Raw genomic sequence first — 288358 nt, forward strand, 5'->3', positions numbered from 1 at the left:
ATTCCTGATATTATTAATTTGTGTATTCTTCCTCTTTTTACTTGGTCCTTTTGGATAGAAGTTTTTAAACTTTATTGGTCTTTTCAAAAAATCAGCTTTTGCTTCCACTAATTTTTCTTTTACCTATCTATCTATCTACCTACCTACCTACCTACCTATCTACTTATCCACTTATCCCAGATGTGATTGATTTCTGCTCATTATTATTTCCATTTTTTTCTTGATTTGGATTTTTTAAATGTCTTTTTTTTTTAAAGATTTTATTTATTTGAGAATTAGAGTTACAGACAGTGAGAGGGAGAGATGGAGAGAAAGGTCTTTCGTCCGCTGGTTCACTCCACAATTGGCCGCCGGCTGGAGCTGCGCCGATCCAAAGCCAGGAGCCAGGTGCTTCTTCCCAGTCTCCCACGTGAGTGCAGGGGCCCAAGGACTTGGGCCATCTTCTACTGCTTTCCCAGGCCACAGCAGAGAGCTGGACTGGAAGAGGGGCAGTTGGGACTAGAACCGGCACCCATATGGGATGCCAGCACTGCAGGCAGAGGATTAACCTACTGTGCCATGGAGCTGGCCCCTTGATTTGGATTTAATTTGCTCTTTTACTAGTTTCTCAAGGTAGAGGCTCATATCACTGATTTTTAAAAAATTTATTTGACAGGTAGAGTTACAGACAGTGACAGAGACAGAGAAAGGTCTTCCTTCCGTTGGTTCATTCCCCAAATGGCTGCACCGATCTGAAGCCAGGAGCCAGGTGTTTCTTCCTGGTCTCCCATGTGGGTGCAGGGGCCCAAGCACTTGGGCCATCCTCCACTGCCCTCCCAGGCCACAGCAGAGAGCTGGACTGGAAGAGGAGCAACCGGGACTAGAACTCGGCACCTATATGAGATGCCGGCGCTGCAGGTCGAGGATTAACCAAGTGAGCCATGGCGCCGGCCCCGATATCATTGATTTGAAGTCTCTCTTCATTTCTAATATTAGCACTCAACCATAACTTTCCTTCCCTGTAGGCGTTGCTTTAGCTGCATCCCATACATTTTGATATGTTTCATTTTTATTTTCTTTCAGTTAAGAATATTTTCATGTTTTTGACTTGCTCTTTGATTCATGGCTTATTTAGGAGAATATTGATAATATCAATAGATATAGGTCAGCCATTGTATCTTTTCTGTTTGTCCCTTCTGTATTTTCTTCTTTTGATACCTCTTTGCTGTTTCCTTTTGGATTATTTGAACATATTTAAGTATTCTATTTTAATTTACCTCTTGAGTTCTTTTTGACTATAAACTTTATATTTTGTTTGTTTTGTTTTGGTAGCCTTATGGGTGAATCCTCACTTTTCACAGTCTGGAGTTAATATTTTACTATTTCAATTAAGATGGATAAAGTTAACAACAATAAAGCTCCTTTACCCTTCCTCATTCTTTCAATAAATATGTCATATCTATAAGACTACATACATTAAAAACACCACCAGACAATGGGAGAGAAACAGGAAAATTATATTTGCCTAGATATCTACTATTTCTTTTGTTCTTCCTTTGTTCCTGGAGGTCAAATTATTTTCCTGGTATCATTTGTCTTTGGCCTGAAGACCTTCCTTTAGTATTTTTGTATGGAAGATTTGGTAGCTAAAGAGTCTTTTGGTTTTCATTCATCAGAGAATGTCTTTATTTTGCCTTTATTCCTGAAGGAAATATTTACTGAATATAGAGTTCTGTGGGCAGTTTGGTTTTTTCCCTCCCATAATTTTAAAGATAGTATCCTTAATCACATAGCCACACTTAACTGAAAGAGGACCCAAGAAATGAAGCCTGTAGCTCAGTGGCCATATGTTCAGTGAAATGCTTAGGGGATGCTGTTAGTAAGCACAGGAAAAATGGATCTTGTTGGACAACTGTTAATCTGCTGCATCTTGAAATTTGGGGGGAGGGAGTGACAAACACTTAAAAATGCTAGCTAAAATATTTTGAAAAGCTCATTCAAATGTATGGCTGCAAGAAAAATCTCAAGAAACAGAATCCTGACAGCAAGCACCAGCTAATTACTATGACCTAGGTCTTTTAAAAATTACTGTCAAAGATAAATTTTTATTTTGAAATAATTTTAAATTTACACAGAAGATTCAAGAACAGTAAAAATAACTCTCCTCTCCCTACAACTATATGAAAGCAAGTTGCTGACATATGTCCTATTATTCCTTTTAGTTTATGATATGCTGCCTTATGAATAAGGATATGCTTCCTAAAACACCATCATATAAACATCAAAATCAGCAAATTAACAGATTAATTCAACCATGTAATTCAAAAACTCTATCCAAAATTTTCCAGTTATTCCAGTAATGTCCTTTTTTCCCAGATACCTCACATATTATTACTGAATTAATCCACTAGTCACAGCCCTAATCAAACATGTCCAGTTGTCCAGACGATGGTGGCATCTTCAGCTGGATGTGGTTAAGAAGTGATGCTAATGCAGCATAAATATGTGTGCCTTCCATTCAAGAGCAATTCCTTATAGACCCAGCTTGGTTCTTCTCCAATGTCTCCTCTTGAGTTATACCTGATCTTATCACCAATTTTCATAAGAATCCATTGGGGAATGAGGTGATTTTGGTTTTGCTTGGTTTTGGCCAGGAATCTCTTGATTCTGAAGGTCTTGTGAGAAGACATGGCTAGGAAGAGTCAGGTACGCTCACCACGATGGTGGGAGAAGGGAACCAGTATTGTCCTTTTAAGCAAAGGATCTTGTGTTACCTTTAGTAGTCACATCTCTTTAATCTTCTTCAATCTGGAAAAGTTCCTCAGCCTTCCCTTGACTTTCATGGCTGACACTCTTAAAGATTACAGTACTTAAATTAGATTTATCTGATTTTTTCCCCATGATTAAATTCCAGTAATGTATTTTTGGCAGGAACATCACAAATGTGAGGCTACAGTTAATGCATTCCATTCTATCAGGTGGTACATACTTTAATTTTTCCTATTACTGGTCATCTTTCATTTATCATTTCATTAAGAAGATGCTTGCAAGGTTTCTCCACTATAAAGTTACTGATTTTTCTTTAGTAACCAGGGTTTTTTTTTTTTTTTGACAGGCAGAGTGGACAGTGAGAGAGAGAGAGACAGAGAGAAAGGTCTTCCTTTTGCCGTTGGTTCACCCTCCAATGGCCGCCGCGGCTGGTGCGCTGCGGCCGGCGCACCGCGCTGATCCGATGGCTGGAGCCAGGAGCCAGGTGCTTTTCCTGGTCTCCCATGGGGTGCAGGGCCCAAGCACCTGAGCCATCCTCCACTGCACTCCCTGGCCACAGCAGAGGGCTGGCCTGGAAGAGGGACAACCGGGACAGAATCCGGCGCCCCGACCGGGACTAGAACCCGGTGTGCCGGCGCCACTAGGCGGAGGATTAGCCTAGTGAGCCGCGGCGCCGGCCGTAACCAGGGTTCTTTTTAAGGTAGATACTTTTGAAAGTAAAAAAGAAATGCCATTCCTCAACTATTGCCCACTAGTTTTGGCATCTCTTTTTTTTTTCTAAATTATAATAATGATGATCACTAAATAGAGAGTTATCTAATTCTACCATTCCTGCTAGATTTATTTAGTTAGCATTCTACAATAAGGCAAAGTATTTGCATATCCCTGTTTATATATATCAGTATAGACTCATAGATTTCTGTTTTTTTTCAAAGAATTGTAATTCTTTTCTGTTATTATTTTAATATAGAAATTGTGACCCATGGAAGCCCTTCTAGCTGATTTCTATTTTTTTTTTTGCTTTAAGTGAATAAAAAATTCTAGAATGGGTTTAGATTAATAGAAAAGTAGCAGTGATGTTAGAAATTTCCTCATTCATGCCATACCCGCTTTCCACTATTGTCAAAATCTTATATTACTATATTTGTTACAACTAAGGAATCAACATTTTTATGTTAACAAAACTTCATACTTTTATTAAGACATAATCAATTTTTCTCTAATACCCTTTTTATATTCTAAGATCCCATCCAGGATAGCATATATTTAGTTGTCATGTCTCTTTAGCCTCCCCTGATCTGTGTTCTTTGTCCTTCTGTCATATTCCCATCATTCTTTATTTTAAGATTTATTTTTATTTATTTGAAAGAGTTACAGAGAGAGGTAGAGACAGAGACAGAGAGAGGTCTTCAATCCGCTGGTTCACTCTCCAGATGGCCACAACGGCCGGAGCTGAGCCAATCCGAAGCCAGGACCAGGAGCTTCTTCCAGGTCTCCCACACGGGTGCAGGGGCCCAGGGAGTTGGGCCATCTCCTACTGCTTTCTCAGGCCATAGCAGAGAGCTGGATCAGAAGAGGAGCAGCCGGTCCGTGTGGGATGCTGGCGCTTCAGGCCGGGGCTTTAACCCCCTGTGCCACAGCACCAGCCCCAATTTTTCTATCTTTCTTGAACACTTCCTTACTTTATGTTATAACAAGATATTCGAGACTACTCCTGAATCAGTTGTTTTCCCACAGAGCCTTGTTTTATCATAGAGTAATATTTTAAGACAAACCGTGATGTGGATGCTTGTACCCACTGCCATTGAGAAATCACTGCTTCAGGCCCATTCTGTTCTCTGTAGGTGAAGCTCAGTGATACACACACACACACACACACACACACACACACTTATATAGACATTACCAGTTCTAAACAGTGTTTTGCAAATGATGAATGCACACAGATACCTCTTCCAATAAAAAATCCTAGAATTGAGATTCCATATTTGTAACTCCTAACAGTGAGAAGCCTGATTCCCATTATTCTCCACATATTACTGGAGAAACTACCGTCCCCCTTCAAATCCTCTGCCCTGCCACCATGTTTGTGCCTCTCCACTCTGCTTAAACCCCGACTACACCAGGCTGCTACTGCCACTCCCAACTGTTGCTTGAATGTCTTTCTCACCCCCTCCAATTGATCTCCTGGTGCTGCTACCCCTGTATTCTCACCTCTTACACAGACCACTACATTGCTCAGCCCTATCTAGTGAACTGAATTATGAAAAAAGAAAAGGAAAGAGGAAGAAAGGTGAAGATATAAAGAAGAATCAGGAAGAAAGAGAAAGAAGGGAGAAATAGAATTGTATTGTTGCAGAGGATACATAGGCCAGGAAGCAAAGTCCAAACACTTCAGAAAACTCGACCAGCTATTATAGAACCTGAGGACAAGAAGTAATTTTCTAAGGGCTTAGAGAAAAGAAATGTCAATGTAGAATTGTGTATCCAGCAGAACAAGTAGGAATGAGGGCAAAATAAAGGAATTTTAGAAAATAGTTAATTAAGAACAAACAACAAAAACTCCAAACTGCTTATCAACAATAATGGACATGCATTCAACAATGAGTTAATGTATATTTTCAAGCTATATGAAGCATTTATCAAAGTTGATGTATGCTAGGAGCTAAAACTCCAAAAGATACCTCCAGTTAAAGGAAAATACTTCAGAAAGAAGGATGGGGAGGTAAGAAGGAATAGTGGGCAAAGAAATTGATAACTTGGATGAACTGAAATATTTTTATAAACAATGTCTAATTCATGGTGTTAACAATTAAATGCTTGACAACATTAATTGTTAAAGGAAGCTGAATCTTAAGCTATTTAATCACTAAAAGAATAGCAATGGGATGTATAATAGACTATATGTATTAGGTAGGCTCCAGAGCTAGAATGCAGAATTCAAATCTCAGCCTTGACAATTAGTAGTTGGGTGATTTTGGGCAAATTATTTAATGCTTCTAAGCCTATATTTTTAAAATCAGGACAATGGAAATACTAATATGTAAATCACAGGGCAGTTGTAAAATTTAAGTAAAGCTATTTAAATGTAGAACAGTGCCTCACCTAAAGTAAGTGCTAAAAAAAAAAGGTGTCAGTCACAATTACAACTTCCAAAACAGGAAGGGGAAAACATGAATATATGGGGGGTTGGGAACTTAACTCCAAAAGAAATGTAAAAAGATTCCTAAAGTATGGATATAGGAGTCAAATAGCACAAAATAAGGAAATATGAATCAAATAGCAAAAATAAGGGGCCAAAACATCATGCACGCAGTTTTAAAGTTAAAAGACAAAGGTTGTCAGGAAAAAAAAAAAGCTACTGTGCTGTTTATGAAACATGAAAGAGATGGGTAAAAGTGCAGGGTCAATAGGCTAGTCGGGGTCAATGCTTTGGAATCTTCTAGAACCTTCCTTCCCCTATGCTGGTCTCCGTCTACCCCCATGTTCCCTTCAGCCTCTTGGAGGCTTCCTCCTCCACCATCCCCATCCGCGTACCCCTCCTCAGCCGTCTCTGCTCCTCAGAGGCAGGCGGTGACTGAGGCTCCATGGCCTCTCCCTTTGGCCTTGAGTTCACACCAGCGGCACCCATGGCAACCATCGCCCCGGGGAGGGCCTCACGCCCGCGCTCATTGGCTCTCAGGCGGCCCTGCCGCTGCGGTTGGTGAGGGCGCAGTGCCTACGCCGCGCCGGCTATTAAAGGAGCGCTTGTGACGCAATGGCGCCTTGGCGCGCGTATTGGCTCCCGCCAGGCTGTGCCCGAGCTGCTTGGCCACGGTGGAGCCTCGTGTCTCGCCGCTGCCGCCGCCCTGTGACGGCCACTCCCGCTCCTGGACTTGCCGCTGCCGCCGCGTGTGTCGCCGCCACGGGCCTGGCTGTATGAGTAGGCCACAATCTTTCATGAGTAAACATATTCCTTTCTGTGGGGTTTTTGGTCACGCATTTATGGAGTTTCTGAAGGGCCCTGGAGATTACTGCCAGGCACAGCACGGCCTTTATGAGGACAAGTGAACTTGAGAAAGTCACTCTACTCCAGCAGGACGTCCCCATCAGAGAGAATAACCTGGACACAGACGTGTTGAATTGAAAGCATTGGAACATTTTACAAGAGTTCTGACCCGAATGGGGTAAACCTCTGTGCACTTGCTTTCCACCGACTCGGCATTATTAGTGAGTCGAAGAACAGCTGCTGCTTCTCAGGAAATTCATCTCATTTTCTGTCACCTGCCTATCTGAAGTGCTGAGAATTTCAAGTGGAGTGTATTGAGGTGGACTTCAGTTTCTTGACATCATTTCTGTATTCAAAAGCTTTTAATTTTTTCGTGACCGTATTGAGTGGTTTTAAACGAAATTAACATGGCTCCGATGAACCGCCCGGCTCCTGTGGAAGTCACATACAGGAACATGAGATTCCTTATTACACACAACCCAACCACTGCAACCTTAAACAGGTTTATAGAGGAACTTAAGAAATACGGAGTTACCACAATAGTGAGAGTGTGTGAAGCAACTTACGACACCGCCCTCATGGAGAAAGAAGGTATCCAGGTTCTGGATTGGCCTTTTGATGATGGATCATCTCCTTCCAATCAGATTGTTGATGACTGGTTAAGTCTTGTAAACATTAAATTCCGTGAAGAACCTGGTTGTTGTATTGCTGTCCACTGTGTTGCGGGTCTTGGGAGAACCCCAGTGCTTGTTGCCTTAGCGTTAATTGAAAGTGGAATGAAAAATGAAGATGCAGTGCAGTTTATTAGACAAAAGCGGCGTGGAGCTTTTAACAGCAAACAACTTTTGTATTTGGAGAAATACCGTTCTAAAATGCGGCTGCGCTTCAAAGACTCCAGTGGTCACAGAAACAACTGTTGCATTCAATAAAACTTAGCTGCCTGATGCTATTGCCTTGGAAGTGGAACTTGAGACTGGATCTAATTTTTCAGATCTATTAGCCAACATCTTAGTGAATAAGTCTAATGAAGCTCCCATAGGAATGTTGAAAAGCCACAAGCTTGACAGAATTGCCACTTCTGTTTTGCTTACTATTTATTATCCTATGCCAAAAAACAATATATAAAAAGTATAGTGAGATTAGATGCCAAGATACCCAGTACAATATGTGTTTATTTTTAGTATCATACAGAATTAAAATCCCAGGAACTTTGAACAGTACTCTAGACCTTACATCATTTATTCTTTAAGTCCTTTGAAACATTATAATAGGGCTTGTATGGTTATTTGTCTGTTCCTTTATGTTCACTACCCACAAGTGTACTGGTTTGTGCAACAAGTGATTTTGTTGGATTCTTATCAAGTCTTATGGTGATTATTTAGTCTTTCTATAAGTTCCTGTTAGGAAAAACTTTATTTTGAGAAATTAACCTCTGGTTTAAAGTTCATGCAAAATTCTCGTTGTGCAAGAAACACATGTGTTTAATGTCATCAGACAAAAAAGTCTTACCTTTGGGGTACAACTTAAGAGGGGAGGCAGAATGGGAGGAAGCTATGAAATATTTAGAGTAAAACACCTCTATCTTATATGGGATATAAAATAGGCCCTTTAATTTAGTGAAAATTATCTTGAAAGGTAGAGATCTTCATCTTTTTAGCTAAAACAATTTTTAGACACAAAATTTCTGAAAATCTTGTAATACTTCTTACCTATTGGAAGTTGCATATTTTTATTTGAAATGTGACATTTTTTCCTTTGTCTTCCTAATCAAAAAAGAGTGGGTTTTACCTAATGAAATGATCAGGTACTTGCTATTGTATATGCTTTTTGAAATGCATATCTTAATATTGGGATACCTGATAATTTTACTAGGAAATTGATAAAGTTGATATTTATTAATCTTTTAAAAAAGATTTATTTATTTATTTTGAATGTCAGATTTACAGAGAGAGAGAAGGAGACGCAGAAAGAGAGAGAGAGAGAGGTCTTCCATTCGCTGGTTCACTCCCCAGTTGGCTGCAACGGCCAGAGCAGCGCCGATCCAAAGCCAGGAGCCAGGTGCTTCTTCCTGATCTCCCATGCAGGTGCAGGCGCCCAAGGACTTGGGCCATCTTCCACTTATTGCCAGGCCAGAGCAGAGAGCTGGATCGGAAGTGGAGCAGCCAGGACTTGAACTGGTGCCCATAAGGAATACCAGCACTGCAGGCGGTGGCTCTACCTGCTGTGCCACAGCGCTGGCCCTAGATATGTATTAATCTTAGTACAACTATATAGTCATACTGTCTGGGAATTTAATGTTTAGTTGTACTGTCTGGGAATTTAATGTTGCGGCCATTTAGGGAGTGAATCAGTGGGTGGAAGATCTCTCTCTATGTCTCTCCCTCTCTCTGTTGCTCTGTCAAATGAATAAATAAATCTTTTTAAAAAATTTGAATTCAATAGGAAATTATAACAATTCTAAACTATATATACCCAATAACATTGCTTCAAAATATATAAAGCGAACATGAACAGAACTACAAGGAAAATTGAACATTTTACTATAGCACTTGGAAATTTTACTGTTTATTCAGAAAAAGATAGATAAAAATCAGCAGGAATACCGACTTGAACAAAACAACAAACTTGATCTCATGAACCTAAAAAGGGCATTGCATCCAACAATTGAGAATACATATTCTTTTTAAGAGTACATTAAATGTTTTGTTGAATTCGGCAATGTATTTGGCTTTAAGCAAATTTTAAAATGTTTGGATAACATAACAACTCTTCTGACTAGTTAAGATCCATACATTCTGAATTTTGGGAGTCTGTGTCTAGAGACTTCCATTTCTAGATAGGATGTAATAGTCAAATAAGCCCAAAACACTCATTTCAGCAGAAAGACATGGAAGAAAAACTACAAGTCTTATGTTTAAAGGTAAGTGAGAGCTGTGAAAGCAGTAAGTACCAGATGTATAGGATCCAGAGATGGAGGGATTCTCCTGCAGTGGATGCTTCTTTCTGATGTAATTGACTGATTCTGGACATGGACTAAAAGAAATCAGGCTTGGTCCATGCAAAAGGACTCTCCTGAGGTCAACAGAAAATTATTAAGCCTTTTGGAGGTCATGTAGGGCTGGTGTATTGGATTAGAAAACTGAAAAGCTTGACCAATTTCCTCTACCTGTTGCAAATTGAGTTCCATAGGAAACAGACAATGAATCTGAGATTTGTATTCAGACATTTATTGGAGCAGAGTGTTCTTAGGGAATAACACCTGTTTTAGAGTGAGAGAAGGAGGATGGGCATAAGAAGTCAATTGGTGGTACATACACTTGCAATAATAGTCTCAGCCAATCTGTGGAGTTCTGAAGATAGAATGTCAATTTAGAGATGTCTGCAATTGAGACCAGGGGCTAGACTTTCAGACTCTTGAATCAAGGAGTCATTGGATGCAGGCCTCCCTGGTGACTATGGCATAGCCTTGGGTGAAGCATCTTTCTTCAGTCAGTGGCAATTCCCTGAGTGGGATGCAGCTGGTGAAATGAATTTCAGACCTGAGCAGGGCTGTGCAATCACAGCCACTGTACTTAAATGGCATTTACTTAATTCTTGGGCTATGTATAGGAGGTTAGGAAGTTAGAATGAAGACTTTCAGACTCGCTTAATCTCATAGTGTTTAGGAGACAAAGATCTGCTAGAGAAACAGTTTCCAATTTGTACACATCCCTACCAAAACATAATTTTCAGTAGAGACATCTGGTGACTGTGAAGTGGATTCCCATCATGGTTTTAATTTTCACATGACTAATTATTTAAAGTATCTTTTCATGTGCTTATTAGCCATTCACATATATTTTGCGCATATTAAAACTTTGGCTTTAATTTTATTGAATTGTGTTTTTTATATATTCCAGAACCATTTCCTTTATCAGATATATAATTTGCAAATATTTCCTCATACTCCACTGCTTGTCTGTTCCTCCCTTAATTATATATTTTAAAGCACAAATTTTAAATTTTTATGAAGTGGAATTTATCTTTTTTCTTTTATGAATCATGCTTTTAATACTGCATCTAAGAACTCTCCTCAACCCAAATCACAATTATTCTTGCTGTATTTTCTTCTAGAAATTTTACAGTTTAGCTTTTCTACTTAAGTCTGTGATGCATTTAGAGATCATTTCTGTATACAGTGTAAATTAATCTGTGTTCTTTTTTTAAAATTTATTTATTTATTTGAAGGACAGAATGAGAGAGAGAGAGAGAGACAGAGACAGAGAAAATGAGTGAGAAAGATTTTCCATCCACTTGTTCATTTCCCAAATGGTTGCAATGGCCAGGGTTGGGTCAGGCTGAAACCAGTAGCCTGAAGCTTCTTCTGGGTCTCCCAAGGGGTAGCGGGGGTCCAGGGACTTGGGCCATCTTCTGCTGCTTTCCCAGGCACATAAATAGGAGCTGGAACAGAAGTAGAGCAGCTGTACTCAGACTAGCGCCCATATGGCATACCAGCACTGTAGACAGCTCCACTGCGCCAGCCCCAATCTGTGTTCTTTTTTTTTTTTTTCAAAAAATTTGGATATCCAGTTGTCCCTGCACTATCCTTTCCCTCACTGAATTATCTTGGTTGTTTTGGTAAAAAATAATCACTTTACCATAAATGTAAGAACTGATTTGTGAACTTTCTGTTTCATTTTTCTGTATGACCACAGTCTTGATCATTGTATATCTATTGTAAGGTTTTGAAATTGAGTAGTCCTTTTTTTAAGTTTTAAACATTCTTCTGTTTATTTAAAAACATTTTAATTTTTTTTATTTATTTGAAAATCAGGGTTATAGAGAGAGGAAGAGATAGAGATCTTCCATCTACTGGGTCACTCCTCAGATGGCCTTAATGTCCAGGGCTGGGCCAGGCTGAAGTCAGGAGTCATGAGCTTCATCCAAGTCTCTCACAAAAGTGGTAGGGGCCCAAACACTTGAGCCATCTTCTGCTGCTTTCCCAGGCCATCAGCAGGGAGCTTGATTGGAAGTGGAGCAACCGGGACTTTACTGGCATGCATATGGGATTCTGATATCCTAGGCTATGGCCCAAACACTCTTCATTTTAAAGTTGTTCTTTTTTTTATGTTTGCTACTCTAGGTCCTTTGAATTTCTACATAAATTTTAGGAATAGCTTGTCAATTTCTACCCTCCCCAAAAGTCCTATGGGTATGGCATTGGATGGGGTTGACTTTATAGATCAACTTGAGGGGAATTACATTCTTGAAAATATTGAGTCTTCAAGCCCATGAACATTGAATATTTATTTTGATCTCTTTAATTTTTATCACAATGTTTTGTGGTTTCCATTATACAAGATTTACATTTCTTTATTTCTGTATTTTTTTTCTTGTTGAAACTAGGGTGAATGAAATCATTTATTTTGGGAACTGTTTCCTGCTAGCATGTAGAAATGCAACTGAGTTTTATACATTGACTTTATATCTAGTGATCTTTATATATTCACTTATTAGTTCTAATAGAGACAGAGAAAGGTGGAATGTCTGTGTCTGACGTTTTCTACATGCAGGATTACATTATCTGTGAATAAAAGCATTTTAAAGAATTCCTTTTGAGCCTTGAAGGCTTTAATTTCTTTTTCTTCTTTTATTGCATTGGCTAGACCTCTTCGCTGTCTAGAAGTGTTAAAAACAACATCCTTGCTGGTTCCAGATCTTAGGGAGAAAGTATTCATCCTTTTGCTATTAAGTCTGGTTTGATAATAAAGGCTGTTCTTTATAGATGCCCTTCATCAGGTTACGGCTATTCTTTTCTTACTTTGTTGGTGGTTTGATCATAAATGGGTGATGTTGTCAATTATTTTTCCCACATCTGTTGGCATAAAATGTGTGGTTTTTGTCCTTTCTCCGATTAATATACTGTAATAAATCAAGTGATTATCAAAAAAGATTTACTTGAAAGAGTTACAGAGAGAGGTAGAGATAAGAGAAAGGTCTTCCATCCTCTGGTTCACCCCTGTATGGCTGCAACGGCCAGAGCTGAGCTGATCTGAATCCAGGAGCCAAGAGATTCTTCTGGGTCTCCCATGTGGGTACAGGGGCCCAAGGATTTGGGCCATCCTCCACTGCTTTCCCAGCCAGGACTTGAACCGGCACCCATATGGGATGCTGACTCTAGTCAGGGCTTAAACCTACTGCACCACAGTGCTGGCCCCAAATCAAGTGATTTTTGATTATTAAGACAGCATTGCATTCCTGGGAGTAAATCCAAGGAATTGTGTGTAATTTTTATGTGATGTTGCTACATTCTATATGTTAGTGCATTTTGTTTATGATTTTTGCATCAATGAGGGGGCTTCAAAAACTTCATGGAAAATGCCTATCATGAATTTCAATTTTTTTGCATCCAAAATAAACATCTTCAATTTCTATTTTTTCCACAAACTTTTTGAATTCCCTTAAATACTCATGAAGGACATTCATTGGTCTGCACTTTTCTTGTGGTGTCTTTGTCTGGCTTTGAGATCAGGCTAATACAGTATCATTAAATGTTTTAGGAAGGACATACCACCTCCTTTATTTAAAGTGTGTTTAGGATTGGAGTTATTTTTTCTTTTAATATTTGATCTGTGGGGCTGGCCGTGTGGCACAGTGGATAAAGCCACCACCTGCAGTGCTGGCACGTTAATATAGGCACCATTTTGCATCCTAGTTGCTTTACTTGCAATCCGGCTCTCTGTTAATGTGCCCAAGTGTTTGAGCCCCTGCACCCACAAGGGAGACCTGGTTGAAGTTCTTTTTTCTTTTCTTTTTCTTTTTAATTCGGTCACCATTTATGCAGTGGGGAAACTGGCAGGGATAAGACGGGCAACACCTACAGAAGCCTCGCCCTAGAGTCTTCACGTCAAGCCTTCACCTGTCTGTCCTTGTCCTCGAGAATGAACGTCAGCAGTGTCGCAGGCTCAGCCTTACATTCCTGGCACAGCATAGCAAGGTGTCCAGGAGCCCTCACGCCTGCGGCCCAGGGCCTTGTGCCAAGACCAAACCCGTGCCCGAATCGGTCCTTGACTTGTTTCCGGGGTCCCAAGAGGTCCAAGGGCCCAGTGCCAGCCAGGACCTCCTGAACAGCCTTCAAACTGCCAGAAACGGCCACGAGGACAGAAGCCACGCCCACTGCCTGCGTCATCCGCACGTCCCTTCCGTCAGCGCAAGCCCCGCCCAGCGTCACCTCAGTATTCTCACGCCTCAGGCGGTAGAGGCCACGTGTACCGACCGCTCCTCTTATGCCCCTCGCCCCTGCATTCACCCCGCAGAGGGCATCGGTGGCCTGGAGCCCCTGGAGGCCCATTGCTGGAGACACCAACTCAACGGGGAAGCTGCTGAATGTGAAGACCGCCACAGCAGGGCCCAGGAAAGGGAGGTGGTTTGGCAGGATGGCGCTGAGTAACAGTGTTTCCAGAAAGCAGACCGCTGTCCCAGCCTCAGAACTGACGCTCAATGGGAGGAAGACGTGGGAGCAGTGCGCAGCAGCTTCCTGGGAGGAACGAGGTAAGGAAGGGCGGAGGCCGTGGTGCGAGGGGCTGGAAGGAGTGGCCAAGGCCCCAGCGCATGCGCCCAGGCTGGTCGGGTGCAAGCCCCAGGTAGCACAGCCTTCCAGGCGATGCCCGGGGAAGGCATTGACTTGGGCGGTATCAAATGCTATCTGCCCAGTCTCTTAAAGAAATGAAGCATTTCCTTCTGTGCATGGGCATATGAGAGGCCTTCCACTTTCTAGCTCACGGAGATCTGCCAGGTTTTGATTTCACCTTCTAGGAGCTGGAGACATGCCCCTACGATCCTTGCCCCTAGTGTCTGCAGAGTTGGAGGAGGCACAGGGCCCCCCCAGGGTGCTGCAGCCTGGGGGCAAGCGAAGGTGCTTAGAGGCCCAAGGTCTGTGTCGGCTGGAAATCATTAGTTCCCTCATTTGCTCACTGAAAGTTGGTAGTACAAGGCCCACTAGGGACCCTGGGTTTTGAGTCCTACCAGTCTTTTAAAAATGAGTCTTGGAAAAATGAGTCTGTGGTGCACATTTTCTCGTAACTAGCCTTGTTGCCTCTGCTTAAGATCGCATTTGGAAAAATTCTGCCTGCACTGCTGAGATTCATATTAATGACCTAACTAGAGGGGATTTTCAAAGTGAATCTGCCTTCCTACGAAGGTCAAAACAAACTTTGTGTCTTTCGTGCTTCCTTGTGACTTTTAGCATTGTGTTTCCTAGTTCTTTGACGAATGGTACTGGTATTTTGATGGCGTTTGCCTTGGGTGGTGTTGATATTTTCATCATATTAATTCTTCAGTCGATGAACATAGAAAGTCTGTTTGTGTGTGTGTCCTTTGTGTGTGTGTCTTCCATTTCTTTCATTAGTTTCTTGTAGCTTTCATTGTGAAAGTCTTTCACATCCTTTGTTAAATTTATTACACAGTACTTTTTTGTAGCTTTTGTGATGTAATTGCTTATATACTCTCTTTCTCAACTAATTCAGTGTTGGTGAATAAAAATGCTGTTTTTTGCGTGTTTGTTTTTTGTGATACACCTTCTATTTTTTTTCTGTTATTGATTTATAATTATTAACTCTTCCTAGGTGAGTCAGAAAGACTTCATAGACCCAATTGCACTTGAACTCCAAGGATGAATGATGTCTCCAGACAGAATGCTGTGGTCAATTGAAATTTAATTGGAGCCGGCCGCGGCTCACTAGGTTAATCCTCCGCCTTGTGGTGCCGGCACACCGGGTTCTAGTCCCGGTCGGGGCACCGGATTCTGTCCCGGTTGCCCCTCTTCCAGGCCAGCTGTGGCCAGGGAGTGCAGTGGAGGATGGCCCAAGTGCTTGGGCCCTGCACCCCATGGGAGACCAGGATAAGTACCTGGCTCCTGCCATCGGATCAGCACGGTGTGCCGGCTGCAGCGTGCCGGCCACGGCGTCCATTGGAGGGTGAACCAACGGCAAAAAGGAAGACCTTTCTCTCTGTCTCTCTCTCTCTCACTGTCCACTCTGCCTGTCAAAAAATAAAAATAAAAAAAAAAAAGAAATTTAACTGGAAAGGGTGGGGAATGGGAGGGAAGGCCTTCACAGGTAGAAAGCCTAAGCATGTGTAAGAACACAGGCTTGAATGTGCATATTCTTAGTGCTGGCAAGAAGTATTTGAGTTGTTCTATATTTGTAAATGTACTTTAAAAAAAATGTCTTGGGCAGTATACCTAAAGTTTGTTGATTTAGTTGACCTTTTCAAGGAACTTATTTTTGTTTCATTAATTTTTTCTATTGTTTTTCATTACATTGATTATAAAGGAAGTTGTGTTAGTCTGTTTTCTTCTTTTCTATTTTTTAAAAGATGTATTTATTTACTTGAAAGGCAGAGTTACAGAGAGCAGAGGCAGAGAGAGAGAGAGAGGGAGAGGGAGAGGGAGAGCAAGGTCTTCTATCCTCTGGTTTGCTCTCCAAATGGCTGCAATAGCTAGAGCTGGGCGAATCCAAAGCCAGGAGCCAGGAGCTTCTTCTGGGTCTCCCACACAGGTTCAGGGGCCCAGTGACTTGGGCCATCTTGCACTGCTTTCCCAGGCCAGAGCAAAGAGCTGGATTGGAAGTGGAACAGCCGGGACTCGAACTGGCACCCATATGGGATGCTGGCATTGCAGGTGATGGCTTTACCTTCTATGCCACCGTGCTGGCCCCCGGTCTGTTTTCTTTTGTTGTACAAAATACCCAAAGCTGGATACTTTATAAAGAAGAGAGGTTTATTAAGCTTACAGATTTGGAGGCTGAAAATCCCAGATCAGGTGGTCTCATCTGTTTGGTCTCTGGTGAGAACCCTTCTGGCTATATCACAACATGGCAGATAGTATCATGGTGGAAGCACGTTCTGGAGTAAGGGATCATATCACAACAGAGGAAGCCAGATCCAGTCAAGGGGTCAGATTCTGTCTTTTAACAACCCACTCTCATGGGAATGCAGCAGAGACCCTTGATAACTATATAAATACCTTTCAAGGGTGATGCTTCCTAATGACCTAATTACTACCTGCTAGACCCCACCTCTTAAAGGTTCAACTATGCTATCACTGCCATACCACAATGGGGATCAAGGTTCTAGCATGTGAACTCTTAGGGGACAAATCATGGCAGAAGGGCAGTGGAGGTACAGAGGAAGTTGAAGGACATGACACAAAAAAGATAGCGTAAAACATTCCCTGGTGTTTAAATTGTCACTTCATTCTTCAAATCATCTTAATAATTTCTTGGCTCTGTGAGCCCAAGGATTATAGAGGAGAGATGTTTTCTTGGGATATTCTAGGATGTGCTCGAGCACCAAGGAAGTAGCTGTGATAAGAGCTACTGAGATTGAATTTTCAGCAGAATTATACCCCAGAGATCAGAAGCTACCATCCCAACAGGTCTTAGCAACTCCACAGCGTCTTTGCAGGGGGCTGAAAGCTTTTTCTGCACTCCAATCTTCTATGTTGTGGGATCTGCTGGCATGAGAGAGGGAAGATTTTTGCTGAACTTGATCTACAAAATACCCAGGATGGATCATTATAAAATGGATCTTATAGAATAGATCATGTCTGTAAGAAAGTTTCTCTGCAGGCCGGCGCCGCGGCTCACTAGGCTAATCCTCCGCCTAGTGGCGCCGGCACACCGGGTTCTAGTCCCGGTCAGGGCGCCGGATTCTGTCCCGGTTGCCCCTCTTCCAGGCCAGCCCTCTGCTGTGGCCAGGGAGTGCAGTGGAGGATGGCCCAGGTGCTTGGGCCCTGCACCCCATGGGAGACCAGGAAAAGCACCTGGCTCCTGGCTCCTGCCATCGGATCAGCGCGGTGCGCCGGCCGCAGCACGCCGGCCGCGGCGGCCATTGGAGGGTGAACCAACGGCAAAGGAAGACCTTTCTCTCTGTCTCTCTCTCTCACTGTCCACTCTGCCTGTCAAAAAAAAAAAAAAAAAAAAGAAAAAAAGAAAGTTTCTCTGCATCACTCAAATACTCCAGTGAGTGAGTGAAGGATGAAAGGCAAAGTGTGTTTCAAAGCCAGAGGATGAAATTAAATTTTCCAAAGTGTGTTTCAAAGCCAGAGGATGAAATTAAATTTTCCTAAGAACTCCTTATGGTACTCATCACTTCCTTGCCTGTCCCTTCTCACTCCTTGACATGCTGATCCTCCTTGCCCACATTTCCCTGGTTTCCCATTTAGTAATAACTAAAAAAGAATATCTGATATTCAGTAGCACATGAGGAAGTGACCATTCTTGACTGGAGAGCTGTCTGCTGCCACTCAGCCTTCATACCATGCCAGATATTGAAGGCTATGTGTTCCTCTGACAGGAACTGAATTCTCTGATAGGTGGGCTATATAGGCTTTCTGGCTATAGGCTGTGTTCACAGTTCTGTTCTCCTCACCATTCCCTTCCTCCTTCGCTCTTGGGACTCCTTGCAAACAGTACTCCCTCTGAAGCCTTCTCTATGTCCTCACAGGAACTATACTCTTCCTTCTGGGAGGGCCCTTGACTTTTATCTGCACTTCCTATATGGACTTACCGCTTTCTCCCTTATGGCAAAATGAGTTGTCCAGTGTCCTCTTCCAGACCCTGAGCTCTGTAAAGATAGGATTCTGTATTTCTCAGAAGGCCTGGCCAATACTTTGTAACTAATGGATCAATGTTCAAATTAAAAAAAAAAAAGCACACAACAAAGATGACCATTTTGGAACCAATTTGTATTGTGGGTGTTACTCTGGTCTTCATCAACTCCACAGCATCCCTTGAAACTACATCAGACTGTCTGAACACTCATGGCTTCCTTGGGCCAAGTGTAGCTGTCCAGCGTGAAGGAGTCATAGTCTGGAGTGTAGACCAGGGATCTCACAAAAGCCTCCTTGTCCTTGGGCTCTGGGTAGTAGGAGGCCAGGTTGTGTTTGTACGCATAGTTGAGGACCTAGAGACAAAACATGGTTTCTGAGGAAGTGGTTCTAAGAGGGACCTGCCTAAACATCCCTGCTTGGGATCCTGGAGAAGGCAATACCCTTTCAGGAATCAGATGCCTCTCTTTCATGAGTCATGACCCACAAAGCCACTGGATAAGAAGGATTTTAAGCTTTTTTCCTTTACAGGCAGCACTGTGATATTACAATGTAATATATACTGTGCAGGGTCAAGAGGTTTGAATCTTAAGTTCTCACTGCTTCCAACTACTTGTGGATCCTCTGTGGTGACATTATCCTTGTTTCTTCGTTTGTAAAGCAAGGATAATAAAACCTTTCAATGGAATACTGAAAGGATACAATTGGATGGCAGCTAAAAGGATCTAGTACCTGGTATTTTTTTCACCTCCTGAGTATGAGAAATGAATTGAATGAGCAGGCTCAGGGATATTAGGGGTATTCTCTGGGTATTATACATGGCTTTAGAAAAGAATCAATCTAAATATCCCCAAAAGGAAGGACCTAGACAGGGAAAAACTGAGCTTTGACCTGGACAGTTTATCTTGCAAACTAATTCTCATTCCTGCTCTGAACAACTCATCATGGGAGTGTATTATTACACAATGTATTTTGTGAAATTATTTATAAAAGTTATCATTGAAAATGTAAAACACACACTAAAAGAAATAATGGGCCGGCGCCGCGGCTCACTAGGCTAATCCTCCGCCTTGTGGCGCTGGCACACCGGGTTCTAGTCCCGGTCGGGGCGCCGGATTCTGTCCCGGTTGCCCCTCTTCCAGGCCAGCTCTCTGCTGTGGCCAGGGAGTGCAGTGGAGGATGGCCCAGGTGCTTGGGCCCTGCACCCCATGGGAGACCAGGATAAGTACCTGGCTCCTGCCATCGGATCCGTGCAGTGCGCCGGCCACGGCGGCCATTGGAGGGTGAACCAACGGCAAAAAGGAAGACCTTTCTCTCTGTCTCTCTCTCTCACTGTCCACTCTGCCTGTCAAAAAAAAAAAAAATAATAATGGTATAGTAAACTCTCATGTACTCATTATCCAGCTTCAACAATTATTAGTGTTGGGCTAGTATTTGATTCTTTTAAATCCATAACCTCTGCATAGTCTTATAAGTTGGACTATTCCATGAATCTGATCATCTCATGACTCAGCAATTCTGAGAAAGGGAAGAATGACCATCTATTCTGGCCAGGCTGTCACTGGGTGTACATCTCTCTCACTATTCTCTTTTAATCTCTTCCAGCACTCTGGGAGAGGAGAATTACTGGCCCCTTTAGAAAAGGAGGAAACTGAGGCTTAAAAGGAAATGAAGTGATTGGGCCAAAATTGCCACTGCAGATTGGCAGACCAGGGATTTCAAAACCTGGGCTCTTTCCATGATACTGTGCTAGCTGACTTTTCTAATGAATGGGCACTTATGATTCATGTAAAAAAGTTCTACCTACATTCAAGTCCATAAGACAACAGACTTTGATGGGCTCACGTTGTAGGCAGGAATTTGCCATCCAATCTTTGGGTTGCATGCAGTGTAGCCCAAGGAGCTCAAGATGTCTCCACAGTTGCCAACCCCTTACTCCTCCTAAGGTCACAGGCAGAGAATATGTTGCACCTCACTACCCATATTGCAGTGGTAGGGTGCCCCTTACTTTGATGGCAATTCTCAGAGACACATCTCGGATGGTGCTGAGGGGTGGGTACAATCTCCCCTGGGACAGATGATGCTCAGAGACCTCCTGGGCAATTTGCTGGAGAAAGAAAGAGAAAACCGAAAGGAACAAGTTGCTGCCTTCCCAAAACAAGCCCAACCCATTACCCTGTACCCTCTGCCCCATATGTGTAGTCAAGCCGTATGGTCCCCACTTTGCCATCTCTTATCCCCAGGAGAGTGTAATGCTTGGGCCTAAGCAAGGATACACTTTTTCTGTAATGTGAGACTGGCTGAGGTTTAAAACAACATGAGGCTCTCTGAATTCTAAGGGGGAATCACTACGAGCAAAATGAATAAAACTGTGGCCTGAAAAGCAAAGATCATGGGATCTCTGGGCTGTTGCACTGGGATCCCTTTGCCCCTTCCTGGATTATAGCCTCCTCTGCATGCTTTTAACCATCTTGGAGGCCTGTATAGTTGATGTTTTCTGTGTTCAGGGCTCCTTGAGCTCTGCCTTCCAGGCTTGATTCCAATCCAAGGAATGCCTTTTCACTGCAAGTAGATATATCTGATGACTTATCTAAATAAGTGTGCCAAGAACACCTTCCTGGGAACAGAACCTCCTACAGCTTCTCCCCCAGATTCAGAACCTACCTTTGAGGGTTGAGCCTCATCCTCCAGCCTCAGGTGCTGCTGCTCAGCCAGCCTTGCACATCAGCCTATTTCATGTGGTGGCTCTGAGTCTACTCCCAACCAATCTTCTGGTGTCTACTTTAAGCTTGGAGAAAGCTGGGAACTGTGTGTCCCAGAAGTGACAAGGCTAAGGAGTTGGTCTTGCCTCAGAGTTGGTAGACATTAGATAAGTGGGGGCTGTTCCCCTCTGCCGCCTTCCACGTTCTCATCTCATCTCTCCTTTCCGTTCATTTATTCAAATATCACTGAGCTCTGTGATATGCTGGGCTCTGTGCTAGGTGCTGAAGATCCATAGTGAAGAAGTCATTGACCTTTCCCCCTTGGAGACTGGTGTCAGTGGACAGTTAGCAAGAGAAATTATAACACAGTGGGTGAATGTGGAGAGATGGGGATTTAAAGGCATAGGAGAAGGCAAGGTCTTGTCTACCATGTATAGGAAAGGTTTCCCAGAAGTAGTATCACAGACTGATAGCTGAAGGATAAAATATGAATTACTTGAAAAGGGGAAAGGGAATAGCATACACAAATGTGTGGAAGTGACAGAGCAAGACAGAGCATGGATGCAAGACTGAAAATAGCACATTGGATGGGCTAATAGTATGTAGAGCCTAAAAGTGAGGCTGGAGAGGAAAGGAGAAATGGCGATGCCGTACCATGTATGGGAGCTGTGGTAAAGAGTTTGGACTTTATCCCATAAGGACCAAGGAGCCATACAGAAACCTGAATGAGGAAAGAGACTTGACCTGATCTATATATTGAAGGGTTCTCTTTGTGGAGGTATAGAATATGGATTGATAAGAGAGAAGCAGCATTTCCAGGGCTAGATCTATACCTAGAAAAGTTATTGTATGAACTGGTAGATCACAGTCTGTGTGGCCACTTCTTACATGTTGGACATTGGAAATACTCTGCTGCAGCATAGAATCAAATTGCTGGGATCTTCCAGTCACTGACATTCACAAGCCCAGGGACCTTGGGCAAGTTACTTAGTCTCTGTGCTTTACTTTACTGCCTGTAACACAAGGCTGTGCACAAATAGCTATTTTACAGTGTTGTTCAGGTGAAATGAGATACTGCATGTCAATATCCTAATGCCTAAATTAATTTTCCAAAGGAAATAAAATTCAACTTAAGCTCTCTTAACTAAGAGTACCCTTTTCAGAAATGTAACTTGCCAGGCCTTCAAAGGCCAGTCAGCTCCTAAAGGTAGGGGGCCTTATGCAGCTCACAGAAGGTGCCTGATAAATAGGTTGAGGAGAGTTCCTCTTTAATTTATGGACATTGTGAAATGATGGAGATGAACTCTCTGGGGATGGGCATATGGACATCTCATGGGATTACACAGGCAAGACTCTAGCAACTGTGTTTCTGCACAACAGGAAAATTTGCTTTTGTGCTGATTCCAAGCAGGAAATGGTTCTTCCCATCCAGTGGGTGTTTCAAACAGCTCTGTCCACAGTCAAAGGACAAGGACACTCATTATATCAATGAGAAGAAACAAACACATAATAGGCAACATGCACTGAAGTCATAATTAGTGTGCATTGGAGGCGGCTGAGATGACTTCAGGGCACATTACTTGCATGGCCTTGCAGAAGCAGTGCTCAAAGACTAGGCATAGTAAGATGGGACTTGGAACATGAGGCAGCCCACTGTGGGACTCACAGAAGTGAATCCAGACAGGGAGGCATGGAAGCCAATCCCATGTCTCATTGTTTTCAGGCTCTGCAAGGAGGAAATACAAAAGGATGTTAGAAGTCTCAGGAGAGACTTTGGAACTCATAGGGTATAAAGCTGTTGAACATTTGTGTATAGCTGTGATTAGCTTAACCTCCCAACAGAGACATTTCTATGCCTAGGTTTCCTGAATGAGGATAAATGTCAAGTGTCTGGCACTTAGTAAACACTTGATAAATCATGTCAGCCATAGTAACTGTTATTAATAACCATTATTATGAATGTGGGCTGTCATTCTTTACTTTTTAATAATTTTTTATATTTGAAAGCAGAGAGAGAGAAGAGAAGGAGACCTGTAGACAGAGATCTCCCATTCACTGGTTCATTTCCCCGAATGATCCCAACAGCAATCGTTGGGCCAGGCTAAAGCCAGGAGCCAGGAACTGAATATAGGTCTGCTGAGTACATGGCAGTGACCCACTTACTTGAGCCATCACCTGCTGCTCCCCAGGGTGTGCATATGTAGGACGTTGGAATCACGAGCATAGATGGGACTCAAACACAGACGCACTAAGGGATGTGGGCATCCCAAGCAGTATCTTAACCACTACACCAAACACCTGCTTCATAGACTGTCATTCTTAATGAATTCTTTCAGTACTGGGCCCAGGCTAAAACTCTTATGCGAGATTTTCTAACAAGATTCTTGGAACCGGTACATCCTAACTCCTCCCACATACTGGTGCTCAGGATCACGGTAGGCAAAACCAGGCATACAAACCACCACCCTCCCCACCCCACTCCCTTACAGAAGGCTGTCCTAGTGGTGTTTACTGCAGTCAGTTTCCCTAGTGAGGTGGCTGAGGCCTGTGACTGGAAGACGCTAACACCTGTCATGGTCCATATACCCCATTTTCAGGTGTTTTTATGGCATCTCCTTTGTCTCAGCATCTAGATGGCACTGCTTGGAGGCAGCGGGCAGTATGAGATATGTCCCTAACTGGTGGTACCTCCTTAACTATTCCCCATACTTCTTCAAAAACCTTGTATGTAATTGGAAAGAAGGCCAAGCCTCAAGCTGATTTTGAGAGATACTTGTGGTTCAAGGACTTTGGGAATCCACTGCCAGGCTTAGGGGCAGGTGGGTAGAAGAAGTGAAAGGAGGGGTGCTGGTGTTGACACACAGGCCTTCCTGGGAACATTTGAAGGAGCAAGGATGGTAATACCTCTGCTGTCAGGAGGAAGATCTCGTCTGGAATGTGCCGGATCCCGCCGGCGATGACTCCCAGTGCCACTCCGGGGAACACATAGGCATTGTTTCCCTGCCCGGGAATGAAGGTCTTGCCATCTTCCAGAGTCACACTCTTAAAAGGACTACCACTGGCAAAGATTCCTCGGCCCTGGAGGCAGGAAGAAAACCAGAGATGGAGCTTGGAGACTGCTTTAGCATGCAACAATGGTGGTCCAGCCTTATCTCCCAAATTTTGGGCCCTACTTCATCCTCTCCCAACTGCCAGCACTGAGCTGAGAACATGGCAGGTGCTCAAAGCATACTTGTTTATTTGACCAGAAAGCTAAGCCCCCACCTGAGTTACTGAGAGTTAAGAAAGTGCTGGATGCTGATGGAGTTATGGTAGCTTTTTCACGTCACCTCCTGAGCAGGCCAACCCAGGACATGACAGAAATTAAAATGGCCTGGAGTCTACAAGTGCCTCAGGTCCTGGGTTCTTCCAAAGCTCTTTTCTACTTAGTGGGAATCCTGACAGTATAGCATAACAGTGGGAGCATGGGTTTTTGAATCAGATCTGAGTTTGAGGACCAGTTCCACTTCTTACTAGCTCTGTGACCTTGAAAAAGTTACTTAATCTTTCTGAACATCAATTGGCTCATCAGTGATATGGGAATTTTTTCAGCTTTATAGGGTTATTCATAGTTATTGTTATTGTATCCTTTCAGCCAGGGGAAGGAAGGACTCCCCTCTGACCTCCGTGACCCGGTAGCACTTCTCAGCTGTGCACTCGGCTTTGCTGGTGGGGTTGCTCAGGGCAAAGATGATAGGGCGCTCGTGGAAGGAGGCCATGTCCCTCAGAATCTGCTCCGTGAAGGCTCCTGCGATGGCAGCAACACCTACAGGGAAAAGCGTGGGTAGTGGGGATGCCTGCTCTGTATAAACAACCCATTCCTCTGCAGGTAGGGGGGATCAGGTACACTATGAACAACTCAAGAATCTTGGGGATTGCATCTGCCACAGGGACTGAGGGAGCACAAGGGAAAAGGGTCTTCTTGCTTGAACTGAGACCTCCTGTTCATTCCTAAGGTACCACTGGCCCTCTTCAGTTACCTGTCAGTTTAGATGCATCTGGGAAGGAATCCTACACATTGGCACTGAGAGTGGCCCAATTCCCCAGTTGGGGAGAGACACCAGGGTCTTGCCTTAGGGCAGAAGTACTCATATCAAGTTGGTTAGCCCTGTGTTTTTCAATTGCTTTGTGTAATTCTGCACCACCAAACCCCAACTTTAGTGCCTTAGTTCTATGGTTTTTATAGAGTAGTCATTCATCAAAAGTTTCTGGCATTGAAAAGGACAAGGGATAGGGGACAGAGCTGTGTTTCCATGGGCTGAGCCCCCATCTCTCCATCTGCAAGTCAAGAGGGTTAAGTGGTCGAGGCAGTGGGTTGCCTTCCTGCTCCTACCTATGATGACTGTAGGCTTCACCAGCCTCACCACCTCCTCTAGGGAGTTCACTTCAGGATGGTCTTGGGCAAACATCTCCTTCTCATGGTTGAGGTGGCTCCTTCCCTGTGGGAAAAGAAGGAATACGAAGCAGCTGTAGTGGTAAGGGCCTGTTGGGCAAGGGAATGGATGCATTTGGAAACTCCAAGAATATTCCCTGATGGGCCCACTCTAGTCTTAAGAAATCAGAAGCCTTAGGGCCTGTCCTCTGGGTCAGATTTCCTGGTAAAACCTAAGGTGAAACCAAAGGTGTGTGTGTGTGTGTGTGTGTGTATGTTCACTTAATCCAGACTACATAGGGAGAATTAATAAAGAATTTCTAGCTGGCGCCGTGGCTCACTAGGCTAATCCTCCACCTTGCGGCACCGGCATACCCGGTTCTAGTCCTGGTCGGGGCGCCGGATTCTGTCCCGGTTGCCCCTCTTCCAGGCCAGCTCTCTGCTGTGGCCAGGGAGTGCAGTGGAGGATGGCCCAAGTGCTTGGGCCCTGCACCCCACGGGAGACCAGGATAAGTACCTGGCTCCTGCCATCGGATCAGCGTGGTGCGCCGGCCGCAGCGCGCCAGCCGCGGCGGCCGTTGGAGGGTGAACCAACGGCAAAGGAAGACCTTTCTCTCTGTCTCTCTCTCTCACTGTCCACTCTGCCTGTCAAAAAAATAAAAATAGTAAAAAAAAAAAAAAAGAATTTCTTTGAGCTGTTGGGGATAAGGCCTCCTAGGCCTGGACAGAAATGGTCTCAGGAAATGCCTCATTAAGTCCTTTGGTCCCAAGGCATCCCATACTAGGCTTAGTTGAGAGATGGGGCGTCTGAGCTAATTTGAATGTATTTTACAAAAGTCATTAACCTTCCTGTGAATGATACTAAATTGAGATCCAGGACAGGCTTAGAATGGTCAGCTATGCCCAAACAGCTCCAGCTTTCTTCCATTATTCAAACAGAAGTCAGTGGGTAGCAGGCTGGCATGAGTGCTAGTAACTGGGTACAGGTGTTTCTGATGAATCCTCATCTGACCTCATGAGAACCAGAGTGAAGATTTCAGATTTGGGAGCTCCTTGGGAAGAGATGAGCTCAGCGGGGTGAGAAAAATGAATATGGAAATATGGGTAGAAGGGAATAAATAGTGATGCCTCTGACAGCTTATACTTGTTGGGACTGTGCTCTGGAATGGTCTGGGATAGGAAAAGGAATCTTTAGGCCCAAGATCTTAACAGCAGGAATCTATGTACCTGTGGAGCAAAAGAAAGGCCAGTTTCTGTTGAAGGTCTCTGCTATTCTTGGTCAATGACCCCATGTACTTCCCTGTTTCCATCTCTACCATTGTTCCCCATCTCCCACTAACTTTCTGTGTTAATGGAATTATGAGAATTAAATCATGGCACGCTGAATAAAGTCCCAAGGAAGGGGGTCAGCCAGTTGTGTCCCTCACCACATTCTGTTAAGAAGTTGGACTATTTCACTCTCATCCATTCTTTTACTCATACTTCACACATTGTGTGCTTACCATGTGCTAGGTACTGACACTGAGACTACAGTATGTAGCCTAGTAAGGAAACAGGCAGGTAAAGGGGAAACTGCCCTACAAAGTGGAGAGTGTAACATAAGGAGGGGAGGCCCACGTGAATATAGATGTAGGAAATTAATTGTGACCCAGATATACAGAGAAAGCTTCTCAGAGGAGGTAACATTTGCTTTTAATAAGAATATGAAACAAATAATAAATAGTGGAAGCTGGGTGTGGTTCATTAATTGTGACAAAGATATTAATATGAGATGTTAATAGGAGAAATGGGGTGAGGGATAAATGGGAACTCTTTGTATTCCTACATCATAATTTTTGTCTTGTAAATTTAACACTATTCTGAAATAAGAAAAACGAACCAATGACAAACTTTTAAAAGAAGATAAGGAGAAAACTGGGAAGATATTAAGGGTTTTGAGTGGGCACATGGAAGGAGAAAGATTATTTCAGGTAGAGGAACAAAATGTGCAAAGATATGGGACAGAGAGCATAAGACTTTTGAAGAATTAAGATTCAATATGGAGGTTAGTACAAGGCAGGAAGTGGTGGGAAAAAAGACTGAAAGGAGGCACACACACACATAGATTCAAAACTTCTGTTCAAGAACAATTAAAGCTATTTTGGGATATTTGCTTTGAGACTTAGGCCACTGCCCTCTTTTTTTTTATTCTGAACAGTTTGCCCCTTGGAAACTTCTTCGAGTCCGGTTTGTGGGAGCTGTAGGTGTCAGGAAACCTCCAGGTCTCCTGACTGGCAGTACCTTGACAATCAACCCCTTGGAGTCCACCATCCAGATCTTCCTTGTGGCCTCTGCCTTGGGTACACCTTCTTTCTCTAGGGCCATGACAAGGAGATGTGCAATGCCCATAGCTGCCTGGAAGATATCATAAAGAGAATGTTCATACACAAGGCAAATAGCTGTGCGACATTTATCAGATGCTAAATGAAAGAAGTCATTCTTTTCCCCAACTCCCCGCTCCCAGGAGACTCAGTTGAGTCCTTGCTCTTGAGACATCCAAATTTTGGGGTTCAGGAAGCTGCAGTGATCGCAATGTTTTACTTCTTCTTCACACAATAGCACCTATCCCATGGTTGATACTTCTCTATTTATTTTCCCACTGGTACAACAGTAGGAACCCCATGATGGCACCTACCTCACCAGCACCTTGGAAAACAAATACGTGATTAGAGAGCTTGTTCTTGGTGATTCTCAGAGCAGCTAGGATCCCTGCCACAGCAACAGATGCTGTGCCTGTAACAGAATGGTCTGTGATCAATCTCTGGTCATTTGTACTCAGTATCCAATGGAAGATTCTTGGGAGAGTTACCACACTTAGGACCTATGGGGGAACATGAAATTTTCCTTAGTCATTACAGGAGTCAAGTCTATAGGCATGCAGAATTTGGAGCAAATCCATGCTTTCATTCATAGGTAACTATTCTTCATCTGAGAAACAGCACAGGTTGTTAACTGAGCCTTGGAGAGAGGATTGGATATTCAGGTGCTATTACCACCATCATTCATAAGTGAAATGACAGTGATGAATATAATATAATAGAAGCCAAAAAGAATGTGAGCCTTGGCCAGCGCTGCGGCTCAATAGGCTAATCCTCTGCCTGCAGCGCCGGCACTCCAGGTTCTAGCCCTGGTCGGGGCGCCGGATTCTGTCCCGGTTGCTCCTCTTCCAGTCCAGCTCTCTGCTGTGGCCCAGGAGTGCAGTGCAGGATGGCCCAAGTGCTTGGGCCCTGCACCCGCATGGGAGACCAGGAGAAGCACCAGGCTCCTGGCTTCGGATCAGTGTGGTGCGCAGCGGCTGGCGTGCTGCGGCCATTGTGGGGTGAACCAACGGCAAAGGAAGACCTTTCCCTCTGTCTCTCTCTCTCACTGTCCACTCTGCCTGTCAAATAAATAAATAAATAAATAAATAAAAGAGTGTGAGCCTGCCTCACAGAATGATTTGTTTAGGAGATAAATGGTTTAAAACACATTAAAAATGAGAACACAGGCCAACCATAGACATTAAGTAGCCATGTGATGTGAGCTGCCCACAGAGTCATAAGGATCAGTGTACCTGGAAGCAGGTCATCATCAAGTGGCTTCAGCGTGTCCAAAAGGGGTAGGTAAGCTGCGTGAGCAGGTGGTTTGGACTCACTTGAACCATTGCTGCATGACTTCTTCCTCCATATTTAAGGCCTCACTAGGAATTGCTTAAAACCAGCTGACCCAGGAGAAGAAAAACATGAGGCCTGGATTGCAGATTATTCTCAATTTCACACCAACTAGAAGTGTAAGGTTTCGGCTCCACAATCCCTAAATTGTGAAGGACAATTGACATGACTTCATGTAGTGAATTTGGTTGTGCATTTTGGCCCAAGAGATGGCTAGATCTACACAGATTCATGAGCAGTTGCTAATGATTTAGCTGTGTGGTCAGGGACTTGAAATGAACAAAACAGTAAGGTTGGTGATGAGGAGGTTTGAGAAAGGGATATGTGTATAGACTTCTTGGAATAGGTAAAGGAGATGAAGATATTTTCTCCCTACCAAAGGACATAAAGCTCACCAAAAGACATAATGAGAACAGAATCTTAATAAGGATAACAAAATGGCCACGGCACCAGTTTCTGGAGGGACTGGTCACTGTGTGAATGATTACATTGGACTCTTTCTGTCATAGGCAGGAAAGAGAGATCTTTCCCACTGGAACAGATACATATTCTGGACACGGATTTGTCATCTATAGAGCATCTGTTTGGAATGCCTACTCAACATCCTTATCTATTCCAGACTACATGACTTCTAATCAAACAATTCATTTTAGAGTAAAAGAAGTGGAGCAATGGGCTCATGCTATGGAATTCACTTGTTTTAATGCATATGCCCTATCTAGGGGCAACTGACATAATAAATAAATAGAACAGCCTACTGATCACTTATCTAAGTCTTGAGTTGAGGCAGTATTCTTTGGGGATTATAAGATTCTGCCTTACAAGAGGCAATATCTGATTTGACTTAGTAAACCAAGTTTAGAATACATTGTGTTATTCCCCTAGAGACAGAATATATGATCTGGAAATCCAGAGGTAGAAATGGGATGAGCTCCTCTCACCATTTCAACTAATAAACCACTTGTAGAATTTTTGTTTCCTATCTCTTCAACTTTGTGCTCTAATGGATTAGAGGTTTTAGTCTCCAAAAGGGAAATGTTTCAATTAGCATTTAAAGTGTGGTTCTATTGAATGGGAGACTGCCACTTGGCCATTTGGGGTTCTTCATGCTATGAAGCCAGTGGGCAAAGAAAAGGGTTACTCTTCTGACTGTGGTGATTTGTCTGAATAGCCAAGGGTAAATTGGGAGCACGGGGAACTATATGTGGAGTCCAAGTGATCCTTTGGGTGTGTTTTACTCCTTTCATGCTCAATATTCATGAATATTATTACAGCTAAGGAGAGTCAAGACTACTGAGGATTCAGATCCTTCAGAAATGAAGATTTGGTTCACTCTCCTGGGAAAAGAACATTGTCTAGCTGAATTCCTGTCTGAGGACAAAACAACAACTGTGACACTGAGAAAGATACTGATAAAATCCAACTGTGGGGGCTGGTGCTATGGCGCAGTATGTTAATCCTCTGCCTGCAGTGCCAGCATCCCATATGGGTGCCAGTTTTAATCCCGGCTGCTCCTCTTCTGATCCAGTTCTCTGCTATTGCTTGGGAAAACAATAGAAGATGGCCCAAAGGCTTGGACCCCTGTACCTGTGTGCAAGACCAGGAAGAAGCTCCTGGCTCCTGATCAGCTCAGATCCGGCCACTGTGGCCATTTGAGTGAACCAGCAGATGGAACACCTTTCTCTCTGTACCTCTTACTGTCTGTGATTCTACCTCTCAAATAAATAAATAAAATCTTTAAAAAATATATCAACTGTGTCCTCATGACTGATTGTAGAAATGAAGAATGTAGCAGCATACACCCTTAAATTTTCTTCCTTGCTTATTACTATATATAGTGGGATAGTTTATTTCTTTTCCCTTCTGTTTCTCATTATTTAAGTTTTTTGTTGAAGGTTAATTCTACACTTTGGTCTTACTGCCAAAAGGTGGTGCTAGAGAGAGACTGAAAGACTACACGAAGGACACAGAATACTTTTTTTTTCCAGCATCACCCCAATCTTACAGGATTGCTAGATAAAATGTAGAACACTTTAGAGAAATTTGAATTTTAGATAACAATCTTTCTTAAGTATGTCCCATGCAATTTTAGTATAAATATTCTAAAAGTTATCTATTGTTTATTTAAAATTCAAACTGAATTGGGCACCCTGCATTTTGTTTTTACTAAATTTGGCAGCCTCACAGCCTTGCTTCTTCATCAAGCAGCAGTTTGCTCCTGGAACAATTCTCATTTAGAGAACCAGTCTCATAGCACACACCTCAGAGACATCAATGGTGGCCAGCTGGAGCCTCCTCTTTCCTTTGTTCCCTCAGCCTTGGGGTGCTGGCAGAGCCTTTGTGTTTCTTTTCATCTTTTCAATTCCTTAATACATAATTAAAAATTGTTTATATTGCATTCTCTGTGAAAGCAACTGATATAGGCCTTGACTGATAGAGTTCACAGTAATCACAGTTGGCAAAGTAATGCCTCCAGGAGGGTCAAAGCAAAGGAAATTCAACTGGGACTGTCTGTGGCTTATTGAATTTGTACAAATTAAGGAAAATTGATGTTATCCAGGGCTATTGAGGGAGCAATGGAAAGTAAAAAGTTCTAGTGTATTTTGGATTTTAAAGAGCTATAATTTTTTTGGAAAACTATTTCCCAATATAATCAAAAACACAAAAAAAATTTTTGCCCTCTGACCTCATATTTCTACTTCTAAGAATCTGCATGGAAAAAACCCAAAATATATGCACTAAGATATTTATAATAATGCTATTTATAATAAAGATTGACTGGAAATAACCTTGACACTTAAACGAGTAGCATGATTAATGATAATTAAGTATTAATGCTCATTAAGTATTAATGCTAATTAAGATTCAGTTATTTATTTGAAACTCTGAGTTACACAGAAAGAAGGAAAGCCAGACAGAGAGTAGTATGGACACTGAGTGGAAATTTTACAGCACCTAAGAATGATCATTATGCCGGTGCTGTGGCATAGCGGGTTAAACCGCTGCCTGCAGTGCTGGCATCCCATATGGCTGCCAATTCAAGTCCTGGCTGTTCCACTTCCAATCCAGCTCTCTGCTATGGCTTGGGAAAGCAGTGGAAGATGGCCCAAGTCCTTGGGCCCCTGTACCTGTGTGGGAGACCTGGAAGAAGCTCCTGGCTCCTGGCTTTGGATTGGCGGAGTTCTGGCTGTTGCAGTCAATTGGGGAGTGAACCAGCAGGTGGAAGACCTCTCTGTCTCCCTTTCCTTCTCTCTTTGTGTAACTGACTTTCAAGTAAAATAAATAAATCCTTTAAAAAAAGATCATTATGAAGATTGTGTAGCAATACAGCATATGCTATGAAGTTACTAACATAAACTACCATGCCAAGAGCCTTATATTTCTTAATTTATTTAATCCTCACTATCACCATTCCCATGTTACATATTGGAAAAGTGAGGTACAGAGTAGTTTGCTCAGTTGTTCATATCAGAACCTGGAGAATGAGGTGCTAGGGCATGTGTTCTTAACACTAAAACATTCATCACCAAGTTAGTTGGAAGAGAAACTTAAACAGTATATCTGTCTGTCTATCTAATGATTCTGATTGCAAAGAAACACAGAATTCGGAAGGAACTATCAAATACTAATGGTTCCAAATGAAAGTATGAGTGAATTTTCTATGTTCTCTATTCAAGAAGGTGCTTGTTTTTCACTGGCTCTTGGGTGAGGCCCTCTCCCAAAACGCAGGTTGGATTTATGTCTGCCTAGAGGCTGTGTATTGGGCTGAGGTAGAGGGCATAGCAAACAGTTGGAGCTCAGTAAGTAAACATTCATTATTCAGGGCATCAGAAGGTAGGACTATAAACAGGAACACACTCTCTAGGAGATAAGGGGCTAGTGCTCCCATCTCCACACAGCTGTGGCTGCTGAACTGTCAGTTGGGTCCCAGAGGCGGGACCATGGACTATTGAGAATCCCCAAAGTGCTCAATGTGTGTTTACTGATGGCCTACCAAGTGACAGACAACATGCCAGGCATGGTGAAAGACACAGATGAATCAAACGTGCCATCAGGTAACACCCAATTTATCAAGCTGTGGGCACAAATGATATAAGAAAATCAGTAGTTAAAGGTCATTGGAAATTCCTTCCTTTATTTATTCAGCATCACATATGAACCAGACTCTGGGGTACTGAGGATATCTTTGGTAGCAGAATAGACCAGGTTATCAAATGATTGCAAGTGTGGTGACCATTATGAAGAAGTTGTTTTTAATATCTTTCTTAGTTTTTTAATTTATATGTAGAAAAACTATGAAGGTGTCTCTGAAAAGTTTATGGAGAATGAATATTATGAAAAAACTATGCATAGATTTTCATTTTTCTGCTCCCAAACAACCCTATCTTTTAATTCCACTATTCCACAAGGTTCCAGATATCACCACTATCAACTGAGCTTTGCAGATTCATGCCTCCCTGTGGGGAGCAACTCGGACTAGACTAAGTTACTGGAATTAAGACTTATTCTATGCATCTGCTCTCCCACAATATGGCGCTGAGAAGGGAGTAAACAACTTCTACACAGCTGCCTCTCGCCAACTTGAGTGATGACCTGCAGGATCTGATCCTGCTCCTGACTGGAGGAGAGCAGCGTACTCGGCGTGTGGGCAGCCGAGTTGGGATTGGCGGAAGAGGACTATAAAGGAGGAGAGAGACAACATGCACCAGGAACATCTAAGAGGAACACCTGAGGAACATCTGAGCAGCCCCCGAGAGAGCCGGCCGGCGGTGTGCCGCTCCCCCGTGGAAGTGGGGAAATTGGCAGGGGGAGCCGCCCTTCCACGGAGGTGGAAGGGACGGCAGCCAACCCGGGAAGAACCAGCAGCAAACCTGGGAAGGGCCGAGCAGACAAAAGAACAGCGCAGGGTTTAGTGTCGTTCCTCCACGAAGAGGGGGAGCGACACCTCCCTACACACTCTGTGTACCCATCATGTTATTCATGGTCCCCTAAACACACCATGCACTTTTTTTCTTTATTTATTATTTTTTTTTTGACAGGCAGAGTGGACAGTGAGAGAGAGAGACAGAAAGGTCTTCCTTTGCTGTTGGTTCACCCTCCGATGGCCGCCGCGGCCGGCGTGCTGTGGCCAGTGCACCGCGCTGATCCGATGGCAGGAGCCAGGTACTTATCCTGGTCTCCCATGGGGTGTAGGGCCCAAGTACTTGGGCCATCCTCCACTGCACTCCCTGGCCACAGCAGAGAGCTGGCCTGGAAGAGGGGCAACCGGGACAGAATCCGGCGCCCCGACCGGGACTAGAACCCGGTGTGCCGGCGCCGCAAGGTGGATTAGCCTAGTGAGCTGCAGCGCCGGCCACCATGCACTTTTACACTTATGTGCTTTTGCCCATTGTGTTCCCACTCTGTAGGACCCTGTTGCAGTCCATGATTTATTCCTTAAGACTCAGCCCAACTGATTGCCTCTGTGATTCATTATCTGCTTCTCCCAGGCATCGTTAACCATCCCTTATTTCCCCGTATTTTCTTATTTAACCTGAAGAAAGCTGGGCTATGTCATAGCCAACCTCATCTCCGAATTACTTCAACAGAAACTCCAAACTAACACCCAGGAAATCATCAAAAGCAATCTAAACAATTACTTAAATCTCTTAAAATGGTGCTAGGAGAATTGCACTGTATGACCACCTCCTAAATCCCCAATATCCTTTGTTCATCAGTTTCACCAGTCTATTTTGGTGCCTACTTGCCACTTCTTTGTCTCTCCACAAGGAATTCCAAACCTCTTACTCTACCTCTCAATACTCACTTTCATTTTGTTTCTAATGGGTCAGAATCTGTACTTTAGAAGATCTCCAGATGAATATATGTGCCCGTTCAAGTTTGAGACACACTGAACTAGTGACTTCTCTAGGTGCAGTATTCTTTTCTGCTCATCCAATTGTTTTTCAGGACTGTGAAAAGCATGTGCCACTAGATGGCGGTGAAGGTATTCTACCACAGATGTTCCCAAAGACACCATACTTTTGATGGGCCTTTTCTTTTTTGGGATATCAAATGTCTTCCAGAGTTAGAATCTGAGAGTTGAATCCACTGGGCTCACCTGTAGACACTAAGAACTGGATGTGGATTGGAGATCACGCAGTCCCATAATTGTGCAGATGAGGAAACAGGGCCAGAGAGAGAGGATGGCTTGCCCTAGTCAGTCACCCAGTTGGAAGCAAACGCAGGAAAGCTTGAGGCACAGCTTCCACCCTTCATGGTCTGTGAAGCTCAGACAGCCTGTCCTGACTGGAGCTGAAGGCAGTGGGAGGGACATTGTTGGATTTCACTGTGTTGGAACTGAGCTTGGGCAGTGGATATCACTCAGCTGTGACTCTGGGAGAGGTGGGAAATCTGATAGGAAAGAGTTTCAACTTGTTCTGAAAGGATGTGCAGGCAGCCGCTACTTACTGACCTGTGCTAGGTGCCCACCTGCATTTGTTCATCTAATTCTTTACAACAATTCTATGAAGAAGGTACTAATGTACTCCCACAACTGTGGTCTCTCTCTATTTCTTTCTCTCTTTTTCCCTCTCTCTCTTGAAAAGCGAGGCTCAAAGGAAGGAAGTAGAAACAATCAGGAGAGAACATCTGAATCCTCTCATCATCAAGTCTACCAACCCTTTGCCTCTGTTTGTATACTTTGCCCTTTCTCCGTTGGCATCCATACATTCTCCTTGCTCCTAAAGCCACCTCTGCTTGTGTACTAGATTCCATCATTTTTCCTCTCAAGGAATTTCTTCTGTTATTTTCTCCCATCTCCTGCAGCCTCAATTTCCTCTTCTCTAGTGCATCATTCCCATCACTGCAAATATGTTGTAAAGTTTCCCTGTTTGATAACCTCTCCCTGGAACCCATGTATTAGCACTTTATTCCTTACTCCCCTTTATTGCCAAATTCCTTTAAAGAGCGGAATATACTCCTTCCATTTCTTTCCTTCTCAGTCTGCCGGAAACCCAGCCAAATGACATGACTTGCCTCCACCATGTCAAATCCAGTGGTCACTTCTCATCCTTCCTCTCAGCACCAAGTAACAGTGCTGCTCATTCTCTCCTTTGAGGAACTCTTTCTGCACTTGGCTCCTGGAATGTCACACTCATTGCTTACTTCACCAACTACTTCTTCTTTGTCTCCCTCTGGGATCCTCCTTGGAGGCCATGCTCTGAGATGGCAAGCTATCCTGACTAAGCAAAAAGTAGAATTCAGCAGGAAGAATGGCAGTTCTTGAGTCCTAGTTATAAAGTTTGGCAAATAATGTTGTCATCTCCATCATTAACGTTCATTTTTTGGGTGGAGGGGTGGAGGAGGTAGGCTCTTGGGTTATTACTGGGGATTTAAAAACAGGGAGGAAGGGGGCTGGTGCCATGGCTCACTTGGTTAATCCTTCACCTGCAGTGCCAGCATCCCATATGGGCGCCGATTCTACTCCCAGTTGCTCCTCTTCCAGTCCAGCTCTCTGCTGTGGCCCTAGAGGGCAGTGGAGGATGGCTCAGGTGCTTGGGCCCCTGCACCCACATGGGAGACCAGGAGGAAACACCTGGCTCCTGGCTTCGGATCGGCATAGCCATTTGGGGGGTGAACCAATGGAAGGAAGACCTTTCTCTCTGTCTCTCTCTCTCACTGTCTAACTCTGTCAAAAAAACAAAAACAAAAACAAAAACAAATAAACAACAACAACAAAAAAAAAACAGGGAGGAAGAAAGCTTAGGTCTTGGAGGTAACCATCCTGAGAAGCCCTGGGGATCCAGAGATGCACTGGGATATGTGGCTTGTGTCCCTGAATGCCACAGGCAGCTGAAAGCATGACTGGTTGTTGCCATTCACAATGAAAGGAAAACAAGTGTTCTTTTGCAGAGGGACTTTTCCATAATTATATTTCCTGTAAACTGAGTACTTGAGGCTGTAGGTTTGGGAAAAAGCACAAAAGGACAAACTAAAAATGTAGTCTCTGCTTTTAATGGTCACATTTGACCGTATCAAAGGTGTTTCCATGCTGAACAACAGATTATTAGAGGAAAGGGAAAGAAGTCACCACTTTATCAAGTGATGGCAAAACTGCTGACCCAGACGGAGAGGCAGGCAGGAGAGTTAGGCTTGGAGTGGGTCTGGTCAAGGTGGCTTGGGAGGCCTGGCCCTTGCAGGACTGAACAGCCTCTCCGATAATGTCAGCCCTATTTCCGTGATCCACAAGAGTCACCTGTGCCCAGCAGTCAGCAGCTGTTATCATTTTGTCTTCAGCGTCTTTTGAATGCCTGTTCAGAGCATTCGCTGTAGTAGGATGTGAATGTATCAAGACTTAGTTGTCAGCACAAGTGTTCATAAAATCCAGGCCCTCTCCTCCCCATCATCAAAACCTCTTTGTCTCAATTCTTAACTCTTACTTCCTCCTTCCCATTCTGTGTGTCCATAGCCTACTATGCACCAAAGACATTAACAACAGGAACCATGTAGTGAGCACTACGCATGCCTCTCCTCATACGTGAACAATGTTCTTACGACAACTGAGGGCTACAGGCAGGACACTGCTGGAAAACACTTAACAGAGAACCAGGGGCAGCCTCCAACCACTGAGAGTAGAAGGCCCTATGGAAGCACCCTGTCCATTCTGGTGGTGCAGGCTGGTGATCCGTCTTGGCTGCTAGTACTTTTATATACTTTTCACAGGTAAGGAAAAGAAGGCTCTGGGAATTTAAGCCATGTGGTCACAGAACAAAGAAGGGAAGTAAGCATTCAGACTTGTCTCAATGGGTGACTGTTAAGCACTTTAGCTCACAAATTAACACTTAAATTATAGGGGTGACAATGGCCTGTCCCAGCACACAGGCACCCGACAAGCTTTCTGGCCCTAGGATGTGGCAGGACTGGGGGCAGTGCAGGTTTAGGTGAGGCTGGGGTAGGTGGGTATGTGCAGGATGCTCTGAAGCTGAGGCATCAACTGGACTTTCCTGTCTCCAGGCTCACTGTGTGGTCAGCCTGTAAGCAGAGGTCAGGGGCCTGGGGCCACTAGGCTGGTAACATCCTGGACCTGGCGCCTGCGAGTCTCCTTCCCTAGGATAAACCTGGCCTGGCCTCCAGCATGACCACTCCCATTACCTTTCCCCTTCCAGGTCTTTCTTTCTTCCCCCAAAAGCTCAGATGCATGTCTGGTCCCAGCTGAAATAACAAAGTCACCTGAGCCTCTGCCTTTTCCAGAATTCCTGTGACGAGTCAGTTCATTGGCAGCCAGTGATGAGTCAGTTCATTGGCAGCCAGTGATGAGTCAGTTCATTGGCAGCCCTGTCCTGCATGGACCAGACTGGCCTGGGCAGAGGCTTCTGTAGGTCTGAGGAAATAATCAGAAGCCCTGGGGAACTATTCTCCCTTCAAGTGCTGAGGCTCTGAAGGCTTAGTGATTCTGAGGGCTGGCTGGGAGGCAGTTCAGATAATGTGCCCTGAGCTCCTTCCAGCTCCAGGCAGTTGCCCTGACCTCATGAGCTTGGGCCTCTGAGGATATCAGTTATGTCTTTCCTTGTCACACTGAGGGTATGAGGCTGGGCTAGTGTTCAAAGCTAGCTGCACTGCCCCAATCTCATTTTCAAGGGGCCACTGGGTTGCATCTCTGCAGTTGTGGCTCCCAGGGAGATCCTCAGAATCTATCCCCAGGTCTTACTGGGTGGCCAGGGCCCATCTCAGCTCACATCATTGGTGTAGTTTTGGTTTCTGCATTTCACTGCTAATCCTCTTGGCTAGCATTTCTCTTCTTTTCTCCATCTCTCTCTCTCTCTCTCTCTCTCTCTCTCTCTCTGCTTCATTCACAACCCTCATCCCTTCTGTTGATAGAGAACTCCCCTGCTCTTTTTGAGCCTTGCTACGTGATTTTGTTTCATTTCTCCTCATTTAGGATTTGGAAGTTAGAGAGGACACTTCCAGAATGGATGAGTCTTCTGTGGTCACGGGACTCCTCACCAGTCATCCACTATCCGCAGTGAGCTGGTACTGCCCACTTATCTATGAGAACACACATCCCAGGTCCTGGGCCCATCACTAACCATCCTGTGGCCATGGGTGACCCCTTCCCCTCTCTGGGCCTCACTCTCAGGTCTGAAGACTATGGGAGTTAGAGGAGGGAGTAGCAATGATGGGGAGGAGAGGGGGAGAGCAGCAGAACAGTGGGGAGCAGCAACACCCACCCTCAGGTGGGGTCTGCAGTCTGACTCTTACCATGATGGGAAGACCTGCTCCATCACCTCATACACACGGGTGCAATAGCAGCGCCGTGTCACGGACAGAGTGGAGAATTCAGAGTCAGAAATAAGTGGCTTCCACCTTGGTGCATGTCTGGCCAGGTGACCTTGAGCGAGCCTTCACCCCCTTGGACTTGCGTTTTCTCATCAGTGACACAGGGCAGCCTTGAGTGTCCCCTCAGAGGGGCAGCAGGGCGTTGCAGGAACTGGTGAGATAGTGTGACTGAAAACTGCTCTTCAGGCCTAAGGTCTCCAGTGCATGCAAATGTTCCATCTGGGTCCCCTGGAATGCATAGTCTGCAATCTAACAGAGTGCTCGGGGTGTTTTTAGGAAGTGTGCTTGTGGAAAGAAGGGGAAGGAAGCAGATGGGATGGGGGCAGTTGAACTGAAGTTGAGCTGTGATGGAGACTGCAGAACCTCAGCCAGCTCTCCAGAGACTTCGGTCCTGCATGGAGCCAACAGCAGGCCTTGCGTTCCCTCAGCCCTGGCAGGAGAGGACTGTGGGTGAGGTGGGTCTCTGTAGCAGAGGCTCTGCCGACAATTGGGGCAACAAATCTTTCCTGGAAGGAGCCTCTTGGTCCACCCCTTTATTGTTACTTGTATATCACACCTGGTGTCAGACTGTGCTTTGCAAAGGCTGCAGTGGTATTACAGGGCTCCTGTCATTCTGGAACTGCTTGCCAGTTCTCCTCATGAGTTCTAGAATCATGAATTTAGTTTCTGGGAGAAAAATGGGAAATTTCCCTTTCATTTGCTGTGGGACCCACAAGCCTCTTATATCAGATTTTGCCTGGAGGGTCTATAGGTAGGACATAAAAAATGAAACAAATGAATTGCTTTGCTTTAAAAAGTAGCTCTGTATTTCAAAAGCTGTGCCTATAAATTTATATTTATTAAATATAAGCTTTCCAAAAAAGTAGTTCTGTGTATAAGCATGCAGACATGCACATGTAAATATGCACATATATGAGTGTCCGAGCACAGGTGGGGTTGCAGTTGTATGTGCGTATAAGTATGAGGATCTGAACAAGAGACAGGCCATGGGGGCAGGCGTCCAGTGTAGTCACACCCACATGTGTGGGTGAGTATGCTTATGTGACTGGCAGTTTGTGTAGATGTCATTCATTCACTCTTCAAACATTTATAAAACATTTATAATGTGACCTGGGAGCTGGGGCACAAGCAAAGGTGAGGCTTGATTCCCACTCTGGGAGCTTCTTATCACCTCCTTGGGAGGCAGGCAGCACAATGGAGGTATGTGGGGTACAGTGAGGTAAGAGAAGTGAGAGGGGAGCAGGCGGGTGGGTGCTTCACTCAGATTGGGGAGCACGGGATGGTGTGGGGGCTTTCCTGGGCTAAGAGACCCTCAAGCTGCGTGTTGAAGGGTTAGCAGGACTTAAGCAGACTAAAATGATGGGAAAGTGTGCTGGGCAGAATGTGCACATTCAGAGAGAAGCGACTGGTCACGAGGTCGCAGGGCTAAAAGTGAAGGGAGGCTCAGGGGGCAGAAGAGAGACCCCTGCAGCCTTATGCCTTCAGGGAAGGAGAGTAGACTCTCTCACAAGGAAAGAGTGGCAGAGTCGCTATACTTACATCTTAGAGGCACACTCTGGCAGCAGTGTGGGGGTGGACAGGGTTGCCTGCTGCATGGCCTGATACGTTCTATTGCATGATCTGTGAGGATGTACGCATATGGGGCTGTCTGTGGCTCATACATCTGGAGCCTGTGCGCCAGGTGTGCCGCCCACATGCACTTATTTTCCACTTCCATCCTCTGGCCTTGGCAGCCCAGGGGGTCCTAGGGGGTGGCCATCCTGCTGCTGATTCATGGGTATGTGGTGTGACGGGGGAGCTGGTCAGGGGCTGGCCAGCAGGTGCTTCCTGCAGGACCAGAGGCACACCCCAGCTCACTGGGCTGACGTTGAGGTGATGAGGACAGTGGAAGAATGCTTCCCTCCCCCAGCCAGTCCTCCTGGATCGCACTGCCCAGTCTGCAGAATGTACTTGTTTGGGTAAGCCTTGGCTGGCTGAGGCCCTGTCCCAGGCCCAGGCATCAGGGTGAGGGGAGGTAAATGAAAGGCTAGGAGTTTCCTCTCTCTCTCTGGACACCTACTCTGCAGACACTGGAGTCATGTATTTTGAACTTCATCATCTAACAGTGCTATCCCACCTCTTGAAAATTCAAGACAAATACCAAAACATTATTAATCACATTTCTTGTTCCCTATAATGTGGACCACAAGGAAAGGAAGGGGCACTAGGTTTTGTAATGAGTATAAGACCTGGGTACAGTATGATGAGTGGTAACTAACTTGGGATTTGGAGTCCAAGTGCCTGGGGCTCAAGTCTCAACTGCATACTCAATGGCTATGTAAGTTACTTACTCTCTGTGCCTCAGTTTCTTCATTCATAAGACCGAGGAGCTAATATCTCATAGTGTTAACTATCCTCAGTGCTTGGAACAGTGCCTACCTAATGAATACTCATCTGTAAACCTTAGCTGTATCGTCCAGGTTTGAGTCCTCTGGAATGTGTTCCTAGTTCATTTGATGACAAGTTGGAACTTCTCTGGGGTTGTAGAGGAATATTCTGTGAAATGAGATGTAGTCAATCATTTATTTCCAAGGACAAGAACTGTCTCCCACCTGCTCATTATGTTTATCTTACAGATCTTTACAGATCTTTGATTTTAAAGGATTTTGTTTGCCAAATTTCATTTATTAAACTATAACTTATGCTGCCTCACAAGGTGTCTCTTGAATATCTCAAAATGTTCCATACCGAAAACTCCTGAATCAGGTGAGATAATCCCTGACAGGCCACTTTCCATTCCAGCTCCGATACTGGCACCTCCATGTCAGGAAGCAAGTGCCTTCTGCTGTTTCTGGGCTCTAGGATAGGAGGTGACCAAGTGAAGATGCTTCTTGTGGGATTTTTTTTTTTTTTTTAAGTTTAAGTGGTAAACACGCACACACACACACACACACACACACAGGAAGCTCTCTACTGATTCACTCCCCAAATGCCCGTAGTAGCTGAGCCAGGAGCCAGGAGCCAAGAGCTAATAACTTAATCCAGATCTTTTCACATGGATAGCAGGATCCCAGTTACTTAAGCCATCACTGCTGCTTCCCAGGGTCTGCATTACAGAAAGTTGAAGTCAAGAACTGGAACTAGAACTCAAACCGAGGTACTCCAATACTGGACGTATGTATCATAATTATAGACTTAATTGGTAGGCCCAAGCCCTCCTTCACATTGGCTTTTAAAGTGTTCTACGTTCCTGATGCTAATGTCTTTGAGGGTTATCATTCTCAGCAGTACACATTCCAGCCGTGATCAGGGAAGAAATTGTCCTGATTCCTTGCTAGGGATAAACCTTGTGTTGGGAAAACCCAAGAGTAAGTTATTATGGGCTGTGGAAAGTCATTTTAATGGTGACTGATGTTTTGGTCTGATGAGTCCCATGCACTGGTACTTTCTATATGAGTGTATTTACTCTTTGAATTTTCATAATACTCTTTCAAGGCAGTGATTATTATGTCCGTTGAATAGATGATGATACTGTAGTTAGAGAAGTGGTTTGTCCAAGCTCAATCACCTAGTACAACAGCGCATTGTTTAGAATTTCTTACATACAGTAGTAAATTACAAAATTCTTACCTACCTCTGAAGTAGTAGTGATGTTTTCCGTTTTGTAGATAAGGATCCTGAGGCTTAGCAAAGTTAAGGGACTTGTTCAAAGTTACAGGGCTAAGAGTTAGCCAAGTGGAGGTTGAATCCAAGTTTGATGTTCTTTCTTTAACAGCTGCTGGCAGCCAACCAGCTATGAGGTGGTACCCCTCCCCCACTTTCACATGCAAATGAGTCTTGTGAAAAGGCATTCATCTTCAGGCTTTGTCAGGTGGGGTGGAAACTTACCTTGGATGTCATCATTGAACATGCAGTACTTGTTGCGGTATTTGTTGAGCAGGCGGAAGGCGTTGGCATTGGCGAAGTCTTCAAACTGGATGAGGCAATTTATTCCAAACCTAGTGGGGAGAGTGGGGAGAACCCATGATTGCCTCTCCAAGGCAGATCTCTGGCAGATCTCAGCCTGCCCTGGGAGTGGAGAGGTGTTGGCCAGGGACGAGAGTAGGATGACTTCTTCGTGTGGGCTTTTTGCCACCTAGCTGATTCTGGAACTCCTGTGATTGGAACTCTGCCTGCCCCATCATGGATGAGGACCAGGAAGAGGGAGAGTAGGGGACACTGGATTTGGTGGTCAGCTAGGCCACCATCACTGTATCTAAGTGGTTCATGGCTCCTATGGGCTGCCATGGCAGAGCCAGGAGTGCTGGGAAGGCTGAGATGGGCCTGCCCTCTCTGCAGCCAGTGGCCTTCCAAGAGCAATAGAAGGCTTACTCTAAAACCAAGTGTTTGCAGGCTGGCTGGCTTCCCCTGTGCGGGTAGCTGGGGAGCCTCCACAGTCTCCAGATCTCTCCCTTGCTGGACTGTGAGGCCTGAACTTCCACCATTAGACTGTTCCATGATGGGATACAAGATTGGGCAAGGCCGTGGCATGACGTCACTGCCATGTGCTATCTCGGTGAAGGTGTTTTTCCAAGTGCAGGCTTACAGAAGAAATCAGCCAGTGAGTTTTTTAAAAACGCTGATCACATAGACCCGCTCTCAGTGGAGTGGGGCTTGGGAATCAGTGTTTTTTGTCATGAAACCCAGGGGGTTCTGATTCTGACAGTCTGGAGAACTCTGAGAGACACTGTCTTTCCTAGTATACTACTTGCTATGCCTTAGTTAAAATCAGGCTTAGACAGCTCCAGATTTTACAGTTTTCTTAAAAAATGACGGGCTCATTAGAGTTTTGTAACCAATTTTTCCTTTTGACATTTGCTGTCTGTTAGGCAGCAGAGCATGAAGGCCACTGCTCACTTGTACCAGGCCACCCCAGCCAGGCTTTCCTGCCCACATCTTTCTGGCTGTTTGCTCCTGGTATTTGATTATTTTGTTGCTGTCTCTTATTCTTTCTGGAAGCAAACATGGTAGTAATTACTAAAAAATTAATTAACACATGCACAGAAAAACAGGTTTCATCTTGTGGGCCACTACGTAATTGAGAAACTGCCATCTGGTTTTTTCTTTTTCACATTTTTCCTGCTCACCGAGGGAAAATGTGTCCTGACTGATCCACAAGGGGTGTCAGGGCAGGGGTAGGGAGAAGTGCCTGCCATTTAAACCTGGTATGAACTTCAGGCTTGCTGCCAGCTTGTGACTCGCCGTGGAAAGATTTATTACTTTGCTAGAAGAGGGGAGGGCCACGCACTTGGGGGCTCCTTTCCTCTCTCTTTTTAAAATATTTATTTACTTATTTTTATTTATTCAAAAGGCAGAAACTCAGAGAGAGAGAGAGAGAGAGAGTGAGAGTTTCTTTCTCTGCTGGTTCACTTCCAAATGAGGGCTAGGCTGGGCCCAGCCAAAGCCAGGAGCCCAGAACTCAATCCAAGTCTCCCCCATGAGTGGTGGCAGGGACCCCTTAGCACATGAGCCATTACCTGGAGTCTGCCAGAGAGCACATGATTATGGAGCTGGAGCCAGAAGTGGAGCTGAGATTCAACCGCAGGTACTCTGAGATGGGATGTGTGTGTCCCAGGTTGCATTTTAACCTCTTTGGTAAATGCCCACTCCTGGGCATATCTTTCTGATGTGGCTGGTCCAGGAAACATTTTTGCTAACCTAATAATTTTGTGCATGGCTTACCCTGTGGGCAGAAATGGCACTGGACAAACAACTCTTTGCTCCTGCCTTGGTCCTTCCAGAGCCTTTGTTAGTCAGTGCTGCTTCTGATGAGGGAACATTTCAGGGGCAGAAACAGAGAGGTAGTGACCTGCCACAGCCCAGTGCTAGTAGGGCTGGACTTGGGTCAACATGCTGGTAGGCCTGACCTGGCTCTCCACCTACACCTGAGTGACCTTGCACATGTCTGTTACCACTCTATTCTGTTAATGGGCACAATAATACATGCCGGCCAACTTTTGTGAGAGGTTGAGAGGATTAAAAGCTGAGGGTGGAGGCCAGTGTTGTGGTGTAGCAGGTAAAGCTGCCACCTATGATGCCAGCATCCCATATGGGCAGTGGTTCAAACCCCAACTGCTTCACTTCTGATCCAGCTCCCTGGTAATGGCTTGGGAAGAGCCGTGGAGGATGGCCCAAGTGCTTGGGCTTCTGCACCCACGTAGGAGACCTGGATGAAATTCCCGGCTGCCGCCTTCAGCCTGGCTCAACCATGGCTTTTTCAGCCTCTAGGGAGTGAACCAATCGATGGAAGATCTCTTTCCATCTCTCCCTCTGTCTCTGTAACTCCAACTTCCAAATAAATAAATACGTCTAGTTTTTAAAAAAGCTGAGGGTAATTTTCTCTAGCTTCATTATTATTTTTTTGAAGATTTATTTTATTTATTTGAAAGAGTTACACAGAGAAAGAAAGAGAGCTTCCATCTGCTGGTTTATTCCCAAAATGGCCACAATGGTCAGGGTTGGCCTAGGTCAAAGCCAGGAACCAGGAGCTTCTTCTGGGTCTTCCACGTGGGTGCAGAGGTACAAGGACTTGGGCCATTTTCCACAGCCTTCCCAGGCATATTAGCAGGTAGTTGGATCAGAAGAGGAACAGCCAGGACTTGAACTGGTGCCCGTATTGTATGCTGGCTTTACCTGCTAAGCCACAATGCTGGCCTCTCCAGCTTTACTGAGGTATCATTGACAAAAATTATAGATATTTAAGGTATACAATGTGATGATTTGGTAAAAGGACACATTGTGAAATGGTGACCGCAGTCACACTATTTAACTTATCCATCATCTCTCACTCACATAGTTGTTTACATGTGTGGTATGGGAACCTAAGATTTCTTCTCTTAGCAAATCTCAAGTATATAACACTGTATTATGAACTATACTCTGAGGGTGATTTATAGACTGTAAAGTGCTAAGTACAAGTGTAATTCTGGGGACAATTCATATTCACAATCACAGAGTAAGTGCTGATGAGGGTGGAGGGTAAGGCAGGGGGCTCACTGTGTTTCTTGCCCCACCACCCAGTCCTCTTTTTTATACTAGGAATATAAATGATAGATAAAACCATGCAAAAGTATAACTCCATGCTTGCCAAGCCAACATTTACAGTAAGTGTTTTTCATGGTGTGAATTTCAAGTATTTAAATTGGGAGAGGGGAACAGAATGTCTTTGGATGCTGGTGACATTTTGTTATAAATAATTCCCACAAGACTCCCAGTGCTGTTCTGGAACAGGCCTGGAGCTAAAATGCTGAAAAGGTCAGAAAACAAAACAAGTCATGCATGCTTTTATTCTCTCTGCCTCTGTCTCTGTCTGTGTTTCTTTGACACACACACACACACACACACACACACACACACAAGCTTTAAGCAATACCACCACTCATTTGCAGAGATTAAAATAAAGTTAGAATTATAAACAAATACCTTTGTTCAGTGTATAATTAATGTTTAATATTTAATTCAGTTTTAAATAGGAAATCTCTCTCCCAACCCATGGAGCAATTTGATGCCACATTGAAGAAAACCTCATTAATGCAGATCACTTTAATCTTTACTTGAAACTGCATAAAAGACCTTGTGGACCACCATCCAATCACCTGGATGGAGAGATCCTAGAGCTCCTTGGATTTAAGAACCTCCAGATTCCTGTCCATCTTGGACACCCATGCCCATGGCTGCTCTCTGGATCTTTCATAATCAAGAAGCACTCCTAATCTAGATTTTCACACTGTTCCCTTTCAGTATCTGACCACAGCCTCTCCTTCTACTTTCCCTCACTGCTACTTCACCTACTCTTTTTTTTTTTTAATTTGACAGAGTTAGATAGTGAGAGAGAGACAGAGAGAAAGGTCTTCCTTCCATTGGTTCACCCCCAAATGGCCATTACGGCCGGTGCTGCACTGATCCAAAGCCAGGAGCCAGGTGTTTCCTCCTGGTCTCCCACACAGGTGCAGGCCCCCAAGCACTTGGGCCATCCTCCAGTGCCTTCCTGGGCCACAGCAGAAAGCTGGACTGGAAGAGGAGCAACTGGGACTAGAACCGGCGCCCATATGGGATGCCAGCACTGCAGGCAGAGGATTAACCAAGTGAGCCATGGCGCCGGCCCCTTCACCTACTCTTTGTTGGCATCAATACACTTTGCCTTTTGCCCTGTTATTCCAAGTTCTCAACCTCTCTCTTGTGGCCTTTCATGAAGCTGAGCCACTATCAAGCCTGAATCTAGGGTGGTTACTTCAGTCACTGTCTTAGTACCATCCATCCATTCATTATCCATCCACCTATCTGTTTGTTCATCCTTCATGGATCCATCCATCCATCCATCCATCCATCTTTCCAAGGGTATCTGTTGAGCGCCTATGAGGAGCTGATACTGCAGTTCAGTAATGCTTTAGGAGGGGGTGGATTCATGAAGGAGCTGAGAGGAAACACGGTGTTGTAAGTTGGTCTGACAACTTGCTAAACTAATTAGAGGCCGGCATCTCGGCTCACTAGGCTAATCCTCCGCCTGCGACGCCGGCACACTGGGTTCTAGTCCTGGTCGGGGCGCCAGATTCTGTCCCGGTTGCCCCTCTTCCAGGCCAGCTCTCTGCTGTGGCCAGGGAGTGCAGTGGAGGATGGCCCAAATGCTTGGGCCCTGCAGCCCATGGGAGACCAGGAGAAGCACCTGGCTCCTGCCTTCGGATCAGCGCGGTGCGCCGGCCGCAGCATGCCGGCCGCGGCGGCCATCAGAGGGTGAACCAACGGCAAAGGAAGACCTTTCTCTCTGTCTCTCTCACTGTACTCTGCCTGTCAAAAAAAGAAAAAAGAAAAAAAAGGCCGATTAGAAACAAAAGTGAAAATCTAAATTTCTCTTAGCTGAGAAAAACTTTTCTCAATTTATCCGTGTATATTCAAATCACACACAATGGTTTTTCACAGCAATGCTAATTTATGTCATTTATGAATTTCCTTATACATTCATTAAAACTCTAGTAACAATGGTAATAAAAACAGATAACCTTCGGGCTGATACTATGGCTCAGCTGATTAAGTCGCTGCCTGCAACACTGGCATCCCATATGCGTGCCGGTCCAAGTCCCAGTTACTCTACTTTCTATGCAGCTCCTGGCTAATTTGCCTGAGAAAGCAGCAGAAAAGGCCCAAGTCCTTGGGTCCCTGCACCTACCTGGGAGACGGGGATGGAGTTTCCTTCCAGGCCCCGGAGAGTGAACTAGCAGATGAAGGATCTCTGTGTGTGTGTGTCTCCCTCTCTCTGTAACCCTGCCTTTCAAAGTAAATCTTTAAAAAAATAGCCTCTATTGAGTGTTTATTACCTGGTGCACACCATGCTAAACTCTTTATACACACTCTTTCAATTAATCTTTGTGTGACTTATGAAATGGATGCCATTTCCAGAGAAGGAATCCTGAGTTACAGATGTTATTTGCCCAGGGGGCTATTTACTATATTGCACTTGGTAAGTGGTGGAGATGCAATTTGAATTTGGCTCCATTTGACTCTAAAACCTACCTTAATTTGCTTTTAATAACAACACATAACAACATGGATTTATGAAAGATGAAACTAAATGCTTAATGAAGCTGAATTAGTTTTTCCATTGAGATAGAGAACAATTTTCATGTGGTGAAGAAGACACTGAACACGGAGACAGAAAAATCACGCTCTTTCTCTGTTTTTGACAAACACAACGAGTCTTGGCTGAAGTCCCCTTTCTTACTCTGAGTCTCTATTTCCTTGCCTGAGAACCTTGGGGGTACTTAACGTATATGGGGTTGGTGTTGATACATGGAGAGCATCACTCAAATATTTCTGTAAGTCCAAAGCAGGGACGTGACCATTCTTAGCAAAAACAACCTGGTGTAAGAAAGCCTGAAGAGTTTGTGCTTTGGAGTTCTTCAGGTGCTTACACAAATCAGGCCAGCTGAGGGAACAGGGCTGCAGCAGCTACCTTCCCAGGACACACTGTTGGAGCAGCAGTGGGCCCCTCACAGACCCATACCCAGAGCTGGGATTTTAGCACTGGAAGTGTCTTTCCTGTCCTCTGTCCCACCAGAGGCCATCCCCTACCCAGCAGACTCCTGTTTATTTGTCCCCTTCCGCACTTTTGAACTCTTCACCCTGTAGCCCTGGCAGCGGCAGCAAAACATCTGATGATTCTCCAGTGAAGAATTCCTGCAAAGGAGAAGAGGCAGCTCCCCAAGCCACACATGGAGCTGCCAGGGAAGGCATTCCAAGGCCAGAACTCACTTAAATCACAAGGCTGATGGGTGGATATTTGATTCATTTTTCCTGCAGTGCTCAAGCAAGGGGAAGTCTGCAAATGGGGACCTGTGCCTGGAAACCTGACAGTGACACAAAACCTAGACTATGACCAACAGAACCAGGCACCTGCCACTCGAGATACAGCCTCCCCAGGGGAGGTGACTGTTCTGTCCTCCCCCCGAACAAGCTGACTAGATGCCAAGTAGGGGGTGTTAGACTAGAACATCCCAGGGGCTGTAGACCATTTCTTTGTTCTGGAGGTCAAGACCTGCCATTCTTTCAAACACCTGGGTCTGACCTCTTTCAGGCCTGAACAAACAGGAGAGACCTGAGAGGAGCAGGTGAACTTGCTCAGCCAGTCTCCAAACAGAATGACTCAAGCCACCACACATATTTCCATGGGAATCTTCTCTGTTTCCCCAACAAAACACACACTTCCCACTGTTGAGTGTTCAGTGAGAGTATCAGCTATTACCCAGCAGAAAATTATTTCTTTATTATTATTTTCCTTCCAGGAACTAGAGTTGACAGAGTCATGAAAACTCCAGGCATTTTGCTATTCTATATATTCCACTACACTTGAGTCCTGTGAGGTGCTATCACAAAGAGGTTCAGTGGTTAAATAAGTTTGGAAAACTCCAGGAATTGCATATAGCATATACATTGCATATTAAAGCCTCTGAAAAGTCCTGTATTAAGAAACCTATTTAATCTGACACTTTATATAATTTTATTTGGCCAGAGACCTTACCCTGCTGCCTTGGCAGAGTGTGGTTGGAGAGACATGACTCTGTAGCAAGAACTTGTATAAGATGGGCTGGGTGGATTCAGGGTGAAGCTATCTCTCCCCATAGTTACTGCAATTGCTGCTTGCCATCAGTATCCCGGCTCTCACCTCCCTTTCTCCAAACTATCCTCTGCATCTTTCTAAACACAAATCTGTGCAAATTACTTGTTTCCTGAAAATTCTCAAAAGACTTCCACTGCCTTTGGAGTTATGTTCAAATTCTAGCAGTGTTCATTATCATTGAACATCTACATATCTTTGGATGTTCCTGGTACATTTTACTGCTTTCCAACCACCATGGGCCCTTGTTTAGTCCCATGTTTTTGCCTAGAATGCCCCTTTTTGCTCAGGCTAACTCCTACTCAGACTGTGAGACCCAGCTCAATGTTACTTTTCTTGGGAAGCCTTACTTGACCCATTGTGGGGAGCAACTCGGACTAGACTGTTACTGGAATTAAGACTTATTTTATGCATCTGCTTTCCCACAATATGGCGCTGGGAGAGGAGAAAACAGCTTCTATGCAGCTGCCTCTTGCCAACTTGAGTGATGACCTCCAGGAGCTGATCCTGCTCCTGATTGGAGGAGAGCAGCGTACTCGGCGTGTGGGCAGCCAAGTTGGGATTGGCGGAAGAGGACTATAAAGGAGGAGAGAGACAACATGCACCAGGAACATCTAAGAGGAACACCTGAGGAACATCTGAGCAGCCCCCGAGAGAGCCGGCCGGCGGTGTGCCGCTCCCCCGCGGAAGTGGGGAAAGTGGCTAGGGGGAACCGCCCTTCCACGGAGGTGGAAGGGACGGTAGCCAACCTGGGAAGAACCAGCAGCAAACCGGGGGAGGGCCGAGCAGACAAAAGAACAGCGCAGGGTCCTGTGTTGTTCCTCCACGAAGAGGGGGAGCGACATAATGGTGCCGTGACTCGGATATGAAGCCTAGGCAGGGTTTAGTGTCGTTCCTCCATGAAGAGGGGGAGCGACATAATGGTGCCGTGACTCGGATATGAAGCCTAGGCAGGGTTTAGTGTCGTTCCTCCATGAAGAGGGGGAGCGACAACCCATCACTTTCTCTACCCTTAGGATAATGCTAATTCTTTTCTTCTATAGGTTTCCATGATATTCTGAATATATCTATAATAACATATATCACACTATATATAACAATTATTGAAATATCTATTCTAGTTCAATTAAAGGAATGTATTAGGTAGGGTAGTTCCTCTGTGCCAGGAATTATACTAGGTACAGTATAAAAATTTAATTTAATAAACATATTCACTCTGAATAAGTGGCTGTCCTTGCTAGAAAACAAAGAGAAAACCAAATATGGATGTGGATAAGGAAAGACATGCAAACTTACACTCAGGTATGCGCATGCTGAGTTCGAGGCACTGAAGATATTCAAGTGTACATGTTCATAAAGCAGAGGGCTATGTGTAAGGTTCAGCAAAGAGAAAGGCAGATCAGGGCATTGTGAATGGTTGAGGTCATGGGACTGGATGACAGTCCTCAGGTAGCATATGTGTAGTGAGCAGGGAGCAGGGCCTAGGACAGAAGCCTGGAGCACACTCACATATAAGGAGCAGAGAGAGGCCTGAGAAGAGAGCCCAGCAAAGAAAACTAATTGTTGCAAGACAGAGTGCAGACAATAGGCAGGAGTTCCTATTGGTGTCAGCATGGGGAAGATCATGGGTGACGTTTACAGACTACCTACAGCAGCATGGTGGCAGGGAAGCATATTGCATGGCGTTCAAGAACAAATGGAAGGGAAGCAAATGCTAGGGATTTCAAATTTCAAGGTCAGCCATGAAGTAGAGGAAGGTGACTGCTATTTAAGAGCAGTAGGATGGAAAGATAGATTTGTTTTGCATGTGGGAGGTGTGTATAAGGAATAGAAGAGCCAGTATGGAAGAGAGAGGATGGGGCTGGGAGTGGGGAACCTGAGGAGCTGGGAGGAGGTGGGAGTGAAAGCCCAGCTGGAATGTGAAGCAGACACAGGCAGCTGTTGTAGACAGATGTGAGTTGTCACACCCCAACTCAGCCAACTCAGTGACTCACTCTGCTGGGGGTGAAGAGGGCAGGAGCAGAGCAATTGTTTGGTAGGTGAGGACAACAAATATCAAGGACTGGAGAAAGAGGGGGACATTGAGCCTGGCGAAGAGAAGGGCAAGTGGAGTGATGCCCAGTGCTGTATTTACACATATGAAGGGCTGTTCTGTGGATAAGGAATTCAGTGCTTATTTTGTGTGGCCTTGAGGGAAAGAGCAGACCAATGGAAGGAGGCAGAGGGCCCAGATTTCAGTGTTTTATAAGGCAGAGATGTCAAACACAGAATGGGAAGATGAGGAGATTCTGTGGTCACGGGAGCTCCACTTGGCATAGAAGTTGCAGAAGGAGTTTCAGTCCAGAGGTGAGGGTGGAACTCTGAGGCCCTTCCCTTTCTAGCCCCACACTGGGAGGTTCCCTGGAGTGCTTGGGCCTGCAAGCCAGACTGGCGGGCTCCTGTGACTGGCATTCTTGCCCAAGGTGGAAATCTCCATTGACTAGTTAGACAGTCACAGGAAGCAGCAGTTTCTAAGCAAAAGTCCCATGATAATATGGTCATTCCTCAGTCACTGTTCTGATGGCAAGCCCAGGCCAGACAGAAAATACTTTAGGAACGGTTTCGATTTCCTCCTGAATTTCCGTGTTTATCTGAGTTCTGGGGAAAGCACGCAAATGGCACCAGAAATTCCAAGACTGGGAAAAGAATGGTAGCTGATCTGCTGCCCTCTTGACCCCTCAAAGGTGGGGTCAGTGGTTAGTACTGACTTTTTCCTTTTGGGACAGCAACTCACTCTTCAACATCCTATATAAAGCCCATGTTATTTTCTTAGTCATCAACACATCATCTGGCTGGGGGGACTTCAGCATTGATGTCTGCTCTTTTTTTGCCCACAGATCAAGTGTGTTGAGTTGTCACGAGGCCATGAATGTCCTCCAGGAAGCTTCTCTGATTAGTTTGTCCCATCCCAATCACTCTGTTTAGCTGTATTACTCTAGTGTTTGCACTATGCAGGTTGTCAGGTAATCAGATCTCAAATCTCTTCAGATTATAAACTAACCCTCTCTTAGAGAACTGGCTAAATTCTGCCCTGAATGATGACAGACTCAGGTGGAAGATGGTAGTATTGGAAAACCCAGTTTGTGTTTGTGAATATTAAGGACCTAAATGAACCAGTGTTACAGAGAGGAAGAAAGGAAAGGGGCTGGCATTGTAGCTTAGCTAGGTAAAGCCGCAGCCTGTGATGCCAGCATCCTATATGGGCACCAGTTTGTATCCCAGCTGCTCCACTTCTGATCCAGCTCTCTGCTAGTGGTCTAAGGAAAGAAGTAGAAGATGGCCCAAGTGTCTGGGCCCCTGCCTCCCATGTGTGAGACCTGGAAGAAGCTCCTGGCTCCTGACTTTGGACTGGTCCAGCTCTTGCTGTTGCAGCCATTTGGGGGAGTGAACCACAAGATGGAAGATCTCTTCTCTCTCTTTCTGTCTCTCCTCCTCTCACTGTAAATCTGGCTTCCAAATAAATAAATAAATAATTCTTAAAAAAAGAAAGAAAGAAAGGAAAAAGGCCAGCCAAGATTAGGCAATGGACTGGATCTGATTTCCAGTGTGTGTCGTAACAGCTGAAGAATGAGCTCTAACTACTCCCTTTCCTGCCCACTGCTCTGGACAAGTCAGTTTTTGGTTCACTTTGAATGACTAAAGATGCCACTGTAAACCTGGTGCTCTGTGTTTGCCTAGCTCAGTAAATATTTGTTGAACAAAGTAAAGCATGAATGAAAGAATGCTAGAGAATAGTCTCTCTCACAGGAGTACCCAGTGGTGTGCATCCCGTATGATATCACCAGCACCCTGTGGAGCCACACTTCCCTCTGCTAGAGGCCACAGTGGTAAAGCAACTCATTATCAAAGCATCTGAGACTGCTTCCTTTTTCCCAGGATTCAAGTTAACAAGAATAGGTACCACTACGGGAATGTCTTCCCAGCTAGGCTGGGAAAGTAGCCAAGTGGAGGGTCCATAGTCAAAGAATTCAGGTTTTGGATAAAATCTAGCTGAGTGAGTTTGGGTGAGTTACTTAACCTTTCTGAACTACTGTTTGTTGATGTCTAAAGGGTTGCTGTGATTCTCAAATGGAAAGCAGCCACACAGTGTTGGCACTCTATAAAATCAGGTGCTAGCTCTTTCCTGGAAATCAGGCTCTGAATTTTTAAATCCAATTAAATGTCCCAGGTCCGACCATCTTATGTCCCCTGTTGGCCTTCATCAGCATGGCAAGCAGGGCCATTAGCTAGGTATTTGTTCAATGTAAAGAAACCCAGCAATAATTGTTGAGAATATCCTCCCACTTCCAGCAGATTGTAAGTTCCTTGATAGCAACACTTATTTCTGGATTCTTGTTTAATAAATATCAATGAATGAATGGATAGATTTATATATGAATAAATTAAAAAAAAATCAAATAACTGAACACTGTCTTGAACCATTTTCTTACTATTTTATTTGTCCATATTAAAATCCCAGGGAAAACTGAATTCTTCAGGATAGATCTTTTCTTTATATTGGCCATGATGTAAAGCAATACAGAGAAGGCACATGATAAATACGGGCTGAGTGGAAACTTGGAGAAATTTTCATGAATTTTGTGAGTGAGAGCAAGTAACTGGATAGATTTTCTTTAATTTCCCACTGCTTTTCTCATTCTCTGACCTTGGGGAAATAATTTTCACCCTGGGCCTTGGTTTTCCCATCTATAAAATGAGGGAGCTAAATCCAATAAGGAGATTGTTTTCTGCTTAGGTATTCCAAGGCTGTGAGATTTCAGACCTATAGTGGGAAGGGGTGGGGAAATGGGTTAGAGTAAGATGGAGACTGAACCACCGAAGGCATTCCTGAAATTCCATGTATGTCAAAATCCAGAGCAGGGACTGTCTGTAATGACAGGGACTCAGCATGTGACCACCCCCTTGAGACACTGCAATCAGGGATTACAGCTACCAGTGTGATCTTTTTACAATATTTTAAAATTAAAACAAAATCCTCCAACTTTCTTTGTAGGGTGATGCCAAGAGCCTGGGGATTTTCCTTCATTTATATTGCATTTAAACCAACAGGAGAAGTTTGGAGCCAAAGAGCCTTGGCTTTTCTCCTGGAGGTGGGCTTCCCTGGTAGGAGCTGAGTTCTAATGAGAGGTCTCTAAGGAGTGGGGGTCCAGCTCTGGTAAATGATGATGCAATGGGACAACTGGCTTTTATGCAGCTATGAAGGAAGAAACCAGGAAGGGTCAGCCAACTCACGTGGATGATGGTGAATTAAGAGGATGACTGTTTTGATGCTGTAAGCTAGAGAGCTTTAGATTGGCTGCCGAGAGCTTGTATATCTCAGTCCTTCCTTTTCTTGTGGTGAGGGCAAGTGGGACATTGAACAAGCTGGGAAAAGACATAAGTGAGCTCACTAGACTAGTTTTACAAGACCTTCCTACCATTTGTTATCCTGGTCTACTATATCAAGATGAGCCTAGCATATGTTGGACTATCTTTTCTTCATGTAGGAGAACAGCATAGTGGGTATCCAATTTAGATGGTGAGTTCTAGAGTTAGACCACCTAGGTTCATAGCTTAGCTCCACCATTTATTAAAGGCATAACCTTGGGTAGGTTCTTAACTGTCCTGTGCTTCAGTTTTCTCATCTACAAAATGTGCATTCATTCAATAAACACTTACTGAGAACCCACACTGCATGAAGCATTGTTCTAGAAGCTTGAGAAATAACAGTGAACAGAGGAAATAAAGATCCTTCCCGGAACTTATATTTTAGTGGCAAGGGCAATAACTGTATCCACAGAATAGGATTGTTGTATTAAATGAGTGGATGTTTGATTCGCTGTGTTGTCTATAAAGGAGCCCAATACTGAACTCACAAGAGGGTGAAGGCTGGGGAGCTTGCTTACTTTTTAATTATTTACTTTGTGAATGATATTATTGTTGCTTTGTTTTGTTTTTGCAAACAATTGTCTCTGGGCAAGAATTACTGCTGAACTAATAATTTTTTAAAAATTGATTGGGTTTTCTAGTTACAAAGGAAATGCTTGCATATAAATACACATTATAGAAATGAATGACTTGGAAAGCAAAAAAATAAAAAAACCTTGACAATCTCACCGCTTAATACTTTGGTGTGTATAAATCCAGGCATTTTTCCCTTACATGATTTATCTTGATGGAGTCATTTGTTCTTATGATTTTTCCCACTTATCCAACTGTATTAAAAAGCAATCTGGGAAAGCCTGATAAAATGAACTAAGAGTAAGAAAAGATTGTGCATATGTGTATTAATAAGACATGAGAGAAAGAAAAAGAGAAAATGGGAATAAACACACCATTCCATAGGATTGTTGGGAATTTGCTCCTTTCTGACCAGACTTGGATTTGGGGATTCCAGTCTTATCCATCCTTTCTTTCCCTCCAGAAATGCTCTGTTCTATGGAAGCACCTTAGTAAAATCTTTCCTGATAGAACTTCTTGTTCCTTTCTAGACAATGAGGAGTAGAAAAAGGGTCTCTCTGAAGTGCCTACAGATGGTCATTTGTGGAGATGGGCTCTTCTGTTGATATCTTGCCCTGGAAATAGTGTATTCTTTTGGATTCCCATGACTCTGTTTTTCATTTTCAGAAGTTTTGTTTATTTTTCAAAACTCTCTGCCATTTTTTTTTGCAGTCTTGGTTACTTTCCTTATTACTCCATTCTTTTCTTTCAACCATGTCTTTAATGAATTTAAGTTTAACTTTTTATAGTCTCCAAGAATAGTCCTTTTTCTTGAGGTTCTAATTCTTCTATTGTGTATCTTATTTTCTCACATTGAGGATTTTTTCCATGTGGAATACTATACATAATGAATTCATTTTCACTGGGGGATTGAATCTTACACTGCATGGACTATAGAAATGGCCTTTCAGAGATGTTTTACTTTTCCTTCTGCAGATTTCCCAGCAATATTAATGGCAGGGGACAACCTTGTATCCTCACTTTTTATGGGGATTTTTAAACCATATAACTGTGAACTATAAATCCACATTTGAGTTTCTTCCACATCCTCCCCCCCACCCCCACCCCCCAAGCTCTTTGTCATTTCCTTGGGCTGGTGAACAAGCCTGTAACTTCTTCAAGAAAGGTACAACCTTTGGCTTTCCCCATTTTCAGGACTTTCAATGCCCTGCCTTGTTCAGACCACCACACTTGACCCTGCCTGAGTGTGGACCCAGGCCTGAATGGTGAGAAGGGAACAGCCATGTAAATGGAAGGACATTCAAGGCTGGGGAATTAGCGAGCACAAGGGTTCTGCCGCTGTTAACACAGGTCATCCAATCTGTTTGAGGAGCAGCAAGGAAGAGAAGGGTAGGAAGCGAAGCTCTCAAAAAGATTCCCTTGCAGCTCCACAAGCAAAATACAAGGCTGCTCTATGCATGACCGCTCAATAAATCACTATCAGTGGGTTGATCTTGGGGAAGTTTCTGTTTCTCATTTCTGACAATGTATCTCATAAAAAGAGATGTGGTTGTGCCAGAGGACAATTTGTCTCAGAGCATTGGGTCTCTGTGTCCCAAACAGCACTCAGCTGAAACAACTGCAGACAACAGGAGAAGACTTCACCGCTGTGTACACACAAATACTCACAAGGCTTCTCCAATGCTGGGTTGGTCGCGGGGGAGTGGGATGGGAGGGAGCAAAGTATTTACTAATTATATGCTCCAGGGACTGAAAGTGGAGATAGGTCACACCCAGTGCTGTTTTACCTTTTTCCTTCGTAAGTTCATTGGGGAAAAGAGGGAAAATAATACTGGAATGGAGAGGATGGATGGGAGGGGACTGTGGAAGGCAGTGAGGGATATAAAAATGGATGTGCTAACTCAAGCTTGAATGTGGGCACCATTAATGTACTGCTAAAGGTGACTTTGGGACTTGCCTAAATGAACAATAATATCTAATGGTAGTAAATAATATTTGAGTGTTTATTGTCATTCAGGTAATGTTAAACATTTTACATGGATGGTCTCATCTATCCATATTAAGTGCTCTGTCAGTTAAATCTTAAAAATGAATGTTAGAGATGAGGAAACCAAGGTATAGATGAATTAAGTAGTTAATAAGTGTTAATAAATATTTTTTTAATAAAAGATTCAGGGGTGGGCATTTGGCATAATGGTTAAGCTACCACTTGGGACACTGGCATCTCATATCAGAGTGCCTGAGTTTTAGTTCTGGCTTCACTCACTAATCCAGTTTCCTGCTAATGTATATTCTGGAAGGCAGCAGAGGGTGGCTTAAGTAGATGGGTTCCTGCCACCCATGTGGGAAACCTGGACTGAATTTCCAGGTCTGGGGACTTAGCCTGGCACAGTCCCTGATGTTGCAGGTATTTGCATAGTCAACCAGTGGATGAGAGATCTGTGTTTACCTCCCATTCTGTGTCTCTTAAGTAAAATTAAATAAATAAGTAAATAAATTTTTTAAATTGAGAGGTTCAAACATAGATACTTGAGCTCTAGAATCAGTGCTTTTAACAACCATAGTTAGTATTTGGGAGTCTTAACAGGGTCCCCTTTCTTAGGCAATGTATTCATACTTTATAACCTTCAGTTTCTCATTTATTTTTTTATTTTTTCTATTTATTTATTTATTTATTTTTGACAGGCAGAGTGGATAGTGAGAGGGAGAGACAGAGAGAAAGGTCTTCCTTTTGCTGTTGGTTCACCCTCCAATGGCCACCATGGCTGGCGCGCTGTAGCCGGCGCACCGCGCTGATCCTATGGCAGGAGCCAGGTGCTTCTCCTGGTCTCCCATGGGGTACAGGACCCAAGTACTTGGGCCATCCTCCACTGTACTCCTGGGCCACAGCAGAGAGCTGGCCTGGAAGAGGGGCAACCAGGACAGAATCAGGCGCCCCGAATGGGACTAGAACCCGGTGTGCGGGTGCAGGATTAGCCTAGTGAGCCGTGGCGCCGGCTCCAGTTTCTCATTTCTTAAAATGAAGTTACTAATAGTACCTACTTCACTGGGTTCTTTGGAAAATTACATGAATTAATAGTTACATAAACTTCTTATGCCAGTGTCCATACATAGTAACCAGTTAGGTAAATAAAAATTGTTGTTATTGTCACTATTACTGCATAGAGGAGAATTGGAACCTCCCTGGACACCCTTCTATTCCTTCCTCTCCTCTACCATAATGCGAAAGCTTCAGATCTAGTCATAATTTTGTTCCTATTCTTTATACCTAGCAGTAAAATCAGGCAGCTAAGAAAAAATGAAAAGGAAACAGCCAGCTGATGTCACCAAATCCACCTCCTCAGCCATGAATTTCTTCCAGAACATTTTGGTTTCTTCAGTCCTGAGGCTGGACCCTAACTCATGAACTGCAAGCCCTCTCAATTGTTTGGTCTGTGTGGCCACTTTGATACAGTCTCTCAGGCCTTTCTGTGACCCAAGACAGAGTCCTTGCAGGCCTGGGAGTCTATCGCCATGCAACATCTGGCTCTTATTTGTATGGGAACATGTTGGAGCTGGACTGCCAGCAATTAGCCAAGTCAGGCTGAGTGGAAAATGCCCTGCTGTTTCAGAGGCCAGACAAGCTAAAATGAATGAGTTCCAGAGTTCCTTCCCCTGAGCTTCCTCAAAAGTGGTCCAACTCATAGACTTCAGTCCATTTTAACTGATAGCGGGCCTGGTGAAGGCTTTTCATATACCAACAACCCGCCAATCAACCAGCTGGTCCCAGTCTCACTGGTAACTGTGGGTGCACCATGAGGAAAGCCATGCTCCCTGGAAACTACCAGCCTAGTAGAATCACTACAGTCAGAGACCTTGAAGTAGGAGTGAACTGTAAAACTCATTCTCTTGGGGCAGGAATTTGGCCTAGTCATGAAGATGTTAGTTAAGATGCCTGTAGCCCACATCAGAGTGCCTTGGTTTGCTAGTTGCCTGTGGCTCCTGTTTCCATCTTCTTGCTAATGCAGACCCTGGAAGGTAGTGGTGATGGTTCAAATAATTGGGGTTCTTGTTACTCACCTGAAGACTTGGATTGAGAACTCAATCCAAGTTCTTGGCTTCAGTCTGGCCTTGAATCTTTGCAGGCATTTGGCAGAGTGAACTAGCAGATGGGAACATTATCTGTCTCTCTCTCTCTCAAATTAATTAATTCATTAATTAACACCCACTCAGACCACATCAATATTTGAACCCGTTTATAACAGTCCAGGTAGGTCTTTTTCGAGTCTCTGACTGTGAAAGGTTAAAGACCAACAACAGTTTTAAAGGAAAAGTGCTAAAGGAAAAGGAAAACTGCTATTATAAAATAGATGTCACAATGCAGTGCATGATTAATTGGCAAATCAACTGTATGGTCAATATGTTTACAAACAGGAAAAGGGTTTCCCTATGGAAGGAGGAATTTGAATAGGGCCATTGCTATGGCTTCTGCCTCTAATTTCCTCCCAGATTCTGCCAATTTTAAGCAATATAAGGGTGTTTTTAAAAGTCCACAGAAAATTTGCATTATCTTTTAAAAAATATTTAAAATATAGAATGACAGGGGATGGGGTGGGGAGAGAGAGAGAGAATGAATATGAATATTCCATCTGCTGGTTCATTCCCCAAATGGCTGCAACAGCCAGGGCTGGGCCAGGTTGAAGACAAGAACCAGGAACTCCATCTGCTTCCCACATAGGTGGCAGGAACTCAAGCACTTGGGCCATCACTTGCTGTCTACCAGGGTAACCATCAACAGAAACTTGGATTGGAAGTGAGGAGTAGTTGAGACTTGTACCAGGCATTCCAATATGGGAAGCAGATGTCCCAAATGCTGGCCTAGACCACTATGCCACAGCATCCACCCTCACATTACCTTTTTTAAAAAAAAAAAAAAAAGATTTATTTATTTATTTGAAAAGTAGAATTACACAGACAGGCAGAAGCAGAGAGAGAGAGAGAGAGAGAGAGAGAGAGAGAGTCTTCCATCCACTGCCCAGATGGCTGCAACAGCCAGGAGCCAGGAGCCTCTTCTGGGTCTTCTACATGGTTTTGGGAGCCCAAGGACTTGAGCCATCTTCTACTGCTTTCCCAGGCCATAGCAGAGAGTTGGAATGGAAGTGGAGTAGCTGGGACTTGAACCAGCACCCATATGGGATGCCAGCACTGCAGGTGGCAGCTTTACCCGCTACACCACAGTGCTGGCCCCCACATTACCTTTTAATCTCATATTTTCCACTAAATTTTTGAAGTCCTTTTTTACTTCTGTTGCTCAGGAAAGTACAATGTCTAACTGTTATTCACTTCATGAAGTTTCAAATGAGATATTGGGTGGATGGCTAGGCTTTTTTTTTTTTTTGCAGAAAAATTCTTTAATTAATGAAATCTTGAGAGGAAACATAATACAGAAAGCAATTTAGAATGACAAAGTGTTTAGTAATTTAAATCTTTTATGGTTAGTATAAAATATTTTATTTCTAGAACTCAATGCCCATCTGTAGAACTGTGGGCTTAAGGAGCTTGATTTCAAAACAGGTTAGATGATTGAAATCCTTTTACTTACTTTTTTTTCTTTAAAGACAGAGTTACAGAGAGAGAGAGAGGGGCCTTCCATCCACTGGTTCACTCCCCAGATGGCCGCAATGGCCGGAACTGCGCCGAACTGAAGCCAGGAGCCAGAAGCTTCTTCTGGGTCTCCCATGTGGGTGCAGGGGCTCAAGGACTTGAGCCATCTTCTACTGCTTTCCTAGGCCATAGCAGAGAGCTGGATCAGAAGAGGAGCTGCCAAGACTAGAACTGGTTCTCGTATGGGATGCTGGCATTTCAGGCCAGGGCTTGAACCTGTTGCGCCACAGCGCCAGCCCCCAAATCCTTTTTACTTTCCAGCTCTACTAATTACAACCTTGTGCCTGGGTCTGGAGACCTATTAGAGTGATGGTTAATTTTTGATGTTAACTTGCCTGGGTTAAGGGGTACTTGGGAAGCTGATAAAGCCTAATTTCTGAGTGTGTGTCTGAGAGATTCCCAGTGAGCCAGTGAGGAAGGGAGCTCACCCAAGATGGACGGGTATCCTCCAATCAGTTGAGTGACCAGATAGAACAAGACGGTTGAGGAAAGGTGAAATTGCTCTCTCTTCTGGGTAGAGCTGGGGCACTGATTTTCTCCTGCCCTTGAACATCAGAACTTCAGGTTCTCCTGTCATCTGACTCCAGGACTTGTGCCAGCCCCCTCCCATCTTCTATATGGAATGCCATTCTTTCTGCTATTGCTTTCTCAAATTCAGCCCCTACAATTTTATCTCTTCCCAGTCATCTCTGATTACTCTTCTTGCTGCATTTTCATCGAGTTGAAGGTCAACACCAAAAAGTTAAGTATATAACTTCCCTCTATTTTCTATTCAAAATTTTGTCTTTTTGGGGTAGGTCTGGTGGTGCAGATGGGTTAAACTGCTGCTTGGGGCACCGCCATCACATATCTGAGTGCCTGGTTCAAGTCCTGATCACTCTACTTCCAATCCAGCTTCCTGCCAATATGATTCTGGGAGGCAGCTGGTGATGGCTGAAGTGGTTGAGTCCCTGCCATCCACATGGAAACCTGGATGTAATATTCTCTCTCTCTCTCTCTCTCTCTCTCTCTCTCTCCTCTCTGTTGTTCTGTCTTTTGAGTGAATAAATAAACTTAAAAAAAAAAGTTGTTTCCTTGGAAGGGCTTTAAAGTTCTTTTTTTTAAAAGATTTATTTGAAAGGCAGAGTTCCAGAGTTCCAGAGAGAGAGGTCTTCCATCCACTGGTTCACTCCCCAAATGACCTCAATGGCCGGAGCTGAGCCAATCAGAAGTCAGGATCCAGGAGCTTCTTCTGGGTCTCCCACATAGGTGCAGAGGCACAATCACTTAAGCCATTTTATACTTCTTTCCCAGGCCATAGCAGAGAGCTGGATCTGAAGGGGAGCAGCCGGGACTCGAACTAGTGACCATATGGGATGCCGGCACTGCAGGCCAGGGCTTTAACCCACCGAGTCCCAGCACCAGCCCCTGGCTATAAAGTTCTTGAGGGTGCAGCCCATGTCTTACTTCTTTTGACTCTCACTGCAGTTCCTAGGAGTGTTGGGCATACAGCCATTATTCAAAAGCTCTGGAAATCAGATATATGATTTGCTTATGCTGCTCCTAGCTCGCTCAGTGCTTATGTAATGAGTTTCTCTGTGTCAAGAATGAAAATAAAGCTCAGTTCCCTGAGTTCTGGTTACAGTACCTACTGTTCCCATCTCTTTGCCAGCAAAATGGATCCCCTTGTGGAACAAGTTTACTAGTTCCAGTTTAAAAAGTTAAATTTCAAAAAAAACCAACATATGTTTTTAGAGGATGATATGGTTCTCTATTTTTTCACAGGAAACTTTTTAGAAGAAATTCCCTGAACAAAGCAGTCACCACTGTCTTTACTTAATTAATGTTTTCTACATGTCCCCTTTCCTAGCTCCTTAGTTGTCAGGGAGTCAAAGCTGAGGACAAGGAATCAGGCTTGGGCACAGGTTAGCTTATAGGGAAAGGTAGGATTGACTCCAGCCCATGATCTATCTTTCAAGTTGGGGTGTCCAGATGTGTGGGAATTTCCCCTACTGGTGGAAATGCAATTATGCCAGAAGCAAAAGCAGCCCAAGTTCCTTAGGATAAAGAGGATTTCAATAGAACCAGGGGGCACAAACCCCACTTGGGATGGTTCCAGATAGGAAAGGAAGCTGCTTGTGCAGCCAGTGTATTGTGAAGATGGAGCACCACAGTAGGATGAGCCCAGAGCATGGGCCAAGTCTTCCCTTCTGTAGGTCCCTGTTGGTAAGACCAGTGGATAGTCTTTGTGTGCTGGCTTACATAGAGACCAGGAACATTTACCTATTGGAGTTTAGATAACCAGACCCTCTATGCCTTCTTAGCCTCTCCGACTGCAAAGCTCTTTAAAAGCAGGACTGCTTGTTTCTCTGCAGATGGCTCACTATGCTTGGCTAAGTGTCTGGTTTGCAGCTGGTACTCTGTAAAAATGTCCTTCAATTTTATATGGCATATTTCCTCGCTAACTTGTGTAACTGTTATGCTTTTCTCTTCCCTTCTTGAATTTTCAGGTCACATCCTCCTAGAATGCTGGCTGCTCCATTCTTTGTCCTTCCTATGCTGGATGGGCTGTGGTCATTTGTTATATTGATGGCCTCCTCAATGAGCCAAGCTTCTGGTATTTGTATTCTTGTGCTACCTCTCAGCGGCTTCTCTTCTGATCCAGCTCCCTGATCATGTGCTTGGAAAACAGCAGAAGATGGTTCAAGTATTGGGCTCTTCCACCCATGTGGAAGACTGGATGTAGTTCCAGGCTTCTGGCTTTGTAGTTCCAGGTCTGGCCCCGTCCTGGGGACTTGGGGAGTGAGCTAGTAGCTGGAAGATCTCTCTCTGCCTGTGTCTCTCCCTCTCAAATAAATAAATAAATCTATCTTTATAAAAAAATTTGAGAGGGAGCCAGAGAGAGAGAGAGAAAGGGAGAGAGCATCTTCTATCTGCTAATTCACTCCCCACATGCCCACAACATTTGGGGCTGGGCCAGGTCAAAGCCTGTAGGCAGGAATTCAATCCAGTTCTACCATGTGGATGGCAAAGAGCAGAGATGGGGCAACTAATCTTTGCCATGGAACAGTGCTCTGTGTCTTTGCTTTGAGAACATTCCCAACTATCTATTGCTGCTTTTTGCAGACCTAAATGGAGATTCCTTCTGCCCTAGTGGTTCCTCCTCAGTGGCCAAGCTCCATACTGCGCCATAGAGAGTTTTGTTGAGACCAAAAGATATCAAGAGGACACATCCCAAGTTGTGGGTGGGGCAAGAAGGTGGAGCTTTTTAATCAGCAGGATGTTTGGGCAGAGACAAGGATGTTGAAGGCAGGAGTCAGTGTTTCCAAGATTCTTTCTTAAAATGCATGGTGATTGGTTTTAGAGCTCCTGATCCACCCCTGGGACAAAGCACTCCTTTTTGGGGCTACTAAATTTCCAACAGTGCTTGGGGAGATCAGTTCACTCTGCGCCTACAGTATCCACAGAAACATCTGCTTTTGCTTACTAGAAAGTCAAAACCATAGACGTCACCCATCGCCTTTCCCACTTAAGGACACATTCCTGTTGGCTGAGTCATGCCTCCACCAAGGGTTCACCCTGGACTGCCTGTGTGTGTTTTTGAAACTGTGAACTGACTTTGATGATAATTTGAAGAGCCGTTTACATCCTAGTTTATTTAACCTTCTCACATGAATAGCAAGACTTCTCTTTGGGGAATCATGGGATGACTACTGCTTCATTAGATAAGCAGTGAACCCTGGAAACAGGAAGCTAAAAATGGACTCTCAAGGCCAATTTCAACCCCTTCTCTTCTCATCTACAGGTAACTTGGCATTGCAGAAAGCAATCTGGATTTGGAGTTAGCAGACCAGGGTTCAACTCACAGTCTTGCCAGGTACTGTGTGACTGTGTGTTAGTTTTCCATAAAATTGGAATAATGATTCCTATCCTGCCCATGACACAGGTTCTTAAGTCAGAATAGAATAATGAAGGGGGTGGGTGGGAAAGGCATGTTATAGACCATCCGATGTCTGAATTCACTCTTACACCACACCACACAACCTACTCTTGAATTCTTTCTGTGACAGGGAACTCATTCCCACAGAGAGTGCAGAACATTGCAGGGCGGGGGTGGGGGATGCTGGCTGTGACTGATTTTGTTTCAAATGGCATTCCATCAACTGGTTCTTCCAAACGTAGATCTACAGAAACAAGTCTAATCCTTTTCTGCAAGAACAGCTTTCAGATGTCTGGAAGTAGTGCCACATTCCTGATACAGACCGACCAGTCTCTGAGTTTTTCTCCACCAAGTTAAGCCTTTGATTTTGATCACTTCCATGGTTATTGTTGCCCAAAGGTGCTTTAGGTAATTTATAGTATCTAGTCTAGAACTGAATGTGGTATTTAGGATGGCCTGAAAGGGAGGCAATGAAGTGGGACATTCACCTCCCTTGTTCTCAATGCTATACTTCTAGTAATGCAGTGGACTCTTGAATGGACTCCTTTGGTGGTCACATCTCAATAGCAGTACTTCCTCCATAATCTCAGCAGTGAATATGCAGCTTGCTGATCATCTCCTTTCTTCCTAGCTCATTCCATCAAGAACCCAACTCAATCAATTTCAGACCTCATCAGAACTTACTATGCATGAATCCTACCACCTTTCCACTATCCCTTAACCCTCTTCTCCATCGTATCTTCATGTACCTCCTTACCCAGCCTAGACCTCATGACACAGCATTATAACCATTCTCTCAAATATTCAACTCCTTTCCTACTCTCTCTTGCTTGGCAAAATCCTAACTCTGGTTACACTCTACTTTCTACCTTTTCCTGACCTGCCCCTGGATAATTCAACCTGGCAAGAGACAAGAGGTTCATTGACTTTAGTTAAATTCATGACCACTAACATCAGGGGGGGACCCAGAGCTGCTCAGTGATCATTCCCTAGTTCCTTAGCCTGGGATTCTATCACTCATCTAGATAACTAAGTCACACACACACACACACACACACACACACACACCCCGCCGCCATCGTCAGTCTTACCTGATGACCTTGTCTTCATCTAGGACTCCCACATGTTCCCACCACCATATCTACCTGCCTGCCCCATCTGCGCCTGGAGCTCTGGCTCCACTGCCTGATCTACAGCCCTGCCTATGATTTTCTGTGTGCTTTTTTTTTTTTTTTTTTTGGACAGGCAGAGTGGACAGTGAGAGAGAGAGAGACAGAAAGGTCTTCCTTTTTCCGTTGGTTCACCCTCTAATGGCCGCTGCAGCCAGTGCACTGCACTGATCTGAAGGCAGGAGCCAGGTGCTTCTCCTGGTCTCCCCTGCAGGTGCAGGGCCCAAGGACTTGGGCCATCCTCCACTGCCCTCCCGGGCCACAGCAGAGAGCTGGCCTGGAAGAGGGGCAACCGGGACAGAATCCAGCGCCCCAACCAGGACTAGAATCCGGGGTGCCGGTGCCACAGGTGGAAGATTAGCCTAGTGAGCCATGGCACCGGCCCTTTCTGTGCTCTTAAGACTAAGCTCTCCAGGTATGCACTAGATGCTTTCTCCTCTCACTTACTCAAGAACTCTGCCCCTCATTCTGTACTCCATCATTAATGTCCTCTTTTCTTCAGGATCATTCCCATACTGTATGGCCACATTATTTTTTCCTCTCATCTTAAAAAACAAAAATAAATACAATAAGAAGAAAAATACTCATTTTTTTAAAAACCCAGATAAAGGGCTTGGAAAGGTATGGTAAGCTGCCCAAAGTCACATACATGTAAACTTTGGAAAGGTCAAGGGTCAAATACATTTTGCCCACCCCCCCCAAAGACCACTCAAATGAGGCTTAATAGGCTGTAGAGGCTAGAGCAGCTCTTTCTCCAGCCCACTGTTTGGTCCAAGTGGCTATGGCTGAGCTTGGGTAAGGGAGTACTTTGCCGAGGACAGGAGGGCAGCTCTGCCATTACCTGGGCATAATGGGACAGCAGGAAAGGCTGGAGATTTTCAAGTAAGAATGGGACCTGCATTGTCCTCAGAGGCCTGAGGAGCTGCTGAATCTCTAGTTTGGTCAGTTTGCATTTCAGATGAAACATGGGTGGTTGAGGGCTGTTGCATGCCAGCCATAGCAGAGTGATCAGGTGGCTGGGGTGGTGGACAGGAATGGATGCTGCAATATCATGCGCCTCAGTGAAAGCTAACACCTCATAAATCTTGCAGGCCTAGTGCCCGTGTAGTCCACTTCAGGGGCTCATTAACACTGTCTCGTCCTCACAAGAGTTGGGAAATGATGAAAAATATGACAAACTGCCTGCCAAAGCCATTTCATCAGAAGGGCACACATGTTTCCACCTCTTCTTGAGACAACCCTGTTCATGCAGAGAACCCTGAAACAGCTCAAGCCAAGGGGCGAGGGGTTCCTCTTGGGAAAACAGATATTTCCCTACCTCTGGGACACAGAGCCAGCAGCCATCAACCTTCTTTTCTCTCCTCTTCCCTCAGCTCCCAAAGACTCTCCCAGAGAATGAGCTCATCTAGTTCCTAATCTTCCAACCAAGTACTCTGATTCCCCTTGGAATTTTCAGACTACCTGGAAAAGCACACAACTGCCTCTTATTTGTGTATCTGCCAAAACCAGTGTTGACTTCAGTCCAGGTATCTCTTAAGAGTCCTCTCTCAAGCCAAGACACTCTGGCAAAAAAAAAAAAAAAAAAAAAAAAAAAAAAAAAAAAACACCTAAATGAAAGATCTCTGTGAGTGAGATCCCAATGGAAAGAACAGGTCTTCAAAGAAGGAGGTACCTTTCTCTGAAGGGAGGAGAGAACCTCCACTTTGACTATGACCTTGTCTAAACAAGATAAGAGTCGGAGAACTCAAAAGGCTTCCATAGCCTTGGAAACTCATGACTGGAGCATAGGGAGATTACTGATGCCATAAACAGGAGTGTCAATTTGTAAAGTCAACAACAGGAGTCACTGTGCACTTACTCCTCATGTAGGATCTCTGTCCTTAATGTGCTGTACATTAAGATTTAATGCTATAACGAGTACTCAAACAGTATATTTCACTTTGTGTTTCTATGTGGGTGCAAACTGTTGAAATCTTTACTTAATGTACACTAAACTGATCTTCTGTAAAAAAAAAAAAAAAAAAAGAAATTATCAATTCCCAACTTGACTCTCACTGGGATTAAACATGACAATAGGTCTGATCTGATCTCAGCATCATTTAAAAAATCATCTATTATTTTTCACTTTATGTTTCTGTGTGGGAGCAAACTGTTGAAATGTTTACTTTCTGTAAACTAAACTGATCTTCTGTATATTAAGAGAATCGAAAATGAATCTTGATGTGAATGGAAGGGGAGAGGGAGTGGGAGAGGGGAGGGTTGCGGGTGGGAGGGACGGTATGGGGGGGAAGCCATTGTAATCCATAAGCCGTACTTTGGAAATTTATATTCATTAAATAAAAGTTAAAAAAAAATAGTTTTTGAGTAATGCCTAAAAAAAAAAAAAAAAAAGAATCCTCTCTCAAAAGGTCTGGCCCACTTACTTGTCTGTCACGGCCTGCATGAACTCATCCAGCAAGTCGTCGTACTCCTTCCCGCGCACGCGCCGGTGCTTCAGGCCGATGTATAGAGGGTCTCGGAGCAGCTCCTGGAACAGACAGCACCTGTTTACTAAAGCTGCTCCCAGTGCTTCTGTTTCACTTTTTTCGACAATTCTGCCTGTTTAGCGAGACGAACTGGGGGTGAGGCTATGGGAGGAGAGGAGGGAATAGGAAGCCAGCTGGACCTCCCACCTTCACACCTTTGCCCAGGAGGTGGTATCTCTCTAGCAGTCTGCATTTGAAGAGAAGTTTCCAGCAGGCAGTTTGGCCTGATAAAATACAGGGTACTCTATTTAAATGGGAATCTCAGGTAATAATTTTGTTATTTTTGAAAGAATTTATTGGGGCTGGCGCTGTGGCATAGCCAGTAAAGTCGCTGCCTGTAGTGCCGGCATCCCATAAGGGCAGTTTTAAGTCCAGGCTGCTCCACTTTCAATCTGGCTCTCTGCTATGGCCTGGGAAGGCAGTGGAAGATGGCCCAAGTCTTTGGGCCCCTGCACCTGCATGGGAGACCTGGAAGAAGATTTTGGCTCCTGGCTTTGGGTCGGTGCAGCTCTGGTTGTTGCAGCCAATTGGGGAGTGAACCAGAGGATGGAAGACTTCTCTCTTTCTGCCTTTCCTTCTCTCTGTGTAATTCTGACTTTCAAATAAATTCTTTTTTAAAGATTTATTTATTTGAAAGGAAGAGTGACAGAGATAGGGAGACAAAGAAAGAAATCTTCCATTTGCTGGTTCACTCCTCCAAATGGCTATAGTGGTCAGGGCTGGACCATGCTGAGGCTAGGAGCCTGGAATTCCACCCAGGTTTACCACATCGATGGCAGAGGGCCAAGTACTTTATCTGCTACTCTCCCAGCATATTAACAGGGAGCTAGATCAGAAGCAGAGCAGCCAGGACTCAAATGGCACTCCAACATGGGATGCTGATGTTGCAAGTGGTGGCTTACCCCCTGTGCGACAATGCTGTTCCCTGTTATTATTATTACTACTGTTATTATTTTTAGTGCAAGTTCATCCCAAGCGTTACATGGGGCATAATTATGCTGAAAAACCAAGTAATTGCTTATCTGAACATTTTTTTTTAGATTTTATTTATTTATTTATTTATCTGAGAGGTAGAGTTACAGACAGTGAGAGGGAGAGACAGAGAGAAAGGTCTTCTGTCCGCTGGTTCACTCCCCAAATGGCCGCAATGGCTGGAGCTCCGCTGATCTGAAGCCAGGAGCCAGGAGCTTCTTCCAGGTCTCCCACGTGGGTGCAGAGGCCCATGGACCTGGACTGTCTTCTTACTGCTTTCCTAGGCTATAGTAGAGAGCTGGATTGGAAGAGGAGCAGCCAGGGCTAGAACCAGCGTCCATATGGGATGCCGGCACCGCAGGTGGAGGATTAACCTACTTTGCCACAGTGCAGGCCCTGTTTATCTGAAATTTGAATCTGACTGGCCTGCTGTACTTTTATCTGCTAAATGTGATAATCCTGATAACCCTATCAACAGAAGGAACGTAAAGCCAGGAAGCAGTGTACAGTCAAGAAAGGGGCACTGTGGTCCAGATGCTGTCCTCTGAGCATCATTGGTGTGTTCCAGAAGGGACTCAGGCTTTGGAAGTAGGTGGACCTGGGTTTTAATTCAGATGCTGTCACTTAACTACTTCTGTCACTTTGAGCAAGGCATTTCACGTATCTCGGCATCATTTTTTTCTCTGTTAAGCAGGGATGATAATTAGCTCTATCATATAAGGCAAGATCTTTGAGGAAAGGATCTACCGCTTGTTCATTGGCATTTCCCCAGAGATTTGCATTTTCTGATGGTAAGCCTAACTAAAGCATTTGTGGTTATGAGTTGCAAGAGTCCCAGGATTGGGCTAAGGAAATGTTGAATTAAGAACAAAGAGGTCTTTGGAAATCAGTTGGTCAGCTTCCTCCTTTGAGACTTGGAAGGGTTAAATGAGTTGCCTAAGGTCACAAAATACACTAGTGGAAGCAACAGGGCAGAACACATGGTTTCTAAAACAGGAATTCTTCCCAGGGTGGCAACCTGACTTCAATACTTCCTATCTCTGGTCTCCAGCTGGGTGCCTAGCACATAAATATTAATAGAGGGACTAAATCTTTCATTCTTGTTATTACAAACCCCCCTGAAACTAAGTAAGTTAGTGACTATAATTTTCAGTGAAAGCATTTATCCAAAGCAGGTGAACCAGAACTTTCTCCTCTGCCATGGGAGTTAGAAGGCTGACTACTCCCTGTGTGGCTGGATGCCCAGTTCTGTCTTCCTAAGGTTTTTCTTGGAGATAAAATGTCATAGAAGACAGATGAGGAAATTATCCTCCTCTTCACCAGGCATATCAGTGAGCATTGGATGTACGCTGGAAAATAAATAAAGCTTCTGCTTGAAAAATATTTATCTTGCATAGCAACAGGCATCCTAAGATGTTATTCAGGGTACCTGTGGATCTGCAAGGCCATGGGTTTGGGGTCACACTGTGGACACAGCGTCCTCCCCTCAGAGTGGCAGTTGTGCCTCCCACTCCTCTTTCTGGAAGATCAGTTAAGCTCAGTGGTAGGCTACAAAGAAATCAAAAAGGGCATCCTCATGAATCACACATGTGCAAAGAGTAAGTCCTCTGATGGCACTACAGGGTGAGTGCTGAGTAGTTACTAGTCACAGGCATGATAATCTGGCATGGTAAGGAGAAACTTGTAACACCCAGCTTAGATACCAGCCCCATGCTCATTCAGCAGTCCACCTCCTCCCCTGAGGCAATGTGACCAGGCTGCGCCCCTGGGTTTGCCTCTCTGAGCACATGCTTCCTGCTCCTCTCCAATTAGTTAGTTCCAAGGCATCACAGAGAATCTCTTTTGCAAAAGGAATCATAGAGGCTCAAGGCTCTGCCCGGAGAAGGCCATCAAGACACAAGAAGGGCCATTTGAAAGCCATGGCCTGTGGGGTGCCCTTCAGAATCTCAGCATAGTATGGAATGAGCATGGGCCATGGGGTCAGTCCTTAGGAGAGTCATTTCTGCTCTGGGCCTCTGTACCCATGTAAAATAAGGTTGTTGAATGAGAATATTTCAGTCAAACTTTCAACTTAAGTGTGAGTGTCTGGGAGCTCGTGGACAAAACAAAATGCAGAAACCAAACCGTATGTATCCATAGCTGGGAGGAGTCTCCTACGCCATCCCTTTCAGAACTTAACCATGGGTTGTTACTTCTTTACAGGAACTGCGTATTTAATTTTCCAAACCTCCTTGGTGTTGGCAGGTAGAAGTGACTCAGAGTTTCAGGGCTGTAGACAGGTATTTTCCTTCAACAGGAAACCTGGAGGGTGTTTCCTTCGACTCTGATGAAAGCTTCTGTTGGCTTCGGAGATTTTATAGGGATGTACACACAGATGGCCCAGCTATTCTGGTATTAGAAGCCCCCACAACAGCATCCTTCCCTGCACCGACGTGAGAGACAAAAGTTTCGAGGTGGAACCTCTGTCTCCTGCAGTTCTGGCTTTGCTCTGAGCAAAAGATGCGCTCCAAGACTTCTGGAGGGAAATTCTAGCAAACAGACTCATTTTCTGAAAAAAAACTATAGTGCAGGGGATTACATAGTAAATCTACTTATAAAGAGATAAATCACTGTCTTCCACGTGTTGGTCATTTTGTAACTCTGGATTTGTGTGCAGATGGAACACATGACCATTAAAATGATCAAGTAGGTGGCATTGCTGAAACGCTGACAGCTAGGATATTCCACCCAGGCCTGGCTCTCATTTATCTCCCTCGTGCCTGGAGAGTGCCTGACACCTACTAAACACTCAATAAACTTCTATGAAATAAGCGAAGAGAAAGTGTTCACAAAATAATCTTAATTGGAAAAATTAGAACAGAATATGGGCACATTATGATTACAACTAGGTAATAATTCCATCTATGTGTAGGCAGAGATAAATATTAAAACACACATATAGCATTGTGGGAGAAATGCCATTTCCTTTTGCCTTTAAACTTTTGGATAATATTTTAATGTTACTTTTAGTCATAAAAATTTTAAAGTCAAGAAGTGATCTTTACTGAGAAAACAACAGAAACTCAGGTAAGTGAGTGATGTGGGAAGATGAGCACAGGCTCAGATTAGGTTCTGCCACCTGCAGCACATCTTTTTGGTGATTTAAACTCTTTGGACCTCAGTTTCCACAAATGTAAGAAGAGAATAATGATAGATGTGCCACTCATAGGGTTATTAAAAGGCTTTCACCAGATGGTCTGGGAAAGGGGGCTTGCCCATTATTACCACTGTTCCCAGCCATCTTTTCTTGTGGAATTGTTACAAGTTGGGGTCTGCCCTAAACATCAGCTCATCCTTGCTGGGTATGGGACCTTCAGTGACAAAGTATATAATGCACCTGCTAGAGGCCACCAGCATCTTTCTAGGGGATGAAGTGTTCTCAGAATCAAACTCAAGATGTTCCAGTTCTTGCATAGGGTCAGATTTTAGCATGGAGAGTGAATATCTCAATTAAATGCAGTTGGAACACAACTACACTCATCAGTGCATACAAACTCTTTGAGGTGAAGGGTAATTTTTACAAAATATTTATTTATTTATTTGAAAGGCAGCATTACAGAGAGAGGGAGGAAGAAGCAGAGAGAGATCATCCATCTGCTGGTTCACTTCCCAAATGGCCACGATGGCTGGAGCTGGGCTGATCCAAAACTAGGACCTAGGAATGTCTTCCAGGTCTCCCACGTGAGTGCAGGGATCCAAGAACTTGGGCCATCTTCTGCGGCTTTCCCAGGCACATTAGCAGGGAGCTAGATTGGAAGTGGAGCATCCAGGACTGGAACCAATGCCCATATGGGATGCTGGCATTGCAGGCATAGGCTTTATCTGCTATGCCACAGCACTGGCCTTGAAGGGAAATTTTAATAATGCCTGGTGTAAACCCAGACATCTGGTTGGGGGAAGGGAATGTGTGCAGAGTAAAATCTGAGCATTGGTGTTGATGAGTAGCTTTAATACTGATGTGGAACATGGGGAGAGGAAGAGGTGGAAGGACATTCCAAATTGTGCCTTCTCTTTGTACCACAATGGGATCAAGTTCAAAGAGGTACAATAACTCATCTGACTCATCAGTGGTTCTGTGACCTCAGGCCCTTGCTTATCACTTTAGTGCTGTTCTTCCTCCTCTTTCTTTCCCTCTTCTTAACTACCCCCATAATTTCCCAGCCCTTAATCAAGATCCTCCCACTGTTCCCCCATTTGATGGGATCTAGGGATGAAGCCTGAATAAGAATCCTTCCTCGTTAGGAGCTACAGTGCCCATTCTTATTTAGAAATGGAACATATGGTGTCTAGAGAAGAGGAAGGCCATGCAAAGAGCCTTGGCAAATTTGCCTCAGAAGATCAATGCAGAATCCAAACAGCTATTAATTTTTTGACAATGCAAATCAAGAATCTAAAAAATGACTTTTTCTGCCTTCGTATTTCAATATTAAAGAATTTATCCTAAGGAAATAATCAGAGATGGTAACTAAGAATCATCTGCAAAAATGGATATTAGAGTATGATTTAGAAATAATCTAAGTGTACAATTCTGGAGGATTTCTTGTGTAAATTATGATATACCAAGCGTTTATTTTAATGGCATTGTGAAGGAATGACCAATGACCATGGAGAAAATTCATGCAGATAATAAGTTTTAAAGAATAGTGTTGAAAGCTGTATATGCAATGTGAACCCATTTTGGCTTTATAAGTGCTTTGGGCAGAAAATATTGGAAGGTAACATATCAAAATGTAAACAATGATTAGCACTGATTTCACAATGATTCCTTGGATTTTCTCAGCTTTTAAATGATGATCATGCACTGGTCTCAAACTCAAAGATAAATGTCACTAGTAAGGAATATCTGGATTTTTTTTCATGTGTTCTTACACAGAGACACAGAGCTGAAAATTGCAGAAATGCACAAATACTGCGGTGCCTGCCCAGGAAAGACAAACTCTTGGCTGAGTTGTGAGCTTCCCGACTCACAAAGCCCCTGGAAATCTGCAGTTGCATCTCACCTACAGCTTAGCTCAGTTTCTCTCACTGAGTTTGCAAGGCGCTCATCTGTCTGATTCAGAAATTTTAGCCCCTGGCCTGGTGCTTTGAGTTTTAATCCTTCCATGGGGGCAGCTTGCCCTGATCTTGCTTAAAAATGCAGCCCAGTAGTCACTCCCACTCCACCTGCCCTTTCTACAGATGGCTCAGAGTGGCCTTGATGGGAAAGGAAGCTGTGTGGGGTCATGGATACAGGGAAGAACATACTCAATGGGGCTCATCATTTACACCTCATGGAGGTAGAGGAGCAAGGGGTCCCAAAAGAGGGAATGACAAGAGAATGAGGTTAAGGTACCAGAGAGGGTTGCCAGGCAGGCAGAATCTCCTCTGTGTCACAAGTGCATAGGGGTGTGCTCTTGTCAAGGGGACATCAGGAAATAAATGGTCCATTGCTGTATAGGTATAACCCTCCCCCCTCCTCCACACACACACAAAGGTATTTCCTCCACCCTCCACTCTCTGGCCCCTTCTGTACCTAAAGCTTCTGGCAGGGGCAGGATGTTACCTCGTTGTTGGTGCCGACATCCAGCAGGACAGGGAGGCACTGCTGTGGGTTCACCCCTCCGCATGCTGTGTACAGGGCCAGCTTGCCCACAGGAATGCCCATGCCATAGCAGCCCAGGTCTCCCAAGCCCAGGATGCGTTCCCCATCAGTCACCACCACAGCCTGAAAAACACAGCAGGGTGTCGTCAATCAAGGTCTGCACCTCCTGTGACAAAGGGCTCCTTTTAAAAGCCCTAGCTGTAGCAGGGGCTAACACCTGCAGTGCTGGCATCCCATATGGGCACCAGTTCGAGTCCTGGCTGCTCCACTACCGATACCTCTCTGTGCTATGACCTGGGAAAGCAATAGAAGATGGCCCAAGTCCTTGGATCCCTGCAACTGCATGGGAGATCTGGATGATGATCCAGGCTCGTAGTTTTGGATATGCCCAGCTCCAGCCATTGCAACCATTTGGAGAGTGAATCAGTGGATGGAAGACTCCCTCCCTCCCTCCCTTCCTCCCTCCTTCTCTCTCTCTCTCTCTCTCTATCCCTCCCTCCCTCCCTCCCTCCCTCTGTAACTCTGACTTTTAAATAAATAAATAAATCTTTAAAAAAAGCATAGCAATACAACCCAATGCCTACTGATTTTCCTGGGGCTGGCACAGCTTATTTAGGATAAAGCCAAAGGATTTATTCAACAGCAGGTGACCAGTCCTTTCTGGCAGGTGGGAAGAAACTCCACTGAGGTGAGATGACAGCAGACACCTGCCCTGCATACTGAGATTCAGGGTCAGGGGAAATCAGAGAAACAGAAGAGTTGGTAGATAACTGCTACTATTCACTCACCCTCAGAGAACCTCAGATAGGGTCAGCCTGAGACTTGGGTGCAGGGAAGGCAGGAAGGGAGGAACATCATGAAAGGAACAAATGAAAAACAGTGTTTGTGTTCCTGCTGCAGCTCCAAGGTTTAGAAACCAAACCAAGTGCTCCTCAGCCTGCTCCAGTCCAATGTGCAAAGGCTGTAGCTTCTGTGACATCTTCTAGGATCAGTTTTATGGGAAATCAGGAAAAGCCTCATACTGAGCTGGGAATACCTTTTGCATTTGGCAAAAAATAACAGAGGGCCAACCATGTATGATATATAGTTCACAGCCTACCTGAATTAACAGCTGTTGATGAAACTGAAGGAAAGGGCAGCATTTATCACATGATTATGATGGATTCATGTATTCATTCACTTAGGACATATGAAGGCACAGGAAAGAAGGCACATGAGGAGGCACAGGAAAGAAGACTCTTTCACAGGACTTTTCATGTAGGAAAAAAATCGGAAGTTGTGCAGGAGTCAGACTGTGAATGGCCTTAAATGTCAGACCAAGGACATTCTGTCAAGAGGGGCAGTGAAATTGTTTGTACTCATCCCAACCTGCTTGCCATCAGGGGTTCCCTCCATCTCTCACCCATCCATCCACTGGAACTTGGCTTTGGGTCAGGATTAGAACCAGGTTGGAGCAATGGATGACGTGGTTGGCTCCAAGCATGGTGCCCAAGGATTTCATCCATTCCATTAAAGGATGATGTTGGGAACTGGAGATAAAGAGATGAAGACCCATTCTGGCTCTAGAAGAGTATATGACTAAGTACTCAAAGGGTCCATGGATGGTATCTTCCCACTTCTCTGTCTCTCTGGGATGACAGCACACATGGGCTGGTGCTGCCTTTTTACATAAATAGGTACAGAGATCTTAAGAACACTTCTCCACTTGCAGAAAGGGCGATCTGGAGAGTGCAAGAAATTGTTAAATTCATGCTATTCACTCCCAGATTGGAACACTGCCTCAGTGGAGAGACTGCTCACAGATGTCTCTCAGCTGATCTTTCCCAGGAAGGGAGGTAGGTCTGAGACTGTTGTCCCTGTCTCACAGGTGAGCAAACTGAAACTTGAAGTGTACATGTTCTGCACATATTTAAGTATCAGCCTCATGCCAGGCACTGAGCTGGATGTTTGCACACCAGTTATCACAGAAAGATTAGATGACTTAACATGGTCACCTTGCTTGTGTATGCAGTAGGCTAATATTCCAGCAAGGCTTTGGGTTCCTGGTTCAGGGCTGCTCTGCCACCCCATTGGGCTGGACTAAAGCACCTGTGCTCCTGGCACAGTCTTGCTCTGCCTGGGCATCACCCTTCCTTAACCTGCCTCTGGCCTCCTTTGGGCAGCTCTCCCTGTTGGAGCCAGTATTACTCTCTCCTTGCCTCTGAAGACCTCTGGGATGAGGGGCCCAAACTTGGCACTTTCCTGCTATCCCACCTATTCAAAGCTTCCTTAGTGTGGCTCCCATTATTTCTGCTGATGGTGGAGTGAATGATATGAAGTGAAAACAGGAAACCAGCTATTCCCCTGATACCCCAAGATGGGGACAGGGCTCTGCAATGCTGCCTCCCAGCCTGGAAATGTACTGGAGCATTCGACTGTGCACCTGTCTCCTCTGAGGGAATGCCTCATCTCCACATCTTGTCCCTCCTAGATCCTAGCCTATTTGTTCTTGCAACAGTTTCACAATCAGACCCTTTACCTAGCTTCTTTCTTTCTTGCAATGCCCCCTGCTAACCAACATCAGATTCATTGAATCAAAAGGCCATTTGATTTAAAGACTTACAAAGACTTCTGTTTGTAGAACAGAGCCCAAAATGCTTAACTCTAGAATGACCTGGGCCCAATGTACCCCTGAAGCTCACCTTCTACTACAGGACTCCACACAATTGCCCCTTTCTGGCAAACTGGCTTCCTCACACCTCCAAGATACACTCCGCATCCTCCCACAATCTCTCCCTCTCAGCTTCTGTTTTCCTCTCTTCCAAGGGACTTTATCCCCATTCTCCAGCAGTGCCAACCTTACCCATCACAAAGCAATGTGATTTCTTCTTCCCCTGAACTGCTAGTACTTGTTATATGTACTACATACTTCCTGTTGCCTGCCTGCTTCCACAAACATTTACTGGGTACCTACTACATGCCAAGACCCATCAAAGATACTACTTAAAATTTGATGGTGATAGCATATGTATTCTTATTTAACATTTTTTGAAGGCACATTTCATCTCACCCAACAGTCAAAGATTAATGACGAGGGCTTTGGAGTCTGCTACTGGTACTTGAATCTAGGGTCCTTGATGAAATACCACATGAAGTCTTGGGCAAGTCTAAGCTTCCATTTTCCATGAAATGAATGTAATAATAATAATAATAATACTGGTATGCAACTCATCAGGTTGTTTAAAGATAAAATAAAATATATTTCATTTTACCCTGGTTTCTTACACAACGTAGGGTGACAGTGAATGGTTGCTGGTATAATAGTGATGTTTATTATTTAGGAGTAGTTATGATCATGGGCTGCCCACAGCACTGTCTATATAACCCTCTCCTCTTCTGTTTCATCATCCCCTCTCATCTTCCCTTTTATCCTCCTCCTCTGCTTCTCTCCCCACACCATAAATAATGCATACTCCTTAGTTTCAAATCTTGGTTCCACTCCTCACTTGCAAAGAACTCAGCCTTTTAGCTTCCTTGTCTATCAAATCCCTACCTCTTACAGAGCTGTCAGGAGAATCCAATGAGTTAATCTACATAAAGCACTTGGCACACTACCACATGAAGTGGATATGGTGATGTGTGGCCCATATTCCACTTCAAGAATGAAGGACTTATTTACTCAGCTATATCCTCAGCTATCAGCCCACTTGGGAATCTCCTTGACTGAAGACAGCTGCCTTGCCCAAAGTCACAGTTTCTTCCAGGAGTGTCCTGCAAATCATGACTGAGAAATTCAGGGATGCAAAGCTCTGCTTTCTTGCCCCACCTCCTCAGACCTGGAAAACCAGCTCCAGAGCCTCATGGGGTCTGCCAAGTCTTTTTGGAGACCTCAAGCAGCCTGCTCTCTCCTTTGGCTGTCTTTCTCTCTTCCCTTCCACAGATGTTGACCTAAGAAAATGCCTTACATGTGAATTTCTATATCAGAATATCTGAGGGAATCCAGCCTCTGACATGGAGCATGGTGTGAAGTTAGTGCAAAGGGGACTTGTGCCTCATAGGCAGGCAGTAAACACTGGCAGTCTGGTCCAAGTTTAGGCACCTAAGTGGCTGGTGCCCAGTGGCAGAAGATGCTCCCTTGACCCTACCCCCAGCTATCTCTCAGAACCTCTCTTCCCAGAGCATTTGGCCTGAGTGTTGGAGAGATTTAGGAGCTTGGGAAAATGGTTGGGGAGGGAGAAGTTCTCAAATAAGCCTTCTTCTGGCTCTGGGCAATGGCTGCTGTGGGAGAGATTCGGAAAAGCAGTTCTCACTCCTCTTTGTGATTTATGCTGGACAGCTCAGGGTGGCCTGGCCCAGCCTGGCCTGCCTCCTCCTCTCAGAACAAGAGGGGCCCACAAAAGCTCATGGTCTCCCCAGCCCCCTTTTCCTCCCTCCTATTTCTCTTATCTCTCAGTCTGCATCTTTGCTTTCCAGCTGGGAAATCACAGAAAGTCTTTTTTTTTTTAAAAAACTTCCATGTTGATTCTTAAGCTCTTCTGCATTCCCTCTTCTCACCAGCTGGACAGCTAGCATTTTCAGGGCCTGAACCTACCTGCACCTTGAAAAGCTCTATCTTAGGCCAGTGCTGCAGCTCACTAGGCTAATCCTCTGCCTGAGGCACCAGCACCCCGGGTTCTAGTCCCAGTTGGGGCTCCGGATTCTGTCCCGACTGCTCCTCTTCCAGGCCAGCTCTCTGCTGTGGCCCGGGAGTGCAGTGGAGGATGGCCCAAGTGCTTGGGTACTGCACCCGCATGGGAGACCAGGAGGAAGCACCTGGCTCCGGGCTTCAGATTGGCACAGTGCGCCGGCTGTAGCAGCCATTTGGGGAGTGAACCAACGGAAGGAAGACCTTTCTCTCTGTCTCTCTCACTGTCTAACTCTGACTGTCAAAAAAACAAACAAACAAACAAACAAAAAAACAAAAAAAAAAAACACTCTATCCTCACCCTCATCAGCTGGGGACTGGTGGCTCAGCAGCAAGGCTCTGGCTTGGCACCAGCCCTTCATGTGGGTGGCGCCAGCAAGTCACTTAGCTTGGATTGCTTACCTGAGAAAAGATACACTCCTACCCAGCTTCAAGACCTGTCTCAGGGGTTCCCAAAGCAATCCTTATTCCACTCTGATTAAGGGACTGCATGCATTAAATCCAATAGTGAAGGCATCCCTCATCAGTTCTGAAGGAACTGAGAGGGACAATGAGCAGAGACTATCCAGTAGGGGGACCTTCCTCTTCACTTTTCAAGGCAACTGGAGAGAGCACATCAGGACACAGGGAAGACTGGGGCTTGGGCATGGAACACTCTGAACCTTTGAAAGATACCCTGGGGTGTGGGTGGTGGGTGTGGTGGGGAACCTCCAGAAAAGGCAGATGAGTGGAGCAGGGGCTAGTCAGGGCTGTCCAGTCCACTCCAGTGCTCTTGTCCCCATGGCAAACATTAGGCTCAATATTTAGAGCTTCTGGTTTTTGCACAGAACCTGAAGATCCAAGTGTTTTGATATTTATTTATTAAACAAAGTCTCTTGTTTAAAAATGTTGCCCATTAATTCAGAAGTTTTAAAACCACTGAGGGCCAAATCAAATATAGTTAAGGGTACAAATCATCTGACTGCTGATTTGGGAAGCATGATCCCCAGGTCAGGGGATCCACAGCTGCACTTAAGACATGCCACGGTGTGTGTGCCACATCCATCTCTGCCACCTTCAGTCATGACCGTGTCCCTTCAAGTGCCCTTCAATGTGTATAGGCTACATCATGGTTAATCCTTACAACAGGAAAACAAAGCTCAGAGAGGTTATTTGCACACACAGCAAATGAGTGGAAGAATGAAGACCAGAACCCAGATCTGTCTCACTGCAAAGCCAAGGCTGGTTCCTCTACCTAATCACTGGGACCAACCCCGTGTTTCTCCAAAGTGAGATAGGAATAAAGGGTGGCAGTGACCCCAGGCATTCACCTGCTCATGCCAGGGTACTGCAATGTGGCTGGCAGCCAGTTTCCTGTCTGTTCCTTATCCTCTGGGCTTCTTTCTTTGGCAGCACCAACACTGTGCTGTCACTGTTTCCAGCTCAGTCTCTTTAACGAGATTGCAAGCTCCCTGAGTTTGGGCCTATGTGCCTTCTTTATCCAACCCCCAGGGAACTTTAACAGAATAGATGTTTAGTAAATGATGGTTGCATGTAATTACATTGGATGCCACCAACTCAGATCTGCTTGGGTAACTTAGGTTAATCTTAGAGGCTTTGTAAGTCTGTCTCTATTATATGGGGACCTGCTTGGGTCCCATTTACTGCTGGATAACCTCAGAGCCCCTGTTTCTCCTCCTCTAAAATCTCAGTGGTTGCCGTGTCCTTCTCTCTGACAATTAGCCCTCTGGTATTTCGAGAGTTCTCAAGACATGTTTATTACATTCAGTTAAGGAATATTTAGTTCCTAAGGTCCTATTTGGAATGCATATCATGGTTTCCCAGGTACAATATGAAGTAACTTGGAAGCAGGGTCCACGTTTTTTGAATTTTTTACCCCTTGCAACAGGGCCCTGGGTACAGTTGTGTTAAGCTGCGCCCTGATGAGAGGAGCAACTGAAACCTGAAATCCAGCCTATGAGCTTCTCACCAAGGTCCTGTGCCAGCTTGGAGGAAGGGGTAACTTCTCCTTTACTCTGTCTCTAACTTCTGATCTTTTGCATGCTTGTGGAGACTCAGTTTCTTTGTTCTTGGTACAGTTTCCCGCACATGGAAGATGCTCAACACATCTGTATACTGAGTTTGTTGCACTCAGCAAGGATCTGCTGAGTGCCTACTATGCGTACCTGTGATTGACCTGTCCACAAATATAGGAAAGACTTGTTTTCAGGACCTCAGCAGCATGTCCACTCAGGTTAGCCTGGAGTTAACTCTTCATCGAGTGAGCTGGCTTTCCTAAATATTGTTGAGATTTTATTATAGTTTCATCCTAGACACACCCTGGAAACTTGCTTCTCTGGGACGGGAACTAATCCTGCAGGGCCAAGGCCTGCACATAATTGGAGTCTGAGCAGATAAGCAGGAAGGAGAAGCAGAGAGCAAATCACACTCAGGCAGAGATGTACAAAATGATGGCCAGGACTGAAGTCCATTGCCTTGGCTGTGGCTCAGGCCTGAAGCCTGAAAGTCAAGGTTTCTGTCCCCTGCTCTGTTTCTCAGTGTTCATACTCCTGCAGAGAGCCAGAACTCAGTGGAACAAAAAAGAGCTATGTAGGAAAAAACTGTATTTGGTGTCCAGCAAGATGAGTGGGGAGGCTCAAGGAACTGGCGGGGAAGGAGGGAGAAGGCTCAGGAGGGAGAACAATGGTGAAGTGCGTCAGCCTCCCAGGCAAGGCGGGGTGGTGTGCGTGCTGGACCTGAGAGTTACTTATATACTGTAGCTGGTCAGCTCCAACTCCTCTCCAGGACATGTGCTCCAAATGCCCCAGCAGCCAGCAGGTATTTCACATTTTTGCATCACTCGTTTTTGTTTCCAGAAATGACAAGAATCTTAGATGCCAGATACCCTTAAACTCTTCCATAGAAATTCTGATAGTAGGGAAATATCTGAGGAGTTAGTCATAAGCTGATAAATTTCTACAAAGCCACATATTTTATATTTAAAAAAATACAACTTCTATATTCCATGACATATCTTGTTTGTTATATACAAATGTTTTCTCCATAAGATTTTTTTAGTAAAATCAATTCTCCAATAAAGGGTGTTGGGTTTGTTATTCTGTATATATACTGCCCCCACCCTCACTGTTTAGATCTGGGGTGAACATACCCAAGTGTGAAGATACTGTGTATCATCAGCTTTTCCTCATGGTGCAGGATGTCTTCACTTGTAGTCTAGTCTCTCCTATGCCTGACTATCCAAACTCTGTACCTTAACTTAAGGTCTAGTCCAATGTCACTTCCTACATGAAGTCTTCCCATATTCCCTTCAAGTCATCTTTGCCTCTTGGAACATTTTAAACTCTTTTTACATATCTCATCCATCTCTGATAAAGTTCCACCCTATCAGTCATTAGTGTCTCTGTCTTATTTTCCTCACAACATGTCAGCTTTTTGAGAAGAGGATCTACATCTGATTGCTCCCTCTATCTACCATGAAAACTGGCACTGTATATTTAGTAGATGCTCAATACATGATGGACAAGTCTTTATAATAATAAGAATAAGAATAAAGAATAAGCCAATTTCTCAAGAGGGCTTGGCTAATGCAAAAACTACACTGTGGTATGTTTTTGCTTGGCTGTAGAAAGTCCATGATCTGGGCTTAGGATAATGGCTCATTTTATGGCTGGAAATTACTGTGGTGCAAGTTGAAAGGATCCTCTCAACAATAGAGCCACAGCAATGAAAACAGAATCATCTCCCCCCCCCCTTTTTTTTAGAATCATACCTTAATATTATCTTCTGGCCAAGAGTTCAGCATTGTTGCAAGGTGACCCTTGTCATGGATAGTGATAAACAGCCCACTAAGAGAAAAAAAAAAAAAACACATACAGAGTAATCAGGCAGTTAGATCAGGAATAGAGCCAAGATCATGGGTACTGTATCACCCTATCATTTAATTTTACCCATAGACCTAGAGGGGGAGAGATCCCTGCCTGTTATAATTTGAACATTATTTGTTACCTGAACTCATGCAGGACTTTAAATACCAAAGCCATAAGTCAATGGTACAAGAGGGTGGAAACAAACCAATTCTGGTGTTGGCAGAAGGTTTTTAGGTCACTGGGGGAGGAGGTGACATCAGAAGGAATTTCTTGTAAGTGGATTTTCATAAAAGCTTGAATTTGGGCTCAAGCTACTTCCTTTGTTTCCTGGCTTGCCATGTGACCCTTCCTCCACATGTACTCCACCACTGCCATCTGCAGCCTCACAGAGGCCCAGTCATTGGGGTTACTTGATCTTGGTCTTGAACTTTCAGAACTGTAAGCCTAAATTAACCTCTTTTCTTTATAAAGTAGTTGCCTCAGTTGTTTCGTTATAGTAATGAAAACCTGATTATCACATTACTCAAAGCCCCTGAGCTTTGATGGCCCTGATCTGGAACTTCCTCCAATTGCTCCTCTCCACAGGTCAAGAGTCCCTGGGATCAAGAGGTGTGCCCACACAGAGGCTGTGTACACCAGAGTTGTTGTCCTCTTCCCTCCCTCTAGATCAGGTAGTAGGGCCCCACAATCTCCTTACCAAATGGCCCCATGATTGCTTCCTGGAACCATGGGAACCTCTCCTCCAGTTCCTCCTCCTGAGTACAGACTATATTGCATTTGCTAGACCTTCAGATCTAGGGCTGAGACTGTAACACATGGATTGTGATGTCTAGACATGTGCATGAGGTCCCTGCAGTGGGGGATGGAGTTGGCAAGGGAAGAGAGGTAGGGTGCCAGTCATGAGCTAGTTTTCTCTGCACCCCTGGAGTCTGCAAATTTCAAATTCAAAAGTGACCTTCCAGGCATCCTGAGGGTATATTTGCAAAGAAGGTTGGTGCAACATATTTTATTTGAGTTTATTAGATTGATTTAGCACTTTTAATATTTAGATCTAATTATGTGAACCCGAGTCTTAAGGGGTAAGAGAATATGTGTATGTACCTGTCAGAGGAGGGATAGTGATACTAAGGCAGCAAGTCATTTGTTCCACTTCCTTCTTTCCCTTTTTGTTCAAATTTTTTTGTCCAGTCCATCAAAGACACAGGCTTCTTTTGCTCATGAAATGTCCACAGTTAAATCGATTTGTCTGTGTTAGGTATAGAGTTATGTGGGAGAAGTTTCTTCCTCATTTAGGTGCTTATCTAAATCAGAGAGGGCTTCCAAAGACTGCTTTTCATGGCTTCACAAAGTATTCAGATTTCGTGAGTTACTATCCCAACAATGCCCTAGTGAATACTGACACATCGCTTGGTCAAACTCTTTGTTCTCATCAGTCTCCCCGAGCCCAATCCTGGAAAAATGCCTTTTCTGTTCCCCAAGAGCCTGCACCTGAGTACGCAAAGTTAACTGAGAAAGAACTCAGTTAAAACTCACAGGGCAAACTGATTGATACCACCACAAATTCATCAAGGCAAACCTGGTAGACTCCCAATACTGGTCAGTCTTTGTTCTTAGTTTCTCTGGTCAATTCACTGTTTTCTATTCTGCAAAACTTCTCTGTGCTCCTCAAACCTACAACTGCCTCACCTTCTTTCTCACTCCATTAGGTGAATTCTCTGTCATCTCCCACCAACAAACCTACAGACCCTGCAACTTCAGCTGTCCCCATCGTTTCTTTTGTTCCAGGAAAATTGCAGGCTTTACATGGTTGATTATCCCTTCTACCCCACTGTACCTTCCCTGCCTTCATTTTTCCTAAAACATACCTAAGTCTTTGTCATCCTAAAAGTAAAACCAGACTTCTGGTAGCAACAGAATAACTTGAACAGAATATCCTTCCTGCTGATCACATAATAAGATTATTTATTTTGGCTGGCACCATGGCTCACTAGGCTAATCCTCCGCTTGTGGCACCGGCACCCCAGGTTCTAGTCTTGGTTGGGGTGCCGGATTCTGTCCCGGTTGCCCCTCTTCCAGGCCAGCTCTCTGCTGTGGCCCTAGAGGGCAGTGGAGGATGGCCCAGATCCTTGGGCCCTGCACCCACATGGGAGACCAGGAGGAAGCACCTGCCTGCTGGCTTAGGATCAGTGCAGTGCGCTGGCCTTAAGGCGCCTCTGTAGCAGCCATTTGGGGGGTGAACCAACGGAAAAAGGAAGACCTTTCTTTTTTTTTTTATTTTTTGACAGGCAGAGTGGACAGTGAGAGAGAGGGACAGAGAGAAAGGTCTTCCTTTGCCGTTGGTTCACCCTCCAATGGCCGCCGCGGCCGGCGCGCTGCGGCCGGCGCACCGCGCTGATCCGATGGCAGGAGCCAGGAGCCAGGTGCTTTTCCTGGTCTCCCATGGGGTGCAGGGCCCAAGCACCTGGGCCATCCTCCACTGCACTCCCTGGCCACAGCAGAGAGCTGGCCTGGAAGAGGGGCAACCGGGACAGAATCCGGCGCCCCGACCGGGACTAGAACCCGGTGTGCCGGCGCCGCTAGGTGGAAAATTAGCCTAGTGAGCCGCGGCGCCGGCCTAGGAAGACCTTTCTCTCTGTCTCTCCCTCTCACTGTCTAACTCTGCCTGTCCAAAAAAAAAAAAAAAAAAAAAAAAAAAAAAAAGAATCTAGCATTCTATCTTTAAAAAATTATTTATTTTAAAATAATTTATTATTATATTATAAAATGTGGATATAGGTGAGTCTATCTGCCTACCTATCACATACACACACACACACACACACACACAGGAGCATCAAAATGTTCATAGAAAAATGGAATTAAAATAATGTGAATTTTCTTGAATTTGTTGAATCTTCTTTGTACATAGATATAAAATATGTATTATATACCAGGGCACTTCAGAAAGCCCATGAAATAGACCACAAAGATAAAATTATTGTGGTGCAAAACGTTTTTAAATTCATGCATATAAGGGGGTTTCAAAAAGCTTTTGAAAAACATAATATCATGAAAAAAATCCATGAATTTAAAAATATTTTTGCACCAAAATAAACTTTTTTTTTAATTCCACCTTTCACTGACTTTTTAAAGTTCCCTTGAATATATAGTCAAGACAATGGAGGTTGGCCAAAAGCAGGCAGCGGCTGAAGAGGGATCTACCTTCGAAAGCAGGAATTATATCATAAGATTTGATAGTTTGCAGCTTTTGGCCTGAGGGCAGCCCGATCTGCAAGCAACTCATGGCAGCAGAAAGTCAAAGTTTTACTAGCTTGAGGTAACAGAGAACAGAGTTGGAACCAGAAGAGCAGCCAGGAAGTTTCATGAAAGGAAGGAAATTCTGGAATCAATAGAGATGCAGAGGAGATGAAGTCCCAAATCAGTGCAGAAAACCTGCCCAAATCATTGACTGACCATTCAACTATGCACACACAGAGGAGCAGGGGGGAAAAAAGCTGCAGCTGGAAGCTGAAAGAATACAGCCGAGATTAGAAGAGACAGAGCTGGAATCTGAGTCCAGCCAAATTAACTCCCTTCTGGAACAAAAATTAGTTTTTTTGAGAAACAAAACAGAATCCAGAGTCCATTGAATCCCAAGTGCATAGAGGTCCGTTATGATAGTTTACTTTATATATCTTTGAAATTTTCCATAACAAGAAAATGAAAACAAAATAAAACATCAACAAAAATACCACTGGACCTCAATCTACTCTCTTGACCTCTACATTCCTTGCTGAGACTGTTCTTTTTCTCTCCTCCCTCCCATTATCAAACTTCTTGCAAACTTTGTCTACACTAGCAGTCTCCATTTTTTTTCATCTCCCACTCATTCTTTGATCCACTGCCATTTGTCTTTTCTCAGCAACCTGCTACTAAAACTGCTCTTGCTAATCTAACAGTGATCTTCATGTCCCTAAATGTTGGGGTCTCTTCATTCTCCATCTCCTTTTGCTTCTCAGTTAGAACTTGACACTTTCAATCACTCCCTCGCCCAAACTTTGGCTTCTGAGACTCCAGTTCTTTGAGTTTTCCAGTCCCTTATGCTGGCATATCCAGCCATTACATGTTAAAATTCCTCGAAAGTTTGTATTATTTCATTTTCCTTCTTACTCTCACTGTTTCTCTATGTGATGTCATCAATGCCTAAGGCATTTGGTCAATGACTCAGATATCTGTAGACCAAAGTTTCTCACCTTTGACACTGTGGACATTTTGAGTTGAGTAATTCTTTGCCGTTGAGGGGTAAGATTGTCTTGTGCACTGGTAGGATGTCTGGCAGCATCTCTGGCTTCTACCCACTAGATGCCAGTAGCACCCTATTGTGATAAACAAAAATGCTTCTAGACACTGGAAAACACCCCTTGAGGGGACAGAATCAACCTTGGTTTTAGAGCCATTGCTCTAAACCTTTATGTTTAACTGCCTAACTGACATGATCCTTTGAATGTGTCAGACTTAACATCTGCCCTTCAAACTTGAACATTCCTAAGATCAAATTTATGACCTAATCTTCTAGCACTTTGACTCAAAGACAAGACAAAACAAAGATCCATTCCTCTCATTCCCTGGTTGTCAGCCACGCTGGCCTTTTATTCCTTTACCAGTTCATAGACTGTTCTCTCTGCCTGATATAACCTGACTTTATTTAGTGAATTTCTACTCATTCTTTTGATTATTTATTTCTAAGCCAAAGTAGGGACTCTCTGTTATATATGCTCAATATACCTGATTCCTACACAAACAAACTTATAATTATTCATGTGGCTATTCGCTATTCAGTTAATATCTTCTTAAAAAAGATTTATTTATTTGAAAGACAGAGTTACAGAGAGACAGAGGCAGAGAGAAAGAGAGGTCATCCATCTGCTGGTTCACTCCCCAGATGGCCACAATGGCTGGAGCTGTGTTGATCCAAAGCCAGAAGCTAGTAGCTTCCTCTGGATCTCCCACGCAGGTTCAGGGGCCCAAGCACTTGGGCCATCTTCTACTGCTTTCCCAGGCCATAGCAGAGAGCTGGATTGGAAGCAGAGCAGCCACGACTTGAGCCGGCACTCATATGGGACACTGGCATCGCAGGTAACAGCTTTATCTGCTATGCCACAGCACTGGCCCCATAGTTAATATCTTTCCACCTCATTAGACTGTAAGCCTTTTGAAGGCAAGGTCTGTTATATGTTTTTTTTGATAATATTCACCATGATATTCCCAGGCTTAATCCATAAAATATGCTCAAGACATCATTTTTTTAATAAATGAATAAATGAATGATGATGATAATGCTTGAGGGATAAGAATGAAAAGTGTTGAATAAGTTGGATGAGAGTTGAAATAAAGGCAGTGTGTGCGTTATGTTGTATCCTGCTCAAGGCATGCTTCCGGCTGTGTGGGGTATGCTGGACTCTGTTGAGTCCTGTGGCTTGGAGTGGAGAAATGAGCACTTGGCATGTGGTGGATGGGCAGAGTAAGTATTTGAAATAACTCACTCATAAAATTGAAAGCAAGTTTGTCACCTCCAATAAGTCTCTTTAGCTTAGGTATTATTTTAAACTTAAGGCCATTGAGAATGGCAGGCACAGGAAAAATTCTAAGACCAGGGGCACAAATTTTCCTTCTGTGGGAGTGATTTATATTTATCAAAAACATTTTCCATTTGTAGGAGATCTCCCCCTTCCCCCCCTACCCCCCCAGGAAGAAGAGGACTCATCATTGGAGAAGGCATTACCTTAAATCTGCATTTAAGTCAGACCAGGAAACCGTGTTTACTATACTTCTCATGATCGCTTTCTTAAGATTTTCTCTCCCCTCACTCCCCAAAGCCCCAAACTCCATTCCTTTATTTTAGCTTAAAAAATTTCTTTTAGCCCAAGTTCTAACCATCCCTTTGGGTTACCCTTTGCTGGGTGCTCCTGTGTGGACACGCATGCTGCACATGTTCAATGTCTTGCTTTTCTCTTAATATCCTTAGCTGGTCTAATTTATTCCCTCTCTGTATCATGACAAAATGGGTGGCTCTAAATCATTAGAAATTCTTACCAATAGAGAAGGCACCAAGTTAAATCTATATACTGTTTTTTCCCTGGCTGTTTCACCAGGACTGTGTGCTCCTCAACATCCTTCTTTCTTTGTTTCAGCTGAAGATGGTTTCAAAGCCTGACCTCAAAGCCAAGACTGCATGAATTACTTACTCCCTGAGCATCTCATGCATACATGGGTATACACATTCTTCAGATTTCTGTTTGTTTCTCACTTTTCAGTCTGTCTTTTGTTATAATAGTCCATCCCCAAGAACTAGAACTTGAACTAAGAACTAGGAGGGGTCGAGAGAGAATTTTTTTTCCTCCCACACACGAGGAAGGAGGCAGATTCTTTTAATCAATTCTTTTAATCTAGAAGAATTGGGCCCCAGGCTCAAACTCACTGATGACTCACTGAGTGACTTTGGGGAAGTCACCGAACTGACACTAACTAATCCCTTTGACACCTCCCTGGCCTCTTAATGCTCTTAGCTTGGTCCTGTTTTGGAAATGTCTCATCCAAACTGCTCTGGTTCTTATCATCCCCCAGACGCAGCCTCTGTAAGATACATAAAAACAGCCTCACATATTTAGGGGTTATATCAATTTTCTATTGTAGACTTTAGCAAAGCTCTGGTGTGGTTAATTCTAAAAACAGGAAAAAATGTGGTTACTGAGATTGTCTGGTACAATAAGATGAGAAAAAGGAAAGATACTTAAAAGGAACATTTTTACATTCAAATTTAAGCTACTAAAATTTCAAAAGACCAGGGGCCAGCGCTGTGGCTCAGCAGGTTAAGGTCCTGGCCTGAAGTGCTGGCATTGTTAGGAAAATGGCTCAGTCTTATCTATGGCGTGATCTACACCCTGGCACCATCCTAGGCTCTAGCCCCCTCTGCCATTGCTGGAAGCCTGGTGGCCACATGGCCCAACCACCAGTGTCAAGCTCCACCCCCATCCTAATGGGATTTGCTGTCCCTACTTCCCTGCCCACCCTCTGGCAAAGTTTTAAAAGAATCTGTTCCTGAACACGTGGCTCTCTCCGGCTCGCTTGCTCTCTCTTGCTCCTCTCTCTCATCTCTCTCTCTCTCTCTCTCTCTCTCGCTCCCCTCTCCTCTCCCTCTTCTCTCTCCTCTCTTGTCTCTGCTCCTCTTTCCTCTCTTTGCTTGCTCTCTCACTCTCTGCGCTCTCTAGCCTCCTCTTCTGTCTCTCTCGGCTCCTCTCTCGCTCTCTCTCCTCTCCATCTCCTGATCTCTCTCTTGATCTCTCTTAGACTCTCCTTCTCCCTTTTTCTCCTTCCTTGCCCCTTCCCTCCAGTCTGCTGGGTTTTCTACAATACACTCTTTTCCTTACTCCGGTGCTTAGTGTGTTTTGTGGCGACCTTACATTGGTGCCAAAACCCGGGACCTTACAGGCATCCCAATATGGGCGCCGGTTCTAGTCCTGGCTGCTCCTCTTCTGATCCAGCTCTCTGCTATGGCCTGGTAAAGCAGAAGATGGCCCAAGTCCTTGGGCCCCTACACCCAAGTGGGAGACCCGGAAGAAGCTCCTGGCTCCTGGCTTCGGATCGGTGCAGTTTCGGCCATTGCAGCCATCTGGGGAGTGAACCAGCAGATGGAAGACCTCTCTCTCTCTCTTTCTCTTTCTCTCTCTTTCTCTCTGCCTCTCCTTTCTCTGTGTAACTCTAACTTTCAAATAAATAAATAAATCTTTAAAAAAAATTCAAAAGACCAGTCCTCATTTTTTTGCTTGTATTATTTCATGTTTTGCAGTGGTCACACTGCAAAAACACCTTCTGAAATGTACTAAGAGCTTTTAACCACTTCTCAAAGTGCTTTTCTCCAAATGAACCTAAAATTCACTTACAAATGGCTCCAAAAGTGTTGTGGTGGATGGGGATTTTGAAATGTCCAAAGAACTCATTTTATAAAAATGAAAGGTGAGGTCCAGAAAGGCTAGGTGACTTGTCCCGGGTCACATGTCCCACAAGCAGCAGCACCTGACTGGACCAGGGTCCTGAGTTTACTTCTCCTCCCACTGCCCCAGACCGCCTGTTCTGACAAACAGCTGAAAGCACAGAATGAAGTGCCTAGCAGAAATGCATATTGGGAGCATTGATGAAATATTTTCTTTGGTGTATGTTGGTGAGGAAGCAAAATGTGCAGGGCCAGGGATTCTGCTGATGAATGGATCACAGGCCCTAGCAGGACTGTAGAGAGAGCTGTCTAGTGCATCCACCCATCCCTTGGCAGAACCACATCTAGATAACTCAGAAAGAGGATACTCCCAGGGAAGAAAACCTCTTTTTCCATGCCCTCTGCAACCTAGTCTCGGGTTTAGCAACCACTCACTTGGGGATACAATTCTCTCCACTGGTAACTGATAACTGGTGATGGGATTGGTTCTTATCTGTTTGCACAAGGTTGTAATCAAGTGAGGAATGCAGACACTCATTCCTCTGCATTCCTTAGTGGCTTCAGAGAGATATGAGGGGGTCTTCAAAAAGAAATGTGTATTATGTGTATAGAAAATGTGTATTATGAAGAATCTGCATGCATTTCAGAAAATATTTTGTACTAAAGTTAACTTTTTTTTTAAATTCCATTTTCCATGAACTTTTTGAGGGTCTCTTCTCTCCAGAGATCCCAGGAGTGCTCCTCCTAGGCCTGCTGAGTCCTACCCTGAGACCTCAGACTCACATGCTTCCCTGAGAGTAGAACGGAGATTTTCAAGTTATTTCCAGGAAGAGAAAGCTCTGACCAGGGATAAGGCTGACAAGGTTGCAACAGACTCAAGTGAAGTTTCAGAGGAACTTCCAAGGGAAGATAGCATAGACCAGGTATTAAATGTACACTGCAAACACAGCACCTGGCCTCAGATCCTGGCTCTGCCACTCACTGGCTATGTGGCTATGGGCAAGTTACTTCCCTTGTTCATGTTCCTCGTGTGGAAAATGGAAGAAGGGAAAACACCTGCTTCATGCCTTTATTGCAATGATTAAAGAAGGCAGAGCACAAGTGCAGAAGAACACTGCAGTGTCTGCTGGCATATAGCAAACACTCAGCAAATGGTAGTTTTTAATATTGTTGATTTAGTTTGTGTTTAAGAATGCAGCTTGGGGGTCAGATGCCTGGATTCAAATGCTGACAAAATGTCTAGCAAGGTACCTGGCTCATAGTTAGAGCTTGATAAAGTAACTCATTGTGCATCAGTTTTTTTGTTTCCACGCACCAAAATCTGACACAGACAATGGACAGGCATCCTGTGCTCATAGATTGGAAGAATTAATATTGTTATTGTGATCTCCAGATTCAATGCAATACTTATCAAAATCCCAATAGCATTCTTTACAGAAATAGAATAATAACCCTAAAGTTATATAAAATCACAAAAGAGTGTATCAATTTTTTAAAACTAGAATTATACCTCACCAGTGTATGTGATTGTCAGGAGCCATGACTTAGAGTGACATGTTCCTTCTCCTGGTGGAATGGGAAGATGGTTGTAAATAAAATCGGGCAGGTAGAACATCTCCCATTATGTGGTTCAGATAAGGGGCACAAAATGAAAGGGTCTTTGGTGATGCACAACTGGGGTGAAAATCTTCCACGTTCCCTGCAAGAGCTAGCAGTATCCAAGGAGGCCGAAAGGCAACAAGTCGTAGAGGGAAACATTCATTCATTCATTCTTCACTCAGCGAGTAAGGCCTTCTGGGGCCCTGCCCTCTATGTGCATTACGGTAATGCGCAGGCAACACTTGTGGGCGGGCATCATCACAGTGTTACAGCTAAATCGGGAGGTAGTCTGTGAGGGTGGAGACTTCTTGGATTCAGATACAGGTCTCTCGGGCCTCGGAAACATGCCCCTTTAGACGTGTGATGTGAGTGAGTCACTTCACCTCTCTGTACCTTAGTTTTTTCATCAGCAAAATGGGGAGCATGGCTTCTCCATTAGAGTGACTGTAAGGCTCAACAGAGGCAAGTTCGCGGGATCCTTGCATGCTGTACAGCCCTGCTGACACACCAAGCTTAGTGTTTCTCTGACCTTGCACAGTATGGTAAGTCTGAGAGGGGGTGGTAAAGTGAGGCTCTTGGATTGCAGCCAGCTCTGGTTTCCTGGCAGCTCTGTACGGGCAACTAGGGTGGTAGTTCAGGTGCCAAGGCGTGCTCTGTGTTCCACAGCTGGGTCTATTCCAGTCATCTCTCCTTGAGCAGGAGCCAGTTTCTGCCCCTGGAATGAATGATGTCCTGCAAGCTTTTCCTCTGACAGCTGGTGTGACGTGTTCAAAGGCCAATGTTATCATCTCTCTCTGAGGCACAAAGGGAGGCAGGAAGGTGGGAAGCCTCAGGAAGCCTGGGCCTGGCTCTGAGGCACAGAGACACTTCCAGCTTTTGAGCCAATTGCAGGCTGCTGGAGATCCCCAGGTGCTGAATATCCTGCTGTGAGCTGATGCAACCTAGCACTCATCCCGGCTGAGGGGCCTCTGGATAATTAATGAGAACAGTAAGATGGGCATCTGGGACAGAAGCAGTCATGGGATTCTGGCTGCTAACAGCTACTGATTGGAACAGGATGAAAACAAAACCAATTTTAGCTACTGATGACTTCTCTCAAGTTTTTTTCCTGTTAACTTCCCAGGAAGTAATTTTGGAACTTGAGAGGGAAGAAAAGATGTATTTATTGACTATGGCAAGCTGCCTACTTATGGAATCCAGGGTTTAAATGAACAGATGCCTTGCTCTACATAAAATTCAGTATGTTCCTGAGAAGTTTTGAGTAAATAAAATATTTACACCCAAAATGGCATTTTTGGCACAACATGGTATTACATATGTGCTTGGGAGAATGCTGTTTAAAAGAAGCTTGAAGGGCATTGCAAGGGGACACACATCGCTGGCCCTGCTTTGTGGCTTTCAGAAGTTTGGGCTTTCCTACTGCAGCTAATAGAAACAAAACACAACAAAGGCACTCTCTTAGCTTGGGCCACTGACCAAGGCTAAGGGGTAGTGGCGGGAGATGCGTGCGATGTGGCTCCTCCTGCCTGGGAGCTTTGAGGCAAATACACATGGAGGGAAAGGAATGGATTTGTGTTTAACAAAAATCGCATTGGGCACCTAATGATTCTTTCCCATACTTAGTTAATAGGCAGATTTGGCGTGGACTGTTAATCCTGACACATGATTCAAAGTGTTCTTCCTATCCACGCGTGGAAGCGATGTGTCCTATTTCCCATCTAGGTTCTGTTCCCTCTTCCAGGCATTGGTAGGCTGGCCTTCCATGATTTTCTGAAATGAAGCTGAGCCTGAGGACCTGCTCTGGCCAATGCGTCTCATGAGGAAGCAAGATGGCCCTTGTGGGTAGAAGTGCTGAAGGACCAGTGTGTGATTTACCGATTTCTTCTTTTTCCCTTTTGCCTACTTCGATAGCCTGTGTCCTGGAGTGAGGGTGATAGAGGTGGGGGCAGGAGCACATGATGCAGAATCACAGGATGAACCTTGTTCTAATCATTCAGGTTGTGAGGTCGTTTGTTCTTCAGCATAACCTAGCTAGGGGTACACTTTGTTCAGCAAAATGTTTCAGATGCCCAATATGTGAAACACAATATTGGCACCCTGGTTAGAGCAGAGGTGAGGACTGCCCTTTGCCTTTGAGTCCACTGCTCACTGCTTTTCATCTCCGCAGCCAGTGTTAACCAGAACAGAATTCTGGCAATGACAACAAAGGAGAATGTTCCTTATTGGAAATGGTGTTGGCATTGGGAGGTAGTCATTGATGTTTAGGTTATTTATTATGTCCCCGAAGCACGTCTCCTCCTACTAGACTGCATGTTGCATGAGGGCAGGACAGCATCTGTTATACCCACTGCTGTAACCCAGGGCTCAGAATGGCACCAGGCACACAGCTGCCACTCCACAGGCAATAGATATGTTAGGTTTGGTAATTGTTCAGAGCATGAGTGCTGAAATTGAGCAGCTCTGGAACTTTATGTTTGCGGTTATAAAACTGTGCGTATAATGATACTTCAAGGTTTCTGTGAGGATTAAATGAAATCAATCTAATCAGGTTCATGGCACAGTGCATGGCATGTATAAATGCGTCATAAGTGATCGTTATTTACACTAGAGACGATGATGTATTTAAATATTTCTGGGTTATAGAAAATCCCAAGCCATTTGAATTGTGTTCTGCTAAAAAAAAAAATGTTGAAATGCTAACCCTAGGTACCCATGACCTTATTTGGAAATAAGTCTTTGCAGATGTAATCAAGTTTCCGTGACATTATTAGGGTGTACCCTAATCCAACAGGACTTCTTAGATGTCCTCCTAAGAAGAGAAAACAGAGATACACAGAGAAGAGGGCCACGTGATGCTGCAGGTAGCGATTGGAGGTATTCACCAATACCCAAGGATTCTTGGAAACACCAGAAGCTGGCAGAGGCAGGGAAGGATTCTGCCCTACAGGTTTCAGAGGGAGGATGATCCTGCTGACACCTTAATTTCAGACTTGCAGCCTCTAGAACTGTGAGGCAATACATTTCTGTTGCTTTCAACCCCTCAGTTTGTAGTATTTTGTTAAAGCATCCCCGAGAAGCCAGTACACCGGCTATGCATTTTTTGGTGTAGTAGCCATGGTAGTGGTGATCACAATTCCTTCCCTGTACATTTCTTAAAACTCAGAGGCTGTTGGAATTTCACAAGGGCAAGTGCAGGTGAGGTTTCCTCCCCCCAACAAAGGCCTGTAAATTACATCACTATCTCCAGTTTCCATCAGGAGCCAGAAAAATTCTCTTGAATTTTAGAATTCAGTTACATGAGAAAGAAAAACAAAGATAATGTTCACCTAGAAGAATGTTATTTCTTGAGAAAAAGACTCTTAACCCTTATCTGTGCTTGCAGAGGAGCAACCTTTAGAAATTTCCTAAAATAGAACTGGAAACAAAGCAAAACAAAAAACCCCACTGAAACTGAAACGTTCATTTAAGCTTCTTGGCACCCAGTCCAACACAAAAAGAGGGCTTAATTAAAGCAGGTCAGTGACATTAGGCAAACTACTGTGGCCCTGCTCAGGAGGAGGGACACGCACTTTCAGCTCAGTAACAAAGGCTCACTGTTGCCCACGAAGCCAGCATTCTACACATTTTTGGCAGGACGGGAACCTGTCCTATGAAAACGTGCAAAAGGCTATTTTTAAAGCTTGGCAGCAATCTCCTGGAATCAACAGTACCCCAGGAGAAAGAAGGGCTAAGCAGCTCAGGAAGTAGACCTAAGAAATTTCCTAGGGCTCAGCAGGCCAAGGAGCTGGAAATGGAGAGCCCAGAGGGCCCTTAGAGACCAGGAGAGGTGATTGCCTGGGCCTTGGAGGGGCTTAAGAACCACATCCTACACTGCCTTTTGTGAAACATCCTCAGGGCAATGTGACTGAGTTGGGGATGGGTGTCCATAGATAACTCAGTGTGTCAGTGCTCACAATCCTCACTTTCGATCCTGGGAACATCTTGACTATTTAAATGCAGGGAACAACCACAGCTAATTTCCTGTACCTTGGACAGCCCATCCTGTTTCCATTTTGTTTCCCTCTGAATGTGCCCCCTCCCTGCTCAGTGGAGGCCCCCCTTCCTTTTGACCTTCTCAGATAACAAGTGGATGTGGAGTGTGCCTGTCTTTGTAATGAAGTTGAAAGTGTGGACAGTGGTGTCTGTCTGTGTGACTGCATTAGTGGGACCTCAGAGTGGGGAGGGCTTCCTGAATTTCACACGCTTGAGGTTAACAATCGCCTTGACTCTGCATGGGCTTCCTGCATTCTGCTTGGTTCCAGGCGTTGTACTACACATACGGGAAACAAGGATGACTACAACTTTTTCTCTGATCTGGAAGGGCTTTCTGACTTAGGCAGACCAAAAAGCAACACAGTACAACAAGCTAACAGAAACATTATTGGAGGCCCGAGGAGAACCACAGACTAAGGAGGTCCAGAACGGCTGAATCACAGAGAAGAAAGAGGCAGAGCTGGGTCTAAAGGATTCTGCCTCCCCCCTTACTACTATGGGATGATTTTCCCGAATTATACTTCAAGCATTGGAAGGACAGAAAGCACATCCTCCACTCAGAGAGGTTAATGAGTTCCCCAATATAGCTCTGTTCAACGATTTCTGAATAGATGATCAATTCCTTCTTTCATTTCCTGAATGTGAGAATGGAACAGTTAGCATAAGGGCAGTAGAAATATTCTCACTACCATATCTAGCTGTGTGATTTTGAGGTTACTATATCTTTCTGAGCCTGTTTTCTTACCTAGAAAACAAAGGAAGTTAATCAGATAACCTCTAAAATCCTATAATTCTATTATTTTAATCTAGCAAGACTCACAAATATTTGTAGAACAATTATAAGAACATAGATTTAGAGCTAGACAGAGCTGGGCTCAAATCCCATATCCAACCCTTACTTACTATGCAGTCTTGACAGATTACTTAGTTTCTCATTACTAAAATGGATTTGTTATAATGAAACCAAATTGGTATTAGTCTTAAGTAAAATAAACCATGTGCAATGTCCCTTATAAAGTAGCCTCTTGATAAATTTTAAGTTGGAAATATAAGAGTGGGAATAAGAGAGGGAATAAGAGATGTACAATTTGGGACATGCTCAAGCTGACTTGCCCCAAACGGTAGAGTTAGAAACATACCAGGGGATTCCAATTCAATCCCAATCAAGGTGGCATGTACCAATGCCATCTCACTAGTCCAAGTGATCAATTTCTGCCCACAATTGATCATAATGATAGCACTAAGAGTCAAAGGGATCACATAAACAAGACTAGTGTCTGCAAATACTAACTGACAGAATCAAAAAGGGAGAGAACGATCCAACATGGGAAGTGAGATACACAGCAGACTCATAGAATGGCAGATGTCCTAAACAGCACTCTGGCCTCAGAATCAGCCCTTAAGGCATGTGGATCCGGCTGAAAAGCCCATGAGAGTATTTTAGGCATGGAAAGCCAAGACACCCTGGAAAAAAAAAATGACCTAAATGAAAGATCTCCACGAGATCCCAGTAGAAAGAACAGGTCATCAAAGAAGGAGGTACCTTTCTCTGAAGGGAGGAGAGAACTTCCACTTTGACTATGACCTTGTCTAAATATGATCAGAGTCAGTGAACTCAAAAGGCTTCCATAGCCTTGGCAACTCATGACAAGAGCCTAGGGTGATTACTGATGCCATAAACAAGAGTGTCAACTTGTTAAGTCAACAACAGGAGTCATTGTGCACTTACTCCTCCTGTAGGATCTCTGTCCTTAATGTGCTGTACATTGTGATTTAATGCTATAACTAGTACTCTCAAACAGTATTTTTCACTTTGTGTGTCTGTGTGGGTGCAAACTGTTGAAATCTTTACTTAATATATGCTAAACTGATCTTCTGTATATAAAGAGAATTGAAAATGATTCTTTTTTTTTTTTTTTTTTTTTGGACAGGCAGAGTGGACAGTGAGAGAGAGAGACAGAGAGAAAGGTCTTCCTTTGCCGTTGGTTCACCCTGTGAATGGAAGGGGAGAGGGGAGGGTTGCAGGTGGGAGGGAAGTTATGGGGGGGGGCATTGTAATCCATAAGCTGTACTTCGGAAATTTATATTCATTAAATAAAAGTTAAAAAAAAAAGAAAAGTTTGCCAAAGGAATGAATGTCAATTCCCTCTCCTTAACACTGAATTTTGTTCCACATTCACATCCTCTGGCTTCCCTGTGTCTCACACAATTATTTTCCTTTTTCACTCTCCAGAACTCACTGATCTGCATGCTTAGTCTATTAAATTCAATACTATGGGCATTTATGGATACCCACCATGGAAACTCAAGCTCATTTCTTTGGTGGCATTGTTTTGAATTTTTCCCATATAATCATTGGTTAAAATTTTAATAACAATACGAAGCATCTGCAGAGTGGCTTCTTTCACCTAGTCTTTTGCACTCCATGAGTTTTTGGTACAGGCCACAATGCACTGTTTGCCACACTCTAGAGAGATCATTTTGAACACAGAGGATGGGGCCTCAAAGGTGTTAGAATAGTAATCCTCAGGCCTGGACTTGACTCCTGGAAGCCCTGATCTTTGGCTTCAGGTAGATCATGTCATTATTAACTTAGCTGCCAAATGCAAAATGTAGGAAAGAAAGAAAGAAATAAAGCCAACATTTATTTGGTTCCAATTGGGAACATTTTACACATGTTACTTCATTTATTCACTGCCTAAGTCAGGAAGTCAAATACTGTTTCTTTCTTTCTTTCTTTTTTCTTTTTTCTTTTTTTTTTTTTTTGACAGGCAGAGTGGACAGTGAGAGAGAGAGACGGAGAGAAAGGTCTTCCTTTTTTTGCCGTTGGTTCACCCTCCAATGGCCGCCGCCGCCAGCGCACTGTGGCCGGCGCATCACGCTGATCCGATGGCAGGAGCCAGGTACTTCTCCTGGTCTCCCATGGGGTGCAGGGCCCAAGGACTTGGGCCATCCTCCACTGCCTTCCCTGGCCACAGCAGAGAGCTGGCCTGGAAGAGGGGCAACCGGGACAGAATCTGGTGCCCCTACCGGGACTAGAACCCAGTGTGCCAGCGCCGCAAGGCGGAGGATTAGCCCAGTGAGCCGCGGCGCCAGCCCAAATACTGTTTCCATTTACACTTAAGAAGAGTGAGGCTCAATGAGATGAAATATTATCACTTGAGATAAGAAGCAGCCAAAGTGCGGGAATGCAGCTTAGATGCCATTATGCCTTCCTGTCTCTCTTAAGTTTTGGGAAACATCTGTAGAACACTGAGGCTTTAGAAAGACAGGCTTGTAGTAACATAGAGAAAAAGCAAAAAACGTGTCTAATTATTTTTACTCCTTTTTCTCCTTCTGTAATGTGCAAATATTATATCCTGCTCCAGTTGATTTGTCTATTATGAGATCCTTTTGGCAAGAGAGACTTGCTGGAGTCGAATTCCAGGGTTGGGGGAATTTCTCCATCTGTTCTCTTTTAATATGAAGAATCCTGATAAGGTATGCAAATAGTTGAAGAGGTAAGTACAGCTTTCATGAAAAGCATGAGTGTATGGAAAGGCTGATGAAGAGTGCCCTGTATCTTCATCACGTCAGTGGTAGATTGAGCATGTTCTAATCCGGACGGCAAAGACAGATCCCATCGATGGAAATTTCAGCTGACATGGACACCTGTATCCAAATAGGAAATCACTTTGGAATTTGAAAGTTCAAATTCCTGCAACTCACAGAAGCTTCCAATTAGGACAAAGAAGGTTCAAACAGTCTCAGCTATTAGTTGAAACACTAACATGTGCCAAGAAACTCAGACAGAGTTGGTACAAAGGAGTTTCTTTTCTACTGAAACATTTACTCCTCCAGAAATAATAATCCGAGAGGCTTCGGGTTCCCCTTTTCCCTAAGAAGTCACACTTAACACTCTTCACCTTCGTTTATGGCTGGGAACATGGCACAGACTCACACATGCCTCCACTTTGTAAAACAAACACCCTCCTGCCATCCAGTTGGCCTCTATTTAATCTGGGTCCCTGGGCAGTAAGTTCTTTGGAAGATACCTCTCTTTTAACACAAACTTCTAATACCCAAGGCAAATCATCGTCAAACCCGAAATTCTGAAATTGCTGTCCCCCTGACTCAGCAGCACTGCCGGTGAGTCACTTGTTTATACATATGGGAAAGACAGGAACAGAAAAACATCCTATCTGCTTGTTTTTCCACAGCAGCTTTGATTAGGCAAACATATTTTTTCCTATTAAGTCATAAATCTCTGCAGCCTCAGTTTGAGAAATAGGCTAGGAGCTCAGGACCCTATAGAGACACACGGAAACAATAGGCTTCTAATTCAAGGCCGAGCTGAAATTGGAAAAGCTCAAATTCATTTTGTGCTAGCATTTATGAGGCAATTCTATGGGCAAGCATCTGAGTCCTATCTTGAAGCAATTTGTAAACGGAAGACCCTGCCCACTTTAATTTATCACATAAACATTTCTGGAGCTATCATCGCATGTTAGTCATGAAAACTGGAATTTAATAAGAGAGAACAGAATGCAGTTTTCAAAGAGGACAAAAGTTCACTTGGAAAGCATATGTTTAAACCTCAAGGATACTGATCACAGGGAGCAAATGTAAGAGACAGTGACGTGCTCCAAACCAAAGGTCTGAAAAAGCCACTCATCAGATGCAATGAAGCAGGGGGAAGCAGAGGACACATTTGACCTAATTTATTGTTTTGACTAAGTTTAATCTCAAAACTATCAATAGCTTTAAAGGAAGGAATTTCAAAACACTCAAGATCAGGAACATTCAAGGCCAAGAGGGTATTTGTATTGGAATGCTTATGTGTACATTTCTGCTTGGGAATAAGTCTCAACTGGACCCACTCCACTTTGCAAAAATTGGTGTTATTGCAGAGGCTCAGATAGACTTAGATCTAAATTCCAGGTCTTCTGGTAGTAGAAGAATGACCTTGGCAAATGACCAAATTTGAGCCTCAATGTCCTCATCTGTAAAATAGGGATAATGAAACACTTCTAATAAATGTGTATGTGGTAATGAATAGATGAAATATGAAAAGTAGTGATCTCGGTGCATTTGGATTGAAAGAATCTAATTTGAAATAAAGATTCAAGTATGCCACTATAGAAAACCACAAAAACACAAAGAAAAACAGAATACAGGAGGAAGAGACCCACAAAATAGCCAGAAAACTATGTACAAAATGACAACATATTCAAACAAATAAAATCAGAAATTCATGTGGAGACACTACAGCTGACACTAGAGAAATAAAAAAATATCATATGAGAAAACTATGAAGAATTACATGCTAACAAATTGGATGACCTAGAAAAAATGGATAAATGCCTAGAAACATATAACCTGATAAGACTGGATCACAAATAAATTGAAAATCTAATGAGTAAGAACAGCAAATCAGTAGTAAGTATCCCATCAAAGAAAAAATCAAGACCAGTGGTTTCACTGCTGATTTCTACCAAATATTTAAAGAAGAATTAATGTCAATTTCTTTCAAATCTTCATAAAATTAAAGAGGAGAGAATACTTCCAAACATGCATTTTAATAGGTCAGCATTACCCTGATACTAAAGCTAGACAAAGTCTGCAGGAAAAGCAAATTACAGGCCAATATCCCTGATGAACATACATGTTAAAACTCTCAACAAAACACTGGCATCCAAATTCAATAGCACATTTAAAGAATTATTCAGGATGGTTCAACACATGAAAATCAATAAACAAGATTCATCACACTAAAAGAATTGACAAAAATCAAGAAGATTATCTCAACAGATGTAGTAAAAACATTTGAGAAAATTCAATAAATTTTCATGATTACCTCCTTCCCCCAAATTATGTATGGAAGTACTATTTCTCAACACAATAAAGGCCTATTGACAAGGCTATAACTAAAACATTTCAATGGAGAAATCTGAAAATTCTCCTTCTGAGATAAGGAACAATACAAGGATGCCCACTGTCAACACTTACATTCAACATAGTCCTGGAATTCCTAGCCAGAACAATTAGGAGGAAAAAGAAATAAAATAGGGGTTGGCATGTGGCACACTGAATTTAGCTGATGCTTGCACCACTGGGATCCCATATAGGAGTGTTGGTTTGAGTCCTGGCTACTCAGCTTTCAATCCAGCTTCCTGCTAATGTGCGCAGGAAAGTAGCAGATGATGGCCCAAGTGGGAGACTCAAATCGAGTTCCTGGCTCCTGGCTTTAGCCTTGGCTTGGTTATTGCTGCCATTTGGGAAGAAAACCAGTAGATGGAAGATCTCTCACTGTCTCTCTCATAAATAAATAAATCATTAAAAGATAAAAATAAGGGGGCTGGCACCATGGCTCACTTGGTTAATCCTCCACCTGCGCCGCTGGCATCCCATATGGGCGCCAGGTTCTAGTCCCAGTTGCTCCTCTTCCAGTCCAGCTCTCTGCTGTGGACCAGGAGGGCAGTGGAGGATGGCCCAGTTACTTGGGCCCTGCACCCACATGGGAGACCAGGAAGAAGCACCTGGCTCCTGGCTTCAGATCGGCGCAGCACCAGCTGTAGCAGCCATTTGGGGAGTGAACCAACAGAAGGATGACCTTTCTCTCTGTCTCTCTTTCTCTCTGTCTATAACTCTGTCAAATAAAAAAAAGATAAAAGTAAATAAAATGCACCCAAATAAGAAAGAAAGAAGTAAAATTACCTCTCCTTGCTTATGCCTTGATCCTATATGTAGAAAATTCTAAAGATTCAACCAAAAAACTTACAAATAGTAAACAATTCAATGAAGTTGAAGGATATTAGAAACATACAAAATCAGTAGCATTTCTATGCACTGGTAACGAACTGTTTAAAAAGAAACCAAGGAAATGGTCCCATGTATAGTAGCATGAAGCAAATATTTAGGAATAAATTCTACCAAGGGGCTGGCGTCGCGGCTCACTAGGCTAATCCTCCACCTTGCGGCACCGGCACACTGGGTTCTAGTCCCGGTCGGGGTGCCGGATTCTGTCCCAGTTGCCCCTCTTCCAGGCCAGCTCTCTGCTGTGGCCAGGGAGTGCAGTGGAGGATGGCCCAAGTCCTTGGGCCCTGCACCCCATGGGAGACCAGGGTAAGTACCTGGCTCCTGCCATCGGATCAGTGCGGTGCACCGGCTGCAGTGCGCCGGCCGCAGCGGCCATTGGAGGGTGAACCAATGGCAAAGGAAGACCTTTCTCTCTGTCTCTCTCTCTCACTGTCCACTCTGCCTGTCAAAAAAAAAAAAAAAAAAAATTCTACCAAGGAAGTAAAAGATCTGTACACTGAAGAAAACTGATGAAAAAAACCGAAGATGACACAAATAAATGGAGTGCCTGACACGTGTATTAAGTTCTTAACTAATGAGACATTTTTATTGTTGTTATTCCAAGTTAGCTGTCCTATAGATTGTTTTACATCCCAGGCTAACATATAGAAGAATATAATGAGTACAGTTAGGGAAACAGTTGACTTGATCTACACTGTGTATGTGTAAGCTGCATGCTTGCAATATTATTGCTTTTTCTCGATTAGAATACTTTAGGTCTATACAGCTAGATTCCAAAATATTCAGTGACAGAAAACAAATGGGGATCTCAACCTTAATCTGCTCATAAGACTGAGACAATATTGGTGCTACTATGAAAAATTTATACTACTACGCTGGGAAACATAAACCTATTCTTTCATTTTCATTGGCTGGTGTAAGTTAAAGCACTCATTTATTAATTATTTCAATTAATTATATATTAGATCACTCTATGTGGTGGTACTGTTCTAAGCACTTGGCATATTTAATTCAGGAAAAAAAACCAGAAAAGTCTGCTCTTATGGAATTTGTGCTCACTCCTTTCATTTGTTTACTCATTCATTCATTTTACCATATGGCAAATGCCATAATAGTAATTAAAGAAAGGGGAAAAAAACAAAGATTCAGCAGTGAATATCTGTGAGCTCCTTGACAGAACAGAGCGATAAAGAAGATCTGTAAATAGCTCTTTTTTTTTTTTTTTTTTTTTTTTGACAGGCAGAGTGGACAGTGAGAGAGAGAGACAGAGAGAAAGGTCTTCCTTTTTCCTTTGGTTCACCCTCCAATGGCCGCTGCGGCCGGCGCACTGCAGCCGGCGCACCGCACTGATCCGATGGCAAGAGCCAGGTACTTATCCTGGTCTCCCATGGGGTGCAGGGCCCAAGGACTTGGGCCATCCTCCACTGCACTCCTGGGCCACAGCAGAGAGCTGGCCTGGAAGAGGGGCAACTGGGACAGAATCCGGCACCCCGACCGGGACTAGAACCCAGTGTGCCGGTGCTGCAAGGCAGAGGATTAGCTTGGTGAGCCGCGGTGCCGGCCTGTAAATAGCTCTTGCACATACTATAAGGCAATTAATTCTATAATACAGTATTAGGAGAGGTCATTGTAGACTGACATCGAGAGGGAACAAAGTATTCTGCAAGTGAGGGCAGGAGGACAGAGACCAGGGAGGTGCTGACAGATGAAGGCATTCTAGGTGGATTTAAAGAGTGAGCAGGGTTTGTCTTTGGATAAGATGGAAGGCTGGCATCGTGGCTCACTTGGCTAATCCTCCGCCTGTGGCACCGGCACCCCGGGTTCTAGTCCTGGTTGGGGAACCAGATTCTGTCCCAGTTGCTCCTCTTCCAGTCCAGCTCTCTGCTGTGGCCCGGGAAGGTAGTGGAGGATGTCCCAAGTGCTTGGGCCCTGCACCCACATGGGAGACCAGGAGAAGCACCTGGCTCCTGGCTTTGGATTGGCGCAGCGCCGGCTGTGGCGGCCATTTGGGGAGTGAACCAAAGGAAAAAGGAAGACCTTTCTCTCTGTCTCTCTCTCTCTGTCTAACTCTGCCTGTCCAAAAAAAAAAAAAAAAAAAAAAAAAGATGGACGATGAGAATCAGGCAAAGAAAACAACTACTGATTTCTGTTAATTGATGAAGTATATGGTAGACTAAGATGAAAAGAAAGTGCAAAGTATAAACTAAAGTGGCGTATTTGGTAAACAACTGTTATTAATAACTGATTAATTAAACTTTGTTTTTGCTTTGTTTTTAAGCTATGCTTAAATAGATAGCAGGCTTTGTTCTCCCTAAGCTTTTCCATGAAGTACGAAGAGTGGAGTGGACTCCAACTTGGGGTTTTCTCTGATGCTTTATGTTTACCCAGGGTAATGTTCATAAAAATATAGTCCATCTGCTACCTGTGTGGTCCAGAAGCTTCCTGCAGGAGAATAAATTATGGGTAGCATTTAAACGAAGAATTTTGCACCCCACTCCAGACACAAGGAATTGGAATCTGGGGAAAGGGAATATGAGTCTGTAATTTGTTATAAGTAGACTCTTAGAAAATTACTACCACTAGCCTATGTAGATGTTTACTCTCAAACACTGTCCTCTTGATTTGATCATTAGGATCATTTTAATTATTTTTTATTTTAATTATTATAACCAGCACCTTACTTGCATTTGTTCTGCTATTATTTGAATTCAAAATTTCTGAACCTTTTTTGTCTAGAATGAATTTCCTCTGCTTCTCACTACTGGCTTCTTCCACTCCCACCCCCATACAATCCAAAGACTTACTCTAGCTTCATCTATTCTTCCAATCAATAAAAAGTTACCATGACAACTTAACATCTATGTCTCTTCACTAGTCTACACATCAGAGGCATTGACTGGCTCATCCAGGGTTCACCCTGCACCGGCAGGCAAGGGCAATCTATTGAACCTCATCTGTGATGAAGAATGGACGTTGATTCAAATTATCCAGATCCAAGGATTCTGGAAGTGCATATTTTGATCTCATTTCACTCTTGCCATTGATTTTTTTCTCAATAGTTTCTAGATTTGCAGATAAACCCATATCATAAATAATGGACAAGGCCTATTCTTTAATTATTTTAGTAGCATAGAAACTCTTTGCAGTTACTTTTAACTACCAATCCTAGCATTAAATTCAATTATATTTCAGAAACCTTTGTTGAGTGTCTACTATGCCTTGTGAAAGTCTAATTGCTTAAGATTCTTAAAGGAATCAAATTCCTTTTTACATTAATTTAAAAAAAATTTAAGATACTGTAGAAGTTATAGAGTTATAGCTCTTTGTGTTAGATAAGGAGGCATTGATAACAGAAGCTCACTCCTCTGGGACTCTATTTGAAATCATCAGGAGAAGGTTCCACACTTCTGTCTCCACTGATCATTCCTTCTAGTCTCCCTTCCATCTAACAAGGACCATTTGGCCAGCCCTGTTCTGAGGGCTAAGTATACAATGGAAAGAAAACTAACATGGCTCCTGTCCAGTAATAGAAAAAGTCCTGGACAGCAAGTGAAAAACTTCAGGTCTTAGGTTCAGTTCTATCTCTTACTATTTGTACAGTATTGAGGAGGAGTCACTTAACACTTTGAATTACTGTTTTCTTGTGTGAAAGAAGTTTATATTGTTGGTTTTCACAGGTAACTGGCAGGTATTTGAACACACCTTAAATATCTGAAGTATTATATAAATCTAAATGATAATCATGAGTTAAGTTTGATTCAAACAGTGGAGGAAATATCTGTCTCTGTGCAAGTGGAAGGGTGCAAAGAGTTCAAAAATAGGAAGCCAGAGACCTGAGTTCTAGTCCTCCCATTTCCACTGACTTGTGTCTCTGGTGGGCAGGGTGTAACTTCCCCTCTTGGCTTTGGTTTGAGCTGGTTGATTTACAGCTCCATGATCCTGTCACCATATGCTGCAGAGGGAGGTAAACCTGCAGAAATGCAGAGCTCATGGGTCTCTTAAAAGCTAATAAATTCCATCTGTTCACAGACAGAGGCCCATATAATGCTTCCTGAAGATATTTGACTTTGTTTTCAAGCACTTTTTAGGAGGCAAATGCCTCAGTCTATCTTGGCACCCAGTGCAAGTGCTGTCTGGAAGTGTTTTGGAGTGGGCTGCAGGGGGCACATAGGTAATATCTGCATTGGCTAGAGTGAGCCACAAGTCATGCAGAGGGTTTTCTATATGTAGAGGCCATTAAGTAGTCCAAAACCGACTCAAAGGAGGTTCATGGGGGCAGAACTCTTGTAAGGTGCTTGGTGTCATGATTATGCACCTCAAAGGCCCTTTCTGTGCAGGTGTGAAGCACCTGTCCAAGGTGCAAGCCCTGGCTTTCTCCTTGAGGTTCTTTAATAGAACCTTGGCTCTGCAATTCATACCCCTAGCTCCCTGACTGTAGCCTTGAGACTGAAGCTTGATTTCTTTCAGTGTAGGAATGTGTTTGCTTAGTTGTTGAGAATGGAAATATCTCTGAGAATGCACATGATTCAGAAATAATGATTGTTAACAATGTCTTAGAACTAGAGGAAGTTCCAATAGGGAATGAGGCAGGAGCCTTGGAATTGAATCCTGCCACTTTTTAAACTTACAGCCTGTGGCAAGGCTTCTGCAACTTCTGAACTTCTCATCTGGGGACAGCAATACATTCTGACTTTGAAGGGCTGTTATGGGATTCAGAGATAACAGAGGCCACTTGCCTACCACAGCACTTAATAAAAGGGAGTGGAAGTCGTGGTTGTGGTTATAATCCAGTCCAGTGTTCCATTTCTGGAGCCCAAGTTAAACTTTCTACAACTGCCAGGGCATCACAACACTGTTCACAATCTGACTAATCTTTCGTGTACTTCTACTTTCACATCAAAGTAGTCTCCATTTACTGAAGATTCTTCCTTCTTGGTGAGTTGGGCTTCACTCTTTTCCACATCAGAACCCGACCAGGCTCTTCTTTCCTTGTGCTTCAGTAAATGTAATAGTTCCCCCATGGACTTGCCTCTTCAGTCGTCTGAGAATTATTCTCCTTAGGAAATGCTTTCATTACAGGCCTCCCTGCTGAATATCATGATTCCTGACTAACACAACCCAAACTTGTTAAACAAGGAAATTATTAAATGAGGGATATGACAGGGAGAGGATAAAGGTGTGTGATTCTAGACCTGGGTGTGAATAATGTTTTAGATGTATGAGCTTTTCCAGGTTATTTTAGCTCTTTGTGCCTCAGTTTCCTCTTCATGAAAGCAGGACTCAATGCATTACATACCACAAGAAATGTTATAGGGTCCGAATGAGTTAAGCACATAGAAGAGTGCCTAGTGCATTGGAAGCTCTGGATAAAGATATGTGAGCTACTGATTTATTAGAGAGACAATTCAAGTATCCCATCAAGAAGGGGAAATCCTTTCAGCACAGGTAACAGAAATCTCTGACTTTACAGGCTGAAAAAAAAAAGAGAGAAATTTATTTCATGCAACAAGAAGTACAGAGATAGGTGGCCCAAGGATTATTTTATTTAGCGACTCAACAATGTCACCAAAGATCCAGGCTCTCCATGGTTCTACGTCATCATTCTTGACCTTATAAGCTTGATACTTGGGCTCAAGGTCCTCAGGGTCCCTGAACAATTATTGCAGTTGCAGGCATCCCAAGCAGAAGCAGAAATGTTTAGGGAAGAAGAGAGGCTCTATTCTGATAAGCACAATCTTTCCCTGAAGTCCTTTGGCAGGTCACCTTCAGCTTTTTTGGCCAGAATCCGGCCATATATATACACTTAAATTAATCACCAGCAAAGGAATCAGACCATTATGATTGGCTGAGATTAATTATGAACCATTTCTTGGCTATGAGAAGTTTCAAGACTCCTTCAAAGCACTATTTAGAGGAAGGAGGCTAACTGATTAAAAAATTGAATTATTAAGAAATAGGAAGGGCAAATCAGCAGTGTCTTCCACATTCCCAATTCTCAGAGTCTGCGATACTTTGTTTATTCTAGCCACATGTCTTGTTTATATAGTTCTTCTGCTTGGAACCCATCCAATACATCTTCATATGCCAGGCACTGTGCTGGGTTATCTTTCCAATGCAAATCAAAGTCTCCTCAAGACTTAGATCAAGAATCAGCAATTTAGTGGAAAGATTTCTTACTATAAGAAATTGCCTGAATATTTACAAAGTTTGTCAGACAATCTATACCACACTTCACTGATTGGCATAGAATTGTTCTTCTCAGGTGAGCCATGAATTCCTCAAGGACAGGAACTATGAATAAACTTTATGACTCCATTTAGATCTTTCATGTACTTATGGTGGCCAACCAGAAAAATGGTGCTAAGCAAATGCATGTTGAACCTAATCAGAATGCAAACTTTTAAGTGCTATCTCTGGTAGGGACTTGGAAACACAATGCTCTGGAAAGACAAGACTCTGTGGAAAACAAACAAACAAAAATCCTACACACGGAGGATCTCTGTGAGACCTCTGAGGAAAGGAAAGGTCATCAAAGAAGGAGACACTCTTTTCTGAAGGGAGAGGAGAACATCCTCTTTGCTTATGGCTGTGTCCAAATACCGACAGAGTCTATGGTCACAAAAGGCCTCCATAGTCCTGGCAGCCCATGACAAGAGCCTCGGATGATCACTGACGTCATAAAAAAGAGTGTTAATTGTTAAAGGAACAGTAGTCACTGTGCACCTGCTCCCCAGGTAGGACCTCTGTCTCTATTGAATTGCAATAAGAGAATTGACTGAAAATTCTCTCCCCAAACTGTACTCTATATGTCGTGGGTGCACATGGGGGCAAATTATTAAAATCTATGATTAGGATAGAGTTGGTCTTCTGTATATAAAGTCATACTAAAAATGACCCATAATGAAGAAGGAGATGAGAAAGGGAATGGGAAGTGGGATGAGAACTGGGTGGGGAGCATGGGGGAAAGAGCCACTGTATTCCTAACATTGTATCTATGTAAAAATGCATTCATTAAATAAAAAATTTTAAAAATTAAAAATTTTTTTAAAAAAGAAACACAATGCTCAATATCGTAGGAAGTGCAACACACAGTCCCTTCCTCCTAAAACTTGTGATCCAGAAGAAGAGATTGTGTCAACTGTGTGAAGCTGGGTAAGTCCATTTTCTACCACCCGTATTATTTTTTGTCCTTTCTGTCTGTGCAATTGCTCTCCTAAATTGATTTTTGGTGCACTGCTAATGACACTTCATTAGGGTAACCTTGTGAAACTTACTTCCCTTTAGAGCACCCCAGATAGGACCTTCACGACCTGCTTTTTCCCATGCCTCTCCCTTTGAATGAAAATCTATCCTTCATAAATCCCAATCCCTGTGGTCATGAAAACAGTGGCTTATGGGTCTCTGAGACTATTTATGAACTGATGCAATTTTCAGTGTTACTCATCCAGAGTACATGAGAAGTTTGAAGGGGTTTCTGTAGATGCAATGGACTAACACCAGGGGACTTTAGGGGTTGCGGCAAATGGTGGTAGGATTCTTCCCTGACAAGGCAGCTTTCATTTTCCTCAAGAGAATCTATGCCAATGCTCCTTTATTCTGCCTCGAGCCCCAAACCTTCCAAAATATTTGCCCTGCTTGCAGCTTCTCCACTTGGTTTGGACTACACTTAGTGTGAGTAAACACAACTTGGGGTTCATTTTGTAGGTTAATGGGAGGTCAATGTTATCTGGGGAAAGGTCTACTCAACTCTGGCTTGTATGTACATATTTCCTTCTTAGGATAAGGAAGTTCTCCCCACACCTAATCTTTTGATCATCATGGCTGGGACTGCCAGCAACAAAGGAGGAAAAGGATAGAGCCAGATAAAAAAGAAACAAAAATCAGTTTGTTTAAATTGTGGGGAAAGCTGCCTTTGGCTAAAGGAAGTCAAACCCAGAACATCCTGTTCTAGTTAGTAAAGTTCATCTGTCTTCAGCTTGAGTAAGGAAAATATACACAATCTTTGCATTTCTGTGAGGCTGTCCAGCCATTGCCAACTGCCCCCAACCTCTTAGACCCAAACTGTGAATGCCTGCGAAATGTCCTCTTTCCCTGCAGGGCAAGTGGCTCATTCTGGATGCTAAAGTCCTAGGCAGGTCATATGCAATTTGGTACAAATTTGTATGTAAACCGCAAAATTCTCTCTGATAATAATAATCCAATTCTCTCAGTGATGAAATCCATGTAATTTGACACAATAAGTGTTCCTTCTCTCAAAATGTTTCAGCAGTGTGGTTCCAGCTACAACTTAACTTAATCCATGTGACATTCATGCCAAAAAAATAACTGAACCACCTCATGCTTTGGAAAGATCCTTATGCCAGCTTCGTTAGGCCTATTCCTGCACCAATTTCCAAGCCAGTGTTCCAAACTATCTATGGCAGACCTGGACTGCCCAGCTGGTCTGTCTGGGAACGTGTCCATTTGTGAATCAGAGCTCTCAGCGAAACAATGATACTTCTGCAGATAAGCCTGCAAGCTTTCTATTGACAGAAAATGAAAGGCATCTGTTTTATCCTACATTTGCCTTTTTCTCTCTTACGTGCCATAAACGCGAGGCAAATTTATAGCCACGGTGCTCTAATATACTCCAAAAAATAGAGGTTATGAGGATTGGGAGGAGTCCCTAAGTTCACCGAGTAAAATTCGCCTGTTTTATGGATGAGAAAACTTAAGCCCAGGAAGAGGGAGAGGTTTACAGAAGGTCACAGGGCTAATTGTGATGAGAATAGGGACCAGAACACATATCCCAGGGTTCCAGGTCTTTCTGCTTATGCCCAGCAGGATCTGGAAATATCTATTCCTGCTTCCTTCACATGGTTTCTCCTCATTTTGCAGTGAGCTGCCTTCCACCATCTTTTAACCCAGCAGTTTGCTAAGTGTGGTCCCTACACTGCAGCATCAGCATCACCTGGACCTTGTTAGATGTGTAAATTCTCTGGCCCTGTCCCAGACTTGCTTAATTTATGTTTAAAAAGCACTGCAAGTGATGTTAATGCATGCTAACAACTGAAATAAGGAACTTTAATCTGTTAGCCCCATCTAGTCTATTAACAAGGGGATTGGACACTAGTTAGATCCAGGTCCATCTGATTTCAGAGCTTTTATCTTTTTCTTTCCCCTTTTTAAAAAAAATGTTGTAGTTACCTAAGGCAGGGGTTCACTTACATTAGTTGCCCAAGGCAGGGGTTCACTTACATTACCTCTGGGTAAAGAGGGCTTGTTGTGAATGTGTGAACAGGAATAGGAGTGGAAAGCTGTCATGAACTCAGGCAGCTCCAGGGACCACTCTCTCTGCCCCTGTTCCCTACTCCCCCACTGTTCTCCCACGTTCCCTTTTCTCCTCTCTCTGTAGACTCTCTCTGCTCCTTATTGCTCTCTTTTCCTCTGTTGCTTCATAGCTGGTAGTTGCTATTGGTGCGCCATGATCTGACTCTAAAGTCTATCCTCTACCATCCTTTCTGCCATACTTTCTTTCTACGTAACTTTTTTTGTGTTTCAGTTCAAATTCCTGAAAGGGATTTAACTGTCCTGGTTCATCTTTTGTGGCAGGCCACACAGATCACATGGTCACCCAAATGATTCGTCATCCTTGAGTATGATGTATGCTCTTATCTAATCAAGTGCTAGAAAATTATTCCCCCTACCAGGTGAGTAATTCCAGGGCGAGTCAAGCACACGAGAGTGCAGTCTGGAAGAGGGCTGACTTCGGAGTCAGGAGGACAGGAGGTGGAGTCTCTCCCTGCCTCACCCACCCAGTGAATGAGACGTGAGGGAACTTAGCAGTGGGGCTCAATGAGTTCCCTTGTTGAGAGCTGAGTTGAAAAGGAAGACTTTGGTATGTTACCATGATCCCAGTCTTCAAGTATACGTCTAGGCTGAGGTGGCTTGAAAGCTATGGGATGCAGGTTTATCAACTCTGTAACATCACAGAAGATCCAAGCTGGGAGAGACTTCAGAGATCCCCCAGCTCAGTGGGTCTCAGCCTTGCCTGCCCATTAGAATCTGCTGAGGAGCTTTTAAAATGTTATTTATTTATTTGAGAGACAGAGTTACAGAGAGAGAAGGAGGGACAGACAGAAAGGTCCTCTGTTTGCCATCTCACTCCCCAAACAGCCGCAATGGCCAGAGCTGGGCTGATCCGAAGCCAGAAGCCAGGAGCTTCTTTCAGGTCTCCCATGTGGCTGCAGGGGCCCAAGCATTTAGGCCATCTCCTGCTGCTTTCTCAGGCCGTGAGCAGAGAGCTGGATCAGAAGAGGATCAGCAGAGCCACTAACTGGCACCCATGGGGGATGCCCGCGCTGCAGGTGGAGGCTTAGCCTACTGCACCACAGCGCCTGGCCCTGCTGTTGAGCTTTATGAAAACTAAAGATGCCTGGGCCCCATCTCAGGGGTTCTGATCTAAAGCTCCCCAGGTATTTGTAATGTATCTTAGTTTTACAGGTGGGCAAACTTAGGCTTGGTCACTCAGTATGACTGTGGCTCACTTAAAGATCTCATTTCTTACTTGGTTATAGACTCTGGATTGTTATATCCTAAACTGTTAGAGCTGGAAGAGGTCACAGAAACCGTGCAGCCCAACCTCACCCTTTTTACTTGAGACTAATTTGCAAAGTACTATACAAGTTAACTTAGTCTTCATCTCAGTAAAATAACAAGCACCTTGCATGGATGCTGTAGGGCTTATACATGATGTCCATGAATGACCCAGCCTAGGGCCTGCTATGAGCATTGCAAGCATTTAATGGATGGTAACTGTTAATTTCCTGTATACATGTTGCTAGCCTATGTGCAGGAACTCATCTGCTTGCAGATAAGACAGCAGCTTGGTTCAGGGCCAAGGGCTTTGTCCAGATCCAAATATATTCTCAGGTATCTTCCACTGAGCCCCTGACTATGCAAAACGAAGTCCCACTTCCTGGCTTGATCTTTGTAATACATCACCGTCTGCTCTGTTACACCTTGTGGATACTTGCTAATGGATTTGTTAGTTAAATGCAAGGATAGATACCTTAAGTTCTGATCAGACAACAGAGTGTGGTGGTACTTCAGAGGATTGAGATGCTCTCAGTAGAAAGAAGAACTGAATCAGGTGACAGATCATGGAGGTGATGCATCAGGCTCCTCACAGCTTCTGAGCAACTACTAAGTCCAGGCCCTTTACAATCTCACTGCATCCTCATGTGCAGAGACATCATTCCTATTTTACACATGAGAGGTCTGAGGGGAACCAAAGTAATTGCCAAAAGTCATCAGGAGAGGCTGGCGTTGTGGTGTAGCAGGTAAAGCTGCAGCCTGTGATGCCAGCGTCCCATATGGGCACGGGTTCAAGTTTCTGCTGCTGCACATCAGATCTAGCTCCCTACCAATGGCCTGGGAAAAGCTGCAGAAGATAGCCCAAGTACTTGGAAGCCTGCCACCCACAAGGGAGACCCAGATGAAGCTCCTGGATCCTGGCTTCTGCCTGGCCCAGCATTAGCCATTGCCACCATCTAGGGAGTGAATCAGTGGATGTAAGATCTCTCTCTGTGTGTCTCCCTCTCTCTGTAACTCTTTAAAATAAATAAGTAATCTTTTTTTAAAAAGTCATCAGGAGCTGAGATTCAAGCCCAATATTACCTGACCTTAAAGTCTGTTCTTTCAGGAGCCAGCACTGTGGCACAGTGGGTTAAAGCCCTGGCCTGAAGTGCCGGCATCTCATATGGGCACCGGTTGTAGTCCCAGCTGCTCCTCTTCCGATCCAGCTTTCTGCTATGGCCTGGGAAAGCAGTAGAAGATGGCCCAAGTCCTTGGGCCCCTGCACCCATGTGGGAGGCCTGGAAGAAGCTCCAGTCTCCTGGCTTCGGATAAGCTCAGCTCTGTCTGTTGCGGCCATCTGGGGAGTGAACCAATGGATGGAAGACCTCTCTCTGTCTCTACCTCTCTCTGTAGCTCTGTCTTTCAAATAAATAAAATAATTCTTAAAAAAAGTCTGTTCTTTTACTACTTGTGCCTTATCCTCTGACAAAAACTCCTGTTTGACCTAAACTTTGGTCAGGTCCTTGAGTCCTTTCCAACAAGGCCAGACCTTGGAGTTCCCTTTTTGTCCCTGAGGAGTCAGGGTTGAGGAAGAATCCTGCAAAGTCAGCTTAGTGAAAATCCCCAGCTTTGGGGCTGACCACCCTGGATATCTTGATACGGTGGCTTGCCTTTAGCAATCATCCTGTCAAGTCAGCTTAGCCAGAAACCCCTTATTCTTGGGGCTTATTCTCTTTTTCATTTTCCATTCACTGACCCTCACCCTACTCCTTGGTTATAAATCCCCACCTATCCTTGTTGGAGTCAGTCTGTCTCCCCTATTGTAAGGCCCTGTTGCAGTGGTCTCTATACCTATTGCCACAACCCCTTGAATGAAGGTTGCGTCACCATCTTTAACAAGTGTCATGAGAAATTTTTCTTTAATTCCTCCATCAGCCATACAGGTTGGACCTCACACGAAAATTGGGAAATATTATGTATACAGGTGCATATATCATGTATGCAGGAGCTCAGAGCCTAAGAAGATGAAGAAGGTAAAGTGAGGAGGTGACTGGGGAGGAAGAGTAGACACCACATTGGATTCCTCCTCACACTCCAGCTCTTGGCTGAGACCCATCCTGGCCTCCACATACCTCACCCCTGGCTTTTATCTTTCAAGTCACCCACAAATGAACATCAGGAGACGTTCCTTCATGTAAGATCTATGGAGGCACAGGCAGCAGATGTGCCAGGAAAGAGGTAGGAAAGAGGCAAGAAGGGACAGGGGAGGCTTTAACAGAGCATTACCTCTGCTATATCTACCTGCCCAGGGACAGTCAGGTGCCCCCACGATACTCTGGCATCCAGGTACACTGAAGCCTCAATTTTAGCACCAGCTGGACCTAATTAGCTTTGGTGGAGGGGCCAGGCCCTTTTACAGAGGACTCTATTGTTCTCAGTAACCTGGCAGGAATGTTTATCATTTCAGAAACTGAGAAGGTGCTGGCTCTCTTCCTCTTGGCCTTGGGGCTGCCCTCCCTTCAGATGCTAATCCATAAAGCCATTTGGAGTCAGACCTCAGGGGGGCTCAGGACTGTGGTAGGCCCAGACTCTCATTTCCCTCAGGAGTGAGGCAGGTGTGGAATCAACACCTGGAAGGCAGCCAAATGGAAAACTAGAGCAACAACGCAGAATGTCATATGTCAGATAACTTAACTGGGTAGTCATCTGAAGATGGGTTCATGCAAAACAATTAAGGGATGTCTGCATCAAGAGTGTGAGGGACTAATCCAAGAAGATGGCTCAGTCTGCCTGAGCCTGCCTCAGCTCACCCAGTGGCAGGCCCCAGGAGCTAAGGGGATCAATTCCTTCCAGAAGAGGCTCTGAGAATGGCATCTAATTATCCTCACCCTAGACCACCTGGGAAGTCAGGCATTCCTGTAGCTGCAATGGTTGCCTACTTGAATGCCCACCAAAATGTGCACAGACTGAACTATAAGAGGTAGTGGTGTAGTGGTTATTTATCCACACTCTTGAGTCGATCTGTATGTGTTAAGTCTTGGCTTTGGTGGCTATCAAGATGTGACTCTGGGTAAGTTATTTCACCCGTGCTTCAGTTTCCTCATTTGCAAATGGAATAATAGTTCTTAGGTCCTAGGAGGGTTAGGATAATAAGATGAATCAAGATAAGTAAGGATTCTTAAGACAGTACCTGGCCTTTGGTGAGCAGTTGTCATGCTTTCCTCCTACTTTAGTTCGTCTGTGGAGTCCTTGCTAGAGCTATCATGTGCCTGTTTTCCATGCTGTATGCCCAGCTTCTCCAGCACCCTCTCAACCCCACCCAGGGCTGATCCGATTCTTTGGGTGCAGATGGTTGGTAGGGCCCTTCTTCCACCCATGTGGAACCCCGCTGTGCTGCCATATCCCTGTCTACTGCTGACTCCTTCAGAACCACAAGTAGAACTGGGACCTGAGTCTAAAGCAGCTCCCCCATTAATTAAGCATCCCTGGGTGATGTGAAAGAGACCAGTGACTTCCTCTCTTGGGCAGAACCACTGGTCAGTTCTCTCACCCAGCCTCTCCACTCCCCTTGTTTCACCCACCATGAAATCCCAAGGCCATAATTCTAGCCAGGGAGACGTAGGTATGCTTGTATTTCTGTAGACAAATGCTTTTTTTATCTCAATTATTCCCCTTTGTTTATGGTCCAGCTCAAACATCTCTTTGGTGCAGCTTTCTCAGATTCCCACAGTCAGAATTCTGACAAGACCAATTGCTTCATGTATGATCTCAGACAAATTCCTTTCCTCGGACAGCCTCAGTTTCCCCATCTATAAAATGGAAGTATTATAACCGAACTAAACTTGCAGGACATCAGAGGGTTAGGGTTAGGTAAGCCATTGGATGTAAGGCTTAGCTCTCTTCCCTCCTGCTTCCCTTGCTTCGCATAAGATGTGGAGATATTCAAGTGATCTGGCTACCTAGGGTCTACAGGGCCATTCCATGGAAGGTCAACCTTAGAGGACCAGCTTAAATGTCACCTCTTCTATGAAGCATCCCTCCTGCCTCCAGGGAAAAGAGATTTTCCTTTCCCTTGCACTCCTGTAGTCCTTTGTGCCTACTAGATTTTTATTTCCTTTTAACTTCTATTATATTTAACATCATTACCGCCTCCATTCTCTCTCTGTGGTGGTTAATTACTTGAGGTCAAAACTGTATTTTATTCTGTGGGGTGATCTTACAGTGTCTTACATGACACCCAGCACCTTAGAGTTGTCAACTCAGTTTCAATCCTGGTGGGTTCCCTGGGTTTCAGTCACAAACTTTAGAGACAAAGTCTACCTTTATATGTCTGTTGCATATGCAGGGCTCTGATTCTGATACTTGTTTATCTGGAACCAACAGCTGAGTCCCAATCTAGCCAAGACATCCTGTGGAGTGAACGCTTCCACACACCCTGGCAGTAGTGGGTGGCTGCATTTCTATAAAATCATAGGTACAAACCAGTGGAGGTCCAGAGCCACACCACTGAGGGTTAAAGGACCACTTGAGGAAATGGTGGGCTTGGGAAAAGCAAAATAGTGTAACACTGGGTATGGGTTACCTCTGGTAGGAAATGCAAGGCCAATGTTTGCCTAATAAAATGGTGTTTTAAGTGGAATCTAAGGCCCCAAGGAAGGTGTATATATTGGTTCTTTGAGTCAACAAAAGAATTCTGTCTTTGGTATCCAATATTTCATTTATCCCATGGCCTAAAGTGGCAGGAGAGCTGTGGGCACTTTGGAGATGACTAGAAAAGGAGCCAGGGTGGTGGGGAAGGTGCAGGTAGATAATGAGAGAGAAACAACCTGCACTCTGGCAGGCCAACTCTGAGCAACATGATGGGTGTTTATTATCTGGAGGAGGAGAAGACCTGTTTTCCCCTTGCCAGCTACCTTCTCAGCTCATTTCTCTATGTAGGGGGTCATTTCCCTAAGCAAGCACTTTAGACAAACACTAATAGAGTTGACTTGCAGGATCCCAAGAAGCATAGGTGTGGAAAAATAAGTATTCCCATCTATGAGATGCCAACTCCCTGAGTCCTGCCCCACACGTGGCTCACCGAGGCCTGCGGAAGGTCAGGCCGTAGTGCTGACAGGCCAGGCCTACGGTGGGCGTGTACACGATGGGCATGAACTTCTCCACGTCTGACGTCAGTACTCGGTAGAAGAGCTTCTCGTTCCGGTCTTGGAGTGTCATGAGAATGATGTACCTTGGAAAGGGAGAGAAGCAAGGTAATTACAGAGCACCACAGGCCTTTAAAGGTGGGCACATGCAGTGTGGTGCAAAGACCAAGGCTTCCTCTAGTTCATCTGCAAGGAACCATTCATGGCTCTTTGCCCATGTACCCTAAGCATGGACTTCAATATTTATGAAATCTCGAGAATATGACCTTTCTCACTATGCTAATTATTAAACATGCTGTAGGTCCTGTTCTAAATAGTTCCCATGAATTCGTTTAAAACCTCCAATGACCTGTGAGGTAGGTGCTATGATTTTTTGCTGTTTTAAAGACAAGAAGACTAACAGCAGAAAATAACTCAAGTTCATGGCAGCGTAGGGATTTGAAGCTAAGCAGTCTAACTCCAGAATCTGTGCACTCAAAACTGAGAGAGATGCTATGATAGGAAGAGAACTCTACTGAGATGGAACAATCTCTGGGTAGAGTGTCAGGGTCCCAAGCTCTAGTCCCAAAAGCTTTGGAGAAGTCTTAGGACTTCTTGGGGCCTCAATCTCTTTTATTCCACCAAAGGCATTGTCCAGAACTAAAAAAAAACACATCTGGGGGCTGGTGTTGTGATGCAGTGGTTAAGCCGTCACTTGTAACGCCAACATCCTGTTATCAGAGTGCCAATTTGAGTCCCTGCTGTTCTGCTTTTGATCCAACTTCCTGCTTGTGCACCTGGTAAAGCAATTAAAGATGGCCCAAGTACTTGGGCCCCTGCCATCTATATGGGAGACCAGGATGTAGTTCTTGGCTTCTATCTTCAGCCTAACCCTGCCCCAGTTATTGCAGCCATTTTGGAAGTATAAACCAGCAGATGGAGGATCTCTCTATATCTCCCCTTTGGTCAGTCTGCCTTTCAAATGAATAAATGAATCTTTTAAAAAGTAAAAGTACAAGAGTGTGTTTTGGAAGGTGTTTTTGTGGAGGGAGGATTTACACTCAGGCATGGCCAGCAATCTCAGCTTATTGCTAGTGTAAGGATTCCCTTATTTGGGAACCACGGTGTGCATCTCCTCCCAATTCTACATTCAGTTAGGTTAAATTGGTAACCTGAAATTGGTCATGGTGGGAGTATTTACATGGCAGCAATTGGCAATTTCCTGTCCCCTTATCCCACAGAGGACTCATTGCATATTTACTTACACACCACTGCCCTCACCCAAAAGAAGCTGGGAGCCTTCCTAGCAATCTCCTGAGCTCTTGTTGAAATGAGGGACTCCTGGGGATGAGTGGATCAAAGTAGTGCGCACAGCATCAGGAGCAAGTTTCTAGGGCTCCCAAGAATGGGCACCCACTTCTGTCCCTGAGCCTGGAATGTCTTCTCTGTCTTCCCGGGTATAGTAGTAGTTCCATCTAGCTGGAGAGAACTAGCAAGGAAGGATTTGGGATGTTAACTTTGAAAGTTCAATGTGTTTAGGAATGAGAAGTTCACTTTGGACTACAATTCTTCATTATAAATTTAACAAAAGAAAGTTCATATTGTTCAAAGTTATGGCATGTCTCATGTCTTATGTTGTTAGTTGAAGCCATTGTGTAATTTCTGTGATATATCTAGACCCAATTTAGTGGGATAAATAAGGAGAGAATATTTGTCATGAGTTTTAGTATCATTGTGGAGTTGCTGTAAATAACACCCCTGGAGTGTAGGGTTTCAAGAGCAGTGAGTCGGGTGCAGGCTGAAGCTTACTTGTTCACTTCCACTCCGAAGCTGTGTACAATACAAGGGAAGCAAAGGGAGAAGGGTGTGGGTTGACCCTGGCATGCTGCTGAGCTCTGCCCCTAGGCAGACAGCCACATCCTGATGGGCCCATAGTCTTGGCCACTTAGCTCTAAGGATATTTAAAGGGAACCTTCTTCCTACATTTCTGCTAGAGTCTATAGCAAGATTATACATTTATTTAACAAATGTTTACACAGGACCTCCAGTGTGTAAGGCAGTATGCTAAGCACATGAAAAATCTGATGTATTTAATGCTCGTAATGACTCTCTGAGTTAAGTACCCTTGACACATTCATTGTACACCTGGGGAATGACCTAGGGAGGCTGAGTGGCTTTTGTGAATTTGAACTCAGTCCAATACTTGAGTCTAGTCTTGTAGCATTAGCCTATGGTGCTTCTTAACTTAATAGCAGAGAAGTTAATAACATAGACTTTGGAGCCAGTCATCTTGCTGTTCAAATCCTGGATGGGCTAAATCATAGTCATGTTCCTGGGAGGTGACTGCCTTCGTAGCAAAGCTGAGAAAGCTGCCATTCTCAGTTGGGCTTTTGTTGTCTATATTTTCACTGTGGAGAACTCAGAGAGAAGGCAGGATTATTATCACTCAGTATGTGACATCTGGGTCCATCCTGGGTGTCCCCTGTCTATTTTCCCCTCCCCCACCACATACCCCATATTCCAGGAACTCAGGTCATGTACTACATCCATCACACCCCATCTCCACATCCTTGCTCCACCTCTTCCCTCTCATTGAAATGCCCTCCGTGAGCCCCAGTGTTGTCTGCTGTAGCACTGTCACCGCTTCCTGGGTTGACTCAGTTCCTATACTTCCCAAGGGCTCTCCCAGATTCCCTGGTCGGAATTATGTTTCCCTGTTGACTATGCCTCAGCTGAAACCAGGGAAACGATCAATCATTCAGAAGCCATGGCTGGGCCTGGCATCTCTTGGGGCTGGAGAGTATCCGGAAAACCCTCTGTGGACCTCGGCAAACAGCCAGCTCAGCACGAGGATCAGGTGGAGTGGACAGATGTCAGGCACTGACTTGTCCAGGTCACTCTGCTGCCGCTCGTAGTATCTCATGATCCGGAGGAGCTGGACATCCTGGCTCAGGAAGCAAGGGGGGATCAGGCCGTGGATTCCAAGCTGCAGCCTTTCTTCAAGCGTGAAGGCCATCCCCTGGGAAGAACGAGAGGGAAGCACATACATAAGTGCACATACCGGAAACCGAAGTGTGGAAAGAATCCCATCCACAGACAGGCAGACTCAGTGTGACTCTGTAGATAGGGCCCTGGACCCAAATTCCACCTCTGCTGTTTAAGTAGGGGCCAATCTTACGCTACTTTCTCTGACACTTCCGAGTTTCAGTTTCTGTTTTGGAAAAAATGGGGAAAATATCCATATCATCGGGGATTTTTTGGAAAAAATAAGCTTTTTAAACAAGTTTTAGATTTACAAAGAAACTGAGATCATACAAAGTTGTCATATATCCTTTCACCCAGTTTTCTGAATATTAACATCGTACATTAGTATGGTACATTATAAGAATTAATCAACTAATAGTGACTTGGCATTTTTAAAAATATTTTCTATTTATTTGAAAAGCAGAGTTATATATATAGAGAAGGAGACACCCAGAGAGAGGTCTTCCATCTGGTAGTTCACTCCCCAAATGGCTGCAATGGTCAGGGCTGTGCCGTGCCGAAGCCAGGAGCCAAGAGCTCTTCCCATATGACTGCAGGGGACGAAGCACTTGGGGCATCCTCCTCTGCTTTCCCGGGCACATTAGCAGGGAGTTGATTTGGAAGAGGAGCAGCTGGGACTGGAACTGTCACCCCTATGGGACACTGGCATTGCCTTACCCGCTATGCCACAACGCTGGCCTGTGACTTAGTATTATTAACTAAAGCCAATGTTTTACTCAGCATGCCTTAGTTTTGACTTAATTTTTAAAAATTGCTCCAGCATCCCACACTACATTCAGTCATCATGTTCTTAGATTCCTCTTGGCTCTGACAGTTTCTCAAACTTCCCTTGTTGTTAATGAGCTTGACAGTTTGAAGGAACACTGCTCAGGCATTCTGTACAATTTTCCTCTACTGGAATTTGTCCAGTGTTTTTCTAATGACTGGACTGGGGCTATGGGTTTTTCACCCAGAGGTGGACTGCCATGTGCCTCATATCAGCTCAATGGTATATGAGATCAGCATGACTCTTCGTGTGGATCTGGAACTTGATCACCAGCCTTGGTAATGCATGTCAGATTTCTTCTCTGCAAAATTACTCTTTCAAAATTCTTTTCTGCCAGAGAAATTTGTCTCTTTGCTATCTGTTGTTTATTCAATCACATGTTTATGTTATAATAGACTCATGAATATTTATTTCATAATTTAAGTTATAATCCAGTATTGCTTTGTTTATTTTCTTGCTCACATTTCTCCACCTTTGGCCACTGGGAGCTGTTTCAGTTGCTTGTGCCACTTTGACATACCCCTGTGATGTAGTCCTCTGTATTGTCTTGCTGAGCAATCTTTTACTTTTTGGCACTACAAGATGCTCCAGGTTCATCCTGCATATTGCCTGTCTTGGTCCTAGAATGAGCCATTTCTTCAAGGTGATTCCTTTTTCGGAGCAAGATATTAGGAAGCAAGATCTGAGCACTACTGTTTGTGCTCCTTGCTTCTGGGTTTAATTGTGTCTTGTCCATCTCAGCTGACAGAGCAAGGAAATATATATGTGCATTCTAAAACCTGTGTATAAACACATACCTATAAACGCTTCTATATTTAGCTATCAAACCTGTATTAAGGCAAACAAGAATCTATCCTAATGTTTCCAATTCTAATCCATTGCCACACTGATCTCTGACACCACCACCTTAATGATCCGTAAATTTCCACTCCAATGGTAAGAAACATGACTCTTACTATCTGCCACCTGTTTACTTAATTGCTTAACCCCATTGTAAACACAGCATAATATCAAAATTATTAACCTATATCACCATGGAAAACAACTTTGTAAACAAGAGTACAGTGTTTATATGCAGTTCTTTTTAAAGGACTTACACATTATTTTTGTCTCACAAATTGGTCCATTTTCAAAGTTGCAGAAGTCAGAGTACCTTTTCTCTCCATCCTCTTCACTGAGATTTCTATATACATATGTAATGTACTTAGATTTTGTTTGTCATCACAGTCTGCCTTTCTTCCTGAGATTCCCCCATTCTATTAAATGATATTTAAAAAATATGGATGCATTAAGTTTCACCCTTTGTGCTGTAAAGTTCTATAGGTTTTTGACAAGTGCATAATGTCATGCATTCAGCACTGCAGTAGCATAGAAAACAGTTTCACTGCACAAAAAATTCTATGTGCTTTACCTATTCATCCTTCCTTCTTTCCCCAAACTTCTGGAAACCACTTTTGTTTCTACTCTCTGTACAGTTTTGTCTTTTCTGGAATGTCACACCAGTGGAATCAAATAGTATGTAGCTTTTTCGGCCTGGCTCTTTCACTTAAAGATAAGGGTTTCTGGTTCATCTATGTATTTTCATGGCTTCATAATTCATTTTTTTTCTTTTTTTAAAAAATATTTGCTTATTTATTTGAAAGGCAAAGTTATAGAGAAGGAGAGGCAGAAGAAGAGAGAAAGAGAGAGAGAGACACACACAGAGAGAGAGAGAGAGAGAGAGAGAGAGAGATCTTCCGTCATCTGGTCAATTCTCCAGATGGCTGCAATGGCCAGAGCTGGGCCAGAATGAAGCCAGGAGCCAGGAACTTCATTGGGGTCTTCCACGTGGATACAAGGGCCCAAATAGTTGGGCCATCTTCTGCTGCCATTCCTAGGCCATCAGCAGGGAGCTGGATCAGAAGTGGAGCAGCCAGGACATGAACCTGTGCCCATATGAGATACCAGCATTGAGGCAGTGGCTCTTCCTACTACACCACAATGCCAGCCCCTCCTGATACACAGGTGCTTGCACTCCTGCACCCACCTGGGAGACCCAGGTGAAGCTCTTGGCTCCTGGCTTCAACCTAGCTGTTGCGGTCATTTGGGGAGTGAACCAGCAGATGAAGGATTTCTCTCTCTCTGCCTCTGCCTCTCCCTCTCTGTGGCTTTGACTTTCAAATAAATAAATAAATCTTTAAAAATAAACAAGAAGATATACAAATGGCTGATAGTGCATACAAAGATGCTCAACATCACTAGTCAGTGGGAAATGCAAATCAAACACAATGAGATAAAACTTTACACCCACAGGAATGGCTGTAATTAAATACACACACACACACACACACACACACACCAAAAAGTATTGCTGAGGATATAGAGAAATTGGAATCCCTTGTGTACTGCTGATTAAAATGTAAAACTTTGCAGCCTGTATGGAAAATAGCTTAGTGTTTCCTCAGAAAGTTAAACATAGAATTATAAGATGGCCCAGACATTCTATTCTTAGGTCTACATCCTAAGGATTTGAAAGCAGGGATGTGAACAGACACTTACTTGCCAAAGTTCATTGCTACATTATTAGCAATAGCCAACAGGTACAAATATCCCAGGTGTCCATTATAATGAATGGATAAACAAAATGCATATGCATACAATGAAGATTTATCTGGCCATAAAAAAGAATGAATTTCTTATATGTCCTACTCATGGATCAAGCTTAAAAATATTCTGCTACTTGAAATAAGCTAGATACAAAATGACATATATGGTCCCATTTATATTAAATATCTACAATAGGCAAATTTATAGAGGCAGAAAGTAAATCTGAGATTACCAGGGACTTACAGGAGAGGCAGTGATGAGTTACTGCTTTGATGGTTATAGAATTTCTAGTTTGGGGTGAGAAAACATTTTGGGAGTGGTTAGTGGTGATGGTTACAAAAAATTGTGAATATACTTAATGCCTCTTAATTATACACTTAAAAATAACTAAAATGGCAAATGTTATATTTTATGTATATTTGATCACAACTTTTAGTAGTTATTTGTATATTCCAAACTATTGAATTATATGACCATAAGTAGCTGAATTATATGGTACATAAATTATATCTCAATAAAACCATCATTTAAAAAAAGGTTCTTTGCATGTTCTGGATATGCACCATTAATTGGATATGTGTTTTGCAGATATTTCTTCTGATCTTTTCACCTCTCTTAGCAGAACACCACCTTCGAGCATGTGCACTGGCAGAGAGGGAGACGGGCAGTACATAGGTTGTCATGGAATCCACCCTCCGGATTCATTTTTAAGCCCTAGAGAGACAGTGTTAGAAGGCAGAAGTTACAAGACTGGTCTCATGAGGAACACCTTGAGACATGCGGACACAAGCTGTCCTATCTTTAGCTCAATATCATAAAGCACAACACATGGTGAAAGCAGAGACCCTCTCTGTATAGAACTCAGGGTGGCTCTGCTGAAGTGAGGGCTTCCCTGGCGCTGCTTAGCAGCTCCAGGAGATACCTGCTCAGCTGTCTCACAGGGAAGGCCCTGGCAACAGCAACAGTAGGAAGCCCTTGAGAAGCTTATGGTGGCGAACATCAACAATGAAGGGACTAGAATATCCATGGAGGGATTATGCAGAGGTTAAGAAATTTTTTTAAGGTTTTTAAAAATTATTTTTTAACCAATAAAATTTCATAAGTACAACTTTAGGAATATAGTTATTCTTCCCACCATACCTGCCCTCCCACCATATTCCCACTCCTCCTCCTCTTCCCTCTCCCCTTCCCAGTCCCATTCTCCATTAAGATTTATCTTCAATTAACTTTGTACACAGAAGACCAACTCCATACTAAGTAAAGATTTCAACAATTTGCACAAACTATTTGAGAACTAGTTTTACAGTTAATTGTCATGATACAACTCATTGAGGACAGAGGTCCTACATGGGAGTTAGTGCACAGTGACTCCTGTTGTTAATTTAACAATTAATACTCTTATGTATGATGTCAGTGATCACCCAAGGCTGTTGACATGAGCTTCCTAGGCTATGGTAGCCTTTTGAGTTCATAAACTCCGTCAGTATTTGGACTTTAAGCAAAGTGGAAGTTGTCTTCTCCCTTTAGATAAAAGTACATCCTTCTTTGATGGCCACTTCTTTCTGCTGGGGTCTCACTCACAGAGATCCTTCATGTAGAACATTTTTGGCCACAGTGTTGTTTTAACTAGTTAGTTAATTCTGTTACTATAACCCCTGTTGTATTAAAGGTACTTCTGGGACAACTCTGGCTGAGTTTCTACTTGTAATTAGTCCTAAATAATGCAACCTTCTTCCTAAAGGTGAAGAAGGCTGTGTAAGTGATAAATGAGACCTCAATTATGCTGGCAGCTTCTTGCTTTACCCAGATTCCCTTGAGGAAGGGGGGCTTGCAAATGCATGAAACATTAGAGCTCCCCTCTTTACTCTACCAGCCCAGACTTTTCTCAACTCCAACTACTACAGGTTCTGTCCCAGGGAGTTAATAAACCACAGGGAAAGTCAAACCCATGTATTGATCATCCACACCTTAGAGCCATCATCAGCTCTGACAAAGAGGTTCTAATGAATATCTGATGTCACTCGATACTTTCCATACTACCACATTGTGAGGGAAGTGTGACAGCCTGCTTTACAGATGAGAGCTAAGCAAAAGAGATTGCCTAATACTCTTGAAGTTGCATGGCTATTACTTTACAGTGCATTACTTCTTAAGCCAGTATGCATCTTTTAATCTGTAATTACATTTTGTGTGATAATTATTTTATGATTTTTCTCAACTAGAGGTATTTGACAGAACCAAGATTTGATCATGGGTTGCATTGCTGCCACAAGAATATCCAGCCTCCTAGGACTTTGGTAAGGTGGACCTCAGGAAATGTGAAGGTGGTGATGGCAAGGAAGAAGTAGAACAAAGGGAGAAACAGAGAAAAGTGAATGAAAGCCAGAGATGGGCTACTCCCAATGTTCTCTTTTTCTTTTTCTTTTTTGTAACTTGTGGATTTCTAATATGGGCTCCTCTTGAGTTTTTATCACATGGCATTTTAAAAAAATTTTAACTGATACATAATATTTGTGTAAGTTTATGGGATTCAGTATGACAGTTCAATACATGCATACAATGTATAATTATCAAAATAGGGTAATATTTCCAACTCCTCAAACATTTCTTATTTTCTGTGTTGGAAACCTTAAGGTTTTTTGAGTTGTTTTGAAATACATGAAAAGTAGCCGGCACTGCGGCTCACTAGCCTAATCCTCCACCTTGCAGTGCCGGCACCCCGGGTTCTAGTCCCGGTCGGGGCACCGGATTCTGTCCCAGTTGCCCCTCTTCCAGGCCAGCTCTCTGCTATGGCCCGGGAGTGCAGTGGAGGATGGCCCAAGTGCTTGGGCCCTGCACCCCATGGGAGACCAGGAGAAGTACCTGGCTCCTGCCATTGGATCAGCGCGGTGCGCTGGCTGCAGTGCACCGGCCGCGGCGGCCATTGGAGGGTGAACCAACGGCAAAGGAAGACCTTTCTCTCTGTCTCTCTCTCTCTCTCACTGTCCACTCCGCCTGTCAAAAAAAAAAAAAAAAAAAAAAAAAAAAAAAAGAAAGAAAGAAATGAAAAGTTATAGACTACAGTTACTTTACTGTACTATAGAACACTAGACCCTGTTCCTCTCATTTAACCCTGTTTGCTGTCCTTTATCCAACCTCTCTCTCCTCCCATTTACCCACCCCCACTTCCTAGCTTCTGATTCTACTCTCTACTTCTATGAGGTCAACTTTTTAGTTCCCAGAAATGAGTGAGAACATGAGATATTTGTATTTCTGTGTCTGGATTATTTCACTTAACATGATGTCCTCTACTAACGACATCTCAACCTATGAAAATCCTGAAGAATTGTTCCTGCTCCCAGGAGAAGCTGCAGGAACGTAGGAGAGATCCATCTCAAGAGAGACTCTACTCTGAAAGCATGACTCACAGAGACTTCTCAAAGCACTGCACACATAAAGTTCCAAACTTTTTCTTCTTCAAAGTCCAAGGTTACCAGTTCATAAATCCTCGTTGTTGGCCACCAGCTTTGCAAGCAGGCAACAACATTGAGGCCCCAGATCCTTTTGCAGGAAACCACCTCACCCTGGGGACTGGGCACTTTCACCAAACACCATTAGGTAGGTGACTATTCACTGCCTTGGTAAAGACTGTGATTGCTTCTCCTTGGCCTTGAGGACCCCAGGGAGGCCCAGGCATTTAATTATGACATCATCTTTGTTAATGACCACTGCAGCTTTTAATAACAGTCAGCTTCTCTCTACAGGTCTAAGTGTTTCTCTTGGCTGACTGCCACAAGTTCTTTTGTATTTGAGGAAAAAGTATGGCTGTTTAGCAACTGGTAATTTCAGGGATTTAAAGAAACTACTTCTAGAAGCTTCTTTTCATCCTGAAGTAAACGTTAAAGCAACCTCAAATTTACAAGTTTGCAAAACATAAGTGCAGGTAGTTAGGCTACAGCATGGCCTCCCAAATAGGATAGGCACATGCCTATTCACTAGGGAAGAGGGGGAGGAGAAAGTATTAGAATTTATATTTATCTGCAAGAGAATTAAATTTTGTTAATCAGTACTCTGAATCTTTGCATGTATGTTAAAAAGTCACAATTTCCATGAGGCATACCGAGAATCTTAAGGTAAGAATGCAGATTGTACAACATGGAGGAGTTGGCAGTAGGACCCTTATTTATTCTTACCACATTGAGAAGGTATGCCTAGAAAATAGTTATAGATTATATTATCTAGTTTTTAACAAAACCCATAAAATAAGATGATGCTTTTGAAAAATGGGTAACTCTCATGATTGTATTTCTTTTTTAAAATTTTATTTAAGGTAAACAAATTTCATTTATACAGATTTAGGAGCATAATGATACTTCCCATCCTACCCTCTCTCCTGCCCACACTCCCACCCTTCCTCCTCCTCCCTCTCTTATTTCTTCTCTTAATTTTTACAAGGATCTACTTTCAGTTTACTTTATACTCATAAGATTAACCTTACACTAAGTAAAGCGTTCAACAAATAATAAGGATAAAAAAACACTGTTCTTGAACAGTTGAGACAAGGGCTGTAACAATCATCAAATCTCAAAATGTCAATTTCACTCCTATACATTTCATTTTTGGTACTCTATTAGTTATCACAGATCAGGGAAAACATGGTATTTGTCTTTTTGGGACTGGCTTATTTCACTAAGTGTAATGGTTTTCAGTTGCATCCATTTTGTTGCAAAAAACAGGATTTCATTCTTTTTTGTGGCTAAGTAGTATTCCATACTATATCTATATATCTGTATATAGATATATATAATATGCCATGATTTTATATATATAATGCCATAATTACCTTATCTAGTCATCAGTTGACAGACATATGGGTTGATTCCATATCTTAGCTATTGTGAATTGAGCTGCAATAAATATGGGGGTACAGATAACTTTTTCATATGCAGATTTAATTTCTTTTAGGTAAATTTTAGGAGTGGGATTACTGGGTCATAAGGTATTTTTACCTTTCTGAGGAATCTTCATACTGTCTTCCACAATGGCTGTACTAGTTTACATTCCCACCACGAGTGGATTAGGATATCTTTTCCCGCACATCTTCACCAGCACTTACTGTTTGTTGATTTCTGTATGAGAGCCATTCTAACTGGACTTAGGTGAAATCTCATTGTGGTTTTGAGTTGCATTTCCCTGATGGCTAATGATTCTAAGCATTTTTTTTTTCATGTGTCTATTGGCCATTTGAAATTCCTCTTTTGAGGCTGGCGCCGTGGCTCACTAGGCTAGTCCTCCACCTTACGGCGCCGGCACACCGGGTTCTAGTCCCGGTCGGGGTGCCGGATTCTGTCCCGGTTGGCCCTCTTCCAGGCTGGCTCTCTGCTGTGGCCAGGGAGTGCAGTGGAGGATGGCCCAGGTGCTTGGGCCCTGCAGCCCATGGGAGACCAGGAGAAGCACCTGCCTCCTGCCTTTGGATCAGCGCGGTGCACTGGCCGTGGCGGCCATTGGAGGGTGAACCAGCGGTGGGGGAGGGCCTTTCTCTCTGTCTCTCTCTCACTGTCCACTCTGCCTGTCAAAAAAAAAAAAAAAAAAAAAAAAAGAAATTCCTCTTTTGAAAAATTCGGGTTCAAGTCCCTTGCTCATTTCTTAACTGGATTGTTTGTTTTGTTGTTGTTGGGTTTTTTGAGCCCTATATAGATTTTGGATACTAATCTTTTAAAATTTTTTTTTTATTTTTGTTTTTTGGACAGGCAGAGTGGACAGTGAGAGAGAGACAGAGAGAAAGGTCTTCCTTTTCCGTTGGTTCACCCCTCAATGGCCGCCGCAGCCGGTGCACTGCGGCCTGCGCACCGCGCCGATCTGAAGCCAGGAGCCAGGTGCTTCTTCTGGTCTCCCATGCAGGTGCAGGGCCTAAGCACTTGGGCCATCCACCACTGCCCTCCCAGGCCACAGCAGAGAGCTGGACAGGAAGAGGAGCGACCAGGACAGAATCCGGCGCCCCGACCGGGACTAGAACCCGGTGTGCTGGCGCCGCAGGTGGAGAATTAGCCTAGTGAGCCGCGGCGCTGGCCTGGATACTAATTTTGTATCAGTTTCATGGTTTGAAAATAATTTCTCCCATTCTGTTGGTTGCCCCTTCACTTTGCTTTACAGTGCAGAAGCTTCTCAGCTTGTTATAATCCCATTTGTCTATTTTGGCTTTGATTGCCTGTGCTTCTGGGGTCTTTTCCAAGAAGTCTTTGCCTATGCCAATGGCTTGCAGAGTTTCCCCAAAGTTCTTCTCTAACAATTTGATGGTATCAGGTCATATATTTAGATTCTTTTTTTTTATTATTATTATTTGACAGGTAGTTAGACAGTGAGAGAGAGGGACAGAGAGAAAGGTCTTCCTTCTGTTGGTTCACCCCCCAAATGGCCGCTATGGCCAGCACTGTGCCGAACCAAAGCCAGGAGCCAGGTACTTCCTCCTGGTCTCCCATGTGGGTGCAGGGGCCCAAGCACTCGGGCCATCCTCCACTGCCTTCCCGGGCCACAGCAGAGAGCTGGACTGGAAGAGGAGCAACTGGGACTAGAACCTGGCGCCTATATGGGATGCCAGCACCGCAGGCGGAGGATTAACCAAGTGAGCCACGGCACTGGCCTTGATTTCTTGAAACAATAAACTTGAGGTGATGAGGAAGCAGATAGGTTGAAGAAGGTCATACAGGGCTATAGCACAACAATATTATCAGTATTTATAAGAACAGCAGTGATGACTTTTATTGAGCACCCTCAGGTTGCACAGGCCTGAGACACAGACACTTGTATTCTTGTCAGTTCATCTAATCTTCACAGTGACCCTGGCAGGAAGATATTAGGAATATTATCCCCATTTTGTGTATTAGGAGGCTGAAAGAGGTAGCATGATGGGTAGCTAACCCAAGGTCACCCAGCAAGTCAGTAGAAAAGCCAGGAGTAGAACCCAGGCCCATATGTTTCCCAAGTTCATACTCTTTTCTCTGAACTAATCAACAGCTTCCCCGGACAAAGTGAACAATCTGTTGACTGAGTTGGCTTTTTTGGATTAGAGATGGTAATCCTTGTTCTACCTATCAAGCCAGCTGTCTGAATGTTTTCAGTTACTGCTTTTTTCACCTAAGTTTGGCCAGCCCATCTACAAATAGGTGTGCCTGTATCTCTGAGGTTACACAATTGGCCTAAGGCATATATGTAGCCATATTTCCTCTTAGCAGAATCATTACTGGAAGGAGGGATTAGTAGCCACATGCAGTACAGTAAAAGTTTCAGTTCCACACATCATGACGTCATGCTCTCTGCTGACTGCTTATGCAATAAGCGGTTTCCTCCATCAGTCTGTAGTAATAGCAGAGAGAGTAGCCATAGCAGGGATGGAGCTGTGGCAGTCAACTCTAAGGCTGCACAATGGGAGCTGATTAGCTGTTAAGGGACCAGAAGGCATTTCCTCTACCTTTTACACATTACTTGTTGACTCTATTTGCTTGGGAATTTTATGAGTTGGAGACAGGAAGTGGGATTACTGATACTGCTATTCTCTCACTGAACCCCAGATTTATGAGGGCTCCTGAGCACACTCCTGGGATGGATATATGAGGGTCTCAGAAACACAAGCCTTGGGAACTCTCTGAAGACACAGAACTGAGAATGGCCTTCCTCCCAGACAGATTTCTGTGATCAGGTACCAAATTACAATGCAGAAACGCATATAAATTCCAGAGAAGGGAGTAGAAGATACATGACTCATTACTGCCCAGAGCCAACCCTATACAAGCCTTGGTTTCAAAGACTGGACTCTGGTGCCATGGACTGCACACATGTGGAGGCTGCTTGTTCATGTTCTAGGTGGGAGACAAAGTCCATTTTACTTCCATGGGATTATAACCAGGACATAAGGGTGCTGCACTCACACAGGCAGTATGAGGGAGTGGGAATGGAGCTGGATGACAAAAATTCTCTTCTCAGTTACTCAACTGTCTGTTTGATCCTAGAGAAGTTACTTTATGTCTCTGGAGTCTGATGCCTTCACTGGCAACATGGATGCTGAAATCTTTTTATTAAGTCAAAGGTACGATAAGAGAATGTTTTACAAAGCAGTGATAGCTGCAATTTCAAATCTCTATAGGTAAACAACCATAAGCAATTTAGCAGCTGCACTCCTGCTGTTCCTTTCTTTCATTGTCTCTTTTCCTCAAGTGCAAGGATCCTGTCTAAGTGGTCATTTTGACTAGCACAGTAACTGACACAGAGGAAGCTTTCAATAAATACATAGATAGATGGATAGACTCATTCAACAAAAGACTATTGTTCTATTACGTGCAAGGTACTATGAGAATACTTCAAAAAGTTTGTGGAAAATGGAATTAAAAGATAAATTTATTTTGTACACAAATTTTTGAAATCGATGCATGACTTTTTTTTTTTTTTTTTTTTTTTTTTTTTTTTTTTTTAAAGAATCATTTATTAGCCGGTGCCGCGACTCACTAGACTAATCCTCCGCCTTGCAGCGCCAGCACACCGGGTTCTAGTCCCGGTCGGGGCAACGGATTCTGTCCCGGTTGCCCCTCTTCCAGGCCAGCTCTCTGCTGTGGCCAGGGAGTGCAGTGGAGGATGGCCCAGGTGCTTGGGCCCTGCACCCCATGGGAGACCAGGATAAGTACCTGGCTCCTGCCTTCGGATCAGCGCGGTGCGCTGGCTGCAGCGCGCTGGCCACGGCGGCCATTGGAGGGTGAACCAACGGCAAAGGAAGACCTTTCTCTCTGTCTCTCTCTCTCTCTCACTGTCCACTCTGCCTGTCAAAAAAAAAAAAAAAAGAATCATTTATTTTATTTGAAAGAGTTACATAGAGAGGAGAGGCAGAGAGAGAGAGAGAGAGAGAGAGAGAGAGAGAGAGAAAGTCTTCCATCTGCTGGCTCACTCCCCAATTGGCCGCAACGGTTGGAACTGTGCCGATCTGAAGCCAGGAACCAAGAGCTTCTTCCAGGTCTCCCACCTGGGTGCAGGGGCCCAAGGACTTGGGCCATCCTCTACTGCTATCCTAGGCCATAGCAGAGAGCTGGATGGGAAGTTGAGCAGCTGGGACATGAATTGGTGCCATAAGGGATGCCTGCGCTTCAGGCCAGGGCGTTAACCCGCTGAGCCACAGCGCCGGCCCCAGGCTTTTATTTTTATAAAAGAATTTTTATAAAGCAATTATAAAAGATAGAGAGAGAGAGAGAGAGAGAGAGAGAGAGAGAAATGTCCATTCACTGGTTCACTCCCTAAACGCTTGCTACAGCCATTTGCTGGGCTAGGCTGAATTTAGGAGCCAAGAACTCCACCAGGTTCTTCCACATAGGTAGCAAGAAACCATGTACTTGGCAGGTGATGATCTGCCTTCCCCCCCTTGTATTCTATCAGGAAGTGGGAAGAAGACTCAATTCCAGGCACTCTTACATAGGATGAAGGTGTCCCAAGGGCCAGTTTAACCTGCCTATTCCACAACACCCATCCCCCTGGATGCCCATTAAAGAAGATTTTTAGAGGAAATCAAGTGGTCCATGGCCTCCTGTACTCCTCCTCAGGTTGAGTGTGGTCCTCAAAGAACCCTATGCACACTTCTATCAGGCTTCAATACATTGCCTTGCAACTATCAATTTATAAGTGTGTCCCCCTGAACGCAGAGACTTGATGTTCTTTTTGCACCCCAACACAATGCTCACACCAAAGTGTTTGATAACATGCTAAATGAATGAATAGATGAATAAAGTATAAGATTCCCCTTTACCAAGGAAGCTGCAGTAGAAGCACCACTTAAATACAGTGGTTTGTTAAGTGACGCATAATCTAGTGATGTAGGGGCTGAAAGGTGTGATAACTTTCCTCATCTATCATAAGGATCATGGCTGACACTCCTATAACAACAGACAGGTTAACAAGAGAAAAGCACAGCAAATTCTTCTGAAATGAAGACCCAAATACCCAGTGAAAAATGTCTGTTTATATGCCTAGGTTTGATGAAGAAGGAGTAGCTGTGTAGAACTATGACTGGACAGGAGGGCATGACCTAATGGTAACAGACAACGGGCAGGCGGAGGACCCAGGAAGGCCTGCCTGCTCAGACTGTTGGCCCCTATGGATAGTATCCTTCTTCTCAGGTATTGGAAAGGACCCCTCTGGAACAAGGCACTTCAAGGGAGAAGGGGGAAGGGAGGAAATGACCTCTGTAGGTTTTATGGTTGGCTTTGCAGGAGAAGCGTTCTAGTTTCTTTGACCCGCCTCGAGGAAGAGGACTTCTAGTTTCTATGATTCTCTGGGTGGAAATGAGAGAGAAAGAGGGAGGGAGAGAAGAGATAACTTTGTTTCTGAGACTTTCCAATCTCTTCAGTTCAAAGTACTCAGAGGGCCAAAGAGCCAAATGTTGGGGCTTTATTTTCTGATCTCCAAAGGTGATTAAGAACTGGGCTTTGGAACCAGGCACTTCTGTATCTGCAAAGCTATAACTTTATAGCTTGTGGCACTGGGCACACTAATGAGCTCTTCAAACTCCAGTAGGCTTCTGGACACAACTGGAATAATAATAACACCCCCGAAGCTGGTTGTGAGGATGACGTCATACAGGAAGCTTCTAATGTCCAGGAAAACCAAGTGATAGTCATTTTTATTCATTCCTTTAAAATAAAGGATGTGATATGATTGGTTCTGTGAGAAGCTTAGAGGGGTTGGCTGGGGGAGGCACAGGACCTCTGACCTAAATTCCAGCAGATGACCAGCGGGGAAGAGGCCTGAGAACCTTCACCACACAAATCTTAATGCTAGCACCTGGCATCATAGCCAGCCTTCCCTCTCAGTGCGTTTTTGGGGTAAGAGGAAGCCAAGGTGGAGATGAGTGCACCCGCCCTTGGAGCACGCAACCTCTCCTGCCTGCTTTGCTTCCACTTTCCCTTTTCTTCTTCCAGCCGTCAGCAACTGAAGTCTCCGAGGCAGGCTCCCTAACAGAGCCTCCCTTGCGGTGCGACTGCCTGAGCGACTCATCAGAGCAGCTCCTGGGTCTGCAGCCCTTCTTTGTGTGATTTCCCCGCCTTCCTTAACTGCACTTCTCTCCTGTCCAGCTGCTGTACCGCTGTCAAGCCATCAACAGGCCCAGCCTGACGTCCCCTATGGCCTCCCTTCTTGCTGTGCCCTCTCAATTCAGGCCCCATCAACCTCACCTTTGTGTCCATGCGGCAGACAAGCCATAAGAAGCACCTGAAAGCATCCCCAAAGGATGCGAATCCACCTGCGCTGCCCATGAACCTGTATATTTTTAAACTCAGGCAATTCTGGTGCTACTCAGATTTTGGAACTACTGGGCTAGGTCTTTTTCTTTACCTGAATTTTAAATTCATTACGCCCAGATTCCAATTCTGCCATTTTTTTTCACTTCCAACTAGCAGTCAAGTGTTTTGGATTCCTGTTGAGTTAGAGCCCACGATGGAAAACACCATCTAGTACTCTTCAGTCAGGACTGCCCCTCCTCTGCTCCTGTTTTGTAGCCCATGTTAACCTTCAACAAACATAAGCAAAAGACTCAAAAAACTCAGCTCCAGGTCCATTTTAATCTAGGTCACTGCCAAAGAGATTGTATAGTAGGCAGATCAGAAAAGCAATGCTGGGGGCTTCCCAGGTCCCGTGCATACAACTGCTTGAGTCCTCACAGCACTCTGTGGCTCAGGTTGCTATCCTAACAATGATTCCTCCCCTGGAAGACAGGACATCTGAAGCCCATTTATTTGTTCACTTGTTCATTCAACAAATGTTGAATGCTTCTTCTGGGCTGGGTATTTTGCAGGATGCTAAGGTTGCTGCCACTGCCTTCCTAAGATAGCTTCGAAAACTCCAGTCAGCCCAGTACTGATGTTAACAAACTTGTGCTTCACGTAGCATATTAACCAAAATGAATTCTCATTGCTGGGGAAGTGAAAAGTATCTTAATTTTAAAAAAATGAACAAATATTTATATTCTACATTATTTCCCAAATGTTTTGTTAAAAAAAATTTCACTGGAGCTGGCATTGTGGTACAGAGGGTTAAGCTACTGCCTGTGACTCTGGCACCCCATACGGGTGCTGGTTCAAGTCCTAGCTGCTCTGTTTCTGATCCAGCTCCCTGCTAGAGAACCTGGGATACCAGTGGCAGATGACCCAGGTTCCTGAGCCCCTGCCAACCATGTGGGAGACCCAGGTGGAGTTCCTGTTTCCTGGCTTCAGCCTGGCCCAGTCCCAACCATTGCCGTCATCTGGGGAGTGAACCAGCGGATGCAAGATGCCTCTCTCTGTCCCCCAACCTCCTGCCTTGTGTGTTTGTTTGTTTGTCTCCCTCTATCTCTGTGCCTTTGCTTTTCAAATATTTTAAAAATTCATTACACAAGAAACTACATGTCTTGCCAAATATGTCCATCTATTCCAATGATAAAAAGACCTTGCATATTTTTACTGAGTTATTGTTTTCAAAATGCTCTCAAAAGCTTATGTCATTTGATACTAGACAGGGCAGTTGTTATTATCCTCTTTTATAGAAGAGGAAATTGAGGCTCAAATGGGTCAATGACAGGCCAAGGGCGTATGGCTAATAAATGCCATTCAAAAGCATGTAAGAATAATGGCTATTTCAATTGTTTTGCCATTGAAAGAGTAGCTTATGTGAAGTTGTTGGATAAGGACCAGCATAGAAGAGAAATGGAAGAATCTGTTCTTGAAATACTTGGCAACTGCAGGATTTTGTCCTTACTGAACAAGGGTACAGAGGTGGATGGTTGGAAAGACTATGAATCACTCTCTTGGAAAAGTTCCCTGTGGCAGTCTGACTGCTTCATGACCCTCTATTCCCAAGAGATTATTATTATTTAAAATTTACATAATATTGTTCTTGGCACTCTGATGGCCCTCTAGGTCAGATGAACTTCAACAAGATAATGGCAGAGGAAGGTTATGGGCAGGGGACCAGCTGAGAACAAGGGAGGCAGCTTCCTCCTTCCTCCATCAACAAAACTGCACTTTGATAGACCCAACCTGGGAGGATTGAGCTAAAAGGTGAACTGTGACCAGAAAGAATTAAGACAAACTCTCTGAACAGGCACTAGACACACATGCTTCATGTGTTTCACATGTGCCAATGGGTAGGCTGATGTGAGCAGACCAAGGACAAATTTATCCAACAGAGCAATTTTTCAGCAGATGATTTTTTAAAGATTTATTCACTTATTTGAAAGTCAGAGTTACACAGATAGAGAAGGAGAGGCAGAGAGAGAGAGGTCTTCCATCTGCTGGTTCATTCCCTAAATGTCTCCAATGGCAGAGCTGGGTCAATCTGAAGCCAGGAGCCAGGAGCTTCTCCTGGGTCTCCCAAATGGGTGCAGGGTCTCAAGCACTTGGGACGTCTTCCACTGCTTTCCCAGTCAATTAGGAGGGAGCTAGATTGGAAGTGGAGCTAGCACTAGGGTGCATATGGGATGATGCCGGCACTGCAGGTAGAGGCTTAATTTATTACACCATAGCGCTCCCTAAATAACCTACTAATAGTCTAAATTAATACTGATTGACTAAATAACTCACTGAGTGATTAATTGTCCCATTATTTAGTAGTCTGGAATTTTAAAGTTGCTTTTGCAGATGGAAACTCGGTTTGGGATTACTTCATATTTTTTTTTTTTTTTTTTTTTTTTTTTTTTTTGACAGGCAGAGTGGACAGTGAGAGAGAGAGACAGAGAGAAAGGTCTTCCTTTGCCGTTGGTTCACCCTCCAATGGCCGCCGCTGCAGCCGGCGCACCGCGCTGACCCTGGCAGGAGCCAGGAGCCAGGAGCCAGGTGCTTTTCCTGGTCTCCCATGGGGTGCAGGGCCCAAGCACCTGGGCCATCCTCCACTGCACTCCCTGGCCACAGCAGAGAGCTGGCCTGGAAGAGGGGCAACCGGGACAGAATCCGGCGCCTCAACCGGGACTAGAACCCGGTGTGCCGGCGCCGCAAGGTGGAGGATTAGCCTATTGAGCCACGGCGCCGGCTAGATTACTTCATATTTTATAACAAAAATTAGTAAAGGTCAATGCTACTTTTTTTTAGTGTTACTATGAGACAGAATTGTGGCATGTATTGAATGAAGCAATGTAGTACTTCCATTTTTTCCTTCCACAACATCCTTATGAAGAAGAAAAATCTACCCAAGATTACATAGTTTTAGAGATGGAATGTGAACTCAGTTCTGTGTGCTGCTAAAATCCATGCTTGTAATCACTATGTTGCATAGACTTTATAGCATTAGACTCTGTGCTATGATTTTGAACATTTTATAATAACTTACCAGTCACCTTAGAGACTGATCAGTCTACCAAAGTGATTCCTGGCCAGCCTTCTCCCACAATAAGCCAGATCTTTATCTATGATAATTTTGCCTAGAGGAAAAGGGACAAGCATGCTGTGATAGTGCTGTCTCCCCAAACATGGGGGAATGACAAAGCCTGAGGATAGACATAGAATATTCTCTCCAGGAGAATAAACTATAACAGTGCTTGTCAAACTCAATCAACCTCCATCTGAGAAAGAGTAGGGAACAACCCAACATTTAAAAGAATTACATGCACTGAAGTAGAAAAGATAAGACTGTATCACATTTAGTAAGGATAACTACTATTTTGCTAAATGTTTGCTTAATTATGTGTATATGACTTTTGCTTAATGCATGTGTGTGTATGATATTTAGCTATGTGTACTGGCTTGTGATGTAAAGTGTAATTTTATCTATGTGTACTTTCTTGTGATGTAAAGTGTAATTTTAATTTTAGGTTGTGGTTTAAACATTTTGAGAAATACTGTAGCATAAGATAATGATTATGAGTGATGCAGTCAAACTGCTCAAGTTTGAATTTCATCTTGGACTCTTACCAGATACATTACTGAGCTTTGCAAGCTTCATTTTCTTTCTGTAGAAAACAAGAATGGGGGCTGGCGTTGTGGTGTAGTGGGTAAAGATCTGATGCCAGCATCCCGTATGGGTGCTGGTTTGAGTCCTGGCTGCTCCATTTCTGATCCAGTTCCTTGACAGTACTCCTAGGAAAACAGCAGAAGATGGCCCAAATGTTTGGGCCTCTACCACCGATGTGGAAGACCTGGATGAAGCTCCTGGAATCGTAGCTTCAGCCTGGCCCAGCCCTGGATGTTGCAACCATCTGAGGAGTCCACCACTGGATGGATGATGGATGATTCTCTCTCTCTCTCTCTGTCTTTCTTTCTCTAAATCTTTCAGATAAATATTTAAAAGAAAGGGAGAGAGAGATGAAATTCGAAAGGTGCGAAAACAATCTAAATATCCCTTGCTATGTTTTAGATATGGTTTGCTTGTGTCTCACAAGTTGGTGCTCAGTGTGACAATGTTGGAAGGTGGTGGAACCTTTAAGAGGTGGGGGCTAGTGAGGGTTGGCTAGATCACTGGAGCACCACCTCTGAATGGGATTAATGTGGTTCTTGTGGGGCCACACTTATCCTGTGACAGTGGGTGTCCTTCCCCGACTCGCGGAGGAATGACACCGGACCCTGCGCTGTTCTCTTTCTCCGGTCCTTCCCGGGTCTGCTGCCGCTCCCCCGCCTCCACGGAAGAGCGGCACCCCCGCCGCTCCCCCCACTCCGCGGAGGAGCTACACCCCCGCCGCCGCTCCCCCCGCTTTCGCTTTCGTGGAGGAGCGGCACTGGCGAGCTCTCCGACCGACTCTCTCAGGGGGGCGCGGCCACGCATGTTGTCTCTCTCCCCCTTTTAAGGGGTTGGGTCAGGAATCAGCTAATTAACGAAACAGCTGTGCAAGATTTGTTTACTCTCTCTCAGCGCCATATGATGGGAGATCAGATGCATAGAGTTAGTCTTAATAGCCTCAGTGGTCAGGAAGGCGCCGTGGCTCAACAGGCTAATCCTCCGCCTAGCGGCACTGGCATACTGGGTTCTAGTCCCAGACGGGGTGCTGGATTCTGTCCCGGTTGCCCCTCTTCCAGGCCAGCTCTCTGCTGTGGCCAGGGAGTGCAGTGGAGGACGGCCCAAGTCCTTGGGCTCTGCACCCCATGGGAGACCAGGATAAGCACCTGGCTCCTGCCATCGGATCAGCGCGGTGTGCCAGCCACAGCATGCCAGCATGCCACCCTTAAAAGAGGGTGAACCAACGGCAAAGGAAGACCTTTCTCTCTGTTTCTCTCTCTCACTGTCCCCTCTGCCTGTCAAAAAAAAAAAAAATAGTTTTAGTGGTCTAGTCTAGTCTCAGTACTTATTTTGCCATGTTGCGGGAGACAGGCCTGCACCCCACAGATCCCCCTTCTTTCTATTCTTTGTGGCGTTGATACATGCTTGTCTTCCATGCCCCGCAGCACATACTCTGCTCTGCTAGAGTTGCTCGCAGGTGCTTATCGCCCTAGGCAGTCCAAATCCGAGTCCTCTCATTGCCATGTTGTGGGGAGGCTTTCTTATTTCTGTCTCTGTCTCTCTCTCCCCCACGGCTTTTCCGAATCATGGCCTAGCTTTGGTTTCCCCTACAGCCTAGCTTTCGTCTCCGCTACGGCCTAGCTTCCCTGCGGCTTTTCTGAATCACGGCCTAGCTTTCATCTCTGCTACAGCCTAACTTCCCTGTGGCTTTTCTTTTTTTCTCTTCTCCTTCCTGGCCTTCTCCCAGCAGTCCGTATCCGAGTCACAGAACCACTTGTCGCTCCCCCACTCGCGGAGGAACGACATCGGAGAAAGAGAACAGCGCAGGGTCCGGTGTCGTTCCTCTGGGAGTGGGGAAGCGACAAGTGGGTTGCTATAAAAGAATAAGACTGACCCCTGCTTGGTCCCTAGCATCTGTCTTGCCATGTGATTCCTCTGGAACATGCACCCACCATAATTTCCTCTGTCATGAAGCCCTCATCAGGAGTTGAACACATGAGGTCATGCATTCTTAGACTTACAGCCTCTGAAACTGTGAGCCAAAGAATATCCTCTTCTTTGTAAGTTACCCAGCTTCAAGTATTTTGTTACAGAGATGGAAAACTGACTAACATCTCTCCACAGATGAATGAATTTTTACAAATGTGATATATACATACAATGGAATATTATTCAGCCTTTAAAGAGAAGAAAATCCTGCAACACAGGTAAAACCTTGAGAACATTTTGCAAAGCGAAATAAACCAGTCACAGAAGGACAGTGATTCCATGTATATGAGGTATATAAAATAGTCAAACTCAAAGAAACAAAGAATAAGATGATGGTTGCTAGGGCCTGGGAAGGGGGAAATGAAAAGGTTCCAGACACTCGCTGCACAACACTGTGCCTATAGATAAACTATATTATGTGCTTAGATCACTTAGCTCTAGTAAGAATGCTTGCAAGGAACTAAAAACATTCTGAGTTCCCTGAGATAGCCTAGGTAGGAAATGATAGCAGCTTGTACTGAGATGGTGGAGTGCAGATGGAGAGAAGTAGAAAGATACAGGATGCATGGAAGAAATAAAGTGCACAGTAGCCAATGATAGAAGAGATATGGGTACTGAGTCAGAGAGAGGTCACAGATCACTGCCATCAGAACTGGATGTGTGGTGGTGGCACTGAGACTGGACACTGATTAAGGGACCAGGAATATTTTGGGGAAGGAGTGGAGGGAGAGGATCTCATCTCAAATTTTACTTTACACACATTGAGTTTGCCTTTGAGACATCCATTGGGAGATGTCATGTAGCCAGTGGAGTATTTTTAAGTCTAGATCTTAGAGAGAGGGCTGAAAATGTGAAAATTGGGGCTGGCATTGTGGCATAGCAGGTAAAGCCACTGCCTGCAACACCGCATTCCATATGGTGCCAGTTTGAATCTCAGCTGCTCCACTTCTGATCCAGCTCCCTGCTAATGTGTCTGGGAAAGCAGCAGAGGATGGACCAAGTCTTTGCGGCCCTGCACCCATGTGTGAGACCCAGAAGCTTCTGACTCCTGGCTTCGGCCTGGCCCAGCCTTGGCCATTGCAGGCTTTTGGGGAATGAACCCACAGATGGAAGACCTCTCTCTGTCTCTCCCTCTGTCTTTCTGTGACTCTGCCTCTCAAGTAAATAACCGAATCTTTTTTTAAAAAAGAACCTCATGGGTTAGGGTTCCTGAAGACTTTGCTCGGGAGCAAGGCAGAATCCCTGGCTGCTGCTATTCCATATGGGTATAACTCTTCTCTCTCCTCAGTAGCCCTGCCATGCTTTGGCTCATACCGTCCCTGGTGTCCAACCACCCAGGTAAATCCTTCTCATCCTCAGTTACACCCCTGGAATAAAGCCCTTTGTCACTATCCCAGTTCACATCTTCCTCTGTTCCCCCAAATAGTTTTATTATTACAGCCAGAATCATACCACAAAAGAAAGCCGGTGGAAAGTACCACCATTCTCAGTTTGTGTTAGCAAGTACCCTCCTCACCCAGGTAGAAAGAGATCTGTTATGGCATCAAGTTAGGATTATGGGGAGATAGCTTGTCTGGTACTTGGAAAGGGGGATAGAACATAAACTGCATTGTTCCTAGGGCACTGGAAACAGAGATTTCCTTCTCTTTGCTGCTTTATTATGAGAAATGAGTGGCTTCAAACTGAAGCATAAATAAGGGTTCTCTTTGAAAGTCCTGGGTTAATGCCATGTCTGTCAATGATTGGCTCTGTGGCCTTAAGCAAATTAATTTGAAACTCAATTTTTACACTTTTAAAATGAGCTAAAAGCACTAATTCCACCAAGTCATGAGAAAATCATGTAAAATCTCCCCTCATGTGTTCATTTTTTTTTTTTTTTTGACAGGCAGAGTGGACAGTGAGAGAGAGAGACAGAGAGAAAGGTCTTCCTTTGCCGTTGGTTCACCCTCCAATGGCCGCCGCTGCCAGCGCGCTGCGGCCGGCACACCGCACTGATCCGATGGCAGGAGCCAGGTACTTATCCTGGTCTCCCATGGGGTGCAGGGCCCAAGGACTTGGGCCATCCTCCACTGCACTCCCTGGCCACAGCAGAGAGCTGGCCTGGAAGAGGAGCAACCGGGACAGAATCTGGCGCCCCGACCGGGACTAGAACCCGGTGTGCCGGCGCCGCTAGGCGGAGGATTAGCCTAGTGAGCCTCGGCGCCAGCCCCTCATGTGTTCATTTAACATACTTCTTGTGTATCTCCTATGTGCCAGGCAGTGTGCTAGGCAGTGGGCTATAGAAATGCAAAAGACAGGCACAGTCCTGCCCCCATTGAGCTCCAGACCAAAGGGACAGAGATACAAATAACATCACAATTAACTGTGAGAACATAATATGGGAAGCAGGCATCAAGTGCAATGCTTGCCTCAGTTTTCACCCTTGAAACCCACTAGTTTCCTTCGTTTCTTAGATTCTCTCAAAATAATAAAGCAAATTTGTTTGCTAACATGTAGTAATTACTTATTTCAGAAATTTTCCAGCTCTCACCATAAGTAAAGACTAACTCTGGCCCCCACAAAAATGGGTGAGGAATCCATAGCGAGATGACTGGATTCATGTCCTACAAGGGCTCCTGAGTCAAAGGAGGCTCTGTCGAAAATGACAGCATCAAATCACATATTTCAGTCCCCAAACAGAAAGTGCAAACACATCAAGCTACAGGCTGAGCCATTGTCCCAAGACTTGTGTGCAAGCAAAAATGGCAGCCTCAAGTAGGGTCTTGGAATGTGGCTACAGAGTGCAGAGGCCTGACCCTCTGCACAGCCCTTCCATCCACTAACGTATGGAGGGTGGGGGAAGGACCTTTCTTCTATTAATGGCCTCAATTCATTTCTACTGAAAGAAAGCCTGGGCTTTCCTAAGGTTTCCTCTTGAGTGACAACATTATTTAAAGACCTCTGGGGACAATACTTCTTCTAACTCCCTAGTGGATGGGCACAAAAGAATTGGACAGCCCCTGGCCCTGTGCATTGTGAGGTGGCAGCTGTGTGTCCAGAGTGCTGGAGAGAGATTTCCTCCCCCAGCCTCCCTTGCTCCCAGAGCCTCCTCTGTGCACTCAGCACCTCTGGGAATAATGGCTGAGCTGGCAGGTGGTGGGGCACAGGAGGTGCAGAGGTCCTTAAAAGAAAAGCTTACTCTTTAGTTTTATTCTTGTAGCAGCGGCAGGGTGAGGAATTAAGTTCGCTGGCATTGGGAGATCGGCTAATCTTGTTTCAGGTACTGACTGGAGAATTAATTGCCCTCTCCTTTTTTGGTAACTTTGCTATAAGAGGTAACTGCACAATAATCTAAAAACATTTTTCAGATTAACTGCAAGTGTTTGCTTACAAATCCGTCTTCCCATTTAGACTCGTGAGTTTCCACTGGCGGGCACTGTGTCATACACATATTTATTTTTACCTTAGAGCCTGGCATGTAGTAGGCATGGAATAAATGGGGAAAAAGAGAAGGGAGAGAGAATATGATTGAATGAATGCGTGAATGAGTGAGTGAGTGAGTGAGTTTCCAAGGTTGGGCAAATTATTTGGAGATGCCAATCTCGAGTCTGGTCCTCAGGGGGTCTTCAGAGGCTCCACAGAAGTGTCACGTGGGGGTAGGAGAGAATGTCATGGCAACAGCCTGGCTCCCTTCCCATGGTGCTCTCATGCAGCTCTCAGCACGCTCATCGTGTTATATGTCGGATTTCCTTATTTGAGATTTTGTTTGAATCAAAGTTTCTGGGTCTAAGAGAACTGTTTGAAAGAAACATTGGGCCACTGGGCCAGGTATTTCTTTCCCCTTAGAGCATGTCCAGTTTAGATAGGCTCATGAAGGGGAAGCACTGCTTCTGCTTTTGACTGCCACATTTTTCTGGATCTCTTTCCTGGAAGGCTGCATAAGAAATGACACAAATAAGGGACCCCACTTGTCAAGTTCCGCAGTGTGTTCTATGGTACCAGAACTCTGACAGCTAGGCTACTAGGCGTCCACACATCCCCAAGTCTACCTCCTTCTCCAGCTCTGTGAACTCACACCTAAGTTTAACGTAGCTGACACTGCACTTTATAGCACTTCTGCTGACTGCCCCAAACCAGGTGGTGACTCGGCCCCTGGGGGACTGAGGTCCTACTACAGATGGGTCAGTCTTGAACAGTATTGAAAGGGAGTTTTTAAATTCATCTTTAAAAAGATTATCATCAGAAAACCCAACAACCTCACAGCCTGGACCATTATCAGGGGCAGAGACACTCCCACAGTGCCACCCACCTACCTATTCAGCAGTTGTCTACTGAGCACTCACTTTGTCCAGGGCTATGCAGGGCACCAGCAATATGAAGATGGGGGAGGAGGTCGCATCACAGGGAGGGACACAAAGTTGAGAAAATTCAAGGTGGGCCAGCGCCGCGGCTCACTAGGCTAATCCTCTGCCTTGTGGCGCTGGCACACTGGGTTCTAGTCCCGGTCAGGCGCCGGATTCTGTCCCGGTTGCCCCTCTTCCAGGCCAGCTCTCTGCTGTGGCCAGGGAAGGGAGTGGAGGATGGCCCAAGTGCTTGGGCCCTGCACCCCATGGGAGACCAGGATAAGTACCTGGCTCCTGCCATCGGATCAGCGTGGTGCGCCGGCCATTGGAGGGTGAACCAACGGCAAAGGAAGACCTCTCTCTCTGTCTCTCTCTCTCACTGTCCACTCTGCCTGTCAAAAAAAAAAAAAAAAAGAAGAAAAAGAAAATTCAAGGTGATATGTAGTATGCGCTAGGTGCACTGGGTTACAGAGCAGGAAAAGAAAAATTTTTGTGGGCTGGAAGGAGCAGCAGGGAAGGATTTGCAGAGAAGTGATATTTGAGTCGGGCCTCCCTTTGGATCGTTCATAAAGCCTGGAGCCAGTAGAAGGAAAGAAGTCCAAGAATGGGGGTACCTGCCACAGAGCACCTCCAGAAAGTGGAGATTTGGGGTGCTGGGCCATCTGGTAGATATGACTGGTAGGGCAGGAGCCCCGCAAGCCCTGCTAACTGTATTACTCTGGAGGCAGTGGGCAGCCACGGACAGTTCTAAAGCACAGCTTCACCTGCTGGCCTAAGGAACAACTGCTGATCCTGAAGGCGAGAGGAAGGCAACCTAGCAGGGAGAGACTGTTCCAAGTTTCTCTTTACCAAGCCCTCTGCTAGCTGAGTGGAAGACTGGGGAGCTGAGAGATCCCAAGTAGAGACCCCAAGCAGCATCTCTGTGTTTGCCTAGTTAAGGCCACAGGCTCACACTTCCCAAGATCCTAAGCTGAGGCTAGAGGCCAGGTGGCAGTGATGAGGCTGTCGCCATGGTGGGTGTAAAGGAAGACGATGCAGCACAGGGCTGAGCAGATGTGGTGGAGGAAAAAGGATAGATGGCTCCTTCCTTGTGCACTCAGCAGTGGGGGAAAGTAGGAGACATGCAGGCCTTCTACGTTTCGAGGCTGGGAGACTGGAGCTGGTTCCCATTTCTGTTCCTCAGCTTTGCTTTGGCATCTGCGCTAGGGTCCTAAGGGTCTCTAAGATGCTTTCCCTTCCCTTAGGAGTCATACTAGTGCCATCGCCTGGGAGGGGTTGCTAACATCAGTCCTCAGAGTTTGCTCTGTGGCAACACTGTCGATTCTGATTCTCCCCAGGTCTCTATTATGGTATGAACCGCAACACTCCTTCAAAAAAAGTTATATACTGAAATACTCAACCCTAGTACCTTCAACGTGATTGTGTTTGGAGGTAGTTCCTTTAAAGAGCTAATTAATTTACAATCAGGTTGCTGGGGTGGGCTCTAATCCACACTACTGGTGTCCTTACAGAAAGAGGACATCAGGACATAGACGACACAGACTGAGGGACAACCATGTGAGGACACCACAAGAAGGCAGCCCTCTGCCAGCCAAGGCAAATGACCTCAGAGGAAACCAGGTCTGTTGGCGCCTCAGTCTTGGAATTCTGGCCTCCCCGATTGTGAGAAAATGGACCTCTGTGGCGTAAGTCACCCAGCCTGTGGTGTTTTGTTAGGACAGTCCACGAAAATGAATATACTGTCTGCAAATAGAATCTCACCCGAGTCCGAGCCTGCCTGGCACAAAGGACAGGAGGAACCACCTGCAACTGGAACCACATTCCCCGCTCTTATTTTCCCCCAGGTCTATTCCATTATCACGGTCCTGGGCACCATGACAAAGAGGGGACGTGAGTCAGGGAGAGTCAGTCATTGAACCAGAATGCCCCTGGGTTATTACATCCAGGCTGCTGCTTATTTCCAAAGAGCTGGTGAATTGGCTCACAAAGCTCACAGTAACTCATCTCGCAGCACGAGTTCAAAACCAGTTCCCTGGGTCTTGGGGAGGATGAATATCCCTTTTAAACTTGAACTACGTTGACAAAATATCATTTGGAGGAATAATATGAAGGGAATCCATCTTCAAGGAGGCAAAGGCCATCCGAGGGGCCAAGGAGCACTGCACAGAATCCGCTCCCCTTTGGCTGTGGCGACTCCATTCCCACAGGCTGGGAGAGGGAAGTGTGAGCCTGTGGCCTTAACTAGGCAAACACAGAGATGTTGCTTGGGATTTCACAGCTGTCACTTTGCTACAACAGTGGCAGGATGACAGCTGTCATTTCCCACTTTGGTTTTGTGCTTAGTGTTTTGCAAAACTGCAGGCTCTCACATGTGTCCTGTGAACCACCCAATGCGCCAGGTGCACTGGAACCTCAACATCCAATCAGCATACAGGAGAACTGGACCACAAGCCTGGTCTCCCTCTTCCTAAGTTCAAAGGGGATTTTCTAACATATTTCCCAGTTCCAAAGTAACATATGCACGGGGCTGGTGCTGTGTCAGCAGGTGAAGCTACCACCTGCAGTGCCGGCATCCTAAATGGGAGCCGGTTCAAGACGCGGCTGCTCTACTTCCAATCCAGCTCTCTACTGTGGCCTGGGAAAGCAGAAGATGGTTCAAGTCCTTGGGCCCCTGCATCCACGTGGGAGACCTGAGGGAGCTCCTGGCTCAGATCAGCACAGCTGCAGCCATTGCAGCCAGTTGGGGAATGAAACAGTGGATGGAAGATCTCTCTCTCTCTCTCTTTCTCTCTCTCTCTCTTCTCTCTCTGTGTAACTCTGACTTTCAAATAAATAAAAAATCTTTAAAAAGGCAATATTTTTTAAAAAGTAACATGCTTATGACAGAAAAATTGAAAAAATTGCGTCTAAATATCAGTACTGAGAGATAACCGCTGTATCATTTTGGTTTGTTTTTTTTTTTTTTTTCCATTCTTTTTTTGATGCTTAAAACAATTTGTTTAAACAAATTTGAGATCATAGTAGATGTAAAATTTTATACTCTTCTTTTTTCTATTTTAAATGAAAAGTCTATGATCAGCATTTTCTCCATACTAAAAATTCAGCCAAAGACATCATTAAAAAACTGAAAAACACTCCAAACAATTATCTCATAATTCCCGTTTTATATAATTGTTTCCAAACTTTCACTATTGTAAATTATACTGTGATAAACACACATACAACTTTGAATTTCTTTGTATTTGTATTTTTGTATATTTAGATTGAACTATTATAAGTGTACTTAAATGACTGAGAAGTCTTGTATTCATTCATCCCACAAGTATTTAATAACTAGGTACTAGGTGTGAACATCATTCTAACCTGGGGAAGAAGTTAAAAAAACTGACAATATCCCTGCTTTTGTGAAATTTCCCTTCTGGAGAACTATGAACGATTTTAAATCTCTTTAGACATGCATTGCCAAATCACTTTTAGGGAGGCTGGAATAATTTACAGCCCCACTATCACTGCTTAAGTAGCGGTCTCACTGCATTTTCACCGGCACTCAGTACTGTGATTTACATTTTTTGTGTGACTTTCATAACACTTAATGGCAATGTCGAATTCCTAAAGGGCGTTTCCCCTTTCCGCATGTATTCACCCACTCAAAAACACAAGTAAATTGAAGACATACTTAAGTTCTCATCCAAAGTTTGCTCTCTAAATGGCAAGTTTCAAAGTCCCACCCACTCGTTCCAGTGGGGGAACAATCCCAGGTCCAGAGTGAGGATGGCAGCAGTGACATCACCTCCCGTGCTGTGTAAGGCAGCCCGTGAAGGTGGTAGGAAATGCTGAAGACAAATCTGAGCTCTGTTAGAGCCTGGCAAGTCTGGGAGCCAAGTCAGCAGTGCCTCCAGCCAAGCACCAGGACTCCTTGGAAGATATACCAGAACAACCCAGATGGGGTCTTCATGGTGTGGGATGGCATGGTGGAGGTGGTTTGAGGTCAGGATCAAATGAAGCTATTTGCAAAAGTCCAGTAAGCTGTAAAGCACTGAAGAGTAGAAGGGAATATTGCTCTTTTTCTTGGAAGAAAGACGTTAATAGCAATTTATAACGAAGGAGAAAGAATAAATATATGTAGGAGCAGGCATTTAGCCTAATGGTGACGACGCAGGGAGGACACCTGCCTCTCCTTTACCCGCCATGCCACAGTGCCAGCGCCACATCTCATATCTGGATTCCATGCATATGCCCAGCTTCTGACACCAGCTTCCTGCTAACACAGATCCTGGGAGGCAACAGTGATTGCTCAAGAAATGGTCTCCCTGCCACTCATGTGGGAGACCTGGACTGAGTTTCCATCTCTGGGCTTCAGCCTAGTCCAGTCCTGGCCATAGCAGGCATTTAAGGAGTGAACCAGTGAATGGGAGCTCATTGTCTCTCTGATCCTCAAATTTAAAAATATAACAAATTTAAATAAGTAAATAAAATATTAACAAATAAATAAAATAAAACTAAGTAGAAATATTGTTTATAATATTTTGGAGAGTTTATCACATCTTAGACGTTTTCAGGATTTTCTGAAATTCTCTATTTTTCTTTATTTTCAATATATACATATATAAAAATGTGTTTGTACACATATGGTGCTTATTATGTAGTACCAGGTACTGTTTTATGCATTTTTTACTTACGTAATTATAAATCATAATAAGGATATGAAGGTAACACTATCATTTTCTCCATTTGACAGATTAAGAAACTGAAGCACAGAAAGTTAGGCATGTGTAAATTCAGGGTCTGAGTCCCAGTTACTCCGCCTTTAGAATCTATACTCTTGAACACAACCCTATCAGAAGGAAACTGGGGGCTGGCATAGGGGGTTAAGCCACTGCCTGCAGTGCTGGCATCCCATATAGGCTATGGTTGGAGTCCTGGCTGCTACACTTCCAAACCAGCTCCCTGCTAATGTTCCCAGAAAAGCAACAGAGGATGACCCACGTGGGAGACCTAGAACAAGCTCCTGGCTCTTGGCTTTGGCCTGGCCCAGCTCCTGCCATTGCAGCCATTTGGGGGAGTGAACCAATGGATAGACAATCTCTCTCTCTCTCTCTCTCTCTCTCTCTCTCTCTCTCTCACTCTGCCTTCAAATAAATAAAATAAATACTTTTTTTTTTAAAAAAAGAAGGAAACTGAGATCAGATCCAATAAGCAATTGTCCCAGTTCAATAGGTCAAGAGGAACTATTGAGTGTCTTCTATGGGACAGGTATTACCCTTTTAGAATCAAAGCTCATGCGTGGGAGGACTGGGAACTTGGATCTGGCTCAAGATCTCTGAATCCAGGCCCTCACTCTTTCTACTACAGCCTGCTTGGGGGAAAATATTTTCTCACTGGGCTTATGTGTGAAAGACAGACTAGCACAGGGCAAAGCACTCTTGCAGCACAATGCCACGGCTTGAGAACAGGAGCTCTCAGGTGTGCTGTGCTTTGGGAGGGTGGTTGTGTTAAACGCACTTCTGGGCAGGCTGCTTGCCATACCTAAGGCCCAGACACCCTAATATGGTCCAGATGGTTCACAATTTACCTCTTAGATTCAGATGCCTCTGTGTAAAGAGTCAGAATCCTTAGGAATTCCATGAGGTGTTCTTACAGTCCTAGGCTTTGGTCTTAGAGTCTGTTGAACCTCCAGTTATTGAAAATTCTTTAACACTTTTCCCTTGATAACTCATACTGCACTTCAGATTTCTTTGATAGCTCCCTTAGCGGTTGCTTTCATATTTCAGAGCCAATGAAATTACATATTTGAAGGGATTATTCATTTTTTTTTCCAATGGAAAGCACGCATACCCCACAAGGCTTTAATAATGATAACCAGATGCATTGGGAGGATTTGGACAAGGGGTTTCTTCAGCTAATTTGAGAACATACTGAATTTTAGTCTCTTTCGTGCAAAACTGGACAGAATGTAAAGTGCACTATAAATTTCCCACTTGTGCAATTTTCATATTTTCATCATGGTCAGATAAAATATATTTAAAGCCAACTTTACTCTTCCTCCATTTTGAAAGTATAGGTTCCAAGTTTTAATCAACAAAGTGCAGAATAATGTTTAATCAAAAGGACTAGGTATTCCTAAGCAGTTCCCACCCAAAATTCCTTCAAAACACTTCCCAGTCAGTGCTTGTACCCTGGCTGTCTTCTCTCTAACTCTCTAAAGAGCCTAAGAGACTTTGAAAAGATTTCTCACCTACATGTAGAATCCTAAGTTGCCAGGGCTGTATGGGACATTAATGATCACCTTATCTACTTCTTTCATGCTATAGAAGAAACTGAAATCTCAGAAAGATTCAGTGACTTGGTCAAAGTAAGGAGGGTTAGGCCTGAGCCTCATTATCTGTGTACTGTTCACTCATTACAGCACTTTGCACCTCTTCTGCTTCCCTTTTCTGTCCCTCCTTGTTCTTAACTCTTTTCATTTCCCTGCCAGAACCAGGTTTTGGATGGTGATGGAATGAGACAAATCAGAGTGTCCCAGATTGTTTCTCAACAAAACAAGCAATTATCACATGCAGAGAGCTCTGGTTTTATGGAGGAAATGCCTCTGTTCTTTCTAATTTTAGGAGATAGCCCCTATGTGACAAGATATACTTTCTTATTTCTTATTTCCCATGTAGCTTTCAAGTTCTCAGGTTAAAAAGCCATGCCGTGGCCAGCGCCGCGGCTCACTAGGCTAATCCTCCGCCTTGCGGCGCCGGCACACCGGGTTCTAGTCCCGGTTGGGGCGCCGGATTCTGTCCCGGTTGCCCCTCTTCCAGGCCAGCTCTCTGCTATGGCAGTGGAGGAGGGCCCAAGTGCTTGGGCCATGCACTCCATGGGAGACCAGGAGAAGCACCTGGCTCCTGGCTTCAGATCAGTGCGGTGCGCCGGCTGCAGCGCGCTGGCCACAGCGGCCATTGGAGGGTGAACCAATGGCAAAGGAAGACCTTTCTCTCTGTCTCTTTCTCTCTCTCTCACTGTCCACTCTGTCAAAAAAAAAAAAAAAACAAAAAAACAAAAAACAAAACAAAACAAAACAAAAAAACAACCATGCCGTGTCTAAGGCTGCATATGTTCCAGAGTATACATTGCAGAGTTGGGGTAGGGTGAACAAGGAGCTGACAATAGGTTTGTTCTCTGCTTTTAAATATTTTATTTATTTATTTATTTGAGAGATAGAGTGCGAGGGAGATACAGAGAGAAAGGTCTTCCATCTGCTGGTTCACTCCCCAAATGGCCGCAACGGCCCGAGCTGTTCCAATCCGAAGCCAGGAGCCAGGAGCTTCTTCCAGGTCTCCCAAGTGGGTTCAGAGGCCCAAGGACTTGGGTCATCCTCTACTGTTTTCCCAGGTTATAGCAGAGAGCTGGATTGGAAGTGTAGCAGCCAAGACTCGAACCTGTGCCCTTATGGGATGCTGGCACCGCAGGCAGAGGATTAACCCACTGTGCCATGGCGCCGGCCCTGGTTTGTTCTCAAAGACTGCTGGTGTCCCCTTCCCAACAGGATGTGTCACTGCCATAGTCTCTACTTCTATTCACAGTCCTTTGACTGGAAATAAATCACATGGTCCTAATCCAGCTACCAAGAAGGCTAAGATATGGACATATGTGGACTACTTGATGAGCTACAAACTGTCACTACCCTAACTCTTCTGGGAGAATTTAAGGAATTCTAGGCCAGAAGTTCACTTTTGTTGAGAAACAATGAAAAACATGTAAAAGTATTAAATTTATAAGATATATGCATATATTAGGCATTAAGTATCATGTGATATATTATATATTGCTTATTAGACCCTATATATAAATTCATATATAGACATATATAAAAATATGATGTAAATGTAAACAGATTTACATGGATGTAAATTTGAATGAACAGATTTATATGGATTTAGATATATTTACATCTGTAATTCATTTAATCTCAACAAATGAGTGAAATGGATAATATTATTATTCTCATTTTACAGATCAGGAAACTGAGATACATACAGGAAGTGAGAGTAATTGAGAGACAGCTGACAAAAGTAGTTTGAGTACATAAACATCTGGGTAAGCAGATATCTAAGAAAAATATTATTGAAAATTTATATAGCAGCTACTGTAATTTAAGTTGAATCAATCAATTGTGTCTTATCTAACTAGCCATTTTAAACTACACAATTTTGTAACATTCAGTGCATCCACCTTGTTGTACAAGCACCTCCTTATCTAGTTCCAAAACGTTTCATCACACAAAAAATAAACTCCCCATTCTTTTAGCTACTACCCATTTTTCCTGTTCCCTAAGGCCTGAGCAACTCCCAGCCCTAAGCAATCACTAATGTACTTCTTGTATCCATAGATTTCTCTATTCTGGGTATTTCACATAAATGGAAGCCTACCAAAAAAAAAAAAAACCCTATTTCTCCCCTGTACCCCTTTTCTAGAAGCTGACTTGTTTCCCTCCCAGTGAAGGATCTGAAAGTTTACTTCATGCTTCAGAGAAAGCCTCACCTTTCTACCCTCCCCCAGTGCTGTCTGAGTTCATCTGACAATCCCAGTAACAATATCTTGTGATCCTTACCTAGCAATGATCAATGTATCACTACCCCGCATTATCGCATGGGGCGCTGACAGCAATCCCATACATTAGGCGAGGACTAATCCCATAGATGAGTAGCCTGAGGCTCAGAGAAGTCATTCACCCATGATTACATACCTGGCTTTGAATCACCATTTCCCTTCTGGACCTTGGACCTGCTGTACTGAATGGAATCTGGCTAAAAATCTCAAGGTCATGTCTAAGGTTCTCAGCAATGAGCGGGGATGTCTCTAGCTATGTATAACTACACACAAAAGTGCCGCTCGGAGCACTGGCCTGACCTTACACAGTTGATCAGTGGCTGCCTCTAAAGAAACTATTTTCAGGGCCCTGTAAGTGCTCTCACATTCCACTACATAGGCACCCCGCTCTGTCCTATAACCTTGACAGTCCCCCAAAATATCCCTGACAAGCCCAGTGACTGATGTTCACCAACAGTACTTAGGCCTCCTGTTCTCACATGTTGTAATGGAAAATCCTCCATCACACGCTGAATGATGATGGTCCTCAGTGCTAATGACTCTCCCTGTATAGAGAAGTGGAAGAATCTGCCATGGTGTGACTTGGTGCCTTGGGTTGGCTGACAGGTGTTCATTTGGAGATCATTTGTCTGGAAAATCTGGCTTTGGATTAACTGATGCTTACCCTTGCCGTCTTAATCACCCCCCTTTTCTTTTCCTAATCCATGTGTTACTGGAAGAAAGAAATGTAAACATGAGAGGTGGTTGTTTTCAGCAAATTCACTCAGCAGTCAATGCGAGACCAGGCTTTGCCTTAAAACCAGTCTGGCACCACCAGCAGCAGCAGGAGATAGGGTTACATTACTTGTAAATGAACAGCCTGGTTTTCATTCTGGCACATCATGGGTCTTGTTGTTATTGTTATTGCCCTGGACTGAGGAATGGGCTTATTTTCATAGCTGGGCTTATGATTAAATATAGCACTGCTTCTTGAAACAACTTGCTGAATAAATTTTATTCACAGCCATTAAGGAATAGAGCAATATATCCTCCCCTCAGCATGATCTTTCTGAATTGCAAATATGATTGTGTTACTCCATATTTGAGATCTGCTGGTCATGAATTACTTTTCAGACTTACAGGCACGGCTGATATTTACCTGGAATTCCATCAGCACTCTGCATTGGCTGGCCTCCATCTTGGTTGGTTAAGATCTATGCCACACTGGTCATTAGGTAGCTCAAATATCATCCCTACTTATTAACCTCTGCTTCTCCTCTTACCTTTATGGCACCAGGTCAAGACACTCCAGAAAATAAACACATCCTGAGTGGAATGAACAAAGCTTCTTTATCTTTCCATGCCCTTGCTTTGAGAATCCTCAACTTTCTCTAACTCCTTTCATCCTTCAATGCTCCCAGGTCTGTGAAACCTCTAACCCCATGCTCTCACCCTTTTCCCACGCGTGCATTGTTAGTCATTCTGCCCTTTCATTCTAAAGTATCACCCACATTCCCACGAATTAAAGGGCACAGATTTTTCACTGCAGGAGGAAAGTATCAAAAAGAGCCAAGTTAATATCACTGCAAAAAAGGCAAAGTAAGGAAGTAACTCTTTCCCATACTAAATTTAAAGAATCTTAGAGTCAGAGGGATTTATTAGGGTACTTCCTACTCTCTTCAGCAGTATTCCTGATAGATGCTTTTTCAGCTTCCAACTGAGCATGAAAAATACAGGGAAGTTAATGCTTTGTTTTGTCTTTAATAAAGACTTAAAAATGAACAAAAATTGATCTCACAGTAAACTTTTCTTATATGTCCTTGGTCTGCTGTCGAGCTTTACAGAGTAATTTCACTCCCCGTTCTACTCGAAGCCCTTCAGATATCTGGGGGCTCCTGTTTGCCTTCTGTCCTCCAGAAAGAGAATGGGGCCCTGGAATCACTCTTTGTGACACACTAGGAGGTCATGCCATGACTCTCTCCCTAAGTCAACTGTACCTACTGGAAACTCTCCAAGTATGTGGCCTCAGGCTGTTGTTTGAGAAGAGAGTAACTACTGGAAAGTCGAATTAAAAGATAAGTTTATTTTGATACAGAAACCTTGAAATCCATGCACAGCTTTTTCAGAATATGAATTTCCACAACGTTTTTGAAGACCTTCTTGATACTTAAATATCAGGTTACAATGCAAAAACAAAAGCAAAAATCAGACACCTCCCCCAAAGACCCAGAACATATAAGTATTTCTTAGAAAAATAGGGAGTGAAGGTTCCAAACATTCTGGATCCAGCAGATTCAAGTTCAGCTGAAGCTCATTATTTGTGAAATGTCATTTCTGTTCGTTGCAGAGGGACAAAGAGGCAGCCAAAAGATAAGTATGTATCTCTTGGAGTCCACACTTCCTTGCTTAATTTAGGAAAAATTCCTAGGAGGGGCCACTGCGGGGAGCTGGAGACTCAGCAATGAAACCCAATTCTAGGAAAACTAAGTAAGCAGGAGATGGACGCCATGTAGGCAGTACCTAAATGCATTCTGGGAAATGATCCTGGACTTTTTCACCGAGGATCCACTCAACAATCGTGATGCTTTCAAGTAGGATTTAAAGGCAATTTTGCTAAGAGTCAGAGCAATGGACTCAAATGCCCTCAAAGCTCCCCCTAGAAGTATGCAGCTGCCAGTAGAACTCCTGGACTTGGAAACCTGCTGGTGTACAGCAAGGATTCAGGATGAACACAGGGACTTGATGGCAAAGTCTGTTTGTTGAAAAAATTAAGATGTTTGCAGAGTATAAAGGGCCCTGGGAGACAGCCCATGTCATTTAATCTTCTCATCTTGTTACCTGACCTGTAAGTGGTCTATACAAGGTGCTCACTGAATATTTGCTAAGTGAATAATTTAATTACATAAGTCTCTTCAAGGAACTTACAAACTACTAAGAATGATCAGATTTGTGCACAAAAATGCTCCTCACCCCCATATGACATGAGTTAAAATATACTGAAGCATATCCAAGAGGTCTTCAAAAAGTTCTTGGGAAATAAATATTATGAAGAAAATATGCATAGATTTCAACAATTTTTGGACCAAAATAAATTTGTATTAACTTGTTATAACATGACTGGACAAGATCTAGGTTTGAGGCATTAAGACAGATAAGATATTCATTTGAAAAGACTGCTTATCAGAGCAATCTGAATTCTGCTAAAATTGAAGAAACAGCAAAGATAAAATTTATGGTGATGCTTGGGTGGAGGAATGATGAAATCATTGGGGCTTTATGAAATGCTTATAGGGCAATCCTTGCCATAAATCAGCAATTTACAAATGGGTAACTTATTTTAAGAAAGGATAAGACAATGTTAAAGATGAAGCCCACAGCAGCAGACCATCCACATTGATTTGCAATGAAAAAATTCATCTTGTTCATGCCTAGATTGAAGAGGACTATCAATTAATAGCAGAAACAGTTGGCAACATCATTGACATTGGTTCAGCCTCACAATTCTGACCAAAAAATAAAGAAAGAAAGATCAGCCTTTCTGCTCAACAAGTGTCAAAATTGTTGCACCCAGATCAGATGCAGAAAAAGCTGAGCTGTCAATGGAAATTTTAAACAAATGGGATCGAGATCCTGAAGCATTTCTTCAAAGAATTGTAACAAGAGATGAAACATGGAGAGGAGGAGATTAAACATTTACAGACGTGATCCTAAGGGGAAAGCACCATCAACGTTACGGCTATCCAAGGGTAGAAGTGGTCCAGTCAAAGCAAAAGAAGATCAGTCATGGCAATATTCTTTGGGTGTCTAAGGTATTTTGTTTACTTTCTGGGGGTCAAAGAACATAATAATAGTATCTGCTTATTATGAAGTATCTGCTCATTAAGAAGTTTTGAGGGGGGCCAGTGCTGTGGTATAGTGAGTAAAACCATCACCTGCAGTCCTGGCATCCCATATGAGCACCAGTTCTAGTCCTAGCTGCTCCACTTCTGATTCAGCTTTCTGCTATGGCCTGGGAACACAGTAGAAGATGGCCCAAGCATTTGGGCCCCTGTACCTACCTGCATGGGAGACCCAGAAGAAGCTCCTGGATCCTGGCTTCAGATTGGCCCAGCTCTGGCCATTGCCCCATTTGGAGAGTGAACCAGCAGATGGAAGACCTCTCTTTCTCTCTCTCTCTGCCTCTTCCTCTCTGTAATTCTGCCTTTCAAATAAATAAATAAATCTTAAAAAAAGAATATGTTTTGAGGGGTCAGTATTGTGGCGTAGCCCCTAAAGCCACCACTTGAGACACCAGCATCCTATATGGACACAGGTTTGAGTCCTGGTTGCCTCACTTCAGATCCAACTCCTTGCTAGTCCTGGAAAAAACAGTAGACTATGGCTCAAGTAGTTGGGCCCATGCCACCCACATGGAAGACCCAGAAGCAGCCCCTGGCTCCTGGCTTTGCCTGGGCTCAGCCCTGGCTAACGCAGCTACCTGGAGAGTGAACCAGCATATGGAAGATCTCTCTGTCTCTCTCTTTTTAACTCTGACTTTCAAATAAATAAATAAATAAATAAATCTTTTTCTTTAAATTTTTCTAACTATTTCACTTTGAGAATCCAGTTGGGAAATAAAAAGTAACAGCTCTTGCCCAAAGCCCCTGGTGAAGTGACCCAGGCTCTGAGTTATACCATTCCAAATTTTCCAGTCAAGCCAGAACAGTTCAGCAATGTGATCAGACATGGTGAGCACCCATTGAGGCCATTTGGGGATGTGTTGTTAGATTTGATTAGCCAATATTTTGTTGCTGGATGAGTGGTGACAAATTCTTTCAATTTCTGTTTGTTATGGAAAATCTTTATTTCACCTTCATTCATAAATGAGAGCTTTGCAGGGTACAGGATTCTGGGTTGACAATTTTTTTTTTTCTCTTAAGACTTGGACTGTGTCTTTCCAATCTCTCCTGGCCTGAAGAGTTTTTGATGAGAAGTCAGCTGTGATTCTAATTAGAGATCATCTGAAAGTAACCTGGCATTTTGCTTGTGCACATTTTAGAATCTTTTCATTATGTTTTACTGTGGAATGTTCGATTACAATGTGTCATGGTAAAGATCTTTTCTGGTCATGTCTGTTAGGAGTTCTAAGTGCTTCCTGTACTTGGATGTCCTTTTCTTTCTCCAAATTAGCAAAGTTTTCTGTTATTATTTAACCAAGAAAGGCCTTCCAATCCTTTCTCTCTTTTCATGCCTTCAGGAACTCCTAGAACTCATATGTTGGATGGTTTGATAGTATTCTTTAGATTACCAACAGTGTCTTTTAGTCTTCTAATTTCTTCTTTTTGTATTTGGTCTGACTGTATAATTTCCTGTGCTTGTCTTCTAAGATATTCTTTCTTCTGTTTCACTGATTCTGTTGTCAAGGCTTTCCACTGCGTTTTTTATTTATTCTATTGAATTCTTCATTTCATTTTGATTTCTCTTTAAGATCTCAATTTCATAGGAGAAACTTTCTTTCATGTCATGTATGAATTTTAATAGTTCAATCCTACAATCTATTTTTGAATTCTGTTTCTGGCATTCAATCTCTTCACCTTCACAATCTAGTATTGAAGTGTTGTTGTGTTCTTTTTGGGAGCATCATGTTGTCTTCATTATTCTTGTTTCTTGAAGTGCTGTATTTATTATTAAGTATTTGTGGAGATACTTATTGGTTCTTTGTTTTCACTGTGATGGCTTTTATCTTTGGACTATTCCTATGTGGCTTAGTGGAATGTCCACTCTTTGAGTGAATACCCAGAGTTGTGTGCTGGTGTGATCAGTGCTCCAGGGTGAGGGGAGTGTCCAAGGTGCCACCCAAGTTGGGCATGGTAAACTCTCTTTTTAATCAGATGGGAGGTTTGTTCAGCTCTGTTGGAGTAGTCTCATGATCACTTCCTCTCCTCCAGGGAGATCAATGCAAAGACACTAGCTCCAGTGGGTACAATATTCATCTGTGCCACTACAAGAACCACACAAAGGATCCATGCAGTCCTCAGTGTGAGCACAGCTCCTGCAACAATGACCCTCACCAGGGAATCAGGGAGCCCGGAGCATGTGGATCCATCCACAGTGACTGCCCAAAGACCCAGCCACACCCCATGTCCCCCTCACAGCCACAGTGGTTTCACAGTGCCAGCACACAAGGCTCCCACAGTCACAAGCACTCAGCCCCCTGCCAATTCTCCCAGCCAGACTCAGGTGCTGAGTGTGCGGACATGAGCTGGCATAGCTGTTACATATGTCCAAGATGGTGCCTGCCCTCTCTCAGCTAGTTACAGTACACCAGTGATGGGTGGTCGAGGAGAGAGAAATGTGCCCACTTGGTTTCCTCTAGGATGGCAGGTACACTGTCCCACACAAGGCTCCAAGTCAGACTCACACCAGGCTCTTCCCGAAACTTTATTGCTGGTGGTGTGGGCTGCTTGCAGTCTGGTCTCACCTCTCTCTCCAAAGCTGGTGCTGAGGCTCTCGGCTGCTGGGATCCTGAGTTGTGCACATCCACACCCTCCACATAGGTCTACAGTGTCCCTCTACTTTGTGTGGAGTTTCCTCTGCTATGTGCTCCCTAACTCTTCCCTGAAATGCACCTTCTCCACTTTTTTTTTTTTTTTTAACTATCTTCCCCTACACTAGACCAGTAAGCTCTTTCCCTATTCTGCCATCTTGGAAACCCTCCATAGCATTTCATAATTAAACACACATCAACTCACATTGTACACCTTAAATGAAATTTCTATTTGTCAATCATACGCTAATAAAGCTAGAGAAAGGAAAAGAAAAGAAATGAATATCTGGTTAGCACTTTATTCAAAGGAAGTCTGTGTTTAGTCATGGAATGGGAGGACCTAGAAATTCAGTGTGACACAGGACTTTGATTGTGACTCTTCCTTTGGTTCTACATCTGTGATCTTGGATAACTCACTTGGTCTCCATCAACCTCAGATTATCCATCTGTACAATGGAGGCAACAAAATGGATGCAAATGGGAATCATTATACTTAGTGAAGTAAGCCTGTCCCAAAAACAAATATCATGTTTTCCCTGATCTGTGGTAACTAATATAGTATCTAAAGTGTAATGTATTTGAGTGAAATTGACATTTGAGATTCGATGACTGTTTACTCTCTCTACTGTTGAGGACCAGTGTTTTATTCTTCATACTATTTGTTGAACCCCTTACTCAGTGTAGGGTCAACCTTATGAGTATAAAGTAAACTGAAAATAGATCTTTGTAAAAATTAAGAATGGGAATAGGAGAGCGAGGAGGTAGAAGTGTGGCAGCATGGGTGGGAGGGAGGGTAGAGTGGGAAGTATCACTAGGTTCACAAATCTGTTTATATGAAATACATGAAATTTGTATATCTTAAAAAAGATTTTAGGCCGGCGCCGCAGCTCACTAGGCTAATCCTCCACCTTGCGGCGCCAGCACACCGGGTTCTAGTCCCGGTCGGGACTCCGGATTCTGTCCCGGTTGCCCCTCTTCCAGGCCAGCTCTCTGCTGTGGCCCGGGAGTGCAGTGGAGGATGGCCCAAGTGCTTGGGCCCTGCACCCCATGGGAGACCAGGATAAGTACCTGGCTCCTGCCATCGGATCAGTGCGGTGCGCTGGCCGCGGCGGCCATTGGAGGGTGAACCAACTGCAAAGGAAGACCTTTCTCTCTGTCTCTCTCTCACTGTCCACTCTGTCTGTCAAAAAAAAAAAAAAAAAAAAGATTTTAAAAAGAATAAGGTCCATTTTCAGCAACAGGCATTGTGGTGTAGCAGGTAAATCCACCACCTACGATCCTAGCATCCCTTACAGGTGCCAGTTCCAGACCCAGCTGCTTCACTTCTGATCCAGCTCCCCTGTTAACGTACTTGGAAAAGCAGAGGAACTGGCCCTAATGATTGGGCCCCTGGACCTAGCTGGGGAATCCAGAAGAAGCTCCTGACTCCTGGCTTCGGTCTGGTATAGCCACGGCTGTTGCATCCATTTGAGGAGTGAACCAGTGAATGGAAAAATCTCTCTCTCTCTCTCTCTCTCTCTCTCTCTCTCTGTGTGTGTGTGTGTTTCTTCCTCTCTCTGTATGACTCTGATTTTCAAATAAATACATAGATATTTTTTAAAAAAATGAAAGTAAAAATGGAAGCCACCTTAGAGGGTTGCTGTGAGAAAATGGGACAATATATCAACATCTACCATTTATTAGTTGTTCACTCTGTGCCCAGTTCTATGTCCAACACTTTGAAATAGAATCTCACATAATCTTCCAACCACTCACAAGAAGGATCTGGGGAAGAGAAGGTTTAAGGATTTGCCCATCATACAGCTAATAAATTGTGGAGCTGGAATTTAAACCTAGGTATGCTTGGCTATAAGATTACTATAGCACTGAAGGCTGCACAGTGCTTTAATATGTTACTTTCAGTACTCATGTAGAAACTACAATCTTGCCTCAACTAGCTGAAACATTCTTTCTTGAATGGCCTGATTTGGAATTAACTTAAACTCAAAATACAAGGGCTGAATTATGCCTGTCCTGTGAGTCCACTATGTCCCTTTTGTCCATATGGGCAGACTAGTCCTTTCTGTCTGGGACATTAAGGGCTCTCTGAAGCAAGGGCAACCTTTTTTGGGGAAACCAGTTCTCCTGATTACCAGGGTGGTGTTCTAACCTTGGATCTCAGTTCCTTATCTTCTCGACTTGGCAAAGACCACCCACCAGGTGCTTATGATTTTTTTTTTTTTGTGATCTCCCAAAGCTAAGTCCTCAAACCCCAAATATTCACCTCATCTGCCAAACACTAGGTTATAAATGGGTGAAGTTATTTCTCTGATACTGGTATTATTAATATAGTATTAAATATTAATATAGTATTTAATATTAAGCATTTGCATTCTAATTCCATACCACTTACTGATTCAAATAAATTAATGAGCTGCTTATTTATAAAATGTTTAAAATGTTAACTCATGTCATACGTGGCCACAAGAGGAATTTCAAGGTTTCTGGCTATAAGAAAACACCCAATCTGACAGAAACAAATACTTTTATTTTTTCTTAATTGTCCAGCACAAAAAACCCAGAGCTATGCTCTTCAGCCGGAGGTCCTTTTGGGACACTCCTTTCTGGCTTTCAGAAATCAAAGCACTTATTTATGAATGATTCTTCCACATGAATATGTGTTAGTTTCTGGCCACATTTGGACCCCACAAATATTTTTCAGGGTCACGGTTTGAGCAGCTATAGTCCCTGCATAATTGGAATTATGCCATTTTAGTGTTGGAAGTTGCCTGAGAAATCAGAAATCATTTAGTACAGGATTCTCAGACTCCTGGTCAATAGGAATTGACTATTCAGTCATAAACCACAATATTATATACCATTCATTGACAATCTACTTCATGCCAGGAACTGTTCTAAGCAGTTTATATATACTTAAATATACTCCAAATATCATAAGGCACACACTCTTGCTATTTTCATTTTATAGATGAAGAAATGGGGGCACAGAGGATTAAGTGACATGACCAAGTTTCAAATCCAGGTGGTGGCACTCTTTATACTGCCACTTACTTGAGATAGAAATAGAGGCTTTGAGGTGCAATGAGTCATTCAAGATCACGAAGCTAAGTGCAGTCTACCTCTGTTTGAGTATACACCTTGCCTTTTGAGGGCTGTTGCGGTGTGGGAGGATGCATATGTGGGAGTTGGAAGAAGGTGAGTAGTCGTAGAGCACCTCCTTCCTCTTTTCAACTCCCCATCATCACAGAATGTTAGCATCATGATCTTGAGGAGGCAGAATGAGGCCCAATTCGTGAGTCTTGCTCTCAAGAATTCTTTTGTATAACCACTGCTTGAAGTCACAAAATATTCTTGCAGTGGCTTAAGAGCATAGTCCTTTGAAAAGACTTAAAAACAACACAAGAAAACAAAAATTATTATAATCGAATGGAATGTATGGAAAAGTAGAAAGAAGAAAAGCTTAAATCTCACCACCCAAGTGGTGTTGACATTTTCTTTTGGTTACCTTTAGACAATTCATATACTGTTAGCTGCAAATCTAAAAAAAAATCACAGTGTTATATCCTGCTTATTTCAATTAAATACTGACTATATTATGACTTACTTTTGCAGACACTTTTTACTTATTTTCCTGTAGATTTATTTATTAATTGAAAGGCAGAGTTGAGAGAGAGAGAGAGAGAGAGAGAGAGAGAGTCTTCCATTTACTAGTTCAATCCCCAAATGGCCCCAACAGCCATGGCTGGGCCAGGCCAAAGCCAGGAGCCTGGTACTCCAACTGGGTCTCCCACATGGTTGTCAGGGCCCAAGTACTTGGGCCATCTTTCCCTGCTTTCACAGACACATTAGCTGGGGAAAGGATTGGAAGTGGAGCTACTGGGACTTGAACCAACACCCAAATGGGATAGAATGAGTTTCAGGTAGCAGCTTAATCTGCTGCACCACAACGCCAGCCCCAAATATCTTTTTAAGGGCTGTAAAATATAACATTAAATTCATATACCATAATTTATTAGTCATTCTTCTGTTGTTAAGTTTTTATGCTATTTTAAATGCTTCATTATTATAAATTACAGTAAAGAGGGTTTTTTCAAGTATAAAATTCCTTTTGTGATATTTAGGCTTACTTTTCTTGGAAACATTTTTAACATTGAAACTACTAGAACTTTTCATCTGACACATCACTTCATTAGAAACCTCTCAGTGCTGACATTAATTCTCAACTGTCAATATGGAAATAAGTAAGTCACCATGAGATCTTTTTTTTTTTTTTTTTTTTTTTTTTTTTGACAGGCAGAGTGGACAGTGAGAGAGAGAGACAGAGAGAAAGGTCTTCCTTTGCCGTTGGTTCACCCTCCAATGGCCACCACGGCCGGCGCACTGCGGCCGGCGCACCCCACTGATCCGATGGCAGGAGCCAGGAGCCAGGTGCTTTTCCTGGTCTCCCATGGGGTGCAGGGCCCAAGCACCTGGGCCATCCTCCACTGCACTCCCTGGCCACAGCAGAGAGCTGGCCTGGAAGAGGGGCAACCGGGACAGAATCCGGCACCCCAACCGGGACTAGAACCCGGTGTGCCGGCGCCGCTAGGCGGAGGATTAGCCTAGTGAGCCGCGGCGCCGGCCACCATGAGATCTTAAATTATCTTATCTTCTTAAATTAACTACAATTTCCTAAATTATACAAGAACTATAGTTTGTCTTTTGGAGGAATGGCAACTAGAATGGAAAATACAAACATCCTGCCCATTTGCAATTTAGGCATGTCTGAAAGTGGCACAGCAACCGTAAGTGGTTAACAGCAGGGTTCTGCTTCTGCAACCTATCTTCAAAAAACTCACAGTCCCAGGCCTAGTCCAGAGAGACACCAGAGAAATCCAGTTGGTCTGAGGGAAGGGACATTTTATAGAATGCCTGGCCAGTACTCCTCAAAGAGTGTCAAGGTCATGAAAAATAAGGAGATACTGAGACAGTGTCATAGACCAAAGGAAGCAGACAGACATGACAATTACACGCAATGTGGTAGCCTCAATAAGATCCTAAAACAGAATAGAGAAAAATGGCATTGGGGGGCGGGGGAACTGGTGAAACGCTAATTAATTCTGGAACTTTTTTTATAAGAATGTATTACGATAGTTTCCTAGTTTTGACAAGTGTGCCATGGAAATGTCAACAAGTAGGGAAACAGGGTAAAGCATATACATCAACCCTCCGCACTACCTATGCAACTTTTTTTCTATAAATCTAAGTGCTCCAAAGTAAGTTTACTTAAAAAAAAAAAAAAAATGAAAGTCAAGGGTTCTGGAGCAAGTCTGATCTGTTTTTGATTCCTGGATCTGGCATATATTACAATGGAGTAACCTATTATATATGAATAAAATTACCTACTACACAGTGTTTTAGGTTCTTAACTATAATGATGCAGATAAAGCACTTGGCATTATTTCTGGCACAAGGTGAATGCTCAACAAATAGAAACCATATGCTTTTCTAATTTAGTTTGAGGAATCTTTCAGATTCATAGTTTTCTCTAAAGTAATTAAGAATTTTATAAAACAGAAGTCTACAGCTATGTATAAAAGTAAAAATTAAATAGGCTCATTGAAGTTTTAAACTCAACCAAAAGGAGACAAAGCTGGAAATAGAAACTGATACGAGCTTTTGGGTCATTGCTATTTTTTTCCAGTGGTTTTGGGGTCATTTCTTAAGAGTAGGTATAGTGAGAAGATGCAAGATTTTGTAGAGACTCTACATTCTAACATTTTTTGGCCAAAGTAACCAAATTACCAATGCCCATTGCAGGGAATGGGAATCCTTTCATGTGAGCTGCTTAGAAAAACAATCTCATAGAGAATTGAAAATGGACTGTGCTTGGACTCTACCAAAAGACAAATTATTTGCGTATGAAAGTCTAAGGAAAATAATTTAGACACAAGCTACGTGGATAGGAAAGGAAAAATAACCAAAGGATAGAGAAAAATACACTCCAGCTCTTTCATATATAAAATTTCCTTTTTGGGTGTTAAACACCAGCACAGATATGCAACATGATCTACAAGTTAGGGTCTAAATGACAAAGGGAAAATAAATAATCCAAATCTAAAAATATTCTGCAGTGATATTAAACTGCAGTCAAAGACTGTGAATTGGCATGGCTCAAACCCATTTTTCAATACCACTAGACTTTAAGTTATCTGGGACCTGAGTTCAAATCCACTTACTAGATGTAGGGTCATAAGTTATCTAACGTAAGTCATGTTACCTAGGTTCGGTTTCCCCCCCTCCAAAAATTGTGGAAATATCTACATCACTAGATTGTTGTAGTGCTAATACAAGGATTAAATGAGGTATATATGAAAAACAGCTTGCAGAGGGCTCACAAAAAGCAGGCAATGAAGAAATATTATCTGAATTTAAGTCTAACCATGCATAGCACTTAGCTGGCCACAAAATAGGACTTTTTAGTTGGTGAAAGAAGAGTCACATGAAAATTGTAGAACGATACTGGAACAGCACAATAAAGTGTTAAGCTGAGGATTAAAAATATGGTGCTAACTTCCATTTCCTGTTGGCTGCCAAATTCAACCTTACATGTCAACATAATACTCTTTGGAAATGAAGAGAAAGGAGGGTTTGGATTAAATAGCATACATTAATTAGGGCATCAAATTTATCCCCTGAGTGTGAGCCTGGTTAGCTGGTTAAGTTCTTCCAACTATGGAATTCACAATAACTCAAAACACCAAAACTAATCCAGGGAATGAGCTCTTTTATATAAGCAAATGTTGTATGTAAATAATCTTACCCTCTTACATGCTAAAATTCCAATATTTTTGAACAAAAATGAAAAACTGAATTGTTTCCATTGTGGGTTTCACATTCCAGACTACAAACCCTTGTCTTAACTTTTCTTTAATTGCTAAGTGTTAGCACAGGTCCCGGCACCTACTCAATGCTCACTATATGTTTCATTAAACTGAAGTGTCTGACGCATATTCCTACTTCTTACAAATAGAGTTGATGAATGTGATTCAATCTTACCTTAATGCCTAGTCACTATTCCCAATACAGTAACTGCATGTCATTTCACGTGAGTGAAGTCCTCTGATGCGCTCTACTTTAATAAAATGACCTCAAACACCTGATCTTTGACCAGCTCATTTTAAAAGTTTTTACCTAGACTCTTATTGAAAAAGCATCAGCCTTCACTGCTAACTGTTGCCATATTTCCTCCTTTTAGGGCCAACTCATTTCTAATATATTGTGTCCTAGAAAATCAAAGTCAATTCATTAGGATGGTATAAAAAAATAAGAGTAAATAGGCTTTATACAAGGGATTTCATAGTTGTGTCGGAACAGATCCTTGCATTGCAAATATACTCCTTTCCTACCACTTCATGCAGCTGTAGAGAGAATGCCACCACATGTAAGAGAACAGTCATCCAAGGGTGGTTCTCACAGGATGCATTTGCCCATTCATTCTGTTGCTTACAAAGGAGTTACTTTAATTCCTTCCAGAAGCTACAGATCCCTCTCCTAGGTAACCTACTTTAAGGCGTTAGTTTCAACTATTTGTATACCTTTACACAATACATATTTTTCTTCTTTTTAAAAGATTTTATTTATTTGAAAGTCAGAGTTACAAAGATAGAAAGAGGAAGAGACAGAGAGAAAGGTCTTTCATCTGTTGGTTCTCTCCTCAAGTGGTTCCAACAGCCAGGGCCAAGCCAAGCCAAGGCCAGGAGCCAAAAGGCAGGAGCCAGAAACCAGGAGCTTCATCTGGGTCTCCCACATCAGTGGCAGGGGCCCAAGCACTTGGGCCATCTTCTACTGCTTTCCCATGCCATAGCAGGGAGCTGCATGGGAAATGGGGGTGGGGGTGGGGGGCGGGACAAGAACCAGGGTCCATACGGGATGCTGCATTGGAGGCGGTGGCTTTAGCTATTACACCACAAAGCTGGTCCCATTATATCTTTTTCCTTTCCAATATCTTAAAATTCAGACATTTTGCTAAATCAGCCAATCTCTCTGCCTTCCAGGGCCTTAGTCCAATGTCCTGAGGTTTTACAAAATGGGCTCCATCTGACCTATGTCCACTTCTCTTGGTGCATTTTCCCGTCAGAGTTTAAGGTTTCTTGTGGCTGTGATTGGTTAAATAATAAACATGGTCTAAGCTCCTGACCCAGCCTCCACCGAAGTAAAGTCTGGGTTTGGATCCAGAGGACAATTGATGTTGAGGGAGCTCTTCCAGGCCTCACAGGGAAGTGTCCAGACCAAAATATTTCTGTTTTGAGTCCGGATCAGAAATCAAAACCCACCTATTCATGCCATCTCCAAACTTCTCCGAGAAAATTGTTTGCGTACTTGAAATACTCATTCCCCATCCTGACACAATGTTCTTTGAGGTTAATAAGAGAGAAAACCACCATTTTCAGCAATTTCAACCCAAGTCTAAGGCCAATGAAAAGAAAGCATTGTTTTTATTGGCAAAGAATTCATGGAGTTTAAGAATAATAGTGGTCAAATGCACCATATTTTTTGAACTTTTTCCTGACTTATTTTGACTAATTTGTGAGCATGATTCCAAGATTCTAAAAGAAAAGAAAAATGTAAAACTTTGAATTATTTACAATTGGCCTGAGAATTTCTCTTGAGTAATAAAAGGGCAGGACCAGTTTCATCACTTCAGAAAGTTTTAATTTATGTTTTATTTTTTTCTGAAGTATTTTTAAATTCAGAAAGTACTTTAAACTTCTTTATTTTTCTTTCTTTAAATTTCTTTCCTTCTTTCTTCCTTCCTTCCCCTCCTGCTTTCATTCTTAGAAAATTCTCAAACTTGAAATTTGTTTCTGTAAATAGGGCTATTTTCATATTCAAGCTAATCTTATAATTTAAGGTAACATTAGTCCAACTTCTTAGCATAACAGTGAGAGAGAGAGAGACAGAGAGAAAGGTCTTCCTTTGCCGTTGGTTCACCCTCCAATGGCCGCTGTGGCCGGCGCGCTGCAGCCGGTGCACCGTGCTGATCCGATGGCAGGAGCCAGGTACTTATCCTGGTCTCCCATGGGGTGCAGGGCCCAAGTTCTTGGGCCATCCTCCACTGCACTCCCTGGCCACAGCAGAGAACTGGCCTGGAAGAGGGGCAACTGGGACACAATCCAGCACCCCGACTAGGGCTAGAACCCGGTGTGCTGGCGCCGCAAGGTGGAGGATTAGCCTAGTGAGCCGCAGCACCGGCCTTTCTTAGCATAATTTAATAATGAAGATTTAGAGGCTTTTGAGGACAAGCAACACTCAAATCATAATTAAAATGTAGATTGCAATAATAGAGATGGGGAATGTTTGCATGATACTCAAAATAAATCAGAACATACAAATAGTTGTTGAATAAATTTGAGTGATATACGTGAAAATGAAAACTGAAGCAAAAAACAAAATTACTGTTTTCCTTTAAGAGAGCCACATGTTTTTAGATATCACATGAGCCTTATGGGATCCCAAGAAAATTTCAACTGGCAGCCAACTTCGCACAATTGTTAGGGGGTGCCTGGGATGCTATGGTAAATGTTGTATTGGGAAGCTACATCAAAGCTCAGCAGAGAGTATCATGACTGATTAGCAACGTCTGCCACGTCAGGCCATGATGGGAGCAGCTGCAGGACTTGTGCAAGGACATGAACAGAAGCACATGTCCCAGATACCTGTCACTGGTCCAGTCCGAACTACAACCTCGACGGAGGGGAAATCTTAGACCGTGAAGAATTTAAGTATCTGCCAATGCTCACAAAGTTTGTGACTGAGCTAAAATTAAAACTCAGAAGTTTGGGTTCTTGTTTGAGATCTTCCTATCAATGAAATCACTAAGAAACACATTATACACTTCTCTATGATGGATGGATTAAAGGAACACACGCCATACCCAGTGAGGATCAAGGGACTAAGGGAGTATATTATTTAAAGGCTGTTTGCTGCTCACTCAGTCCTCTCTTGGGATGAGAATGCCTAATAGCATTTGTTAAAACATGTGACCCTCTGCAGATGTGAGACAGCTCTGATTCAGTCCAGGGTGGGGACTCAAAGACTGTATTTCTCCCAAGAGTTCAGAAGGTCTATGGGCCAGTGTTTGAAAAACCATGGAGATGGTGTCCCTTTTCTTCTGGGTATTCTATAGTTTTCCCATTTCACAATGTCCTTCCCATCACCTGGTCTCTCTCCCAGTCTCTTTCTTCTTTTGTGCATAGTTGTAGGTGTTTCCTTGTCTTTCCTCTCACCTCTTAGTGCAGCTTCTATTTTGCCTGGCTCGGGCTTCCATCATCAGGCAATGAACGAAAGTCTTATTCATTTGGTGAATGGATAAACCTAGAGCATGTTTGCCGTTCGGTCTTTGGAGTCCTTCAGTTATTTCCAACCACTCCCGCTAGAAGCTTGTTTTATGTACTGTTAAGAGTAGGTACCCTGGGACTGGCATTGTGGCATAGCAGGCAAAGCTGTCACCTGTGACATCGGCATCCCATAAGGGCACCTGTTCATGTCCCGGCTGCTCCATTTATGATCCATCTCCCTGCTAAAGGCCTGGTAAAGCAGTGGAAGATGGCCCAAGTATCTAGGCCACTGCCACCCCTGTGGGAGACCCAGTTGAAGCTCCTGGTTTCTGGCTTTGGTTTGGCCCAGTCCCAGCTGTTGGGGCCATCTGGAGTGTGAACCAGCAGATGGACATAATTTTCTGTCTCTTCCTCTCTCTCTGTAACTCTGACTTTCAAAATAAATAAATTAAATCTTTTATTTTAAAAAGTAGGTACCCTAAAAGTAGACAGCTTGAGTTAAAATTCTGCCTCTACCTCTTATTGACAATGACAAGGTAACCTTGAATAAATGACTTCACGTCTGTGTGTCAGTTACCACATCTGTAAAATGGAAATAATGATGGTAATTTTGATGTATCAACTTGATCTTATCAGCTAGCAAGTAAAACATTCCTGGGTGTGTCTCTGATGGCGTGTCTGGAAGAGATTAACATTTATATCAGTAAACTGAGTTAGGAAGGTCTGCTTTCAACAATGTGGGCAGGCAACATCCAGTCCAATGAGGAGTCACCCACATAGCAGAAAAAGGGAGAGGAAAAGCAAGTTGTCTCTTTTCTCAAGCTGGGACATCCATCTTCTATCCTCTGATATTGAAGCTTCAGGTACGTGGGCCCTCAAACTCCTGGACTTCAAACTCCATTGGTTCCCTTGGTGTGCATTTGGGCTAAATTACACCACTGCTTTCTTGGGGCTGCAGCCTGCAGCCTTTGTGCCCTCTACAGTCACATGAGCCAATTCCCCTAACAAATCTCACCTGATATATCTATGTATGTCCTATTGGTTCTGTATCTCTGGATAGTCCTAATATGCTACCTTATGGCTCTATGGTGAGGATTTACTTAAGTGAATAAAAAAATTAATTAGAACTGAGTCTAGTGTAATAAGGTGTTATGTAAGCATTTGCCATTTTGTTTGTTTGTTTATTTGTTTTTTAGTTTCATACTGTTTGAGGCTACCAGACAGTCAAGGGTGAAATAACCAAGGCATAGGGGCCGGCGCTGTGGTTCATTTGGTTAATCCTCTGCCTGCGGCGCTGGCAACCCATATGGGCGCCAAGTTCTAGTCCTGGTTGCTCCTCTTCCAGTCCAGCTCTCTGCTGTGGCCCAGAGGGCAATGGAGGGTGGCCCAAGTGCTTGGGCCCCTGCACCCGCACGGGAGACCAGGAAGAGGCACCTGGCTCTTGGCTTCGGATTGGCGCAGCGCCCACTGTAAAGGCCATTTGGGGAGTGAACCAACAGAAGGAAGACCTTTCTCTCTGTCTCTCTCTCACTGTCTAAAACTCTACCTGTCAAATAAATAATAAAAAAGAAGAAATAACCAAGGCATTGTTATAGGAATAGCATCATAATAGATATAACAGCTTAATTAATGGCCCAGACAATCACTCATTTCACAGCCCCTTCTAATTCAGCAGCAAGCAGTTATCATGCATATTGTGTATGCCCAGATGTGTTAGGGAATACACATTTCCATCTGAGGGTTACAAATGCCTTTCCTTATACTGTGCACATCTTTGGGATGTCTTCCCAGCTCAAACTCACCACCACCACCCTCACCCATACACGGCTACCCTCCAGCAGCAATGATGATGCATACTGTGATTCCTTCACCCCAGCCACTGATTGGGCTGGAAGTGCTAGCTGAAGCTCATCCAAACCATTCTTTCTCTCATAATTTAATGCGGGGACCAACAGACAGTGGAACTGGAATGTCTTTGAAGCTGGAAGCTCAACCCAAACTGTGGAGCTGTGGGGGCAGTCACGTCCCCCTCAATGAGAAATTGAGAAACACAAGTTGGCTTATTGGCAATGAGAGAAAAGCTAAAGGATTTTGAGGGCTGGTTAGCCCCGGGTTCCAGCATTTCTCTGGCCTGCCTGGATTCCACTCTCTGGGTTTGTCAGACAAACCCACAACCTTCCATTCCCAGTGTTTCTTAATCTACAACTTGTTTCTCTTCTAACCAGGAGAGATTTAATGATTACAATATCTGTGCATTTCTGTTTAATTACTCCAAGTCAACAAACAGAATCAAGTAAGTCAATATGCTTGGCATACAAATAGGAGTATAGTTCAAGACCACTCCTCATCCTCCTCCCTGATGTCCCATCTAACTACATGATTGCTGTAGGACACCCCCAACATGGAATTTCTACAGCTGCTATTTTTCATAGGGACATCTGAGATAAGTAGTCACAGGAAACTGCCCAAGATTGATTTTTATTGATTGTGAAGCAGCCCATGCTGAAAACTTATCTGTAAACAATGAAGGGATTAGAGTTGATCAGTTGGGTAGAAGGTAAACTGAGAGAACAATTGTTGGTGAAACCCACCACCCTTCTGCCTTTCTCTGCCGTTTTCCTCTAATTCCTCAGAACTTCCACTCTGGCATCAGCAGTGGGACAGAAAGGGCAAATGAACTCCTTGATGGCCTCCAATGGACTCGTACTGTTGTTGGAATTCTGGCTTCACTCTGATGGCAAGAACATTGCAAAAGGCACAGAGAAAAAATTAAGCACAGCCTGTGGAGCCCTGCACGTATATGATGTGGTAGAGACAGGAGAACACCAGGGAGGGAGGGAGGAGTCAGAAGAGGACATGTTAAACTGAGCATATTGCCCTGAAGTGATCGACTGCCATTTAATGTTGTTCAAATCTGCTAGGAAAAAAAACACTTATCTTGCAGCAGTTTAAATAGAACACCATTTTTAGTATGCTCCTTGTAAGACATTAAAATACTTGAACAGTATTTATGGAATAATTGTACAATCCTTCCCACCCCCATTGCCAAACTCCTCGCCAGACATTTACGGTAGTTAACACAGGGGGTCTCAGAAAGCTTCGCTGGAAGATCCAATTCCTTGGAGTTGGGGCCCATATGGACAGCATGCAGTGATTTTGTTTCATGCTGAATGATCAGGAAATGGAGAAGTATAGCTGATCACACATTCTGAGTAACTTGAAGACCATACTCATTTGTTCAAAATATAGACAACAGTGAAGAATTGACAGTGCCTCCTCAAGGAAATTATCAGGTCTCTCGAGTATCACTAGATGGCAAATCCCTAACCTACCAGCTCATGTCTGGGAAAAATGTGGGCTCTGGAGTCCAACAGATGTGGGTTTGAATTTCAGCTGGGACAGGTACAGTGGCCTAACCATTTGTGACTCAGATTCCTTCTCCACTTATTCAACCATTAAACAAATATATGTATATTTGTTTAATATGTATATATTTGTTGAATGATTGAATACATGAATAATATATAATGTAACATATATGTCAAGAGCGTTCCGTATGCCAGAACTTATGGCAGGAACAGCAGATTCAATGGTCAGTAGAAAGAGACCCAGGCCCTACAGTCATGAAGTCAGCCCAATGAGAGATGCAGACACTGAGTCAGGATTCAAAACTCAATACTAGAGGCAATATGGTTAGTGTTAAGAACACAGACCCTGGAACACATCGGTGTGAGTGTAAGGTCTGGTTCTTATACTTTCTAGGTGAGTGTAACCTTAAATAACTTATTTTGTTTGTCAGTGTCATCTTCATCACTCATCCAATGAGGATAACATGAGGATTTATCACCACAGGGTCTTGGTGAGCATTAAATGTTGAAAAGTGCTTAGAATCTTTCGGTGCACAATGCTTGTTATTATTTTCATCCGTTGTGTTAAGTGATGTGGAGAAAGATACACAGACGAGTAAAGATACGATGGGAGCATTGGCCATATCAGGAAATTCGGGAAGGGCTCCCTGTGCCAGTTGCTGCATTATTTTCTCTCTGCTCCAAAGCTACCCCCTAAGTAAAATGTGTACTGATGCTAGGGCCAGGACACCGCTCACCACGTTTTTGCTTTGCAACTAGTCTTAATGTTTAGCTCTGCCAAGAGGACACACCAAAAGGGAGTTGAAAGCTTGGGGAGAGTGAAAGAATGTATTCCTTTCCATCTAGTCCCTGAGTGATTTCCATGGTTGCTGGTACATGGAGTGGCACCAGGGCAGCACTTCTTCTCCTGGGCAGCAGCAGTGGTTCAGAAGAGTGTGCAGCTTTTCCACTGTTTGGAAAACCAGCTTCATCAGACCCTATTCACTAGAGCCCCTTCCTCAGAGCTCTGGTCTCAGGCACCTGGACTCCTTCTCTAAGTTTCTACATTTGGAGGATTCTAACTTTTATTTCTACAGACCTAGAGGTAACAGCCACTTCCTATAGTTGCTACCCCTGTTATAAATTAGAGCTGAAGTCAGTAGACTTTTTCTGTAAAGAGTCAGATGTGAGATATTTAAAACTTTTTGGGTCATGTGTGATAATTGTTTCATTTTTTTTCTGACATCTATACAAGTGCAAAAACCATCCTCAGTTCACTGGTTATACAAAACAGTCCATGAGCAGAATTTGGTCCATAGGCTGTAGCTTGACAACCCCAGCTTAGAGTTTTCTTTCCTGTGTCTGTTACATCTTGCACTTGTACTCAGTGTCTGTGTGGGATTGGTTCTAGGAGCCTCTGCAGATACCAAAATTCTACAGATGTTCAAATCCCCTCTATAAAATTGCACAGTATTTGCCTATAACCTATATGATCTTCCTGTACACTTTAGATCATCTCTAGATAAGTTATAATATCTAACAAAATGTAAATGTTATGTAAGTGGTTGTTTGTTGTTTAGGGAATCATGGCAAGAAAAAACAAGTTTGCACATGTTTAATACTGAGGCGATTTTTTTGCTTTTCCAAAAACTTTTGATCCAGGGATATAGAACCCAGAGATATAGAGGGCTAACTTACTTGATGATTCATTGAATATGTCTCCTATGTTCAAATAGCTTGCCTAGACCCTAACTGACACACTTTCCTTAGGATCTGAAGAAAGAGTTGAGACTAAGTAGGTTAAGGGTGACCAGGGACTTTAGGGTAAGATCCGACAATAGGGGGCTCTCGAAGAGGGAAGCAGGCAAATAAACACCTGGCAGTGGGAGGAAGGGAGGAAGCAAGGCTCAGACAAGAATCGCTGTTGTCAGGGCAGACAGAACCATGGTGGCTTGGGGCCAGCCTCTGCAAGACCTTGAGAACCATATTAAGGATTTGATTTTCTATCTAAAAGCTCTGGAAAGCCACCAAAAGGCTGTAAGCATATGAGTTACAGACTCATCTATGTATTTTGAAAATATCTTCCTGAGTAAAATAGAGTGTGGGAAAGATGAAACAATCTAACACTTACAAAACAACTTGCAAAAATCTAGTAGATGCTTAACAAATCTCTGTCTCCCACTCCTATCCCCTCTCTGGTACCAAGGCTATAAGGACTAATGCTGGATTTTTTGACAATACTGTGACCACATTTGCTTACCATTTGTGGTTTTAAACTTTGGAAGAATGACTTTTCCAACAGTGACAGCCTCCATGCCCATATGCACACAAATATTAAGTGTGTTATTTCTTTATTGTTGCCTTGCCCAAGACCACAATATAATTTTTCAATCAGACCTACAGTGAAATTACCAAAGTTCTGAGAATCTTGTACACAGCAATTTGGCAAGCACATTCTTGGCAACTTTTCTGCTGACTTGTGAAGTCTGCCTCCCTCTTCTCACTTCGAAGGATTTAGTGTCAGCCTCAAAACCATAGCCCTCAAGACCCAGTGAATATTCTCATGGCTCCTCTGCCAAGGCCATTCCTACTAGAAACTTTATTGTGTAACAGAAGTCTGTGCACCTGGATCAAGGAAAGAGCAGAGGAGGCTGAACGTGTGGCAGGAGTCCTAAACACTCACACAGAGAGGGTGGCTTTGGTTACTCCATGCATAAACACATTCCCAATTTCAGATGCAAATGAGAATGGCTTCTGGAATCAATTAACATGAAAATGTCACCCTTTCCAGGGATTTCTATGCCTCAGGCTAACATTGCTTACCACCTCTCCTTGTGCAGTGGCCAGGTGCCAGGCTCTGTGCTGTGCAGCCTGGGAGACTGTGAAGAATAACTGTAGCTCCTGTCCTCCAGGGCATGCAGGTTAATGGGGGAAGATGATAGACTTCTTTTGGGGACTGACATTTCAAACTCTGAGGGAGCTTATAATTGATTTGGAGAGTAAAGATTTAAGTACACAAATTAATTATAAGGCAATATACAAAAGAGAGTTAACCTGGGGTGGGTGTTTGGCCTACTAGTTAAGACACTGCACCACCTACCAGACTGGCTGGTTTCAATACCCAGCTCCACCCTGATGCCAGCTTCCCCTGATGCAGGCTCTGTGAGAGTGATAGCTCCAGTGGTTGCATCCCTGCCAACATGTGGGAAACCAGGGTTGAGTTTCCAGCTCCAAGCTCTGAACTTGGCCCAGATCTGCCATTCAGGAGGGCATTTGGGGAAGTGAACCAGCAGATGGGATCTCTTTCTCTCTGTATCTCTCTCTCTCCCCATTCCTCGTTCTCTCCATCCCTCCCTCTGTACTACATAAAATGAAATAAAAAGCCCATCCTTTGTCTCTTATAGTGGATACCATGGTCAGTCAATGAGTCTGGTTTTGGTCTTGGTTAACCTCTGTTGCTTGCCTCCATCTCCAGCCTCCTCTGAACTCTGCAAGGACCACATGAGGCTGCAGATATTTATTGTCTTCAGTGAGCAGTGGGTCTCAATTTTGGCTGAATATTTGGAGAGCTTTAAAAAACTCTAGTGTCCATGCCATAACTCAGACCATTTTGATTAGAATCCCCAAAGGTGGGGCCCAAGCTTAATATTTTTTTAATTCCTCAAATGATTATAAAGTGCCATCAGAGTTGAAAATCAGGGTCCTACAGTGGTTCTGTCTTTGACTTTGTAGATTATTTGACAGTAAGGCCTACTGGATCCAGTCATCAGTCTTACCTGGAAGCTTTTAATAACATTTCTATTCTGGTCACTTGTCTAGGAACCCAGTTCCTTTTTTATGTAATGGGTCAGGGAACCAAGTCAGGAAATGGAGATACAAACTTTGGATTTATGCAGTCCCGTGTTCCAACCCTTCCACTGTGTGGAGCCTCTGAGACTCAGCTTCTCAGTCCCTCTTACATAAAATACTATAAAGATAAAGGAGAAACTACACAGGAAGAACACTTCCAGATCTAGCATTTTCCATTAGTCTATAAGGAATGGAAAAGCAGACCATAAAAGGGGTGACTGTGGTCATCATATGATTTTTTCCAAGCATGGGGTTCATCTGTTCTTCTTCGTGCTGTCTTGCATTCAGATTCTCTCATCAGATTCTACAAAGAGCAGACTGGAAGCCACATGCATGGCACTTGTTGCTGCAAAGGCTAGCTGGTAATACAGAGAATTCAACTAGACTGACTGATGATTTGTCTTGTGAGAAAAGAAAACCCAGGCCTGGAAACTGGAGCCCCACTATCTTTCTCACTGGGGTCATGAGAATGTCTAGCATCTCAAGTTCATGTCCCTGGACTTGTGTTCCTTTGTCATAACATTTGGAGCAGCTGGACTATTCCCAGAGGCATGGCTTTGTCTGTGGGGCTTCAAAACACATTTTGAGAGAAAGGCGCAGAGTTTGTACTCCTTTGTTTGTTTTCTTAAAAAATCCTTAACTTAAAATTTTTTTAAAAAAAACAGAGAAACAATCTACTCAGCTGAAGAAAGAAGGCTGACTAAATACCAAGCTCTGGACAAGACCCTCCCCCTACCTACTCCAGGGACAGAAGATGCTGCCCTTCCTCTTCCCAGGACTAGTGTACTCACAGTGCTCGCAACCTCCTTCATCACTTGGAGATTTGGGCACTGGATGAAGAAAAACAACCACAGAAAGTCTTCCTTTATGATAGGAAAATAGCAGCCGGACTGCACTGTCTTCCAATAGGAAAGTCAACTCTCACTTTCTTCAATGTCTCCTGAGCCTTGGTGTTGCAATGTTTGTTTCCAGAGATAAAGAGTGGTCCTCCATACAGGGGCCGGGATGTTGAGGTCCTGAGCAAAGCACTCCTTCTCACCTAATGAGGCAGCGCACGGCACTTACCAGGCTGGCCAGGATTACCAGCCACCTGCTGCTGTTAGGTGGCCCCCTAGCCAGCATTGATGGGTAAGAAATTGTGATTGAAGTTGAATGTGATTAACAGTCTAAATTTGAACCGTGGAGGCTTAATTCTGCTAAGTCTGCACCATGACGATGAGACAGTCTGAAGCACACAGCAGAGCAAACGAGCCTGAATAAAGCCTAATGAGCACTGGTTCCTGAACTCCAGACCCAGAGGGACTTCAGAGGGCCTGAAAATAATGACTTCCTCGCCACAAACAATAAGAACCTAAATCTCCCTATGAACTTTTCATTGCCTTGATCTGTTTCATGTATAGGTTTCTCAAAAGAGATCTTTTGAAGAAGAGAGTTCATGGCCATGCTAATGGCATATGAACGAAGGGCTTAAGTTCCTCTGTTATCAATAAAGGAAAAAAGAGAAAACAGCAAGTATGGATTTCGATCAGAAGGCCCTGATGGACAACATTCGATGGAGGCATTCTGCAAAGGTACCCAGACCTTGCAGGTGCAGTCTTTCACTCCAGTGAAAGCGGTCCGCGGCAGACACCTGAGTGGGTCTTGTCCCCCATGACTCTCCTGTGTCCCTCACAATGTCAAGTGTTTGCTGTCTCTTGAGTTTCCACCAAACTGGTCACTGGAATGTGTTCCTGGCTTTTTCTTTGCTCTGGAGACAGTTAAACAGCAACTCAGTGCTTTACACACCAGTTTCCAAGCCCCAAAGCAACACTGTAATTTTAGGTAAAACCTTACCTCCTGTAGAGCTTGCCTCGAACAAGTCCAAACGCCAAGAGAAATCAACAGGATGAGGCAGATTTGATCCAATCAGGCCCAGGACCTGGAGAAAACCCAGTCCTGGGCATCTTCTCGGAAAACCCACCCCAGTATTTTCCTCGGACACTGCTGCTGCTTCTTGAATAACTGTGATAATGAGTGTGAGTAATGTGAGCTTGCAAGAGATCTGTTTGGATTTGAGAAGGCAGAGCTTAGAGAGTGTGCAGTGCTGCATGGAGTTTGTAGGACACAGGGAGACAGTGTGGCTTGGAGAGAGGGCTGGAAAGGGTTAATCAGGAGCCCTTGGGGGAGACTGATCTGGTCTCCCAGAAAGGAGCAGGGACAGAGACAGCAAGCAGATAGGAAGTGCTCCTGGTAGTCTCATTTCCAACACCACAAAACAAGGATGATGGGAAGGGCATGAGTGGGGGAGATACTGGGTGGAAGGACTGAGTCACAGATGAGACCAGGTCTGGGGCCTGAGGCCCTGGGAAACGGGAGGCTAGAGGAGGGGCAGGATGCTGTGTACTGAATTGCAGGCATTGTGTAATGCAAAATACACTTAATAGGCAGTTAGAAAATGGGGATCCTAGAGTGTGGCTTGGGGAGATTAAGCAATTTGCTGAAGGTCACATAGCCAGTAAACAACAGAGCTTGGATTTGCGATTCTGAAATACGGACTTCTCAATTCCTGTGCTCTCCTGCCTCCCTCTTGTCTGCACGTTGGTGTCCTGGGGGAATGTAGCTCATTAAGAGGGCTAGATAGATTAGAGACCTGAGTCACGGTTTTCCAAAGCTAAGGTCAAGCCCACCTACAAAACTGCCTTGAACTTGAAGGCAATTAAAACTAAAGAACTAGGGCCACACTCATGATACGGTTACTGTGGGCAATGAGGGGGTTTAATGGTTTCTGAATGCAGGCGCATATTAGGACCTCCTTGGGGAACTAAAATATCCCCTAGCTCTTTCCCAGAATTCCAATCAGACTGAATTGTTTACCACCACGCATTTCAGGTAAACCTGATGCATCTGGAACCACTGGCATAATAGAGACATTCTGGGGGGAGCCTTAAAAATAATAGGCAATAATAATAATAACAGAGACTGCACTGCCTATTTTGTGCCAGACACTGTTCTGGGGTGGGGGTGGGAGTTGGTGGCTGTAAGTCTTTTCATTTAATCTTGATTGCTAAAGATTATGGACTAAGGAACTGGATTCAAAGAATCTGAGTCCATTCCCCGTGGTCTGCAGTCCCAGCTCAGGCTGGGCTCACTTCAAGGTCTTTGCGGCAAGGGCTAGATACCCCAACAAGTGATGTGTTAGATAGATGGTGGGAGCAAGAGTGCCCAGGCTGAGCCGAGGACCTCTCCAGGTACAGCGGGATCACCCAGCCTTGCTGCGGAAGTAGAAGGGATGCAGGCTGACCAGGGAGAGCAAAGGGAGTGAGGAAGTGGAACTAGTGGAGCTGGGCAGAGCAGGCTCTGCTAAGCTGTGTACCTGGGACTTCCTTTCCTGTGCCTATCTCTACCTATTACTCAGTCCGTAGCCAAGTATATTCTCTCTCATTATACCGGGGTTTCCTGCAAAGAACACAGACTGGAGACCAGTCTTGAGGGTTCCAGCCCTGGCTCTACTGCTAACTACCCTGCTTCTCTTTGCACAGCCTCCGCATATCTGCACAGTGAAGAGTGCTCTGTACCCCAAGGTGCCTCCCAGCACCACAGGTATCAATTCTCTGACTGTGTGCTGAAGAGCTGGCCAGATCTGTGATGACCTGCTCACCTGCTGTGAAGGAGAACATCACAGAGGCAGAGCTACCCTCCTGAAGCCTTGGGTGGATGCAAGTGAAGCAGGCTGTTTCCTGCAGGTTAACCAGGGGTGCTGTGCAGTTGCATGAACCCCTCTGGGATGGTGCTCCTGCAGCAGAGCTATGTTGACAAGAAACCCACAGGGAGGAAGGGCTTTCAGAGTCTATGTGCCCCCACCCTCTCTTCCTGAGTCAGGCACCACAGCTTAGTCACACTGCCCCAGTGAGCACCACACGAGGAGCCCCCATGCCCTGAGTGCAGAGTCGGGACATGAAGGAGTCCCACAGACCAATGCTGTGGGTTTCCGATACACACAGCACTTCATGACCACTGAGTCACCATCAAGCATGGTGTGGCCTGGCTCAGGGTCTGCTTCTCAACCGCTGGCCACAGAGACTCCTCTCTGCCAAGTATGGGGCGACTCTGCTGTCTGAAGGCAGCTTAGACCAAGGGCAGAGCAAAGTGACAGGTGGACAGTTAGTCACTGACCCTGTGCCATGCAGGCACTGTTCTGAGCACTGGGAGTCTATTAACTCATGAAAATCCTCCTAATATGAGGGTACTAGTGCTAATCCTATGTTACAGGTGAGGGAGTACTGTGCAATATGCTTACATAACTTGCCCACAGTCCCGTGGCTGGGGAGGCAAAACCCATAATTTGAACACAAGTCTTGCTGGGTAGAGCCCCTGCTGGTAAATGCCATGCTGTTCTGTCTACATTAAAATAACTACAGAGGTCAGCACTATGGCATAGCAGGTAAAGCCGCAGCCTGTGATGCCAGCATCCCATATGGGGGCCAGTTCAAGTCCCAGCTGTACCACTTCCGATCCAGCTCCCTGCTAATGTGGTTGGGAAAGCACAAGACTATAGCCCAAGTGTTTAGGGCTCTACACCCATGTGCAAGACCTGAATGATGCTCCTGGCTTCTGGCTTCAGCCTGGTCAAGCCTCAGACGCTGTGGTCATTTGGGGAATGTACCAGCAGATGGAAGATCTCTCTTTCTCTTCTGTATCTCCCCTCACCCAACCTTGTAACTCTGCCTTTTGAATAAATAAATAAATTTTAACAAAAAAAAAAAGAAAAAGAAAAAAATAGCTAGAAAGAAAATAAGAGAAAGAAAAAGAGGCCAGGAAAGACACTGAAGGATGCTGAGACTTGATTGCTACGGGAGGAGTAGTGCAGAGAGGAACATACTTGCACAGGTAACTTGTGGCAAATCTAGGTTGATCTAAAGCCCCAGTGCATGCTCTCCCCCAGGCCAGAGGGCGGCAGAAGCCAGCACCAGAGGAGGAAGCGATCATGAGGGTTTCATGGGGCAGAAGCACCTGCCAAAGGCTGCAAGATTTTCTAGGCACAGATGAAGATGGAGGTGGCCTGGAGGTGCAGGAGGGGCTTGGGAGGCTTGAAAAAAGGCGAAGAGGCAGAAGGTCAAGAGTGAGGAGTGGTGCTTTCCTGGGTTCCAGAGAGTTTGAAGAGGAGTAGGGGTTGGGGATGGAGTAGGGGTTGGGGATGGAGTGGGGGTTGTGTGGAGCCAGGCTTGAGAGGTCAGATCACAGGAGACCTAAAGCCCATGGTAAGGAGGCTGGATTTTATTGATTAGGCAAAGGGTAGCTGAGAATCTTTCCCAACAGGTGGAGCTTGACAGAGCAAAGCCTTCAGGAACTGTCTTGTGGCAGGGTGTGTGACCACTGAAACAGGAGCAGAGCAGTAAACCAGGAGATGGATCAGGAGGGTACTGGACTGACAGTGGGCACGCAATGACACTGGACATGACAGTGGCACCTGGACCTCAAAAATGAGAGGAACACTGGGAAGGAAGAATGGACAGGACTGTGGGCCAGAGGACACATGGGTAGAGGGCACAGAAGGAATCAATAGCTCAGAGCTGTTCCCTGGCCGTCTAAGTGAGTAGGTAGGAAGAAGGTTCATTTCATTTGGGATATTCAGAATCTTGGGCAAGGAGCAGATCCCACTGATGCAGCAAGCAGAGTGGGTGTGTGGAGCCTGGGGGGCTCCCAGGAGAGAGAACTGGGGCCATCAAAAAAAAAAAAAAAAAAAAAAAGGAAGCCGAGGTACAGTGAGGACACTACCAGGACCCATCATCTTTCTCCTTGTGCGGCTGTGAACAGTGTTTGTAGGAGAGTATTTAAGAGCACAGACTCCTGCTAGAGTGGGCTCATTCTTTTAATCCCAGCTCCACTTAAGCAAGTTACTTAACCCTCTATGCTTCAGTTGAGATTTACTGTAAAGCGAGTGTAACTCTATCTACCTCCAAAAGGTATTTTTTAGATACAATGCTAAGAATGGGACTTGACACATGGAAAGTGCTACATGTGTCTTCCTTGGTTATAGTTAATATCATAGTGAACAATAATGATATGTTTTTCGAGACATATTCACCTCTGTCTTTTGATTGGGTCATCACGGCCATGCTGTGAGGTTATGTGGCCATACCTAAGCCAGGAACCTGGGCTCCAAGCAGCTAAATGACTGGACCACCATCAATGGCAGAGCTGAGATGACAGCAGAGCCATCAGCTCACAGCACCAGGTGGATTCTCTCACCTCGCTGCCTTTTCAGTCCAGGAGGAAGGAAGGAAAAGAAACCAGAGTTTCTTTTGTGCATTTACTCTCCCATGAGGTCCCAGCCTGCATCCTGACATCCTGACAGTGAGGACCCTGCCAGCTCATGGGCAGCATGCCCCTTGGGGCAGCCTCTTAACTCTAGACGTCCCCGTCTTCTTAGCTCACGATCAGATCACAAGATTTTCTGTCTCACTTGCTGCTCAGCCTGCCTGTCTTAGCAAAGCTGTGGACTTTGGTTTGAGATAAATGATTATGCTTCCAAAAGAAAACCATCCCAAACAACAAAGACTGACTGGTAGCATTTTAGTCCTGTGCCTAAGGCATTATCTACTGTGCACGAAGGCTCAAGTGAGACAGAGGATCACGTTCACATGCTGTAAAATGGTCCTGGTTTTTTGCTAGGTTTTTTTGTTTGGTTATTTATTCTGAAAAATAAAAGAGGGCATAGACAGAGCTAGTCTGTCCATTGTCTTCTCTCTGGGAAATCTTTTGGCAGGTTCCTTTGAACACTATCCTTGGCTTGCTCTCTTAGGACAAACTGAAACTGTGATTGGTGATAAGGAGCAATAAAAGTTAATTTATACAGCATTCTCTATCTTTATTGATTTGTTATCATAGACTAAAAAACAATAAAACTCCCAAAACCCCCTGCAAGTGGCAATTTTGGGTATCACCAGACACTGTTAGAAAATTAGGAACTGCCCAAAGATCTGATGCAGGAGAGCTTTGCAAGTGAGTTCATTATGTCTCCAAAACAGGGGAGTCTTGGTGACAGAACCTACACTCCCCTCTGATTTCAGTCTTCCATCTCTCTCCCCTCCTTGTTTGCATCATAAGGATAGATATCGCCAGGCTGACAGCTATTATAAACTGACTGTTTCCATCCCCAAATTCATATGTTGGAGTCCTAACCCCCAGTGTGATGGTGTTTGGATGGTGTGAGGTCTTGGCAGGTAATTAGGTTAAGATGAGATCACGAAGGGAAGATCCTCATCATGGGCTTAGTGCTCTTATAAGAAGAGGACAACACACTGGAGCTATCGTCTGCTTTCCCACACACCAAGGAAAGGCCATGTGAGGACACAGAGGGATGCTTCCTGCAAAGTCGGAAGACGGCTCTAACCCAACCATGCTGGCGCCCTGAGCTCAGCCTTCTAGCCGTCACGGTGGTGAGAATCAGAATCTGAAATTCAGGGTACAGAGTCTATGGTATTTTGTTGCGGAAGCCTGAGCTGGCCTGGATGAGGGCTTTAGAGATTACAGTGAACCTGCTGTGTCCCAGAGGAACTGAGAGATGTTGTTTCATCCATCTTGCAGATGAGGAGATGGATTTACAGAGGTTGGAGGCAAGCGCAGTTCAGTTAAATGGCAGCCCTAGGACTGCAAAGTGGTTGGTCTCTGGTTCTTTGTGGGCTGCTTTGTTTAACTGAGACTCCTGTGTCCTGTGAAAGCTCGAGAAGAGATTTCAGGGGCTACCTACCAGCCTGTAAGGGGTGGAGAAAAGACACCTGAGCCCTTGCAGAGCCCTGAGGCTTCTGAGGAGTTGAAGGGACAGGAGGTAGATCAATGAAGTGGGTAAGACCGCAGGGGTGAGTGAGGGATGTCTGGCCTGAGACTCCCCAGGTTAAGACCCCTGCAAGTCCTCAGGGATGCCTATTCCATTCTCTGCCTTGGGAGGAGGGTGGTTACCTGTAAATTGGGACTGGTTATGGTATTTGCCCGTTAGGGTTTTTATAAAGCATGAAACAAGGTAACATCTGTGAATTGTGGTTAAGGCATGGCTTGGCATGTAGTAAACATTCACAAGGAGAGGGAGCAAGGTCATGGTCTGGCCGGGAGAGCAGCAGCTGAGCCCTACTGGGCCACTGCAGCCAGCACCGGCTCAGGAGGAGCAAGTCCAGACTGACAACAGTCCCTACACCCAGGGACATGCGACAACCTGCACACCACCAGCGCAGCCTCCTTTCCTTCCTTCCTGTCCCTGCACTCCTGGGATGATTCAAATGGAGGTTGAAATTCAGAAAGGCAAAGCAGTCAAGCAGAGAACAGGTTCAAGTTTGGAGATCAGGGCTGCCTTTATGCTCCGGCTTTTCAGTTTGCTGTGTGTGGACTCTCAGGCAAGTGACTTAATTCTCAGATCCTCAGTTTCTCCCTCCTAAAAGAAAATAATTGATAAATGACTTCCCCAAAGGGCGTTATTAGCATAAATTAAGAAGTTGTGTGAAGGTGTCTCTCAAAATGTCTGTTTCTGGTTTTATTATTTATTTTTTTCAACCCTGCAGCTGGTGAACAGCAGAGTGGGTCCGAGATCTAGGATTTTGGAGGCTGTAGGGCCACAGGAATGGAGAACGTGAGAAGCTAATGATCTGGGTAAGGGTGGCTCAAGGATTTACTGTTCACCTACCTTCATTCTTGGATCTGTGCAAGGAATGAAAGTATAAAGTAGAGTAAAAACTGAGCAAACTAGTCGTGGTGCCTGAATCCAGAACCACCAGTGTGTTTCAAGAGTAGCCGTGGTTGGGTCTTACACTGGTATGTATACATGGACAGTTGGTGAGGTTCCATTAACTCCTTCAAAGAACAAATATTACTAAGCATCTGCTATGTGTGTGTGAGGCCCCATGCGAGGCTCTTGGGGTTACAGAAAATGACAGCAGGCACTGTTCTTGAGGATCATATGACAGTACATAGGTTTAAAAGCAGCAGGAGGAGTGTGATAAGGGCATGGCAGTGGAACGCACATAGAGACACGGTGGAAAATGCCCTTATGTATTTGGTTTGGAGCTACCAGGGAAGATTTCCAGGAGGAGTGACACTGGAGCTGGCAGAGCTAAGAGAAGCAAGGGATCAGTAGGGACAAAGATATGAGATGAGAAAGCACGCAGAGAACACTTGAGAACTACGTGTTTGGCGCAGTCGGGCACAGCACAAATACTCGTGAATGGAGGTGATGGGCCTGGGTTGAGACGCCCCCTGAGGAGGGCCTTGTGCATTGTGCTGGGGAGGCTGCACTTTGTGCTGCAGGTGCATGGAAGCCATATACAGCTTTTTATGGAGAGTTCAAGTTCTAAATTTTTCATCTGGTAGAGATTGAAGCAGAAATTGGACTGGGGTAAGGAAAAACTGGAGATGAGGAAATCAACAGAGGCGCAATGGAAATGTCCAGCTGGGAAAAGAGGGAGTCTTGAACTACACAATCACAGCGATATAGTCCCTAATGATGACAGGGACTCAAAATACAGAAAATACATTTATGGGTTTGTGTGTGAATACCTGAACATGTGTGTGTGCATACTACACACATACACACAGCCGCCCACACACATAGTACTGGCTGATTCTATCTTGACTATGACACGTTGGCATGAATCCCACCTTTCTCCCAGCCCCCCCAGTGGAACCCCTGCTCTCGGCCTAGCTCTGGCTCTCCCCTTCCATGGTTGCCTTAGATATGTCATATTCTCTTACTTTTCTGCTGTGGTAAACCCAAATGGCTTTTCACTTCCACACTAACCTCAAACCCAGAGTTTGAGGTGATTAAATACTGCCTGTGAGGTTGTGGTGCTGGAAACTTCTTCCCCAACAATGTAAGAGCAAGGAGCGCAGTGTGCCTGGACACACACACAGCGTACCCAGGGCTGTGTGGCTGAAGAGCAGCTGCAATCAGACCTTTAAGTAACATGCAATTACAGCTACCAAGGGAAGGGGAAATTAGCATTTACTGTGGACTTTTATAAACAAATGCAAAAAAGAAGAGAAAAAGGTACACACTGAAAAAAAGTACTTAATGTGCCTTTGTTAAAACAAAAACTCTTACTCAAGAAAACAGAGAAATTCTTGTGAAGTGTAGGGTGAATTTGGATGACACATCTTTCAAGTTTCTGAAACTCTTACTAATAGGATGTCAACATCTGTAAAGGGGTGAGGCAGTTAACTAGCATTTACTGGTTACCTACTTTGTGTCAGATAAGGTGGGTAGAAAGCACTTAAAGTAGATATATTATCTCTTTTAATCCTCAAAATAACCTTCGGAGGTTGGAACTGTTATCTACTTTCCATATATAGGAAACTTTAGAAAAGCGAGATCACATAGCCTTCCCAAGATCAACAGCTGGTAAGTGGCAAGGTCAAGATGCAAGGCAGTGTCCCTGGACTTCCAAAGCCTCAGCCTCTTCCATTGCACTGCCTTGTTTATCTCCTTATCAAAATGTGAAAGACCGCATTTCCAGATCTGAAAGGAAAGCCCTCCGGAAGTCACTGTCAGAGCCTGGTCCATGTCTCTAGATAATGTTAGATTGGAAGGGCCTGTGGAGTGATCAACACCAATGCCTTACAAACAGAAGACAAGTTCCCAGGTCACAGGGCTAAGAAGTAAGGCCACCCACTCTACCATTAATGTCTTTTTCTGTCCCTGGGTAACGTTCTTTCTTTTACACCAGGCTAAGGGTATCCTGTCTCAGGAGGTTTCCCACAAAAGTTTGCTGTTATTTTATGGAATCATGATATTTCTATCCTTGCCTGTCTAAAAAAGAAGCTGGAGAAGTGATACTGCCTCCTTTTGCAGATTTATTCCATGGAAATGCATGAGCTGAGACTCCCTAATGCACACAATCTACTTCCACAAGATCCTACCAGAGGATGCATAAGAAGTGATTAAATCACAGCAAAGTGGCTTTATTTACAATTAGTGCTCAATGTCTTGAAACACAAACCTCCCACCCAAATATTTAAATCAAGAATAAACATCTCCCCCACACGTTGCCATAAGCAGTTCCTGCTGGTGTAAAAGCATACATCGAAGCATCTGTGTCCAGGATACAAACAAGGACTCCCCACAAGAAGGGCTCAGAAGACATCTCGGTGTGGTAGTGTCTGTCCAAGATCCTGGACCTGAGCTTTATTCTGAGTTTGAATTCAAAGCCAATTTTCTCTTGAAGGAAAAAATAATCATAAATTCAGGTATGTGGATCTCAATGATGTCTTGAACAGAAACCTCTTCTAGTTTTTTTCCACATTAAAGCAGATCACTTCAAGGTATAAAACACTGAATATCCTTCCAAATTAAGGTACAGAGATATTTCTGCTCTAAGGGTTATGTGAGTCAAAGTCTCCAAGATGGGGAGACAATTTGGAATATAATTCTCCAATATTTTTGTTATTAGTGAGTGACTAGGGGCAGAGTGTGGTTGAGTGAAGGTGGGAGAGAAGTGAGTGAGCAGAGCTGGTGGAAACCAGATTCCACCTCTGAGTGTGTGGACTCAGCATCTGTTGTGGGGCAGAAAGAGTGGCTGTGAGGCCAGAGTTGCTCTTGGCAACTCACCACCCTCAGGTTTCTGACTCCAATTCCACCATTCCCTCACTAGTAAGAAAGGTATACAATTAAATGATAATTGGGTGAGAGCAAACTTTGATATAGGAAGAAAAGAAAAGAAAACAAAAACACGCTGTATGGCACTCTTTTGGTGTTTAGGATGAATTCCTGCAAGAACATCTGGTGCACAGGATCCTGTTATAGGAGAGCTCAAGTCTGGTGGAGAGCCACAGAGCATGTTAGCACAGGAAGCCTCCACAGTATCGACAGAAGGAGAGTGGGGGTTTTCTAAAGCTAAGAGGACTCAGGGTCTGATTTCCTTGAAGTTTAGTGGCCCTGAAGTCCCTTAAGGTGCAGCTATAATGGGTTGTGGCTGTGGTCTGTGGAGGTGAGTGGCTGTGACACCAGTGTTTGAGCGACAGCTCTAGCACATGACTAACACTTGCTCAAAACATTACCTGGTACCACAGGTTCTCTCACTAACTTGGCAGGCCATGGTCATTCAGCCGGGTCTTTTATTTTTTTTAAGGAGCTCTTAAGATATAACCAAACCATAACGGCCATTATGTACTCAGCAGCCATTCATCTGATCCTTAGGTACTCAGCAGTCACTCATCTGATCCTGATCTACTACACCTTGCCCACTGCAAACCTCCATCCTCACTCCTCTCTCACCTTTACCTCTCATTCTATCTGCCATGTTATTTCTTGATGTTCTCCAACATGATACACACTCCAATTCTTCTTGACCTTACCACTAGCCAACCTCTCTGTACAGGTTCCTTTCTCCTTTGTTTGGTGTAGCCACCATTGATACCCCAGGGTACATCTCTCCTCTCAGCCCCCAGGATCTCATCTACAGGATTTTGCCCTTTCTCCATTTTCTCAGAGGGAATGATAAGGAGCATTGTGTTTTCAGCTCCCTAGGGCCAACTTGTCTCTATTTCATTGAGATCAATAGAAAACACACATGAGGGCCGGCACTGGGGCTCAATAGGCTAATCCTCCGCCTTGCGGCACTGGCACACCAGGTTCTAGTCCTGGTTGGGGCGCCAGATCCTATCCTGGTTGCCCCTCTTCCAGGCCAGCTCTCTGCTGTGGCCAGGGAAGGCAGTGGAGGATGGCCCAAGTGCTTAGGCCCTGCACCCCATGGGAGACCAGGAGAAGCACCTGGCTCCTGCCTTCAGATCAGTGCGCTGCGCCGGCCACAGTGCGCCGGCCGTGGCAGCCATTGGAGAGTGAACCAATGGCAGAAGGAAGACCTTTCTCTCTGTCTCTCTCTCTCACTGTCCACTCTGCCTGTAAAAAAAAAAAAAAACAAAAAAAAAACAAAAAAAAAACCACACACACACACACGAGTAGATGAGTAGATCTCAAAACAATGTGTATACAATATATATTTAAATCAAGTATAAATTTTAGTAACTCTTACATAATTCTCTAGGCTCAGTACCATGTCCTGATAGTAAATAGAAAAGAAGAAAGTGAGAGGAAAGTCTTCTTCTAACTTATTTGGTAAATATATTAAGAAAGCAACAGCAAAATTAACAACATAAGTTAAGACAGAAATGGAATTATAACACAAAAACCAAAGAGAAGTGCCACAGAAAAGATTAACTGACCAAAAATGCTAGCAGAGCACTTCCTCCCTGAATGGGTTGGTGGGAACTTGTACTTCAGAGACAAACCAATGAAATAAATGCTTCCCCCTGGAAAGTAGAGACCCACGAGTCCCTCAGATCTATAAACCATCGTTAAATGGATGCAAATGTGTTTACAGCCTTCCTTCTTTGAAGCTACAATATCATGAAATGTTTACAGTGTTAGATTTTATTATAAAATTTGCTCTTTTGAAGAGGAAGTGAATTAAAGGAAATCACTACAGTTATACTACACAGAGTAAGTTATACATGATCAAAGACTCAGGAAATCTATAGTATACAACCAAGGATCTTTTATAATTGTGCAAAAACTGTAAGTCAACTATCTCCCAATAATTTATCATTCTGGATAACTTTTCATCATTGGATTTTCCATGATGACTGGTATCATGCTTGGAGTCATACCATGTGACAGACAACCTCACCCAGGTGGTACCAAACAAAGAATGAAAAACAAGAGTAGGCTTACAATGGTATTCTTGTTGCTGATTCTATAAAATTTCACCTCTTTTTAAAAATCTAAAGAGTTTTTTGCTTGGACATGTGGCTGACACTGGGTTGAACTAGCCAAGAAAATCATTCCTGCAAGGTTCTGATTTTTCTATTTTTGTTCTTCAGAAATCACAGTTCATAAAGACAAACTAGGACTTGGCGAAGAGAAAGGCAAGCTAAATTTCAATCCAATGGAGAAAGTGACAGCACTTTGCCCATGGAGGGCCAAATCTGTAAAAGCTTCATATTGCATGAATTCCAAATCCATATTTTTAGTCTACCCAAGTTTTCTTTTAAAAAATAAGAGAAGGAAAGGAAAAATATCATAGGAAGGAAATTCTCATCTAGCAAATATACTTTCCAATGTATGAGCATTCTTTTTTTATTTTCAGTGTAAGTGATTATTCTTTCTCCAAGGGTTTGGGGGAAACCACAAAAAAAAAAAAAAAAAAAAAAAAAAAAAAAAAAAAAAAAAAAAAAAAAAGAAAAGAAAAGAAAAGAAAAAGGAGGAAGTCCCTTGAGTTCCTATAGGTGTTAAAATAGTCTAATTTGTGGTACAGTGGGTTAAGCCACCACATACAATGCCAGCATTCCGTATGGGCACCAGTTCAAGTTACGGCTGCTCCACTTTCAATCCAGCTCCCTGCTAATGCACCTGGGAGGGCAACGGAAGATGGCCCAAGTGCTTGGGCTCCTGCCACCCACCTAGAAGATCAGGATGAAATTCCTGGCTCCTGGCTCCTAGCTCCTGGTTTCGGTCCAGCCCAACCAAGGCTGTTGTGGCTATTTGGGGAGTGAACCAGTGGATGGAAGATCTCTTTCTCTGTCTTTCAAATAAAAAAATAAATATAAAAAAATAGAATTTCACTCATGACTTTTGTATTCAGAGCAGTGATACTTGTTATTGCTTAGGAAGTCGGGCACTGTTCCATAATGTCAAAAACACCAGCTAACACAATCATGTACTCAGCAAGTCTGAGCCTTGTCTCCACTTTGGGAGATAAAATTATAACCAGACCATTGCTTTGAGAGAACAGAACCAGAATGTAAATGGTTAGTTAATAAATGTCTAGTTAATAAAGATCACTGACACCAATATTTATATTAAAATATAAAAGTTCCCATGAGAGCATTTCAGGCATGGAAAGCCAAGACACTGTGGCAAAACAAAACAAAACAAAAAAGAGGCCTACATGAAGAATCTCTGTGAATGAGACCCCAGAGGAAAGAAGGGGGCCATCAAAGAGGGATGTACTTTTCTCTGAAGGGAGGAGAGAACCTACACTTTGCCTATGGCTTTGCCTAAATACTGACAGATACTGTGGACTCAAAAGGCTTCCATAGCTTGGGCAACTCATGACAAAGAGCCTTGGGTGATCACTGACATCATACATAAGAATGTTAATTGTTAAATTAACAGCAGGAGTCACTGTACATGCACTCCCCATGCAGGACCTCTGTACTAAATGAATTGCACTATGAGATTTAACTGTAAAATTTGTTCTCAGTTTTTTATATTTTGTGTGTGTGTGTGCATGTGCAAATAGTTGAAATCTTTACTTAGCATAGAGTTGGTTTTCTGTGTATAAAGTTAATTGAAAATGAATCTTAAAGGAGAATAGGACTGGGAATGGGAGAGGAAGGAGGAGGTAGAAAGGGAATGGGGGAGGGAGGGTGGGTATGGTGGGGAGAATCATTGTATTCCTAAAGATGTATTCATGAAATTTATACTCATTAAATAAAAGTTTTTTTTTTTTTAAAAAGGAAAACAATAGAAGGGCCCAAGTCCAAAATCCCTCACATTTTCACAAGTTCCAAAGTATCCCTTAAGGAATTTCATGTTTTGAAAAAAGTATGCATTCAATCATGTATTTATTTTCCAATTTTTAAAACACAGAAGTGCCAAGAACTTTTGATACTGGCATGAGATAACCAGTATTAATAGTTTTATTTTGCTTAATTCTGGGCAAAGACAAAAGAATGTGTTAAGCTGTGTAAATTTATGATGAATAAATATAAGGTTTCCATTAGGTGTTTTGGAATATTGACAATAGCTCTTGGATTCCTATTCTTGCTATTATGAAACTCAAGGAATTCTGGAAAGAACTCAGCCTCCTTCCCTAGCCGTCCCATATCCATGTCCCCCTCACTGTCAGTGCTATTAGGTCCTTCTTCCTCATCTCCCTCCTGGGAACTGAATAAATGTCTTACTAGTTTCCCTGACTCTGTTCTTGTCTCCTACCTGTCTAAAGCTCATAGCCCATAGGGTCACTTTCCAGTGTTTCCTTCAACCTTCAGCACTAAAGTCAAACTCTATGTTCAGGCAGAGAGCATTCTCAACACTCACATCCCATGGCTTACATCCCAGACCCATCACTCCACACCCTCTACCCTCCCTCCAGGGTCACTCTCACTCTCCCACACCAGACACTCTGGACATCATGGTACTTCAGTATCCTTGGGGATTGGTTCCAGAATTCAGCCTCCCCAACCACACACACACCAGATACTAAAACCTGAGGATGCTCAAGTCCCTTTGATGAAATATCATTGTATTTATATAAAACCTATGTACACCCTCCCATAAACTTTAAGTTACCTCTAGATTATTTATAATACATAAAACAGTATAAATGCTAATTAGTTGTTTCATTGTATGTCTAGGTAATTATGACAAGAACCAAAGTGTATATATATATATATATATATGTTCAGTACAGAAACAACTTTTTTTTCTCAAATATTTTCAAGCTGCCACTGGCTAGATGTAGAACATACAGCTGGCAAGGGCTGACTGCATTTGCTAAGAACATCTTTCCCCTACCTTGTCTGCCAAGAGATTTCTGCTATATGTATCTTTTTGGTCTTAGCACTAGCAAGCCACAAAAAAGAAGTCACCCTAGGAAAGAAATTAGAGTTATTTTGTGCAACACATTACTTACATAATTTAACATAGGAATTTAGTCACTCACTTTAAGAACTTTCCTACCTTTCTCTTCTCCCCTCCAGGGTAAAAATTACTTGGACACATTAGGAATCACTTGCCATACACACTAATATTCTGCTTTGCGTGCATGAGTCTGTCCCTTCTCTGGACTTAAACTTCCTTGAGGACATGGATCATGAAACTGGCATGGTGTCTAGACACAGTAGATGCTTAGCTAGTGCTTGTTGAATAAATCAATGATCTCATGGAATCTGGGATTAAGTCTTGCTGCTGCCCCTCACTATCTGGGAGATCATGGGCAACTCAATTCTGAGGGCCCCTCTAGAACCCCTATAAAACAAAGGTAATAATACCTGACTCACAACATTTGTGTTTGGATCAGATGAGATAGCCAATCAGGAAGTACTTAATAAAATCTAATGATAAAATGCAAGTATTTTATCTCCTTATTATCATGAAGTATGCTAATGACATGATCACAATAACCATAATTGGTCATGATTAGATTTCATTTGAGACTTATTTTATATTTTTTATATATTTATATTTTATTATTTTGATTTTATATTTTTTATTTTATGTATTTTATATTTATCAAGTGCTTTTTGTGGGAGGTTTTATAGTGGTGGTAATTTTATGAGGAATAGAGAACATGGGGCGGAAAAATAAAGATCAAGCCCTGGTAAATCTGGGGGATTTCTATCCTCTCCCTGACACCCACCACCTCCCAGCCCCCATCTTCTCTTGCTCCTATGACTTCACTGGCTTCAAACGGGTCTTTCTGCTTCCACTTTTGCCCCCGGCCCCAAACCTGCTCTCCACAACAGCTAATAGAAATATCTATTATTAGTGTAGATGAGGTCAAACTACTTCTTGCTTAGAACCATTTAATAGTATCCAGTTTTACAGAGGATGAAACCCATTGCAAATCTCACAAACTCACAGGCTGTGTGTTCAACTCACCCCTGAACTCCCTGGGCTTTTTGCAATTCACTCCCTTAATCATTACACTCTTGCTGGACTCTCTATTGTTAGTGCCTAGAACCTGCTGTGTTAAGTTATGTGTTGCCTTCAGACTCTACGTGAACTATTTCTGTGCCCAAACACTTGTCCCAGTTTCTCCTCATATTGGATTCTCTTTCTTAGATATATTCTTAAAAAAACAAAAAAACAAAAAAACAAAAAAACCCACCTCTGATAGAGGTCTTCCCTTACCATATGAAATAGATCCAATGTTATTCTGTCACACTCTACCCTATTTATTCCTTCCCCACCACCAATAACCATGTTGATAATTTTGGTTTTTTATTTATTTGCTATCTTTCTCACCAAATTATATATTCAAAAAAGAGAAAGTACATAACTGTCAGGTTTACAATGTTATTTCGAATACCTAACAGTGCCTGGTATATGACAGGTGATCAATAAATACTGGATGGCTGGATGGCTGGATGGTTGGATCAATGGAGAGACAGGGAAGGAAGTAAAGAGATGAGATCTAGGACAGGAATCAGGACAACATAAATGAACAAGTCTTCTTAGGTTGGCAGCCCTGAGCAACTTAAGGGTACTATGAAGACCCTTAGGATAGTAATGTGTTAGGAAGAATAGGCCATGGAAACAGGAGGTGAAAGAGCTATAGACAAAGCTTACTTTCTTCACAACACTTCCTCTCCTTGAAAATAATATATGTAACACAACAATAAGAGTACCTGGTAGGTTTGTGTTAGCCTGGCGTTTAAAATGCCAGCTTGTATACAGGCATCCCATGTTGGGGTGTCTGGGTTTGAGTCCAAATTGCATTCCCAATTATAGATTCCTACTAACATGCACCCTGGGAGGACGCAGGTGATGGCTCAAGTAGTTGGTTCACTGCATCCATGCTAGAGACTTGGATTGAGTTCTTGGCTCCTAGTTTTGGCCTGAGACGCCCATGCTGTTGTGGACATTTAAGGAGTGAGCCAGTGAGAACAAATGCTTCTCTCTCTCTCTCCCCCAACTCCCTCCTTTCTTCCTTCTTAAACACATATTTTTTGAAAGAGTATCTGATATGGCTAGCATTATGTAAGTGTTTGCTATTGTTATTTATTTTTTCTTTCCTTTCCTTTTTTTTGGACAGGCAGAGTTAGAGAGAAACAGAGAGAAAGGTCTTCCTTTTCCATTGGTTCACCCCCCCAAATGGCCACCACAGCCGGTGCGCTGCAGCCGGTGTGCTGAGCCGATCCGAAGCCAGGAGCCAGGTGCTTCCTCCTGGTCTCCCATGCGGGTGCAGGGCCCAAGCACTTGGACCATCCTCCACTGCCTTCCTGGGCCACAGCAAAGAGCTGGACTGGAAGAGGAGCAACCGGGACAGAATCTGGTGCCCCAACCGGGACTAGAACCCAGGGTGCCGGCAACACAGGCAGAGGATTAGCCAAGTGAGCCGCGGCGTGAGCATGCTATTATTATTTCTAATGCTATTGTCCTAGGGATTTCAAGTCCCAGACATAGCACTGGCCTTGTCCAATTAACTGATAGAAAATCATAGAACACTGAACAGTTCAGTCCACAAGACAACAGCTAAGGCTGCACAGGACCCTGCAGTGCTGCAGCTGAGGTCGGTTACTGAAGGAGATCGGTTATTGGAGATAACTGGAGGTTCCAGGAGGATCGTCCCTGTGCTGGGCGGGTCCTCTCTCTTGGTGCTACCTATCTGGCTGCCCCCCCCAGGATCTACACCACCATCCCTCCGAAAAGGTTAGGCAGCTTCTGTGGCTCCTTGTATACAGGACAACTGCCAGCAGGCTCTTGGAGTATGAGAATAGAGAAAACGTTTCAGCTTTGACAGGTGGAATTCAAAGCATGTTTCTAAAATTGGATTTCTAAAGTGGATTTTTTTTCCTCCACACCAGTCATCTCTACTCCTGTTTCGCCAAGCAATGACTGCATTACTATTCACTGTCCTTGGGGCCTCAAGTGATTTTCCCAGTCAAAACAAAACTGGACTAGAAGAGACCAAAAATAACATAAGGGAGGTAAGAAAGAAGAGGATGACGTGAGGGTGAGCTTACCACGCCTCACTAGCTGCACTGCAGCAACCTTTTAACTTTTGTGCTAAACTAGTGTGGCAGACCGTGTCTTATCTTGCCATCTTGCTAGATCATCTCATGGGACTTGACAGTGATAGGATGGTGATCAACAGAAAGACAGACTCAGCTAAATTTTTTTTTTTTTTCAGAGTTAGTTTTGAAAACCTTTGTTAGAATGTGCCAAAACTTTGGGACAAATTCTGAGATTCTTGATGATGGCCCATCTTCAACACCAGGCTCAACTTCCAGAAGTACCAGCTTTTAAAAGAACACTTGAATTTCTCTTGCTAGAGATATTTTTACTTAAGGTTTTTCAAATTCAGGCTCAAGCTCCATCAAACACAGAACTTATCACTGAGGTCTCCACTTAACCTGCTGCTCTCCTGACACACTCCTCTTCTTCACAAATCAGATACAGTCCATGCCCACGGAGAATGAGCTCTGATCCTTCAGTCTTCACCTCTTTCTTTGAAATGGAACTCTACAGGGCCAGCACTGTGGTGCAGCGGCCTAGGCCTCTGCTTGTGGTGCCAGCATCCCATGTGGGCAGTGGTTTGAGTCCTGGCTGCTCCAATTCCAGTCCAGCTTTCTGCTATGGTCTAGAAAGGCAGTGGAGGATGGCCCTGGTGCTTGGGCCCCTGTAACTGCGTGGGGGGCCTGCAGGAAGCTCTTGGATCCTGGCTTCAGATGGGCTCAGCTGTTGAGGCCATTTGGAGAGTGGACCAGTGCATGGAAGACCTCTCCTCTCTCTCTGTCTCCCGTCTCTCTGTAGCTCTGCCTCTCAAATCAATGAGTGAATCTTGGAAGGAAGGAAGGAAGGAAGGAAGGAGGGAAGGAAGGAAAGGAGGGAAGGAAGGAAAGGAGGGAAGGAGGGAGGGAGGGGACTCTAAGAGGGCGTGGAACCTATTCAATGCTGCTGTGTCTGTGGCTTCTGCAGGCCATACAAGGCTTCACACTGTGTTAGGAGGGAGCAGGAGCTTTAGAGATGTGGACTACATGAGAATTGATCGGACACTCCCAATGTTCTTTACATACATTTTCACCTCATTATTATAGCAATCTGTCAAGTAGGTTCATTTTATTATCCCCACTCACATATGAGGAAACTGAGGCTCAGAGAAACAAAGTGCCCTTCCCAAGATGCCACAGCGAGGGAATCGAAGGGCTGGGATTGGAATCTTAGGCTTTTTTTTTTTTTTTTTTTTTTGACAGGCAGAGTGGACAGTGAGAGAGAGAGACAGAGAGAAAGGTCTTCCTTTGCCTTTGGTTCACCCTCCAATGGCCGCCCCGGCCGGCGCGCTGCAGCCGGCGCACCGCGCTGATCCAAAGGCAGGAGCCAGGTGCTTCCTCCTGGTCTCCCATGGGGTGCAGGGCCCAAGCACTTGGGCCATCCTCCACTGCCTTCCCGGACCACAGCAGAGAGCTGGTATGGAAAAGGGGCAACCGGGACAAAATCCGGTGCCCCAATCGGGACTAGAACCCGGTGTGCCGGCGCCGCTAGGCGGAGGATTAGCCTATTGAGCCATGGCGCCGGCCCTTAGGCTTTTCTGATTCCAAATACCTAAATTTTAAGCAGTGTGCTCGGGCTCCAAATACCTGGTCTTAGGCTACGCTCACTGGCGGTCATGCACGAATGATTCCAGCTGACTACTTTCCTTTTACTACCACCTCCATCTCAAAATCCTTAAGCTATTGCTAGCTAGAACAGGTGTAAATCTGATGTCTTTGCAGGAGCCCAAGGATGAAAATGTATGATGTCATCATGAAGGCACTGTTCTTCAGACTCTCATAAGGAAATGTATTTCCAAAATCCATATTGGTATGATGAATGAATGCCCTTGGATTTCAAATTTCTCCAAGTCCTAAGGACAGTTCTAAGCATATTTTACATGACCACATAGAATCTTCCACCATCTTTTCATAATAGATGGCAGGTGGGGTTGGTGTATTATCAGTCCGGTTTCTGGTCTGCTGAGGAGGGGGCAATGAGGAAGGAATTCACGTATCTAAGTTTTGCTGAGGGAACTGTGAGGACGTTATTGTGCTGGCTACAGTCTCCTGGACCCAAAGGAGGAATAAGCGATGGAGACAGACCCACACACTAATAAATGTGCTGTGAGGACGCATGTGGGAGAGAGCCAAGACTCCCTGCATGTGCTGAATGCCAATGCAATCCAGAGGAAGAACAAGCTGCATCCATGGGCATTACTGAGGAAGGCAGCATGGCAGAGGCGACCCTGGAGAGCCTGAAGTGTGCAACAAACTAGCAAGGAAAAGTATCAGATCACAGATGTTAAGGTTCCAATACTCTGCAGAACTGGGAATTTTAAAATACTATTTGCTTCCCTGTAAATGAGGTCCCTTATAGCTATATTATTACTTAATTTCTCTGCATTCAACCACAAAAGTAATGGATGGCTATTCTGAGACAGAATGCCATTTTCTCTCTTAGTCTGGCCTAAACAGCTTCTCCGCCTCCACTTCTAGCACTGCTGTTGGAAGCATTTCTGCTTCTGTCGTCCACAGCACTTACATGAGTATCCTTCTCATTATAGCTACCCACTAAATTGAAACTGTCCTCTTACTAACTGATCCTCGCCTTTATCCTTGATACTCCATAAGTTCTACAAAGGCAGAAGAAGGAATATTGTATTCACCATGGTGTCTCCACTGCCTAAAACAGAATAGGAACTCAGCCAATAACCACTGAATAAATTTAATATATAAACAATGTGTCTTGGGATAATTACATGTATTTAGAGCAGGGGTGGGGAAACTTTTTCCTGCCAAGGACCATTTGGATATTTATAACATCATTCACAGACCATACAAAATTACCAATTTAAAAATTATTCTACTATAGATTTTTGAATTTCTAATCCTGCCACAGTTGCCTTGGCAGGGCCAGACCAAATTATTTCATGGGCCTTATATGGCCCATGGGCCATTCCCTTTCCCTGATTTATAGGGTGAGGATGAGGCACCCAGTGATCTTTAAAATTCCTCTAACTCCAAGGTTCTATTAATCTAATAGAACCACAGCAGGGAGCAAGGAATGGCTTAGCTACTACCTAAGGTCACAGCACATCCAGCATCAGGCACTCATATCAAGTAAGAGGGAAGAACTTGCACATTCAGAAAAGGACTTGCACACTGGAAGTGGCAATACAGCACAGAGAATGAGGGTGCAGTATTAATACCAGATGGCCTAGATTCAAGACTTGGTTCTGCCAAGTATGCACTGCATGACTTTGGGCAAGTTAGTTAGTATTCTCCTGTCTCTGTTTTTTTTATTTATACCATCAGAATAATAACAGTGTCTCCCTCAAAAGTTGTGCTAGTGTATTAAATGGGTTAATGTACATAAACTACTTAGAACAATTCCTACCACATCACATGTCTTAAAAACTGTTAGTTGCGGGGCGGCACCGTGGTTCATTTGGTTAATCCTCCGCCTGCGGTGCTGGCATCCCATACAGGTGCTGTGTTCTAGTCTTGGTTGCTCCTCTTCCAGTCCAGCTCTTTGCTGTGGCCCGGGAAGGCAGTGGAGGATGGCCCAAGTGCTTGGGCCCCTGTACCTGCATGGGAGACCAGGAGGAAGCACCTGGCTCCTGGCTTTGGATTGGCACAGTGCACCAGCTGTAGCAGCCATTGCAGGGTGAACCAACAGAAGGAAGACCTTTCTCTCTGTCTCTCTCTCTCTCATTGTCTAACTCTGCCTGTCAAATAAAAAAAAATAAAAAAAATAAACCTGTTAGTTGCTATAATTAGTATTTGAGCTCCCGCAATAGTGCTATCAAAAGAAATTCAGTCTAATGGGGAACTGGGTTGGAATTCTCAACAGTTTTCCAAAGCCAGAGCGAGAGAAGGAATAGAGACTGTGTACTGACTGGAGACTAGTCCCATTACATACTTGATGGCCCCTCTCCTGTGTGGAAGTCGCAGGATAGCCCCTTAACCTAAAGGAGATGTTAACTGATGGAGGTGTTTACTTCCTCCTTCTGTTTTCTGAAACAGTGAAGCAAAAGAAAACAAAACAAAGCAGTCAGCACAGACCACTTCTCCAGGATTCCATCTTATAGGACCAATGTATGTATGGTTCATAGCCAGTAAGACAGAACAAGACAAAATGCTTTCTAGAAAGTAATATTCTCAGGTTGCCAATCATTCAACTGTATCCTATCTAGTTCTCAATAGTTACTCTGAAGAAAAATGCAGCTTCCATTTTCTCTTTTTCAAGTTCCTCAAAAGATGATCTTTCCATCAAAAATCCTTCTCAAATGACTGGGTATAGTTTACTCTTTTACTGTGTCCTTTTGGTAGAAAATGTGTTCTAACCAGGCTGCCCAGCAACGCTTGGGTACAAAATGAATGCATGCTTTTAACCACTGACCTCGGCACCCCCAATTGTAGGGTATCAGTCAGATTTTCTTCACACAATCATAGAGCATTTTTTGTGCTCTGAAGCAAAAAGGCCGTTGGATACCACCCCAAAGGACTTCCCAGTGCACTTTCTACACATCAAAGTGAAGACTTTTGAAGCTGACTGTAACCCATGTTTTTTGCAGAAAAAAGAAGTACTGCACATTAGCGATCCATTCGCAATAATTATAAAGTCAAAGGACTTTTCCACCTCTCACAGAATACAGATTTTGAAAGAAAAAAGGCAGACTATAAAAGAAACCTCTGGTAGAAATGACAAAAATATAAACTAAAAGAAAGTCATAAACCTCACAGCTTACAAGGGCCAAGGACACCAAGACAAGATAAACTATAAACAGGGAAAAAAAGTGAGCCTAAAAAGTGTCCAAAGAAAGTCTATATATAGAGTCCAGACTTATTAGATTGATTTAAGATGCCAGTTGGCCCAGGTCTGAGCCAATACCACATATTTCTGTATGAGATATGCCCTCCAGTGCTGCTGCTAACATGATCTAGATTTAGCTGTTTACAACTGCTTTTAGAACTGGCAGCAAGCAGATTCTTGTGTTAACATTTTGTTATTACATGAAGCTAAATGTATCGCCTCTAGAAGACAACTAATTGCAAAGCTTGAAATAAGACTACTCTAGAGGGATGTCCATCTATGCATTACATATAGGTCAACTTCTCAAAGTCGGTCTGAATGTTATTTACTTGAGTCTAAAAATTTATTTCCTCACAGAAGCTGTAACCTAAAATTTAAAAGACAATGGGGGCCAGTGCTTTGACATAGTGCGTAGGGCCCTACTTTTAATCCAGCTGTCTGCTGTGGCCTGGGAAAGCAGTAGAAGATGCCCCAAGTCCTTGGGCCCCTGCACCCGCATTTGAGACTGGGAGGAGGCCCTGGCTCCTGGCTTCGGATCAGCACAGCTCAGGCCATTGCAACCAATTGGGGAGTGAGCCAGCAGATGGAAGATTCTCTCCCCCCCCCACCCCGCCTCTCCTCTTTGTGTAACTCTGACTTTCAAATAAATAAATAAATCTTAAAAAAAAGACAATGGAGTATTAAAGAAACTTACATAATGGGAAAGTAAACTCCGCATAACCCCATTTTCACATGTTTACTTCCTAGGCTTTTGACAGGGTTACATATTGTTGCAGCAAATTTATGTAATAGATTTCATTTAGTATTTTTCATTTTGAATTTAGCTTTCATTGACATGAACCAACAGTTCCGAAGTCTTCGTAACAACCACCACACAAATGCTTTTTTAATACTCAATGTTATTTTTTTGCAGAACAATTCAGCTATGTATAACAATATGTTTGTGAGAAATACTTTTTGAGCATCAACTCAAGGTTCAAAAACTAGCAAATCTCTCCCTTTCAACTCCTGTAACCCCAGCCCCAGTCTCCTCGGCTTTCAGAAGCCTAGGAGAGGAAGTGTCCCTGATGGGCTTCCCTTGTCTTCCACAGTGGTGTTGCATCACAGGAGCACATAAAGGGCTCAGAACTGGGATGAAGGCACCAAGGGCTCAACACGGAGGGTGAGAGTTATGGGAAGCTGGCGATGGTGATGGGAGCTGGGGTCTCTTTCATCTGGCCCACGTTCTAGATATCTTCCCTTTGGTTTTTGCCTTGTTTCTTCCTGTGGAACCTCTGGTTCCAAGGCACCACCTGGGTTTTCTACCTAGGACCTCCTCCTTCTTCCCTGGGCTCTGTTTAATGCTGGGAAAGCAGGAAACAAACAGAGTAAACTTCTCTGTGCTGCACTTCTCCAGCACGTCACTCTGTGGTGGGCCCCTGGGCACCCACAAGGCTAATGTGAGATGTAGCCACACCCCAGGAGGACATATCAACATCACAAATGTGAGAGGGCAGGCACCAGGCTGAAAGGAGGGGGCTTTAGTGAAAGGAGAGGTGAAGGAAAGGGATGAGAGAAAGAGCCACAGCAGACAAATCTCAGAACTACTTACTCGTTTAATGAATATCATCAGTTAAATATCTGGAATATAGTAATGAGCGAATAGACAGAAATCCCCATCTAAATGGAGCTTAAATTACAGTGAAGGCATGTAAACAATAAACCAGAGATACAGTAAATTAAATCATGTGTTAGAAAGTGCCACATCAGAGAAGGTAAAATATGTTAAAGAGGATCAAACATGTTGACTGGACTGCTTATGACTTCAAATGGGGTGCCCACAGTAGGTCTCATTGAGAAATGAGAAGCCCTAAAGCAGGGAGAGAGTTAACCATGTGACTTTTTAGGAGATATAGGCTCTAGGAAGAAGGATCAGCCAGCACAAAGACTCTGGGTAGGAGCAGCCTAGAGTGTTTGAGGAAAAGCAGGGAGGCCAATGTGCTTGGGGCAGTAAGGAAGATGGGTAGCAAAAGATGAGTTCAGAGAGAACCAATCATGCATTCACATGAAACATAAGCCAGTGTTTCTGAAGTCTTCATAATGATCACACAAATGCCTATGCAACACACAATATAAAAGCATGACTGTGCCATTGTGTTGAGAATAAGCAAGAGGAGCTAAATTGGTAGGAAAAAGGCTAGTGGGGAGGTTTCTGTTACCCAGCAAAGACATGTTGGGGGCTCAAATCAGGATGGGGCTGTGGTGAGCAGGGGTTGGATTCCAGGTTTAGTCTGAAGGTAGAGCAACAAAGTTTTCTGGTGGGTTGGAAATGGCATTTGAAAGAAAGAGAAGGACCAATGATGTGTCCAAGGTCTTAGTATTCAAAGGGTGCATAATAGACACAGTGGCAATGGTTGAAAAAAGCTGGAAATTGGGAAACCAGTTAGGAAGCTCCTCCATAATCTAGATAGCAGGAGAACACAGCTGGTGGTAGTGGGGATGCAGAGAAACACATGGATTTTAAAGCCTGGGTAAAACTGACAGAGCAAAAGAATGAAAGTTTTAGATCACCATTTTGTGTCAGTATCCTCAATATCCACCCATCTTCCTTTAATGGCATAAAATTTTTAGTTGAATACATAAGCATCCAGCAGAAGATTCTGTTTCCCAGGTTGTCTTACAGGTAGGAGCAGCATGTGATGAACTTCTGGCTACTTGGATACAAGTAAAAGTGATGCTTACGACTTCCAACTTGTACCCTTAGGAGGCATTTCCCTTTTCCTTTGGTTGCTGTGTGGAACTGACAGGGCAAGTAAGAGTAACCATCTTGCACCATAAAATGTAAAATATGCACTGAAGTGGCAAACAAAATCAAGCTACATCCAAAGCCCCAGGTGTCGGCTAAGAGTTGCTCATAAGAGAGAAATACACTTTTCTCCAGTTTAAGCTTCTGTGTTCAGGGTTTGCTTCATTACAATTGTCCATACTTTAGTTTAATACAGGTTCTTCAAGCTATTACCAACACAAAGCCCCAATGCCACATGTTTACCAATCCCACAAAGCTAGAATAATATTCAACAGGGAAGGATTTGATGCCAACCTGCCTCTGCTTGCTTGTTCCTAAAATATCTGAACAGTATGTAGGCTTCAATGTCCTAAGTCATTGCACAAGAGGCCAGGGCTGTAGAACATTGCTGCTTCTGGACCTATTATTTACTTGATAATCCATTGATTCTCTTTTGGTCAGGAGGCCTGATTCTACATCAAATCTGAAGCAGAGGTCTTGGGAGCTATATCATGTTATCTGCCTTCAGGACAGAAAACAGCATCACCAGCACATTTCTAATGCTCCACGCAACCTAAACATCCTCTCCTGGTCAAGCTTTGAGCCAAAGCTGCGTGACACACTCCCCCTTACCAACAGGAGGCAAGATCACGTTCTACAGTGACACCAAACAAAAGCATAGAAACCTTATTTGAAGGGAAATTGTAGCTGGGGGTGGGGGCTTTCTAATTAATCACAGAAGGGCTTCAGCTGAAACCTGCATGGTTTCAGATGTGCAGCCAATACTGCAGCAGTGGCCATCCAGCCTTCACAGGGTCACTGACCTCAGTCTGTGTGGAGGAACCTCACCTGTGCTGCCCTGCAGTGTCTGAGGGCCCACTACATGAAATGTTCTGGCCCACAGTCACAGAGATTTGCCCAAAAATTCTCTTCATTAATTATTTCCCTGAATACCAAGTTCAAGAGATAAAAGAAAATTACAGAGAAGCAGGTAAGGGATTAGTGGAATTTTATGGCAAAACTCACCCTTGGCACATGGGCTGAAGGGGTAGAATTATGCAGTATTGGAAATAACACACCCCTTCAGTGAACAGCCTAATGATTTGGGCCAAGTAGCTGTATTTCCTCCAAAATGGGTCAACCGTAGGCATTTGTCTAGGAAATGAGAGCACTGGCCTGAAGTCATGACATTAGATTAATACAGTTGAGAGGCAAGGGGCTATAAAATGATTGGGATCTTTTAAAGAGTGATTGCTTATTTGCTCAGGTCAGACAAACAATATCATGTGCAAGACAGAGCATCTGTGTTCACCATGTTCGGGGTCCTGTGTGGAAGACAAACCAAGCAGCCCTTATTGCTCAGTGCCTGAAGAAGACAGACCCCTTAAGCTAATCACATCTCACAATTTGCAGCTCTCAATCTGAGTAACTCCGCACTAGATCCTCTGTAAGGGTGCTTTCTACCCCAATTCTGGAAGTCGTCCACGTGATCACCTAATATTTAGCCTATTTGAAAAGTGAGTTCACGGGGACTATCTCATATGATCCTCACAGAGAAGGGGTGACATGGGTAGAGGAGCTTCTGAGATTCATCACGGATCACACAGCCAGCACATAATGGAGCTAGGACCAGGACCCAGTGACTGCACATCAACAATGCTTGCCTTGTTCCGTAGCTCTTCTTCTCTCAGAGAATTCTGCCTCCTGACCTCCCTCTGACCTCAAACTTCACTTAAATGCCTCTCCTGATCTGTCAAAAGTGGGTGGCATATCTACTGACCCCATTCCAAGAATGTAATGCCGGTTGCTAGATCTTTCAGGAACTGCCCATCACAGATGGAGGGCAATCACAGTGCATGAAGCCCAGTCCCTGACCCCAAAGAGCTCACATTCTAGCACAAAACAGTCCATGCACTGACCTGCCCACTAACTGCTACCCTGAAGACCCTACAAAGCTGCCCTTCTCTTTTCTTTCCTCATTGTATTGCTTAACTGCTGCAGAATCCTTGCATCTGGATGATGGAAAGCACCAAGTCTTGGGCCTTCTCTGGAGAGTCCCTGAGCACAGGAAGTCAGCAGGACAGTCCAAGACGGGCAGTCCAGTGGGAGAAAAGGCGGCATGCACAGCTGCTCCCTGGCAGGGCTGCTCCTTCCATGGCTTCCTTCTTTCCTCAGTGGTCAGAGAATGGGAGACAAGGTCACCCTAGATGCCCTCATCAACCCACACTGGCATCCACTGACTTCGGGGATGTATAAACGATGCATAACTTCAGAAAAACATGGGGTCCCACATATTTATGGATAGATTCCCATTTATGTTACTTGGGAGTCAAAGATTTACATTATGGATCAGAGTAGGGGTGGGTATGCTTCCAGAGGTCCAAAATCTAGAGTTTAAAACTGGCATTTGAGCTCTGCCTTTATTTTCTTAACTATTCACAAAGAAATAAGTGCTGTTTGGTTAATATGCTGGCACGTCTAAGGGAGTTATTGTCAAAATGCTTAGAGCCTGTCGTGGGAATTTACTGTTTTGCTCTCCAGCATCCATCCGTCCTACCCTGCTAACAATACCCAGATTTACGGTGGGGAAGCCACATCCCCTTTATTTTAATCTAGTTAGTGTAGGCAGCCCTACCTTAATCTCTATCTTTAACTCCATGGGTAGGATACAACAGCGTTAAGTTAACCATAATTAGTTTAGGAATGGGAAGAGAATGCATTCAGAGTCAATAAGAAAATTCACTTCCTTTCTCTTCTACAGGAGCTACCAGAAAAGATGAGTCCCTCTATTCCCGGAAAGTGTGGTGCAAGGACAGGAGATGGGTGGTTGTGGCAATGTTGGGATGAAAGGCTCCACTGGCTGGACCCCAAGGATAAAGCTGACATAGCAAAGGCAGAGCAGAGCAGGGTGCCAGAGAGAACCCACATCTTTATGAATGCCATCTGGACTTCTGGGTCAAGCCTTGCCTGCAAGCCTTCCTCTAAATTTCTAGTTAAAGGAGGCTTTTGTTTACTTAATCCAGTCTGCATTTTCTATCACTTACTGCAAAGTAATTCAAAGTGATGTAAACACCTGGAATACTTTGGAGAGTAGTAGTGTATGAGAAATTAAAGTCTTTGGGGTACAAAAAGAAGGAAGTCGATGTGATAGGTAGAAGCTGAAAGAAAGACTTATTTCCTTAGCTTAATAACATTTTTATTTGGCAGTAATTGCTTATTTATCCAGTACTTTATATAGTTGAAAGCCAAGTTTCAAATTCGATGATTCCTTTGATTGTCACAATAATCAAGTGAAGTAGGAATGGTGAGTCTACCAGAGCATCCATGTTAGGCTGAAGGAAGTGGAGTCTCAAGGAGATGAAATGAGATGCTCATATAAATTTGCGGAGGAAAGGAGGAGGTGAGCCTCAAATCCAGTTCGGTTGCTTCTGTCTCTCTCTGCCCAATCCCCTAATTCAAAGACACTAACTCTATCCCCAGAAACAGACATGTGTGCTCTTAGTTAACACTCATAGGTTAACAGCGGATTGAACTTGAACAGAGCATTGGAGATCTGGACCCAGAGACAGGATCTGCACTATCTAGCTGGTGACCTTGGGCAAGTCCCCACTTGTCTTGTTTTCTGCAAAAGGGGATGTTTGAACTAGAATTTCTAATGCCCCTTCACACTCTAAAATCTCTGCCATTCTAGATCTTGCTGTGCTCACTCTGGAATTAATCTTTTCCCCAAAATAATAATCAAAGCTTTATCTGACATTTATTTTCTCAGAGGTGGCCAGGTACTGTGCTAAGAATCCCACCTCCATATCTCTGCAAATCTCACAACATTTCTAAAACACCTGCATCTCTTTAACAGATACAAAAACTTAGACCCATAAGGGCGATCCGGGTAAAATGAACTGTCCAAGACCAAAAGAACTAATAAGCATCAAGGGGAGATCAGACTGACCATGGTGATCTTACCCTGGTCTATATCGTTATTCCTGAAGCAATTAGGCTCCCTGCATTACTGGTCACCACTCTTCATGAGAAAGAGGAGAGGGGAAAGAGAAAATCAAACCAAATCACACCAAGCCCCTGCAAGGCCAAGCGGAAAACCGCTGGACGGGCGCCCGGGATGAGCCTTCCCAGGCCAGGGGGCGGGGCGCCCTTCCCCACCAGCCACAGGATCGCCGCGGGGAGCCTATCTCTCGGGCCCCTTACCTTGTTGAGATGCGGGTTTCTGGTGACATCGTATCCTCTCTTCTTCAGAGGCACAGGGCGCGCCGGGCTGGACTTGGAGTGGCAGGCTCGCGTGGGTGCACAGGGTGCCCTTCGCGCGAGGGTGCCGCAGGCCTGGCCCGACCGAAGAGCCAGCCGCGCGTTAGTGCCCAGCGCCGCACCCATGGTCCTTGCGCAGACCTGGCACCGGGGAGAGACCAAGGTCAGGGGCGCCTTCTAGCCAGCCAGGACCGACGCAAGCAGCAGGGCACTGGGCCTGAGCCCAGAACGTGTCCTCCGGGAGAGAGCAAGGGCGCGCCAAGGGTTAAAGGCTCCAGCCCCCGCCGCCTGTCACCACCCCGCCTCCGCTCAAGGCCACCTGCTCAGCTCTCTCTGCTGCGGGGTGTCAGGCCTCAGCAAGTGCCAGGCAAAGAGAAAGCAAGCCCGAAAAAGCAGATCCGTGCGGGTGATAGCCCGCGCCACCCCCGCACTCAACCCGGAGAAGAAGCGGCTGCGCAGCGCGCGGGGGTGCGGGGGTCCCTGCACTCCCAATCCTGCCCGGGAATTTGCCTCGGTGGCTCTTGTCCTGGCTCACCTGCGCTGGTCCCGGAGCTGATGTCTAGGCGGATCCGCTGCGGGGCAGGCGGGGCGAGACGCTGCGGTTCGTTGTTCCTCTCCTGCCAATGGCTGGAGCGCTCCAGCGGCCTCCTGCTTGCGGGGCTGGTGCGTCCTCAATCCTTTCTTCGCAGTGCAGTGCAGTGCGGGCTGCCTTTGAGGACGCGGCAAGTTGCCTCACAGCTGCGCTTGCACCTGCCTCCTCAGTGACAAGATGAAGCTCAGAATGGCCCCCTGGGGCTCTGCACCTTGACAAGAGTGAAGGCACCTGGGGAGGCCGGCCTTCAGGGACCTCATGCTGCCTCGTGCTGTCCAACACAGCAGCTGAGCTGCATGCTATTGTGTGCCCTTAAGTAAATTGATTAACTTGGAAGAACATTTTAAAATGCAGTTCCCAGGTCACACTAGCCGCGTTTCTCGTGTTGCAGAGCCACCTGTACCCAGACACAGAGCACTTCCATGTTCACAGTTACTAAGAGTGGTCCTGGGGACTCATTGAGTCTGCCGTGGATTATTGGGGCCACGCTGGGATCTCAGGGCCCCTGTCACCCTCAGCTTCATTTTACGCTTTGTCCACAAAGTAATCAGGAGATAACTTTTAGTAAACATTTCATTCTTTGGAGGGCCTTCTGACTCCTGCTGACTGCTTCAAGTTCATCACACTCTGCTCTCTACCTTCTTCTGGGTTCTAGCCTCACTCGCTCCTCCCTGCTTCCCTACCCCACCCAGGAGCCTGCCACCCCAGGGTCCTTGTGCTTACCATTGCCTCTGTTGGAACACTTACACTCTGACCTTCCAAACGACTGCCTCATTTCCATCTCCACGGATTCCTCAGCTCTAAGACCTTTCCTCTGTTCCATCCAAGGTTGGCCTCCACTAGGGAATATATAGGGAAGGGGGTTTCCTTCATAGAACTTAACACAGGTGGTAATTAGCTTGTTTCTCTGGTTGGTTATTGTCTGATCCCCACCCACCTCCCCAAAAACAGACTTCGTGACCAGAGGCTCCACGTGTAACTCCTCATTGCCTTGCCTGCTGCCTGGCACACAGTTGCACAAGAAATAGTTGTCCGTTGAATGAAGGGAAGTGACAGCCTCCCTCAGGGATTGTGAGCCATCGGACTGAGTGCCAGACAGGTGCCATGGCCTTCTGCTGACTGCTCTTCAAAAGTCACCTGCCAAGGTGTTAGTTCTGCTCTCTGTCCAAAGTGGGGTTCGGTAACCAGCTCAGGGCTGCTCCTGCCTGAGTTCAGGAGTCCTGCATCTCAGCCACGGCTTTCTCCTCACTCAGTCTCTCCCCTCTCTGGTCTCTACTCCTACTTGTAGTGTGAATGATTTGTGTAGAGCAGGGCTTTCTAAAACAGAATCAGAATTACCTGGTGGGGGGGGGCAAAAATATCCCATCTATGGGTGTACTCTTGGACTGTCCATTTATTTCACAAAAGCCTGTAAACAATCTTTTCATTTCCCTTAAGCCAGTTTGAGCTAGATTTTTGATCATCTGCAACAAAAAATGTTAACTAATTCCTTCCAACACTTTTTATATTTGCATATCTTCCACAACTCTACAAGCAACTTGAAAGCAAAGATTGTATTGTGTGTGTTTGTGTGCGTGTATGTGCGCACGCATGCATATGCTTTTATCTTGGAACCTGGCACATAGCAAATCATCCAAAATGGTTTGTTGATCAAATCTGCCTGCTCTTGCTCAGTACAATGACCTTTCCTTCACCTCAGTCATTTGAAACTCAGCTAGAAACCAGGATGTAAATAGAGTTCTCCAAACAAGCATATATAATTTTTTATAACATCAATTTACTAAAGCTTGTGCAGTTTACATATGAGTCTCTTTCATGTCCTCACCTGCAGCCCATATTCCCTTAATCCAGACATAAATATAGCAGTGTTGTTTTTTTTTTCTTTTGTGTGTGTTTGCTCTTCGGCCACAATAAAGGAAAAGTGGGGAAGGCAGGTGCACCAGGTGCAGCATCAGAAGGAGGAGGGGCTTCTTGGTTCTAGAGTTGCGCAGGGACCCAGGTTCCCCCTGTCTTGCTGCTCTCTCCTTCTCCAGACACTGTTGTCTTCCATAGAGAAGCACTAGCACTACATTGGCATCCTAGCCTGCAGGAAAGGAGGGCAAGTGACTCCTTTTAACAAAGTGATGTAGAAGTTGTACACATTACTCCACCTATGGTGTTTAGATAAAAACCGTCACATCGTCACATCAAGGGATAAGGAAGGCTGGGAAGCAATGTTGCCAATGGGATGGACATGTACTTGCTCTGCTAAAGCTCAGTAGGGGAGTCCATTACTAAAGGGCTGAAGGAGAAAATGGTTGCCAGGAACCAGTAACTAGAAGCCTAGATTATAATACTTCGCTTTACCCTAAAGTGCTGTGCATGCAGTGGGTGCTCAGAAACTGTTAGCTAATATTAGTATTGACATCTGTGGTTTCCATCTCCGGTTTCAAGGCAATTTCCTTATTTTTAGAGCTGAACATAGGATTTCAAAGATCAGATTCAGAATGATGGAAATATTGCAGAATTGCTTCTTTTTTTTTTTCTTTTTTTATATACCCTTGTGTCGAGGGCTGACTTTCAATAGCAGAGTTTCTTCCAACTGCATACTAGCACTAGGTAAATGAATGAGTCTCTGTAATTTGTCTTGGCCCCTCTCCCTTCACATCCCATTTACTGAATTTTGCCATCATTGTAATGTTCCCTGGGGTGACAGGGAAGGAATTCCATTCCATGCTCTCTTGGACAGAGGCTCCATATTCCAAAGTGCCCTTAGTACCTTTGCATTTTTGCTGTGATTATGGAGATTTTCATCTCTACCTGTTGCCCTACTGGGTTGTGAGTTCCTTAAGGACTGGAACCACCACTGACAGTAATTTGCAACTCCTGTATCTGGGACAGTGCTTAGCACTACAATGCATTCACTTTATGGAATTAAATGAAATTCATGATTCAAATTTGTGCATAATTTCCCAAAGAGTGGACTTAATTAAACTCAATTTCATACATTGTTAAAAAGATATCAAAAGAGCTACAAGTTAGAGGTTTAATTCAGTCTGCTAGCTTGAAAGAAGATCGTTTGCCTTCTGAATTCAGATTTTATGACCCTACACATAGATTTTTTTAAAAAAATTATTTTATTTATTTGAAAGAGTTACAGAGAGAGGTAGAGAAAGAGAGAGATCTTCCATCCACTGGTTCACTCCCCAGATGGCTGCAATGGCTGGAGCTGCACTGATCTGAAGCCAGGAGTCAGGAGCTTCTTCTAGGTCTCCCACATGGGTGCAGGGGCCCAAAGACTTGGGCCATCTTCTACTGCTTTCCCAGGCCACAGCAGAGAGCTGGACTAGAAGAGGAGCAGCTGGGACTAGAGCTGGTGCCCATATGGGATGCTGGCGTTTTAGGCCAGGGTGTTAACCCACTGCACCACAGTACCAGCCCCCATACACATAGATTTTTAGAAGGTCAGCTAAAAATTCACTATTGTTTAGCTAATTTCATTGCTTCACACATTTATTCATAATATTCAAGATGGCCTCCAAGATAATTCATTAATTCATATTGCTGCTATCATTTTTGTAAATGCTTCAACATAAACACTTGCTGTATCTTCCAGTGAAGTCTTGTTTTTCCTTCACAACTCCCCTCAAATAAGAACTCCTGCCCCATCTTCCTAGCTTCCCCGCCTGCAGCTCACCCTTCCTTCCTGATGCTCCCCAAACTCTGTTGTTTCTCCTATTGTGGTTTTGTAATCTGTCTCTCTGTGAAGTGATTTATTAATGTATCTGTCTTCTCTGCTTCTTACAGGGGATCGTGGAGGTAGAACAACAGCTTTGAGTTCAGACAGTCCAGACTCTCCCAGCGACTAGCTTGTGTGATGTTGAGTATTGTGTGTGGCCCTTTTAAGTCTCACCATCCTCGTGACAAAAACCCAGATCTGAGGGAGAGAGGCAAGATGGCGGAATAGGAAGGGAGCACACTGATAGTCCAGGGAGAGATAGTTTAATAAAAGTGGAGATACTGCAGGTTCAAGGAAGAGTAGGGGAGGAAACAGCAGAAGAAACTCTTCCAGAACGCGTGATTCACAGCGGACCTGTGTGGAGAGCGTGGGAGCCCACAGTTCGGGACACCAGCGGCAGACTCAACACACCAGCGCTGGAACGCAAGGTGAGCCGAACCTCAATAGCCCGAGACACCGGCAGGCAAGCAGAGAGAGGAGACTAGAGGGAACGACCCCCGGGGGGGAAAAGTTCACCAGGCTAACTGGAAGAGAGAGAGAGAGAGAAAAAAAAAAAAAGGTGACTGGTACGGACACGGGTTTCTCTCTCTCTGCTCACCTCTCAAGGGCGAGCAAGACAAAGAGCAGGCGCCATCTTGGACATACGTCATAAGCAGAGCGACCTCAGGTCTGCACCGGCCCTGAGCCTAGCAGAAAACCCTGACTCTGGGCGGGGCGAATTAACAGGAGATTAGGACCTAGTAAATTTGTGGTGCTACTGAACTGAGACTGTGAAAAAAGAGACGGTGGGGGAGAGAACTCACGGAATTCACCTGAGTACTCTCCAGAGACACTACAATTCCGTAACTTTGGCAACCCAGTGGGAGACTGAAGGAGAATTTGAACCCACTCTGAGGGCCAAACAGATTCCCTGTGTGGTCCTTGGGAAAGAGCTTCCGATCTCTGGCTCCTGTGGGTATATCATTTGCCTGCTAACTACCTCCAACTTCGTTCAGCTGTGTGGAATTACTTCCCTCTTGAATCAAAAAAAGAAAGAGAGAGAAAGAGAGATTTACCACTCCTAACCTGGGAGTGTCACCTTTGGGACACCAAACAGAGCTCTCAGGCCACACCCATCTCAAGCCCTAAGGCTCCATCAAAAACAGATAGTCCACTTAATCTAGAGTCATAGTATAACAAGAAAAAGCACCACAGTGAAGAAACCAAATATCTCCAATATGCCAAATAACAAATGCAAAAACCGAGGTAATAAAAACAAGGAAGTCACCATGACACCCTCAAATGAAAAAGACACCCCAATTCAAGATTATGAAGATGATGACATAGAAGAAATGCAAGAAGCAGATCTCAAAAAATTGATAAGAGCATTAAGAAGTTCTCAAAAACAAATTCTTGAACTACATAAAGCCTTAATGGACAAGATAGAAAATCTCTCTCGTGAAAATGAAATATTAAGGAGGAATCAAAATGAAACGAAACAATTAGTACAACAGGAAACTGTGATAGTGACTGAAGTGAAGAATTCAATAGATCAAATGAAAAACACAATAGAGAGCCTTACAAACAGAATGGGTGAAGCAGAAGAGAGAATATCAGACTTAGAAGACAGAGAACAGGAAAGGATACAGTCAGATCAAAGAAAAGAAGAGGAAATTAGAAATCTAAAACATATTGTCAGGAATCTTCAGGATACTATTAAAAAAACCAACATTCGGGTTCTAGGAGTTCCTGAAGGCATGGAGAGGGAGAAAGGATTAGAAGGCCTTTTTAGTGAGATATTAGCAGAAAATTTCCCAGGTTTGGAGAAGGACAGAGAAATCCTAGTACAGGAAGCCCACAGAACCCCTAATAAACACGACCAAAAGAGATCCTCACCACGACACGTTGTAATTAAACTCTCCACAGTGAAACATAAAGAAAAGATCCTAAAATGTGCAAGAGAGAAACGTCAGATTACTTTCAGAGGATCGCCAATCAGACTCACTGCTGACTTCTCATCAGAAACTCTACAAGCTAGAAGGGAATGGCGAGATATAGCCCAGGTACTAAGAGAGAAAAACTGCCAGCCCAGAATATTATATCCTGCAAAGCTATCATTTGTGAATGAAGGTGAAATAAAGACGTTTCATAACAAACAGAAATTGAAAGAATTTGTCGCCACTCGTCCAGCCCTGCAACAGATGCTTAAAGATGTGTTACACACAGAAACAAAGAAACACGGTCATCAGTATGAAAGAAGATAAAGGAAGGAAACCTCACAGCAAAAGATCACAGGGAATTCAAAGCATATATTAGAACTTATCTTTGGCAAATGGCAGGGCAAAGTTACCACTTTTCATTAGTCACATTGAACGTTAATGGCCTGAACTGTCCAGTTAAAAGACACCGATTGGGATTTGCTTTTTAACCTGATGCAATTTTAAATGATGCTTTATTTTGTTTTTAAATTTCAAATCCTAGCTCTTACCCATACATGGAACAACAATTAAATTGTACATGTAATTCGCCACTTTGCTACACTAACATTGTTCCAGGGGTACTTATGATGTACTTTTGAATTTTCTATACATGCAATAATGACATTTGCTGGCAGTTTTATGTCTTCCTTCCCAATATGTATGCATTTTGTATCCTTTCTTTGTGTTACTGCACTGTCTAGTAATTCCACCATAATATTGAAAAGTAGTGGTGAGAAAAAGACACTTCCGCCTTTCCCCAACTTAAGGGAAAACTGTCCAATTTCACTATTAAAGTTGGTTTTGGTAGATATTCTTTATCTAGATGAGGAATTTCTCTTCTGTTTCTTGTTTGCTCAGTTTTTTTATGCCAAATATCTTTTACAAAAGTTGATGTAACCATTTAACATTTTTGCAGTTTGTGTAGTATGTCCAATTTATTGATTTTTTAAAATGCTGACAGCCTTGCTTATGTGGGATAAATACCACTTGCTTGTACTACATAAAATTGTTGGATTTTACCTATTATTTAAAAAAAAGAGAGATTTCTAAAGGCAACCCAGAGGAATCCTTAATCCAGTTCTTCATTAGAAGAGATGTGCAATTCGGGACATGCTCAAGCTGACTTACCTCAAACGGTAGAGTTAGAAACATACCAGGGGATTCCAATTCAATCCCATCAAGGTGGCATGTACCAATGCCATCTCACTAGTCCCAGTGATCAATTTCTGTGCACAATTGATCATAATGATAGGACTAAGAACCAAAGGGATCACATAAACAAGAATAGTGTCTGCAAATACTAGCTGATAGAATCAAAAAGGGAGAGAATGATCCAACATGGGAAGTGAGATACACAGCAGACCCATAGAATGGCAGATGTCCTAAACAGCACTCTGGCCTCAGAATCAGCCCTTAAGGCATGCGGATCCAGCTGAAAAGCCCATGAGAGTATTTCAGGCATGGAAAGCCAAGACACTCTGGGGAAAAAAAAATGAAAGATCTCCACAAGTGAGATCCCAGTGGAAAGAACGGGTCATCAAAGAAGGAGGTACCTTTCTCTGAAGGGAGGAGAGAACTTCCACTTTGACCATGGCCTTGTCTAAATATTATCAGAGTCAGTGAATTCAGGGGGCTTCCATAGCCTTGGAAACTCATGACAAGAGCCTAGGGTGATTACTGATGCCATAAACAAGAGTGTCAATTTGTTAAGTCAACAACAGGAGTCACTGTGTACTTACTCCTCATGTAGGATCTTTGTCCTTAGTGGGCTGTACATTGAGATTTAATGCTATAACTAGCACTCAGATAGTATTTTTCACTTTATGTTTCTGTGTGGGAGCAAACTGTTGAAATCTTTACTTAATGTATGCTAAACTGATCTTCTGTATATAAAGAGAATCGAAAATGAATCTTGATGTGAATGGAAGGGGAAAGGGAGTGGGAAAGGGGAGGGTTGCGGGTGGGAGGGACGTTATGGGGGGGAAGCCATTGTAATCCATAAGCTGTACTTTGGAAATTTATATTCATTAAATAAAAGTTTAAAAAAAAAAAAAAAAAAACCCAGATCTAATATGATTTTTCATATTGATTTTTGGTAGATTTATTTATTTAATTAAAATATACTTTATTATTTTTCAAATTTGCTTGCTAAGCAGAGACAGAGAGCTGCCATATGCTGTTTCATTCCCCAATTGCCCAGGACTGGGCTGAGACTAAGCCAGAAGTAGCTAGGAGATGGAAACTTAATTCAGGTATCCCATACATGGGTGACAAAGTTCCTTGAGCCATCACTGCTGCCCACCAAGGTCTACACCAGCAGAAAATGGGGCCATGTTGCAGTTGATTTCTCAACAATGTTGCAGTGGATTCATTTCTGAGAGGAGGAGCGTGGTGGGGGCAAGAGGCGCGAATCACCACACAGACCCCGGGAGTCAGGTGAAAGCAGGCTTTAGGCAAGCAGCTCGCAGACTCGTTTATTTGAGTTAGTACAACAGCTTATATAGCCAAGACCAGCCAATCTGGTCAAGGGGCGGTCTATGCCCCAACTAATCACAGCCTGTTGCCAGGCAGTTTCCAAAGCTATCCAATCACAGCCTGTTGCCAGGCAGGCTCCATTGCCAGGTGGGATTCAAAGCCATTCCTGAGTAACTGACGCTCGCTTGCCTGTGGCCACCTTGGCATGGCCTTCTCATTCCACCACAGGGCCAGGAGCCAGAGTTAGGCATTGAACCCAGGCACTTCGTTGTGGGATGCAAGTAACTTAATTGCTAGGATAAATGTCTGTTTCCTAGAGGGACATTTTAAGTGCTTCTTCCTTGCCAGACACTGGTCTAAGCACTTTATAAATACTAACACAACTTCATAATTTTTATAAAATACTGAGTGGTTAGTTTTTCCAATTCCAAATCTATATTTCTATATTTTGGTTTATGGCTTGAGTTTGAATCCTTCAAACTCTTTGGCAATAGGTTGCCTGCTAACTTCTGCCAGTAGGGGGCCATAGAGGGAGGTTCAAGACTGGAGAAGGGAGATTTCCTGCTCTTGGTTCCTTTCAGGAAACCCCAATAGCTGCCCTTCAATCAGCATCAGTTGTTGGTCCCAGAGTCCTTCCACACCGTGGATCCATGCTCACCAGAACTCCTCCCCACCCCCAGACTGCGCAGTGGGTCTCTTGCTGCACGCATCCTGCTTCTGAGGTCCCAGGATTTCTCTTTGCTCCTTCAGCCTCAGAGATGGGAGCCCCTCCTTTGGTTGCCACCTGTGGCTGCCTCAACATTCCCTTCCTTCTCATCCCACCTTCTAGTGCCAGTGAAACCAGTCCTTTATATTAAATTCCCTTTCTGAGATATATCTTGTATGGTTCTGTTGTTTCTGCTGGCCTTGGTCTAACAAAGGTTGACACAATTATCCCTACTTTATAAATGAGCAAACAAAGCCCAGAGAAGATAAAAGACTTGCCTGAAATGGACTGGGATTGAAAGCCAGGCTTCAGGTGCCATGGTGGTCCCAGGACAGGAAGGGGCCAATTTGTGAAGTGGTCAGCCAGCCTGGTATGTACCGAGCCCTGCAGGGACAGTGGCCCTCTGACCTTCACTCATCATCCATGGTCCTTCCTCATCTCTCTTCAGCCTTGCATCTTACTGGACACCTAGCTTGGGGTTGTGTGAAATCAATGACTGTTGGATTGAGTTGGACTGCACTGACTGGGAAGGACAAAGTAGCTTACAAAGGACTTGAGTGAGGAAAGGACATGGGGAGATGGTGGGGACATGAAGTCACTCTATCCTACCCCTTTGATCTTCTGCCCTCTGGAGCTATTTCCTTTCTCTTTGGAGCATTCTCCTTCTCTCTTTCTTCCCCATTTTTCAAAATTTTGTTTTATTTTTAATTGGCATATAGTAATTACACAAACTAATGTGGTACAAGATGATGTTTCCATGCATGAATACATTCTGTAATGGTCAAATCAGGATAATTGGCATATCTGTCTACCTCTCTTATCCCTCTCCCCTCCTTCCTACCATTTTCCCCCTGTCCTGTTATACCTTGCATTCTTGATTGCAGCTTTCTATTTGTTAAGCAAGAATAAACAGTTTCCTGATGTTATAAAAATACCACAAAGAGAAATGAAAGAACAATTTTCTTGGATAGCAGAAGAAGACTTATTTTTTTTCTGTAGCATTGAATTCTGCTCTCTGTTCTGTTGCACTGTGGTAATTTTGCTTATTTACTTATTTACTTGACGGAGAGACAGTACACACTCTTGTCTCCTGGTTCGATCCCTTAATTCTCTCAAAAGCTGAGGCTGGGCCAGGCCAAAGCTGGGAGCCAGGAACTTGATCCACCCAACTACTTGAGCCATCACTGCCACCTCCCAGGGTCTGCTTTAGCAGAAAGTTGGAGTTAGAAGCTGGGGATGAAAATCAAACCTAGACACTCCAATGTGGGATGACAGGATCATAATTAGCAGCTTACCAGCTACATCACCGTGTGCCAGCTCCATTGTTGTGATGTTTAATACCTAATTTTAACAAGAAAAAATATGTTTGTTTGTTTTTTTTTTTTTTACAGGCAGAGTGGACAGTGAGAGAGACAGAGAGAAAGGTTTTCCTTTTGCCGTTGGTTCACCCTCCAATGGCCGCCACTGCCGGCACGCTGCGGCCGGCGCACTGTGCTGATCCGATGGTACTTATCCTGGTCTCCCATGGGGTGCAGGGCCCAAGCACTTGGGCCATCCTCCACTGCACTCCATGGACACAGCAGAGAGCTGGCCTGGAAGAGGGGCAACCGGGACAGAATCCGGCGCCCCAACCGGGACTAGAACCCGGTGTGCCGGCACCACAAGGCGGAGGATTAACCTAGTGAGCCGCGGCGCCGGCCAGAAAAAATATGTTTTGCATTACTACATTTCGAATCAAGTGGCCCACTAGACTCAGTTATTCCTATATGCCGACACTGCAAAAACACGTTGAAATTTTAGTTTATAAATTCGTTTGGCCATCTACTCAAGTGTTAGATACATAGATACAAAACTGCTTCCAGACAGAAGGGTGCAACATCCTCCTTTTGTGTTTCTTACCAGCCTCCCTGCCTGTTAGTCCTGCAGCCAGGTCTCAACAGGCCTGCTTCCATCCCTAGCCTGGCCTACAGAACCACTTTTTATTTTCCTGGCTGGTCTGGGCACACGTTTCCATCCATTTCATGCATACGCCCACTTCCACCCTGCAGTAGGACCTCCAAGAACAAAGTCACGTCCTTGACAGCAATGGCAAGGAGAGAACTAATAAGCAATACTTTTGTGTTCTTTCTAGGTCTCCAATTTCCTGGAGGTTGTTTCAAAAATCTATTTTCCGCCCTCCTGAAACACTCTATTCAGACTCTCCGTCCTCGGACAACCGCTGCACCGTTTCTCCATTATGCTCTGGGCCCCTCCGCCTTCTCCTTCCTTACACAAAAGTTAGACAAAAAGGCAACTGTTGGAAAAAGGAAAGACACGGAAGCAGGAACCCATGGCAGCAGCTGCTGAGCCAAGCAGCTGATAAGGGGGAACAAATTTGTGCCCTGAGCTCTTATTTGGAGGTCAGGGCGGAGCCCAGCGGGATGAGGCCGCGGTGTATTGTCCGCGGTGGGATTTGCCCATCTGGGCCGTTCAGCATCCCCTGGACCAGCTGACCCCTGCCGCCGTCTGCTTCACGGGCTCCTCCCAGGGCTCCGGGCTTGTTAAACTGTAATGAGCATATCCTCCAGTTTCCTAATTGACTTTGGAACAGTCTCGACACACTTCCATAAGGGTAAAATCGTTCTTCCTGCTGATGGTCCCAGGTCTTGTTTCACAGTAGGACAAAAATCATTGACCATCTGGAAGAGTCCTGTCTGACGCTCTCACTTTAAGTGTTTTTTAAAGCGTGCCTTTTTTATGTGTATAACTGACAAGAAAAGGGCAGGCTATGCCTAGTGAACCTGTGTTCTCTTCAGTTTTTTATCACTTCAGTGGTTTTTTGTTTTCCCTTCTCACAAGGTTTAGCCACTCAACCCCTCCTCTCAGCTCCTATTCAGCCTCAAATCCCTTTGCCTGATTCAGAGATCTTTCCCGCAAAGAGAAGTAATTTGTTTCCTTTGTGGATTCACAGGCTCAGAGCCTGCTTGTGTGGTTTATTATTGTAATGGATGTTATCTGTGTCATCAGGCAACCCACAGAGCAGGCATTCACTGGGCTGTGAATCTGAATGTGGAGTCACACCAAAAAGCCAATATTTCTCCCTCCAATTGTTCACCAAAGGCACTTCAGTATCAGGAATTATTCATGCATCTAAGAGCAGGTGGGTTTGCTTTTCCTTAGCTTCTACTTTGGGCTTGGCTTCCAATCTTAAAACCTGGCTCAGCACAGGTGAAAGGGGAGACAGATCAAGCCGCAGTCTATGATAGGAGCCGCATCATAATTTCAAGCATCATAATTAACCACACACCTTACTGCCCAGCTTTTCTTTTTCTTTTTCTTTTTTTTTTTTTTTTTAAGGTTTGAGGCTGTTGTTTCAAAGCAGGTTTTGAGAGGAGCTCCATCAGCATGCTCTTTAACACTTTAATTTGCACAATAACATAAAGGATATGAGCCAAGGTTGCCTTTCAGGCTGTCATCTCTGAGCTTTGCCAACATAAATTCCAAGTTCTTTGTATAGTGGTTAGCAGTTTTCTCTTTGAAGTCAGACTATCTGAGTTTACATCCCATCTCTGCCACTCACTAGCAGAGTGATCCTGGGGGATTTACTTGATTTTTCTGAAGCTCAGCTGTATCTATAAAATGAGAATGAGAATAACAACATTTAGCTAATAGGGGGATTGTGAGGATTAAATACCTGGAACACAATAAATCTTCCATAAGTATTCAGTATTACGATTTCAATACTATCTCTGTATTCCCTCAAGGCAATTCTGCACACGTTGTAATTACTGAAAAAAAATTAAATTTCATCTAACCGAATTTTCAAACACACAGCTTTGAAAGGCTCAGTGTGAGACATCAGTATATCCCCAAAGTAAGAAATGGCCAGAGGTAGAGGCTCAGTGTTGAGTCTGAGTTTGGTTGTATTTAAATTATCATAGAACACACATATAAATGCCATGTTAGATATTCTATTAGGTTCTATTAAAATGGCAGTCATGTGACGGTCCCTCACCTATCTCCCATTGCAGGTAAGTTTACTTGCACTACTAGCTTCTAGTTTGCTAGCCCTACCCTCCCACACACATCTATCAAATATCAGGACCTCAGCTCACCCCAGTTTTGTGCCTACCTAGGAGTACACTAAGCAGAGAGGTATTTTATATAACCTGAGTAACAGCTCTGGCTCCTTCGTTCCACTTCTGCTATTGGACCTGTGGCCACATGTTCCAGTCCCCAGCACTGTCAAAATCCTGCTCAGATATCTCTCCACTTATATCATTGGCCACTGTAACTGCTGAAGCCCCCTGGGTGGCTGCTATCTTAGGCCATGCTGTTGGAAACCCGTGCTGTTTTCTTCCTGTCTCTGCATTTCCAAGACTCCCCTATTTTTTTTTTCTCCTGCTATGGCAGGAATCTAGAGGTGAAGGTCCTCTCAACATGGCTCTTCCTGACCTTCTACCTTCTTGGAAGAGGGCAGATCCACAACAGAAGGCACGGGACTCCATGGATTCAATTATATCTTTCCTTTTCCCAGAGATCACAAATGGTCCTGAGATGGAACCAGGCCAAAGCAAGTCCCAGGACAACCTCAAACCATGCTCTGAATGTCTGCTTCCTTCTGCTCCAGTCCCTGGCTCTGCTGCCAGCCTATACTGATAATACTTTTGTTATTCTGGGGGGAGGCATTTCTCTGTATTTGAGTTGCAATAGGCTAACCATGTTTAATAGACACAAATATGTAGGAATATGTCAGCCATTTGGAACTAGGCTCAAGTTTCTCTTCATGAGGTTCCAAGGCCCCAAGTAAATCAGCGATGTGCCCAGACAGCTATGTAAACATCCCAGAGCACTCTGTCACATGAAAGACATTTGTCTGCCGATTATATACAGGGGCCTCCGGAGGAAGCTGTGTAATTCTGCAGGCCCAGCTGAGATGCCCTGTCACATAGTTTCCAAAACATTTGCTGGAACAAGATGTGTGTGACAGAGATGTAGGGAAGATTGAATTTTTTTTTTTTTATAAATCAGAAGTATTGAAGTTGAGTTGGAAGCTTTCTAAAACTCCTGGTAATTACAGAGTGCATAAGATTACATAATTCTAAAGTTGGAAGAGACCTGAGACCTCATCTAGGTTGTATAATAAATCAGAGGTGCTGCCAGAATAGAAACTTTCCTCCCTGAGAAGAGTTTGCTGGATGCAAGAAGAGACTCAGCAGCCCTGTCGTGGTAGGAGACCTAATGAGACGAACACCTTCTCTTGAGGGCGAATTCTTCCTTACATTTAAATCAGGAGGGTCACATTGAGTAACCTGGCTTTTCTCCTCTTATTTTTCTGCTTTTATGAAACTTCACATGACAGATAGGCATTTTCTCCTTTTTAGAGGAAAGTGAGAGGCTGGATTGATAAGTAATCCAGACACTGAGCTCTGGCGCTAACATAGAAAGTTTCAGGCAATTAACGTACTCTAAGTTTGGAATTTTTAAAGTAATCATGAATCTTGATAAGCTGCTACCAAGCCAAGAAGATGAAAATCCTGGATGGAATAAAAATCATGGATAATAGATGAGAGTTAGGATAAAAACTACCAAATTGGAACAGTATGTTTGCATTTTTAAAGTCTTACTTGCTGTTCTATATAGTGCATGACAGGATATTGAGTGGGATTTTTCTTATTAACTCAGGATTTTAGTGAAATCCCCAAGCTAAGGTCAATAGGTAGTACTCCCACACTTTATAAAGAAACTGAGGAGCCACCAGCCATGTCCTCTAGTGCTCTAAAGGAGTGGCCTTCACATTTTTAACTCCCTTTCCAATACCCTGTTAGCTAAAGACTAGAGTCTACAGCTGGGTGGTGTTGATAGACAAAGAAGTCTCCTGGGCAGCCATGCATGGAGATGAGAACTGCAGTAAGAGGGCCACCTGGTGTCCCAGTCTCTGGATAGATGCTTAGCACTCTGCTCAACTCGGTGGGACTGCCAGAGTGGACTTGCCATGTGGACCACCATAAGGCAGCTTATGAGAGAGCCTGAACAGGTGCCCTGGGAAGTGGAAACTTCTGAAGACAGAGGCTGACTGGAGTATTCAATGGAAGAGATCAGTTGCAGGTGTGATGACATAATGGCCTGGATGAGTGGAGATTCTTGAAGGCCAAGGTTTATCACAGAAAGTGGCTGACCTGAGTCATTTGGAGGTCTGCACTGGGTGAGCTCTTTGAGAGGAGAAAGAACCATACCAGCAAGAGGCTATGGAGTTCATCTCCCCACCTGGGAACTGAGCTGGTCATGAAAGTTCAACCAGGGAGCTCCTCACCTAAGTAGGTCACCTGTAAAGGTTTCCAGGAAAGCCTGTTCTCACATAGGATGACACAGCCAGATTGACCTGGGAAACCATGAAAGAATCACAAAGAGAATAATATGAATAAAAAGGCTTTTTGTGCCTTCCCTCCTTGGACTAATTTCCTGGGGCTTCCATAACAAATTACCATAAATTTGGTATCTTAAAATATCAGAAATTTATTTTCTCACAATTCTGGAGTTCAGAAATCCAACACCAAGGTGTCATCAGAGCTTCTCTCCCTGGTAAGGCCCTAGGGGACCTTCTATCCTTGTCTCTTCCCACTTCTAACAACTCCAGGTGATCCTTGGCTTCTGGTTGCTCCATTCCAGTTGGTTCCCATGGTGCCATTGCCTCTTCTCTCTCTGTTTCTTTTTTGTTTTTCTTATAATGTTAGGCAGGATATTTAACTTGATTATATATACAAAGGTCCTTTTTCCCAGATAAATTCACAATCATAGGTTCTGGGGATTAGGATATAGACAAATACTTTTGGGGATTACAATTCAACTTGCTACATTTCTTGTTTTCCTTTCCTCTGGTTAGGTAGGGACCAGAACTAACAGTGAGGTTACATCACATCAGAGTAACTCTGAAGTTTTGAGATTTGCTTGAGATTTTCTCAAGGGTTGTGAAGAGGCGGTCTGGACAGACATAACTGAAGGCAATGGTAGAAGGGATAAGAGGGTGTTTCCTGTTGTATTCCTTCAGTTTCAACATACTTGATATAACGAGTTACACTACTATTAGTAGTTATACACTTCTAACATGAGAGCTCTGGTTTGTTTTTAAAATAACAATTTAAAAATGAAACAAATAAGCCAATCCCAAAGGGACAAATACTACTTGTTCTCCCTGATAGGTGACAACTAACTGAGCACCAAAAAGGAAACATGTTAAAGTGAAATGAACACTATGAGAAACGGTGACTTGATCAGCCCTCACCCTGTTGATGAACAACTTAATATGTTATCCCTCTTAGTATTTTTTTTGTTTGTTCTACTTAATACTTTTGGTTGAATACTGTAATCAATGCACAATTATTCTTAAGTGCTGAAACTTAACTGAAAAGTGATTGCTGTTAAATGTAAGAGTGGGAATAAGAGAGGGAAGAGATGTGCAATTTGGGACATGCTCAAGCTGACTTACCTCAAACGGTAGAGTTAGAAACATACCAGGGGATTCCAATTCAATCCCATCAAGGTGGCATGTACCAATGCCATCTCACTAGTCCCAGTGATCAATTTCTGTTCACAATTGATTATAATGATAGGACTAAGAGCCAAAGGGATCACATAAACAAAAATAGTGTCTGCAAATACTAGCTGATAGAATAAAAAAGGGAGAGAACGATCCAACATGGGAAGTGAGATACACAGCAGACCCATAGAATGGCAGATGTCCTAAATAGCACTCTGGTCTCAGAATCGGCTCTTAAGGCATGCGGATCCAGCTGAAAAGCCCATGAGAGTATTCAGGCATGGAAAGCCAAGACATTCTGGGAAAAAAAAAACTAAATGAAAGATCTCCGCGAGTGAGATCCCAGTGGAAAGAACGGGTCATCAAAGAAGGAGGTACCTTTCTCTGAAGGGAGGAGAGAACTTCCACTTTGACCATGGCCTTGTCTAAAAATGATCAGAGTCAGTGAACTCAGGGGGCTTCCATAGCCTTGGCAGCTCATGACAAGAGACTAGGGTGATTACTGATGCCATAAACAAGAGAGTCCATTTGTTAAGTCAACAACAGGAGTCACTTGCACTTACTCCTCATGTAGGATCTTTGTCCTTAGTGTGCTGTACATTGAGATTTAATGCTATAACTAGTACTCAAACAGTATTTTTCATTTTATGTTTCTGTGTGGGAGCAAACTGTTGAAATCTTTACTTAATGTATGCTAAACTGATCTTCTGTATATAAAGAGAATCGAAAATGAATCTTGATGTGAATGGAAGGGGAGAGAGAGTGGGAAAGGGGAGGGTTGCGGGTTGGAGGGACGTTATGGGAGGAAGCCATTGTAATCCATAAGCTGTACTTTGGAAATTTATATTCATTAAATAAAAGTTTAAAAAATTAAAAAAAAAAAACTAAATGAAAGATCTCCACGAGTGAGATCCCAGTGGAAAGAACGGGTCATCAAAGAAAGAGGTACCTTTCTCTGAAGGGAGGAGAGAACTTCCACTTTGACCATGGCCTTGTCTAAATATGATCAGAGTCGGTGAACTCAGGGGGCTTCCATAGCCTTGGCAACTCATGACAAGAGACTAGGGTGATTACTGATGCCATAAACAAGAGTGTCCATTTGTTAAGTCAACAACAGGAGTCACTGTGCACTTACTCCTCATGTAGGATCTTTGTCCTTAGTGTGCTGTACATTGAGATTTAATGCTATAACTAGTACTCAAACAGTATTTTTCATTTTATGTTTCTGTGTGGGAGCAAACTGTTGAAGTCTTTACTTAATGTATGCTAAACTGATCTTCTGTATATAAAGAGAATCGAAAAAAAATGAAACATGTTGATATATGTTCTCTATGAACACCATATTCAGAAGGGGCTACCTATTTGGGATAAATACCCATAGAAATCCAGATTTCAAAAAATGTCAATCACTGAAGCAAGAAGACTGAGAGAACAAGCAGTTCTATTAACAGCAGGTGTTCTTGTCCACTTGCTTAACCACCAACTCCAGATATGAGTGATTAGGAAAATACAGAAGGATTATTACCTTCAAAATTCTAGGAATCCAGCCTTGTACCACTTCAGAGTTATAAGTGTTCTGTCACACTACTGGCCACATTGAATTGTTATTAATGGAAACTCAAAGATCAAATGAACTGCTAAAGAGACAGTTATCTTCTTAAAAAGTTGATTTTTTTGAGATTACAGTATATTTCAAACTTAAATACCTTTATGTTCTTCCATGCCTTTTAACTGTAATTGTTCATTTCAGCTAATGTTTTCATTTTGTTGCAATCTTTGTTGTGTTGATTCAGCTCTCATTCATAGTTTTGCATCATGAATACATTTAGTAAACTGGCCTTCTGGGACTGCATGAATGGGAACTTTGGGGACAGGACAGATTCAGAGACAGAACCCTGTAATGAGCCAGTGGAAACAACTGATCTAATATTCAGTCAGCTGAAATATCAACACTTAGAAGCTCTTATTAAGTATTTTTAGAGCATTGAAATACTAACAAAGTAAGCTAAAATCAAAGTCATTAAGAAAAGCTTACATGGTAAGGCAGGGCTCAACTACATTCTGCCCAATCCCCTTTCCCTTCTATTCCTATAGTTGCAGGCCTGCAAAGTGAAGATTCACTTTCATTTTAACGACTTTCAATAGTTGTAAGTCAAAAATAAAAGAATAGAGTAATGTATTTTCAAAAGGATATAAAATCCCCAGAAGACCAATTAACTCTAAGCTAACTGGAAAAATCATTGGCCTTCTTTTCTTTGTCCCCAATGATGGTTGAGGGTATTGTGGAAAGGGGACCAGAGAGCAATGAGAATTTAGTAAGAAGGAGAATTGACAAAAGAAGTAGATAATACACGAAGCTTCGAAATGAAGCAACTCTGGAGCACCTGAAGGTAGCTTATTGGCCACACAACATCCATAAATGAGGACCTCATCAAAACAAAGAATGCCATCCATTTAGATGCCACTGAACTGGAATGCCAAGGTTCTGTAACTACCTGTCAGATTTCCTACTGTGTAGAAGTGTCACTCCAGCAAGCCTGGATCAATTGATTAGTCATTACGAAGAAAGTGAATGCTGTTGCCTAATTTCGAAGTGGTACCATTTAATTCCATTAATGCTATATCATGATACCAGGGTATAAAGAAGGATAACAAGATGGGAAACATAGATTTGATTGTTTTCTGTGCATATTTTTCATGCTTATATCACACTTAGTTATCCACGCCAGGAGTGGATGCTCTTGACTCACCATTGTTGTTGGTAAATCATTGCACAGACACATGAAAATATGTGGATGCCTCTGCCCTGGGTATCCTGACAGTGCCTGCGATCCTGGACCATATAGCATTTTCCAGGCAGTCATGGCTCCTTGGGAATTTGATCAGAATCCTGCCTGACTCACAAAGCCAAAACTTAGTGTGTCCCACATGCAGAATCACCCAAATGCTAAAATTGGAAAGCAATAAAGATGGGTATATAATGCCCCTAAACTAAAGCTTTGGTTGTCACAATGGAAGGCAATACAGGTTTTCTATGCTGAAAAGTCATAGACAACAGTGAACAGTTGATCTCTGGTTTTCAAGCACTATAAAGCATAAACCAAACTTTGACACTGGATATATTTAACCCAAGTTTATCTCTCACAATGGGATTACAACTTGGTTATTTCCTGAAGCAAATATAAACAACAGAACTTTGGAGAACAGATGTCTAAAAGCTAATGAATATGTGTGTGTGTGTGTGTGTGTGTGTGTGTGCAAAATAGGTATATAAATAGATGATATGTAAACAAGTTGGTGTTTTATTCCTTTTATTGGTCTGTCTGTAGATATAGCTTTATTTGTTGGCAGCCACATTAGTAGATACCTTACAAACAGGCAGAATATACTTATTTCCTTATTGTGTTATTAACAATTTTATAATTATCTTTCAAGATGTCTACAGTTTGGGTTCATTAAGAAGGGATGTGTCAAAAAACGAATGCCATGGAGCTTCTTCTCTGAGGCAGGAACATGGGACTCATAGCTCCTGGCTTCTCCCACTTTGGGGACCTGAGGATTGCTACTCAGATTTCCCCAGCAGGGCTCTCAACTCTCCCTTCCCTGCTGTTGCGCAAGCATTTACCTCCTCCTGGGCACCCTTTCCTCACTGTTGTCTAAATCATAGACATTGTGCATGTCCGGTTTAAATATGCCACTGTACCCTCTAAGCTTTGCTTGAGATGCCTTTCCTCTCGGAACCCCCCCTACCACTCATCATCTTGGTCTTTCTTCAAGTGAATGAGTTTCCAAATCTTGACTCCCATTCCCCAAAGGTCCCTTCTCCCTTCTACAAATTCCATGTTTTGAAAATGTGCCACCCATGGAAGGGGAGAGGGAGTGGGAAAGGGGAGGGTTGAGGGTGGGAGGGACGTTATGGGGGGGAAGCCATTGTAATCCATAAGCCGTACTTTGGAAATTTATATTCATTAAATAAAAGTTAAAAAAAAAAGAAAGAAAGAAAATGTGCCACCCAAATAAATAAATTTATTTTTAAAAATTTATCTATTCGATAAATGATTTTTGTTTAGGCAGTTATTGTATAATTATCAATAACGTTATTTGGGGAGGTGATGTGATGTTTGGCACAGCACTTAAAGCATTGCTGGGTCAATATCCCTTATCAGAGCACCTGGTTCAAACACTGGCTCTGCTTCCAACTCCAACTTCCTGCTAATGGGTACCCTGGCAAGCAGCAGATGATGACTCAAGCAGTTGGATCCCTGCCTCCCATGCGGGAGATCAAATTGAGTACCCAGCTCCTGGTTTCAGTCTGGCATAGCCCTGGCTGTTGGGGGTACTTGGGTAGTGAATCAGCAGATGAGAAAGATACCTCTCTCTCTCCCCTTCTCTCTTTCTCTGTCTTTCTCTCCCCTTTCTTTCTCAATTCTCTTTCAAGTAAGTAAAAATATAATAAATAAAATATTCAATTATGTCTTTTTAGTTTATAATTATGAATTTCATAATCACATGAGTCATTTTCTTCTTTGTGGCACTAATTACAATAACAAGGGAAACAAAGAATCACCAGTTACTGTTCTAACTCCAGCTGTTTGCTATACTTGTATCCAAGGTTGGGCCTGTTCTGGACATGTTCCCTTGGAGTACTAAAACCACCAAATGTGTGTCAGTAAAACCATGGCACTCCACCCATCGTAGCCTAGAAATTCCAACTATGTCATCAGCAAGTAATCAAAGCTGCAGATGAGCATAAACCAAGCAGTGTTAACACGGAGCCAATAGTATTTCAGCTTAAAGAAGTCTGACCTTTTATTTCAGCAAGTGTGACACACTTTCAGTTTCTGCAAAGTTGAAATTACTTTCAACCTAAACCTTTGCTTTCTAAAATGAGTTCCTGGATCCTGGCTTCAGCCTGCACTAGCCCGGCCATGGCAGTCATTTGGGGAGTTAACCAGGAAATGGAAGATTCTCTCTCTCTCTTCCCTTCCCTTCCCTCCTCCTCCCTCCCTCCCTCCCTCCCTCCCTTCCTTCCTTCTTCCCTTCCTCCCTTCCCTTCCCTTCCCCTCCCCTCCCCTCCCCTCTCCACTCCTCTCTCCTCTCCTCTTCCTTTCCTTTACTTCACTTCCCTTCTCTCTCCTTCTCTCTGCCTTTCAATTAAGATAAATGTTGAAAAAGTGAAGTAATCAATAAGTTTTGTCATCTTTTTTTAAAATAAATTTTTATTTATACAAGATGAACAAGTGTCATGTATTTCATATATACAGATTTAGGAGCACAGTGACTCTTCTCTCCCACTCACACTCCATTTCCCCCAACAAGACATACCAGGATTTTGTTATTGGCATACAGAATCTTATTTAAATATCAACCCTTCAATGAATGTATAATGAGATATTCATTTCTATGATGAATTTTAATATCAGTATCCTATCAGCTTAACATCTGATTCACACAACTGATTTGTCACAGTAGGTGATGAGTGTCTAGAGAGATGAGAAGAGGAATCACTAACTGAAGAGCTTATAGATTGCTCAATAAACTTACATGTTTCAGAACTCAATGATTCTGAAAGTAATGATGACCATGCAGGGGACATAACCTTTGGTGGTGACTGACAGCACTCCAGCTCATGAAACAAATTCATTAGATGAGATAGGGAGACACTTTCGGACCCAGGACAGGCAGGGCCTGCACCCCTGATAAGCAGGAGGTGCCTATAGAAGATATGATGAATCCATGCCATTCATCATTGCTTTAAGATTAAGGGTCTGGAATCTCTGAGGAGGGAGTGATATGGGCAGGAAGATAAGATTAAATTAATTAGATGCATGAGCTGGAAGACCATACTCCTCTTGCCCCAGCATGATCTCACACCTCTACCTGGTCCCACATGTATATGTCCACCTGTTCATCAGACTACGTAACCACTCCCCTTTTGGGAGTGAATAAAAAGCATGGAATGCGCTGGGCCCTCCTTGGCTCTCCCACGCCTCCAGGTGTATAGCCTTTTGGCCACCCCTCACCTGTTTCGCCCATGTGCCACAAAGTTTTGTGGTCATTCTTGACTGTGTGGTTTCTCCTCTCCGCGTGGCTCTGGCCTATGAATGCCTGCACATGGATCTTTGTCTGCTCTCTGCCTAGTATGGAACTCTTCTCTCTCTTAAATAAAGCCTTCATGTTTTGGTGTATTTCTCCCATTTCCCCAAATAAATTCTAAACTTTGAAAAAAAAAAAAGAGCTCATAGGAAGCATTGTGAAGAGGTCAAAGTTTGAGTCAAGATGGATAGACCTCAATAAACAGTGAAGTAGGTGGGAGATTCCAGTAGGAAAGTTAAGTATAAGCAGAACAATCAAGTCCAAACATTGAAGAGTGTTTATAAAATGGAAGAAAGGCTGCTAGAGTAGAATGAAGAATCATGAGAAATAACATTGGAGAATACCCAGAAGACTGCAAAGATCTAGAAATGCTCAACTGAGAAATTTACAGTTTGTTCTTTCTGCACAGGCAAGCCTGGGAAAGTGGCAATGGAGTGGAAAGACAACAACATACTGGAGCCATTTCTCTGATGCAAGAGAAATACAATGAGGCTGGGGCATGACAGTGGCAATGGGATTGAGGATGTGTAGACCCTGGCAAAGGAAATTCAGACATAGAAAGTTGATAACCAATTGAAGGTGAAGGATAAGAAAGAGTGGAAAGTTGAAAATAGCTTTTAAGTTTGATCCTGGATTAAAATTCAAAGAATGTGGCCGGTGCCTTGGCTCAATAGGCTAATCCTCCACCTGTGGCGCTGGCACACGGGGTTCTAGTCCCGGTCAGAGCGCCAGATCTGTCCCGGTTGCTCCTCTTCCAGTCCAGCTCTCTGCTGTGGCCCAGGAGTGCAGTGGAGGATGGCCCAAGTCCTTGGGCCCTGCACCTGCATGGGAGACCAGGAGAAGCACCTGGCTCCTGCCTTCAGATCAGCGCGGTGTACCAGCCACTGCGCTCTGCCCGCAGCGGCCATTGGGGGGTGAACCAACGGAAAAAGGAAGACCTTTTTCTCTGTCTCTACCTCTCTCACTGTCCACTCTGCCTGTCAAAAAAAAAAAAAAATCAAAGAATGTTGGTCCATGGTTTTACATGTGGCTACAGGCTAAATTTTGTGTTTTCAAGAACAGTCAGTATGAGCTGCCATTGTGTTGCAGCAGGTGATGCTGCCACCTGTGACTCCAGCATCCCATATGAGCACCAGTTCAAGTCCTGGCTGTTCCAGCTCCAATCCAGCTCCTTGCTAATGCATCTGGGAAAGCACCAGAAGGTAGTCCACATACTTGGGCCCCTACCACCCACATAGGAGACCAGAATGAAGCTCCTGGCTTCATCCTGGGCCAGCCCTGGCCATTGCAGCATGAGCCAGCAGATGGAAGGTTTTCTCTCTCTCTCTCTTCTCTTCCTTTCTTTCTCTCTCTCTCTCCCTCCCCCACCCTCCCTCCAGAGGCAGAGGTTAATTCCATGTAAATTACTCTGATCTTCCATTCGAGCAAAACAGAGGTAGAACTTCTGAATTTTGCAACTATTCCAATAGTATATTCTTTTTCCTGTTTCAGGATTTCATCCAGAGAACCACATTGCATTTACTCAACGTGTCTCTTTAATCTCCTTTTGAAAAGTGTCAATGTCATCAGAAACAGTTTTTGAGTTTTTCTTTATGTTTAATGACATTGGCAGTTTTCAGGCAGGAGTACTTGTTAGGGAGTGGCATTGTGGCATAGCAAGTAAAGCCATTGCCTGCAATGCTGGCATCCCATATGGGTACCTGTTCCTGTTCCTGCTGCTCCACTTACTATTCAGCTCCCTGCTAATGGGCTGGGAAAAGCAACAGAACATGGCCCAAGTGTTTAGGTCCCACCACCCTGTGGGAGACCCGGATGAAGCTCTTGGTTCCTGGCTGTGGCTTGGCCCAGAGCTGGCTGTTGCAACCACCGGGGGAGTGAACCAGCAGATGGAAGGTTCTCTCTCTCTCACTCTCTTGCTCCCCTCATTCTCTCACTGAAACTCTGAGTTTCAAAATAAAGAAGTAAATTCTTCTTTAAAAAATAGAAGAATACTTAACAGGTATTTTGTAGAAAGTCTGTCACTCTATTTGGGCATTTCTAATGTCTTCCTCATGTTCAGACTATTGGTAACCTAAACCATAGGTTTTTGGAGACAAAAATGACAATGAGGAGATGCCCTTCTCATCCCATCCTTTCAGGAGTACTTTAGATCCTCGAAGTACAGAATCATATCGTCTGCAAAGAGGGATAGTTTGACTTCTTCCTTCTTGATTTGTATTCCTTTGATTTCTTTTTCTTGTCTGATGGCTCTGGCTAAAACTTCCAGAACTATGTTAAATAGCAGTGGTGAGAGTGGGCATCCCTGCCTGGTGCCAGATTTCAGTGGAAATGCTTCCAACTTTTCCCCATTCAATAGGATGCTGGCTGTGGGTTTTTTATAAATTGCTTGGATTATATTGAGGAATGTTCCTTCTATACCCAATTTGCTTAGAGTTTTCATCATGAAAGGGTGTTGAATTTTATCAAATGCTTTCTCTGCATCAATTGAGATAACCATATGGTTTTTCTTCTGCAGTCTGTTAATGTGGTGAATCACATTGATTGATTTGCGAATGTTGAACCATCCCTGCATACCAGGGATGAATCCCACTTGGTCTGGGTGGATGATTTTCCTGATGTGTTGTTGTATTCTATTGGCCAGAATTTTATTGAGGATTTTTGCATCTATGTTCATCAGGGATATTGGTCTGTAATTTTCTTTCAGTGCTGCATCTTTCTCTGGCTTAGGGATTAAGGTGATGCTGGCTTCATAGAAAGAATTTGGGAGGATTCCCTCTTTTTTGATTGTTCTGAATAGTTTGAGAAGAAATGGGATTAGTTCTTCTTTAAATGTCTGGTAGAATTCAGCAGTGAATCCATCTGGTCCTGGGCTTTTCTTTGTTGGGAGGGCCTTTATTACTGTTTCAATTTCTGTTTCAGTTATGGGTCTATTTAGGTTTTCGATGTCTTCACGGAGAACTCAAGGGGCTTCCATAGCCTTGGAAACTCATGACTGGTGCATAGGGAGATTACTGATGCCATAAACAGGAGTGTCAATTTGTAAAGTCAACAACAGGAGTCACTGTGCACTTACTCCTCATGTAGGATCTCTGTCCTTAATGAGCTGTACACTGAGGCTTAATGCTATAACGAGTACTCAAACAGTATATTTCACTTTGTGTTTCTATGGGGGTGCAAACGATTGAAATCTTTACTTAATGTACACTAAACTGATCTTCTGTAAAAAAAAAAAAAAAGAAATTATCAATTCCCAACTTGACTCTCACTGGGATTAAACATGACAATAGGTCTGATCTGATTTCATCATCATTTAAAAAAAATCATCTATTATTTTTCACTTTATGTTTCTGTGTGGGAGCAAACTGTTGAAATCCTTACTTAAGGTATACTAAGCTGATCTTCTGTATATTAAGATAATCAAAAATGAATCTTGATGTGAATGGAAGGGGAGAGGGAGTGGGAAAGGGGAGGGTTGTGGGTGGGAGGGACGGTATGGGGGGGGGAAGCCATTGTAACCCATGAGTCGTACTTTGGAAATTTATATTCATTAAATAAAAGATAAAAAAAAAAAAAAAACGTGAATCATCTTGGTGGTGTTAACCTTGATCACTTATTTATGGTGTGTCCTCCAGGTTTCTCTGCTGTGAAATTACTCCTTTTCCTATTCCATAATCTATTCTTTGGAAGCGAGTCACCAAGTGTGCCCATACTCACAAGGAGATTAATCTCCACGTCCTTGAGGGTGTAATATTTACATATGTTATTTGCAATTCTGTAATCTACTTTTCCCCCATTTGTATATTTATCTCACATAGTGACAGTTGGACCTTCTGTGGGGCAGGTGGGTCGCAAGTGGGTAGAATAAGTGAGAACAACAGTCCAGTTCCTATGGGAGTGGCACAGCAATGAAGGTATTAGCTTGACTGCCACATCCCTGTTAAGCTTTGGAAAGTAAACTCTAGAGGTGTCCTTCTCATGGAAGAGTGGCATGAGCATGTTTCCTAGGAGGAAGATGTTTTCCACACTGGTACTCCATGATGAACATGGAAATACTGCAGATAACTCTGAAATGTCTGTGAACAATGTTTTGATACCTTTGAAGCATCCTGGCTTCGGTTTTCTGTAGGAGACTTTCAGGTTGCAGAAGGTGGTACTGAGGGAAACCTAGGCTGTCTACAATGTTAGCCAAGAGGGGTTCAGCTTAGGGTTTGGTGAAGTTCTACCTCTGACTCTGTTTTGCTTAGAAGATCAGAGTAATAAACATGGACTTAACCTCTGCCTCTGGGCAGGAACTTCCATTTCAGTGGCAGACTAGAAGCGTGGGAATGAGCTGTTTTTATAAAACCTTCCTCTGCTTGACCCAATGTACATTAAATCATGTGTGTTAGCAACAATGGTTTCCTGTCATGTAATTGGTGTATTGGTACTTCCATAACTTCTTGTTTGAAGCTCAAATGTGGTATTTGGCAAGGCTAAAAATCTACATTAGGCTCAAAAACTCTAATATTTTTCATCATCTATACAGAACAATCTCAGGTTTTCAGATTTGCAACACAAAAAATAGAATTATGTAAAGTTGAAACCCAGTAACATTCATATTGGAACTTCTACATACTTTTCATTTTCTTATTTATATAAAGTGAATAAGTTTCATGTATTTCATATATACAGATTTAGGAACATAGTGATACTTTCCACCCTACTTCACCTCTTGAGTCTACAGTCTCTGGTAGATGGAGTGATGGGTTTTAGGTTTATATACACCTATTTACTAATTATTTATTGACTATCTTTTTGTGCCAGGTTATTATATCTTTATAATAAATTCCCCCTTTATATACATCATCTCATTTAATCCTCATAACTCTATTTTACAGATGAGAAAGCTGAGCTCAGGGAAGCAAGACACTGTTAGCAGAGTGCTTTCTCTCTCTCTCTCTCTCTCTCTCTCTCTCTGGAATTGAGGCCCCATATATAGGAGCTGGTCTATGGAAGCTACTTTTAGACATAGCCTTGCCTCCCTGGTCATTATTGAATGGGGCCAGTAATGATCATATCATCCAAACTGAGATAAGCATGTTCTTTATCTTAGAAATTAGAAATTTGAATCCAGAGACTGTAAGTCTCTGCTTGTGGCTCAAAAACATACAGTAGACAGGCTTGGGGAGGCTGATGCCAATAATGTGGTTGGAGAAGCGTAGGAGGCAGAGAAAGTAACAATGAAGCTGCTGCAAAGAGAGACAGAGCAATGCAGAACAGTCATGACAGCCACCCAACTCCTAGTTTCCATTCCTTGTCATGCTCAGGCTCAAGGAATTTCCAAGTCTGAATTCCACAAATTATTCCTATATCCTTATAATAAATTCCTCTTTTGGCATAAAGTAGATCAAGTTTGCCTTTATTATTTGCACTAAATAAATCCAGCTATTCTAGGACAGAATTTGGACCCAGTTATCATTCCAAGCTATGTTTGTAGTCACAGGACTATATTGCCTCTCTTGGCAAAGACTTGATTAACTCATGGACAGTGTGCTAATTCTGGGTGAGAATATGAGAATAATGCTAGTGACCACTGGTCATCCACTTATTTCAATGGTAAAGGAAGGTTTTCACCAATTTCTAAAGCCACTCAAAAAGAGGCATGATTACTAAAGAAATTTTGGTGGTGAGTTCACTGGCTTGCCAGGAGCAGTTTACTCCATCACTAATCCTAATCCTACTCTCACTATCATTAGTCACACATTCAGCAAGCTAGGCCATATGTGGTAATATACCCTAGAAGACCTCCAAATGGTTCACATGGCATCTGTTATCTTAGACCTTTGCTGTGCAGTGACTTCAGGCATTATGACAGATGCTATAGAGCACTCACCAAACTTGCTCTTCATCATGGGCACAACGCTTTATCATATTTTCCAGACACTCTTGAAATTAGTGTTTGATGAGCCCAGGTTTTACAACGGAATATGATCAGACTTACTTGTAGATCTGGCCCATAAAAACACCCAGTTGCTACCCTCTATGCTCTTTTTCCCTAGATCAACAATCCCGGGATCCATTTGTTGTAAACAAAGGAGCTCCAAGATGGAGGGAGCCTGGACTTTAAAGTTACACCTTAGAACAGGAACAATCACTAAGAAGGAACACCCACTTAAGTGAGTACAAACCACATTTCAATTTGTTTACGCTGTTAATATCCTGGAGTTTATGTGTTGCAGCAGTTAGCATTACCTTTACAGGTTTTATCTCTTCAGTTTATGCCTGGTTAGCACATATCCCAAGACAGGAGGGCCTCTTCAATAGATAAATGTTATAAAGAGACAGTTCTTCCCTGCTTGCAGGTTATGTTTAGAATTTCTCCTTTTAAGTCCTGAGTATGTGCCAGGTCTGCCACAGAAATAGAATGACTCTGGATGATTGACATCCTGAACATTTGGAGTTAGGGAAGAGGGCTGTTTCCTGCCTGTAAATTGATGAATCACATCTTCAGATATTAGCATAGCAAGAAAAACTTGTTCTTCAGTTTCCAGAAGACATTGTCACCACAAGAAGAGAAACTTTCTCATTCCAGCACCCTATTCATTGTTTTTACAAAGATGAGATTGCTTTCAGACTTGATTCAGAGGTCAGGCCATAACTGATTAAGCAGAGAAAACCAAATATGACCAGTGCCAATGAAATACACAGATATGTAGCTGTAGGCCAATACTTCAGGTAATTTAGTCCACATAACAGATTATTGTTATTGATTTATATTTTATACATTGAGGACAGAAGAGCTCAAATAGAATAGGTTATCAACCTAGTAAGAAACACCTCTTATTCTCTCTGTCTACTGTCTCCTTACTTCAAAGTCAGAATGTATGTGACTGGTTGGCTGTGCAGTGGTGAAAGGGTATAATTTTCCTCGCTCATCATAAAGGTCCTGACTGACACCCCTATAACAAAAGACCAATTAACAAGAGACAAGCATAACAGATTTAATCAAAGTTTTATGTGACACAGGAGCCTTTAGAAATGAAGACCCAAAAACAGTTTAGGGAGGACTGTCCATTTTTATGATTAGATTCAGTGAAGATTCCTGTAGAAGGGTGTTTGGACTAAAGGGGTCTGATCTAATAGTAATAGGCTGATAAGGGAAACTCAGCTAGACCTATTTGTCCTGTTTCTTCCTGTTCCTTCTGTGGTAATTTTTTCCTCCTTGGGCAGGAGCCCCTCCAGAATGAGGGTCTTATGGTCTACAATCAGACAAAGTAGGTCAAAGGATTTCTTTATGGCCAGCTTCTAGACATAACTGTAGTGAAAAGTTAGAGTCATATTTCTACATTGTATCATTGGCTTTGGGAGATGTAGTTCTGGATTCCATGACTGGCCTTTGGGAAGAATTCTGGTTTGTATGGCCTGCCTTGGAGAAAGGGCAGGAGAAGGCAGATAGACAATTTCCTTTTGAGGCCCTTCTAGTGTCCTTCGGCTCACAGGACTCAGTGTGCCAAGTGCCATATTTTGCAGTCTTATTTTCTGAACCTGAACAACTGCAGAGCACCAGCTGGCTGGAGAAAGCACAACTCTCTGCTTTGCTCCTAACATCCTTGCTCTGAGAAGGAAACTAAGCAAAAATGGGGAGAAACAGTGGGCCTCAAACATTGAAAAACAGTATGTTGGGTGGCATTGAATGGTCAAGACCGAAGTAGAAGTAGGACTAGACTAAGAGTTGAGGTGACCTGCAGTGGGACGGAGCAGATGACTGGGGTGAAAACCATTGTTCAAATGCCTCTTGTTAGATCTCTAAGCTGAGGTTAAAGAATAAAATTCCATGATATACGCAAGTAGACTTTAAGGATGTAACAACTCAGCCACAGGGAGTGTGTATGCAGGGAAGTGGACAGCCTCTTCAGCTTCCCCAGTACCCTGTGCACACCCTGTGCATAGCCCTGTCCTAACTTTTCTCTTCAGGTGCTTTAATTGTGTTTTTCCTGTGGTGATTGTGAGCTATGAGGGTATCAATCACAACTTTCATGAAAGCCAATTTTAAAATATGTCAGTTGATGGGACAGACATTTAACCGAGTTCAGGTTCTGACACCTGCATCCCATAAAAGACAACCTGGTTTCACTTTCCAGCTCCACTTCTAATTCCAACTCTCTGCTAATGTGCACCCCAGGATGTAACAGGTGATAACCCAAGTAGCTGGGTCCCTGCCACCCACATGGAAGACCCCAGTTGAATTCTTGGCTCTGTGATTTGGTTTGTCCCAGCCCTGGCTGTTGGGGACATTTGGGATGTAAGCAAGCACATGAGAGTGCGCTCTCTCTCTCTCTCTCTCTCTCTCTTTTGCTGTCTCTGAATTTCACTCTTACTCTTGTGCTTGGGCATGCTCTCTCTCTGTGCCTCTCAAATATATAAAAAAAATTTTTAAATGTAAAGTGTTTTTAAATAAAAAGTAAGGTATATCAATTGCTGATACAAAACAGCTCAATATCTTCCCAACTAATGGTGCTATAACAATTGGAAAAAACGTACTCAACCTAAATCTCATATCAAATATAAAAATTAAGTAAAAAATGGAAAGTGGAATCGACTGTAAAATAAAACTATAAAATTTGAGGAAAAAATAGGAGAGCATCTTCAAGATTTGGGACTAGGTAAAGTGTTACTAGCCATTATACCAAAAGTACAATCCTAAAAGCAAAACAGATAAATTTACTTTCATGAACATTGAAAACCTCATTCTGCAAAAGAACCTCTTAAGAGAAGATGAGAAGACAGGTTAGTGAGTGGAAGGAAACATTTGAAAATCACCTGACAAAGACTTTCTATCTCAATATATTAACAAAGAAGCCCGTAAAACTCAACATTTAAAATAAAATAAAACAAAAACAATTAGGAAATGGAAAAAGGGAAATATGAATGGCAAAAATAGGACATGTGTTCCATTAGGGAAATTAAACTTGACGTATGAGACATCACCAAAAAACCTACAAGAATGGCTATAATAAAATATAGTAATGATACCCTAAGCTGGGTCATACATCGATGGCGAGAGTGCAAAATGGTACATGCACTCTGGAAAATATTTTGGCATTTCCCTACTAAACTAAACATGCTCTTGCTGTAAAACCTAGCAATCACACACTTGGCATTGATCCCAGAGAAATGTAAATTTTTAATCATACTGAAAATTATACACAAATATTCATAGCAGCTTTGTTCATAATAGAGAAAATGAAAAAAAAATAGTCATTCAATGAATGAATGGTTGAACAAACCCTGGTACATCTGTACAATGTAACACTACTCAGCAATAATGAGAAGAATGAACTATTGATACATGAGCAATATTTTTTAAAGATGAGAGCTCTTTTTTTAAAAAAGAAATTTATTCATTTATTTGAAAGGCAGAGTTACAGAGAGGAGAGGCAGACAGAGAGAGAGAGAGAGAGAGAGAGAGAGAGGTCTTTCATCTGCTTGTTCAGTCCCCAAATGACCACAATGGCAGGATTTGTGCCAATCCAAAGCCAGGAGCCAGGAGCTTCTTCTAGTATCTCACACAGGTGCAGGGGCTCAAAATTAAAAAAATTAAGTGCTCCTCTTTCTCTGCTTTCCCAGGCCATAGCAGAGAGCTAGATCAGAAGTGGAGCAGCCAGGACTCGAACCGGCACCCATATGGGAGGCCTGCACTGCAGGTGATGGCTTTATGCCACAGCGCCAGCCCTGAACAATTTTTACAGACTTCAAGAGAAATACAGAAAGCTAAGGGACTTTACACTGAAAGATCATGCAATTTGACCTCCTTGAGAAAGTGATGTTTAAATTAAGTTTTACTTTCCTTACCCCTAACAAAGTGTCTCACTTTTTTGTTGAAGGAATGAATGAAATATAAGGAGACTGAGGTGACTTCAAGTTAAACAGCATGAGTGACAACTTGCTGAGATAGGGAACCATCGCCATGGGCTTTTCACATTACTCTAAATCAGGGAACTAATTGAAGTGGTTGGGGCTACAAGCACATGAATGCCACTGGATTCACTTGGAAAAGTTGGAGAAGACTGAGTCCATGGTAGAGCTGGAAGCCAGGCAAAGAATGCAGGATTATCGTTTGTCACACTACTTTTTGTTACACACTAGCACTTTTTTACACAAGGGATCTTCAGAAATTTCACAGAAAATGCATATTATGAAAAGTCTGGGTGTGGGTTTCAAATTTTTTTGAGGTGCCTTAGTGGCTCAGTCAGTTAGCATGCAATTTAGTTCATGATAACCTATTGCCTATTTTATGAGCGAATCGATGAGAGTTGCTCAGAGGCTCCGAAGATGAAGTAATAACAAGGAGAGGATAATGTTATGTACCCTGATTTGGTAGTACAGCTGTATATACTTGTCGAAGTGGCACAGTGTACCCATAAATATCTACAATTATAAGCATTAGTCAAAAATAATTTTAATGTTTGAGATGGAAATACTAATCTGATTCAATCTTCACACACTGACTACATGTATTGAATTGTCACTCTGTACCCCACAAATATGTGCAATTAAAATAATAGAAGATTAAATTTGTAAAAATCTTTACACCAGAGTAAATGTACTTTTTAATTCCATTTTTCTCAGCCTTTTTGAAGTGGATTTTCAAACTTTTATTACTTCTATCAACCTGTTTCAAATAATCACTTATCAAATTGACACATATGAGATTGTCAGATTCTTGTTCACAAATTATTTGATATTGTCGGCGCCATGGCTCACTAGGCTAATCCTCCGCCTAGCGGCGCCGGCACCCTGGGTTCTAGTCCAGGTTGGGGCACCAGATTCTGTCCAGGTTGCTCCTCTTCCAGTCCAGCTCTCTGCTGTGGCCCGGGAAGGCAGTGAAGGATGGCCCAAGTGCTTGGGCCCTGCACCCACATGGGAGACCAGGAAGAAGCACCTAGCTCCTAGCTTCGGATCAGCACAGCTGTGGCGGCCACTTGGGGGGTGAACCAACGGGAAAGGAAGACCTTTCTCTCTGTCTCTCTCACTGTCTAACTCTGCCTGTCAAAAAATAAATAAATTAATTAATTTTTAAAAACCCAAATTATTTGATACTGTGTGTGTATGTGTGTGTGTACATCTTTTTCTCACTAGCTAAACTGGAACTCTCTTTGGGGCAGAAGTTTATTGTTTTTGTTCTTATAATTTTTTTATCCACAACTTCTAGCATGGTGCTCGCTTTCTTTCCTTTTTTTTTTTTTTTTAAGATTTATTTTATTTATTTGAAAGTCAGAGTTACAGAGAGAGGCAGAGACAGAGAGAGAGGTCTTCCATCTGCTGGTTAACTCCCCAGAATCTGCAACAGCTGGAGCTGCGCTGATCTGAAGCCAGGAGCCAGGAGCCTCTTCCAGGTCTCCCACATGGGTGCAGGGGCCCAAGGACTTGTGCCATCTTCTACTGCTTTCCCAGGCCATAGCAGAGAGCTGGATTGGAAGAGGAACAGCCAAGACTAGAAATGGTGCCCATATGGGATGCTGGCCAGGCCAGGACTTTAACCCGCTGCGCCACAGCGCCGGCACCAGTGCTCGCTTTCTTAAAATGGGCATACATAGGAATCTGGACTCAACCTTAGGACACAATTTTAATTCTCTCTGTTCCCATTCATTTTACAAATGATAAAACCAAGACCCAGAGCCAGGAAATATCTTTATTAGTCTCTCTGTTTTGTAAACTGTTCTTTTTTGAAGATGCTGATCATGGATTTTGAAGGTGTTCCTATCAGAGAATATTAGACCTGGAAGGAGTCTTCAAGGCCAAGGTCGCATAAATAAATGATGAAAGAATCATGGAAAGAACTGCCTCCCAACTCCCAGTCTGGTTTCTGTGACCTCAGACTCTGTGGTTTGCTTCATAGTCACTATTGATTGATTGCTGATTGGTTTGCAATGGGTGACAGTTGTTCCTGGCAAGACAAAATTCCTGCTCCAAATGGGGAAGCCAAATGCTATCCCCCCAAGGCCACTTGTTGACTTACCATTTTCAAGATATTATTCCTACTGATGGGAACTTTAAAATGGATGTTTAGAGGTTTGACAGGCCTGGGCTGTTCTCCTTGCTACACAATGGAGAAGTATTCAGCCATGAGAAAGAATGTAATTCTGACATTGCAGTTAAATGGACAGAACTAGGAATCATTATGTGAAGTAAAATAACCTAGACCTAGAAAGAAAAATACCATTATGTCCTCTTCCATATATAGAAGTTCTATTTTAAAAAAGGTAGTCAATCTGAACTTAGAACAGTGATTATTTGAGGTTGGGGAGGATGGGAGAAGGAGGCTAGAGGGAGGTTGGATAACGGGCACTGAAATACAGTTAGAAGTAACAAGTTCTGGAGAGCCACAGCACAGTGGGGACGACCATACACACTAATGTATTAGACACTGCATGAAGAACTGGAAGAGGAGCTGATAGGCTCCAACCACAAAGCAAAGATAAGGAAACAAATGGCTAGTTGCCACACTTGAACTGCTAATGTTGTGTATAATGCATTGAAATATTGCACTGTACTCCATAAAATGTACATGTATTACATATTAATAAAAATAAGACAATAATTTATTAAAACCCAGGCAAGTTTCAGCAGCAATCATTTCTGGGATTACTGGCTGCCGGAACTCTGGCCTGGCATGTTGTGAAAGCCATGTGTACACATGTCCGCAGCTGCGTGGCGGGTGGCATATGGGACTCCCTTCCAGTGGAATAAAAAGAAATTCATTAGTTTTGCATTTACCAATGTGCCTGACTACAGGCCCCATCATGACATTTCCCCTAGAGGTTTGTTTTCCAGGTTTTACTGGTGAGAGAGAGGAGAGGCTAAGTACTCACAGGATTTAGAATGTGCCAGACTTTCACTGGTGCCGAGATGCTTTTGTGCAATTCTGTTTTCCATTTGCCTAGGGCTTAAAGCTCTTCCTTCCTGGAACAAGCTCTTGCCAAAGGCACTCAGATTGAAAGATCAGTTTAATTAAAATGAAAAAAAAAAAAACCTAAACATTAAAGGGTCTTATGTGTGTGTGTGTGTGTGTTACATACAGTTGGTCAATTTGCTAAGGGTAGTCAAAAGCAACTTTGTATTGGCTAAGATGTGTAAACAGTTAATTCTAGCAAATTAATCAAATTGAACAGTTTAATTGGACAGATAAATCAAATCAGCTAAAATCTCAAATTTACGTTATGTTTAGCTCACACCAGTGTCAGACCAAAGAAATGAGTTGCAAATAAAAACCTTCTCAACCCACCCCATTTCACCCAAAGTGGGGAGGGGGAAAGGGTAAGCGGAGGGGGAATGACAGAACAGGAAGAAGGACTCAACCAGAGAGATTAAATTGATTCATATAGCATAAGAGTCAGATACAGAAAGTAGAGGAGATACGAGAGCGTGAATGACTGAATTGGGGGAGATTTTAGAGAGCGTGGAATGGGGGAAAGGAGAAACTCTGTGGAGCAAGTTACCATGCACAAGATGGCAAAAGTGCATGAAATGGGAAAAGATATGTCAAATAATTTGTAGTTTTCAGTACTTCCCATTTAGTGCTTTCTGATAGACTTCAAATAAAATTTTAATTTCTCTTGGATTATTTTGGATACAGGACTAAATTGCTTCCAGTGTCAAACTGTACAAAGATGCAGTCAATAGGTAGTTGAGACTTGAATGTTTTACATATTGAATAATAAATTTCAGACTTTTTTTTACAATAACTATCAGGTACACATCCATAGGCTTTCATGTACACACACATTGTTTAGCCTGACCAGTTACCTAATTTCTGATATTCCAGGGTAACTGATAAATGAGAGTGATTGTGTTGGAGCAAGTCCATTCTCTCTACTAGAAGAAAAAATTCAAAATACCCTCACTCCATTATATTTCAGCAAACAAAAGACAATTCTTACATAATAACAAAGAGTTTAGATGGGATGTTAATGACAAAGGGTAGGTGAAATAACCTACAGAGAGCCTTACAAAGAGAAAAAAATGTGACTAAAAACGTGGACCACTGGGCTGGTGCTGTGGCATAGTAAGCTAAGGCTCCACCTGCAATACTAGCATCCCATGTGGGTGCTGGTTCATGTCCTGGCTGCTCCTCTTCTGATCCAGCTCTCTGCTGATGGCCTGGGAAAGCAGGGGAAGGTGGCCTCAGTGCTTGAGCCCCTGTACCCACGGGGGAGACTTGGAAGAAGCTCCTGGCTCCAGATCTGCTCAGCTCTGGTCGTTGTGGCCATTTGGGGAGTGAACCAGAGATGGAAGACACCTCTCTCTCTCTCTTTCTCTCTCTCTGCCTCTCAAATAAATAATTTCTTTAAAAAAATAAAATAAAAAAGTATGGACCATGTAACTCATTTCACACTTTTAAAAATGAGGAGTGCAATGCTACAATTACATATAAGTAATACAGTGAGTCTTTCTGTTCTGTGTATTTGCATAGCTACGCCTCTAGAAAGTTCTACAACTGTGATCTTAATCATTGGCTGGGTCAAAACACCTTTGAGCCTCAAATGAAAGTTGTGGACTATTGTGAGAAAAATGCACATGTACAATAAATATATATCTCTCGTAATTTTACAAAATATTAAGAACCCTATGGAGGCTGGCTTAAAAAATCTTACATCTTTCTAGAATCTCAAAAGCCTACAACATAGGCAACCTTGTGCTGCCATGAGTATAAGCTGGCAAAGAAGAATACTCTTATACACAAAACAGAGGATGAAATTCTTGGATGAAAATTCTGCTCACCCAGTCCTCACAAATGTTACTACAACATGTAAATTAAAGTTCAATTTTTCTGTGCTGTAACATCTTGAGGCAAAGGAAGACTACTTAGTACTCTTAAGTAATTGAAAAAGAAAAATATGGAATCCTACCCACACACGAAGAGAAAGCAGGCCAAAAATCATGAACTAGCATATGCACTTCTTTAGGGTTGCAATTAATTATTTCACTGAAGTTTTAAAATGCTTATCTCTTTGTTCCATACCCTTAGGGAAAACTTAACCAAACTATGGGGTTAGAAGATCAAACTACAAATCAGCAGCAGGAATAGATTTTTTTTATTGAATTTAAACACAGAAGATTTTTTAATGGAAAATTTTAAGTTTATAAAAACTACAAGTTTATAAAAACTTATAGAATGTACTCCTTGAGTTCAAGTATGGAGTCATGACTGTAATTTATTATCTACCTACCAGCTGTGCTACCAGAAAATATTTGTCATGGAATTTAAATAGGAGAAGGTAGGCCTTTAGCCTAAGGGTTAAAGACCCTAATTAAGATGCCCTAAGTTCTACATCAAAGTGCCCAGGTTAACCAGCTCTGGTACCTCAGTCCAGCTTCCTGCTAATGCAGACACTGGGGGGCAGTTGGGTTTCTGCCACCCATTTGGGAGACCTGGATTGAATTACTAGCTCCCAGCTTCATCCCAGCCCATTTGGGCATATAGGCATTTGGGGAATGAACCAGAGGGTGGCAGCTCTCTTTTTCTGTCTCTGCTCCTGAAATAAATAAGTAAAAATTTTAAAAGATAAAGTAAATGAGTTATATACAAAGTTTCAGCCCAGGATTTTGCATGCATTAATAAATGTCCATGTTAGGAGGCTCTCCTAAGGCAGCTTCCCTCCACCCCACCCCTTTTGCCATCATTCTGCAGATGGAGCTACCACTGCTAATGATTTTTGGTGGCCTGGCTGCCCAATACAACCTCTGACCCATGGCTGAAGCAAAGAAATCACTGAATTCCAGTGCTTGATGTATTCATACTTTTGGTGTCTGGTCATACAAAATAGCACCAATATCATATAGCTCCTCATCTCTGATGGAGAGAATAGGTATATATACCTTCCTTAAGAATTCCTGCTATATATATATTTTACATGGCAAATTTCACATTCAGTCCCTTGGAAGCAGGCAAAAGACTGCTCAAGGAGATAGTCCGAGCACAGTGTGATCATATTCACTGGTTGTGGTTCCCCTTCCTTTTCCTTTCAAAGTGGGCACAGTAGAAGGGAATTGGCAGGTATATAGACATCTAGGAGCCTGCAGCTTGGGCAAGCCAGCTCAGAAAGCCCATAGCCTTAGGCACTTATTCCCAACTGTGCGTGCTGACACACCTACTCTGGTTCAGCAGCTAAACTGGTCATTTCATACTCTTCCTCTTCCTTCTCCTCCTCTTCAAGGCTTAGGATGTGCTTTTCTATTTGAAGTCCTTCATGAAGTCATGATCTACATTTGCAGACTCATTTTCCACTACTATCTTCCTCATACCTTACAGCTCAGCTAATTTAAATATCTGTTTTCCCAAAGTTTAGCTTGAGTCTCAGCTTCCCTCCTGAATTCCAGACATGTACATCCAACTGCCTAAACAATTTCACCTGGTTGGAGAATAGGCAGTCTCAAACTAATTACATACAATAATAAACTAATTTTTCTTTATTTTCTTATGAAGTTTCTCTTATTGTCTGAAAAAGTGAAGTATCTGTTACATCTTAGTAATTTCCCATGCAGGTGGGTATGTTTGACTCTAGACCTGCAGTGTGGGTCTTGTTCAGGATAAGAGGTTTCCCCAGTTGGAACAAGTGGATTTGTCTCCACTCAGTGTCACTTGCCTGGAAGGTGTTTCTTTCATTGCCTGGCCAAATCTGGCTTGTTCATTATGTCACAGGTTATTTTAATGTCATTTCATTCATTCAGTCCTCAAATACTTTAGTGCCTTCTCTTCTCTAAGGGCTGAGTGAGAAGCTGGGGATGTACCTGTGAACAAGGGTCCAGTCCTTCAGAAACTGTGTATACAAAAGTAGGAGAAGTTTCTACAACAAAAAGTAAACTAATATATGGAATCATTCCAGATCATGAAAAGCAATAAGAAGTAAGGGTCAACACCAGAAATCTGTGTGTTTCTGGAGGTGGAACTACCATTCTCTTCCATTCCTTTAGATACCTTCCATCCAGGGGCACCACTCAATCAAATTTAATAAATTTCCTATCCCCACTCCCATCAACAAAAAATAAACAATTGAGCATGCCTTATTTTTATTTATTTGAAGAATCTTGGCAGTAAGAGAGTACCTACGTAATGTGCAGTCATCATTTGTGAAATCATAGTTTTCTCATAGATTTATTCTCTGTGCTTCTGCTGTCAAAACTCTTGGACAACTTCTTCCAGCTACTTCTGCTTCCATTTGAATGAATCTCCTTAAAAATCCTCCTTGAGTCACAGTCCAAGTTTTTGCCCATCTCTGACCTCTAACACATCATCATAATTATTTGTTGTTTTATGTAGTTTATAAATTCTGTGTTGTTGTTCCAGGCTATTGGACATCCTTTTCTGTCTTCCTGGAATAACATTCCTTCTAGTTAATCTTTTCCTGAATTTGTAAGTCTGACCTAGTAGTCTTGTTTCTTCATGTGTCTCTTCCCAGTGTAAGTACATTTGGCTAGTCCTAGGACCCCTAGGCTAGCACTAGGCTTTTCTACCCTAGATGTTTCTGCCACTATGTACTAATTGCCTGTATGTATATGTGTGTGTGTGTATCTGGAAATGTTACACTCCATAAGATAAAGTTATATGAGTGTAAGTCACTCTTAAATATACATTATTCTGAATGTGGTGATAAACTTCCACCCTTTGTCGATGTCAGGGGTTTAATTTGGGGGTATAGGATGCCATCACATTACTTGTAGCCTCATGTTACTCTTGATTTGCTACAAGGATTTGCCATGGTTGAATTCCTCAAGCTTCTTACATCTAATCATCTAATCATAGCTTCGTCAACAAGGCCTCTTTGACTCTCACCCCATAATCATACACTCCTCTAGTACTGTGTACTTGTCCTTCACTGTGCTTTGCCCATTTGAAGTCACCTAATTTGTTATTGTGTGTATAATCATTTGTCTAAAGGCTGTCACCACTGCTAGACTCTAATCCTAGTAAGGATAAGGATTGTGTGAGCAAGTGCAAGTCCAGGGTCAAATAAAATACCCGAGGCTAAGTAAATACCAGGAAATACAAGCTTACTGACTAACTGATTGCCTTAAATCTTTGTGTCATGAAATAGTGAACAGAGCTGGTGGCCTTGGCCAGCACAAAGGTACACTGCTATTCTGCAGATCATGTCTGTAAATTCTGCAATGACCTTTCATTTAAACTTTCATCAACTGCTAAAATCCAATTATTTGGAAGACCAGGCACTCACATTAGCTTCCAACAAGTACAGTTTGTGGAGTTTCCATGGCTAGATACCACACTCTTGTCACTGTTAATTTTTTTGGCTACTTCACTCAAATTCTCTTTTCAAAAGAACACTGTTCCTGTCTTCTGTGTTTACAAGAGTGCCTATCATCTGCTATAGCTATAATTAGTGCCAAGACTCGGGATTTTTTTTTTTTTTTTGGAATTCCTCCAACCAAGTAGAACACAAAGAACAGATTTATATTCCTGCCTTGAGCAAAACTGTGAAGGTGGAAAAACTTCATTGTTGATGCTGCCTTTCAACCCCACCCTGTCAGCTGTCTCTCTTTTCTGGATTCTCCCTACCCACTTGGGCCATATTCTCCACCATCACCCTCAGGTGACCAGCTCCCCCATTCTGCACCATGCATCTCTCCTTTTTCCACAGCACCAATTTTAATCCATCACCTGGAGCTCTCTGCTCCAGAGAGCACCAAGCTGTCCATGACCACCAAGCACAAGCTGTTGCTCATGTCAGGGTATAATCAGTTGGCATTTCTGTGTGGCCTCAGGCAGACACAAGTGAACCTGAACATGTAACTCCAACCTGACTGGTAAGGATATCAAGTTGCTAGGATAAAAAAGGAGAGACATGGTGCAGTTGCAGTCCTCCAGGGGTCAGGGAGGAGTATGGCAACTATTCTCACAGGCACCGTAGCCTAACAGACCAACAGTGCTGGGTGCCCTTGAATATTAGACACTTGGAGCAGATAATTTCTATTTTTTATTTTTTTTAACTTTTATTTAATAAATATAAATTCCAAAGTACAACTTTTGGATTTTAGCAGCTTTTCCCCCCCATAACCTCCCTCGCACCCACAACCATTCCATCTTCCACTCCCTCTCCCATACCATTCTTCATCAAGATTCATTTTCAGTTATCTTTATACACAGAAGATCAACTTAGTATATACTAAGGAAAGATTTCAACAGACTGCACCCACACAGACACACAAAGTATAGAGCACTGTTGAGTAGTAGTTTTCCGTTAATTCATATAGTACAACACACTCACTGTGCAGATAACTTTTAAAACATCCTCCTCTATCTGAAAAAGAAGATGACTTGCAGTAAACAACTTTAAGATAACTCATTGAATTATTCTACAATAAACATTTTGTCCATGGAAGTTAATTCAGAGAACTCCTTGTAGTGTCCTAACAATTCAGAATCCCTTGGGCACACTTTGGTTGCAGCGTATGTTTCCAACCCCAATAAAAGTGCAGTGGTCTCCCCACCCCACCATTCACAATTTCACTTTCTGTAGTTTCAATTACTCTCTGTCAATCACTGAGAGCATCAACTGGAAAAATCCAGAAATGATGTACCACTCTGAGTAGTGTGATGACATCATATCCATCTCCATACACCCCACTCACTACATGAATCACCCCCTTTGTCCAGTGTATCCACTATCAGTCCATTAGCCACTAGTAACTGTCTCAGTTATCAGCTCAACTATGGCAAATCACTGTGCTTGTGTTCACGTAACAGATAGGGTTTGACACCACCTGAGGTTTCAGGCATTCATTGGGGGTCTTGGAACACAGGACCTATGGATAAGGAGGGGGGACTGCTATACATATTTGCTCTTTGAGACAATAGATTCAGAATAAACAATGATAGCACCATGATTTGAAAAGACAAAAAAAAAAGCCACTTGCATTCTGTCACCCAGTGTGTTTATTTGGAATGCTTATCTGTTGAAAATTTACAGAGACAGAGTCAGCCTAGTGGGACCCAGGAAGACCTCTCTGGTTCTTAATGTGCATGAGAGGCCACTGCAGTTTTCACACATATTATGTAAAACTCAAGAATAACCATGCAGCAATTGTTTATAAATTCTTAGAGCAACAAAAGATGTTTGGAGGAGGAGTATTTTATCACTGACATTGTTTGGAATTCCCTAAGCTTGACAATAATAAAAAGCAGACCATCATTTATTCAGTTCTGCTGTACTTTTTAAATTGTTCACTGCCCATGCACCCCTTCCTTGCCAGCTTTCAGGGAAGGTCACTCCTATGTCACCCTGGGAAGTCACTGCACATGAGGTCAGAGTCAAATCATGATATGGCCAAGCAAGTCCCTCCCCAAATGACTTTCACTGCCCAGATTGTAGGTTAGGCCAAAATTAGTTCAGTGATTGCTCAAATGAAACAGATCTGGGTTTCCCAGAATCCTCCTGTATCTCTCCAGGGAGCCAGATGTCCAGGCTGATAGACCTCTGTGTGCAGTAGGCAAACTTTCTCCAGTCTCATTCCTTCTTCATCTCATTGCCATGTTTGTTTTGCTGTGTTTGTTGTTAGAGCTCTATGTATTGAACAAACTTTGTAGCCTGTGGGTGGATTTGTCCTGTTCTATTTCATACTGAAAGGCTATTTACATTCTGGCCTTCAGCACTTCTAGGGAACTAGAAATGGATATGAGTCCTGAGCCTCTGGGCTGCAGAAGCTGGAATTTTCTGTGGTCAGAAAATGCAGCAATTCTTATGGACCAGAGCCAACATGAAAGCATCTAAGAAGTTCTGGGTTTGCAACGTGGTCTTCTCCTGGAGAGCAGCAAGGTGCCCTGAGACCCTGGGATCAGACACTTCTCAAAATAACCTAACAATGGGCCTCATCAATTCCAAAGCAAAGAGCCTGTCAATGCTCATATAATATCTTCTGCACCACACATGCTAGACTCCTGGTTCAACTGTTTACACGTTCCTGAATCTCTCTGCGCTTCATCTTTTCTTCCTCTAAAATGGAGCTAATAATACTCCCTTTTGGGGTGGTTGTGGCTAGCAAATTAATCAAAACAGGTAAAACACTTAGCGGAACACCTGACACGTAGTGAGTACTTAAAGTATAGCAATGTTATGCTATTGGCTCTGTTGTTTATGATTTAAGATTTCTCTTTAGCACTCAAGTTGTTTTCTTCTTTCTTTCTAGTATTCTTCTGCTATAGCAGTGATCAGTTGGCTATTTAGAACACAAAAGCCTCTTTAATATATTGCAAAAAAAAGATTTGATCTTATAATCTTGACTATGCAATAAATATATCAAATTATAGCAAATTTCTGGCAATTCTCTTTATGAGAATTTTTGCCTTTTATGTCTTTGTTATATATATATGTCTTTGTTATATGTCTTTGTTATATATCTTTGTTATATATATTCAGTTATATAATCATATTTATTATATATCATATAATTATATTTATTATATATATGAGAGAGAAAAATACAACTGATATCATGAGAAAACTGTGCATGGCTTTCAAAAAATGTTTGCACCAAAATAAACCGTTCTTTAGATTTCATTTTCTCACAAACTTTCTGTATAAAAACCACTGAGATCAGTGATAGGCATATAGTTAACTCTTCATATGAGCCTGCTATTACAGTTCTCATGTGACACAAATGATCCTTTGCCAGCAACAAGAAACTTCTGTTTTCCTCTATGCAAGAGGAAAGAAGATCACTTGGGATCTTTTTTTGGCATACTGTTTATTGTTGAATACTACTAAATATTGAATATATGGAAAGTAAAAAGAGGGTTTTCACTTATCTGGGCAATTGACATTGGTTTGCATATTACATGTAAAGATGGATATATTTCTTCTGATTTTCAGAATTGGATAGCAAGGAAAAAGGGACCAAGAGAGCAGTGGGTGAGAAACTTTGTAAAAATATGAAGAAGACCCCTACTCCTGCCCCAACTTGCAGTGAGAATACAGAGACCCAGAAAGGGAAATCCTAAGTTTCAGTTTTGCAAGATGAAGAGTTCTGGTATAGATGGTGGTAATGGCTACATCATAGTATGAAAGAACGTCATACAACTGAATTTTGCACTTAAAATTATTTAGATGATAAATTTTATGTTGTGAACATTTTACTACAATTTAACATCTACAACAGCAGACTTAAGTTTCTGATTATTATAACATTACTATAATGCTCTTGTTTATCAATAGACTTTCTTGAGGCAAAAGAGAAGGGCCATGGGGACTGGCAGTGTGGCATAGCAGGTAGGGCCACCGCCTGCAGTGCCGGCATCCCATATGGGCGCAGGTTTGAGTCCCAGCTGCCCCACTTCTGATCCAGCTATCTGCTGTGGCCTGGGAAAGCAGTGGAAGATGACCCAAATCCCTGGGCCCCTGCACCAGTGTGGGAGACCCAGAAGAAGCTCCTGGCTCCTGGCTTCAGATTGGTGCAGCTCTGGCCGTTGCAGCCACCTGGGGAATGAACTAGCTGATAGAAAACCTCTCTCTCTCTGCTCTCTGCTCTCTGTAACTCTGCCTTTCAAATAAAAAGAGAGAGAGAGAGGGACCCTGCCACAGCTAGCACATTGTATATAACCCTATGCATACCAAAGGGAATGAAGGGGTAAAAGAGCAACACCTTTTCCACACCCATCACAAAAATCATGACTGACACTCCTATAACCAATAACAGGTTACCAAGAGAAAAGTGTAACAAATTTATGAGCCAAAATTTTACATGGTGTGGGAGCCTTCAGAAATGAAGACTCAAAGACCCTGGGGGAACTATATTTTGATTCTTGCATTCAATGGACAGCTGTGTAGAAATGGGATAGGGCAAAAGGCAGGTGATCTAAGGGTAATAGACTTAGGGGAGAATCCAGGAAGACTTGTTTGTTCAGATTCCTCCTGGTCTCTGGGTAAAGGGCAGGGTATCTGTCACATGAGGGGCTTCAGGGGAGAAGAGAGAAGGTCAGGAAGTGTCATTTCTAGGCTTTATGAGCTTGCTCTGGGGAAGAAGAATTATTTCTATAACCTGCTTTTGGAGAAGTATGGTAAGGGGAAAGGGGAGCAGGAGAGATAAACCAGAGAGAGCTTGCTTCTGAGGCCCTTCTAATTCTCTTCAATTCAAAGTACCCACACACCCATACCATACACTGTCCCAAAACCACCTGGCAGTCTCAACTGCCAATGCCTGCCCTGACTACCCTGGCTATCTGTCATAGAATCCTGATGTGTTTCACTGTTCCAGGGTCACATAGTGTAAGTTGTACAGAACTGGAAAAAGAACCCTCATGCCAGCACTGTCCCACCTTGTCCATCCTCTGGATGACATGAAAGGCAGTAATACATAAAAACAGACAAAGCAAGAGACACTGGGCTAACTTCTCTCTGCTCCACACTACCATTAGCTTCCAATATGCTTCCAACAAACTACACAACCATCCCCTCATCCATTCATTTTTTTAAAAAGATTGATTTATTTACTTGAATGGCAGAGCTACAGAGAGGCAGAAGCAGAGGAAGAGAGAGAGCTTTCATCCACTGGATCATTCCCCAAATAGCCACAATGGCTGTAACTGGACTGATCCAAAGCCAGAAGGCAGGAGCTTCTTCCAGATCTGCCATGTGGGTGCAGGGGCCCAAGCAGGTGGGCCGTCCTCTACTGCTTTCCCAGGCAATAGCATAGAGCTGGATCAGAAGTGGAGCAGCTGGGTCTCGAACTGGTGCCCATATATACTGGCACTGCAGGGGCTGGTTTTACCTGCTATGCCATAGCACTGGTCCCCATTCATCTATCTTGATGTCCACCTCAAGCCATATCCTGATCCTCAGCTTCCACACACAAATCTTCTTTCTCTCCCATTTCCTTGAGCTCCCTTTGCCCTTGAAAATTCCTTTGCAACTCAAATGCTCCTGATATGAGATGTATGCATTATATCTTACCATATACTTTATATATAGTATTTCTTGTAACTTTACAACAATTTATTGAGGTTAATACTCTCCTTAATCTCCTTGGATCAGCAGGGAAATGGGCTCATAGCTACCATGCAGTTTGCTCCCTGTCACACTGGTGTTTAATGACAAAACTAGGATTACAGCCTGGATACATGCCAGTTTCTGTAAATCTAGAGCCCTTAATCTCTACATAATCCAACTTCTCTAAGGGAAAAAAAATCATATTGTCAGATAACTACACTTTTACTTTTTCCTAAGCCATGAGCTCATTTGATTTAATCCACTATTACTCATATTAGTGACATTTATTAAGTGCCTCTCTTGGTCAGATTATTTTCTGGACAGTCCTTAAAAGGCAAGACCTATTTTTCAGTCTTCTATGTAGCCCCAACTGTCATCAGTGCTTGGAATTTTTAGTGTCTTTGATTGACGCATGACAAAATGACTAAGCACATAAGTACCAACTAAAATTCCTAGACAAAGAAGGAAATCAAATAGAAGTGGAGATGTGAAGTAAATGGGCAGTTCACTTTTTCCTTCAGACATTCCTTCCCTGCTGGTCATCATAGGTCTCCTCCTTCTTAATAAGGTTTAACCCTGCTTTCTTTGGTGAGAAAGAGAAACATGCTTCTGATATATCATTTTTTTTCTTCTAAATTTAGCAAAGTGTTGGGTTCCAACTAGGCCATCTACCACAGCACCAACAGCACAGTCTGTCCTCGAGGTGAATCACTCCTGTTACACAGATTTTGAAGTGATTAACACATGAGTATACCTGGGAATGTGCCTGATACTCCAGGGCAAAGCAGCTTGCTCTGCACTGAACAGAACCACAGAGATGGCCCTGGTGGTTCAGAGCACACACAGGATCCAAAAGGAATGACAATGCTTTTTTTTTCCCTGAGGACTAAAAACCATCCCAAAAAAGAGATCTGTGTATAAAATTCCCTGTAATACCCAACACACACTCTTTTTGATCACTTGCCTGGATCCAGCATCCCAAAACTTTGGTGCCCAATAGGATGAAGTGAAATTGATACTAAAGACTGTGTCTTATAGGTCTCTGGGAGGTATCTTGCTATGTCAAGGTGCTAACAAAAGCAGACCGCAGAATCTTCATGGCTTACATACACTTGAAGGACCTGAATATTTCCCTCCTTCCAATAGATGAAGCTCTGATTAGAAGATTTACAAAGAAGCTAATGAAATGAAAGTTTCAGGGCACCTTCTGAGGCTTCTACTTTTCAATTTTCAGTTTTGTATTGTCTTACAAAAGCTCTCCCCCACCCAAATTGTATAATTATCAGGTCCTAAAGAACTTAGGTCTGCCCAACTTTAGGCAGGATTTTTCTACATAGAAAAGCAATGTTGGATTTAGAGGATTGTGACTCAATCTTCCCAGGAGATCCACGAGTTGATGACTCAGCACCATCCCTTGCCACATTTGTGTTTGCCCTCTTTGCTGCTTCTGACACTGATTTCAGAAACCACCCCCAAAGAATGAGATGAATTCCAAGCAGACAGGTTTTTCCCAACTGGAGCATCACTGAAGAATGAATTTACCAAAATTTCCTCAGTAGAGACTTTGTTGTGTTCTCTTTGTAATCACTTAGTACTACCAAGTCATCCAGACATATTAGACAAGAGGTATGGAAGAAAGAGAAGAATTCTGTATTTTTCACTCTCTTTAGAATTTTTCCTTTTGTATAAAATTTCTGCTAATAATCCATTAAGAACAAGCTCTTACATCTTGGAGGGAAAGAAGTACCTTTTGCTCATCTTTGTATCATCAATACCTGTCATTTCTATAGGCATTCAAAAAATGTTTACTACATCAGCAAAAGAATAAATGAGTTACTCAATGAGAGGCACACAAAATACTAGGAAAAGAAAATGATCCAAATGTGAGTAGAGAAGAAAAGGAGAAATAAAGTTAGGACATAGAAACAATATGTTGAGCTGTGGAAATGAAAGCTACGTAGATGTAAGAACGTACTACTTTCCCTTTTGACTTACTGGAAATCACACAGATTTTTCATGCATCTTGGTTAGAAAAGATACTTGTGCCCTTGTGGGAGGCGGTCACATTGTATCCTTTATCTTACCTTGCAGCTTTTTGTACATTCAGAGGGCTTCAGTGCATAACAGACACTTTGCAAATAGGGAAAAGTCAATATTGATCTTAAGATAAATGTATGCACTTTCTTTTCCCTGGAAATTCATCCAGTCACATTTAACTCAAAAATAAAGCTAAAGCTTTGAGAATTAGTTCGAATGATTTGCTTAAATAGAACTATAATGAACATAAATACAAACAGAATCTAAAACATTTATTTTAAAAAACTAAAGTCTTAACTCCATTATATCAGTAAGAATTATTTAGGTCAGAGATTGATAAAATCAACAGATAATTGATATTGTAGGACTTGTACACCCATTCAGCCTCTGCTGTAACTACTCAACCCTAAAAGTAGCCATAAACAATGGGGAAATGAATGAGCTTAATTATCTTCTAATAAAACTTTATTTACAAAAAATAATGGTAGCCAGGATTTGGCCCAATGTTTAGAGTTTGTCTGCTCCTGTCTAGGTTATGCTGTGCTAAGACAGAGTCTCCAAATCTTAGTGGCTTATAAAAATAAAGATTTATTTTTCATTGAGTCACTGTTCACCTTAGTTGGTCTCACTCTGGGACCCAAGCTTATAGAGCAGGAATCACCTGAAACAGTGCCAATAGTAGTGACTTGACAAAGCACAAAGCAACTCATAAGTCCTTGCCTAGAAAGGACACAATGTCAAGTCCACTTGCATTTTATGAACCAAAACAAATTACATGGCCAAGAGGAACTTCAAGGGGGCAGGGAAACTTAACCCTGAGAGGAGAACTGCAATCTGCCAAATGTTTATACTAAAACTCTTCCCTTCTGGAGATGCAAATTTTAACCTTTCATTTTGTTATGAGTTGAATCCTGTTCTCTCAAAATTTCCATGTTAAAGTCCTAAGTTCCAATACTTCAGTACCCTATTTGGAGACTGCATTCTTATAGAGGTAATCAAGTTAAAGCAAGGTCATGAGGGTAGGCCTTAATCCTATATGACTTGTGTCTGTATAAAATGGGAAAATGTGAAGACAGAGACTCACACATAGAAGACAGGTGAAGAGACGAGAGAGGAGAGTAGCCTGGAACAAATCCTTCCCTCTGAACCTCAGAAGGAACCAACACTGTAGCACCTTGATTTTCCTGGAAAGTCACAAACTACCAACTCAAATATTCTTAAAAAAATTAATTTATTTATTTGAAAGGCAGAGTTACAGAGAGGCATAGGGAGAGAGTTCACTTGCCAAATGGCTGCAATGGCCAGCCCGAGCTGGACCAACCTGAAGCCAGCAGCCAGAAAGTTCTTCCAGATCTCGCAGCAGATGCAAGGGCTCAAGGATCTGGGTCTTCTACTATTGTTTCCCAGGCTATAGCAGAGATCTGGATCCGAAGTGGAGCAGCCAGGACTGAAACCAGCACCCATATGAGATGTTGGCACTGCAGGTGGCAGCTTGACCCACTACACCACAGCTCCAGTCCCCAAAACATTCTTTATAGGAGAATTAACAATAATTCTTCACAAACTCTTCAAAATTTCAGGAAAGAATTTTCTCAAGAATACTGAACAAAATATAAGCAAACCCAAACTAGTAGTATATGTGGCATCTTCAAAATGTTTATGGAAAATGTGTAACATGAAAAAAGATATGTACAGTTTAAAATAGCTTTGTACCAAAATAAACATTTTTTAAAGATTTATTTATTTATTTGAGAGGCAGAGTTATTGAGAGAGAGAGGTCTTCCATCCACTGGTTCACTCCCGAAATGACTGTAACAGCTGGAGCTGGGCTGATCCAAAACCAAGAGCTAGGAGTTTCTTCCAGATATCACATGTGGGTGCATGGGCCAAGCACTTGGGCCATCTTCTACTGCTTTCCCAGGCCATTAGCAGGCAGTTGAATCAGAATTGGAGCAGCTGGGACTTGAACTGGCATTCATATGGGATTCCAGACCCACAGTCAGAGGCTTAACATACTGCGCCACAGAACCAGCCCCTAAAATAAGCATTTTTAAAAATGTACTTTTCCATTACCTTGTTGAAGTTGCCAAATATAAAGAGGCACATACACTAAGACCAATTTGGGATTCTTCCCAAGAATACAAGTTTGATTCAATACATAAAAATTAAACAATGTGAAAAAATAGTTTAACAATATAATACACTATATAAGTAGAATAAAAACTTTTTAAAACTACATGAACTTCAGCATGTGGAGATCCACTTTTCTCAACATCATTTGTTGAAGAGACTATCCTTGTTCCAGGGATTGATTTTAGCTCCTTTGTCAAAAATAAGTTGGTTGTAGACACATGGATTAATTTCTTGAGTTTCTATTCTTTTCCATTGGTATACCTATCTTTTTTTTTTTTTTTTTTTTTTTTTTTTTTTTTTTTTTTTTGCCAGTACCAGGCTGTTTTGATTATAACTGCCCTGTAGTATGTCTTGAAATCTGTTATTGTGACGCCTCTGGCTTTGTATTTGTTGTATAAGATTGCTTTAGTTATTCAGGGTCTTCTTTATTTCCATATTAATTTCAGCATCGTTTTTTTTCTGTATTAGAAGAATGTCATTGGTATTTTGATTGGGATTGCATTGACTCTGTATATTACTTTCAGTAGTACGGACATGTTGATGATATTGATTCTCCCAATCCATGGACATGGAAGATTCTTCCATTTTGTGTGTGTGTGTGTGTGTGTGTCTTCTTCTAGTTCCTTCTTTAATGTTTTACAATTCTCGACATAGAGATTTTTTATGTCCTTCATTAAAAATCCACTCAAAATGGATCAAAGACTTAAATCTTTGACCCAATACTACCAAATTATTAGAGAACATTAGAGAAATCCTGCAAGACATTGGCATAGGCAAAGACTTCTTGCAAAACATCCCTGAAGCACAGGTAATAAAAGCCAAAATTGATGAATGGGGTTATATCAAATTGAGAAGCTTCTGTACTGCAAAAGAAACACTCAGCAAAGTGAAGAGGCAACCAAAAGGATGGGAGAAAATATTTGCAAACTATGCAACCAATAAAGGGTTAATAATCAGAATCTATAAAGAGCTCAAGAAATTCAACAACAACAAAACAAACAACCCAGCTAAGAAATGGGCAAAGGACTTAAACAGGCATTTTTCAAAAGAGGAAATCCAAATGGCCAACAGACACATGAAAAAATGTTCAGGATCACTAGCTATCAAGGAAATGCAAATCAAAACCACAATGAGGTTTCACCTCACACTAGTTAGAAGGGCTTTTATACAGAAGTCAACAAACAACAAATGCTGATGAGGATGTAGGGAAAAAGGTACCCTAATCCACTGTTGGTGGGGATGTAAACTGATGCAGCCATTGTGGAAGACAGTATAGATACCTCAGAAATCTGAATACAGATCTACCATATGATCCAACTAGCCCACTCCTGGGAATTTATCCAAAGGAAATGAAATCAGCATATGAAAGAGTGATTTGTATTCCATGTTTATTGTAGCTCAATTCACAGTAGCTAAGATATAGAATCAACCCAGATGTCCATCAACTGAAGACAAGATAAAAAATTATGCATATGTACACCATGGAATACCACACAGCAGTTAAAAAAATGAAATCCTGTCATTTGCAGCAAAATGGGTACAATTGGAAAACATTATATATACTCAGTGAAATAAGCCAGTCCCAAAAAGACAGATACCAAATGTTCTCCCTTATCTGTGGTAACTAACAGAGCACCTAAAAGGTAATCTATAGAAGTGAAATTGACACTGTGAGATTCTATTACTTTGAACATCCCTTGTCTCCACTATTGAGGAACAGGGTGTTTTTTTTTTTTCCATACTATTGTAGAACTCTTTACTTAGTAGTAGGGTTAAGCTTATGTGTATATAGTTAATTAAAAATAGACGTTAGTTAAAAATAAGTGTTGTAATAGGAGAGGGAAGAGGAAGAAGGGTGGGAATGCATATGGGAGAGAGGGAAGGGTGGGAAAAATCACTATGTTCCTAAATTCTTGTACATAACATGCATTAGGTTTGCATACCTTAAATAAAAGATTCTAGGTAAGAAAAAAACTACATGATATTTTCAGTAGGTATAAAAACACGTTTGACAAATTCCAGTACCCTTTCATTAAAGAAAAAAAAAGACTTTCAACAAGCTGGGAATAGAAGGGAATGCCAACTTGATGAAGAACATCTATGAAAATCCTACAGCTACCATCATACTTAATAGTCACAGGCTGAAATCTTTCCCTCTAAGATAAGGAAAGTGTCCATTCATGTCACTTCTATTCAACACTGTATTATATGTTCTAGCCATGAGAATTGGGCCAGAAAAACAAACAAAAGGCATTCAGATAGAAAGGAAGAAGTAAAATTGTCTCTGATCTCAGATGAAATAAACTTGGGTACAGAGGCAGGGGGGAAGGGAAGTTGGTTATCTTCTTAGAAGTGTATCTATGAGGGGGCTGGCGCTGTGGCACAGCGGGTTAACGCCCTGGCCTGAAGTGCCGGCATCCCATAGGGGTGTCGGTTCTAGTCCCGGCTGCTCCTCTTCTGATCCAGCTCTCTGCTATGGCCTGGGAAAGCAATAGAAGATGGCCCAAGTCTTTGGGCCTCTGCACCCATGTGGGAGACCCAGAAGAAGCTCCTGGCTCCTGGCTTTGGATTGGCGCAGTTCCAGCCGTTGTGGCCAATTGGGGAGTGAACCAGCAGATGGAAGACACCTCTCTCTCTCTCTCTCTCTCTCTCTCTCTCTCCCCCTCTCTTCTCTCTGTGTAACTCTGACTTTCAAATAAATAAAGAAAATCTTTAAAAAAAGAAGTGTATCTATGTAATACATGCAATCTTTTCTATTTATATTAAGAAAAATTTTAAAAATACAAAAAAACAAAATCCTAAAAAAAAAAAAGACCCAATCCCTCTTCCCTCAAAAAACTATTATAGCTAAAACAAAGCACAACAAGGCTTCAGGGTGCAAGATCAGCCTATAAAACTCAATTGTGTTATTAGCAATGAACAAATTTTAAATTAAAGTAAGAAAACTCCATTTATAATAGTATCAAAAAGAATAAAGTGTTTAGAAATAAATATAAACAAAAAATGTAAAATAGAATATTAAAAACTACAAAATATTGGAATAATTGAAAGAAAATTTAAATTAAAATCTCCCCATATTAATGGCTAAGAAGACTTAATATTGGGACCAGTGTTGTTGTATAGCAGGTTAAGCAATGCCAGTATCCCATACAGGTCCTTGTTTGAGTCCTGACTGCTCCACTTCCAATCCAGCTCATGCTAATGTGCCTAGGAAAGCAGCAGAGGATGGCCCAAGTGCTTGGACCCCTGCACCCATGTGGGAGACCTGGATGAAACTCCTGGTTCCTGGATTCTGACTGCCCCAGCCCCAGCCACCGCAACCATTTTGGAGTGAACTAGTGGATGGAAGACTGATCTCTCTCTCTCTCGGTCGGTCTATCTATCTATCTATCTATCTCTATCATCTCTATCTCTTCCTCTCTTTCTGGTACTCTCTGCCTTTCAAATAATAAAAATAAGATAATCTTTTTTTTTTACTTTTATTTAATGAATATAAATTTCCAAAGTACGACTTATGGATTACAATGGCTTCCCCCCATACCGTCCCTCCCACCCACAACCCTCCCCTCTCCCACTCCCTCTCCCCTTCCATTCACATCAAGATTCATTTTCAATTATCTTAATATACAGAAGATCAGCTTAGTATACATTAAGTAAGGATTTCAACAGTTTGCTCCCACACAGAAACATAAAGTGAAAAATAATAGATGATTTTTTTAAATGATGATGAAATCAGATCAGACCTATTGTCATGTTTAATCCCAGTGAGAGTCAAGTTGGGAATTGATAATTTCTTTTTTTTTTTTTTTTTTTTACAGAAGATCAGTTTAGTATGCATTAAGAAGACTAACTATTGTTAAGATGACAACATTTCGAAACTGATCTGTGCAATCAGTGAGGACAATCCTAATAAAATCTCAGCTACATGTTTTCTACATAATTTGACAAGGTGATTGAAAATCCAGATGGAAGTGCAAGGATCCAGAAAAGGCAAAACAATCTTGAATAAACCAGAACAAAATAGATGATTTCATACCTTCTGATTTCAAACTTACTGCAGAGCTACTGCAATCAAGACCATGTGGAAAGGGCATAGGAATAGATATATAGATCCATGAAATAGAATTAGGAGTCCAGAAATAAATTCTCTTCAACTGATTTTTAACCAAGATGCCAACATACACAACAGAGAAATGAGTCTTTTCAACCAATGGTCCTGAGACAATTGGATATCTGCATGCAAAATAAACTTGGACTCTTTATATCATACACAAAAATTAATTCAAAGCCACTGAAAAATCAAAATGTAAGACCTAAAACTATGAAGCTATTAGAATAAAACATAAATGTAAATCAATGTCACTTTGAATTATGCAGTAGTTTCTAGATATCATGCAAATAGGCAGTTGACAAAAAAATTAAATTAGATTTTATCTACTAAAAGCTTTGAGCCTAATTGATCACTATTAAGGATATAAGAAGCACAAATTATATAAAATATATGCAAATTATATATCTGATAAGAGACTAATATTCAAAATATAAAAATAACTATTACAACTCAACAACAGAGACAACCCAAATTAAAGTGGGCAAATGATTTATATTGACATTTCTTTTTAAAGATTTACTTGTTTGCTTGAAAGTCAGAGAGAGAGATTTTCCATTTGCTGGTTCACTCCCAGAATGTCTGCAATGGCCAGGGCTGGGCCAGGCTGAAGCCAGGAGCTAGGAGCTTATTCCAGGTTTCCCACATGATTGCCTTTCTCAGGCACATCAACAGGGAGCTGGATTGGAAATGAACAGCTGAGACTTGGACCGGAGCCCAAATGGGATGCTGACATTGTATATGGAGGTTTAACCTTCTAAGCCACAGCACTGGCCCCTATATATTGGCATTTCTCCAAAGGAGATAGTCACTTCCATTCACATTTCTTTGTGAGAACTCATCCACGCAGCCCTACTTAATGCTAAAGGACTGAAGGCACAACCTCTCCCTGCCTGAGCCACAACTCTCTACAGTGGAAGGAGGAATCAGATTTTTGGTGGAAAATTAAGCAGGGGTGTCCTAGTAAGTTTACCATCTCACACTGCCATCATTCAAAGCAGAAAACATGTCCTTCTGAGTCTCCCACATGGGTATCAGTGGCACAAGTATGTGGACCATCTTTCTGCTGCTTTTCCCAGGCCATTAGCAAGGAGCTGAATCAGAAGTGGAGCCCAGGGACATGAACTGGCACCTATATGGGATACCAGCATCATAGGCAGCTGCTTTACCTGCTATGCCACAACACTGGCCCCTTAAATTTCAGTTTTAACATTTTCATTTTTTTCAATGGCTAAAAATCTATTCAATCTGAAGCTCACTCCATTTGGTGAGGCTCACCTTTGGCGTCCTTGTGTTTGTGCTGTTATTCCATCCTGGAAGCCTGGAAATTTTCTCATCCAAGCTTCCTGGTACAGAGGTGACACAGGTTTTCTTTTATCTCATATGGCATATGTAAACTCAGAATAAGAAAAATATGTTTTATGTCATTTGTACATAAAGCATTTCCTCTCTTGGCTAATAAATGGGATTTTCTTTTCTCTCTAAATATTCTTCATGCTTCATGAACCATGATGAAAGGAAATGACATACTCTGACCCCATCTGATTTAGGTGCATGTATATTGAATGTCTTGTCATTAACTACACTTTTGGATTTGTGGTAACCGATGTGATAACAACATTTCTCTTTTATGATAGAAATAAAAGCTCAAGGGAAGAAGGGAAAGCAATGTGAACTCTCCCAGTGCAATTTGATTACATTGGGATTAGCCAGGTATGTGATGATGCCAGTAACAAAAGAGTGACCCAAATCCTAAGCAGGCAGATAATCACAGTTATTTTCAGGATTAGGTGATCCCAAACATATTTGATACCTAACCCTGAAAGTGATAAATATGATTCTTTGAAGTCAGCAAAAAGATAATTATTACAGTTACAAATAAAGTTATTTTTTGCAAATATCTGTTGGTTCTCCTATTGCAATGAAGCAGGACATGTTAATGAATATTTAGTGAAGCACCTACAAGTGCAATGCACTGTCTTAGGCATTGGGTTTCTATTTCTCTATTATTTATGAGGAAGCTGGGGCTCAGAGATGTAAAGTAGTTTGACCAATGTCATAGTCTATGAGATTAGAATCTACTTTTCTTAACGGTGATCCTCTTAGATCAATACTAGGTCCCACGCAGCTGTTGATTACGTGTGTCAGCCAAGGATAGGAACTTTATATACTCAATCTCACCTAATCTTCTCATCCACCTTGTGAATAGGTATTATTTTTCCCTAGTTTTATAGATTAAGAAACTGGGCTTGGACAAGCCAGGAGGCTTCCTGAAGTCACAACGAAGCCAGAATCCATAGCTAGGCCTATCTCCCGAGAACACTCCTTTGACTGAGCTTTGCCTTTACTACTCTCCTACCTAATGATTGGCTGTGCCCATGAAACCCTGACCCCATGGGCACAGCTGATTGGAGAATGATTGGCAACTACTACAAGGGCAGCTTTCCTACCTAAGGCCAGTGCCCTGCAGTACAGCACTCCAAGCAGACTTCAGGGCACAGCCCCTACTGGGAGTTTCAGCTGCTTCCATGATCTTTGCCCATTCAGGATACAAGGATACTGATAAATGTTCATGAAAATTTTTAATTAAAAGATAAGTTTATTTTAGTACAAATTTTTTTAAATCCATGTGCAGTATTCTCATAATGTGCATTTTCCACAAACTTTCTGAAGACCCCTTGTATGCATAGATTTAGAACTTTTTGTACCATAATAAAAATCTTTTAATTCCACTTTCAATTAATTTTTGGAAGTACTTCATAGGTCATTGACCTTTTTCTGCTAGGCTCCAAAATTACTTGATGGCTTCCCTTGTCCCCTACCCTGACAACCAAGAAGGACCATGCCTCTTTCCTCCCCTTCTTCTTCCTTCCAGCTTTAATTTCTGGAAATGAGTCTGGTTCAATTTGCTACCAGTCTTAGCAATATAATTTTGGGGGCCAAGTGAAAAATTAAGATGCAGAGTTTCTTGTTCAAAAATTATTAACAATTTCAAGATGGTAACAACGGAACACTAAATGTAGCATAAGGTTCTTTTTTTTTTTTTTTTTTTTTTTTTTACAGGCAGAGTGGACAGTGAGAGAGAGAGAGACAGAGAGAAAGATTTTCTTTTGCCATTGGTTCACCCTCCAATGGCCGCCGCAGCCGGTGCGCTGCGGCCGGCGCACCGCGCCTATCCGAAGGCAGGAGCCAGGTGCTTCTCCTGGTCTACCATAGGGTGCAGGGCCCAAGCACTTGGGCCAACCTCCACTGCACTCCCTGGCCACAGCAGGGAGCTGGCCCGGAAGAGGGGCAATCCGGCGCCCCGACCGGGACTAGAACCTGGTGTGCCGGCGCCGCAAGGCGGAGGATTAGCCTAGTGAGCCGCGGCGCCGGCCTATAAGGTTCTTCTAAGTGTGGGATCCTGTCCATCACAAGGCCCATGAAGGTAGTCAGCTGTTGAACAGTTTTCACTGGTATAGTTAAAATGATCCCTATTCCCACCACAGACTCTCCCTCTGTTTTTGTACAATACTTTCCTCCTCTCCCCTAGAACAGGGTAGCCTTCATCATGGCAGTGTTGGGACTTTTTCTCCATCTGTTGGCTCCTCCCATATTTGCAACTCTCCACCTGATTTCCCCAGTTCCTTCTAACCTGCCTCCCCTCAGGCAGTTCTCTACCCTGACATTCTCATGCATGTCTCATCCATTCAGCTTCACAGGCAGTGACTTTGCAATGCGTACAGAGAGGGACTGATAGCAAAAGAAGACTGTGTATGTTTGGGAAAGTATTTGTTTATAACAATTTATGGCATCTGGTATGACTTCTGCTTTTTATTAAATATATCTCTGTATTCTGTAGCTGACCCTCAACTTGTCCTGAGCTTCTTGAGGGAAATTCAAGAATTTTTGCCAAACAATAACAGAGCTGCGTAATTATGTTATAAAATCCAGCAGTGTCATCATGGACAACTTCTTTCCTTGGTTGGAACAATTTTAAAAGGCACAGATCACAGCATCCCTCAGTATAGTAAACCACACCCTCCACCTCTTTAATGTTGTTGACAATAGTGGAGCAGAGTATGAAAGTCACATCCAAATGGAAAACATTGGCTCCCATGCATCCTATTGTGAAATACTCAAGCATTGGGTTATAGTACTGACAACAAGGGAAAAATTAGGAAACATCAAGAGGAAAAATGAAAAAATGGAGAGGGACAAAGAAAACCAGAAATTCAAAAGGCTGTAGGCCAGGATATCCTGTGAGTGGTCAAGACTGGTTCTCATAAATCTATACTAATTGATAATAGCAATCATTTATTCAGTTTATGCCATAGAAAAGGTATAAGTTCATTAGATATCTATTAATCTGATCTTTTCAACAACCTTGGGAAGCAAGTGTTATTTCCTTGATTTTACAGATAAGGAACATAAGGTTCAGAGAAGAAAGGAGCCTTGACCAAAGTCTTGAGCCCTGTAAATAGGCAAGCTGGACCATATCTCTGTAGTCTGTTCTAATCCCACTCTCTGTTGATTGGGATGTGTCCTGGGGATGCTACCCCTATGGCCACAGCTGATTAGATAAGGGTTGAACACTGTACACAGGGGACAGCTAACCCATGGGATGGCTAGTAGGCTGTGACTTGGATGGCCAGGCTCAAAAATGTAACCTGGGCCAATTAGATTCCTCTCTTATGATTTTAGAATGTGCAGAATCACAGCCAGTTAACTGTAGAAGTTCAACTGAAATCTAGTGAGGAAGATTCAGTCAGGCTAGTCATCCAAGGCCATGTGTAGACTAAAGTGAGTAGAGCTACAGGCAGCAGAGAGGGGAAGAGAGTGGACACGTAGAGCAGAAGCAGATATGTCAAGAGGAAGTGATTATAAATATTAGACCCACCTCCTTTGCTGACAGTCTTGATCTTAGCCCCAGGGGTCCTCAATGCACTGTGACAACTATGGCTGGGTTCCTGTGAGGTCTTTGTATGCTCAGAATAATCCTTTTCTCCCAAGCTCACATGAATGGGCCTCTGCTGCAATCCCCAGAATTCTGATCTCAACAGCTTGGTGTCCAAGTTGTCTCAGAACTTGACTACCTACTGCTCTTAATTTACAATAATGTACCCACCAAGCTCCCTAAGGGCAGTCAGTAAAGCCAGTTTTCACAGGCTGAGCTCCTTGTCCTTGTTGCTTTGGTTAACCTGTCACTGCCAGCATGTCTGAGTGGGTCACTCTCTGCCGGTCCTACCTTCTCTGCATGAGGAGCTATCTCCAGACCTCTCACTTCCATGGCTGTGGCAGCTGCTTTCTCGGGTCACCAGCTCACAGCTCAAGGCAGGCTAAGGAACAGATGGTCAGTCCTGACCATTACCAATATTCTCATTCCTAAAGGTCCCAAAACAATGACTCTCCTCCTCCAACAGCCTAAAGTGGTTTAGTGGAATCCAGTGTTTAATCTAGACATACAATAAATGAAGGCAGAGACAGTTTAGTGAAGAGATTAAGATATGAACAGACATTGGCTTCTTGTCTAGGTTTTCTTCCTAACCAGCTGTATTATCTTTGGCAGGTTGGCTGAGTCTTGGATTTCTTATCTATGGTGACATGGAGGGCTAATGACACGAGTTGAACCTTGACATTCTAAGATCAAATTCAAATGCCATACCCTACAGAAGGGGACCCTGAATTCTTTCCCAGACCTGTGCATTGCTGTCATTCCTGTTCTGGCTGCATGTATCTAGAAAGCAGCTCTAGCTGGGCTGACTAAACGTGGAAAAGGAACTACAATAGCAGAGAAATATGGAAATGCACTAACTGAAGCTTTAGGAAAATGGGAGGGGGAGTCTTATCTGCAAGAGGAGAGTTGTCACCAACAGCCTCAACTGTGTGATGAACAGCTGAGGGGCAAGGGCATGTGCACTGCTGAATTAGCAAGTTTTTAATTCATGGATCACAGCAGGCTGGGTTCTCAGGCTTTATTTAGGTAAAACTCCCATTGAGCTTCAGCACCCAGAGCTCAGTCTGACTCAGAGCTTTAGAATCTTGGCCTGTGATGTGATGAGTCATGGTGATGAAATTTCGAGAGAAAAGGACATTCTTAAAATTAGCTTTGAGACAGCAACTGGCTATGTTTTTGCACTGTAAGCGCCTTTACCAGGTTATTTTCGTTGGTCTCCTTTTTAAGGGGACCTCAATCTGCTGGGTGAATTTTTCTCTCATTTGCTTGCCCTCAGCCACTCAGATTCCCAAAACTCCAGAAACTTTCTGTGCCAAGGACTGGGGCACTGACCCATGGGCCTGGTCTGACCTTCATGCTTCCGCCTGTGATCTTGTTGTGGTTGCGAGAAGAGATTCTCAGAGCAGTCAAGGCTAGGGCTGGGCAGGGTTGATCACCCTGAAACAGAAGTTCCACCACTGCACAAAGATGGAGTGTGAGGGTCTCCCCTTACTCCACCTAATTCCTCTAACTCTGCACAGGCCCACTTTGTGCCTTTTGACCAAGTTTCCGCTGAGGGCAGGAAATCAAAGCTGACACTGACTTTACAGTCAGAATATTTCCATCAGGCATGAGATGTGGATGAACAATTTCTCCACTGTTCCCCATACAACAGAGGGTTCTGTTGAAGTGGGGCAGGCATGGCTCAGTTCCCATTTTTCATTTACCCTGATGGAGAATTTGTTCTCTTCAATGTCTCCATGCCTCCTCAGGGACATGCTGTCTCATCAGTATAATTGGGATTCCCCTCAACAAATCCAAATGAGCAAAGAATTACCCAGATTTCTAGGGAACATGATTGGATTGGCAAGCAGGAATTATGGGTACAGCCCAGCTGTTGAGATTCTAGAAGCTCCAAAAGTTCTGAATGTATCTTTCTTTTGCCAAATTCTTCCTACTAACATGCATACATTCATTTTGTCATTCATTTATTATGAATTGATTGCATACCAATGATATGCCATCATCATGCTGGGTAAGGAAATATTTTCTTGGATAAGACAGAGCTGCTTCCACAAGAAACTCATGTTTAATATGGGAATACCAGTAAACAACCATTCACAGTGCAAAATAGTATGCTTTCCTAGAAGCCTATACAGAGTACAAGGTACAGAAGAAAGGAATGGAAAGGTGGGGATGTGATCAGGTATGAGACAGGTCAAGAGTTTGTTAGCAGTTAAGAAGCAAGTAAAGAAAAAACAAGTAAAATGTTCCCAGTTTGCATAACCATTAGGTCGAACAAGCATGATGCCTGACATAGTAAGTTTATTGTTGACTCCTCCTAGGTGTTTCTCCCCCACCCCATTCTCCTTGCTGATTCAGATACATTATGGTTAAAGCCATGGGAGGGTGGATAGGTAAGAGGATAGGATAGCTCTGACTGGATCCTGGCCTTTGCCCAGAGAAATCACCCCTTGGGTGGACCAGAAAAGACCTCTTCTTATGGAGCCATTCCATTGGAACTTCCAAGGTCCCTTTCTGGTCCTACAGTTCCTTTGACCCTGAGAGTTACATTCCTATTTCTGCTGCCACTTAGGTTATTGATGAGCAGCACATCACCAGTCTCCCTGCCAAAGCCCCCTTACTCCTCCAGTAGATGTTTTCAGACAGGATCTAAGATGACCTAGCCATAGGTGGCTGAGTGGTGGAGGTGATGGACTGCTAAGATGTCCCAGCCAGAGGATGGTCTTCTTTCCAGGGTGGCCTACAACCAGTACACAGAACCTTACCCTGAAAAGCTCTACAAGTGCCACCCACTCCCACCCAGTAAGGCTGCTGCTTCTTGTACCTAGATAGCAAATCACCTCTGTTTAATCCTCTACCTTTTGGGACCAGACACCATGTCTCAGACGTGGTCTACTCTCTCAGGCATGGCTGGCACAGGGGACATCTTTCTACATTCTTCAGTTCCTCTGTCCTTTCCACTAGGAAAAGAGCAGAAACAGCCCTCCAAGGAACCTGGTCTCTCTATTTTTTTATCTGACTGATGAGCCCTTGTTGAAAATCTGCATGTTGGGGTATGCTGTCATATTCACTTTTGAATCATGATATTTACCATATTGGCTTCTGAGGTGAGCTAGTGACAAAAATCCTATTCCAAACATCTTATTATGTCACACTGTTTACAGCCCATACTGAGAATGCCATCTCCTGGGATGTTCAACTGAGTTATATACTACTTGCAAGCAAACAGAGGCTGAAGACCTCTGGAAGACCCAAATATTCCAAAAATCTAGTCTGTTGACCTCCTGGCTCATATCCCATGTAATTTGTTCATCCCAGAGTTTACCTAGAGGACTGTGAGTAGGGTTTGTCCTGTGTTGACAAGTAGAAACTGTACTAGTTTTCTCAGTATAGCTGAGAAAAGGCAGGTTAAAAGTGAATCCATGTTTCCCCCCACAAAAGATTTATTTATCTACATAGTATGCCCCCCTCGCAGAGAGCTCAGTGCCACAGAGGGCCACCCTCAGTGTGGAGGACCCACATTGAGCATCACCAGAAATGGAGGCCGTACCCATGGTTGAGGCTACTTCCGTTTCCTTGGTCTTGGCCACCCTGAGCACCTCCTCCAGGTTTAAAGCTGAAGGAGAGAAGTAGAGTCTGGGATTCCAGCACACCCTGAACCTTATGACACCTCCATTTAAAGCCACCCCAGGATTCCAACAGTCAACTCTGAGCCCTGCGTAGGCAGTGAAGACTGAGTCACAGGTTGGTGACTCACTGGCTTGAGACCACACAGTGAGTCAGGCAAAGGAAGCCTGGGGACAAACTTTTTTGAAATTGAAATCCTCCAGAGTTCCCCTAGAGAATTACCCTGGAAGGAGAGAAGGCTCCAGGGCAGAAGGGTGTGGGGAGAACACTAGTGGAGATGCTAAGTTCCTCCTCTGAGAAGAATGACATATCTGAGCTTTCGCATAGCTTCATGAGAGCTCAGAGGTTTGTGCAAATATTTTACTGTTTTGCAATCCCTGACCCCTTTTACTGACAGCAAATTGATCCCCTCAGCTCTGCTGCTCTTGGTGACTCCTTACTGTTTAGTACGCTCTGGCAACTGCATGAGCTTCCTCACCTAGGAAACCCTGATGCCAAGAGGCTGCCAGCAATAGTTAAGGGCACAGGCTTGGTTATTAGACAAACCTGGGTTTGAAACCCGGTGCTGCATTTGATGAAATCTTGAGCAAGTCACTGGCTTCATTTCATCTACCATTAAAACAGGAGTAACAGTGCACATGAAGTGCTGTGTAGAGGAATAAAAGCTATATAATTTGTAAATGGCTCAGAATGTACGATGTGCCCAATAATAGAATAAACATATTATTCATGATAAATAGATAATATTTATTTCCATTATTGTTATTCCTTACAATTTTGCTTATAACATTAAATATTTACTACAGAATTAAAAAAAGGTTAAGTTTATGCCAATCTACAAAAAAGAAATCAAATAGCAGAGATATAACTACCCATGTGTGTTTGGCACAGTGCTTAAGTTACCACTTGGGACAATTGTCCCGTATCATACTGCCTGGTTCAAGTTCTCACTACTCCACTTTGGATCCAGCTTCCTGCTAATGTACATTCTGGAACACAGCAGGTGATGACTCAAGTACTTGGATCACTGCCAACCATGTGGGAGATATGGCCTAGCCCAGCAGGTGTTTGGAAAGTAAAGCAGCAAAGGCAAGATCTCTCTGTGTCTGTCCCACTCCATTTCTCTTTTTTTTTTTTTTAAGTAAAGTAAAAATAAATACATTCAAAATTAAATTAAAACCACATCAATGGCCTGTTTAAAAAAAGAGAGGGCTTGGGATATGTGTTGTGGTACAGAGGGTTAATCTGCCACTTGTGACACCAGTATCCCTTATTGGATTGCTGGTTCCTGCCAGCTGTTCCGATTCTGTTCCAGCTCTCTGCCAATGTTGCAGAAGATCGCCCATGTACTGGGGACTCCTACCACCCCTGTGGGAGACCATTATGAAATTCCTGGCTCCTGGCTTTGGCCTGGTTCAGACCTGGCTTTTGTAGCCATCTGGGGAGTGAACCAGCAGATGGAAGATTTCTCTCTCTCTCTCTCTCTCTCTCCCACTCTGCATTTCAAACAAATAAATCTTTAAAAATAATACAATAAAACTTTTTAAAAAGCTTAAAATTTAAGTCTATGTACTAGTGGAGTTTAAATACAACTCATGCTATATTGATTGTCAAGTAAGAGCCAGTTTTGCCAAGAACTATGGGTTCTCCTGTAATTTAATGACACATCAGGAGAAAAATGGTCCAGGTGGCAACCAGGCCTAGCAAAGCTGAATCTAGAGGGGAGCTGTGTTTCCAGATCTGCTCCATTAGCCAACAGTTGACCGTGGCCTGTCCCAGTCACCATACACACCTGGAAAGGGAGTTTGTGTATGTACTTAGATAGCTCTGCCTCCAAATACACCAACCGCATTGACTGAAGATGTGAACTACTGGGGGAGGGTGACTTACAAGGCACTCTCCTTTTTCCCTTCATTAATGTGGTGGCAGCACCCAGCCTCAACACCAGCTGTAGTGTTGGGCAAGAAACCACCAGCACTGATTCTTGGACATGTGTAAGCTTCCCTCGGGCTTCTCAGGAATGTTTGAGATGGGTTTCTGTCAAAGACTGGTCTTCCAACAGCCAAGTAAGTAAAGGCTCAGTGCCCTAGAGATTTGGATGTTACATGTCAACATGATTGCCTTTGCAATGCCTGGGATGTTCGGGTCCTAGAAATGTAAGGTCAGGAAGGATATCCAAGAAATAGATATTCATTGGCTGTGAGTTTGGTATTTAGGTTTCTGTTAGTTTAATTCTTGCTCACTGTAGTGGTAAATGGTTTTACAAACAAAAGCCTGGTTCTCACTTCAGCTGTTGAGCTAACCACAGCTGTCATCTCTTTCCATCATTCAATCCCAGGGTGATGAACGTAATGGTATATCCAAGCAAACCTCTCTGCAAAGCCCTTATCTTCTGCAGATGGCTTCTGGTTTCCTGGGGAAAGGCTGGTGTTTAGCTTCAGACTTGCAGGAGAGACCTTGGGAATTGGGCTGAAACGGACTCCTCTGGGCTCAAAAGCATTCTCGCTTTTGCTCTGCCAACTGGGGTCCACCCATGCTTTCACTGAGGCAGCTGCAAAATATGCGCTGTGGCTGCATATTACACTTCCGCCACAGAGACATCAGGGAGGCAGGGTAACATTGTTGAAATAATGCAGGTTTTAGAATCTGAAAGACATGACTGAATTCTGATTGTGTCACTGAGCAGCTGTGTAGCTTGCATAGTTCACTTAACCCCTCTGAGCCTCAGTTGCATCATTTGCACAGTGGATTGATAACCCCACCTCTTAGGATGAGGATTAGCAATGGTGCATGTAAAATGCCAGCATGGTCGCTGCTCAGGCAAAGTAGTAGAGATAGGACACAGGGAGGAAGGGAAGTTCACTTCAGAGCCGGCCTCTTGGGACTCCACGTGCACTCCTCCATTCCCAGTGGGCCAGGCACCACACTGGGCACTGGGTTCCCAACACCAGGAGCTCAGTCCAGTGACTGTCCAATGTCCTTCCACAGTGGACTCTCACTGCCTCTGGGCTAGGGCCTGTTGTGAACACCCCTGTGTGGGGTTATATTGGGAATGAAGGGTAAGATGGCCGCAGGATGTAAACAACAGACTAGTGTGGGGCTGGAAAGCTATCAACAGCAATGTGAAAACAAGATCTTGGTGGAATCGCTGTACAAATATGCCAGGAACATTCCTCCTGTGTTCTGCAGTTCAGAAGGAGGAGCTCTCACCCCAGATTCTAGGAGTAGAAAAATCTGCTCTTCACTAGAGAGACACGGTGTGCAGAAGGGTCAGCCCTTCCAGGTGGCCCAATAGGCACTATCTGGGTGCTAACTGGCTGAGGCCAACTCTCCCCAGCACTCAGAACCAAGTTCCAAGTATTGGAGGGGCTGCTAATTGTCAGCAGAAATTGTTAGGTCATTCTGCTCTTCTACTCCAGTCATTACATTCTCTGTGGCAGAAGGGCAAGAATCCTGCCCATCATGGCCAAAATTTATTGAATACCTGCTCACCAGACACTGTGCTAAGAGCTCTCGACATCTCCCACCAGCCTTCTCTGTGTTCTTCTAACCTCTACCACCTTCTTTTGCCTGATAGCTTGCTTAACTGTTCATTGAGAAAATAGTTCTATCAGGCAAATGCATTTCACTGACTGCAATGGTTTTGGTCAAAGAATGAAAAGAGAACCATCTTTAGTTATTTCAAACAGACAGAATAAAATATGAGGAAACAGCTAAAGCAAAGATGGAAGATGGGAGAAGCCAAACAGTTGGTAATGAGGCAGCCTGGAGTTTAATCTCAGCAGAAAGCTGATTTTCTGTTTAGCCTAAGGTTAGGAGAAGAAACAGTGGCTGCTGGAGATTTTACCTGAAGAAGGGATGAGTGGAATCACTTTGCTATTGCCTTCCTCACACCCTAAGTTCCCACTGGTACTTTCCATTGACCATACCCCAAACAGTAGCCCCAGACACAAAAGCTGGGAAATGCAGCCTGCAGCCCATGACATAGCCTCAAGCAGGGCAAGGGCATGGAATACCTCCAAGGATAAGCACACTGGGGCATCAGCACTCACAGCACTCTATTTAATCCATATGCAATCATGCTCTCAAGTAAGCATTATTGTTATCCCATTCTTCTGAGGGAGACTGAGGTTTAGAAGGGTTCAAAAATCACTCAGGAGCTGGTGCTGTGGCATAGTAGGCTATACCTCTGCCCGTGGTGCCAGCATCCCATATGGGCACCGGCTCATGTCCCGGCTGCTTCTCTTCTGATCCAGCTCTCTGATAATGGCCTAGGAAAGCAGTGGAAGATGGCCCAAGTGATTGGGCCCCTGCAACCTGCAGGTCCTGAAAAAATGCCCATACACTCTTAAAGTTAAGATATTTTGGTATCTTACCTAATTTAAACTCTGTTTGAACTTGAGATATGCTCTTGTTTTTTCTTTCCTGATGGGAGAGATGGTTAAGCTTTAATACAAATTAACCAAATCTATCTTTAAAATAAATCAAAGGCTTTTAATTTAATTCTGAAAGCTACAATTAATGGGAAGCACATTAGCTGCAAAGAGCCAACAACTAATAGAACAAGTCTGTGTCCTCCTACAACTTGACTGCCTGTCAGCTTTGGAGAACAAACACAGCTGCACTGTGGCTTGGCAGTGTGGACAGAACACTATCAGGGTAAACTCTGTCCCTACAAGGCTGCCTGAAGTCTGACTGAGTCCCATGAGCATTATGCCAGTGCCCTTTTCTGACAACATTGCTCTGGTGTCCCCAAGCCTGTGTCAGTGACCAGTGAAGGAACATGGCTATCCCATGCCACCACCATGAGCCCCTATGTCTCTGCATTATTATTTTGACACTCTGGGCCTATGTCTATCACTGGCTGTTCATCAGACTAATCAGCAAATCTATAGCTATTGTTTATTACTTGTCCCTGCTTCTCTCCCATAGAGCAAGCATGTGTACTTACCAAGGGCACTTTCTGTCTTCAAGCCCTGTTGCTTGAACCTCAACTCTGGCCTTGTAATCAAACTATCAATAGGAAAGGTTGATGTAGCAGAGAGGAGAAACATGGCATATGAAACCCCAGCATGCAGGCAGTCATTGCATCCAATCACAACCTATCTCAGAATGCTATCATGTCTCATATCTTTCCTCTTGTTTGTCATTCTTAATTGATTTTCATACTCCATGTGATTTGAGTACTTAAATTTGATTAGTAAGCTGTTCTGTTATGGGACCTCTGATAGGAAGTACCAGTTTGTCTGGGAGTGACCTTGGAGACTACCATTGCATCAGTGTAATTTCCCACTTAACAAATTGTGGGAAGCATATAAGGATCATGATCTCCTCTTTATAGATATGAAACTTAAGAAATATAAATGGTATGTGACTTGTCAAAGGCCATACAGCTATTAATTGGGTTAACTGGGATTCACACACAGGTTTCTCCAACCCTAAGGTGAGTTCTGCTTTCCAATTTCTGTAAACAAGATGCTCATGCTCAGAGGGTATCATAAAATAACGAGGTTTTTTGTTGTTGTTGGTTTTTTTTTTTGTTTGTTTGTTTTGTTTTTTTTTTTTTGGTGAGGCTGTAAAGACAGGTTGCAATGAAAAATCCAAGGCTGTTCTAAGCAGTGGTATCCAAGACATTGCCCTGGCAAAGGCCTCACCCTGATGGAGCCACATTTACTTGGCATGCTTACGCTGGGTATATCTTTTAAAAAGACTCTCTTGTTTCAGATTACAGTCACCCTTCATCTGTTCCCTGTTGGTTCTGTAAACACAGACTCCTCATGGGCAAGGACCCCAGCCAACAGACACGTTGAGGCCCAGATGCTGTTAAGAATTCAGTCCAGAAAAGGGGAGGCTTGAGCTGCAAAGGGTTCCGTTGTCTTCAGATCCTTACCAAAGCTGGATTCTTTGCCAGACAGCATCAGCCTTGGATATTTGGCCTGTGTGTTTGATCTGGCTTCTTTAACTGTTGACTTTTGGATCAACTCTAGGTTGGCTTGGGTATGAAAATTACTTCCTCCAAATTAGTAGTTGACTTGAATAAGCAGTTTTTGGTCTTCCTTCCACTCTCTTCCTCACTATCTTTGAAATCACATGCAAATAAATGTTTCTGAAAAGGTTCTTCAGGCTGTGGCCAAGTTCTTTCTAGAGAGAGAAGGTTCTATAGGGGAGCAGAACTGACATCTCTTCCCCATCCATGTCAGTTCACAAGCTCTTGTGGGAAGCATCTGTCCTCGCATATGAGAAAGTTGGTATGCTTCAATGGAACCTTGTAAGTAGCTTTAAGGAATAATTAAGCTTGAAAATGGCGTGATTTTTCTGTATGTTTTAACTGACTTTGCTCTTGTTTTCATTTCTTCCTATTCATCTGACATCTAATTGCTCACCAAATCACTAGGCTAGAAAAACATCAAAATAATTACAATTCATGGTTTCTAAGAACTACAGTTGTTGACATTTAAGGTGAGCACAATACAGTCCTGTATTTGATTTTTTAAAAAATGTTTGTTTATGTGTGCTTGTGTATATTAGTACAAATGTATACAACAAAGGGAACCAATGGAGGAAGAAACAACAAAATACTTAAACCACTTATGGAGGAAATTATTGGTCATTTTTACTTGATTTTTTTTCCTTATAACTTGGTTTTGCATAAATTATGATCATTGCATTTCACTGCTTTTTCCTCTTTTAATTAAAAATTATCTATTTGTATGGAATAAGAGTGACAGGGAGAGAGAGAGAGAGAGAGAAACATCCCATCCACTGGTTCGCTCACCAGATGCCTACATCCACTAGGGATGGGCAAAAGCCAGGATCCAGGAATTCAAAACAGGTGCCCCATGTAGGTGAAAGGAGCACAATCACTTGACCCAACACTGCTGCCTCCAAGGGTGTACTTTAGCCAGAATCAGAGCCAGGTCTGAAACTCAGGTACTCTGATGTGGGACAAGAAATCTTAACCTCTAATGTTATATGCTTGCTTTTTTTTTTTTTTTTAACAGCTACTCTATTTCCATTTTGAATAGAAATGGTGATATTTGACAAGGTCTTTACTGTTACCAAGAATATATTCTGTAGCTAAATAATCTTAACTGAGCCTCACAACATCCCTGGAAAGTCAATATCATCTTCCTATTCATTTTGTAGATGGCTCTCAGAGACTATTGTGTGCAAGGTTACACAGCTACTAAATGGCAAGACTGAGAGGAATCTACCCTGCTATAGCTGCTCTCTATGGTACTTTCAGCCATGTGTCCCTGGTTTCAATCAGCAATTAATCTGTCACATGGTCTGAGAGTTAGGGGGAATGGAAAAGCAAAAATTCTGAATTCTAGGAAATCACAATCTGGAGTAGAGGTTCTTAATTCCAGCTTCTCATTAGATTAAATCTAGGCAGGTTTTTGAAAGTTATTTATTTTTACTTTATTTGAAAGGTAGAGAGACAAAGAGAGAGAGACAGAGAGATCTTTCATCTGCTGGTTCACTCCCCAAATGCTGCCAACAACCAGTGCTGTTTAGTTCTCCCACATGGGTGTCAGGGACCCAAGTATTTGAGCCACATCATCTATTGCCCCCTAGGGTATCCATTAGCAGGAAGCTGGATGGGAATCAGAGTAGCTGGAACTCTTATAGGATACAGGTGTCCCAAGCAGCAACTCAGCCATTGCACCACGCAACCTCCCCTATGCAGGATTTAAAACTCCTGATTCCTGGACCACACTTCAGATGTTCTTCCAAACCTCCCAGATGATATCTGATCTGATGAATAGCTAAGATGAACCAAAATGAAAACAACTTAACAGCCATAAATGCACAGAACCTGTGAGAACAACATATACTAAATTATGACAATTTGCTGCCTGGTTTCCAGTAGTAGTTTCTTCCCAGCATTTTATGGGTCCTTAGTGTATTAATCTCTATTTATAAATATTTACTTTATTTATTTGAAAGGCAGAGTTGAGGGAGAGAGAGAGAGAGAGATCTTCTATCAGCTGGATTACTCTCTAAATGGCTGCAACCTCTGAGCCTAGGCCAGACTGAAGCCAGGAGCCTAGAACTCCATCTGGGTCTCCCACATGGGTGGCTAGGGCCCAAGCATAGGCCATCATCCACTGCGTTCCTAGACACATTAACAGGGAGCTGGATCTGAAGTAGAGCAGCCTCGACTGGAAACAACACTCATATAGGATTCCAGTGTCACGAGTAGCAGCTTAACCCTCTGTGCCACACCATCTGCCCTGTGTATTAATCTCTTTACGTAGATATCATTAAACTTTAACACCCTAAACATCTTTTAGATTTGATCCTTGAAATTAGCTGGAGACAACTTTTTCTTCTCCTTACTGTGTGTACAGTTAGGCAGGGCAATGTAGCAAACGAGAATGCTCTACGCGTGGAACACAGAAAACTCAGGTTTAGCCCTGGCTCAGGCTGTAAGGAACTGTGGTTTGGGATAAGTCATTTCTCTTCTCTGGGTCTTTGTTTCTTCCTGTATAGAATAAAGGAATCTTATTAGATGTTGCCTTAAAGTCCCTCTAGCTCAAGGAGCAGACTCTGTGCATAGCAGGTTAGGCAAACACTTGGGATGTCACCATCCTGTATTGGAACACCAGTTCAATATGGCTGCTCTGCTTCTGGTACAGCTCCTTGGTAATGTGGCTAGGAAAGCAGCAGATGATGATACAAGTACTTGGGTCCCTGTCACCTACATAGGAGACCCAGATGGAGTTCCTGATTCCTGGGTTCAGGTTGATCCAGCCCCAGGGATTGCAGCCATCTGGGGAGTGAACAAGCAGATAGAAGATCTCTTTCTCCCCCCTCCACTCTGTGTGTGTGTGTGTGTGTGTGTGTGTGTGTGTGTCTGTGGGTGTATGAAAGAAAGAAAGAGTGAGAGAGAGAGAGAGAAAGGGAGGGAGGAAGAGAGGGAGGGAGGGGGAGGGGAGGAGGGAGGGACTCTGCCTTTCAAATAAATAATTTTTCAAGTCCTTGTAGTTCGTATTTCATGTTATATGGTATTTAATAATGCATAGCATTAGATTGCTAAAAAGCAGATAGTCCATGATAGTTAATTAATTTTTGACCTATATACTGTAAATTATCTATTGCCAAATAACAAATCATCCCAAAATCTAGTGACTTTGTTATTTTTTCTGATTCTGTGCATTGACTGGGGTTTCTTCTGCTGGTCTTGTCTGGGGGAGGGAGCTCAGCTGAAATTGGAACACTCGAGGTATTTCTACTGAATTTGAAGTTGGTGCTGGTTGTTGGCTGTAGAGTCTTGGTTCTGCTCCACATGTACTCTTATCTCTAGGAAGATAGCCTGGACTTCATAGCATGGAAGTTTCAGCTTTCAGGGTGAGAATGAAGCTTGCAAAGGTTTTTGTCATCTAGACTCTAGAATCTCCACAATTCAAACATAATCTATTAGTCAAAGTAAGTCACAAGATCATCTCAATTTTAAAATGGTGGAGAAACTAGACTCCACATCTTCATAATAGGCACAGCAATGATACATTGCAAGGGGGTATGGAGACAAGGATGTGTAATTCATGGGTGGCCAATTTTTTAGAATTTTTATTTATTTTAATTTTATTTGAGAGAGAGAGAGAGAGAGAATCTTCCATCTGCTGCTTCATTTCCTAAATACTTGCAACAGCCAAGGCTATGCCAGACCAAAGATAGGAGCCTAGAACTCCATCCAAGTCTCCCACATAAGTGGCAGAGATTCAAGTACCTGAGCTATCATCTGCTACCTACCAGGCTGTGTATTAACAGGAAGTTGTATTAGAAGTGCAGTAGCCAGGACTGGAACCAGGCACTCTGATATGGGATGCAGGCATCCCAGGCAGTGACTAAACCACTGCAGCAAATGTCCACCCTATGAGTGGCTGTTATTATAATGTTCCTCCATGTTATTTTACCTGATAGTACCATATAACATAGTGGTTAAGAACACATCTTTAGTTCAAATAATCTGATGTCAAATCCTACCACTAGCATTTACCGGCCTTGCAATGTTGATCAAGGGACTTTAACTCAGTCTATACCTCACAGGTACATCAGGAAAGATAACGGTGCCCACCTCAAACCAGGTTATGATAATTAAAGGCCATCATGTCTGTAAAGTCCTGCCACACAGTGAGTTGTCCTTAAAGGTCTCTCATTTTATTACTTTAGACCTCAGCTAAAGGCAACAACCTTGACCTTCCTGTTTGCAAGCACCAGCATCAGTTAGACTAATTCTGCCTCCTAAGGGTTTGATATGGAGTCGCTCAGCCTCTGTCAAGTTCCATTGTACTTGCTATCATTTAACTCACTTGCATACACAGCACTGCTTCAGTGGGAGCCCCGATCTGAAAGCAAGGAATGTGATTTATGCTGTAGGTAGGGGGAATATGCTTCAGCACATAGCTGTGGACCTGTTGGTCCCCGGAAAGCACTGGATCCTGTCAGGCTGAATGTTCTAGGTGAGAGCATCCCACCACCCCCTGGGAACCTCGGCCCCCTTTGCACACCCTCACTTCCATGATTTGGCTACCATCTAGACTCACATAACCAAGAATCTGAGGGAGCCTCAGGTACTGGCCTAGACAAGCCTGCTTTTGAGTGCTAGAAGTACACAGACTCCCAAAATCAAAACCTGCCTGTGACTTTCCTGCAATATATGACCTTGGCTTTCTCCAAGGCACTTAAAATGTACTCAGCAGCCTGACTCAGGGCTTTGGAGTCAGGCAGATACGGGTCAAGTCACTTACAGCATCATTACTTAGGGCAGGTAGGATAACCTCATTGAGCCTTACTTGTTTCATCTGTAAAATCTGACGGTGTTTTTGACCTTGTAAGCTTGCTTTAAAGATTAAAAATAAATATATAAGGCATCTTGCATGGAATGTGGCTATTAATAGGTTCAAACAAAACAAATTATATAAAGTGACCAAGACTGTAAGATACATAATAGGTCTTCCAAAAAATACTTTCAGTATTGGGGTGAATCTAAGCCTGAGGCTTTTACTCATTTACTGATTTATTCAACAAACCACTGCTAACTCTCTGGGATATAAGAAAGGTAAATAAGGCCGGCGCCGTGGCTCACTAGGCTAATCCTCCACCTTGTGGTGCCGGCACACCGGGTTCTAGTCCCGGTCGGGGCAACGGATTCTGTCCCAGTTGTCCCTCTTCCAGGCCAGCTTTCTGCTGTGGCCAGGGAGTGCAGTGGAGGATGGCCCAGGTGCTTGGGCCCTGCACCCCATGGGAGACCAGGAAAAGCACCTGGCTCCTGGCTCCTGCCATCGGATCAGCGCGGTACGCCGGCCGCAGCGTGCTGGCCGCGGCGGCCATTGGAGGGTGAACCAACAGCAAAGGAAGACCTTTCTCTCTGTCTCTCTCTCTCACTGTCCACTCTGCCTGTCAAAAAAAAAAAAAAAAAAAAGTAAATAAAATTCTAAAGTTCCATGAAAACAAGATTTTTTCATTTTAGTCCCTTAATATCGAGAAAGTATCTAGTACAGTGCCTAGAACACAGTAGATACAGAATAAGTGCTTGTTTAAAAAAAAAAAAAAAACTAGTCTCTACCACAACTGAGTTTGGATTTGAAGACAAAATGAGGAATATGTACAAATAACTGTAGTTCCAGGTTGATTGATTCAAGTGGTCAGAGGATTATGACAGCTGTGGAAGAAATTATGCCTCGC

The 288358-nt window shown here is 43.4% G+C and overlaps 2 protein-coding genes and 1 pseudogene across 3 annotated transcripts; 1 reads left to right on the forward strand and 2 right to left on the reverse strand.

Moving 5' to 3' along the window:
• Positions 1–2391: 2391 nt before the first annotated feature.
• On the reverse strand, positions 2392–2815 carry LOC138850249 (large ribosomal subunit protein eL39-like; annotated as a pseudogene).
• Positions 2816–6999: 4184 nt separating this feature from the next.
• Positions 7000–7802, forward strand: LOC100342858 (protein tyrosine phosphatase type IVA 1). The gene has a single exon (XM_051821663.2). It carries the CDS (start codon positions 7144–7146, stop codon positions 7663–7665), a length of 522 nt encoding a protein of 173 aa, XP_051677623.2. The 5' UTR covers positions 7000–7143; the 3' UTR covers positions 7666–7802.
• A 10640-nt stretch (positions 7803–18442) lies between these two features.
• On the reverse strand, positions 18443–213656 carry ME3 (malic enzyme 3). Of its 2 annotated transcripts, XM_008263027.4 has the most exons (15): positions 213323–213656; positions 212731–212928; positions 123887–124020; positions 120959–121108; positions 84827–84902; positions 76356–76517; positions 69701–69804; positions 43310–43419; positions 28111–28208; positions 27717–27830; positions 25398–25503; positions 24688–24830; positions 23930–24103; positions 20332–20430; positions 18443–18679 (listed from the first exon to the last, which is right to left on the reverse strand). In XM_008263027.4, the coding sequence occupies exons 2-15, from the start codon at positions 212911–212913 to the stop codon at positions 18518–18520; spliced, it is 1815 nt and encodes a 604-aa protein (XP_008261249.2). In that variant the 5' UTR covers positions 212914–212928; positions 213323–213656; the 3' UTR covers positions 18443–18517. The 2 variants fall into 2 exon arrangements, with proteins under 2 accessions (XP_008261249.2, XP_069932589.1); XM_070076488.1 differs by lacking the exons at positions 20332–20430; positions 213323–213656 and having other exon boundaries at positions 212731–213077.
• Positions 213657–288358: the final 74702 nt, after the last annotated feature.

Source organism: Oryctolagus cuniculus, chromosome 1, assembly GCF_964237555.1.
Source record: "Oryctolagus cuniculus chromosome 1, mOryCun1.1, whole genome shotgun sequence".
NCBI classification, from domain to species: Eukaryota; Metazoa; Chordata; class Mammalia; order Lagomorpha; family Leporidae; genus Oryctolagus; species Oryctolagus cuniculus.

Bases quoted from the DNA above. Each gene is read 5' to 3' on its own strand.
- LOC100342858 (XM_051821663.2), top strand. From the start codon at position 7,144: ATGGCTCCGATGAACCGCCCGGCTCCTGTGGAAGTCACATACAGGAAC.
- ME3 (XM_008263027.4), bottom strand. From the start codon at position 212,913: ATGGGTGCGGCGCTGGGCACTAACGCGCGGCTGGCTCTTCGGTCGGGC. The intron at 43,420-69,700 runs GTAAGTGGGCCA...TCTCCCCACTAG, and splicing joins ATGCAGGCCGTGACAGACAA to GTTTGGAATAAATTGCCTCA. The intron at 27,831-28,110 runs GTAGGTGCCATC...GATATCTTCCAG, and splicing joins TTTTCCAAGGTGCTGGTGAG to GCAGCTATGGGCATTGCACA.